The 246,751-nt window shown below is 43.1% G+C and overlaps 2 protein-coding genes and 1 long non-coding RNA gene across 4 annotated transcripts; all 3 read left to right on the top strand.

Annotated features, from left to right (window-relative positions):
* Positions 1-12,019: 12,019 nt before the first annotated feature.
* LOC116978383 (hepatitis A virus cellular receptor 1 homolog) lies at positions 12,020-128,808 on the top strand. Its single transcript, XM_033029500.1, has 6 exons — positions 12,020-12,155; positions 12,919-13,266; positions 113,598-113,681; positions 126,225-126,286; positions 127,768-127,876; positions 128,774-128,808. Exons 1-6 carry the CDS (start codon positions 12,056-12,058, stop codon positions 128,806-128,808), a joined length of 738 nt encoding a protein of 245 aa, XP_032885391.1. The 5' UTR covers positions 12,020-12,055.
* A 67,663-nt stretch (positions 128,809-196,471) lies between these two features.
* On the top strand, positions 196,472-199,715 carry LOC116978497. Its single transcript, XR_004413463.1, has 3 exons — positions 196,472-196,639; positions 196,747-196,900; positions 198,864-199,715. It is a non-coding gene; the product is annotated as an uncharacterized LOC116978497 (long non-coding RNA).
* Positions 199,716-217,842: 18,127 nt separating this feature from the next.
* Positions 217,843-233,428, top strand: LOC116978496 (hepatitis A virus cellular receptor 1 homolog). Of its 2 annotated transcripts, XM_033029667.1 has the most exons (7): positions 217,843-218,001; positions 218,765-219,112; positions 220,718-220,801; positions 228,442-228,503; positions 231,140-231,233; positions 232,882-232,906; positions 233,000-233,428. In XM_033029667.1, the coding sequence occupies exons 1-7, from the start codon at positions 217,902-217,904 to the stop codon at positions 233,064-233,066; spliced, it is 780 nt and encodes a 259-aa protein (XP_032885558.1). In that variant the 5' UTR covers positions 217,843-217,901; the 3' UTR covers positions 233,067-233,428. The 2 variants fall into 2 exon arrangements, with proteins under 2 accessions (XP_032885558.1, XP_032885559.1); XM_033029668.1 differs by lacking the exon at positions 231,140-231,233 and having other exon boundaries at positions 233,000-233,083.
* Positions 233,429-246,751: the final 13,323 nt, after the last annotated feature.

Here is a 246,751-nt window from a genome sequence, read left to right as displayed (position 1 = left end):
GTATTTCGTTTGTCAATTTCCTAAATCTCCGGCAGCCTATTAATCCGTTTTTCTTTCTGAACAACTATGATGACCATTTTGTGAGCAGTCTCACAAAGAGCAGTGAAATGAATAATTTTAAATGCAAAAATGATAAATATAACAAGGACAGCAGGAAAACTCTGCTCTAAGGGACACCAAAGCCTCACTTCCACACTTCTGAAGTAGAAGAGGGTCTGAGTTCAATATTTCATTCAACACCGAGATGAGGTGGTACCCTGTTGGAGATGGCATTTTCAAGACGAGGGAAGAACAGAAAATACATAAGGAGAAACTTCACAGATTTACTTTTACATTTCTGAATTAGTGGCAATGCAATATATTTCCCTGTTTACTCAGTTTAACACAGCAGGGTGTGCAGATTTGTGGCAGATTTTAGGTATTAGTATAGTCATCTGCAGTAATTTATACATAGTAATAATCTCCCTCCATCTATGAACCTTTTCCCTATTTTACCTTCCTGGTGGTGGGGTTAGTAGCGTCAATACTGAATTTCATTTGTTTTAAAGCAAAATGTCGGATATCAGCACATAGACTGGGCAGCTGTGGCTAAAAGGTTGTGCAATTACTGAGGGGTGTGGTGGTGACATCCCATTCAGTCTCCCCTTCATGCCTCATTACACAGCAAGGATTACCTTGTGGGAAGTTGTTCATGGGAATTTCCTTACTCTGCATCATTGTTACTTATTCAGCTCAAACCCTGGTCCCATAACTATGTATCTGATATCATACCCACCTCTGTTAGCTTTTAAATTCATTCCAGGCTTCAGGGCAGAAGAGTGATGCCCAGAACAGCAGAATACTGCTTCATAATTGGGCATCCAGTCAGGGGTACATTGCAACAAAAGGACCCACTCAAGACTGAGATGAGAAGAAATGATTTCAACTAAAAGGTGGTGAATCCTTGGTATTCATTTTCCAAGAATTGGGTTGAAATGGCTGAAATGGTTGAATTCAATGTTAAATCTTGCAGCTGTGATGTGCCCAGTTGGAAGAAGTGATGAAGTGTTCTGATCTTTTGTTGGGCCTCGCTGAGACAGTGAAAGAGGCCAATGACAGAGTGGAAAAGGGGATTTAAGTAAGTAAGTAAGTAATTTTTATTTATATAGCACATTTAAATCAACCAAAGTGCTGTACATAAAATAAATTGGGTTTCCATACATCCACACAAAATAAAGAAGAAAAGGCGCAACACACTATAGAATTTAACATGAACGTCCCCCCACAGCAGGATCAACATTTTCCACCATGAGGGAAGGCAATAAAAAGTTCAGCGACAGGCAAATGAAAACTGATGGACATCTCCGTGGACTGATTCTGCAAAGTGGTTATCGATTCCTGAGTTTACTTTTCCTACTGTACAGGTGATCACTTTATGAGCCTTGATTGGAAGGGACTGAATTAGAAGAGGCACTGGTGCATCTCTGCTTCTGCTGGGCGGAATGTTGTATTTGCTGCATATTGAGAAGGTAAGAAGTAAATGGGCAGGTGGTGTATCTCCTCTAGCTGAAGATGCTGTCACAGTAAATCTTATTCAATCCTTCCCGGTCTCCACACCATCACAGACATCCCCTTTGCCCTCCCCGTCCCACCCCATACTCAGGAACATTGAACACACTTGATTTCTGACTTTTTAACTTAATCGAGTCCCGATGAGTGGTCATCTCCCCATAGAAACTGAATGAACTGCTGAATATTTTTAGTTTCTATTTTATTTCAGATTTCTAGCTACAGTGCTATAGATTTTTTAAGAAAAGCTTTGAAATTATTCACACTCAATTAAATCTATAATTTGGGTGGCCGTGTATCCTGGTTGAGCTGTGTTAAAATGACTGGCTTGAGACCTGATAGTAGCAGGAAATTATTCAACACATGCTGGACAGAACCTGTTGGTTCAACACTGGCCCTGGCGAGAAGTGGGAGACACAGAGAAAATACTCCCACCACTTCTCTCTGTGAGTCGAATATCCTGTTTTCTGCGGTAAGTAATATTTCTTCATTGAGTAATATATTGTCGATCTTCTGTATACAGTTACAGTCAATATACACTGCAGAAGCTTGCAGGTTAATTCATTTTAACATCTATACATTTATGACGTTGACTTTGAAGCATTGACCTGTTTGTGTGAGAAGCATTTCCCAACTTTATTTCAGTGAAGGTAAATTAGCTTATAGTTTTTCCAGTTTAATTTGGGAACAATGTCACTCACATCCAATGATGTTGAATCACTAACAGATTCGCTAAACGCTGCACTCAAAATGCATTGGGCATTGGACCAAAACTTTAAGGAACAGGAGCTAGATCATCACTGCAGCAAAATGGCACCATGTTGAAATTTTCAAGCACATATTCTAAATCCAGTGGATAAAGTTGCAACAAAGAAATGTTTGGTGATAAATGAGTGGCTCCTTTCTATGCACTGTTGTGGGTTATCATGAGGGAGAAGTAGCATGGAAGAGGGAATTGACAGTTTTATTTTTGCTCGTTAATTTGAGAAATGAAACTGGAAGGAAATGTCAGGCTTGAGAAATTGAATGAGTCAGATTTAAACCAACACCAAACCTTCTCCATGCCACACATTAGACAGACTGCATGTCCATTTATTCCCTTGACAGTAATAACTATTCTTTTAGTTACATTTCTGATTTCAGCATTGAATTATTATGTTGTGAACAAAGAACTGTCTTTAAGTCTGCTCTGACAATCTTCAAGAACTTGGCTGATCTTTTCCCACAGCTCCATTTTCCCACCCTGCCCATATATCTTTGATTCACTTTGTCTTCAAAACTGCCAATCTCTGCTTTGAATGAACTCGACAACTAGGATTCTCTGCAGCCCTCTGAATAGTGAATTTGAAAGAGTCAGCACCCTGTGAGTGAAGAAATTTCACTTCCAAACAGACCTTGAATGGCCAACTGCAATATAGACAGAAAATGCTGTAAAGATACAGCTCACGTAAGTTCAGTAGAAAGATTAACAGAGTCAACTTTTCAAATCAAAGACCCTCCATCAGAAATTATCTCATTTTTTTGCAACTAATTCTGGACTCTTCCCCAGAGAAACAATTTTTCAGCACCTACACGTCACAAAGATCACAAGGTTAATTCCCGGGATGGCGGGACTGTCATATGCTGAGAGAATGGAGCGGCTGGGCTTGTATACTCTGAAATTTAGAAGGATGAGAGGAGATCTTATTGAAACATATAAGATTATTAAGGGTTTGGACACGCTAGAGACAGGAAACATGTTCCCGATGTTGGGGGAGTCAAGAACCAGGGGCCACAGTTTAAGAATAAGGGGTAAGCCATTTAGAATGGAGATGACGAAACACCTTTTCACACAGAGAGTTGTGGGTCTATGGAATTCTCTGCCTCAGAGGGTGGTGGAGGCCGGTTATCTGGATACTTTCAAGAGAGAGCTAGATAGGGCTCTTGAAGATAACGGAGTCAGGGGATATGGGGAGAAGGCAGGAACTGATCGTGGATGATCAGCCATGATCACATTTATTGACGGTGCCGGCTTTAAGGGCCAAATGGCCTACTCCTGCACCTATTGTCTATTGAGACCTACATGAATTTTGCATGTTTCATTCTTCTAATCTCGAGAGAATACAGTCTTGGTCTACTCAATATCTCCTCATACATCATAGTTCCAGGAACCAATGTTGTGAATATTCATTGCATTGTCGCTTTCGCGGGTCATGTTGGAAATTTTGAAAATTATATGGAAGATGAGTAGTTTGTAATGTATTTAACCCAAGACTATGGGTGCTTTCTGTACGGAGTTTGTACGTTCTCCCCGTGACCGGGGGATTTTCTCCGAGATCTTCGGTATCCTCCCACACTCCAAAGACGTACAGGTATGTAGGTTAATTGGCTTGGTGTATGTGTAAAATTGTCCCAAGATTGTGGGTTAGTGTTAATTTGCGGGGATTGCTTGTCGGTGTGGACTTGGTGGGCTGAAGGGTCTGTTTCCGAGCTGCATCTCTAAACTAAACTAAACAAAACGTAAGGATGTTAGTGAGGCAATAAATAAATTTATCATCGTGTTTATGTTCCACACCACAGCTAGTTTAGGTAAAATAAACATTGGGGTTGTTAGACAAATGAGAGAGTGTTGTAAATAGCAGGGAACATAAGGTTAAAGATAACTGTGGAAAGACAAAGATGAAAGGTTACAGAGACACATTGATCAATTATGAATTATTTCAAAAATATAGCTTCCACAAGTAACCATTGTGTCATGAGAATATAAAAATGCTGTGGGTTCTAGGAATCACTGAAACATTTTGAATTCTCTCAGATTGTTTCGCAGTGTGCATTATTAAGCTTTCAATAAACCAAATTATTTGAGAAACTACCACTCTTCTAGGAGATATTTTATTTGTGTCTCCTATCTGAGCAGGGCCCCAAGCAAAGCCAGATCCAGGGTACATGTATAAAGCAAATATTTCCTCCTACAGCAGGTATGTAATTCTATAAAATATAGAAAACCAAACACACACATAATGGCCTTGTGTAGTCTTGTGAAGACTTTGCCTCCATCACAGTGAGGATGTGCTTGGTGAACTCACTGTGGTGGATGTTTAATTTGTGTTTATTGTATGTTTTGTTATTATTGATTCTGTGTATGACTGCAGGCAACATAATTTCGTTCAGACCGAAAGGTCTGAATGACAATAAAGGATCTATCTATCTTACCAAGGTTCCCTATAACTGAAGTTCCCACTGCCCTCCCGCCTGCGGCCAACACCAACTTGAAGCCGCGGTCTCCGGTGGGGAGGCACCGATTCAGGACTTATCTGGACTTACCTTGTCTGAACATCTGGACGCCCACAGCGGCGACTGCAGAGGGTTGAGGTCCTGACCACAGGGGGAAATGGAGGAGGACTGGCCAATTTTTGTGCCTTCCACGACAGTAATGAATGCTGTGGTGGATGTTTGTGTAAATTTTTATTGTGTATTGTGTGTTCTTTTTTTATTGTACCGCTGCTGGCAAATTCATTTCACTGCACTGTATGTGCAAGTGACAAATAAAACTTGACTTGACTTGACTTGACCCCCCCTTCCACCGTCTGGGGAAAGGTGCGTCCCTAACACCAGTCCAGCTAACACCCTTTCATTAGTTAACAAATTACTTCCTTCTGTCTGTGGGAAACCTGTTGATAGTTTGTTCCTATTTCCCTCTGTCCTTTAGTCAAAATTTACCAATTATAACAGCCTGGATTAGACAAGGTCTCTATTTTGTTAAGAAACTATTTCTGAGGAGTTTGGTTATTCTGAAATCAAACTGAGCTCACTGAAACATGGACACTCTGTCAGGTGGTTGACAGGGTAGAAACTATATTAATATTTTTCCTGGTGAGCTAGAGGTGATAAGTTCTAAATAAATGGTTGGCCATTCAGGATCGACTTGAGAAGGAACTTCTTCCCCCAAGTGCAGTGAATCTTTGGAAATTTGTTCCCAGGATTAGATTCGACGTGATGTTCAAACTGTTTGGAGGTGGAAGTTTTTGTGGACTTGCTAGTTGTAAGGGTCTGCATGGAAGTGTACAAAAACTGATGCTACAAGGTATTAAAGTAAATGTAGGGATCCACAGAGATGAATTATGTCTGCTATGTTTTGAGAGTGGTATTAAATGGCAAGAGAATTATCCCAGATATGAGTAAGTTAACATATGTTGAGCGTTTGACAGCACTGGGCCTCTACCCGCTGGAGTTTAGACCTCATTGGATCTTACTGAATATTGAAAGGCCTGGATAGAGTTGATGTGGAGAGGATGTTTCCACTAGTGAGAGAGTCTAGGACCAAAGGTCATAGCCTCAGAATAAAAAAAGGTTCCTTTCGGAAAAAGATGCAGAGGAATTTATTTAGTCAGAGGGTGGTGAATCTGTGGAATTCATTGCCACAGAAGGCTGTGGGGGGTCAATGGATATTTTTACATCAGAGATAGGTAGATTCTTGATTAGTGCAGATGTCAAGGGTTATGGGGAGAAGCTGGAGAATGGGGTTAAGAGGAAAAAATAGATCAGCCATGATTAAATGGTAGAGTAGACTTGATGGGCCGAATGGCCTAATTCTGCTATCACTTATGAAATGTTTGTTCATGTAAACACAAGGTTTTCTTTTTGACCCCAGCAATGTGACAATGACACCGACGTAATAAGCCATTGTGTGACTAACAAGTTGATTCTGGTGGGCCATGGGTGGCTTCAACAGATATTTTAAATGTAAATATCAGGGGAAATATTAATTAACTACTTCATAGTAATGAACTGGAACTTTCCACCAACAAAGCAGTCCTGTTGTTCATCTTCATTTTAATGAGTAAGAATGCACTCGTCCACATATTTCCTTACTCAGTCAGTGACAACCACTGGGTATTTGTGCGGGTCCATTGCTGAGTCCAGTTTACCAACTACAAATAGTTGTGAAGACACTCCACTGCCTCCCCTGACTAATTCTATAAAATCCTCTCAGACAGAGCAATCCCCATCAGTCACTGCCTATGCGCGGGAAGCAGGAACTCAGGCAGATAGTCTGATTTTCCAAAGTACGGGCAAGAGTTGGTGCGATAGGTATTTCTGCTATTCCTATGTCACCTTCCAGATCACCACCCAGTGCAGTGTGCAAATGAAAACCCAGCATCACTCTGCTGCTAATTTAGAAGTTTTATTTTTGTTGACGTGATGTGGAGAAAGTGTTGCCAACTGTGAATGAATCCTGCTGATCTTTCCCCAAACTCCTCCTCATCACCCTTTGCTTCCCTGTATTGTGATCCCCGTGATCAGCCCCACATCACATTTCCCAGCTTGACAAGTTGTTTCGCATCAAAGGAAACTGAATGGCTCTCAAAACTAAATCCACAGTTTTGTTCTGCAGTCTCTTTGGGCTCCTTCAAATTATCGTTGTGGATCATTTACTTCTCTCAATCCTCACACTTTCGATTACTTCCCCAATTTCTCACTCATCTCACACCACTTATTCCTCACACCTATCTGCCGTTCATCTCCCAATCATCTCCCAGTGACGAAAGCGAATGGTATGTTAGTATTCATAGCAAAAGGATTTGAGTATTGGAGCAGGGGGGTTCTAATGCAGTTGTACAGGGTCTTGGTGAGACCACACCTGGAGTATTGCGTACAGTTTTGGCCTCCTAATCTGAGGAAGGACATTCTTGCCATAGAGGGAGTAAAGAGAAGGTTCACCAGATGGATTCCTGGGATGTCAGGACTTTCATATGAAGAAAGACTGGATAGAATTGGCTTGCACTCGCTAGAATTTAGAAGATTGAGGGGGGATGGGGGTGAAGTGCACCATGTACCTGATACACCGACTTTCATATCCAAGCGGACCTGGCTCTGACCCCATCACAGGGATCAGTCATAGAACATAGAACATGTAACAGGTCAGCACAATGTCTGTGCCAAACATGATGCCAAGACCAACCCTTGTCTACTTGCACATAAATCATATCCCTCCATCCCCTGTATATCCATATGCCTATCCAAAAGTCTCTTAAATCCCACTAACATATCTGCTTCAACCATTACCTTCAGCAGCACATTCCAGGTGCTCACCATCTTTGTGTAAAAAACTTGCCCTGCAAATCTCCTTTAAAGTTTGCCCTTCTCACCTTAAAACTATGCCCTGCAATATTTGATTTTACCATCCTGGATAGAGATTCTGCCCATCCACCCTATCTACACCTCATAATTGTCGATACTTCTATCATCTCTGCCTGCAATCTCCAGTGTTGCACAGCAAACAATCCAAGTTTGTCCAACGTCTCCCAGCAGCTAATACCTCCTGATCAAGGCATCATTCTGGTAAACCTCCTCTGCACCTTTTCCAAAGCCTCCACGTCCCTCCTGTCACGGGGACAACCAGAAATTCACACAATACTCTAAATGCAGCCCAGCCAAAGTTCTGTAAAGCAACATCTTATACGCTTAACTCTTATACTCAATGCCCCAACCTATGAAAACAAGCATAGCATATGCCTTCTTTACCACTCTATCCACTTGTATTACTATTTCTAGTGTCATGGTTATAACAGCAGCCCGGGATAAACCAGTTTTGGGGCTCACATTATTCCAGTTTAGAGACTCCAGTGTTGTGCAGGGTGTGCAGAATGAAACCGTTAGTGCAGCCTGGAGTGATAATAGAAACTGATGGGGATGTGGCCTTACCATCGGAGCCAATCCCTTGCCTGGGATCGATGCTCCAACTGCAGATTTCACAATCAAGGAGCTCGCACCAGCTCCGACCCGTGGTCAGATGGCCCGTCGCGGGGGAGCTGAGATCCCCCAATGCAGGAGCTTGATTGCCCCGATGCGAAGGGCTCGGCCACTCGGTACGGGAGCCAAGATCGTCCTGTCAACGATAGGCTTGAGGCACCCAACTGCGGGAGAACAAAGAAGCGGAAGAGATTTAACATTTTTTCACCTTCCATCACATTGAGGAATGTTTATCACTGTGGTGGATGTTTATGTTAAAATGTATTTTGTGTGTTCTGTTGCTTTTTATTGGTATGATTGTATGGAAAATGAAATTCCTAATATGCTGCAAAACATACTTGGCTAATAAAGTATGATTATGAAAATGCTAGAAATATTATCTCAGTTTCCCAGAGACAGACACAAAATTCCCGGAAACTCTCGCTTTCTCCCCATTTCATCGCCTTCTCTTCACAAATAAAATATTGAAAAGTGGCACTAAATCCCAGGACTCAGGTGGAGCAGTGACCCAGCCAATTGGCACCGTTTCCACCCCTGCTGCTGCTACTGCATTTTGTCACCAGTGATCTGAGAATCTAAACTGACAGCAACGGTGAAGGAGGTTGTAATTTATGCGCAGGTACACAAAAATGCTGGAGAAACACAGCGGGTGCAGTAGCATCTATGGAGCGAAGGAAATAGGCAATGATTCGGGCCGAAACCCTTCTTCAGACTGATGGGGGGTGGCGGGGAGAAGAAAGGAAAAAGGAGGAGGAGGAGCCCGAGGGCTGAGGGATGGGAGGAGACAGCCCGAGGGCTGGGGAAGGGGAGGAGACAGCAAGGGCTAACAAAATTGGGAGAATTCAATGTTCATGCCCGCAGGATGCAGACTCCCCAAGCGGAATATGAGGTGCTGTTCCTCCAATTTCCGGTGTTGCTCGCTCTGGCCATGGAGGAGACCCAGGACAGAGAGGTCGGATGGGGAATGGGAAGGGGAGTTGAAGTGCTGAGCCACCGGGAGATCAGCTTGGTTATTGCGGACCGAGCGGAGGTGTTCGGCGAAGCGATCGCCCAGCCTCCCTCCGCTTGGTCTCACCGATGTAGATCAGCTGACATCTAGAGCAGCGGAGGCAATAGATGAGGTTGGAGGAGATGCAGGTGAACCTCTGTCCCACCTGGAACGACTGCTTGGGTCCTTGAATGGAGTCGAGGGGGGAGGTAAAGGGACAAGTGTTGCATCTCTTGCGGTTGTAATGGAAAGTGCCTGGGGAGGGGGTGGTACGGGAGGGAAGGGAAGAATTGACAAGGGAGTTACGGGGGGAGCGGTCTTTGCGGAAGGCTGACATTAGGTGTCCTTGAAACTCTTGAAAGGCGCCCATAAATAAAATTTATTATTATTATTATAGGGGGAGATGGGAAGATGTGGCGAGTGGTGGGGTCACGTTGGAGGTGGCGAAACTGACGGAGGATTACTTGTTGTATGTGACGGCTGGTGGGCTGAAAGGTGAGGACTAGGGGGACTCTGCCCTTGTTGCGAGTGGGGGGATGGGGAGAGAGAGCAGTGTTGCGGGGTATGGAAGAGACCCTGGTGCGAGCCTCATCTATGGTGGAGGAGGGGAACCCCCGTTCCCTGAAGAATGAGGACATTTCAGATGCCCTGGTGTGGAACGTCTCATCCTGGGAGCAGATGTGGCGTAGAAGGAGGAATTGGGAGTGGGGAATGGAGTCCTTACTGGAAGCAGGGTGGGCAGAAGTGTAGTCCAGGTAGCCATGGGAGTCAGTGGGTTTATAGTGGATGTCAGTCAGAAGTCTATCACTAATGAGGTCAAGGAATGGTAGGGAAGTGTCGGAAATGGTCTAGGTGTACTTGAGTGCCGGATGGAAGTTAGTGGTGAAGTGGATGAACTCAGTCAGTTGTGTGTGGGTGCAGGAGGTGGCACCAAAGCAGTCGTCGATGTAGCGGAGGTAGAGGTCGGGGATGGGGCCCTGGTACGTATTGAAAAAGGATTGTTCGACGTACCCGACAAAGAGGCAGGCGTAGCTAGGGCCCATGCGTGTGCCCATAGCAACGCCTTGTATTTGGAGGAAATGGGAGGAGTCAAACGTGAAGTTATTGAGGGTAAGGACCAGCTCCGCTAGGCGGAGGAGAGTGTCAGTGGCTGGGTATAGGTTGCTTCTCTGGTTGAGGAAGAACCGGAGGGCTTTGAGACCATCCTGGTGGGGGATGTAGAGGTGTAGAGTGACTGGACATCCATGGTGAAGATGAGGGGGTGAGGGCCTAGAGAATGGAATGCGCAGAGGTGACGGAGGGTGTCTGAGGTGTCTTGAACATAGGTAGGGAGGGATTTAACCAAGGGGGATAGGATGGAGTCAAGGTATGTGGAAATGTGTTCGGTGGGGCACAAACAGGCAGAGACAATGGTTCTACCAGGACAGTCAGGTTTGTGGATTTTGGGGAGACGGTAAAATTGGGCCGTGCGGGGCTGGGGAACGATGAGGTTGGAGGCTCGGTTGGGCAGGGCGTGGGAGTTGATGAAGTCGGTGATGGTGCTAGAGATAGAAACATAGAAACATAGAAAATAGGTGCAGGAGTAGGCCATTCGGCCCTTCGAGCCTGCACCGCCATTCAATTTGATCATGGCTGATCATCCAACTCAGTATCCCGTACCTGCCTTCTCTCCATACCCCCTGATCCCTTTAGCCACAAGTTCCACATCTAACTCCATCTTAAATATAGCCAATGAACTGGCCTCAACTACCTTCTGTGGCAGAGAGTTCCAGAGATTCACCACTCTCATGAGAAAAATGTTTTTCTCATCTCGGTCCTAAAGGATTTCCCCTTTATCGTTAAGCTGTGACCCCTTGTCCTGGACTTCCCCAACATCGGGAACAATCTTCCTGCATCTAGCCTGTCCAACCCCTCAAGAATTTTGTACGTTTCTATAAGATCCCCCTCAATCTCCTAAATTTTAGCGAGTACAAGCCGAGTCTATCCAGTCTTTCTTCATATGAAAGTCCTGACATCCCAGGAATCAGTCTGGTGAACCTTCTCTGCACTCCCTCTATGGCAATAGTGTCCTTCCTCAGATTTGGAGACCAAAACTGTACGCAATACTTCAAGTGTGGTCTCACCAAGACCCTGTACAACTGCAGTAGAACCTCCCTGTTCCTATACTTAAATCCTTTTGCTATGAATGCTAACATACCATTCGCTTTTTTCACTGCCTGCTGCACCTGCATGCTTACTTTCAATGACTCGTGTACCATGACACCCAGGTCTCGTTGATCTCCCCTTTTCCTAATCGGCCACCATTTAGATAATAGTCTGCTTTCCTGTTTTTGCCACCAAAGTGGATAACCTCACATTTATCCACATTATACTGCATCTGCCATGCATTTGCCCACTGGCAATGGTGGCCTGGTGCTTGTCAGTGGGGTCATGGTCCAGGGGTAAGTAGGAGGAGGTGGCCTCAACTTTGTAGAGATCGACGCGCCAGACTACCAGGGCACCTTCCTTGTCAGCTGGTTTGATAACCCAATTATCAAACCAGCCAACAATTGTAATTTATGGGCGTTGGATATTGATGTAACGCCAGAGCAGGAGCAAAGTGGCTGATATGATTTGCCTCAATTCACAATACTGTGAAACAAACTCGTGTCCACGTCAAGTAGGAAGCAACTCGTAGCCACAGAACAGGATGTGCCCCAGCGACAGCTCAGAGAGCGGCCGCGCCAGTGCCTTCGAGTCTGAAGAAGGGGCCCGTCCCGGAACGTCACCTATTCCTTCTCCCCAGAGATGCTGCCTGGCCCGCTGTGTTACTCCAGCACCACAGTGTTCAGCGCGATGGTTGTTACTGGCGGTGTGGCTCATTTGATCGTCGTATCTCTTATTTTAGGTACGTTTCCGGGTCAGGAATTGAAGTAGTTTGTCAAATCGTGTTATTCAAATCCCCTGGAATGCAGTAGGTGAGATGTGTCTGTGTGTGTGTAACTGAGGAGGTACAGCCGAGTCACCGAGTGATGCCGGGTCTGATCGTGAGGACGGGCTGGAGTTGAGAAGGTCGAGGGGTGAACTAACGGGATCATTGGGTTGAAGTTCAGGTGGGCGCTGATCTGACGGCATAGAGGATATTCTGCTCCGAATCTGTTCCACTGGTTTTGGCAGTTCAATGGGTTTGTTAACGGACCAAAGGCTGGAGCTGTGATCCGCATTGTTTGTTCCGGTCCTACCCGTATCCGGGGAGTTTGGAATCTAATGAAATAAAATGTGAACAAAATGTCAAGAGAGGAAAATATTTGCCTCCCAGGAGTCATTCAGGGAACACAATGTGTGTCGGTCCCTGTCCCATATGTCCCCGTGTCTGTCTCTGAAATTGCTTCACAAGCCGACAAGCTGAGTCAAAGCTGTTACAGAAATGCAGCGATTGGAGACGGCCGCTCGCCACCACTTACCCTGGGATAAAGGGGTGGGGGGTAAATACTGGATCTGCCTGCAATGCACACATCCCGATACATAGAAACCCTTTCACAATATTCCCAATTGCCGTCAGCGGTAACGGGCTCATTTTCTCAGCGCTGGGACCGGGTTGTCACAATGTGGCCACTCCCTTCCTCATCACTCAGCGCCGGCTCTAACTGTCTTTTCCCGGACTGTTTCAGGTCGAGTGGCCCTTGTCACCGGATCAGAAGTGCGAGGATACCCGGGACAGGCGATCACTCTGCCGTGCCGCTACTCTGTCCAAATGTATGGTAAATCTGCGCTGTGCTGGGGTCGGGGACAGTGCCCTAACTTTGACTGTGGATCTGAACTGATTAAAACAAACGGAGAAACAGTAACTTCAGCAGTATCCGAGAAATATCAGCTTGGTGGTAACATTGAGCAAGGGGACGTGTCGCTCACGATAAAGCAGCTCCGGAAAGAAGACGGCGGATGGTATTGCTGCCGTGTGCGGCTCCCTGGACTGTTTAATGATGTGAAAGTGAATTTGAATGTCCTGGTTTTGGATGGTAAGCAGCTCAATATTACACGTTTCTGTCTCATTCCTGGCGTCGCAACGATGTTGCTGTTGACAGAGTTTCCTCACAGCTGTAGTGACCCAGGTTCGATCCTAACCTCCAGTGCCACCTGCGTGGAGTTCGCAGGTTCTCCACCGGTTTCCCGTCGTGTTCCGGTTTTATCCCAGGTTCGAAGAATATGCGAGTGCGATAAGCTGCCTCTAGTGTAGAATAGCGGGGTGCAGATCGACAGGTTCCAGGGATATAAGTAGGGGGTGCATCGATGGGAATGTTTGAACAGGTGACATGGTCTTGTTGGGCTGAATTTCTTCTGCCCCTTTGGGAAATATGAAACACCATGTTATTGTTTCTAGATTCATTGTTAACTCTAATTAACAAAGGGTGAAGTCGCCGTTGTAAAAATGCCCCTAATGTGGATGAGAAAATGGCATAACGTAGCTTTGATATAAATTAGTGATAGCGTGGACTCTGGGGGACGAAGGGCCTGATTCCATGCTGTAACTTTCAATCAATCAATTAAAAAGTCAGCCGAATATCCAGCACTATGAATAAAGTTCAGGTGAAAATAGTAGGCCAGTAGAATGTAATATGGACAACGAGTCCATTGCCATGGATATAGTGAGGAAGAACATTTAGTATTTTACATCAGGTATATAATACAGAAACATTGGGTGTTTCCCATTCTGGCGTTTATAGCCATGTCTTTAAACTACAAGAAACAGGAGCAGTGTAGGAAGGAACTGTAGATGCTGGTTTACACCGAAGATGGACACAAAATGCTGGAGTAACTCAGCGGGACAGGCAGCATCTCTGGATAGAAGGAATGGGTGACGTTTCGGGTCGAGACCCTTCTTTAGCCCGAGAGTCAGGAGAGAGATCAGAGAAGGAAGTGTAAGAGAAATAGGAGCAGACTTGTTGGAGCCTGTCATCTCCCCATAACCTTTAACACCTTACTAATAAGTGATTCCGGTATTCCGAAAAAAGGCAAGGAATCATGGGATTTGTCAAAGGTCACAATCGATAAAAACTCTCAGCAGCCGCGCGTTGCATGGACACAGACCTGCGCCTCATCTGCTGCCAGGACCAAACCCGGGTCTCCGAAGCTGCAATCGCTGCTGAACTGCCACTGGACCATCCCTGTCCCCTCCCGAGTGCCCCCCCCCCCCCCCCCCCACCCCGTCCGGGGGCAGCCAGAGACGTCGGGAGTCAGGCGGGAGCAGCACCCCCAGGCCCACAGCTAGCGTGGAGAAGCAGTGCTAAATCCAGCTCAACTCTGCCTGTCTCGTCGGGTTAACCTACAGCCCTGCCTGGACTTACAGGACAGCAGCCCAGAGCCGTGGAGTTAGCGCTGCTTCTTTGCGCTGGCTGTAAGCCTGGGCCGTCATTCCTGTAAGTGCAGGCAGGGCTGGTAGGTTAACCCGGTGAGACAGGCAGAGTTGAGCTGGATTTAGCGCTGCTTCTCCACACTGGCTGTGGAAGGCTGGGGGCGCCGCTCCCATCTGCCTCCCGACATCTCTGGCCGCCCCCAGATGGAGGCACTCGGGAGGGGACGGGGATGGTCCAGTAGCTGTTTGGCAGCGATTGCTGCACTGGAGACCCGGGATCGATCCTGGCTGCAGATGAGGTGTAGGTCGGTGTACATGCTGCGGCACAGCTGCCGAGAATGGTTATCGCTTGTGACCTCTGACCTGGGCTTGTGCAGTCGGAATACCAAACTTGCTTATTAGAGTTAACAGTAAGTCTAGAAACAATAATATGTCATTGCATGTCAATCTCCGCTTTAAAAATACCCAAGGACTTGGCTAGTTTTGTTGCCATGTGGAGATCTTTGGACTGTTTCAAGATGTGAAAGTGAATTTGGACCGTAGGCAGCTCAATGTTACATATTTCTGTATCATTCCTTGCGTCACAACAATGTTGCTGTTCGTACAGTTTCCCCACAGCTGCAGTGATTCCGGTTCGATCCTGACCAGTGCCACCTGCGTGGAGTTCATTGCCTCGGTTTCCCATCATGTTTCCGTTTTCATAAGTCAAGACCACTATCCTCCGTGTCCTTCTACTTGATGAATACAGATGCAAAGTTAACATTTAGCGCCCCGCCTACATCATCTGACTCTTTGGACAGCTTCTAGTCCCGTCATCACACACAGTTCCACTTCCAGTGCTTCCCCGAGATCAACCAGCTGCACTGTCCTGGCAGACCCATTGCACCCACCACCTACAGGCTTCCAATCCAAAATAAAATGCTTACTCCAACCCTGTTTTGCCTTTGTTAACGAGTGCATATCAGTAACTACAATCCAATGGATTGTTATGCTTTTTAAATGTGGAAACATCAAAGGCCCAATGAATGTCCAGAAACACCACATCCATTGGTTCTATATTCTACTCAGTGGGTTAGCTGTGTGTGAGCTGAATGATGCAGTATGTGGCAAAGCAATGAGCGAGAAAGAATATGTCTTCACTAGCACTAGCACAATAAATTATTATTTCTTCTGTTCTAGAGATCACTACGCCGAATCCTTTAACCACAAATGAGTCTGTCCGTGCACAGGATGCAAACTCTGTCACAGTTTCTACATTTGAAGGTCAGACTAAAAGTCCAAACTATGACAAGTTGTCTTCTAATGTCTGTTGCAATGTATTTTTATTTCCATAAACTGCAGATGATTAAAGTAGACAAGGATGCCTTGAAATTGCTTTTAATACAAAATGTTTAATGTTTAAACCAACTTGAAATATAATGGATTTAAATTGGGTGAAGTATTGCAAAATGTAGTCGGGAAAAAATACTGTCAGGAGATTCCAAAGTACTGAACAACAAATGGAAGGCCAGCGTCTACAGACAAGAATGTAGTGACGATGAGATATAGATTGCGATGTAGATTATTAAATTGATTTTATTTAAGGAATAATTATTGGCCAAGAACTGAGGTTATTTCTTGTTCTTTGAAATAATACCTTGGGATGTTTCATATTCACCTCATACTGTACCTACCTCATACTGTACCTACATCAACGAGGAAGTAGTTGAGGTAGGTACAGTAACAATATATCAAAGACATTTGGACAGATACATAGATTTGGATTCAGAACTAGCTTATTCATTGAAAATGATCGTGGTGGAAGGTACTTTAGATATTTTGGCTGGAGGTATGTGACCAGTGGACTTCCATGTAGATCTCAGCTGGGACCACTGCAGTTTGTGATAAATATCAATGACCTAGATGTAAGTTTGCTGATGACAGCAAAATTGGAGGAGTTGCACTCAGTGAGGAATGCTGTGAGAAGATACAGTGGGATATAGATTAGTTACCGAAATGGCTGATGGAGTTAAACCTGAACATGTGTGAGGTGTTGCACTTTGGGAGGTTGAATGTCCGGAGAGACTACAGTTAATGGCAGGATCCTTAACAGCATTGATGTGCAGAGGGATATTGGAGTCCAAGTTCATAGCTCACTGAAGATAGCAGCACACATAGATAGGGTGGTGAAGAAGGTGTATGGTATGCTTCCCTTCATTGTTAGGGGCATTCAATATTAGAGTCAGGTGGTCATGATTTAGTTCTATAGGATCTTGGTTAGGCCACGTTTGGAGTATTGTGGCAGTTCTCATCAAGCATTATAGGAAATATGTCGAGGCTTTGGAGAGGGTGCAGAGGAGGTATACCAGAATGCTGTCTGGATTAGAGGATTTCAGATGCAGGGAATGGTTGGATAGAATTGGATAGTTTTCTCTGGAATGTCAGACTTAATAGAATTAAATAAAATTATGAAAAACATGGATAGGGTCAGAACATTTTTTCACAAGGTGGAAATGTCCAAGACTAGAAGACACAGCTATAAGATGAGAGGTATAAAGTTTAATGGAGATGTACAGGGCAAGTTGTTTTAAACAGAGAGTGGTTGGGACCTGCAATGCATTGCCAGGGCATGTGGTGGAGACAGATATGATAGGGGCATTTAAAAGGCTTTTAGATAGGCATATGGAAGTGCAGGGAATTGAGGGATATGAATCATGTACAGGATGAGATCAGTTTAACTGGGCGTCATGTTTGGCACAAACATTTTGGGCCATAGGGCCTGTTCCTGTGCTGTACCATTTTATAAAAATGGTTCAGATGAATGTGGGCCAAACACAGACAAGTGAGGCAAATGGTTTGCCTTTGTTTACTTTCTGTAACTCCACCATTTGTTACTCTATGTTGCTTGCAAATTTGTTAACCAGCCTATCTACATTTTCATCCAAATCCAAATCATTTATATATATCACAAATAACAGAGCTCACAGCACAGACACCTCTGGAACACTGCAGGTCACACACCTCCATTCAGAATAACACTCCTCCACCACTACATTCTGTCTTCCATGGATAAGCCAATTTTGAATCCAATCTACCGAGTCTCTGTGGATCCCATATACCTTAATCTTTTGGATCAGCCTACCATGAGGGACCTTGTGGAATGTTTCATTAGGGCCCCTGTAGATGTAGACAACATCCATTGCCCTATCCTCATCAATCATATTTGTCAGCTCCTCAAAAAGCTCGGTATCAAATTCATGAGAAGGCACCTCACAAAAAGAAACCCTTGCTGACTATCCTTAATAAGTCCATGCTTTCCTAGATGTGAGTAAATTCTAGACAAGGGAGAATCATAAAAGATTCTACAAGTATATTAAAAGTTAGAGGGTAGCAAATGGGTCAATGTGGTCATCTATTTGTGGAGTCATAGGTAATATGTGAGGTTTTAAATTATTACTTTACTTTAAATTAATGTGTTTATTGTAGAGAAGGATGTGGAAGCTAGTGAGATCAGGAGAGGGAGCAGTAAAATCATGGAGCATTTCAACATTACCAAGTAGGAGGGGTTAGAAGTCCTAAAAGGCATAAAGGTGGATTAAACCACAGGACCTGACCAGGTAGATCCTAGGATGTTTGGAGAAGTGTCCAATGAAAACTATCAGTCCCTGGTAGGATAGGTCCTGTAGGTCCAGCTCATAGTGTTGAGTTTGTAGTTGAGAGGAAGAAAATACCATTGCTGATTTTTTATAACACATTTATCATAAGTTTGGGTAATGGCTGGTAGAGTCATAGCGTGATACAGTGTGGAAACAGGTCCTTCGGCCCAACTCGCCCACAGCAGCCAACAATGTCTCAGCTACACGAGTCCCACTTGCCTGTGCTTGGTACATATACCTCCAAACCTGTCCAATCCATGTACCTGTCTAACTGCTTCTTAAAGGATGGGATAGTCCCAGCCTTAACTACCTCCTCTGGCAGCTTGTTCCATACACCCATCACCCTTTGTGTGAAAAAGTTACCCCTCGCATTCCTATTAAATCTTTTCCCCTTCATCTTGAACCTATGTCCTCTGGTCCTTGATTCCCCTACTCTGGGCAAAATTCTCTGCATTTTCTTGATCTATTCCTCTCATGATTTTGTATATCTCTATAAGATCTCCTCTCATTCAATTCAATTCAATTCAATTCAATTCAATTTATTGTCATTTGGACCCCTTGAGGTCCAAACGAAATGCCGTTTCTGCAGCCATACATTACAAACAAATAGACCCAAGACACAACATAATTTACATAAACATCCATCACATTGCTGTGATGGAAGGCCAAAAAACTTATCTCTCCACTGCACTCTCCCCCCCGATGTCAGAGTCAAAGTCAAAGTCAAAGCCCCCGGCGGGCGATGGCGAATTGTCCCGTGGCCATTAAGCCACGCCGGGTGATGCAAGGTCGCACACCGGGTCTTGGTGTTAGAGCCCCCGGCGTGCGCTCGCAAAGTCTCGCAGCCATTCCAAGCCGCGCGGGGCGGTGATGTAGGCCCCGCTCCAGGAGCTCTTCAACCCCGCAACTCGGGCGGGAGAAGTCGCTGCTGCGGAAGCCCCGAAAAGCGGACTCCCTCCAGGGACCCGCGGGCTCCCGGTGTTACCGTCCGCCAAACCCGCAGTTGCAGCCACCGAAGCTCCGGGGGTCGGGTCGCAGCAGCGTCCACCACAGCTCCACCCGCTCTGGACTCGGCCAGCTCCGCGACGGTGAGGTGAGTAGTCGGCACCAGAGCCCCAGGTCGTTCCTGTTGGAGGCCGCTCCTCGTTGCAGCCCCAACGACAACGGAGACCCGACAAAGAAAAGGTCGGGTCTCCCGTGCAGGGAGAGATTTAAAAGTTACCCCCTCCCCCCCACACCACCCTCACCCCCCCACACACATACCCCAACAAAATTAACAAAAACTACATAAAAACATAGACATAAAATAATAAAAACGCAGACGGACTGCAGAGGCCGCTGCTGACGAGAGCCGCGCCGCCTACCGGAAGACGCGGTCCATCTGGCGCTCCATGGAATAGAGACCCAGCCTACTGAACCTCTCTCTATAACTCACACCCTCTAGTCCTGGCAACATCCTCGTAAATCTTTTCAGAACACTTTCAAGCTTGACAATATCTTTCCTATAACATGGTGCCCAGAACTGCACACAATATTCTAAATGCGGTCTCGCCAACGTCTTATACAACTGCAACATGACCTCCCAACTTCTATACTCAATATTCTGACAGATGAACGCCAAAGTGCCAAAAGCCTTTTTGACTACCTTATCTACCTGCGACTCGACCTTTAAGGAACCATGCACCTGCACTCCTAGATCTCTCTGCACTATAACACTATCCAGAGGCTTACCATTTACTGTGTACATCCTGCCCTTGTTCGACGTCCCAAATGCATGGTCCCAAAAACCTCACACTTCTCTGTATTAAATTCCATCAACTATTCCTCCGCCCACCTGACCAATCGATCCAGATCTTGCAGCAATCGTTCACAAACATCTGCTATCTGCAAAAGTACTAACTTTTGTATCATCAGCAAACTTGCTAATCTTCCCCTGTACGTTATCATCCAAAACAGTAACGGGCCCAGCACCGGACCCTGAGGCACACCACCAGTCACAGGCATCCAGTCTGAGAAGCAACCTTCCACCATTACCCTCTGCTTCCTTCCATGGAGTCAAATTGCTATCCATTCAGCTATCTCTCCTTGCGATCTAACCTTCCAGAGCAGCCTACCATGCGGAACCTTGTCGAACGCCTTACTGAAGTCCATGTACACAACATCTATAGCTCTGCGCTCATCAACTGTTTTGGTCACGTCTTCAAAAAAATCAATCAGATTTGTGAGACACGACCTCCCACGTACAAAACCATGCTGTCTGTCCCAAATCAGCCCTTGCCCATCGAAATGCCTGCATACCCTATCCCTCAGACTACACCTCAGTAACTTGCAACTAATAAGATGACAACCTGTTCTGATGCACAAAGTTATTTACCTTTGTGGTCAGGGCTGGCTTGTGTGAAGATGATAATGTGCATCTCATATGAATTTCATGCAGGACCCCTATTGGGTTGATCTGGCACGAGTAAAAGTGCATCACTGCCCCAGAATACCTCATCCTGTGCTAGCCACAAAATAACCATTTGCATTTTCTACAGGGTTTTCATATCTTCATGAAGGATAGACACTTGTAGGTAACATTGTAAGAAATGTCATGGAAATTGTCAGTTATTTTGAACTTGTTTTGTGATGACTCTGTGAGATAGATTCTGAAAATAGCTTTTTCTAGCAGTTGATTACTAACACAGTCAATTGTAGTCTCTGCACAATTAAAGTTGAATTAAAAGTTGAGAATAGGGAATGCTGTATTTGCAAGAGGCTGGGTGAGAGGCGGTGTAGTCCATATAACTGTGAGAGTCATTGGGTTTGTAGTAGATATTAGTGGATAGTGGCCATGGGACGTAGACAGAGAGATCAAGGAAGGGGAGAGAGGTGTCGGAGATAGTCCATGAATTGGAGGACAGGGTGAAAGTGTGTGTTTGACTGCTGCACCACAGCAATGTTTATGTTTGCTAGCAGCTTAAATGCTGATTTATTTATAGCATTTCTTTGCTAGTGGACTGAACATGTAAAGGCAAAGAAGCAGCTGAAAGATGACCTAGCTACGCATGCTGGTCTAGAGTTTGAAATCAGCCAGTTCATTGTAATTTGGGACTTATTCCCAGATACCCACTTTGTCCCAAAGCAGAATTGCAGTAAAATTCTCTCCACTTACCAGGATGGTCACAGCAACAACAACTCTCTACAGATATTATGCCATTCAGGACTTCTTCTTCTTCTTGCGTATGGCGTGCACAGCCTAAAGTTGTACGACAACTTGTTCTATTTGATCTTATTTGATTGTGCACGCCGGGTTGATTGCATTCGTGAAACAAGGCGGACCATGTGAAGGTTGCAATCTTCCACCCCCCATTCAGGACAAGCCTCCTTCATCACCTTCCCTGTAAAATACGTTCCCTGATCAGAGTCATTTGAAGAGTACCGGTAATCCTAAATATTATTATTTGGCACTATGCCACGATTCTAGCTGTACTTTCTTGCCAGAGGAAAGTCTTTTGCCCAGGGGGTAAAGTGGTCAATCAGTACTAAACATTACCTTTTATTTTGAGACCAGGGTAAGGGTCTTGTGAAATCTATCTGCATATGTTTGTCAGCAGGCAAGACACACTCTCCCATTTGGCACGTCAACTATCTAGTGCTGTCCATAACTTCCCTGCTTCCAAGAGTCGAGCGTAAAACTATTGACACCCTCGGCGAGATGGATTCTGAGACTTCCACTGCCCTTGTAATACAGTTGAATATTTGACCAGATCAATGCAGCCCAGCCACCACTAGACTTTGCATAGTTGAATAGTATGCGACTGGCCTCATTCTGTCTCTGTGGTTTGTGTTATTACTGCCTTTAGTACCCTCTCCCGTTATCACAGTACAAATAGAAGAGATTAGAGTGCTGGAAGCGATGGATATTTGCCATCCAGTGAATTGACCCTCATTCTGTAGTTACCTCTGTCCCTCTCCGCGATTAGTTTACAACCCCCAATGCCTATTTCAACTTCACTATGGAAGCAACTCAGCTATAATTATGTTGTGGAATCTAAATACCATGATAAGTTAATTTAATGCCTCTCCTAACATCCTTAAGTTCCCTTCACTATGTTGGCCTCTTTTCCCATCATGCTTCCCCAGTATGTAAGCTCTTGGGTTAAACACATTACAATCTACTCATCTTTCTGATAATTTTCGGAATTTCCCACATCAGGCAGCAATAGTGACATAGAGCTTTTGTTACCGCCTTCCCTCTCACCAGCTTAGAGGCTGATACTTTGTCTAATGAAGAGGAGAGCATAAAGGTGGAATCTGGGTGATTGGCTTGGAGAGGGACAGGGGGAAGTACAGAAGGATGCCAATTCACTCAATGGCAAAGTATCTCAAGAATGTTATGACTCATGATTTAGCTGAGAGCATTCATGGGCCAACTCACGTAATGAAACTATTGGGTCGCATCTTCTTTGGCAGTCCCTCAGTTTCAGGTTAAGTGGATTCTGTGGTAACGGAATCCAATGTAGATGGGGCAAGAGGGTTGGTCCATGATGTGGGGTGCTCCTTCTCTTGTGTGCTTCTCACACATGGACTCAAGATTCTCAGTGCCAACCCAAATGCTTCTCCACATCGAGAAGTCATGGCCCAGAGTTTCCCAGGAATCAATGGAAATGTTGCAATATTTTCGTGGAGGTTTTGAAAATGTCTTTAGATTTTTTTCTCTGTCCACCTTGTAAGTTATTCCTATGATAGAGCTCCAAATATTATGACCTGCTTCGGAAATCTGGTGCCAGGTATGCAAAGATCATGGTCTACCAAACCGATCCAATTGAGTATAATTAGATGTTCATCGCTGGACATGTGGGAGTGGGAGAGTATGTTGACCCCGCATTCAGTGGCAGCCAGCATCGTCCACAGCACTGCTCACAGTTTTCTTTTGTCCATGATCATGACTCTGTCTAAAAGCGAAGTCCCAACCACTAAATGTCCGCAGGCTGTGTTGTACCCTTGTGTACGAGCTAAACCAGCACAACCGATGTTACACATTAATTTGTCGACTTCTTTCTTGGTTGAAACCTTATCAGCAATTAGACAATAAACAATAGGTGCAGGAGTAGGCCATTCGGCCTTTCGAGCCAGCACCGCCATTCACTGTGATCATGGCTGCATCCACAATCAGTACCCCGTTCCTGCCTCTTCCCCATATCCCTTGACTTCGCTATCTTTAAGAGCTCTATCTAACTCACTAATTAGTGATTTAGAGCAGGATACCTCTGCACTATGGTTACACAAGTTCACTAAGGTCACTTCAGAATGTTACTACAGAATGTTTACGTTGTTGTTCGTTAGCCATTGTCATCTTCTATGTCCCATCCCACATCTTTAATCCTTTCCTTCCAAGGAAACCAAATTGACTCTGTTACCACACGGAGTATAGTATGTAGTTCTGGTCACCAAGCTATAGGGAGGATGTTGCCTTGGCTTGAGGCCTTGAGTTGTGGGACTGATTGGTTAGGCTGGGAATTCTTTCCTTGGAGCATTGGAGGCTGAGGTGTGACCTTATTAAGGTCTACAAGATAACGGGGTGCATGGATAAGGCGGACGCTCACAGTCTATTTACCAGATACAGGATTCAAAAATTAGAAGATATAAGCTGGCGCTAAGAGGGTAGGATTTCAGAGGGACCTCAGGGACAACTTTTTCATTCAGGGGTTGGTCTGTATTTGGTTGACGAAGCTGTACAGGTGAATACAGATGCACCTTTAAAAAGTCAATTGGAGAGATATATGGATATGAAGATTTTGGAGACACACTAATGGGACAGCAGAAAATGCCAACTTGGGCGGCGCAGACAAAGTGAGCCGAAGGGTCTGTTTCTGTGCTGTCGAGCTCTATGACTATGATTGAATCCTGTGTTTCCAGTGTGTAAATTGGGGTGAACTCCATGCAGAGATTTGGAGGGGAGAAGGAGGAGCGTAGAGAAAGAGAGAAGGCAGTCTGCATATCCCCTTTCAACTCTATACGCATACATTGACCACTTCATAATGGGGTGTCTCATGTTCCTATAGCAAATTCCATTGCAATTTGGCTTTTACATAGTTAAGATTGTCTCATCTCAGCACAGGAGGCAGATGCGGAGCAGAAGGGGCAGTGGTTCCGTCGACTTAAACTTAATCTCTTTGAAGAATGTTGCATTAATTCTCCCACCAATGGCACTCTGCCAGTGACTGTAATCAGTGAAACAGGCTCTTTCTGTGCAGAAAGATGATGTTTAGGTTACGCTTCCACCCATTCTGCAGCAGAAATCACAGACATAATGTCTGTTTTGCCTTATGTGGAAAATTATTGTTAGAATGAATCTTGGAAAATGGTGATGTTTAGGATCCAAGACTTATACCTTGCCTTGTTTTTAGGCACCATAGCAGATTCCTTGCTAGTGATATCAACCGGAATTGTATTATTTTTCCTCAGGTACCCGAGAAATTCTGAGCTCTACGATAACTACGAATGGAATCAACAGTACTTCCGAACAAGTAAGCATATATCAAAGGTTCAAACTACATAAAATCTAAAGTATATCTAGAACATCTAACACTTTTATGCAGGTGTTTTAATGGATGCTGCAATAAATCAGTCTCTCAGCAACGACCCAGTTATACCGGCACCAAACGTCGTGAATAAACGGTTTCTTTATACAGGCATTATAGGCAGATATACATACACGTTGGTCCTCTAATACAAAAGTCTTTGTTGCTGCTGCGAGGCTGTTGCCTCGTGGGCTTGAGTTGAGCTCTTGCTGAGGTGGCAGGACGCTCACCCGAAGAGGGAAGAGAGCTGGTCAGCTTGTAGTGAGAGAGAGGGTTGACCCGGGGTTCGTTATACATACTAGGACACACCGCTATACCCCGTGACAACTCCTCCCTGCCATTGCGCAGTCACGTGACCCTACCCCTGACTGCTGAGGGATCGTGTAGCTCGTGGCCCAACCACCGGGTGCCGCTACATAGTATCAGTTTTTAATTTTTTTAATTATCCATTGGCTTACTGACAGTGGCAAAATTCCGCAGAAGGGAATGTAAAGCTGCATTTTGAAGTGTCTGAAAAAATTAATTATAAATCTGTATGGATATAAATACATCTTCTTATAATATGCATTTTAATTTTATTTAATAATCTAAATTGTGGCAATTTATTGAAAGCCTCCTAAAATTACAAGTATGTCTGGTTTGTTCTTGTCAATTTTTGTTATTCATTTTCCAATCTGTGGGAACTATCCAGAATCCATGGAATTTTGGAGATGGAAGAACAGTGCATTAATCTGCACCAAAACCCTAGGACACACTGCTCATAGATAAAATTTTGAAGCCTGGGAAATTGTCTCATGATTCAAGTAAAACCTGTCCCAGATGAACAATTTCTCCTTTCCCTGCAACTCTGTCGCCACTGTCCCATGAATTGAAACCCATTTCTTCCGCATCAATATTTGAGTCAAACATTTAATTCTCTGCTTTGAGCTTCCCTGTGCTAATTTGCAGTGTTTTGGGGAAAGTCCAAATCACTACCTGTGTGGGTTTAATTTTTCAATCATCCAATGTTTTGGTCATCCGGTTCCCTTAATTTGCTATCCTCATCCCTCCTCCTTCCTGGAATATGCCAGTCGTGAGCTTTGATGAACTGGCCTTAAAACAACTCCTACATGTCAGATAGGGACTAAAAAGCCACTGTCCCACTTTCACAACCTAATTGGCGACCTCTGCCGAGTTTGCCCTTGACTCATACTCGCAGCATGGTCGCCTCGAGGTCGTAGGAAGTCTTCGTAACTCTTCCTCATGCTCGTAAGTGGTCTCCACGTACTAGTGGCCTCAAGTAGGTCGCAGCGTCTTTTCCAGCCTGATAAAAAAAGTCCACGAGTAAAAAAGGTTGCCATGGAAAAAAATAGTAAGATTAAACGAGAACTTACCAGTTTGAAGTTTGATCTGTATTTTATGAGGAGTTACGATGAGGGTATTACGTGAAGAACCCGCTCAGTGCACAGGCGCGGCATACTTCCAAGCAGCGGTGTGGAATCACAGATAGACACAGTTATTTTGAAGTAAACATAGTAAAGATAAGGAGACATCAATTTATTAGTTTGATCCATATAATGAGGGTGGGAGCGGAGGGCACGTAATACCCTCATCGTAACTCCTCATAAAATACAGATCAAACTTCAAACTGGTAAGTTCTCGTTTAATCTTACTATTTTACTTCGGAGTCACGTGAGTGACTACGTGAAGATTTCAAAGCTCTGTGATTTCAAACCGTGTAACAGTTTCATTTCACTCACTGCCGAAGTTCTTGAGGGAGGAAGTGTTATCGTAATGAACCAATGAGTCTATTTGTAGAAAAACACAATGGTATTTTTTAAACAATAACAACAAAGAATTAAGTTGCTCCCCTGGGCTTAAATTAAATATTTGCAGTTCGTAAATCTTTACTGCAAATAAACCAGGTTTTGCCAACGGCTTATTATAAAATTTCTGAACGGTCTTTTCCCCCCCACCATCCTGCTGTAGCCAGGATGTGGTCTATAGGCATGTCCATTCTTTAGCCATCGACATGGATGCTGTCCTGGTGGAATAAAATTTGTACATGTTAGTGTTTATCCCAGCAGTTTCTAGCACCTGCTTGAGCCATCTCGCAATGGTTTGGCTCGTCACCCGACCATAAGGTTTTTGTGACTGACCCACAAGGCTTTTCATCTCCCTCGTATATTTTGGTTGTGTCTATGTAGGATAGTAGGTGAGTCATGGCACATAACCGTGGTTCTGGTGGGTAAGCCACGACTGGATTAGGTGTTCCTGGTCTGCTCTGTTTGATCAGTCGCTGGATAACGACAGATCTGGTCTGGAGCTGTGATCATGTTGTCCAGTCGCAATAGGTGTAGTGACTGGACCCTCTGAGCGGATACAAGTGCCATCAACATGAGCGTCTTTAGTGTAGCTTGCTCGAGGCCGGGGGATCTGGCTGGTGGCCATTCCCTGAGATATGTCAGGACCACACTGATATCCCAAATATGGGTATACCTGGGCTTAGGGCTTGATATTGTAAATGCCCTTCATCAGTTTTACCACCAGTGGATGGGATCTAATCGCCTGTTGTCCTGGCGCTGGTTGTTGATGGCACTGTAGCTGATCCCTACATCGTGGTGTAGATGGCCAGGAACTCCAGTATGTTGGTGGCTGTAGCTGTTGCGTATGTTGTCCCTGTTTCCTGGCAGTACTTCTCCCTTTTTTGATGCTGGTTAAGTACTGCCTCTGGTGGATGTTCGAAGGGATGCCGACATGGTGATGGTTTGTTTGGACAATCCCAGTTCCAGGTAAGGTCTGTTCAAACTTGCAACCCAGGCGTTTAATTTTCTCATGGCATGGGTGTTTAGCTTACCTGGTAGGTAAGTAGCTGATAGCCAAATATGTCTTTCGACACACCATTGCCAAAGCACGTTGACCAATTTGTCGCATGACAATGATTTTATGCCACCCATATGGTTAATATAAGCCATCACCGTAGTATTTATCAATTTGTAATCGAACATGCAAGTGCTGCATATTAGATATATATGCTTTTAAACCATAAAAGGCGCCCAACATCTCTAGATAGTTAATGCCCAGTGTAAGTAGTAATGATGACTCTAGGTTAGTCCATCTACCACCTGTGCTGGATATGGAGTTAGTCGCTCCCCAGCCTTGAGCACTGGCATCTGTTTTAGTAACTAAAGTAGGGTTAGTGATAAAGATAGGGCTGAAACTATGCCAAACGTTTTCTGCCCACCACTGTAGCTCTGATATTGCTTCAGTGGGTAAGTTCATGACACGATCATAGTGACCTGTATGTCGTTTTATTGCCTGTACCTTTGCTCTCTGTAAATTATTATTTTTTTTTTTTTTGATAGTGCAAAGGTCCGAATTGAGTAGCCGGAAATGCTGCTACCATTTTCCCAATTACTCTTGCTACTTGTCGAATATCCTTTGGAATTCAGTTGTTTGGCAGTAACATATGTCTCCATTGAAATGTATATACTTAACAAATTTGTTTAGTGATGTTAAGTCAATGATGATGCGACAGCCACCATCTTTTTTGGTTTTAGTGAATATATTCGATACAAATTCCAAAGGTTCATGTTTGGTCTTTTCGATGACACCCTTTGTGATAAGTCTCACCAGTTCAGCTTGTCCCTCACGTTTCTCTTTGACGGAGGGAGAAATACCCTTTGGGGCCATTGTTGAACTGGCGGCGTTTTTTTCTGACATGCATTGTATTTTATATCCACTATGCTTCAAACCGGTGCAATCTACCTCCTGTTAGTATTAAGCCTCCACCTCCCAAAAGGTGATAGGAACCAGACCCACCTACCTCCATGGTTACGGGTATTTCCTCTGATTCCCTTTGGTCGGCTTGCGAGGTGTCTGATGTGGCGCGTTTGTTGGGGGTTGACGTATTTTCCATGGGGTCCGCTCTGGGCCCTGGTCTAAAAAAGACTTACGGTGAAAGTATGCGGACCCCGAGCTTTCACCAGTGTTGAATGGTGGATGTTTACTGGTGGATGTGGCGGGGTGCTGCCACTTGGTGGTGTGTGTTTTCAGTTTGCTCGTTTTATACCCTGCCTTCCCGAAGAGCAGCCTGTCTGGCTTATCGGCTGGTGTTTTACACAGCCCGGCAAATCGAGGACTGATGGCAGGTTTGATGATTTCTTTCCGCAGATTATTAATTTCAACCTGCGTGTTACACAACAACGCGAGTGTATCCTGTTGATTGGTGGTCATCTCGGTGTTGTTTATAGAACGAGCAAACGAAGTGATGCCTGCTGTCAATAGTCGGAGTATCCGCTGCAGCTTTAGCTCGTGGTGCCGGATGGTTGCCCCAATGTGTCCCCAGATTTGGCTGTTCACCGCTGGTACTTTTTAGAGGTTCACAGTTCTCCGGCGCCGTATAGTATCTAAAGCTTCATTAATCACCTGCCCCTGCAGAGCTCTGTTGGAAAGGTGATTGATACTTGCCGCTAGTTTGGCCTCTAGCGGTTCCCCTGCATGGGGTTTTGACACGTAGCGGCCCACTGCACCAAGCAGCTGTTCCTGCTCCTGCACCCCCTGCATACTCCCGAAATCTTCAGCCATAACCCCTTGTTCTGGACCAGCCCAGTCCTGGTCCCCAAAGCTATCCTCTGGAAAGGAGGATGCAATGGACAGTGCAGGAGGCACTGTAGAGGGAGTGCCTGACCTCCCTCTGCAAGAGCTCCCCTCCCGGGATGCACCTTGCTGGAGCACCTGCTCCAAGAGCCGCTCCATGCGGCTCAGGCGGCTGTCCCTCCCCCTCCTGGGTGGAGAGACGTCCCCGTCCGACGAGTCGGATGCCACCGGCCGGTTGCTCTTCCGTTTGGCTTTGCCTCCAGCCCGCTGTTCAGACATTAGCGGAGCTGGACTCGGCTCGGTGTCGGGGATAGCGGAGCGCCCGGATAGCGCTCCTACCGCCTGTTGCTGCCCCCCCTTCTCCTCTTGCGGAGTTGGACGGGGGCAGATTTCGAAAGTCTTGTTTTTTCTTTTCGCGAGAGCGCTCTTTCTGCGCATCTCGCTGGAGCTGCTCCAATTGCTGTTGGATGCAGCTCAGGCGGCTGTCTCTCCTCCATTTTAGGTAGAGACATGTCCCCGTCCGACGAATCGGACGCCACCGGCCGGATGCCTGTTCGGAAGGCTAGATATCCAGCCCGCAGTTCAGGCACTAGCGGGACTGGGCTCGGCGCGGTGATGGGAATAGCGGAGCGCCCGGGTCCTACCGCCTTCTTCTGGAGCTTTTGCCTTGTAGTAGCGAGAGCGCCCCTCAAGCAGCGCGTCTCGCAGGCACCTGCTCCGTGAGCCGCTCCAGCGGCTCAGGCGGCTCTCTCTCCCCCCGTGCGGGTGGAGAGACGTCCCGTCCCAATCGGGAACACCTTCCGGATGCCTCTCGAGTGGCTATGCATCCAGCCCGCTGCTCAGGTACTAGCGGGCTGGCCTCGGCACGGTGTCGGGGAATTACGGAACACCGGGTAACGCTCCTACCGCCTGTTGCTGCCCCCCTCCCCTCCGACGGGAAACCGTTCCTCTTTGAACGGGGGACAGTTTTGTTCCAGAGCCTTTTTCTCTGCCTGTAAAAAACACAAGCAGAAAAAAGGCTCACCTGTAAAAGAAACCCCGACCTCAGGGTACTCACCTGACGGTCCGTTTCATCTGTAACGGGAGAGCCTAACTCCCGTTGCGGCCACTGTTGCACTGCTGGCGTAATGCCGCGCCTGCGCACTGAGCGGGTTCTTCACGTAGTCACTCACGTGACTCCGAAGTAAAATTGGTACTTTTTACTCTTATGTAGGTGATAGGTAGGTCGTAGTAGGTCGTGATGCTAGTCGTAGGTGGTCGAAGGTAGTCGAAGGTAATAGCTCCGGGGTGAAAATAAGGTCAGTAGGAAAAAAAGGTAATTTAAACAGCAGAACGTCACCTCTTTTACTCCAAGGCATGTACATTCATAGTTGGAGAGCTTTTTGGAGAGGAGACTTGTGTTTTCGAGATGGCACCAAAAAGGTAGCAGCGCAGGGGGAGGGCACAACCCTCAAAAAAACCTGCCATGCAGGTGTTGCACACCCAGGCGGAGGAGTGGCAGGAGGTGATGCCACAGGAGGTGATAGTGCAGGAGGAGGTAGCCCTGCATGAGAGACCCCTGGAGGAGGAGACCAGGGTGGTAGTATATGCCCCCACCACCACCCCATTCTTCACTGCCTCATTTGAAGGCAGCAAATCAGCCCTTTCTCCTGTGTCTGACACAGCATCAGAGGCAGATGCCCCATTGGTGGTGAGGGAGGGCTGGAGGAAGGTTATGCCCTACACCTTCACCAGGCAGCAGGAGGGGGACCTTGAGAAATGGTTCCAGCAGAATGCCATCCTGTACAAAAAGGAAAATGAGGGGTACAGGGACAGGGACAGGGACAAGAATGGCATGCTTGCCATCCACTGGGCCACATGTGTGCTTACAGTTCCATCTTTTGTCAAAGCCCAGCGCCACTCTCTTCCAGTCATCTGGTGTACTGGGAGAGTTCATCACGTCATCTCCATTCACCCATTGAGACCTCTTCTTGTGCTTCCTCTTCACCTTTGTTCTTCCCCTTCTGCCTTTCTTAAAAGGCTGCTGAAGCAAAAGGACTACTGCAAACAGCAGTAGTTGTATTTTTACTAACATCCTCCAAACTAGTTCCTTCCTTGCTTGCATTGTTCACAATGATTTGCCAGAGACCAACGTACATGGTCAAAGCCAGTATTCAACATAGTCGAAGGAGGTCGAAGGAGGTCTTCTTCATAGTCGAGGGAGGTCTTCAACATAGTCGTAGGAGGTCTTCAACATAGTCGAGGAAGGTCGTAGGAGGTCGTAGGTCACCGCGACCTTGATTAAAAAAAAAGTCGCTTAAGGTCGCCAGAGGTCGCGGTGGAGGTCTTCTAAGTGGGACAGGCCCTTTACCCACTAACGACTGCTTCCAATGTATCTTCCTGAACAATTGCCTAATAATGTTGTCATTTGCCTTGCTCCAATTTAGTACCTTCCTGCAAGATCCAGACTTATCCCCATTCAAAACATTGTTAAAACCTATACTGTTCTGATCACACATTATGAGTATTGCTACACATGCCCATAGGAGTAATTGCTTGTCAATTTCAGTGGTCGACTACAGTTAAAGTGTCAGCTGTGTTCTTTAGAGGTAACTAGACGACCCGTGGATCCATTGGGTCCCCGTTGTGATGCCAGTTTCGGAGATCCTCGAGGCGATCTGAAAATGGCGATCTCATCCTGTCAGCCACGCCTGCGCAGTTGGGGGAAGGTTGCCGGGCCCAGTATCCGTGCGTGCGCAGTTAGGGGACGGTTGGTGGGCCCGGCACCATTTTCAATTGTGACAAGTGGTATATTAAAGTTTATAAAGGGAATTACTTTGTTAAATCGAACAAAACTCCATTGTGACGCCAATGAAGTACACCCGGCAACCCTCCCCCAACTGCGCAGGCGCGGCTGACAGGCTCAGCAAGTATGTTGTCTAAATACTGCTGGGAGATTACATGAAAACAGATGTTTTTCCTCTATTCTGTTTAAATGCAAGGCAGCTTTTCTTCTGCTGGTCGAGGTCCAAAGTAACTTCTAAGTAGTTCTCTAGTTCCCTGTCAAAATTAGGTTCTAACCAATTAAGCACATAATGCAATTATTGTTCCCTAATTCATCACTCGTGTAATATTCAATTTGAGTAACAGAAACATGCGCGATAGCAGAACCACCTGTACTTTCAAAAGCAGGAGACATTTTTTCACCCTCCTAGAGATTCCTGATATTGTCAGGATTTTGAATCCCCCTTATAAATTCTTGTAATTTACACTAAAGAGAAAACAGATTATCATCATTAACGAATAATAAATTTAATCAAAGGAATCTACAGCTCTCAGTTGTGAAACAACTGAGAATGAGATTTGGATTATAGAAACATAGAAACATTGAAAATAGGTGCAGGAGTAGGACATTCGGCCCTTCGAGCCTGCACTGCCATTCAATATGATCATGGCTGATCATCCAACTCAGTATCCTGTACCTGCCTTCTCTCCATACCCCCTGATCCCTTTAGCCACAAGGGCCACATCTAACTCCTTCTTAAATATAGCCAATGAACTGGCCTCAACTGCATTCTGTGACAGAGAATTCCAGAGATTCACCACTTTTATAGAGAAATGGGCACTTCTTTATTTAGAGGAGGAATATCATTCTCTTTCTCTGACAAAATTCACACAGAGGGCCTTTCTCAGATCTGCTGGAGCTTGCTGATTTAAATGAGCAAGTACAAGACAGAGAAAACTAAAATTGGAGCTGATTTCATTCAAACAGAGCATCAAAAGTAGAAGGTGAATGTATAGGATGAGGAAGATACAAACTGAACTTTTCAGCAATTAATGGGTGATAATAAGAGGCCATTGGACTGAATATTAGATATTAGATTTAGCGCACCAAGGGTTTGAGAAACTGACAAGCATGTTACCTATTTAGATAAAGAGAAAACGTACCTAAATAAATAAATTGGGAAATTCTTTTTTTTTGCATTTACAGTGCCCTCCATAATGTTTGTGACAAAGACGCATTGTTTATTTATTTGCCTCTGTACTCCCCAATTTGTGATTTGTAATTTAAAAAAAATCCAATGTGGTTAAAGTGCACATTGTCAGATTTTATTAAATGGTATTTTAAGACATTTTGGTTTCACCTTGTAAAAATTATAGCTGTGTTTATACATAGTTCCCCCATTTCAGGGCACCATAATGTTTGGGACATATGTCTTCACAGGCATTTGTAATTGCTCACGTGTGTTTAATTGCCTCCTTAATCCAGGTATAAGAGCTCTCAGCACCTTGTCTTTCCTCCAGTCTTTCCATCACCTTTGGACACTTTTATTGCTGTTTATCAACATGAGGACCAAAGTTGTGCCAATGAGTCTGTATAAACACTGCTGTAATTTCTACATGGTGAAAACAAAATATTTAAAATGGCCTTTATTAAAATCTGACAATGTGCACTTTAACCGTATGTGATTTTTTATATTACAAATCTCAAATTGTGGAGTATGGAGCCAAACAAATAAATGATGGGTCTTTGTCCCAAACATTATGGAGGGCACTGTACATGAGGACATTTACTGTGTTTCTGATCATCTGAAATTTAATATAAAATGCCCAAAATACTCAGCAGGTTAGACAGCATTTGTGAAGGGAGAAACAGAGTTTGTTTCAGGTGGATGATCCATCATTTAATTGACCTGAAAGGTTAAGTATTTTCTTTTCCAAATATGTGGCCTGGCAGCTTTATCATTCCAAGCCGAATGCTGGCAACTGGATAATAAGAGTTAGCGATTGATTAGCCATTGAGCATCACACAGGGAGGGAAGAGTTGTGGCCACAGCTCAGTCAGTCATGGTCTTAGTGAGCACCAGAGATGACCTGAGGGACTTCCTGCTCTTATAGTTATGTTCTTCTGTTATCAGTTTGTTTGGTTCCAATTGCACTTTACTTAGCATAATCGGTAGTAAAGAAAGCAAACTCAATACTAGCATTTATTTTAAGAGGTCGTGTATACAAAAACAGGGATGTAATGCTGAGGCTCTATTGGCAAGGCCGCATTTGGAATATCGTGAGCAATGTTGGGTACCGTATCTGTGGAAGGATGTGCTGGCTCTGGAGAGAGTCCAGAGGAGGTTTACGAGAATGATCCAGGGAACAAGTAGGTTAATCTATGATGAGTGTTTGTCGGCACTGGCCTGTACTCGCTGGAGTTTAGAAGAATGAGGGGTGACCTCATTGAAACATAGAGAATAGTAATTGCTTCAATAGAATGGATGTGGAGAGGATGTTTCCACGAGTGGGAGAGTCTAGTACTAGAGGTCATAGCCACAGAATTAAAGGACGTTCTTTTGGGAAGGAGATGAGGAGACATTTATTTTGTCAAAGGCTGGTGAATCTGAGGAATTCTTTGCCACAGAAGGCTGGGGAGGCCGAGTTAGCGGATATTTTTAAGGCAGATAGAAACATTTTTGATTAGTACAGGTGTCAGAAGATATGGGGAGTAGGCAGGAGAATAGGGTTTGGAGGGAGACCTATGATTCAATCATGATTGATTGGCGGAGTAGACTTGATGGGTCGAATGGCCTTATGACCTTTTGACCTTATAATGGTCAATGGTTGTAGTATGTGCATTTTAGATTTAAAATAGTGAAGAAAATCTTGTTTTCTGATTTTGTGTATCTATTTCAGGTTCCCGATGACCTGGTAAACATCCTGGTTTCTTATCTTGCCTGGGCAGCCCGTGTCTTAGTTTTCATCTGCTTTCTTGCTATCACTCTGCTCCTTTGTCAATGGAAATGTAAGTATCACTGTCTGGGAACCTGTCTTTTACTCAAAACAATTTATTGCGATATTTGTACAAGTTATTGTTAACATGGAACATGTGACCCTGAGTGTGAGTTAATGCAGCGGAGGAGAATTAATGGCAGGTTAACCAGAAAATACATTTTAAGAATTAAAATTACACATGTGAAGAAATAAGAAAGATGTAACCAAATAGATGGGGATTTCAATGCATCCATACGGCCAGAGCTATATTGACCAAGTCCCCTGCCTTTGATGGTGGAGATGAGGAATGACAGCACATGAGTGGGAGAGTTAAAAGAATGGGAGACTAATGCTAGGAGGTAGAGCACTGCTAGAAGCTGAGGATTGAGGAGCACTTCAATAACAACTCCGACCCCCGACGCATGTGGCAAGGCATCCAGGCCATCACGGACTACAGACCAACCAACACCACCCCCACATCCAGCGACGCCTCCTTCCTTGAGGAGCTTAACCACTTTTATGGCCGCTTTGACGGGGACAATCTAGAGATGGCCATCAAGGCTGTGCTCCCTGCTGATCACCAACCCCTCACATTCACCCCCTATGACGTGTACGTGGCACTGAGCAGGACTAATGCATGTAAGGCTGCTGGCCCTGACGGCATCCCCGGGCGCGTCCTCAGGGCCTGTGCTGCGCAGCTGACAGACGTCTGGACTGACATCTTCAACCTGTCACTTGCCCAAGCAGTTGTCCCCACGTGCCTTAAAACCACCTCCATCATGCTGGTGCCAAAACACTCCACTGCGGCGAGCCTCAACGACTTCCGCCCAGTTGCACTTACTCCCATCATCACCAAGTGCTTCGAGAGGCTGGTCCTGGCACACCTCAAAGGCTGCCTACCCCCCCATCTCAATGGCACTTCACTCCTCCCTCTCCCACCTCGACAACAGAGACACCTACGTAAGAATGCTGTTCATCGATTATAGCTCAGCATTCAACACCATTATACCCTCAAAACTGATCACCAAACTCAGCGACCTGGGCATCGACCCCTCCCTCTGCAACTGGATACTGGACTTTCTAACCAACAGACCCCAGTGTGTTAGGTTAGACAAGCTTCAACCCTCACCCTGAACACTGGCGTTCCACAGGGCTGTGTGCTGAGCCCCCTCCTCTACTCCCTCTTCACCTACGACTGCACACCTGTACATGGTACTAACACCATCATCAAGTATGCAGATGATACAACGGTGATTGGCCTCATCAGCAACAACGATGAGTCGGCCTATAGGGAGGAGGTCCAGCTCCTAGCAGCATGGTGCGCTGACAACAACCTGGCCCTTAACTCCAAGAAGACCAAGGAGCTCATTGTAGACTTCAGAAGGTCTAGGGGCGGCACGCACACCCCCATCCATATTAACGGGACAGAGGTGGAATGTGTTTCCAGCTTCTGGTTTCTGGGGGTCAACATCTCCGATTACCTCTCTTGGACCCACAATACCTCAACACTGGTCAAGAAGGCTCACCAGCGTCTCTTCTTCCTGAGTAGACTGAAGAAGGTCCATCTGTCTCCTCAGATTCTGGTGAACTTCTACCGCTGCACCATCGAGAGCATCCTTACCAACTGTATCACTGTATGGTATGGCAATTGCTCTGTCTCCGACCGGAAAGCACTGCAGAGGGTGGTGAAAACTGCCCAACGCATCACCGGTTCCTCACTCCCATCCATTGAATATGTCCAAAGCAAGCGATGTCTGCGAAGGGCGTGCAGCATTGTCAAGGACTGCTCTCACCCCAGCCACAGTCTGTTTACCCTCCTACCATCCGGGAGGCGCTACAGGTCTCTCCGTTGCCGGACCAGCAGGTCCAGGAACAGCTTCTTCCCTGCGGCTGTTACATTACTTAACTCTGCACCTCGGTGATTGCCAGCCACCCCCCCCCCCCCACCCCCCCGGTCACTCCTTCCCCCAGAAAAATTGCACTACTACGACTGTATGTACGTACGTATATATATTTATTGCTCATTATTCTATGTCCACTCTTCTGGGGAGATGCTAACTGCATTTCGTTGTCTCTGTGCTGTACACTGCACAATGACAATAAAGTTTGAATCTGAATCTGAATCTGAATGATGCAGGGTTACAATGAGGAGAGGTCATGGATCAGGTGCAGAAATGATTTTAAAGACATGGAGAACAGATATCTAATAGAGGTTGGCAAGTTAACGAAGCAAGATAAATTGGGGAGAAGGAAATGATATTGGATTAAATGTGGGAAGAAACTACAGGTGCACAACCTTTTATCCAAAAGCCTTGGGACCAGACACTTTTCGTAATTCGGAATTTTTCGGCCTTCGGAATGGAAGATTTTTAGCGTAGATTTCAACGGCTGGCTCAGTGGTAGAGTGCTCGGCTCATATCCGCAAGGTCGCGAGTTTGCGCCTCGATCCCGGCAGTTACTCGGTCGCGAGTTTGAGTCTTCAATGTAGTTTTTTCTTGCAGAATAAATGTTTGTATGAAATGCAGTGTAGGAGAGGTGTACTGACTGTGTAGGCAGAACTTTGGAAATGATTGCCCACTAGTCTCAAAAGCCGCTGTGTCTCCCTGTCCCTGGGATAGCAGGGGGCGATCAAACAGCACAATAACCCCCTCCCCCTCCAACTCCAGAGGAATCTGCTCCCCGATGAGCCGCTACGGCGACGTGGCAGTTCGCCCACAGCCCGAGCTGCGCCACCCCAAGAACAAGACGTACCTTGCACACCATCAGTTTCTGCCCCTACGTGTTCCTCTGGAGTTGGAGCGGGGCTGGGCTGGAGTTGCTGATCTGGGATCTCCGTGCTTGCAGTGGGCCTGGGGGTCAGTGTCCCGATGAGGGGGCGCAGCTCGGGCTGTGGGCGAACTGCCACTTGTCGCCGTAGCGGCCCACCGGGGAGCGGCTTCTGGTGGTCCTGACGTCTCCGGCCAGTTTGCAGTTTTCCTCTGGAGTTGGAACGGGGCTGGGCTGCTGTTGGCTGTGGGTCTCTGGGATCTCCATGCTTGCAGTGGGCCTGGGGGTCGGTGTCCCGTTGGTCCTGACGTCTCCGGTGACTGGCACTGACCTGCTGGCATCGCCGACGTGAAGACAATGCAAAGCCCCCGCGCCGGTGCAATGGGCGGGGAGCTGGAGAGGGGAGGGAAGGGGTCACACACATGGCCGGGAAGCAGAGGGATGTAGGTGGGGTGAAACTGAAGGGAGCGACAATCTGCTGCTGCCTGCCCGCTGAGTTAAAAAGTTCCCACGCAAGACTCACGATACACTGTGTATCGTGAGTCTACCGTGGGAACTTTTTAACTCAGCGGGCAGGCAGCAGCAGATTGTCAATTATTAACCATCCCGCGCAATATACCCTCACCTTCTCTTTTATGAATGGGGATTTAGTTCCCCTTTCTTCGAGGACCGACCGGAGGTTCCGCTGTCACCTCTGCGGGCCGCCCTCGGTGAACGTCTTCAAGGACCTTTCTTCAAGGACCGAAAAAATGTCCGCTATTAGGAGCTTTTCATTTTTTGGAACTTCGGATAAAAGGTTGTGCACCTGTATTTCTAAGTTAAAGTTTATGTAATCTTAGCAATTGTAAGACCCCGCACAAATGTTTTCAAGGTGTTAAAGTAAATTGATGGATATTAAAATAAATATTTTCTAATGAATTGGGAGAATAGGGTTAAATGCTAAAACTGAAACTGGATCTTACAGAATAGAATATAGGATTACTTCCACATGGAAAGTCTGATAGCAGTTCAGAATTTTCAGGTATTAATATTGAATTTATGAAGATGTTTCTGTTACTGAAAAATCCAAATCAATATTGGGAACATTTTATGCTTCAGGTTAATATATAAATTTGGTGAAACACACTTGAAAGATCATTAATATTTTGAAACAATCGAAGATCATTAATATTTTTGTTTCTGATTCATAGGTAAACAACCAGAAAATGACCATCTTTCATCGTAGAAGTGTTTCATTCATTCTGTAATAGTTCTATGCTTTCTCATTATCACATCACGCACAGCAACCTATATAGTTCAAGCAGAACATCGAAGGTCCATTCACCAATGTTCTGCCATCTTTGTATTACTCAGGCTCAAACTTCACTTTTGTGAACAAGAATAGCATGGATTGCAAGAGAGACTCCATATATTGGCTGCTGTCCCACTCAAAAGGCATTGTGTTAGTGAGCTGAAGATTGGTCATATATGTTTACTGGAAATACTTATTTCTAAATGCTGAACCCATGTCAGCCTAAAGCTTTCAAATTATGGCTCATAACTAGAAATAAATTGTAAATAAGTTTGTTTGTGTAAACTTTTGTTTGTATGAACTTTTCTTCTGGGTTTCTGCTATGTGACAGTGTACCCAAAGTAGCAGGTGATTGCGTAACTAATATGATGGCTTCGATGTAACCGAGGTTGGCTTCAGCTGACATTTGCAAGTGCAAATATAAGAGAGTGTATAGAAGTACTCATTAACTACGCGTACTTTAAGTGTTCAGATAACTTTTCTCAATCAAAGCATCTTTGTTGTGCTAATGTTTGCAGAACAAACATGCTTATATTAGGCGAGAAGGACAATTGATAAAGAAAGTTGTGGCAATCAAAATGTCATGGATATTATTTTTATTTTATAGGTAAAGTGGGCTTAGGCACATGGAGCAACTTGTGAAGAGCATATACAGTGCATTCAGAATGTATTCAGACCACTTCACTTTTTCCAGATTTTGTTGCGTTACACCCTTATTTTAAAATTGATTAAATTCTTTTTTTTCATCATCAATCTACACACAATAACCCAGAATGAAGAAGCAAAAACGGGTGTTTAGAAATTTTTGCAAAGTAATTAAAAATAAAGAACTGAAATATCACATTTACATAAGTATTCAGACCCTTTACTCAGTACTTTGTTGAGGCACCTTTGATATACACCAGTTAATTAACCATGTATAAATGTATATCATGTATTACATGTACAAATCGTTCTTACTTTCGGGAACATGGTTAATTAACTGGTGGCAATATTTCCCTGTCCTTTAATATTTCTTTTTTCTTTTTAAAAAGACGAAAAGTAAAGAAAGTGAGATAGGATAGTGAGTGTGTGAAAGAAATCAAAAAAAGACCCTTAGACATGACAAATTCGAAAAAAAAGTTAAGAAGTAAGCCATAGAAAAGGAAAAAGAGAAAATGAAAACAAAAGATATGTTAAAAGTTATAAAAAGAGCTAAAAGGGATATACCAACTTCGTATTTTTCCTCCCCCTTCACCAGTCCTGAAACCATTTCTTTTCAGAATTATGTTGCACCTTATACTTGTACTAAGTCGATAAATGAAGACTAAATATTTTGGAAATGGTCTGGTTTGCCTGCTAGAAGGAATCTCATATCTTCCAGGTGTAGAATTTCGGGCATATTTGAAATCCACATATTTATTGTTGGTAATCGGGCGTTTTTCCAGAATTTAAGTATGAGTTTTTTTCCCATTATTAAACCGTAATTAAGTAGGTTCTTTTGGGACGCAGTTAGCTCAGGGCTGCCTTCCATTGTTCCAAAAATATTCAATTCTGCATTCGGTATCAGTTTTATTTTAAATAATTTTGTGAAAATTTCAAAATTTTCATTCCAAAATTTTTGGATTTTTATACAGAAAACAAAGGAATGCGCTATAGTTGCTTCTTGGCATAGACATTTATCACAGATAGGGGAGATATTGGGAAAACATTTACTTATTTTGGGTTTTTGAGTAATATAGTCTATGTAAGGTTTTAAAATGAATTAGAATATGTCTTACATTAATCGAACATTTATACACATATAGCAAATGTTTATCCCACCTCTCTTTCGAAATTTTTATTGCTAGTTCTTGTTCCCAGTCTCTTCTAATTCTATCGGATGATGGTATTTCTATATTTAGGATGATGTTATACAAGTATGATATTAAATTAGCTGATTCGGCCTTTGTATTCATTGCTTCGTCCAATAAGTCTGGACACAAGTTATGATATTCTTGTGTATATTTTTTCAAATAGTCACATATTTCAAAATATTTTAAATAATGATTATTTCTCAAGTTGTATTTTAGTTGTAGTTGTTGGAATGATAATAATTTTCCAGTTTCATACATGTCTCCAAACATTTTAATTCCTATTCTTTCCCAATGTATAAATGATTTATCTCTAATAGATGGTTTTAACAATGGGTTATTAACTATTGGAGAAAGAAGCGATAGATTTCTTAATTTTAAGGTTATTTTTATTTGTTTCCAAATTCTAATTGTACTGTGTATAATTGGATTTTTATTGTATTTTGTGTTATTCAAGTTCATTGGTGAGAGGAGGATCGCTCCTATATTAAAAGGGGAGCAATCCTCTCTCTCCATTACTATCCAATCCACCTGCTGGGCAGAATTGTCCAACAGGTGAATCACGTTTTGATATTTACTGCCCAATAATAGTACAAAAAATTAGGAAGTGCTAATCCACCAAATTCTTTAGGTTTACTCAAGTGTGTTCTTTGTATTCTGTGGGATTTATAGTCCCATATAAAATTTGTAATATCTGAGTCCAGTTTAAAAAAAAAATTTTTGGTAGGTATATTGGTATTGACTGGAATAGATATAGAATTTGTGGTAAAAAGATCATTTTTATAGCATTTATTCGACCTATTAAAGACTTCGGAAGAGTTTTCCAAAATTTAATTAGAGCGTTTAATTACTTAAGTAGGGGGATGCAATTTGCGTTAAACAGAGCTTTATATTTTCTAGTGATTTCAATTCCCAAATATTTAAATTTTTCTGCAGCAATTTTAAAAGGGAATTTTAAAAGGTGTGTTGAGTCTCTGGGTTTTATCGTCATAATTTCACTTTTATTCCAATTTATTCTGTATCCTGAAAAAGATCCAAAATCCTCTATTAGGTTTAGTATGTTTGGTATACTAATTTGGGATTGTGTGATGTATAGTAGTACATCATCTGCGTATAATTATATTTTATTATTTGAGTATTTTGTATTATAATCATGGATGTTCGGATGTGGTCTAATTTTTTCAGCTAAAGGTTTAATTACAAGAGCAAATAGCAGCGGTGATAATGAACATCCCTGTCTATTGCCCCTTGATAATTGAAATTTCATGGACAATATGTTGTTAATATTCTAGCAGTGGGCCTGTTATATAATAGTTTTATCCATGAAATGAAATTCTCTCCCATTTGAAATTTTTGCAATACTTTAACAAGGTAGTCCCATACCACTTGATCGAATGCTTTTTCTGCGTCAAATGAAATAATTGATAAATCTTGTTCCTCAGTTTTATATGAATGCATTATATTGAACAGACGTCTCAGATTATTACATGATTGTCTCTTGGGTATGAACCCCGTTTGATCCGCATTTATTAATTTACTGACATATTTACTTAGTCTTCTAGTTAATGTTTTCGCTAGTATTTTTTGATCTGTATTTAACAGTGCAATGGCTCTATATGAACCGGATTCTTCTATATCTTTATCTTTTTTAAGTATTAGTGTAATCGTTGATTCTGCTAATGTTTCTGGTAATATTTGTTCTTTAAAAGCATATGTGTACATTTTATGTAAACGTGGTGTAATTATCTCATAAAAACATTTATAAAATTCATTACTGAATCCGTCTGGTCCTGGTGTTTTTCCATTCTTTAATGAGTTTATTGTTTCTTCTATTTCCTTGATTGAAATTTGTGCTCCTAGTTCCTCTTGTTCCCTCAAGTCAAGTTTCTGGAGATTACATTTATCCAGGAACTCTATAACTTTCGTATTGTCTGCTAACGTTTTAGATGTATATAAATTCTGATAAAATTGAACAAATCTTTTATTAATATCATTAGGAAGTGTTAACAATTCCCCTTTATCTGATTTAGTCTTTAGAATCGTGTGTTCTTTATCCCGTTTTTTCAATTGGCGTGCCAAACGTTTGTGCGGTTTATCCCCGAATTCAAAATGTTCCTGTTTTGTAATTTGAAATAGTCATAACTTTTGCTGATAATATTTTATTTAATTTCAATTTCAATATTGATATTTTATTATGTTTATCTATAGTTTGGTCTTTAGCGTTATCTAGATCCAATTGTCTAATTTGTTCTGCCTTTGTTCATTCTTATTCTTTTTATTTTGAAAAGCTTGATATGAAATTATAGCTCCTCTAATAAATGCTTTGAAAGATTCCATAGTAAAGCGGGTGAAATATCTGGGGTGTCATTAGTCTCGAAAAAAAGTTTAATCTGTTGTTTTATATACCCCCTTGTGGGTCGTTTAAAATTTGAGGATTAAACCTCCAAAACGATTTTTTGTTAAACATTCCTTCCAGTTTTAAAAAGAAAGTTAGCGGGGGGGAGAGAGAAGAGGGGAAAGAGAGGAGGAGAGAGAGAAGAGGGGAGAGAGGAGGAGAGAAAAGGGGAGAGAGGGGTAGAGAGAGAAGAGGGGAGAAAGAAGGGGGAGACGGGAACGTGGGGTTCATTTTCCCACACAAGCGATAGGTGACTGGGCAGTCTGAACCCAAGCACCAAGTTGAAAGCGGCCGAAGGTGTGCATTCCTCGGGACAGCCCCCACTCTCCCACGGCCCCCCTCCGCGGGCTACGGGTCGGGTGGAGCGGAGGTTTGGGACATTGTTCATGCCTTCACAATGATGTGATGGACGCGGGGGTCTGGACCAATCACTGACGAGTCCCGCCCCCCAGCAACGTCATGTCCATTATTGGACTTTCTGTTGAGCGGTTGTCGGTCCTTTGGCCTGTAGGCGCCGCCGCCTTTCGAGTAGGTGGCATTTCGACTGAGCGGCCATTCGGTTAGTTTGCATTTAGGCATCCCATCCTTTCGGTTAGTTTGCATTTAGGCGTCCCATCCTTTTGGATAGTAGGCGTTTCGTCTTCGGACTCTTTCGGTTCATTGGCGTTTCGGCCTAGTTTCTATTCGGTTCTTTTGCTTCGGCTTCTTTGCTTCGGCTTCTTGTCTGTCAGCGCCGCGTCCGCACACGGAAATACCGATCCCACAAAGCTGCAGGGAACCCAGTGTCAGTGCTGAACTTTTCAAAAACAATTGTTTTGAAGTCCCTTTATCTGAACTGAGAAAGAGAAAGCAAGTTTGCCTTTGCCGCAGAGAAGGTTGGGGAGGGCAATGTGGTGGAACAAGGGGAATTGGAATGTCAGTAATGTGTTGAAGTAATGTAGCCATGGAATAGCAATTTTGGAAAGAACAGAACATCCCTAGTCCTCACATTTAACCCCACCAATTTGTGCACTCAACAGATCATCCTATGCAATTTTCACCAGTTCCAACAAAATTCCACCACCAATCACACATTCCCTCCCTTTGCCTTTCAGCATTTTGAACATTGTTTTTTCTCAACACCCTGGTCCACTCTCCCACTCTCCTGAATTCTATTTCCCATTATAGAAACAAGAAACTGCAGATGCTGTTGTACAAAAAAAGACACAGTGCTGGATTAACTCAGCAGTTCAAGCACCATCTCTGGTGAATATGGATAAGTGAAGTTTTGGGTCAGGACCGTTCTTCAGACTGATGGGACCCTTCTTCGTTCTGAAGAAGGATCCCAACCTGAATCATCACCTATCCATATTCATATTCTCCAGAGATGCTTCCTGCCCTGAGTTACTAAACTCTTTGTGTCTTCTTCTCTACTTCCCATTATTGGACATTTCCCCATGCAACCACAAGAAATAGCTGTTCTTTGTCGAATTGTTTTGTCTGGAGTGTCAGAGATTGAGGGGAGATTTGATAGAGGTATATAAAATTATGAGAGGCATTGATATGATAGACAGTCAGAACATATTCCTCAGGGGGTAAGACTTCTGATTACTTTGGCATTTCAAATCACCATCCTATTCTTACTCCAACCATCCCGTCTGTAGCCTCCAGCCCCAATATATACAGGAGGATCAACACCTCATATTTTGTTAAAGACTAGAGGGCACAGCTTTCAGGAGAGACGGTGAAAGATGCAAGGAGATTTGCAGGTCAAGCTCTTTACATACGGAGGAAGGTGCCTGGAACACGCATGGGTTTTTCGCCAAAATCTTTGTTTTCCTCCCACACTCCAAAGACGTACAAGTTTGTAGGTTAATTGGCTTGGTTTAAATGTAATCTGTCCCTACTGTGTGTGTAGGGTAGTGTGAATGTGCTGGGATCACTGGTCGATGCAGACTCGGTGTGCCGAAGGGTCTTTTTCCGTGCTGTATCTCTCAACCAAACTAAACTAAAAACCTTACCCCTTCCCACCATTCAGAGGAGACAGCAGTTCACTTGCACTTCTTCCAATCTAGTCTGTTGCTTTTGATGTTTACAATGTGGCCTCCACTACATTGTAGAGACCAAACACAGATCGGGTAATCAATTTGCAGAACACCTGATCCCAGTCAGCAGGGGTAACCTTGAGCTTCCGATTGTCTGCCATTTTAAAACGCCAGTCTGCTCACACTTTGACCTCTGTGTGTGTGTGTGTGTGTGTGTGTGTGTGTGTGTGTGGCCTTCTGCACTATTACGAGGCCTGGCATAACCTAAAGTCAGAACACTTCATGTTTTGTCTGAGCATAGAAACATAGAAAATAGGTGCAGGAGGAGGCCATTCGGCCCTTCGAGCCAGCACCGCCATTCATTATGATCATGGCTAATCGTCCCCTATCAATAACCCATGCCTGCCTTCTCCCCATATCCCTTGACTTCACTACCCCTAGAGCTCTATCTAACTCTCTCTTAAATCCATCCAGTGATTTTGTTTGTACTGTAGTAATAAATATTGAATTCATCCACTTCAGATAACTTGCTCTTTTTTTCTATTGTATCAGGACTGGCAATTTGTGGTTGCTATTGTTCCAACCCATAATATTTTATTCATTAATTTTATTTAATTTGTTTATTCCGGCCTACTCAGCATTAGCCAATTTCCCAGATGAAATGGGCTTCACATTTTCAACACTTGAAACAGGCAAATTAGCTTAACTGTCCATTTAATGGCTGCGCCAGTTCACGACAATACAGACATTCCCCTTTTCGGAAGAAGGCTTCCATCCTGCAAAGTCACTTTCATTCCTTTCACTGACGCTGCCTGAACAGTTGAATTCCTCCAACACTTTATGTTTTGCTTAAGATTCCAGCATCTTCGGATCTTGTTTCCCTTTGTTCTGCCCAATGTCTTCCCCTCCCCACCTTCTCTGCCATTGAGACTAATTTGCATTCTCTCTTTCTCAGTTCTAATCAAGTCAAATCAATTTGAGTTTATTCTCTTATGCACAAGTATCGTGTGGCACAGTTGCAATGACAATCTTGTTTGCAGCAGCGTCAGAGGCACAGGCTCAACGAACATATAGGATTTAAATTATATTTAAATTATCCAACACAGTGAAAACAGAAAGATTGCAAAAAACATGATATTTTGCAAAATATCACAAGAAACAAAAGTAAGTCCATGGTCGTGCAAGTGGTGTCCATCGTATTCGGTTTCCCAGTTAGGATTAGGTTTGTCCCAGATGGTTCGAAACCGACTAGAGATCCCCACACACGAGCTCTATCCAACACACATTAGGGACAATTTACAACGTTATCAAAGCCAATTCTTCTACAAACCTGCACGTCTTTGGAGTGTGGGTGGAAACCGGAGCACCAAGAGAAAACTCACTCAGGTCATGGGGAGAACATACAAACTCTGTACAGACAGCACTCACAGTCAGGGTTGTACCCAGGTCCCCAGCGCTGGAATTCAGCAATTCTACCGCTGCCCCACTGTGTCGCCCAGCACTGTCTGTACTACAGAGTGCCCATTTTCAAGTTAAATGGAGAAAATCCCCTCATTTGTGTGGAATTGATTTGTAGAGAATCACTAGACCAGAAGGGTTGAAAATGCATCTCAAGTGGAAAGAAACATTACATTTCCGTCATACGTATTTTGTTTGTCAATTTCCTAAATCTCTGGCAGCCTATTAATCCCTGTTTTTCTTTCTGGACAACTATGATGACCATTTTGTGAGCAGTTCCACAAAGAGCAGTGAAATGAATAACTATAAATGTAAAAATGATCAATATAACAAGGACAGCAGGAAAACTCTGCTCTAAGGGACACCAAAGCCTCACTTCCACACTTCTGAAGTAGAAAAGGGTCTGAGTTCAATGTTTCATTCAACACCGAGCTGAGGTGGTACCCTGTTGGAGATGGCATTTTCAAGACGAGGAAAGAACAGAAAATACATAAGAAGAAGCTTCACAGATTAATTCAGGTGTAAACCTCTACATTTCTGAATTAGTGGCAATGCAATATATTTCCCTGTTTACTCAGTTTAACACAGCAGGGTGTGCAGATTTGTGACAGATTTTAGGTGTTAGTATAGTCTTCTGCAGTAATTTATACATGGTCACAATCTCACTCCATCTATGAACCTTTTCCATATTTTACCTTCCTGGTGGTGGGGTTAGAAGCGTCAATACTGAATTTCATTTGTTTTAAAGCTAAATGGCGGATATCAGCACATAGACTGGGCAGCTGATGTGCCCTGTTGGAAGAAGAGATGAAGTGCCTGATCTTTTGTTGGGCCTCACTGAGGCAGTGAAAGAGGACAATGACAGTGGAAAAGGGGATTTAAAGCGACAGGGAAATGAAAACTGATGGACATCTCCGTCGACTGATTCTGTGAAGTGGTTATCGATTCCTGAGTTTAGTTTTCCTATGTAGAGGTGATCACTTTGTGAGTCTTGATTGGAAGGGACTGAATTAGAAGAGGCACTGGTGTATCTCTGCTTCTGCTGGACGGAATGTTGTATTTCCTGGATATTGAGAAGGTGAGAAGTAAATGGGCAAGTGGTGTATCTCCTCTAGCTGAAGATGCTGTTACAGTAAATCTTATTCAGTCCTTCCTGATACCACGGCATCACAGACATCCCCATTTGCCCTCCCCGTCCCACCCCATACTCAGTAACATTGAACACACTTGATTTCTGACTTTTTAACTTAATCGAGTCCCAATGAGTGGTCATCTCCCCATAGAAGCTGAATGAACTGCTGAATATTTCTAGTTTCTCTTTTATTTCAGATTTCTAGCTACAGTACTGTAGATTTTTAAGAAAAGCTTTGAAATTATTCACACTCCAATTAAATCTATAATTTGGGTGGCCGTGTAACCTGGTTGAGTTGTGTTAAAATGACTGGTTTGATACCTGAAAGTAGCCGGGAATTATTCAACACATGCTGGACAGAACCAGGCTGACCTATTGGTTCAACACTGGCATTGGCGAGAAGAGGGAGACACAGAGAAAATACTCCCACCACTTCTCTCTGTGAGTCTGATATCCTGTTTTTTGTTGTAAGTAATATTTCTTTATTGAGTAATATATTGTCGATCTTCTGTATACAGTTACAGTCAATATACACTGCAGAAGCTTGCAGGTTAATTCATTTTAACATCTATACATTTATGACATAGACTTTGAAGGATTGACCTCTGTTCGTGTGAGAAGCATTTCCCAACTTTATTTCAGTGAAGGTAAATTAGCTTATAGTTTTTCGAATTTAATTTTGGGAACAATGTCACTCACATCCTATGATTTTGAATCACTAACAGATTCGCTAAATGCTGCTTTGGGCATTGGGCCAAAACTTTAAGGAACAGGAGCTAGAGCATCACTGTAGCAAAATGGCACCATGTTGAAATTTACAAGCACTAATTTTCTAAATCCAGTGTCGAAAGGCAAGAGAATTATCCCAGATATGAGTAAGTTAACATATGTTGAGCGTTTGACGGCACTGGGCCTCTACTCGCTGGAGTTTAAACGTCATTGGAACTTACTGAATATTGAATATATTCCGTATTCAACAATGACATTGAAAACAAAACAGTAAGTGGATTATTAATTAACGATATAAGTGACCACTTGCCAGTTTTCATCCACAGGAACAACAAACCATACAAACTAACAGAATATAGACGAGTGAGATCGGAAGAAGCTATCAAGGCACTAAAAAAGGACTTACTGGCACAAAACTGGGACATAATATACCAAAAAAGAGACATTGATAGTGCTTATGAAACATTTATTACTATGTTTAAGTCACTATATGATAAAAACTGTCCAATCAAAGAATATAACAGAAAACCAATAGATACTAAATGTCCATGGATTACAAAGGGATTACAAAATGCTTGCAAAAAAAAATGTACTATACAGAGATTTCATAAGACAGAGAACTAAAGATTCAGAAAATAAATATAAAAATTACAAAAATAAGTTAATTAATATTATAAGAACAAGCAAGAAAGATTATTATAAGAAAATATTAGATGATAACAAAAACAACATAAAAAGAATATGGAGTATACTTAATAATATTATCAGAAATGGCCCGGGGAAAACAAACTACCCGAAGTATTTTATTGATAAGGACAATGAAAATTATAATATGGAGGATGTAGCTAATAGCTTTAGTAATTTTTTTGTAAATGTTGGACCAGACCTGGCCAAACAAATCCCTGATCCAGGGACATCTGGAGAAACTCCTGAGAATTTATTGGAGAGAAATCCCTGCTCTATGTTTCTTATGGCAGTAGATGAAAAAGAACTGTTGGACATTGTTAAAACATATAAAAACAAAATGTCTAATGATTTCAACGACATTGACATGTCGTTAGTTAAGACGGTCATTGAGGGGATTTTCAAACCTCTAACATTCATCTGTAATTTATCTTTCCAAACCGGTACTTTTCCAATCAAAATGAAAATAGCAAAAGTCATACCAATATACAAAACTGGGAACAAGCATAATTTCACAAACTACCGACCTGTTTCTTTACTCCCTCAATTCTCCAAAATACTAGAAAAAATGTTCAACAATAGACTAGACATATTTGTAGAAAAGCATAAACTAATCACTGAAAGTCAATATGGATTCAGATCAAACAGATCAACATCACTTGCAATAATAGAATCAATTGAAGATATCACAAACGCTATTGACAATAAACTATATGCAGCTGGGATATTTATTGATATAAAGAAAGCATTTGATACGATCAATCATGATATTTTATTAAAAAAATTAGAAAGGTATGGCATCAGAGGTCTAGTACTGGATTGGATAAAAAGCTATTTAAGTAACAGGCAACAGTTTGTGAAGCTGGGCAGCTACAGTTCTACATGTTTGGACATTGCTTGTGGTGTCCCCCAGGGGTCAGTGTTGGATCCAAACCTATTCATCATGTATATAAACGACATTTGTAATGTGTCCAATGCCTTGAGGCTGGTCTTGTTCGCAGACGACACAAATATTTTTTGTTCTGGGAGAATTTAAAACAGCTACTGGACAAAATAACAAAAGAAATGGGCAAACTGAAAACATGGTTTGACAGGAACAAAATATCATTAAACTTGAGCAAAACCAAAATAATGTTATTTGGTAATTGCAGAACAAATACACAAGCAAATATAAAGATAAATGGGGTTGAAATTGAACGAGTTCATGAAAATAAATTTCTTGGGGTTATAATGGATGATAGAATCAGCTGGAAATCACACATTAAACTTGTACAATCCAAACTGTCAAAAAGCATTTCTGTATTACACAAAGTTAAGCAGGTTCTGGATCACAAATCATTCCGCATTCTCTACTGTTCACTAATCTTACCCTATTTAAATTACTGTGCAGAAGTCTGGGGCAATAACTATAAAAGTTCGCTACATTCATTAACTATTCTGCAAAAAAGACCAATACGTATTATTCACAATGTCAGGTATCTGGGTCACACTAATCCATTATTCTTACAGTCAAAATTATTAAAATTAGCAGATTTGGTTGCATTTAAAACAGCACAGATAATGTTTAGGGCCAAAAATAAAAACTTACCTGGAAATATACAAAAATTATTCAATGAGCGAGTGGGGGGTTATAATTTAAGAAGAATATTTAATTTTAAGGTACAAAGAGTCTGCATGACCAGAAAAACTTTTTGTATTTCGGTCTGTGGAGTAGGATTGTGGAACAGTTTGAATGTGGAGTTAAAGCAATGTCCAAACATGAACCAGTTCAAAATGACATACAAAAAACTTTTTACACAAGGTACAGGGATGAAGGGGATGGTTGACAAACAGGGGTTAATGTTTATTTATTATTTTGTTTATTATTTATTTATGTTTTTTGGTTACTTCATACATATTACTTGTAAGTGTATATCAGTTGTATGTATATATATGTTTGTATACATCTCTAAAAATTGTTCATTATTATTAATTAATTAATTATTAAATATGGAAGAAGGGTTTAGGGAGAAGGGGTGAGATTAAATAAGTTATTCTTCTTCTCACTCCTTTTCGAGCTTGTAAAGAAAAAGTGTTGGACATTTAAATTTTGCTTTATGCTTTTCATTGCTTTGCAAATATTGCCTGGAATGTCCAATTGTTTGACTATTTCGATTTTGTTGTTGTTATTTATTCCTATTTATGTTTTTACTTGTTCGGAACAAATAAACAAATAAAGGCCTTGATAGAGTTGATGTGGAGAGAATGTTTCCACGTGAGAGTCTAGGACCAGAGGTCATAGCCTCAGAATAAAAGGATATTCCTTTAGGAAGGAGATGAAGATGAATTTATTTAGAGGGTGGTGAATCTGTGGAATTCATTGCCACAGAAGGCTGTGGGGCAAGTTAATTGGTATTTTTACAGCAGAGATAGGTAGTTTCTTGATCAGTGCAGATGTCAGGGGTTATGGGGAGAAGGCAGGAGAATGGGGTTAACATGAAAAGATAGATCAGCTATGATTAAATGGTAGAGTAGACGATGGACTGAATGGCCAAATTCTCTTCTATCACTTATGAAATATTTGTTCATGTAAACACAAGGTTTTCTTTTTGACCCCAGCAATGTGACAGTGACACCGATGTAAGAAGCCATTGTGGAACTAACAAGTTGATTCTAGTGGGGCCATAGGTGGCTTCAACAGTTATATTTTAAATGTAAATATCAGGGGAAATATTAATTAACTACTTCAAAGTGATGAATCTGAACTTTCCACCAATAAAGCACTCCTGTCGTTCATCTTCAAGAGTCAAGAGTGTTTAATTAGTAAGAATGCACTCCTCCGCATATTTCCTTACCCAGTCAGTAACAACCATTGGGTATTTGTGCAGGTTCATTGCTGAGTCCAGTCTACCAACTACAAATAGTTGTGAAGTCACTCCACTGCCTCCCCTAACCAGTTCTATAAAATCCTCTCAGCCAGAGCAATCCCCATCAGTCACTGCCTATGCGCAGGAAGCAGGAACACAGGCAGATAGTCTGATTTTCCAAAGTGCGGGGAAGAGTTGGTGCAATAGGTGTCTCTAATGGTAGAGCACCAGTGGTTGAGAATATTTGATCCTCTGGTGGGACAGGGAATATGCTGATGGGAATGTCTTCTTCAAGCTAGAGATTCAAGAAACTGCAGATGCTGGAACCTTGATCAAAAAACAAACTGCTGCAGGAACTCAGCGGGTCAGGCAGCATCAGTCAGAAGAATGGTCCTGACCTCCAGCAGCATGTGTTTTGTTCTTTAAGCAAGACGGATTGAAATCTCAGGCTACGATGGAGAACGCATTGGGACAAACTTTGTTGGACTTCAAACATTTCTACACGGAACAAAGAGGATGGCAGTGGTAAAATGAAAAGAGAAGATTGCATCAATGAAAATGCGATGGTGTTACTTTTAGGTTATAAGGAAATGACAGCGAGAGGGCGGCTTGCAAAGAGCAAAAGAGAGAACATCCTGTGGTTTTCTTGGTAAGATCTCTCTCTAAAATAATCTTGACCTAAAGGTTAAGTAATAGTTAATGTTGTAGGGTAGCTTGCAAATGAACTACACAGATAATCCTCCAACATTTTCGCCACCTCCAACGGGATCCCACCACTGGCCACATCTTCCCATCTGCTCCCCTTTCGGCTTTCCGCAGAGACCGCTTCCTCCGTAACTCCTTGGTCAATTTGTCCCTTCCCACCCAAACCACCCCCTCCCTTGGTACTTTCCCTTGCACTCGCAGGAAATGCTACACTTGTCGCTTTACCTCTCCCTGTGACTCCATCTAAAGACCCAAGCAGTCTTTCCAGATGAGGCAGAGGTTCACCTGCACCTCCTCCAACCTCATCTAATGCATCCGCTGCTCTAGGTGTCAGCTGCTCTACATCGATGAGACCAAGCGCAGGCTTGGCGATTGCTTCGCCCAACACCTCCGCACAGTTCGCATTAACCAACCTGATCTCCCGGTGGCTCAGCACTTCAACTCCCCCTCCCATTCCGAATCCGACCTTTCTGTCCTGGGCCTCCTCCATGGCCAGAGTGAGTCCCACCGCAAATTGGAGGAACAGCACCTCATATTTCGCTTGGGTAGTTTACACCCCAGCGGTATGAACATTGACCTCCAATTTCAGGTAGTCCTTGCTTTCTCCCTCTTTCCCCGCCCCTTCCCAGCTCTCCCACAGCCTACTGTCTCCGCCTCTTCCTTTCTTCTTCTCGTCCCCCAGCCCCACATCAGTCTGAAGAAGGGTCTCAACCCGAAACGTCACCTATTCCTTCGCTCCATAGATGCTGCTTCACCAGCTGAATTTCTCCAGCACTTATGTCTAAACATTGAATTGACCACCTGTACAGGGACAGAGATGTCAGGAGTTGCAATTAGTGTTAAAGCTGTGCCAGGTACAGAGTGCAGAGGTCTCATTAGAGCACGGCAATCCGTAGTATTTAAAATTCTTCTTGAAGTTTTAAGTATAATCTAGTGTCATATTATTTATTGAGTTGTACTTAACATAGAAACATAAAAAATAGGTGCAGGAGGAGGCCATTCGGCCCTTCGAGCCAGCACCACCATTCATTGTGATCATGGCTGATCATCCCCTATCAATAACCCATGCCTGCCTTCTCCCCATATCCCTTGACTCCACTAGCCCCAAGAGCTCTATCTAACTCTCTCTTAAATCCATCCAGAGACTTGGCCTCCACTGGCCTCTGTGGCAGGGAATTCCATAAATTCACGACTCTCTGGGTGAAAACGGTTTTTCTCACCTCAGTCTTAAATGACCTCCCCTTTATTCAAAGACAGTACATATTCTTTGTGGCATTTGGTTGGATTTTAACAACATTTCCAGAGTTCTGTGTTGTGCCGCTCCACATGCCTGAATGGGTTTTCCAACCCAGACGGATTCTGGCTGAACTCTGAGGATGGGTGTAGGGAAACTACTTCTCCATCAGGTCGTTGATGCCAACATGATACGACAGCTGGTGTAATGTTGCTTTCATGTTGACACTGTGACAGCTCTGTTGCAGAATTGTCAGTGTGATCTTGTTACTCTTTAATTGTTGCTTTGACTTTGCTACAGGGACCATGGTCTTGTCACATGGTCACTCTACCAGTGTTACATCACATGTGTAGGAAGGTACCGCAGATGCTGGTTTAAACCGAAGATAGACACAAAAAGCTGGAGTAACTTGTCTGAAGAAGGGTCTTGACTCGAAACGTCACCCATTCTTTCTCTCCAGAGATGTTCTCTGTCCTGCTGAGTTATTCCAGCTTTTTGTGTCTATCTACCACTATTACATTGCTGCTCTCACTGTGTGAGGAGTTAGCTGTTGCTATTCCTATGTCACCTTCCAGATCACCACCCAGTGCAGTGTGCAAATGAAAACCCACCATCACTCTGCTGCTGATTTATTTATTTATTTATTTATTTATTTATTTATTAGAAGTAGACATATTATAAAATGTAGTTACATATTATAGTAAAAAAAAACTTTTCATATACATCAGTCATACATTATTAAAATTTTCCATTATCAATTACTTCTGCTTCTAGTTTTTATTTTTTTTTTATAGAAAGCAAGAAAAAGAGAGGGTAGAAAGTTACAAATAAAAAAGAAAGCAAAAAAAAAAAAACACAACAGAAAAACAAGGGAGGTGGAATGGGTTACCTGTAATACATCAATGGAGATAGGTTCGTGACTTCCGGTGGCTGCTATGAAGCAGTGAAGGCAGCTGCACTGAGCTCTCCTCCAACAAATCGTGTTTAAAGTCGACTCCCATGCCAGGATCGAGTTAAAAAAATCTTATCAGGTTTGCTGAACGTCGAGGGTACTGACTCAATCAAACGGTACCAGTGGATTTGGGATTTTAAACGATCTTATCCTTAAAACTGGATGAGAAAGCGAAGAGGTCAGAAAGGACCCAAGAAAACTACAATCAGTTTCCAGCTCCAAAAAGCTCTGGATGAGCTTGAAACCACCCCGGAACTCACTTTTGAAAGTTTGGAAGAGGAGCTGGAACCTCAACAACCTACAAGCGATATGGCTGCGAGAAGTGATACAAAGGAGAAAGAAATGAAAAGCTGGGAAGAAACGGTAAGAGCTAATATTCTTAAAGATATCACTAAAGATCTTCAGAAGCAATTTGCCAAAATGAATTCTACAATGCAGAACAACTTCTCCACTATGGAGGGCAATCTTTCTAAGAAAATTGATAATAGCTGCGGCGAAGTAAAAGAGCTTTATGTAGCCCTGAACCAGCAGTTTAAAGATTTGGAGTCCAGGATGGCGAAGGAATTGGAAAGTATCCAGAAAGAGTATAACAATAAACATGACACCCTGCTGAAGCAATTAACAGACTCGGAAAAATTGATGGAAGAGATGGATGGTGAAATGGAACAGATGAGCCAAGAAATACAAGGTCTGAAAAAACAACACGATACTAATTGGGAGCTAACGAATAAACTAAATGAGAAATGTCAAGATTTAGAGGCCAGGTCAAGGAGGCAAAATCTGAGAATAGTAGGAGTTCAAGAGGGTGCTGAACACGGCCTTCAAATGCGTGATTTTATTACTAATCTACTTAAAGATGTTTTCAAACTTCCAGAAAAACCAAAGATAGATCTGGCTCATCGAGTGGGTCGCTTCCAAAAACATGATAATGCTAAACCAAGGCAAATCATTGTAAAGTTCCTGGATATTTCAACTCTGGAAACTCTATTAAAGAAAATAACCTATGGAGAAAATCTTACATTTGCTGATAATATCGTAAGATTCTACAGGGAATATCCTCGGGAAATTTTGGCAAAAAGACGTGAGTTTAAAAGGGCAAGCAGTATTTTATATGGACATTCTGAAGTTCGTTATGGCGTGATCTATCCAGCGAAAATGCTAATTACGTTTAAGGGCAAACAACGCTCATTTACGGACCTGGACTCTGCTTGCAAATATGCCCAGGAGATTTTAAACAAAATTCAAGGAGGAACAGGAACAGAATAATAGACATTTTATCTGTGGAACTTTGTTTTTTCTGTTTCAATTAAGACACTAGAACGCTTCAGACGGTTACCAGACAGGCTTATCTGGCAAGAATGTGTTGTTCAATAACAGAGGCCGAATTAAACTTCTGAACTGAAAGCACAGATGGAAGCTCAAGGTCGCAAGCTCGTCAACAAACCCCTCAGCACGGAGAACTATGAGACCGTCTCCTTTTGAAATGGCCATTATGAGGCATCTGTTCCACACTATATGATATATGACCTATTATTTATATATATAATTAACTAACTAACTAACCACTTACGCGCAATAAACTCAACTAACGTTAAAGGCGCAATGTACTATACTAACACGACTAACTATATAGCAGGAAGGATGGGGGAGGTTAGACATATATTTTAAATACTAAATACTAATTATGAATTACTTAACATACAGGTAAATGAAAAGTGTCATTATTGATGAGGTACTTTAACCCATAATTACTTTAATTTTAATCCAAATCTTCTACCTTCCCTTTTATTTTATTCTATTTTAAGCTGTTCAGCTGTTGACCTGATATGATAATTTTGGTAACAATTAGAGGGAACCGACTAACGTTGGGTCAAATTCTAATAGGGGGACAAGGCCCAGTGCATAATTTCATCGACGGAGGTCAATTTAAAAATAAATCTAGCTACCTTAGGTGGCTTTTTTGTAATTTATCGCTTTTTTGATAAATTACATTCACTTTTTTTGTTTATTCACAATTATTTGTTGTGTGACTTAATAATTTTTATGTACACTTTATTTTATGTTTTTCTTTTTCCCTTATTTATATTTAAAAGTGTCAGGAGATGTAGAACTACTGTAGAAATTATGAAGGACAACTCTGGATTCGGGATTCCCAGGTACTTGGCTGCATCACATGAATCATACAGTCTGGTAATAATAGCCAATGCAAGATAATAGTCGAATAAATATCGGAGGTCTCACCTTCTGTAGTTGGAACATCAGAGGTGCGAATGAGCCAATTAAGAGGGGTAAAATTCTGGCACAATTAAAATCATTAAATATGGATATTGCTTTCCTACAAGAGACACATCTGAAACAACAAACTCAGATCAGATTAAGGGCAAATTGGATAGGTCAAACCTATTACTCCTCATTCACCTCTAAAGCAAGAGGCACGGCTATTATAATTCGGAAGGGTATACCTTTTAAATTAAAGAAATCTATATCTGATAAAGAGGGAAGATATGTTATAGTCACGGGAGAAATTTACAATACACCATTAACTATGATAAATATTTACGCGCCTAATTTTGATAACCCACAATTTTTTAGGAAAATAATAGATTTAATCGCAGAGCATAATTATCAAAATATAATAATGGGGGGAGATTTCAACTGTGTTATAGATCCATACTTAGATAAATCAATAAAGCTAGGGAAGCGTCTTGTTAAAACTAAGACCTGTGAATTTTTAAATACTTATATAAAAAATAATAACATAGCTGATATTTGGAGAATAGCAAATCCAAGCGGTAGGGAATACTCATTTTATTCATCAGTTCACAAAACTTATTCGCGAATTGATTATTTTTTATTGGACACAAAATTAATCCCGTATACGAATAAACCATCATATCATAATAGTATTATTTCTGATCATTCACCATTGACTTTTATACTTAAAATTGAGGGAATGCCGAGTATAAAACCTTTTTGGAGATTCAATGTACATATATTAAATAACCCGCAGGGTTATGAGTATATAAAAGAACAAATAAAACTTTTTTTCGAAATAAATGACACGCCAGGTATTTCTGCACCGCTATTATGGGAAACCTTTAAGGCATATATTCGCGGCGTCATAATTTCTTACCAAAGTTTTCAAAATAAGGAAAATAAAAGAGAACTTCAGCGGATAGAACAGAAAATAAAACTACTAGAACTGGACAATGCAACTGACCCAACCATAAATAAACATAATAAGATAACTTTATTGAAATATAAAGTCAATAGAATACTATCGGCTAGAGTAATAAAATTATTCCAAATTACAAAACAAGCACACTTCGAATTTGGGGATAAGCCACATAAACTACTTGCGAGGCAACTGAAGCAACGAGAAAAGGAAAAAACTATTACTAAAATTAAATCGGATAAGGGTGAGTTTTTAACACTGCCTAAGGATATTAACAAGAGGTTTGCCCAATTTTATCACAATTTATATACATCTAAAATAAATACAGATGTAAGTAAAATTACAAATTTTTTAGATAATTGCAAGCTCCCAAAATTGGATAGTTTAGAACAAGAGCAATTAGGAGCACGGATTACTAGTGAAGAAATAAAACAAATAATAAACTCACTGAAAAATGGGAAGACCCCAGGACCAGACGGTTTTAGTAATGAATTTTATAAAAGATTTCAGGAGTCAATTATACCAAGATTATTCAATTTATACACGCAGGCTTATACCGAAAATAAACTACCAGAAACCCTAGCAGAAGCAACAATAACACTTATACCAAAAAAAGATAAAGATTTAGATGAACCGGGTTCTTATAGAGCTATTTCACTACTAAATACGGATCAGAAAATTTTAGCAAAGATTCTAGCTAGAAGGCTAAATATTTATATTAACAATTTAATAAATACGGATCAAACGGGATTTATACCCAAAAGACAATCATTTAATAATTTGAGAAGGCTTTTCAATATAATGTACTCTCATAATGAGGACAATGAAGATATTTCAGTTATCACGCTGGATGCAGAGAAGGCATTTGATCAAGTAGAATGGCAGTATTTATACAAGGTACTCCAAAAATTCAATATGGGAGAGAATTTTATTAGATGGGTTAAACTACTTTACGATAGACCTACGGCAAGAATATTAACTAACAATACGCTATCTCCAAAATTTTACTTATCAAGGGGTAATAGGCAAGGGTGTGCCTTATCACCATTGCTATTTGCCCTTATGATAGAACCGTTGGCCGAAAGGATTAGAAATCACCCGAATATTCACGGATATAACACTAAGGATTCAAAGAATAAAATTTCACTATATGCTGATGATATTCTTTTATATATTACTAATACACAAACGAGTATACCCACCTTATTAACACTAATTGAGGAATTCGGCTCTTTTTCAGGATATAGAATAAATTGGGATAAAAGCGAAATTATGTCTTTAAAACCACAGGATTCGAGACACTTACTAAAATTCCCCTTCAAAATTGCAACAGAAAAATTCAAGTATCTGGGTATTCAAATTACAAGAAGACACAAATCATTATTTAGTGCCAATTTTATACCACTATTAAATAAACTGAATGATATGATTAAATTTTGGAAAACACTTCCGCTCTCATTGATAGGTAGAATCAACGCTATAAAAATGACTTTCTTACCACAATTAATATATTTGTTTCAAGCGATCCCAATATATATTCCAAAATATTTTTTCAAAAAACTAGATTCCACTGTTACTAATTTTATATGGGATTACAGAACACATAGAATTCAACGAAAGCATTTGTGCAAATCTAAAGAAGTTGGGGGTTTATCATTACCTAACTTTATGTATTACTACTGGGCAGTGCATATTAAGAACATAATGTACTGGCTGGATAGTTCCACTCAGCAGTTGGAGTGGATAAGAATGGAGAAAGAGGAGTGCTATCCGTACGATATAGGAACGATCCTGCTCTCACCGATAAAATTGAATAGTATAATATACAAGAAGAACCCAATTATTCACAATATAATAAGAATTTGGAAACAAATAAAAGTATCATTGAAATTAAATAATTTATCAGTACTAACCCCACTATTGAACAACCCCGCATTCAAACCTTCTCTCATCGACAACACATATCAACAATGGGATAGACTGGGGATTAGGAAAGTAGGGGATATGTATGAATTGGGCAAACTGTTATCATTTCAACAATTAAAATTAATATTTAAATTGAAGGATAATCAATATTTTAAATATATACAGGTATGTGACTTTATGAAGAAATATATACATAGATTTCAAACTATATTTTTAGACCCTTTAGAAGAAGCAATGAATATTAAGGCTGATTCACAAAAATTAATGTCATACTTTTATAATAATATATTAGATAGAGAATCACCCTCAACAGAAGCACTAAGAGAAGATTGGGAACATGAGCTAATGATAAAGATCTCGAAGGATAGATGGGAAAAGTATTTGATGAATACACATAACTGTTCTATTAATACAAGACATAATTTAATTCAATTCAAATTATTACATAGACTATATTATTCAAAAACGTGGTTGAATACATTTTATCCAAACGTCTCTCCCAGATGCGATAAATGTTTGTTTCAAAACGCTAATATAACACATTCATTTGTAGGATGTACAAAGTTGAATACATTTTGGAGTGATATATTTGATATATTTACAAAGCTCTTCAAGTCAAGAATAGAACCCAAAATAGATTGGATTATATTTGGAATAATAGGAGAAGATACCAATTTAAATAAGGACCAAAATGTTTTTTTTAATTATGGGTTAATAATTGGAAAGAAATTGATACTTAAATTTTGGAAAAATACAACCATACCAACTGTTAAAATGTGGATTAGGAATATGATGGACATTCATCGCCTTTTCTTCAAATAGAACATTGAAAAGTGGCACTAAATCCCAGGACTCAGGTGGAGCAGCGACCCAGCCAGTCCGGCACTTGGCAACATTTCCACTCTTCCTGCTGCTACTGAACAGGACAGACACGAGATCTGCTCGGTGCATTTTGTCACCAGTGATCTGAAGATCTAAACTGACAGCAACGGTGAAGGAGGTTGTAATTTATGCGCGTTGGACATTGATGTAACGCCAGAGCAGGAGCCAAGTGGCTGATATGATTTGCCTCAATTCACAATACTGTGAAACAAACTCGTGTCCACGTCAAGTAGGAAGCAACTCGTAGCCACAGGACAGGATGTGCCCCAGCGATAGCTCAGAGAGCGGCCGTGACAGTGCCTTCGAGTCTGAAGAAGGACCACGACCCGGAACGTCACCTATTCCTTCTCTCCAGAGATGCTGCCTGGTCCGCTGTGTTACTCCAGCACCACAGTGTTCAGCGCGATGTTTGTTACTTTTGGGGTGTCTCATTTGATCGTAGTATCTCTTATTTTAGGTACGTTTCCGGGTCAGGAATTGAAGTAGTTTGTCAAATCGTGTTATTCAAACCCCCTGGAATGCAGTAGGTGAGATGTGTCTGTGTGTGTGTAACTGAGGAGGTACAGCCGAGTCACCGAGTGATGCCGGGTCTGATCGTGAGGACGGGCTGGAGTTGAGAAGGTCGAGGGGTGAACTAACGGGATCATTGGGTTGAAGTTCAGGTGGGCGCTGATCTGACGGCATAGAGGATGTTCGACTACGAATCTGTTCCACTGGCTTTGGCAGTTCAATGAGTTTGTTAACGGACTAATAGACCAAAGGCTGGAGCTGTGATCCGAATTGTTTGTTCCAGTCCTACCCGTATCCGGGGAGTTTGGAATCTAATGAAATAAAATGTGAACAAAATGTCAAGAGAGGAAAATATTTGCCTCCCAGGAGTCATTCAGGGAACACAATGTGTGTCGGTCCCTGTCCCATATGTCCCCGTGTCTGTCTCTGAAATTGCTTCACAAGCCGACAAGCTGAGTCAAAGCTGCTACAGAAATGCAGCGATTGGAGACGGCCGCTCGCCACCACTTACCCTGGGATAAAGGGGTGGGGGGTAAATACTGGATCTGCCTGCAATATACACATCCCGATAAATAGAAACCCTTTCACAATATTCCCAATTGCCGCCAGCGGTAACGGGCTCATTTTCTCAGCGCTGGGACCGGGTTGTCACAATGTGGCCACTCCCTTCCTCATCACTCAGCGCCGGCTATAACTGTCTTTTCCCGGACTGTTTCAGGTCGAGTGGCCCTTGCGACCGGATCAGAAGTGCGAGGATACCCGGGACAGGCGATCACTCTGCTGTGCCGCTACTCTGTCCACATGAATGGTAAAACTGAGATGTGCTGGGGTCGGGGACAGTGCCCTAACTTTGGCTGTGGATCTGAACTGATTAAAACAAACGGAGAAACAGTAACTTCAGCAGGATCCGAGAAATATCAGCTTGGTGGTAACATTGAGCAAGGGGACGTGTCGCTCACGATAAAGCAGCTCCGGAAAGAAGACGGCGGATGGTATTGCTGCCGTGTGCAGTTCCGTGGACGGTTTAATGATGGGAAAGTGAATTTGAATGTCCTGGTTTTGGATGGTAAGCAGCTCAATATTACACGTTTCTGTCTCATTCCTGGCGTCGCAACGATGTTGCTGTTGACAGAGTTTCCTCACAGCTGTAGTGACCCAGGTTCGATCCTAACCTCCAGTGCCACCTGCGTGGAGTTCGCAGGTTCTCCACCGGTTTCCCGTCGTGTTCCGGTTTTATCCCAGGTTCGAAGAATATGCGAGTGGGATAAGCTGCCTCTAGTGTAGAATAGCGGGGTGCAGATCGACAGGTTCCAGGTATATAAGTAGGGGGTGCATCGATGGGAATGTTTGAACAGGTGACATGGTCTTGTTGGGCTGAATTTCTTCTGCCCCTTTGGGAAATATGAAACACCATGTTATTGTTTCTAGATTCATTGTTAACTCTAATTAACATTGTTAAGCAAAGGGTGAAGTCGCCGTTGTAAAAATGCCCCTAATGTGGATGAGAAAATGGCATAACGTAGATTTGATATAAATTAGTGATAGCGTGGACTCTGTGGGACGAAGGGCCTGATTCCATGCTGTAACTTTCAATCAATCAATTAAAAAGTCAGCCGAATATCCAGCACTATGAATAAAGTTCAGGTGAAAATAGCAGGCCAGTAGAATGTAATATGGACAACGAGTCCATTGCCATGGATATAGTGAGGAAGAACATTTAGTATTTTACATCAGGTATATAATACAGAAACATTGGGTGTTTCCCATTCTGGCGTTTATAACCATGTCTTTAAACTACAAGAAACAGGAGCAGTGTAGGAAGGAACTGTAGATGCTGGTTTACACCCAAGATAGACACAAAATGCTGGAGTAACTCAGCGGGACAGGCAGCATATCTGGATAGAAGGAATGGGTGACGTTTCGGGTCGAGACCCTTCTTTAGCCCGAGAGTCAGGAGAGAGGTCAGAGAAGGAAGTGTAAGAGAAATAGGAGCAGACTTGTTGGAGCCTGTCATCTCCCCATAACCTTTAACACCATACTAATAAGTGATTCCGGTATTCCGAAAAAAGGCAAGGAATCATGGGATTTGTCAAAGGTCACAATCGATAAAAAACTCTCAGCAGCCGCGCGTTGCATGGACACAGACCTGCGCCTCATCTGCTGCCAGGACCAAACCCGGGTCTCCGAAGCTGCAATCGCTGCTGAACTGCCACTGGACCATCCCTGTCCCCTCCCGAGTGCCCCCCCCCCCCCCCCCCCCCCCACCCCACCCCGTCCGGGGGCAGCCAGAGACGTCGGGAGTCAGGCGGGAGCAGCACCCCCAGGCCCACAGCTAGCGTGGAGAAGCAGTGCTAAATCCAGCTCAACTCTGCCTGTCTCGTCGGGTTAACCTACAGCCCTGCCTGGACTTACAGGACAGCAGCCCAGAGCCGTGGAGTTAGCGCTGCTTCTTTGCGCTGGCTGTAAGCCTGGGCCGTCATTCCTGTAAGTGCAGGCAGGGCTGGTAGGTTAACCCGGTGAGACAGGCAGAGTTGAGCTGGATTTAGCGCTGCTTCTCCACACTGGCTGTGGAAGGCTGGGGGCGCCGCTCCCATCTGCCTCCCGACATCTCTGGCCGCCCCCAGATGGAGGCACTCGGGAGGGGACGGGGATGGTCCAGTAGCTGTTTGGCAGCGATTGCTGCACTGGAGACCCGGGATCGATCCTGGCTGCAGATGAGGTGTAGGTCGGTGTACATGCTGCGGCACAGCTGCCGAGAATGGTTATCGCTTGTGACCTCTGACCTGGGCTTGTGCAGTCGGAATACCAAACTTGCTTATTAGAGTTAACAGTAAGTCTAGAAACAATAATATGTCATTGCATGTCAATCTCCGCTTTAAAAATACCCAAGGACTTGGCTAGTTTTGTTGCCATGTGGAGATCTTTGGACTGTTTCAAGATGTGAAAGTGAATTTGGACCGTAGGCAGCTCAATGTTACATATTTCTGTATCATTCCTTGCGTCACAACAATGTTGCTGTTCGTACAGTTTCCCCACAGCTGCAGTGATTCCGGTTCGATCCTGACCAGTGCCACCTGCGTGGAGTTCATTGCCTCGGTTTCCCATCATGTTTCCGTTTTCATAAGTCAAGACCACTATCCTCCGTGTCCTTCTACTTGATGAATACAGATGCAAAGTTAACATTTAGCGCCCCGCCTACATCATCTGACTCTTTGGACAGCTTCTAGTCCCGTCATCACACACAGTTCCACTTCCAGTGCTTCCCCGAGATCAACCAGCTGCACTGTCCTGGCAGACCCATTGCACCCACCACCTACAGGCTTCCAATCCAAAATAAAATGCTTACTCCAACCCTGTTTTGCCTTTGTTAACGAGTGCATATCAGTAACTACAATCCAATGGATTGTTATGCTTTTTAAATGTGGAAACATCAAAGGCCCAATGAATGTCCAGAAACACCACATCCATTGGTTCTATATTCTACTCAGTGGGTTAGCTGTGTGTGAGCTGAATGATGCAGTATGTGGCAAAGCAATGAGCGAGAAAGAATATGTCTTCACTAGCACTAGCACAATAAATTATTATTTCTTCTGTTCTAGAGATCACTACGCCGAATCCTTTAACCACAAATGAGTCTGTCCGTGCACAGGATGCAAACTCTGTCACAGTTTCTACATTTGAAGGTCAGACTAAAAGTCCAAACTATGACAAGTTGTCTTCTAATGTCTGTTGCAATGTATTTTTATTTCCATAAACTGCAGATGATTAAAGTAGACAAGGATGCCTTGAAATTGCTTTTAATACAAAATGTTTAATGTTTAAACCAACTTGAAATATAATGGATTTAAATTGGGTGAAGTATTGCAAAATGTAGTCGGGAAAAAATACTGTCAGGAGATTCCAAAGTACTGAACAACAAATGGAAGGCCAGCGTCTACAGACAAGAATGTAGTGACGATGAGATATAGATTGCGATGTAGATTATTAAATTGATTTTATTTAAGGAATAATTATTGGCCAAGAACTGAGGTTATTTCTTGTTCTTTGAAATAATACCTTGGGATGTTTCATATTCACCTCATACTGTACCTACCTCATACTGTACCTACATCAACGAGGAAGTAGTTGAGGTAGGTACAGTAACAATATATCAAAGACATTTGGACAGATACATAGATTTGGATTCAGAACTAGCTTATTCATTGAAAATGATCGTGGTGGAAGGTACTTTAGATATTTTGGCTGGAGGTATGTGACCAGTGGACTTCCATGTAGATCTCAGCTGGGACCACTGCAGTTTGTGATAAATATCAATGACCTAGATGTAAGTTTGCTGATGACAGCAAAATTGGAGGAGTTGCACTCAGTGAGGAATGCTGTGAGAAGATACAGTGGGATATAGATTAGTTACCGAAATGGCTGATGGAGTTAAACCTGAACATGTGTGAGGTGTTGCACTTTGGGAGGTTGAATGTCCGGAGAGACTACAGTTAATGGCAGGATCCTTAACAGCATTGATGTGCAGAGGGATATTGGAGTCCAAGTTCATAGCTCACTGAAGATAGCAGCACACATAGATAGGGTGGTGAAGAAGGTGTATGGTATGCTTCCCTTCATTGTTAGGGGCATTCAATATTAGAGTCAGGTGGTCATGATTTAGTTCTATAGGATCTTGGTTAGGCCACGTTTGGAGTATTGTGGCAGTTCTCATCAAGCATTATAGGAAATATGTCGAGGCTTTGGAGAGGGTGCAGAGGAGGTATACCAGAATGCTGTCTGGATTAGAGGATTTCAGATGCAGGGAATGGTTGGATAGAATTGGATAGTTTTCTCTGGAATGTCAGACTTAATAGAATTAAATAAAATTATGAAAAACATGGATAGGGTCAGAACATTTTTTCACAAGGTGGAAATGTCCAAGACTAGAAGACACAGCTATAAGATGAGAGGTATAAAGTTTAATGGAGATGTACAGGGCAAGTTGTTTTAAACAGAGAGTGGTTGGGACCTGCAATGCATTGCCAGGGCATGTGGTGGAGACAGATATGATAGGGGCATTTAAAAGGCTTTTAGATAGGCATATGGAAGTGCAGGGAATTGAGGGATATGAATCATGTACAGGATGAGATCAGTTTAAATGGGCGTCATGTTTGGCACAAACATTTTGGGCCATAGGGCCTGTTCCTGTGCTGTACCATTTTATAAAAATGGTTCAGATGAATGTGGGCCAAACACAGACAAGTGAGGCAAATGGTTTGCCTTTGTTTACTTTCTGTAACTCCACCATTTGTTACTCTATGTTGCTTGCAAATTTGTTAACCAGCCTATCTACATTTTCATCCAAATCCAAATCATTTATATATATCACAAATAACAGAGCTCACAGCACAGACACCTCTGGAACACTGCAGGTCACACACCTCCATTCAGAATAACACTCCTCCACCACTACATTCTGTCTTCCATGGATAAGCCAATTTTGAATCCAATCTACCGAGTCTCTGTGGATCCCATATACCTTAATCTTTTGGATCAGCCTACCATGAGGGACCTTGTGGAATGTTTCATTAGGGCCCCTGTAGATGTAGACAACATCCATTGCCCTATCCTCATCAATCATATTTGTCAGCTCCTCAAAAAGCTCGGTATCAAATTCATGAGAAGGCACCTCACAAAAAGAAACCCTTGCTGACTATCCTTAATAAGTCCATGCTTTCCTAGATGTGAGTAAATTCTAGACAAGGGAGAATCATAAAAGATTCTACAAGTATATTAAAAGTTAGAGGGTAGCAAATGGGTCAATGTGGTCATCTATTTGTGGAGTCATAGGTAATATGTGAGGTTTTAAATTATTACTTTACTTTAAATTAATGTGTTTATTGTAGAGAAGGATGTGGAAGCTAGTGAGATCAGGAGAGGGAGCAGTAAAATCATGGAGCATTTCAACATTACCAAGTAGGAGGGGTTAGAAGTCCTAAAAGGCATAAAGGTGGATTAAACCACAGGACCTGACCAGGTAGATCCTAGGATGTTTGGAGAAGTGTCCAATGAAAACTATCAGTCCCTGGTAGGATAGGTCCTGTAGGTCCAGCTCATAGTGTTGAGTTTGTAGTTGAGAGGAAGAAAATACCATTGCTGATTTTTTATAACACATTTATCATAAGTTTGGGTAATGGCTGGTAGAGTCATAGCGTGATACAGTGTGGAAACAGGTCCTTCGGCCCAACTCGCCCACAGCAGCCAACAATGTCTCAGCTACACGAGTCCCACTTGCCTGTGCTTGGTACATATACCTCCAAACCTGTCCAATCCATGTACCTGTCTAACTGCTTCTTAAAGGATGGGATAGTCCCAGCCTTAACTACCTCCTCTGGCAGCTTGTTCCATACACCCATCACCCTTTGTGTGAAAAAGTTACCCCTCGCATTCCTATTAAATCTTTTCCCCTTCATCTTGAACCTATGTCCTCTGGTCCTTGATTCCCCTACTCTGGGCAAAATTCTCTGCATTTTCTTGATCTATTCCTCTCATGATTTTGTATATCTCTATAAGATCTCCTCTCATTCAATTCAATTCAATTCAATTCAATTCAATTTATTGTCATTTGGACCCCTTGAGGTCCAAACGAAATGCCGTTTCTGCAGCCATACATTACAAACAAATAGACCCAAGACACAACATAATTTACATAAACATCCATCACATTGCTGTGATGGAAGGCCAAAAAACTTATCTCTCCACTGCACTCTCCCCCCCGATGTCAGAGTCAAAGTCAAAGTCAAAGCCCCCGGCGGGCGATGGTGAATTGTCCCGTGGCCATTAAGCCACGCCGGGTGATGCAAGGTCGCACACCGGGTCTTGGTGTTAGAGCCCCCGGCGTGCGCTCGCAAAGTCTCGCAGCCATTCCAAGCCGCGCGGGGCGGTGATGTAGGCCCCGCTCCAGGAGCTCTTCAACCCCGCAACTCGGGCGGGAGAAGTCGCCGCTGCGGAAGCCCCGAAAAGCGGACTCCCTCCAGGGACCCGCGGGCTCCCGGTGTTACCGTCCGCCAAACCCGCAGTTGCAGCCACCGAAGCTCCGGGGGTCGGGTCGCAGCAGCGTCCACCACAGCTCCACCCGCTCTGGACTCGGCCAGCTCCGCGACGGTGAGGTGAGTAGTCGGCACCAGAGCCCCAGGTCGTTCCTGTTGGAGGCCGCTCCTCGTTGCAGCCCCAACGACAACGGAGACCCGACAAAGAAAAGGTCGGGTCTCCCGTGCAGGGAGAGATTTAAAAGTTACCCCCCTCCCCCCCACACCACCCTCACCCCCCCACACACATACCCCAACAAAATTAACAAAAACTACATAAAAACATAGACATAAAATAATAAAAACGCAGACGGACTGCAGAGGCCGCTGCTGACGAGAGCCGCGCCGCCTACCGGAAGACGCGGTCCATCTGGCGCTCCATGGAATAGAGACCCAGCCTACTGAACCTCTCTCTATAACTCACACCCTCTAGTCCTGGCAACATCCTCGTAAATCTTTTCAGAACACTTTCAAGCTTGACAATATCTTTCCTATAACATGGTGCCCAGAACTGCACACAATATTCTAAATGCGGTCTCGCCAACGTCTTATACAACTGCAACATGACCTCCCAACTTCTATACTCAATATTCTGACAGATGAACGCCAAAGTGCCAAAAGCCTTTTTGACTACCTTATCTACCTGCGACTCGACCTTTAAGGAACCATGCACCTGCACTCCTAGATCTCTCTGCACTATAACACTATCCAGAGGCTTACCATTTACTGTGTACATCCTGCCCTTGTTCGACGTCCCAAATGCATGGTCCCAAAAACCTCACACTTCTCTGTATTAAATTCCATCAACTATTCCTCCGCCCACCTGACCAATCGATCCAGATCTTGCAGCAATCGTTCACAAACATCTGCTATCTGCAAAAGTACTAACTTTTGTATCATCAGCAAACTTGCTAATCTTCCCCTGTACGTTATCATCCAAAACAGTAACGGGCCCAGCACCGGACCCTGAGGCACACCACCAGTCACAGGCATCCAGTCTGAGAAGCAACCTTCCACCATTACCCTCTGCTTCCTTCCATGGAGTCAAATTGCTATCCATTCAGCTATCTCTCCTTGCGATCTAACCTTCCAGAGCAGCCTACCATGCGGAACCTTGTCGAACGCCTTACTGAAGTCCATGTACACAACATCTATAGCTCTGCGCTCATCAACTGTTTTGGTCACGTCTTCAAAAAAATCAATCAGATTTGTGAGACACGACCTCCCACGTACAAAACCATGCTGTCTGTCCCAAATCAGCCCTTGCCCATCGAAATGCCTGCATATCCTATCCCTCAGACTACACCTCAGTAACTTGCAACTAATAAGATGACAACCTGTTCTGATGCACAAAGTTATTTACCTTTGTGGTCAGGGCTGGCTTGTGTGAAGATGATAATGTGCATCTCGTATGAATTTCATGCAGGACCCCTATTGGGTTGATCTGGCACGAGTAAAAGTGCATCACTGCCCCAGAATACCTCATCCTGTGCTAGCCACAAAATAACCATTTGCATTTTCTACAGGGTTTTCATATCTTCATGAAGGATAGGCACTTGTAGGTAACATTGTAAGAAATGTCATGGAAATTGTCAGTTATTTTGAACTTGTTTTGTGATGACTCTGTGAGATGGATTCTGAAAATAGCTTTTTCTAGCAGTTGATTACTAACACAGTCAATTGTAGTCTCTGCACAATTAAAGTTGAATTAAAAGTTGAGAATAGGGAATGCTGTATTTGCAAGAGGCTGGGTGAGAGGCGGTGTAGTCCATATAACTGTGAGAGTCATTGGGTTTGTAGTAGATATTAGTGGATAGTGGCCATGGGACGTAGACAGAGAGATCAAGGAAGGGGAGAGAGGTGTCGGAGATAGTCCATGAATTGGAGGACAGGGTGAAAGTGTGTGTTTGACTGCTGCACCACAGCAATGTTTATGTTTGCTAGCAGCTTAAATGCTGATTTATTTATAGCATTTCTTTGCTAGTGGACTGAACATGTAAAGGCAAAGAAGCAGCTGAAAGATGACCTAGCTACGCATGCTGGTCTAGAGTTTGAAATCAGCCAGTTCATTGTAATTTGGGACTTATTCCCAGATACCCACTTTGTCCCAAAGCAGAATTGCAGTAAAATTCTCTCCACTTACCAGGATGGTCACAGCAACAACAACTCTCTACAGATATTATGCCATTCAGGACTTCTTCTTCTTCTTGCGTATGGCGTGCACAGCCTAAAGTTGTACGACAACTTGTTCTATTTGATCTTATTTGATTGTGCACGCCGGGTTGATTGCATTCGTGAAACAAGGCGGACCATGTGAAGGTTGCAATCTTCCACCCCCCATTCAGGACAAGCCTCCTTCATCACCTTCCCTGTAAAATACGTTCCCTGATCAGAGTCATTTGAAGAGTACCGGTAATCCTAAATATTATTATTTGGCACTATGCCACGATTCTAGCTGTACTTTCTTGCCAGAGGAAAGTCTTTTGCCCAGGGGGTAAAGTGGTCAATCAGTACTAAACATTACCTTTTATTTTGAGACCAGGGTAAGGGTCTTGTGAAATCTATCTGCATATGTTTGTCAGCAGGCAAGACACACTCTCCCATTTGGCACGTCAACTATCTAGTGCTGTCCATAACTTCCCTGCTTCCAAGAGTCGAGCGTAAAACTATTGACACCCTCGGCGAGATGGATTCTGAGACTTCCACTGCCCTTGTAATACAGTTGAATATTTGACCAGATCAATGCAGCCCAGCCACCACTAGACTTTGCATAGTTGAATAGTATGCGACTGGCCTCATTCTGTCTCTGTGGTTTGTGTTATTACTGCCTTTAGTACCCTCTCCCGTTATCACAGTACAAATAGAAGAGATTAGAGTGCTGGAAGCGATGGATATTTGCCATCCAGTGAATTGACCCTCATTCTGTAGTTACCTCTGTCCCTCTCCGCGATTAGTTTACAACCCCCAATGCCTATTTCAACTTCACTATGGAAGCAACTCAGCTATAATTATGTTGTGGAATCTAAATACCATGATAAGTTAATTTAATGCCTCTCCTAACATCCTTAAGTTCCCTTCACTATGTTGGCCTCTTTTCCCATCATGCTTCCCCAGTATGTAAGCTCTTGGGTTAAACACATTACAATCTACTCATCTTTCTGATAATTTTCGGAATTTCCCACATCAGGCAGCAATAGTGACATAGAGCTTTTGTTACCGCCTTCCCTCTCACCAGCTTAGAGGCTGATACTTTGTCTAATGAAGAGGAGAGCATAAAGGTGGAATCTGGGTGATTGGCTTGGAGAGGGACAGGGGGAAGTACAGAAGGATGCCAATTCACTCAATGGCAAAGTATCTCAAGAATGTTATGACTCATGATTTAGCTGAGAGCATTCATGGGCCAACTCACGTAATGAAACTATTGGGTCGCATCTTCTTTGGCAGTCCCTCAGTTTCAGGTTAAGTGGATTCTGTGGTAACGGAATCCAATGTAGATGGGGCAAGAGGGTTGGTCCATGATGTGGGGTGCTCCTTCTCTTGTGTGCTTCTCACACATGGACTCAAGATTCTCAGTGCCAACCCAAATGCTTCTCCACATCGAGAAGTCATGGCCCAGAGTTTCCCAGGAATCAATGGAAATGTTGCAATATTTTCGTGGAGGTTTTGAAAATGTCTTTAGATTTTTTTCTCTGTCCACCTTGTAAGTTATTCCTATGATAGAGCTCCAAATATTATGACCTGCTTCGGAAATCTGGTGCCAGGTATGCAAAGATCATGGTCTACCAAACCGATCCAATTGAGTATAATTAGATGTTCATCGCTGGACATGTGGGAGTGGGAGAGTATGTTGACCCCGCATTCAGTGGCAGCCAGCATCGTCCACAGCACTGCTCACAGTTTTCTTTTGTCCATGATCATGACTCTGTCTAAAAGCGAAGTCCCAACCACTAAATGTCCGCAGGCTGTGTTGTACCCTTGTGTACGAGCTAAACCAGCACAACCGATGTTACACATTAATTTGTCGACTTCTTTCTTGGTTGAAACCTTATCAGCAATTAGACAATAAACAATAGGTGCAGGAGTAGGCCATTCGGCCTTTCGAGCCAGCACCGCCATTCACTGTGATCATGGCTGCATCCACAATCAGTACCCCGTTCCTGCCTCTTCCCCATATCCCTTGACTTCGCTATCTTTAAGAGCTCTATCTAACTCACTAATTAGTGATTTAGAGCAGGATACCTCTGCACTATGGTTACACAAGTTCACTAAGGTCACTTCAGAATGTTACTACAGAATGTTTACGTTGTTGTTCGTTAGCCATTGTCATCTTCTATGTCCCATCCCACATCTTTAATCCTTTCCTTCCAAGGAAACCAAATTGACTCTGTTACCACACGGAGTATAGTATGTAGTTCTGGTCACCAAGCTATAGGGAGGATGTTGCCTTGGCTTGAGGCCTTGAGTTGTGGGACTGATTGGTTAGGCTGGGAATTCTTTCCTTGGAGCATTGGAGGCTGAGGTGTGACCTTATTAAGGTCTACAAGATAACGGGGTGCATGGATAAGGCGGACGCTCACAGTCTATTTACCAGATACAGGATTCAAAAATTAGAAGATATAAGCTGGCGTTAAGAGGGTAGGATTTCAGAGGGACCTCAGGGACAACTTTTTCATTCAGGGGTTGGTCTGTATTTGGTTGACGAAGCTGTACAGGTGAATACAGATGCACCTTTAAAAAGTCAATTGGAGAGATATATGGATATGAAGATTTTGGAGACACACTAATGGGACAGCAGAAAATGCCAACTTGGGCGGCGCAGACAAAGTGAGCCGAAGGGTCTGTTTCTGTGCTGTCGAGCTCTATGACTATGATTGAATCCTGTGTTTCCAGTGTGTAAATTGGGGTGAACTCCATGCAGAGATTTGGAGGGGAGAAGGAGGAGCGTAGAGAAAGAGAGAAGGCAGTCTGCATATCCCCTTTCAACTCTATACGCATACATTGACCACTTCATAATGGGGTGTCTCATGTTCCTATAGCAAATTCCATTGCAATTTGGCTTTTACATAGTTAAGATTGTCTCATCTCAGCACAGGAGGCAGATGCGGAGCAGAAGGGGCAGTGGTTCCGTCGACTTAAACTTAATCTCTTTGAAGAATGTTGCATTAATTCTCCCACCAATGGCACTCTGCCAGTGACTGTAATCAGTGAAACAGGCTCTTTCTGTGCAGAAAGATGATGTCTAGGTTATGCTTCCACCCATTCTGCAGCAGAAATCACAGACATAATGTCTGTTTTGCCTTATGTGGAAAATTATTGTTAGAATGAATCTTGGAAAATGGTGATGTTTAGGATCCAAGACCTATACCTTGCCTTGTTTTTAGGCACCATAGCAGATTCCTTGCTAGTGATATCAACCGGAATTGTATTATTTTTCCTCAGGTACCCGAGAAATTCTGAGCTCTACGATAACTACGAATGGAATCAACAGTACTTCCGAACAAGTAAGCATATATCAAAGGTTCAAACTACATAAAATCTAAAGTATATCTAGAACATCTAACACTTTTATGCAGGTGTTTTAATGGATGCTGCAATAAATCAGTCTCTCAGCAACGACCCAGTTATACCGGCACCAAACGTCGTGAATAAACGGTTTCTTTATACAGGCATTATAGGCAGATATACATACACGTTGGTCCTCTAATACAAAAGTCTTTGTTGCTGCTGCGAGGCTGTTGCCTCGTGGGCTTGAGTTGAGCTCTTGCTGAGGTGGCAGGACACTCACCCGAAGAGGGAAGAGAGCTGGTCAGCTTGTAGTGAGAGAAAGGGTTGACCCGGGGTTCGTTATACATACTAGGACACACCGCTATACCCCGTGACAACTCCTCCCTGCCATTGCGCAGTCACGTGACCCTACCCCTGACTGCTGAGGGATCGTGTAGCTCGTGGCCCAACCACCGGGTGCCGCTACACAGTATCAGTTTTTAATTTTTTTAATTATCCATTGGCTTACTGACTTAGTGGCAAAATTCCGCAGAAGGGAATGTAAAGCTGCATTTTGAAATGTCTGAAAAAATTAATTATAAATCTGTATGGATATAAATACATCTTCTTATAATATGCATTTTAATTTTATTTAATAATCTAAATTGTGGCAATTTATTGAAAGCCTCCTAAAATTACAAGTATGTCTGGTTTGTTCTTGTCAATTTTTGTTATTCATTTTCCAATCTGTGGGAACTATCCAGAATCCATGGAATTTTGGAGATGGAAGAACAGTGCATTAATCTGCACCAAAACCCTAGGACACACTGCTCATAGATACAATTTGAAGCCTGGGAAATTGTCTCATGATTCAAGTAAAACCTGTCCCAGATGAACAATTTCTCCTTTCCCTGCAACTCTGTCGCCACTGTCCCATGAATTGAAACCCATTTCTTCCGCACCAATATTTAAGTCAAACATTTAATTCTCTGCTTTGAGCTTCCCTGTGCTAATTTGCAGTGTTTTGGGGAAAGTCCAAATCACTACCTGTGTGGGTTTAATTTTTCAATCATCCAATGTTTTGGTCATCCGGTTCCCTTAATTTGCTATCCTCATCCCTCCTCCTTCCTGGAATATGCCAGTCGTGAGCTTTGATGAACTGGCCTTAAAACAACTCCTACATGTCAGATAGGGACTAAAAAGCCACTGTCCCACTTTCACAACCTAATTGGCGACCTCTGCCGAGTTTGCCCTTGACTCATACTCGCAGCATGGTCGCCTCGAGGTCGTAGGAGGTCTTCGTAACTCTTCCTCATGCTCGTAAGTGGTCTCCACGTACTAGTGGCCTCAAGTAGGTCGCAGCGTCTTTTCCAGCCTGATAAAAAAAGTCCACGAGTAAAAAAGGTTGCCATGGAAAAAAATTGGTACTTTTTACTCTTATGTAGGTGATAGGTAGGTCGTAGTAGGTCATGATGCTAGTCGTAGGTGGTCGAAGGTAGTCGAAGGTAATAGCTCCGGGGTGAAAATAAGGTCAGTAGGAAAAAAAGGTAATTTAAACAGCAGAACGTCACCTCTTTTACTCCAAGGCCTGTACATTCATAGTTGGAGAGCTTTTTGGAGAGGAGACTTGTGTTTTCGAGATGGCACCAAAAAGGTAGCAGCGCAGGGGGAGGGCACAACCCTCAAAAAAACCTGCCATGCATGTGTTGCACACCCAGGCGGAGGAGTGGCAGGAGGTGATGCCACAGGAGGTGATAGTGCAGGAGGAGGTAGCCCTGCATGAGAGACCCCTGGAGGAGGAGACCAGGGTGGTAGTATATGTCCCCACCACCACCCCATCCTTCACTGCCTCATTTGAAGGCAGCAAATCAGCCCTTTCTCCTGTGTCTGACACAGCATCAGAGGCAGATGCCCCATTGGTGGTGAGGGAGGGCTGGAGGAAGGTTATGCCCTACACCTTCACTAGGCAGCAGGAGGGGGACCTTGAGAAATGGTTCCAGCAGAATGCCATCCTGTACAAAAAGGAAAATGAGGGGTACAGGGACATGGACAAGAATGGCATGCTTGCCATCCACTGGGCCACATGTGTGCTTACAGTTCCATCTTTTGTCAAAGCCCAGCGCCACTCTCTTCCAGTCATCTGGTGTACTGGGAGAGTTCATCACGTCATCTCCATTCACCCATTAAGACCTCTTCTTGTGCTTCCTCTTCACCTTTGTTCTTCCCCTTCTGCCTTTCTTAAAAGGCTGCTGAAGCAAAAGGACTACTGCAAACAGCAGTAGTTGTATTTTTACTAACATCCTCCAAACTAGTTCCTTCCTTGCTTGCATTGTTCACTATGATTTGCCAGAGACCAACGTACATGGTCAAAGCCAGTATTCAACATAGTCGAAGGAGGTCGAAGGAGGTCTTCTTCATAGTCGAGGGAGGTCTTCAACATAGTCGTAGGAGGTCTTCAACATAGTCGAGGAAGGTCGTAGGAGGTCGTAGGTCACCGCGACCTTGATTTAAAAAAAAGTCGCTTAAGGTCGCCAGAGGTCGCGGTGGAGGTCTTCTAAGTGGGACAGGCCCTTTACCCACTAACGACTGCTTCCAATGTATCTTCCTGAACAATTGCCTAATAATGTTGTCATTTGCCTTGCTCCAATTTAGTACCTTCCTGCAAGATCCAGACTTATCCCCATTCAAAACATTGTTAAAACCTATACTGTTCTGATCACACATTATGAGTATTGCTACACATGCCCATAGGAGTAATTGCTTGTCAATTTCAGTGGTCGACTACAGTTAAAGTGTCAGCTGTGTTCTTTAGAGGTAACTAGACGACCCGTGGATCCGTTGGGTCCCCGTTGTGATGCCAGTTTCGGAGATCCTCGAGGCGACCTGAAAATGGCGATCTCATCCTGTCAGCCACGCCTGCGCAGTTGGGGGAAGGTTGCCGGGCCCAGTATCCGTGCGTGCGCAGTTAGGGGACGGTTGGTGGGCCCGGCACCATTTTCAATTGTGACAAGTGGTATATTAAAGTTTATAAAGGGAATTACATTGTTAAATCGAACAAAACCCCATTGTGACGCCAATGAAGTACACCCGGCAACCCTCCCCCAACTGCGCAGGCGCGGCTGACGGGCTCAGCAAGTATGTTGTCTAAATACTGCTGGGAGATTACATGAAAACAGATGTTTTTCCTCTATTCTGTTTAAATGCAAGGCAGCTTTTCTTCTGCTGGTCGAGGTCCAAAGTAACTTCTAAGTAGTTCTCTAGTTCCCTGTCAAAATTAGGTTCTAACCAATTAAGCACATAATGCAATTATTGTTCCCTAATTCATCACTCGTGTAATATTCAATTTGAGTAACAGAAACATGCATGATAGCAGAACCACCTGTACTTTCAAAAGCAGGAGACATTTTTTCACCCTCCTAGAGATTCCTGATATTGTCAGGATTTTGAATCCCCCTTAAAATTCTTGTAATTTACACTAAAGAGAAAACAGATTATCATCATTAACGAATAATAAATTTAATCAAAGGAATCTACAGCTCTCAGTTGTGAAACAACTGAGAATGAGATTTGGATTATAGAAACATAGAAACATTGAAAATAGGTGCAGGAGTAGGACATTCGGCCCTTCGAGCCTGCACCGCCATTCAATATGATCATGGCTGATCATCCAACTCAGTATCCTGTACCTGCCTTCTCTCCATACCCCCTGATCCCTTTAGCCATATGGGCCACATCTAACTCCTTCTTAAATATAGCCAATGAACTGGCCTCAACTGCATTCTGTGACAGAGAATTCCAGAGATTCACCACTTTTATAGAAAAATGGGCACTTCTTTATTTAGAGGAGGAATATCATTCTCTTTCTCTGACAACATTCACACAGAGGGCCTTTCTCAGATCTGCTGGATCTTGCTGATTTAAATGAGCAAGTACAAGACAGAGAAAGCTAAAATTGGAGCTGATTTCATTCAAACAGAGCATCAAAAGTAGAAGGTGAATGTATAGGATGAGGAAGATACAAACTGAACTTTTCAGCAATTAATGGGTGATAATAAGAGGCCATTGGACTGAATATTAGATATTAGATTTAGCGCACCAAGGGTTAGAGAAACTGACAAGCATGTTACCTATTTAGATAAAGAGAAAACGTACCTAAATAAATAAATTGGGAAATTCTTTTTTTTTGCATTTACAGTGCCCTCCATAATGTTTGTGACAAAGACGCATTGTTTATTTATTTGCCTCTGTACTCCCCAATTTGTGATTTGTAATTTAAAAAAATCCAATGTGGTTAAAGTGCACATTGTCAGATTTTATTAAATGGTATTTTAAGACATTTTGGTTTCACCTTGTAGAAATTATAGCTGTGTTTATACATAGTTCCCCCATTTCAGGGCACCATAATGTTTGGGACATATGTCTTCACAGGCATTTGTAATTGCTCACGTGTGTTTAATTGCCTCCTTAATCCAGGTATAAGAGCTCTCAGCACCTTGTCTTTCCTCCAGTCTTTCCATCACCTTTGGACACCTTTATTGCTGTTTATCAACATGAGGACCAAAGTTGTGCCAATGAGTCTGTATAAACACTGCTGTAATTTCTACATGGTGAAAACAAAATATTTAAAATGGCCTTTATTAAAATCTGACAATGTGCACTTTAACCGTATGTGATTTTTTATATTACAAATCTCAAATTGTGGAGTATGGAGCCAAATAAATAAATGATGGGTCTTTGTCCCAAACATTATGGAGGGCACTGTACATGAGGACATTTACTGTGTTTCTGATCATCTGAAATTTAATATAAAATGCCCAAAATACTCAGCAGGTTAGACAGCATTTGTGAAGGGAGAAACAGAGTTTGTTTCAGGTGGATGATCCATCATTTAATTGACCTGAAAGGTTAAGTATTTTCTTTTCCAAATATGTGGCCTGGCAGCTTTATCATTCCAAGCCGAATGCTGGCAACTGGATAATAAGAGTTAGCGATTGATTAGCCATTGAGCATCACACAGGGAGGGAAGAGTTGTGGCCACAGCTCAGTCAGTCATGGTCTTAGTGAGCACCAGAGGTGACCTGAGGGACTTCCTGCTCTTATAGTTATGTTCTTCTGTTAGCACTTTGTTTGGTTCCAATTGCACTTTACTTAGCATAATCGGTAGTAAAGAAAGCAAACTCAATACTAGCATTTATTTCAAGAGGTCGTGTATACAAAAACAGGGATGTAATGCTGAGGCTCTATTGGCAAGGCCGCATTTGGAATATCGTGAGCAATGTTGGGCACCGTATCTGTGGAAGGATGTGCTGGCTCTGGAGAGAGTCTAGAGGAGGTTTACGAGAATGATCCAGGGAACAAGTAGGTTAATCTATGATGAGTGTTTGTCGGCACTGGCCTGTACTCGCTGGAGTTTAGAAGAATGAGGGGTGACCTCATTGAAACATAGAGAATAGTAATTGCTTCAATAGAATGGATGTGGAGAGGATGTTTCCACGAGTGGGAGAGTCTAGTACTAGAGGTCATAGCCACAGAATTAAAGGACGTTCTTTTGGGAAGGAGATGAGGAGACATTTATTTTGTCAAAGGCTGGTGAATCTGTGGAATTCTTTGCCACAGAAGGCTGGGGAGGCCGAGTTAGCGGATATTTTTAAGGCAGAGATAGAAACATTTTTGATTAGTACAGGTGTCAGAAGATATGGGGAGTAGGCAGGAGAATAGGGTTTGGAGGGAGACCTATGATTCAATCATGATTGATTGGCGGAGTAGACTTGATGGGTCGAATGGCCTTATGACCTTTTGACCTTATAATGGTCAATGGTTGCAGTATGTGCATTTTAGATTTAAAATAGTGAAGAAAATCTTGTTTTCTGATTTTGTGTATCTATTTCAGGTTCCCGATGACCTGGTAAACATCCAGATTTCTTATCTTGCCTTGGCAGCCCCTGTCTTAGTCTCCATCTGCTTTCTTGCAATCACTCTGCACCTTTGTCCAAGGAAATGTAAGTATCACTGTCTGGGAACCTGTCTTTTACTCAAAACAATTTGTTGCGATATTTGTACAAGTTATTGTTAACATGGAACATGTGACCCTGAGTGTGAGTTAATGCAGCGGAGGAGAATTAATGGCAGGTTAACCAGAAAATACATTTTAAGAATTAAAATTACACATGTGAAGAAATAAGAAAGATGTAACCAAATAGATGGGGATTTCAATGCATCCATACGGCCAGAGCTATATTGGCCAAGTCCCCTGCCTTTGATGGTGGAGATGAGGAATTACAGCACATGAGTGGGAGAGTTAAAAGAATAGGAGACTAATGCTAGGAGGTAGAGCACTGCTAGAAGCTGAGGATTGAGGAGCACTTCAATAACAACTCCGACCCCCGACGCATGTGGCAAGGCATCCAGGCCATCACGGATTATAGACCAACCAACACCACCCCCACATCCAGCGATGCCTCCTTCCTTGAGGAGCTTAACCACTTTTATGGCCGCTTTGACGGGGACAATCTAGAGATGGCTATCAAGGCTGTGCTCCCTGCTGATCACCAGCCCCTCACATTCACTCCCTATAACGTGTACGTGGCACTGAGCAGGATTAATGCATGTAAGGCTGCTGGCCCTGACGGCATCCCCGGGCGCGTCCTCAGGGCCTGTGCTGCGCAGCTGACAGACGTCTGGACTGACATCTTCAACCTGTCACTTGCCCAAGCAGTTGTCCCCACGTGCCTTAAAACCACCTCCATCATGCTGGTGCCAAAACACTCCACTGCGGCGAGCCTCAACGACTTCCGCCCAGTTGCACTTACTCCCATCATCACCAAGTGCTTCGAGAGGCTGGTCCTGGCACACCTCAAAGGCTGCCTACCCCCCATCTCAATGGCACTTCACTCCGCCCTCTCCCACCTCGACAACAGAGACACCTACGTAAGAATGCTGTTCATCGATTATAGCTCAGCATTCAACACCATTATACCCTCAAAACTGATCACCAAACTCAGCGACCTGGGCATCGACCCCTCCCTCTGCAACTGGATACTGGACTTTCTAACCAACAGACCCCAGTGTGTTAGGTTAGACAAGCTTCAACCCTCACCCTGAACACTGGCGTTCCACAGGGCTGTGTGCTGAGCCCCCTCCTCTACTCCCTCTTCACCTACGACTGCACACCTGTACATGGTACTAACACCATCATCAAGTATGCAGATGATACAACGGTGATTGGCCTCATCAGCAACAACGATGAGTCGGCCTATAGGGAGGAGGTCCAGCTCCTAGCAGCATGGTGCGCTGACAACAACCTGGCCCTTAACTCCAAGAAGACCAAGGAGCTCATTGTAGACTTCAGAAGGTCTAGGGGCGGCACGCACACCCCCATCCATATTAACGGGACAGAGGTGGAATGTGTTTCCAGCTTCTGGTTTCTGGGGGTCAACATCTCCGATTACCTCTCTTGGACCCACAATACCTCAACACTGGTCAAGAAGGCTCACCAGCGTCTCTTCTTCCTGAGTAGACTGAAGAAGGTCCATCTGTCTCCTCAGATTCTGGTGAACTTCTACCGCTGCACCATCGAGAGCATCCTTACCAACTGTATCACTGTATGGTATGGCAATTTCTCTGTCTCCGACCGGAAAGCACTGCAGAGGGTGGTGAAAACTGCCCAACGCATCACCGGTTCCTCACTCCCATCCATTGAATATGTCCAAAGCAAGCGATGTCTGCGAAGGGCGTGCAGCATTGTCAAGGACTGCTCTCACCCCAGCCACAGTCTGTTTACCCTCCTACCATCCGGGAGGCGCTACAGGTCTCTCCGTTGCCGGACCAGCAGGTCCAGGAACAGCTTCTTCCCTGCGGCTGTTACATTACTTAACTCTGCACCTCGGTGATTGCCAGCCACCCCCCCCCCCCCCCCCCCCGGTCACTCCTTCCCCCAGAAAAATTGCACTACTACGACTGTATGTACGTACGTATATATATTTATTGCTCATTATTCTATGTCCACTCTTCTGGGGAGATGCCAACTGCATTTCGTTGTCTCTGTGCTGTACACTGCACAATGACAATAAAGTTTGAATCTGAATCTGAATCTGAATGATGCAGGGTTACAATGAGGAGAGGTCATGGATCAGGTGCAGAAATGATTTTAAAGACATGGAGAACAGATATCTAATAGAGGTTGGCAAGTTAACGAAGCAAGATAAATTGGGGAGAAGGAAATTATATTGGATTAAATGTGGGAAGAAACTACAGGTGCACAACCTTTTATCCAAAAGCCTTGGGACCAGACACTTTTCGTAATTCGGAATTTTTCGGCCTTCGGAATGGAAGATTTTTAGCGTAGATTTCAACGGCTGGCTCAGTGGTAGAGTGCTCGGCTCATATCCGCAAGGTCGCGAGTTTGCGCCTCGATCCCGGCAGTTACTCGGTCGCGAGTTTGAGTCTTCAATGTAGTTTTTTCTTGCAGAATAAATGTTTGTATGAAATGCAGTGTAGGAGAGGTGTACTGACTGTGTAGGCAGAACTTTGGAAATGATTGCCCACTAGTCTCAAAAGCCGCTGTGTCTCCCTGTCCCTGGGATAGCAGGGGGCGATCAAACAGCACAATAACCCCCTCCCCCTCCAACTCCAGAGGAATCCGCTCCCTGATGAGCCGCTACGGCGACGTGGCAGTTCGCCCACAGCCCGAGCTGCGCCACCCCAAGAACAAGACGTACCTTGCACACCATCAGTTTCTGCCCCTACGTGTTCCTCTGGAGTTGGAGCGGGGCTGGGCTGGAGTTGCTGATCTGGGATCTCCGTGCTTGCAGTGGGCCTGGGGGTCGGTGTCCCGATGAGGGGGCGCAGCTCGGGCTGTGGGCGAACTGCCACTTGTCGCCGTAGCGGCCCACCGGGGAGCGGCTTCTGGTGGTCCTGACGTCTCCGGCCAGTTTGCAGTTTTCCTCTGGAGTTGGAACGGGGCTGGGCTGCTGTTGGCTGTGGGTCTCTGGGATCTCCATGCTTGCAGTGGGCCTGGGGGTCGGTGTCCCGTTGGTCCTGACGTCTCCGGTGACTGGCACTGGCCTGCTGGCATCGCCGACGTGAAGACAATGCAAAGCCCCCGCGCCGGTGCAATGGGCGGGGAGCTGGAGAGGGGAGGGAAGGGGTCACACACATGGACGGGAAGCAGAGGGATGTAGGTGGGGTGAAACTGAAGGGAGCGACAATCTGCTGCTGCCTGCCCGCTGAGTTAAAAAGTTCCCACGCAAGACTCACGATACACTGTGTATCGTGAGTCTACCGTGGGAACTTTTTAACTCAGCGGGCAGGTAGCAGCAGATTGTCAATTATTAACCATCCCGCGCAATATACCCTCACCTTCTCTTTTATGAATGGGGATTTAGTTCCCCTTTCTTCGAGGACCGACTGGAGGTTCCGCTGTCACCTCTGCGGGCTGCCCTCGGTGAACGTCTTCAAGGACCTTTCTTCAAGGACCGAAAAAATGTCCGCTATTCGGAGCTTTTCGTTTTTTGGAACTTCGGATAAAAGGTTGTGCACCTGTATTTCTAAGTTAAAGTTTATGTAATCTTAGCAATTGTAAGACCCCGCACAAATGTTTTCAAGGTGTTAAAGTAAATTGATGGATATTAAAATAAATATTTTCTAATGAATTGGGAGAATAGGGTTAAATGCTAAAACTGAAACTGGATCTTACAGAATAGAATATAGGATTACTTCCACATGGAAAGTCTGATAGCAGTTCAGAATTTTCAGGTATTAATATTGAATTTATGAAGATGTTTCTGTTACTGAAAAATCCAAATCAATATTGGGAACATTTTATGCTTCAGGTTAATATATAAATTTGGTGAAACACACTTGAAAGATCATTAATATTTTGAAACAATCGAAGATCATTAATATTTTTGTTTCTGATTCATAGGTAAACAACCAGAAAATGACCATCTTTCATCGTAGAAGTGTTTCATTCATTCTGTAATAGTTCTATGCTTTCTCATTATCACATCACGCACAGCAACCTATATAGTTCAAGCAGAACATCGAAGGTCCATTCACCAATGTTCTGCCATCTTTGTATTACTCAGGCTCAAACTTCACTTTTGTGAACAAGAATAGCATGGATTGCAAGAGAGACTCCATATATTGGCTGCTGTCCCACTCAAAAGGCATTGTGTTAGTGAGCTGAAGATTGGTCATATATGTTTACTGGAAATACTTATTTCTAAATGCTGAACCCATGTCAGCCTAAAGCTTTCAAATTATGGCTCATAACTAGAAATAAATTGTAAATAAGTTTGTTTGTGTAAACTTTTGTTTGTATGAACTTTTCTTCTGGGTTTCTGCTATGTGACAGTGTACCCAAAGTAGCAGGTGATTGCGTAACTAATATGATGGCTTCGATGTAACCGAGGTTGGCTTCAGCTGACATTTGCAAGTGCAAATATAAGAGAGTGTATAGAAGTACTCATTAACTACGCGTACTTTAAGTGTTCAGATAACTTTTCTCAATCAAAGCATCTTTGTTGTGCTAATGTTTGCAGAACAAACATGCTTATATTAGGCGAGAAGGACAATTGATAAAGAAAGTTGTGGCAATCAAAATGTCATGGATATTATTTTTATTTTATAGGTGAAGTGGGCTTAGGCACATGGAGCAACTTGTGAAGAGCATATACAGTGCATTCAGAATGTATTCAGACCACTTCACTTTTTCCAGATTTTGTTGCGTTACACCCTTATTTTAAAATTGATTAAATTCTTTTTTTTCATCATCAATCTACACACAATAACCCAGAATGAAGAAGCAAAAACAGGTGTTTAGAAATTTTTGCAAAGTAATTAAAAATAAAGAACTGAAATATCACATTTACATAAGTATTCAGACCCTTTACTCAGTACTTTGTTGAGGCACCTTTGATATACTCCAGTTAATTAACCATGTATAAATGTATATCATGTATTACATGTACAAATCGTTCTTACTTTCGGGAACATGGTTAATTAACTGGTGGCAATATTTCCCTGTCCTTTAATATTTCTTTTTTCTTTTTAAAAAGACGAAAAGTAAAGAAAGTGAGATAGGATAGTGAGTGTGTGAAAGATCAAAAAAAGACCCTTAGACATGACAAATTCGAAAAAAAAGTTAAGAAGTAAGCCATAGAAAAGGAAAAAGAGAAAATGAAAACAAAAGATATGTTAAAAGTTATAAAAAGAGCTAAAAGGGATATACCAACTTCGTATTTTTCCTCCCCCTTCACCAGTCCTGAAACCATTTCTTTTCAGAATTATGTTGCACCTTATACTTGTACTAAGTCGATAAATGAAGACTAAATATTTTGGAAATGGTCTGGTTTGCCTGCTAGAAGGAATCTCATATCTTCCAGGTGTAGAATTTCGGGCATATTTGAAATCCACATATTTATTGTTGGTAATCGGGCGTTTTTCCAGAATTTAAGTATGAGTTTTTTTCCCATTATTAAACCGTAATTAAGTAGGTTCTTTTGGGACGCAGTTAGCTCAGGGCTGCCTTCCATTGTTCCAAAAATATTCAATTCTGCATTCGGTATCAGTTTTATTTTAAATAATTTTGTGAAAATTTCAAAATTTTCATTCCAAAATTTTTGGATTTTTATACAGAAAACAAAGGAATGCGCTATAGTTGCTTCTTGGCATAGACATTTATCACAGATAGGGGAGACATTGGGAAAACATTTACTTATTTTGGGTTTTTGAGTAATATAGTCTATGTAAGGTTTTAAAATGAATTAGAATATGTCTTACATTAATCGAACATTTATACACATATAGCAAATGTTTATCCCACCTCTCTTTCGAAATTTTTATTGCTAGTTCTTGTTCCCAGTCTCTTCTAATTCTATCGGATGATGGTATTTCTATATTTAGGATGATGTTATACAAGTATGATATTAAATTAGCTGATTCGGCCTTTGTATTCATTGCTTCGTCCAATAAGTCTGGACACAAGTTATGATATTCTTGTGTATATTTTTTCAAATAGTCACATATTTCAAAATATTTTAAATAATGATTATTTCTCAAGTTGTATTTTAGTTGTAGTTGTTGGAATGATAATAATTTTCCAGTTTCATACATGTCTCCAAACATTTTAATTCCTATTCTTTCCCAATGTATAAATGATTTATCTCTAATAGATGGTTTTAACAATGGGTTATTAACTATTGGAGAAAGAAGCGATAGATTTCTTAATTTTAAGGTAAGTTTTATTTGTTTCCAAATTCTAATTGTATTGTGTATAATTGGATTTTTATTGTATTTTGTGTTATTCAAGTTCATTGGTGAGAGGAGGATCGCTCCTATATTAAAAGGGGAGCAATCCTCTCTCTCCATTACTATCCAATCCACCTGCTGGGCAGAATTGTCCAACAGGTGAATCACGTTTTGATATTTACTGCCCAATAATAGTACAAAAAATTAGGAAGTGCTAATCCACCAAATTCTTTAGGTTTACTCAAGTGTGTTCTTTGTATTCTGTGGGATTTATAGTCCCATATAAAATTTGTAATATCTGAGGTATATTGGTATTGACTGGAATAGATATAGAATTTGTGGTAAAAAGATCATTTTTATAGCATTTATTCGACCTATTAAAGACTTCGGAAGAGTTTTCCAAAATTTAATTAGAGCGTTTAATTACTTAAGTAGGGGGATGCAATTTGCGTTAAACAGAGCTTTATATTTTCTAGTGATTTCAATTCCCAAATATTTAAATTTTTCTGCAGCAATTTTAAAAGGGAATTTTAAAAGGTGTGTTGAGTCTCTGGGTTTTATCGTCATAATTTCACTTTTATTCCAATTTATTCTGTATCCTGAAAAAGATCCAAAATCCTCTATTAGGTTTAGTATGTTTGGTATACTAATTTGGGATTGTGTGATGTATAGTAGTACATCATCTGCGTATAATTATATTTTATTATTTGAGTATTTTGTATTATAATCATGGATGTTCGGATGTGGTCTAATTTTTTCAGCTAAAGGTTTAATTACAAGAGCAAATAGCAGCGGTGATAATGAACATCCCTGTCTATTGCCCCTTGATAATTGAAATTTCATGGACAATATGTTGTTAATATTCTAGCAGTGGGCCTGTTATATAATAGTTTTATCCATGAAATGAAATTCTCTCCCATTTGAAATTTTTGCAATACTTTAACAAGGTAGTCCCATACCACTTGATCGAATGCTTTTTCTGCGTCCAATGAAATAATTGATAAATCTTGTTCCTCAGTTTTATATGAATGCATTATATTGAACAGACGTCTCAGATTATTACATGATTGTCTCTTGGGTATGAACCCCGTTTGATCCGCATTTATTAATTTACTGACATATTTACTTAGTCTTCTAGTTAATGTTTTTGCTAGTATTTTTTGATCTGTATTTAACAGTGCAATGGCTCTATATGAACCGGATTCTTCTATATCTTTATCTTTTTTAAGTATTAGTGTAATCGTTGATTCTGCTAATGTTTCTGGTAATATTTGTTCTTTAAAAGCATATGTGTACATTTTATGTAAACGTGGTGTAATTATCTCATAAAAACATTTATAAAATTCATTACTGAATCCGTCTGGTCCTGGTGTTTTTCCATTCTTTAATGAGTTTATTGTTTCTTCTATTTCCTTGATTGAAATTTGTGCTCCTAGTTCCTCTTGTTCCCTCAAGTCAAGTTTCGGGAGATTACATTTATCCAGGAACTCTATAACTTTCGTATTGTCTGCTAACGTTTTAGATGTATATAAATTCTGATAAAATTGAACAAATCTTTTATTAATATCATTAGGAAGTGTTAACAATTCCCCTTTATCTGATTTAATCTTTAGAATCGTGTGTTCTTTATCCCGTTTTTTCAATTGGCGTGCCAAACGTTTGTGCGGTTTATCCCCGAATTCAAAATGTTCCTGTTTTGTAATTTGAAATAGTCATAACTTTTGCTGATAATATTTTATTTAATTTCAATTTCAATATTGATATTTTATTATGTTTATCTATAGTTTGGTCTTTAGCGTTATCTAGATCCAATTGTCTAATTTGTTCTGCCTTTGTTCATTCTTATTCTTTTTATTTTGAAAAGCTTGATATGAAATTATAGCTCCTCTAATAAATGCTTTGAAAGATTCCATAGTAAAGCGGGTGAAATATCTGGGGTGTCATTAGTCTCGAAAAAAAGTTTCATCTGTTGTTTTATATACCCCCTTGTGGGTCGTTTAAAATTTGAGGATTAAACCTCCAAAACGATTTTTTGTTAAACATTCCTTCCAGTTTTAAAAAGAAAGTTAGCGGGGGGGAGAGAGAAGAGGGGAAAGAGAGGAGGAGAGAGAGAAGAGGGGAGAGAGGAGGAGAGAAAAGGGGAGAGAGGGGTAGAGAGAGAAGAGGGGAGAAAGAAGGGGGAGACGGGAACGTGGGGTTCATTTTCCCACACAAGCGATAGGTGACTGGGCAGTCTGAACCCAAGCACCAAGTTGAAAGCGGCCGAAGGTGTGCATTCCTCGGGACAGCCCCCACTCTCCCACGGCCCCCCTCCGCGGGCTACGGGTCGGGTGGAGCGGAGGTTTGGGACAATGTTCATGCCTTCACAATGATGTGATGGACGCGGGGGTCTGGACCAATCACTGACGAGTCCCGCCCCCCAGCAACGTCATGTCCATTATTGGACTTTCTGTTGAGCGGTTGTCGGTCCTTTGGCCTGTAGGCGCCGCCGCCTTTCGAGTAGGTGGCATTTCGACTGAGCGGCCATTCGGTTAGTTTGCATTTAGGCATCCCATCCTTTCGGTTAGTTTGCATTTAGGCGTCCCATCCTTTTGGATAGTAGGCGTTTCGTCTTCGGACTCTTTCGGTTCATTGGCGTTTCGGCCTAGTTTCTATTCGGTTCTTTTGCTTCGGCTTCTTTGCTTCGGCTTCTTGTCTGTCAGCGCCGCGTCCGCACACGGAAATACCGATCCCACAAAGCTGCAGGGAACCCAGTGTCAGTGCTGAACTTTTCAAAAACAATTGTTTTGAAGTCCCTTTATCAGAACTGAGAAAGAGAAAGCAAGTTTGCCTTTGCCGCAGAGAAGGTTGGGGAGGGCAATGTGGTGGAACAAGGGGAATTGGAATGTCAGTAATGTGTTGAAGTAATGTAGCCATGTAATAGCAATTTTGGAAAGAACAGAACATCCCTAGTCCTCACATTTGACCCCACCAATTTGTGCACTCAACAGATCATCCTATGCAATTTTCACCAGTTCCAACAAAATTCCACCACCAATCACACATTCCCTCCCTTTGCCTTTCAGCATTTTGAACATTGTTTTTTCTCAACACCCTGGTCCACTCTCCCACTCTCCTGAATTCTATTTCCCATTATAGAAACAAGAAACTGCAGATGCTGTTGTACAAAAAAAGACACAGTGCTGGATTAACTCAGCAGTTCAAGCACCATCTCTGGTGAATATGGATAAGTGAAGTTTTGGGTCAGGACCGTTCTTCAGACTGATGGGACCCTTCTTCGTTCTGAAGAAGGATCCCAACCTGAATCATCACCTATCCATATTCATATTCTCCAGAGATGCTTCCTGCCCTGAGTTACTAAACTCTTTGTGTCTTCTTCTCTACTTCCCATTATTGGACATTTCCCCATGCAACCACAAGAAATAGCTGTTCTTTGTCGAATTGTTTTGTCTGGAGTGTCAGAGATTGAGGGGAGATTTGATAGAGGTATATAAAATTATGAGAGGCATTGATATGATAGACAGTCAGAACATATTCCTCAGGGGGTAAGACTTCTGATTACTTTGGCATTTCAAATCACCATCCTATTCTTACTCCAACCATCCCGTCTGTAGCCTCCAGCCCCAATATATACAGGAGGATCAACACCTCATATTTTGTTAAAGACTAGAGGGCACAGCTTTCAGGAGAGACGGTGAAAGATGCAAGGAGATTTGCAGGTCAAGCTCTTTACATACGGAGGAAGGTGCCTGGAACACGCATGGGTTTTTCGCCAAAATCTTTGTTTTCCTCCCACACTCCAAAGACGTACAAGTTTGTAGGTTAATTGGCTTGGTTTAAATGTAATCTGTCCCTACTGTGTGTGTAGGGTAGTGTGAATGTGCTGGGATCACTGGTCGATGCAGACTCGGTGTGCCGAAGGGTCTTTTTCCGTGCTGTATCTCTCAACCAAACTAAACTAAAAACCTTACCCCTTCCCACCATTCAGAGGAGACAGCAGTTCACTTGTACTTCTTCCAATCTAGTCTGTTGCTTTTGATGTTTACAATGTGGCCTCCACTACATTGTAGAGACCAAACACAGATCGGGTAATCAATTTGCAGAACACCTGATCCCAATCAGCAGGGGTAACCTTGAGCTTCCGATTGTCTGCCATTTTAAAACGCCAGTCTGCTCACACTTTGACCTCTGTGTGTGTGTGTGTGGCCTTCTGCACTATTACGAGGCCTGGCATAACCTAAAGTCAGAACACTTCATGTTTTGTCTGAGCATAGAAACATAGAAAATAGGTGCAGGAGGAGGTCATTCGGCCCTTCGAGCCAGCACCGCCATTCATTATGATCATGGCTAATCGTCCCCTATCAATAACCCATGCCTGCCTTCTCCCCATATCCCTTGACTCCACTACCCCTAGAGCTCTATCTAACTCTCTCTTAAATCCATCCAGTGATTTTGTTTGTACTGTAGTAATAAATATTGAATTCATCCACTTCAGATAACTTGCTCTTTTTTTCTATTGTATCAGGACTGGCAATTTGTGGTTGCTATTGTTCCAACCCATAATATTTTATTCATTAATTTTATTTAATTTGTTTATTCCGGCCTACTCAGCATTAGCCAATTTCCCAGATGAAATGGGCTTCACATTTTCAACACTTGAAACAGGCAAATTAGCTTAACTGTCCATTTAATGGCTGCGCCAGTTCACGACAATACAGACATTCCCCTTTTCGGAAGAAGGCTTCCATCCTGCAAAGTCACTTTCATTCCTTTCACTGACGCTGCCTGAACAGTTGAATTCCTCCAACACTTTATGTTTTGCTTAAGATTCCAGCATCTTCGGATCTTGTTTCCCTTTGTTCTGCCCAATGTCTTCCCCTCCCCACCTTCTCTGCCATTGAGACTAATTTGCATTCTCTCTTTCTCAGTTCTAATCAAGTCAAATCAATTTGAGTTTATTCTCTTATGCACAAGTATCGTGTGGCATAGTTGCAATGACAATCTCGTTTGCAGCAGCGACAGAGGCACAGGCTCAACGAACATATAGGATTTAAATTATATTTAAATTATCCAACACGGTGAAAACAGAAAGATTGCAAAAAACATGATATTTTGCAAAATACCACAAGAAACAAAAGTAAGTCCATGGTCGTGCAAGTGGTGCCCATCGTATTCGGTTTCCCAGTTAGGATTAGGTTTGTCCCAGATGGTTCGAAACCGACTAGAGATCCCCACACACGAGCTCTATCCAACACACATTAGGGACAATTTACAACGTTATCAAAGCCAATTCTTCTACAAACCTGCACGTCTTTGGAGTGTGGGTGGAAACCGGAGCACCAAGAGAAAACTCACTCAGGTCATGGGGAGAACATACAAACTCTGTACAGACAGCACTCACAGTCAGGATTGTACCCAGGTCCCCAGCGCTGGAATTCAGCAATTCTACCACTGCCCCACTGTGTCGCCCAGCACTGTCTGTACTACAGAGTGCCCATTTTCAAGTTAAATGGAGAAAATCCCCTCATTTATGTGGAATTGATTTGAGAATCACTAGACCAGAAGGGTTGAAAATGCATCTCAAGTGGAAAGAAACATTACATTTCCATCATACGTATTTCGTTTGTCAATTTCCTAAATCTCTGACAGCCTATTAATCCCTGTTTTTCTTTCTGAACAACTATGATGACCATTTTGTGAGCAGTTCCACAAAGAGCAGTGAAATGAATAACTATAAATGCAAAAATGATCAATATAACAAGGACAGCAGGAAAACTCTGCTCTAAGGGACACCAAAGCCTCACTTCCACACTTCTGAAGTAGAAGAGGGTCTGAGTTCAATGTTTCATTCAACACCGAGCTGAGGTGGTACCCTGTTGGAGATGGCATTTTCAAGACGAGGGAAGAACAGAAAATACATAAGAAGAAGCTTCACAGATTAATTCAGGTGTAAACCTCTACATTTCTGAATTAGTGGCAATGCAATATATTTCCCTGTTTACTCAGTTTAACACAGCAGGGTGTGCAGATTTGTGACAGATTTTAGGTGTTAGTATAGTCTTCTGCAGTAATTTATACATGGTCACAATCTCACTCCATCTATGAACCTTTTCCATATTTTACCTTCCTGGTGGTGGGGTTAGAAGCGTCAATACTGAATTTCATTTGTTTTAAAGCTAAATGGCGGATATCAGCACATAGACTGGGCAGCTGATGTGCCCTGTTGGAAGAAGAGATGAAGTGCCTGATCTTTTGTTGGGCCTCACTGAGGCAGTGAAAGAGGACAATGACAGAGTGGAAAAGGGGATTCAAAGCGACAGGGAAATGAAAACTGATGGGCATCTCCGTCGACTGATTCTGTAAAGTGGTTATCGATTCCTGAGTTTAGTTTTCCTATGTAGAGGTGATCACTTTGTGAGTCTTGATTGGAAGGGACTGAATTAGAAGAGGCACTGGTGTATCTCTGCTTCTGTTGGACGGAATGTTGTATTTCCTGGATATTGAGAAGGTGAGAAGTAAATGGGCAAGTGGTGTATCTCCTCTAGCTGAAGATGCTGTTACAGTAAATCTTATTCAGTCCTTCCTGATACCACGGCATCACAGACATCCCCATTTGCCCTCCCCGTCCCACCCCATACTCAGTAACGTTGAACACACTTGATTTCTGACTTTTTAACTTAATCGAGTCCCAATGAGTGGTCATCTCCCCATAGAAGCTGAATGAACTGCTGAATATTTCTAGTTTCTCTTTTATTTCAGATTTCTAGCTACAGTACTGTAGATTTTTAAGAAAAGCTTTGAAATTATTCACACTCCATTTAAATCTATAATTTGGGTGGCCGTGTAACCTGGTTGAGCTGTGTTAAAATGACTGGTTTGATACCTGAAAGTAGCCGGGAATTATTCAACACATGCTGGACAGTACCAGGCTGACCTATTGGTTCAACACTGGCATTGGCGAGAAGAGGGAGACACAGAGAAAATACTCCCACCACTTCTCTCTGTGAGTCTGATATCCTGTTTTTTGTTGTAAGTAATATTTCTTTATTGAGTAATATATTGTCGATCTTCTGTATATAGTTACAGTCAATATACACTGCAGAAGCTTGCAGGTTAATTCATTTTAACATCTATACATTTATGACATAGACTTTGAAGCATTGACCTCTGTTTGTGTGAGAAGCATTTCCCAACTTTATTTCAGTGAAGGTAAATTAGCTTATAGTTTTTCGAATTTAATTTTGGGAACAATGTCACTCACATCCTATGATTTTGAATCACTAACAGATTCGCTAAATGCTGCGTTGGGCATTGGGCCAAAACTTTAAGGAACAGGAGCTAGATCATCACTGTAGCAAAATGGCACCATGTTGAAATTTACAAGCACTAATTTTCTAAATCCAGTGTCTAAAGTTGCAACAAAGAAACGTTTGGTGATAAATGAGTGGCTCCTTTCTATGCACAGTTGTGAGTTACCATGAGGAGGAAGTAGCATGGAAGAGGGAATTGACAGTTTTATTTTTGCTCGTTAATTTGAGAAAATTTTTCAGCACCCACACTTCACAAGGAAGGAAATGACAGGCTTGAGAAATTTAGTGAGTCAGATTTAAACCAACAACAAACCTTCTCCATGCCACACATTAGATAGACTGCATGTCCATTTATTCCCTTAACTGTAATACCTATTATTTTAGTTACAATTCTGATTTCAGCATTGAATTATAATGTTGTGAACAAAGAACTGTCTTTAAGTCTGCTCTGACAATCTTCAAGAACTTGGCTGATCTTTTCCCTCAGCTCCATTTTCCCACCCTGCCCATATATCTTTGATTCACTTTGTCTTCAAAACTCTGCCAATCTCTGCTTTGAATGAACTTGACAACTAGGATTCTCTGCAGCTCTCTGAATAGTGAATTTGAAAGAGTCAGCATCCTGTGAGTGAAGAAATTTCACTTCCAAACAGACCTTGAATGGCCAACTGAAATACAGGTTTAGACAGAAAAAACATTTTTTCAGCACCCACACTTCACAAGGTTCACAAGGTTAATTCCCGGGATGGCGGGACTATCATATGCTGAGAGAATGGAGCGGCCGGGCTTGTATACTCTGAAATTTAGAAGGATGAGAGGGTATCTTCTAGCAACATATAAGATTATTAAGGGTTTGGACACGCTAGAGGCCGGAAACATGTTCCCGATGTTGGGGGAGTCCAGAACCAGGGGCCACAGTTGAAGAATAAAGGGTAAGCCATTTAGAATGGAGATGAAGAAACACTTTTTCACACAGAGAGTTGTGAGTCTGTGGAATTCTCTGCCTCAGAGGGTGGTGTAGGCCGGTTCTCTGGATACTTTCAAGAGAGAGCTAGATAGGGCTCTTGAAGATAGGAGATATGGGGAGAAGGCAGGAACGGGGTACTGATTGTGGATGATCAGCCATGATCACATTGAATGGTGGTGCTGGCTTCTCGGGCCGAATGGCCTACTCCTGCACCTATTGTCTATTGAGACCTACATGAATTTTGCATGTTTCCTTCTTCTAATCTCGAGAGAATATAGTCTCGGTCAACGCAGTATCTCCTCATACATCATAGTTGCCATTCCAGGAACCAAGGTTGTGAATATTACATTGTCGCTTTCGCTGGTCATGTTGGAAATTTTGAAAATTATATTGAAGATGAGTAGTTTGTAATGTATTTAACCCAAGACTACGGGTGCTTTCTGTACGGAGTTTGTACGTTCTCCCCGTGACCGTGAGATTTTCTCTGAGATCTTCGGTTTCCTCCCACGCTCCAAAGACGTACAGGTATGTAGGTTAATTGGCTTGGTGTATGTGTAAAATTGTCTCAAGATTGTGTAGGATAGTGTTAATTTGCAGGGATTGCTTGTCGGTGTGGACTTGGTGCGCCGGAGGGTCTGTTTCCGAGCTGTATTTCTAAATTAAACTAAACTAAACTTTAGGATGTTAGTGAGGCAATAAATAGATTTATCATGGTGTTTATGTTCCACACCACAGCTAGTTTAGGTAAAATAAACATTGGGGTTGTTAGACAAATGAGAGAGTGGTTTTGTAAATAGCAGGGAACATAAGGTTAAAGATAACTCTGTGGAAAGACAAAGTTGAAAGGTTACAGAGACATTGATCAATTATGAATTGTTTCAAATATATAGCTTCCACAAGTAACCATTGTGTCATGAGAATATAAAAATGCTGTGGGTGCTGTGTATTACTTAAACACCGCATTCTCTCAGATTGTTTCGCAGTGTGCACTATTAAACTTTCAATAAACCAAATTATTTGAGAAACTACCACTCTTCTAGGAGATATTTTATTTGTGTCTCCTTCTATCTGAGCAGGGCCCCAAGCAAAGCAAGACCCAGGTTACATGTATAAAGCTAAAATTTCCTCCTATGTATGTAATTTTATAAAATATAGAAAACCAAACACATACATAATGGCCTTGTGTTGTCTTACCAAGGTTCTCTATAACTGAAGTTCCCACTGCCCTCCCGCATTCTGTGGAAATGTGCTTCCACATGCCCACCCCCCTTCCACCGTCTGGGGAAAGGTGCGTCCCTGACACCAGTCCAGGTAACACCCTGTCATTAGTTAACAAAGTACTTCCTTCTGTCTGTGCAAAACCTGTTGAGAGTTTGTTCCTAGTTCCCTCTGTCCCTTGATCAAAATGTATCAATTATAACAGCCTGGATTAGACAAGGTCTCTATTTTGTTAAGAAACTGTTTCTGAGGAGTTTGGACATTCTGAAATCAAACTGAGCTCATGGACACTCTGTCAGGAGGTTGACAGGGTAGAAACTATATTCATATTTTTCCTGGTGGGTGGCATTGCTATGAAATAGAGCTGATATTTCTATATTAATGGTTGGAGATTCAGGATCAACTTCAGAAAGAACTTCTTCACCCAAGTGGAGTACAACTTTGGACGTTTGTTCCCAGGATGTCTGGGTATTAGATTCGATGTGATGTGCAAACTGTTTGGAGGTGGTAGTTTTTGTGTACTTACTAGTTGTAAGGTTCTGCATGGAAGTGTACAAAAGCTGATGCTACAAGGTATTAAAGTAAATGTGGAGATGAATTATGTCTGCTATGTTTGGAGAGTGGTATTAAATGGCAAGAGAATTATCCCAGATATGAGTAAGTTAACATATGTTGAGCGTTTGATGGCACTGGGCCTCTACTCGCTGGAGTTTAAACGTCATTGTAACTTACTGAATATTGAAAGGCCTTGATAGGGTTGATGTGGAAAGAATGTTTCCACGTGAGAGAGTCTAGGACCAGAGGTCATAGCCTCAGAATAAAAGGATATTCCTTTAGGAAGGAGATGAAGATGAATTTATTTAGAGGGTGGTGAATCTGTGGAATTCATTGCCACAAGTTAATGGGTGTTTTTACAGCAGAGATAGGTAGTTTCTTGATCAGTGCAGATGTCAGGGGTTATGGGGAGAAGGCAGGAGAATGGGGTTAAGATGAAAAGATAGATCAGCTATGATTAAATGGTAGAGTAGACTTGATGGACTGAATGGCCAAATTCTCTTCTATCACTTATGAAATATTTGTTCATGTAAACACAAGGTTTTCTTTTTGACCCCAGCAATGTGACAGTGACACCGATGTAAGAAGCCATTGTGTAACTAACAAGTTGATTCTAGTGGGGCCATGTGTGGCTTTAACAGATATATTAAATGTAAATATCAGGGGAAACCTAACGCTGCCAGCATTCGGCTAGTTTGTTTACACTAGTCTTCCTAGCGGACTGTCTGGGGCTGATAAGCGCTCATTACAGCCAAGGCTGTGTTATACCAATCTGCTCCTACAGCGTTTTTGTTTAACAATACTTAATTGATGTTCTTTTGCCCTGCGCTTTAATCCAAGAGCCCAGTTTGCAACTTGCTAACTTTTCTAACGCTAACTCTTTCTTTAAACCTTGTCGATTTAAAGATATACTATGTAATACCAAAGGAAGCTATTCTTGCTCCACTTATACGTTGGCTTGCTTATTCAGTATCACCAGTTTGTTAATTTGCTTTGTCTTATTATTACTATCATCATTATTATCATTACCATTAGTGTTAGCAATGACATTGGCAGTGCAACTATTATGACAATTATTTCAACTTTGTATTTATTTATTTAGGTTTATTTTACTTTATTTCTACTTTCTATTTTTCAAATTATTATTATCATTGTTATTATTATTAACTGAGAGATATGTACAATGAGGCGTTTTTACATCGTCGCCTACCGCCCACCTTGTCGTGGGCTACTATCTCCCTAATTCTTAAAAAGGAGAAAGATCCCCTGCTTTGTAGTAGCTATAGACCAATTTCACTCCTGAATGTGGACCTCAAAATCCTCTCTAAAGCCCTTGCGCCGGTCCGTCTTCAACGAGTGATGCCTTCTATTATCTCGTTAGACCAAACAGGGTTCATACCAGGCCGACAGTCTTCCCAGAATACTAGGCGTCTCCTTAATGTCATCCATTCACCGAGTAGTGAGACTTTGTATTGTTTTTTGTTTTTTTTGATGACCACACAGCCAGGCTGGTGGAATTTGTTATCAGTACAGCTCGGTACAGGTTCCAACATTTCATCAAACATTAAACATATAACATAGATATACATACAGACAGACACATTACATAATACATAGACCCCGGAGATAGTGGTCTCCCTCGACGCCGAAAAAGCTTTCGACAGGGTCGAGTGGAGGTACCTATATGAGGCGATGGACAGGTTTGGCCTCGGTAACAGTTTATTCTTTGGGTCAGTCTATTATACTCGTCCCGGTGGCCTCAGTACAAACAAACGGCACACTGTCGCCCCACTTCCCCCTTCAGAGAGGTACCAGACAGGGTTGCCCGTTATCACCACTTGTTTGCTGTCGCGATAGAACCCTTGGCGGTCTGGTTACGCTCAGAGAAGGGCTTTAAAGGTATTACACGGTTCGACACAACTCATAAAGTCTCATTGTATGCGGATGACCTGCTCCTGTACATCTCGAACCCAGTCAGCTCTCTCCCTGTGATTACGAATATTTTAGAACGGTTTGGTGCGTATTCTGGTTATAAACTTAACTACCAAAAGAGTGAGCTATTACCGATTAACTCATTGGCTAAGCAGCTCCCTCGCTCTTTAACCTCATTCAAATGGGCAGAGGACGGGTTTCGCTACCTCGGCGTCTTTATCACAACACCCTTATCTGATATGTTGCGCACAAACTTTCTGCCTCTGGTTGAGAAAGCTGAAAGAGATTTTGACCGCTGGTCAGTTTTACCGCTATCCCTCATGGGCCGGATAAATCTGGTCAAGATGGTCGTCCTACCCAAATTCCTGTATCTTTTCCAGCACGTCCCTATACTTATCACTAAATCTTTTTTTGATAAATTATTGTATTGTATTGTATTGTATTGTATTGTATTGTATATCTTTATTGTTATTTTCCTGAGTACTCACATACCCAGAGGAAACAAAAAAACGTTACTCAAACCAGTGTCCATTCAGTGTGCAGTAAAAAATTAATAGAAATAAAAATACATATATCATGAACAAGTTTAACACTACTCTCAACTAAACATCAACAGGCGTTCCGATCGGCAGCGGCACGACAGTGGCTCTGTCCAGGTTGGTGGTTTGTGCGCGATACTTTGGCAGGGGGCAAAGTCCGTTTAACAGTCTTATAGCCTGCGGGAAGAAGCTGAGGAGCATCCTGCTGGTTTTGCAGCTAATGCTCCTGTACCTCTTCCCAGATGGCAGGATGGAGAATATGTGATGCGATGGGTGGTAGGGGTCTTTGATGATGGAGATGGCTGTTGATACATCTCTTCCTGTATATGTCCAGCAAGAAAGGGAGTGGAGCACCAATAATCCTGCTGGCGGTCTTCACAATCCTGTCAAGTTGGTGCCGTTCGTACGCCTTGCAGCTCCCGAACCAGGAAGTGATGCCGTTGGTTAATGTGCTCTCGATTGTCCCCCTATAAAAAGTTCGTAGATGTGTAGTGGGGAGACCTGCTTTACGTAGCCTTCGGAGAGGGTGTAGTCGCTGCTGGGCTCTCTTGACCAGTGCTGTGGTGTTGGTTGTGGACATCAGGTCATCTGACAGGTGGAGTCCTAGGAACTTCACGCTGCTGACCCTTTCCACATCAGCTCCATCGATGTGCAGAGGTGCATGGTGTTGTTTTTCCGCCCTCCTGAAGTCAACCACCATCTCCTTAGTTTTTCCCACGTTGAGAATGAGGTTGTGGGATTTGCACCATCCTGTGAGCAGCTCCACCTCCATCCTGTACGCCGACTCATCATTGTCACTGACGAGACCCACCACTGTTGTGTCATCAGCGAACTTGTTGATGAAGTTGTTATTGAGTCTAGCAGTACAGTCGTGTGTAAGCAGACTAAACAGCAGGGGGCTTAGGACACAGCCTTGGGGCGAGCCAGTGCTCACGGCTATGGTTTTTGATGTCCTACTGCCCACCCTGACTGTCTGCTGCCGTTGTGATAGAAAGTTCAGGACCCAGTTACATGTGCCAGCATCAACCCCCAATAGCTCCAACTTCTCCACCAGCTGCTGCGGAATGATTGTGTTAAACGCAGAGCTGAAGTCTATGAAGAGGATCCTGGCATAAGTATTTTTCCGATCAAGGTGTGACAGTACGAGGTTCAGTGTTGTTGAGACTGTCAAGGCCTTTTTAACTCCGGCTGCGGACAGCCTAAGCGACTGGTCACTGGGAGATGGCAGTAGTGCACGTGTCTGGGTGCTGTTTTTAACCTCAAACCATGCGTAGAACTCGTTCAGTTCATCTGGTAGAGAGGGGTCGTTTTGGCATATCCGCAGCGGGGGGGGGGGGGGGGGGGGCTTGTAGTCAGTGATGGTGTGAAATCCCTGCCACAAGCGACGTGTGTCTTTGTCATTTTCGAAGTGGCTATTAAGTTTTTGCCCATACAGCCTCTTCGCTTCCCTGATCCCCCGGGATAGGTTACTCCTTGCCAGTTTGTATGCTGCGTTGTCCCCAGATTTGAATGCAGCATTCCGGATTCTCAGTAGGGAACACACTTCCCCAGTTAGCCAAGGACAATATCTAAATTTTTATGGGGTAGCAAACCGGCTAGAATCCGAAAGGCGATACTGCAGTCTCCTAAGAGTGACGGCGGTTTGGCACTTCCTGACTTTAGGCTATACCATTGGGCAGCTAACTTGCAAAAACTCCTGTATTGGATGAATGATGATTGCGACCACCTACCGACCTGGGTACACATGGAAAAGGCGAGTTCACATCTCCCGTTGCGGTCTGTCCTATGCTCCCAACTCCCCCTTCCTATAACATCTGTGGGTGCAGGCCCAATTGCGTCCCTCTCGCTCAAGATATGGAGTCAACTCAGGAAAAACTTCGGTTTACAAGGCCCTTCCATCTTGACCCCACTGCTTAAAAACCACATCTTTAAACCTTCAAGTACAGACCACGCATTCAAAACCTGGCATAGCAACGGTATCAGTAGTATCAAAAACCTATACAAGGATGGCATCTTTTCGTCTTTTGCGGAGCTCTCGTCCAACTATAGCCTCCCAAACTCCCACCTTTTTCATTTTTTCCAGATTAGGGATTTTGTGAAGAAGACATTCCCCCATTTCCCAAATCGCCCCCCTGAAACCCTGACCGATATCATCTTAGCTCTAGATCCCAACCGGAAGAAATGCATCTCTGTTTTGTATAACTTGTTAGGGTCGGTTATATTGAAACCTCATACCTCATTAAAAGCTGCGTGGGAGGGTGAGCTGAATACGAAACTAACAGACCAGCAATGGGACTCTGCCTTGGATTTGATCCATTCTTCCTCCATATGTGCCCGTCATGGCCTAATCCAATGCAAAGTCCTTCACAAAGTCCACTACACAAATGCAAGATTATCTAGAATTTACCCCGCTGTTAGGGACACCTGCAAAAGATGTAATCAATCTCCTGCCAACCATAGCCATATGTTTTGGTCTTGCCCTAAGCTAGCAGCCTTTTGGAGGAGTGCTTTCGACTTGATAAGCAGAGCCTACGGCCAGACTATTCCTCCAAACCCACTGTCAGCCATTTTCGGTACCCCTCCCAACACCAATCTCTCTGTTGCGGTGAAACGGGTCCTAGCTTTTACAACCTTGTTAGCCCGGAGACTGATCTTGCTTAACTGGAGGCTCACCTGTCCCCCGACACACGCCCGCTGGATTAAGGAGGTGCTTTACAATTTAAAGCTTGAAAAACTTAGGTTCTCTCTCAAAGGCTCTACCAAGACATTCCTAGATACATGGAACCCTTTCTTGGAACTTGTTAACTCTCTTAACTTGTCCCCGGACTTGGAAGAGGACTGAGTGCTCTCCACCATTGTTCTGCTCAACTGCAGCTGCTCTCCCCTTAACCTCCCCCCACCCTTCCCACACTTATTTATTTAATTACTTACTTATTTACTGTAATTAGTGACCCTTTTTTAAAATCTCATTATTTATTTATTTATTTATTTAATAAAAAATTTTTTAAAAAAGAAAGAAAAAAAAAAAGATCTTAGTACTTTTTGTTTCATTTATCTTACCATATCTGTGTGGATGTGTATGTATGTGAGTGTTGTTTGTCCCCGTTTGGTTCCGACCTGATTCGGGTGGGTTGAAGGTGGGTATGGTTAAGGGCTTTGAGGGTCGCTTACATACTGTTGCACAATTACGCCTTGACTGTCACTGTCTGTTATCATTGTATGTATGCAAATTGCTGTGAAATTCAAATAAAAAGATTTAAATCAAAAAAAAAATATATATATATATCAGGGGAAATATTAATTAACTACTTCAAAGTGATGAACCTGAACTTTCCACCAATAAAGCACTCCTGTCGTTCATCTTCAAGAGTCAAGAGTGTTTAATTGGTAAGAATGCACTCCTCCGCATATTTCCTTACCCAGTCAGTAACAACCATTGGGTATTTGTGCAGGTTCATTGCTGAGTCCAGTCTACCAACTACAAATAGTTGTGAAGTCACTCCACTGCCTCCCCTAACCAGTTCTGTAAAATCCTCTCAGCCAGAGCAATCCCCATCAGTCACTGCCTATGCGCAGGAAGCAGGAACACAGGCAGATAGTCTGATTTTCCAAAGTGCGGGCAAGAGGTGGTGCAATAGGTGTCTCTAATGGTAGAGCACCAGTGGTTGAGAATATTTGATCCTCTGGTGGGACAGGGAATATGCTGATGGGAATGTCTTCTTCAAGCTAGAGATTCAAGAAACTGCAGATGCTGGAACCTTGAGCAAAAAACAAACTGCTGCAGGAACTCAGCGGGTCAGGCAGCATCAGTCAGAAGAATGGTCCTGACCTCCAGCAGTATGTGCTTTGTTCTTTAAGCAAGACGGATTGAAATCTCAGGCTATGATGGAGAACGCATTGGGACAAACTTTGTTGGACTTCAAACATTTCTACACGGAACAAAGAGGATGGCAGTGGTAAAATGAAAAGAGAAGATTGCATCAATGAAAATGCGATGGTGTTACTTTTAAGTTATAAGGAAATGACAGCGAGAGGGCGGCTTGCAAAGAGCAAAAGAGAGAACATCCTGTAGTTTTCTTGGTAAGATCTCTCTCTAAAATAATCTTGACCTAAAGGTTAAGTAATAGTTAATGTTGTAGGGTAGCTTGCAAATGAACTACACAGATAATCCTCCAACATTTTCGCCACCTCCAACGGGATCCCACCACTGGCCACATCTTCCCATCTGCTCCCCTTTCGGCTTTCCGCAGAGACCGCTTCCTCCGTAACTCCTTGGTCAATTTGTCCCTTCCCACCCAAACCACCCCCTCCCTTGGTACTTTCCCTTGCAATCGCAGGAAATGCTACACTTGTCGCTTTACCTCTCCCCGTGACTCCATCTAAAGACCCAAGCAGTCTTTCCAGATGAGGCAGAGGTTCACCTGCACCTCCTCCAACCTCATCTAATGCATCCGCTGCTCTAGGTGTCAACTGCTCTACATCGGTGAGACCAAGCGCAGGCTTGGCGATTGCTTCGCCCAACACCTCCGCACAGTTCGCATTAACCAACCTGATCTCCCGGTGGCTCAGCACTTCAACTCCCCCTCCCATTCCAAATCCGACCTTTCTGTCCTGGGCCTCCTCCATGGCCAGAGTGAGTCCCACCGCAAATTGGAGGAACAGCACCTCATATTTCGCTTGGGTAGTTTACACCCCAGCGGTATGAACATTGACCTCCAATTTCAGGTAGTCCTTGCTTTCTCCCTCTTTCCCCTCCCCTTCCCAGCTCTCCCACAGCCTACTGTCTCCGCCTCTTCCTTTCTTCTTCTCGCCCCCCCCCCCCCCCAGCCCCACATCAGTCTGAAGAAGGGTCTCAACCCGAAACGTCACCTATTCCTTCGCTCCATAGATGCTGCTTCACCAGCTGAATTTCTCCAGCACTTATGTCTAAACATTGAATTGACCACCTGTACAGGGACAGAGATGTCAGGAGTTGCAATTAGTGTTAAAGCTGTGCCAGGTACAGAGTGCAGAGGTCTCATTAGAGCACGGCAATCCGTAGTATTTAAAATTCTTCTTGAAGTTTTAAGTATAATCTAGTGTCATATTATTTATTGTGTTGTACTTAACATAGAAACATAGAAAATAGGTGCAGGAGGAGGCCATTCGGCCCTTCGAGCCAGCACCACCATTCATTGTGATCATGGCTGATCATCCCCTATCAATAACCCATGCCTGTCTTCTCCCCATATCCCTTGACTCCACTAGCCCCAAGAGCTCTATCTAACTCTCTCTTAAATCCATCCAGTGACTTGGCCTCCACTGGCCTCTGTGGCAGGGAATTCCATAAATTCACGACTCTCTGGGTGAAAACGGTTTTTCTCACCTCAGTCTTAAATGACCTCCCCTTTATTCTAAGACAGTACATATTCTTTGTGGCATTTGGTTGGATTTTAACAACATTTCCAGAGTTCTGTGTTGTGCCGCTCCACATGCCTGAATGGGTTTTCCAACCCAGACGGATTCTGGCTGAACTCTGAGGATGGGTGTAGGGAAACTACTTCTCCATCAGGTCGTTGATGCCAACATGATACGACAGCTGGTGTAATGTTGCTTTCATGTTGACACTGTGACAGCTCTGTTGCAGAATTGTCAGTGTGATCTTGTTACTCTTTAATTGTTGCTTTGACTTTGCTACAGGGACCATGGTCTTGTCACATGGTCACTCTACCAGTGTTACATCACATGTGTAGGAAGGTACCGCAGATGCTGGTTTAAACCGAAGACAGACACAAAAAGCTGGAGTAACTTGTCTGAAGAAGGGTCTTGACTCGAAACGTCACCCATTCCTTCTCTCCAGGGATGTTCTCTGTCCTGCTGAGTTATTCCAGCTTTTTGTGTCTATCTACCACTATTACATTGCTGCTCTCACTGTGTGAGGAGTTAGCTGTTGCTATTCCTATGTCACCTTCCAGATCACCACCCAGTGCAGTGTGCAAATGAAAACCCAGCATCACTCTGCTGCTGATTTAGAAGTTTTATTTTTGTTGACATGATGTGGAGAAAGTGTTGCCAACTGTGAATGAATCCTGTTGATCTTTCCCGAAACTCCTCCTCATCTCCCTTTGCTTCTCTGTATTGAGATCCCCGTGATCATCCCCACATCACATTTCCCAGCTTGACAAGTTGTTTCGCATCAAAGGAAACTGAATGGCTCTCAAAACCAAATCCATTGCTTTGTTCTGCAGTCTCTTTGGACTCCTTCAACTTATTGTTGTGGATCATTTACTTCTCCCAATCCTCACACTTTCGATTACTTCCCCAATTTCTCATTCACCTCACACCACTTATTCCTCACACCTATCTGCCGTTCATCTCCCAATCTCTTGACACTTATACTCAATGCCCCAACCTATGAAAACAAGCATATCATATGCCTTCTTTACCACTCTACCCACATGTATTACCATTTCTAGTTATGGTTATAACAGCAGCCCGGGGTAAACCAGTTTTGGAGCTCGCATTATTCCAGTTTAGAGACTCCAGTGTTGTGCAGGGTGTGCAGAATGAAACCGTTAGTGCAGCCTGGAGTGATAATAGAAACTGACGGGGATGTGGACTTACCATTGGAGCCAATCCCTTGCCTCGATCGACGCTCCAACTGCGGTTTTCACTATCGAGGAGCTCGCAGTCTCGGGTAGAGAACGATGTCAGGAGCTCCAAACGACGCAGAAGGTTTCGACCAGCCCCAACCCGGGGTCAGATCGCCCAGCGCGGGGGAGCTGAGATTCCCCCCTGATGCAGGAGCTTGTTCGCCCCGACGCGGAGGGCCAGCTATGGGAGCCAAGATTGTCCCCGAAGGCTCGAGGCCCCCAACCGTGGGAGAACAAAGAAGGGAAAGAGATTTAACTTTTTTCCTCCTTCCATCACAGTGAGGAATGTGGAGGAGTCACAGTGGTGGATGTTTATGTTAAAATGTATTTTGTGTGTTCTGTTGCTTTTTATTGGTATGACTGTATGGCAAATGAAATTCCTCATATGTTGCAAAACATACTTGGCTAATAAAGTATGATTATGAAAATGCTAGAAATATTATCTCAGTCTCCCGGAGACAGACATAAAATGCCCGGAAATTCTCGCTTTCTCCCCATTTCATCGCCTTCTCTTCACAAATAAAACATTGAAAAGTGGCACTAAATCCCAGGACTCAGGTGGAGCAGCGACCCAGCTAGTCCGGCACTTGGCAACATTTCCACTCTTCCTGCTGCTACTGCACAGGACAGACACGAGATCTGCTCGGTGCATTTTGGCACCAGTGATCTGAGGATCTAACCAGTGGTTCCCAACGTGGGACGTACGCCCCACAGGGGGGCAATTTGATTTTTAAGGGGGGCAATTGAGCGCGACTGAGGAGGTCTGGGTCCAAATTTTCGATTTTTATTTTTTGGGATTTTCCATCAGGTAAACATATGTAGTTTATGTTTCAGATGTTATTTTGAGTAAATATTTTTTTTTGGGTAAAAAAGGGGAGGGGGGCATCAGGATTTTAGAGGTGATTAGGTGGGGCATGGCCAAAAAAAGGTTGGGAACCACTGAATTCTAAACTGACAGCAACGGTCAAGGAGGTTGTAATTTATGCGCGTTGGACATTGATGTAACGCCAGAGCAGGAACCGAGTGGCTGATATGATTTGCCTCAATTCACCTCAATTGGTTAACAATACTGTGAAGCAAACTCGTGTCCACGTCAAGTAGGAAGCAACAGTTCGTCGCAACCGAATGTGCCCCAGCGAGAGCGGCCGTGACAGGACCCCGACCATCACCTATTCCTTCTCTCCAGAGATGCTGCCTGACCCGCTGAGTTACTCCAGCACTACAATGTCTGTGGCTCATTTGATCGTAGTATCTCTTATTTTAGGTACGTTTCCGGGTCAGGAATTGAATTATTTTTTGTAAAATCGTGTTATTCAACCCCCATGAAATGCAGTAGGTGAGATGTGTCTGTGTGTGTGTAACTGAGGAGGTACAGCCGAGTCACCGAGTGATGCCGGGTCTGATCGTGAGGACGGGCTGGAGTTGAGAAGGTCGAGGGGTGAACTAACTGGATCATTGGGTTGAAGTTCAGGTGGGCGCTGATCTGACGGCATAGAGGATATTCTGCTCCGTATCTGTTCCACTGGTTTTGGCAGTTGAATGGGTTTGTTAACGGACAAATAGACTAAAGCCTGGAGCTGTGATCCGCATTGTTTGTTCCGGTCCTACCCGTATCCGGGGAGTTTGGAATCTAATGAAATAAAATGTGAACAAAATGTCAAGAGAAGAAAATATTTGCCTCCCAGGAGTCATTCAGGGAACACAATGTGTGTCGGTCCCTGTCCCATATGTCCCCGTGTCTGTCTCTGAAATTGCTTCACAAACCGTCCGGTTGTGTCAAAGCTGTTACAGAAATGCAGCGTTCGGAGACGGCCGCTCGCCACCACTTACCCTGGGATAAAGGGGTGGGGGGTAAATACTGGATCTGCCTGCAATACACACATCCCGATAAAGAGAAACCCTTTCACAATATTCCCAATTGCCGCCAGCGGTAACGGGCTCATTTTCTCAGCGCTGGGACGGGTTGTCATAGAAACATAGAAAACAGGTGCAGGAAGAGGCCATTCGGCCCTTTGAGCCAGCACCGCCATTCACTGTGATCATGGCTGATCGTCCCCCATCAATAACCCGTGCCTGCCTTCTCCCCATATCCCTTGACTCCACTAGCCCATAGAGCTCTATCTAAAACTCTCTCTTAAATCCATCCAGTGACTTGGCCTCCACTGCCCTCTGTGACAGAGAATTCCATAAATTCACAACTCTCTGGATGAAAACGTTTTTTCTCACCTCAGTCTTAAATGACCTCCCCTTTATTCTAAGACTGTGGCCCCTGGTTCTGGACTCGCCCAACATTGGGAACATTTTTCCTGCATCCAGTTTGTCCAGTCTTTTTATAATTTTATATGTTTCTATAAGATATCCCCTCATCCTTCTAAACTCCAGTGAATACAAGCCTAGTCTTTTCAATCTTTCCTCATATGACAGTCCCGCCATCCCAGGAATCAATCTCGTGAACCTACGCTGCACTGCCTCAACCACAAGGATGTTCTTCCTCAAATTAGGAGACCAAAACTGTACACAATACTCCAGATGTGGTCTCACCAGAGCCCTATACAACTGCAGAAGAACCTCTTTACTCCTATACTGAAATCCTCTTGTTATGAAGGCCAACATTCCATTAGCTTTTTTCACTGCCTGCTGTACCTGTAAGCCAACTTTCAGTGACCGGTGTACAAGGACGCCCAGGTCTCGCGGCACCTCCCCCTTACCTAACCTAACCTAACCCCATTGAGATAATAATCTGCCCCCTTGCTTTTGCCGCCAAAGTGGATAACCTCACATTTATCTCTATTATACTGCATCTGCCACGCATCTGCCCACTCACTCAACCTGTCCAGGTCACCCTGCAACCTCCTAACATCCTCTTCACAGCTCACACTGCCACCCAGCTTTGTGTCATCCGCAAACTTGCTAGTGTTGCTCCTAATTCCCTCTTCCAAATCATTAATATATATGGTAAACAGTTGCGTCTCCAACACCGAGCCTTGTGGCACTCCACCTGCCACTCTGAAAAGTACCCGTTCATTCCTACTCTTTGCTTCCGGTCTGCCAACCAATTTTTTATCCATGTCAACACCCTACCCCCAATACCATGTGCTCTAATTTTAGTCATCAGTCTCCTGTGCGGGACCTTATCAAAGGCTTTCGGAAAGTCTAGATACACTACATCCACTGGCACCCCTTCATCCAATTTACTTGTCACATCCTCAAAAAATTCCAGAAGATTAGTCAAGCATGATTTCCCTATTATAAATCCATGTTGCCTTGGACTAATCCTTTTACTGCTATCCAAATCCCCCATTATTACCTCTTTAACAATTGACTCCAGCATCTTTCCCACCGCCGAAGTTAGGCTAACTGGTATGTAATTCCCCGTTTTCTCTTTCACAATGTGCCCACTCCTTATCTCATCACTCAGCGCCTTGAGTATTAGAAAGGCGCTATATAAATCCCATCCATTATTATTATTATTATAACTGTCTTTTCCCGGACTGTTTCAGGTCGAGTGGCCCTTGCCACCGGACCACAAGTGCGAGGATACCTGGGACAGGCGATCACTCTGCCGTGCCACTACTCTGTCCGAACGTATGGTAAAACTGCGATGTGCTGGGGTCGGGCACACTGCCCTACCTTTGGCTGTGGAGCTGAACTGATTAACACAAACGGAGTAACAGTAACTTCCGTAGGATCCGAAAAATATCAGCTTGGTGGTAACATTGAGCAAGGAGATGTGTCGCTCACGATAAAGCAGCTCCGGAAAGAAGACGGCGGATGGTATTGCTGCCGTGTGCAGTTCGCTGGACCGTTTAATGATGGGAAAGTTAATATGAATTTCCTGGTTTTGGATGGTAAGCACCTCAATGTTACACGTTTCTGTCTCTTTTGTGGAATTCCCTGCCACAGAGGGCAGTGGAGACCAAATCATTGGATGGATTTCAGAGAGAGTTAGATAGAGCTCTAGGGGCTAGTGGAATCAAGGTATATGGGGCGAAGGCAGGCACGGGTTATTAATTGGGGACGATCAGCCATGATAGCAATGAATGGCGGTTGTGGCTCGAAGGGCCGAATGGCCTCCTCCTGCACCTACTTTCTATGTTTCCAGGTTCAATCCTAACCTCCAGTGCCACCTGCGTGGAGTTTGCAGGTTCTCCACCAGTTTCCCCTCGTATTTTGGTTTTCTCCCAGGTTCGAAGAATATGCGAGTGGGTTAAGCTGCCTCTAGTGTAGAATAGCGGGGCGCAGATCGACAGGTTCCAGGGATATAAGTAGGGGGTGCATCACTGGGAACGCTTGAACAGGTGGCATGGTCTTGATGGGTTGAATGACCCTCTTCTGCCCCTTAGGGAAATATGGAACACCATGTTATTGTTTCTAGATTCATTGTTAACTCTAATTAACATTGTTAAGCAAAGGCGTGCGGGTGAAGTCGCCGTTGTAAAAATGCCCCAAATGAGCAGGGCGTGGAAGGAAACATGAGATAACGTAGATTTGATGTGAATTAGTGATAGATGGTCGGCGTGGGATCTGGGGGACGAAGGGCCTGATTCCATGCTGTAACTTCCAAACAATCAATTAAAAAGTCAGTTGAATATCCATTACTATGAATAAAGTGCAGGTGAAAATAGCAGGCCAGTAGAATGTAATATGGACAACGAGTCCATTGCCATGGATATAGTGAGGAAGAACATTTAGTATTTTACATCAGCTATATAATACAGAAACATTGGGTGTTTCCCACACTGGCGTTTATAGCCATGTCTTTAAAGTACAAGCAACAGGAGCCGTGTATGAAGGAACTGTAGATGCTGGTTTACAACGAAGATAGACACAAAATGCTGGAGTAACTCAGCGGGACAGGCAGCATATCTGGATAGAAGGAATGGATGACGTTTCATAGAAACATAGAAACATAGAAATTAGGTGCAGGAGTAGGCCATTCGGCCCTTCGAGCCTGCACCGCCATTCAATATGATCATGGCTGATCATCCAACTCAGTATCCCGTACCTGCCTTCTCTCCATACCCTCTGATCCCCTTAACCACAAGGGCCACATCTAACTCCCTCTTACATATAGCCAATGAACTGGCCTCGACTACCCTCTGTGGCAGGGAGTTCCAGAGATTCACCACTCTCTGTGTGAAAAAAGTTCTTCTCAAGTCTCGGGTCGAGACACTTCTTTAGACCGAGAGCCAGGAGAGAGATCAGAGAAGAGAAATAGGAGCAGACTTGGTGGAGCCTGTCATCTCCCCATAACCTTTAACACCATACTACTAAGTTCGGTATTCTGAAAAACGCAGGGAATCATGGGATTTGTCAAATGTCACAAGCGATAAAAACTCTCAGCAGCCGTGCCACTGCATGGACACAGACCTGCGCCTCATCTGCTGCCATGACCGAACCCGGGTGTCTGACACCGGAGTCAGACGGGAGCAGTGCCCCCAGGCCCACAGCTAATGCGGAGAAGCAGCGCTAATTCCAGCTCAACTCTGTCTATCTCGCTGGGTTAACCTACAGCCCTGCCTGGACTTATGGGACACCAGCCCGGAGCCGTGGAGTTAGCACTGCTGCTCTGCGCTGGCTGTAAGCCTGGGCCATCATTCCCCTAAGTCCAGGCAGGGCTGGTAGGTTTAGCCGGCGAGACATGCAGAGTTGAGCTGGATTTAGCGCTGCTTCTCCACGCTGGCTGTGGAGAGCTGGGGCACCGCTCCCGTCTGCCTCCCGACGTCTCTGGCCGCCCCCAGACTGGGGCACTCGGGAGGGGACGGGGATGGTCCAGTGGCGGTTCGGCAGCGATTGCGGTGTCAGAGACCCGGGATCGATCCTGGTTGCAGATGAGGCGCAGGTCTGTGTCCATGCTGTGGCACGGCTGCCAAGAATGGTTTTTGCTTGTGACCTTTGACCTGGGCATGTGCAGTCGGAATAACGAACTCGCTTATTAGAGTTAACAATGAATCTAGAAACAATAGTATGTTATTGCATGTTAATCTCCACTTTAAAAATACCCAAAGACTTGGCTAGTTTTGTTGCCATGTGGAGATCTTTGGACTGTCTCAAGACGTGAAAGTGAATTTGGACCGTAGGCAGCTCAATGTTACATATTTCTGTATCAATCTTGGCATCGCAACAATGTTGCTGTTCGCAGTTTCCTCACAGCTGCAGTGATTCCGGTTCGATCCTGACCAGTGCCACCTGCGTAGAGTTCATTGCCTCAGTTTCCACTCGTGTTTCCGTTTTCATAAGTCATAGACCACTATCCTCCGTGTCCTTCTACTTGATGAATACAGATGCAAAGTTAGCATTTAGTGCCTTGCCGACATCCTCTGACTCATTGGACAACTTCTAGTCCCATCATCAGACACAGTTCCACTTCCAGTGCTTCCCCAAGATCAACCAGCTGCACTGTCCTGGCAGACCCATTGAACCCACCAGTTACAGGCTTCCAATCCAAAATAGAATGCTTACTCCTACCCTGTTTTGCCTATAATAACGAGTGCATATCAGTAACTACAATCCAATGGATTATTATCTATCTATCTATCTATCTATCTATCTATCTATCTATCTATCTATCTATCTATCTATCGATCTTGTTATCTTCCGGTTTGGCGGTCTTTCTCTTTGCGCAAAACCGGTTTGCGATACCACTACGATTTTTTGCCAGTTCTCACCGTTCTCCTATTAGTGCGCCGATCGTTCCGGTCTGTTGAATGTCGTAGTTAGCGAGGTTTAAAATCTTAAAAACCACGCGTGCGCAGATCGATCCCTTCCGCTGCCAATTAGCGCCGCGCAGATTAGTCTCTTCCCCTGTCACTCCCCGGGATGGTCCGCCCCTTCCTGCGCCATCGTGTCTTTACTGGAGCCGAGGATGGCCGGTGGAGGTTTCCAACCGGACATTCAAAGGGACATGAAGCAGCCCTGTCCCAAGAAGCCACGCCCCAAACAGAAGCCCCGCCCTATCCCCACAACTTCCCCTGCCCCCATAACCCCCATGTCCCCACAACCCCCCCTGCCCCCGCAACCTCCCCGTCCCCATAACCCCCTCCCCAGCCCCCCCTGCCCCCGCAACCTCCCTGCCCCCACAACCTCCACCACCCCCACAACCCTCCCCACCGCCACAAGCCCCCTCCCGTCCCCATAACCCCCTCCCCAGCCCCCACAACCGCCCCTTCAACTCCCCTGTCCCCACAACCCGCCCCCACAACCCGATCCCCCCCGCCTCCACAAACTCCCAGTCCCCACACACCCCTCACCCTGCTCACACACCCCTCCACCCACGACCCATCCGCTCGCACATCCCCCCCGCCCACACACACACACACACACACCCTCCCCCACCCCCCCTCCCACATCTCTCCTCCCCCTCCCGCCCACATACACCCTCCCCCCACCCCACACTCCCCTCCCCCACACTCTACTCCCCACACTCCCCCACACTCCCCTCCCCTACATTCCCCTCCCCCCTCCCCCACACCTCCTCCCCCCACACCACCCTCTCCCCACCCTCATAAACCTCCCCGGACACACACCCCTCCTTCCCTCCCCCCCCCCCCCCCCCCCCCCCCCAACCACACACCCCGCTTCCCTCCCCTCCTCCCCTCCCACACATGAAGAGGAGGGGAGGGAATGCTCGGGGGATGAAGGAAATGAGCAGCGCCTGCGCCTGCTATGGGTGAGGTGTGGAATATTGTGTTGGGGGAACGGGTGAGTGGTGGAATATTGTGTTGGGGAATGGGTTGCATTGGAGGACCAGGCCTCCCGTGTGACTGGGATCCAATGGGTCCCACTTAGTCTAGTGCATTTTAAATGTGGAAACATCAAAGGTCCTATGAATGTCCAGAAACACCACATCCACTGGTTCTATATTCTACTCAGTGGGTTAGCTGTGTGTGAGCTGAATGATGCAGTATGTGGAAAAGCAATGAGCGAGAAAGAATATGTCTTCACTAGCACGAGCACAATAATTATTTTTTCTTCTATTCTAGAGATCACCACACCGAATCCTTCAACCACAAATGAGTCTGTCCATGCACAGGATGCAAACTCTGTCACAGCTTCTACATTTGTAGGTCAGACTAAAAGTTCAAACTATGATGTCTTCTAATGTCTGTTGCAATGTATTTTTATTTCCATGTTTCCATGATTTGACTGCATGTGATTAAAGTTGACAAGGATACCTTGAAATTGCTATTAATACAAAACGTTTAATGTTTAAAACAACTTGAAATATCATGGATTTAAATTGGGTATTGCAAGTATTGCAAAATGTAGTCGGGAAATATTTGTGATTGAAGTGAAATGGGACATACATTTTATCAAGTACAGGGTACCTTTAACACTGTCAGGAGATTCCAAGGTATTGAACAACAAATGGAAGGCCAGCTTCTACAGCAGTGCCTCCACACCTCATGCCTCCACACCTCAACATTTTTTTTTCCTTGAATAGAATCCCAAAATTCCGGGAATTTGATGTTATTTCCTGAAATTTTCAAAAATGCTTCCTGCATGCTATTTGTTGTTTTTTTTTTTCACGTGCACACATTAACAACAAGGCAAATCATATCTATGTAACTACACTGTATTTGCCTGCTTCTGTTACTCACTTGTACAAGGCAGCTTTCATTGCCTCCAACAGCTTTCGTTGTCTTTGTTTTTCCACCAGCCCTCCTGTGTCTTAGTCTCTGCTCTCTCCCTCCCTCCCTCCCTTCTTCCCTCTCCCTCTCGCCCTCCCTTTCTTTCTCCCTCCCTTCCTCCCTCTCTCTCTTCCTCCCCCTCTCTCTCCCCCTTTCTTTTTTCTCTCCCTCTCTTATTCCCCCCTTCCTCTCTCTCTCCCTCCCTCTCTCCCCCTCTCTCTCTCTCTCTTCCTCCTTCCTCTCTCCCACCCTCCTTCTCCCTCTCTCTCTCTCCCTCTCTCCCACTCTCCCTCCCCTCCCTCCTTTCCCTCTCTCCACCCCTCCCTCTCTCCCTCTCTCCACTCCTCCCTCTCTCCCTCTGTCTGTCCCACTCTCCCTCTCAGCCCCTTGAGCCCACCCACCATTCTGTAAAATTAAGGCCAATCCCAATGTAACTGCAATCCCACTGTCCACTGGTAACTTTTCACCACTCGGCTTATCCAGAATTTTACCGTTGCCTGAAAAATAATCAAATGCTCAACTTCCACTGAGAAAGAGAATTCCAAAGATTCATTGTTATACGAGTATTTTCCAGAACAGTCTGTGACCCCTAGCGCTGTGGCCATAGCGCTATGTTTAAAGCTCAAAGCGCTGCAGGCGGTAGCGCTATATTTAGAACCCACAGTGCTGCAGCCGATAGCTCTTTGTTTAAATTCCCACGCATTAAACTGACAGCGCTCTGTTTAAACCTTTGAGCGCCAAACTGGCAGTGTTGTGTGTATTACCTTTACACCCCTTTGTGGGCCGGATGCGGAAATTTCCCGAAATTATTCAATTTCCCTAAAAGATATTTCCCCGAAGACAACCAGAATTCCTGAATTTCGGATAATTTCCTTCAAAGTGGAAACACTGTTCAACAGACAAGAATGTGGTGATGATGAGATATAGATTGCGATGTAGAATTTTTAATTAAGGACTAATTATTGGCCAAGAACTGAGGTTATTTCTTGTTCTTTGAAATAATACCTTGGGATGTTTCATATTCACCTCAATTGCACGAGCTGCCACAGGAAGTAGCTGAGGTAGGTACAGGAACAATATATCAAAGACACCAAAGCTGGGTGGCAGTGTGAGCTGTGAAGAGGATGTTAGGAGGTTGCAGGGTGACCTGGACAGGTTGAGTGAGTGGGCAGATGCACGGCAGATGCTGTATAATATAGATAAATGTGAGGTTATCCACTTTGGCGGCAAAAACAAGGGCGCAGATTATTATCTCAATGGGGTTAGGTTAGGTAAGGGGGAGGTACAGCGAGACCTGGATGTCCTTGTACACCGGTCACTGAAAGTTGGCGTGCAGGTATAGCAGGCAGTAAAGAAAGCTAATGGAATGTTGGCCTTCATAACAAGAGGATTTCAGTATAGGAGTAAAGAGGTTCTTCTGCAGTTGTATAGGGCTCTGGTGAGACCACATCTGGAGTATTGTGTACAGTTTTGGTCTCCTAATTTGAGGAAGAACATCCTTGTGATTGAGGCTGTGCAGCGTAGGTTCACGAGATTGATTCCTGGGATGGCGGGACTGTCATACGAGTAAAGATTGAAAAGACTAGGCTTGAATTCACTGGAGTTTAGAAGGATGAGGGGGATTTTATAGAAACATATAAAATTATAAAAGGACTGGACAAGCTAGATGCAAGAAAAATGTTCCCAATGTTGGGCGAGTCCAGAACCAGGGGCCACAGTCTTAGAATAAAGGGGAGGTCATTTAAGACTGAGGTGAGAAAAAACTTTTTCACCCAGAGAGTTGTGAATTTATGGAATTCCCTGCCACAGAGGGCAGTGGAGGCCAAATCACTAGGTGGATTTAAGAGAGAGTTAGATAGAGCTCTAGGGGCTAGTGGAGTCAAGGGATATGGGGAGAAGGCAGGCACCGGTTATTGATAGGAGATGATCAGCCATGATCACAATGAATGGCGGTGCAGGCTTGAAGGGCCGATTGGCCTCCTCCTGCACCTATTTTCTATGTTTCCATGCTTTTGAGAGGGTGCAGAGGAGGTTTACCAGAATGCTGCCTGGATGAGAGGGTTTCAGATGCAGGGAATGATTGGATAGACTTGGATTGGTTTCTCTGGAATGTCAGAGGTTGAGGGGAGACTTGATAGAATTATATAAAATTATGTAAAACATAGATTGGGTAGTCAGTCAGAACATTTTTTCCCAGGGTGGAAATGTCCAAGAATAGAAGGCATAGCTATAAGATGAGAGGTGCAAAGTTTAATGGAGATGTACAGGGCAAGTTGTTTTTTAAACAGAGAGTGGTTGGGACCTGGATCGCATTGCCAGGGCATGCAGTGGAGGCTGATATGATAATGGCATTTAAGAGGCTTTTAGATAGGCATATGAAAGTGCAGGGAACTGCGGGCTATGGATTATGTACAGGCAGATGAGATCAGTTTAACTGGGCATCATGTTTGGCACAAACATTGTGGGCCAAAGGGCCTGTTCCTGTGCTGTATCATTTTATAAAAATGGTTCGGAAGAATGTGGGCCAAACACAGACAAGTGGGGCAAGTATAGGTTTGCCTTTGTTTACTTTCTGTAACTCCACCATTTGTTATGTTGTTTGCAAATTTGTTAACCAGTCTACCTACATTTTCATCCAAATCCAAATCATTTATATATTTTATATATATCACAAGTAACAGAGCTCACAGCACCCCTCTGGAACACTGCAGGTCACACGCCTCCATTCAGATTAACACTCCTCCACCACTACATTCTGTCTTCTATGGATAAGCCAATTTTGAATCCAATCTACCGAGTCTCTGTGGATCCCATATACCTTAATCTTTTGGATCAGCCTACCATGAGGGACCTTGTGGAATGTTTCATTAGGGCCCCTGTAGATGTAGACAACATCCATTGCCTCATCAATCATATTTGTCAGCTCCTCAAAAAGCATGGTATAAAATTTGTGAGAAGGGACCTCACACAAAGAAACCCTTGCTGACTATCCTTAAGTTCATGTTTTCATATATCTGAGTAAATTCTAGATAAAGGAGAATCATAAAATATTCTACAAGTATATTAAAAGTTAGAGAGTAGCTAATGGGTCAATGTGGTCATCTATTTGTGGATTAGTTCAGTTTTATCAGTTCAGTTCAGTTTTATTTGTCATATGTAGGTTAACACAGGGTCAACGATGATATTGCAAGGATAATATTAAGGTAAAAAAGATAAGACAAAAGTGACATTGGTAGATAAAAGACAATGATAAATAAAATAATTAACATATATGATGCGTTTATGAGTTCAGAAGCCTGATGGCAAGATGATAAAAACTGTTCTTAAGTCTAGTGGTACGTGCAGCCATGTTATGGGTAATATGTGAGGTTTTGAAATAATACTTTACTTTAAATTAATGTGTTTACTTTGGAGAAGGATGTGGAAGCTAGTGGGATCAGGAGAGGGAGCAGAAAAAGCATGGAGTATTTCAAGACATAGAGTGACACAGTGTGGAAACAGGTCCTTCGGCACAACTCGCCCACACCGGCCAACAATGTCCCAGCTACACTAGTCCCACTTGCCTGCGCTTGGTCCATATCCCTCCAAACCTGTCCAATCCGTGTACCTGTCTAACTGTTTCTTAAATGATGGGATAGTCCCAGCCTCAACTACCTCCTCTGGCAGCTTCTTCCATACAGCCACCACCCTTTGTGTGAAAAAGTTACCCCTTGGATTCCTACTAAATCTTTTCCCCTTCACCTTGAACCTATGTCCTCTCGTCCTTGATTCCCCACCTCTGGGCTAAAGACTCTGTATATCTACTCAATCTATTCCTCTCATGATTTTGTATACCTCTATAAGATCTCCCCTCATCCTCCTGCACTCCATGGAATAGAGATCCAGCCTACTGAACCTCTCCCTATAACTCACACCCTCTAGTCCTGGCAACATCCTCGTAAATCTTTTCTAAACCTTTTCAAGCTTGACAATATCTTTCCAATAACATAGTGGCCAGAACTGTACACAATATTTTCCACCATTGTACCAGTTCCAAAAAAAACAAACCCATCCACCCTGAATGACTTCAGGCCAGTGGCACTCACGCCAGTTGCCATGAAGTGTCTAGAAAAACTGGTTCTCACACATATCAATCACATGGTCCCGGGCACGATCGACCCCCTCCAGTTTGCCTACCGCCCCAACCGCTCAGTGGACGACGCAGTGGCCATTGCTCTACACCACATCCTGCAACACCTGGACAGCAGAGGAACATACGTCAGAACGCTGTTCCTGGATTACAGCTCGGCTTTTAACACCATTCGCCCGGGCAGGCTGACTGAGAAGCTGACAGACCTCGGCGTCCCGACTCCCACCTGCAACTGGATCTTGGATTTCCTGACTGAAAGACCACAGGTGGTGAGGATGGGGAGGAGGGTGTCTGCAGAGCTCACCGTCAGCACAGGATCACCACAAGGCTGCTGTCTCAGTCCCAAACTTTTCACCCTGTACACACACGACTGTGTCTCCACCCAGGAAAATACCATCATTATTAAGTATGTGGATGATACCACCATCCTGGGCCTCATCAAGGGGGGGGGACGAGTCGGGCTACAGGAGTCTGGTGAACGACATTCTTGCCTGTGGTGAGGTGAACGACCTAAGCCTCAACACAGACAAGACAAGAGAAATAATAATGGACTTCAGAAAAAATACACCCCCACTGCAGCCCCTTATCATCAAGGGGGCTGTGGTGGAGAGGGCTGACAGTTACAGATACCTGGGATTACAAGTAACATCAGATCTGAACTGGACTTTGAACACTGCAGCCACAGTGAAAAAAGCCCAGCAGAGACTGTACTTCATCAGGCTGCTCAGAAAAGCTGGTCTGCACTGTCGCCCTCTCACCCAGGTCTACAAAGGACTGATAGAGAGCATCCTCACCACAGGCATCACGGTGTGGTATGGAAACACCACACAGACAGAGAGGAAGGCTCTGCAAAGAGTCATAAAGACTGCAGAGAGGATTATCAGAACGGAACTCCCCTCCATGGACACAATCTACACACAGCGCTGTCAAAAAAGAGCAGAGAGAATCATCAGAGACACACTACATCCAGCTCACTCCCTGCTCAAACACAAAAACTGCACATACAACCTCAGGCACAGACGAGCGGACAGTATCGCCACAAACAGAACACGCTTTTTTAAGAGCTTCTTCCCTGCAACAGTGAGACTCTTGGCCAAAACAAAATGAACTGATGTCCTGATATAGGGTTTGTGCAAGTTACAATGCTCTCACTTTCCCCTTTATATAGGGTTTTAGGCACTTTCTTTTTTTATTTCTAGAGTAGTATATGTTTTTATAGATTATGTGTCTTCTGTGTGTCTTTTTAATTTTTAATTTGACTTGACTTGACTCTCTGAACAACCGCACAAGAGTTCCTATGTGTGTAAGCACAAATGGCAAATAGTTTTTGACCTTTGATATTCTAAATGTGGTCTCACCAATGTCTTATACAACTGCAACATGACCTCCCAACTTCTATACTCAATACTCTGACTGATGAAGGCCAAAGTGCCAAAAGCCTTTTTGGCTACCTTATCTACCTGTGACTCGACCTTTAAGGAACCAATCACCTATACTCCAAGATCTCTATGCTCTACAACACTACCCAGAGGCTTACCATTTACTGTGTAGGCCCTGCCTTTGTACGACGTCGCAAAATGCAACACCTCACACTTCTCTGTATTAAATTCCATCAACCATTCCTACACCCACCTGGCCAATCGATCCAGATCCTGCTGCAATTGTTCACAACCATCTTCACTATCTGCAAAACAACTAACTTTTGTATCATCAGCAAACTTGTTAATCTTGCCCTGTATGTTCTCATCCAAATCATTGATTTAGATGACAAACAGTAACGGGCCCAGCACCGAACCCTGAGGAACACCACTAGTTGCAGGCATCCAGTCTGCGATGCAACCTTCCACCATTACCCTCTGCTTCCTCCCATGGAGCCAATTTGCTATCCATTCAGCTATCTCTCCTTGGATCCCATGCGATCTAACCTTCCAGAGCAGCCTACCATGCGGAACCTTGTCGAACGCCTTACAGAAGTCCATGTACACAACATCTACAGCTCTGCCTTCATCAACCTTTTTGGTCACGTCTTCAATAAAATCAATCAGATTTGTGAGACACGACCTCACAAGTATAAAACCATGCCGACTTTCCCTAATCAGACCTTGCCCATCCAAATGCCTGTATATCCTATCCCTCAGAATACATTTCAGTAACTTGCAACATAAGATTACAACCTGCTCTTACTTTTGCACACTGAAAGTGTGTGTTTGACTGCTGCACCACAGCAATGTTTATGTTTGCTAGCAGCTTAAACGCTGATCTATTTAAAGCATTTCCTTGCTAGTGGACTGAACATGTAAAGGTGAAGAAACAGCTGAAAGATGGCCTGTTGGTCTATAGTTTGAAATAGCCAGTTCATTGTAATTTGGGACTCATTTCCAGATACCCAAGGCTTTTCCACTTTGTCCCAAAGTAGAATTGCAGTAGAATTCTCTCCACTTACCAGGATGGTTATAGCACTGACAACTCTCTACAGATATGATGCCATTCAGCACAAGCCTCCTTCCTGTAAAATACATACCCTGATCAGAGTCATGTGAAGAGTAATCCAAAATATTATTATTTGGCACCAATACACAATTCTAGCTGTACTTTCTTGGCATGGGAAAGTCTTCTGCTAGTGGGTAAAGTGGTCAATCAGTACTAAACATTACCTTTTATTTTGAGACTAGGGTAAGGATCTTGTGAAATCTATCTGCATATGTTTGTCAGCAGGCAAGACACACTCTCCCATTTGGCACATCAACTATCTAGTGCTGTCCATAACTTCCCTGCTTCAAAGAGTTGCAGTGTACTTCCCTGCTTCAAAGAGACGTCCGTAAAACTATTGACACCCTCGGCCAGATGGATTCTGAGACTTCCACTGCCCTTGTCATACAGTTGAATACTTGATCACATCAATGCAGCCCAGCCACCACTCGACTTTGCATAGTTGAATAGTATGCGACTGGCCTCATTCTGTCCCCGTGGTTCGTGTTATTACTGCCTTTAGTACCCTCTCCCGTTATCACAGTACAAATAGAAGAGATTAGTCAGAGTGCTGGAGCGAGGTCAGGGTTTGATGGAGTTTTGCCATCCGGTGAATTGACCCTCCTTCTATAGTTGCCTCTGTCCCTCTCCACGATTAGTTTACAACCCCCAATGTCTATTTCAACTTTACTGAACGTTTTTCCTTCCAATATTTAATATGTAAAAGAATATGTGTGTGTTTATGATTGTGTTTATAGTTTGTTTGTTTGTCTTTTTGCACAAAGTCCGCGAGCATTGCCACTTTTCATTTCACTGCACATCTCGTATGTGTATGTGACGAATAAACTTGACTTGACTAAGGAAGCAACTCAGCTATAATTATGTTGAGGAATCTAAATACAACGATAGGTCAATTCAATGCCTCTCCTAACATCCTTAAGTTCCCTTCACTATATTGGTCTCTTTTCCCATCACGCTTCCCCAGTATGTAAGCTCTTGGGTTAAACATATTACAATCTACTCATCTTTTTGATGATTTTCGGAATTTCCTACATCAGGCAGCAATAGTGACTTATCACATTTGTTACCGCATTCACTCTCACCAGCTTAGAGGCTGATACTTTGCCTGATGGAGAACATAAAGGTGGAATCTGGGTGATTGGTTTGAAGAGGGACAGGGGGAAGTACAGAAGGATGCCAATTCAATCAATGGCAAAGTATCTCAAGAATGTTATGACTCATGATTTAGCTGAGAGCATTCATGGGGCCAACTCACACAGTAAAACTATTGAGTTGCATCTTCTTTGGCAGTCCCTCAGTTTCAGGTTAAGTGGATTCTGTGGTAATGGAATCCAATGTAGATGGGGCAAGAGGGTTGGTCCATGATGTGGGGTGCTCCTTCTCTTGAGTGCTTCTCACACATGGACTCAAGATTCTCAGTGCCAACCCAAATGCTTCTCCACATCAAGAGGTCATGGCCCAGAGTTTCCCAGGAATCAGTGGAAATTTTGCAATATTTTCATGGAGGTTTTGAAAATGACTTTGGATTTATTTCTCAGTCCACCTTGTAAGTTATTCCTATGATAGAGCTCCGAATATTATGTCTGCTTCGGAAATCTGATGCTGGGTATGCAAAGATCATGGTCTTTCAAACCGATCCATTTGAGTATAATTAGATGTTCATTGCTGGACATGTGGGAGTGGGAGAGGACGTTGACCGTGGCAGTGGCAGTGGCAGCCAACATCGTCCACAGCACTACTTACAGTTTTCTTTTGTCCATGATCATGACTCCGTCGATAAGCGAAGTCCCAACCACTAAATGTCCGCAGGCTGTGTTGTACCCTTGTGTACGAGCTAAACCAGCACAACCGATGTTACACATTAATTTGTCGACTTCTTTCTTGGTTGAAACCTTATCAGCAATTAGACAATAAACAATAGGTGCAGGAGTAGGCCATTCGGCCTTTCGAGCCACTGTGATCATGGCTGATCATCCACAATCAGTACCCCCGTTCCTGCCTCCTCCCCGTATCCCTTGACTTCGCTATCTTTAAGAGCTCTATCTAACTCACTAATTAGCGATTTAGAGCAGGATACCTCTGCACTATGTTTACATGAGTTCACTAAGGTCACTTCAGAATGTTACTACAGAATGTTTACGTTGTTGTTCGTTAGCCATTGTCATCTTCTATGTCCCATCCCACATCTTTAATCCTTTCCTTCCAAGGAATCGCTACCCAATGTAATACAAGATACAAGATACATTTACTTGTCACATGTGCCAGTTGGCACAGTGAAATGTAATCACCATAAAGACATACAATAAAATAAAGAACACAACACACGATAGAGTTCAACATAAAACATCCCCGCACAGCAGAATCAAAAGTTTCCCACTGTGAGGGAAGGCACCAAAGTCAGTCATTTTTCTCTGATGTTCACCCGTGGTCGGGGTCTCCGGAGGCCTCCGCAGTCGCCGCTACGGGCAGCCCGCCGCTCAGGCCCGCTCGCCGGGGTGTTGGCACTCCGACGTCGGAACGGGAGGCCAACCTCAGCGGCTTGGCCCTCCATATCGGCCACTTCTCACCAGAGTCCGCAGCTTCCGACGTCCCCAGGCCGCGCCGGGCGGAGATTCAATGCTGGCGGCCCTCAGTAAAGGGCCCCAGGACTCCGCGATGTCGGTCAGCGCCGCCCACGCTGGGAGCTCCGCGAACCACAGCCCCGTGATGTTGGAGCAGCGGCCCAACGCTCCGGAGCTTCAAACAGGATCCAGGTAGGTATTGCTCGCTCTATGGTGAATCCAGCACCGCGCCACCGCTGCCGAAGCTCTGGTCCAGCCCCCGGTTTCCGGCAGGAAAGGCCACTCCGATCCAGTGGTAGACCGCGAGGTGGGGGGCGAGGACGCTACTCGGAGAAATAGTCGCATCCTCGCCAGGAAGCGACTGGGAAGCGGTTTCCCCCTTACCCCTCCCCCACATAGAAAAACTAAAGATTCCCCAAACAAATCTATTTAGACAAACTAAAATTAAAAAAAGATAGGAAAAAACGGACAGGCTGTAGGCCGAGGTACCTTCAATGCAGCACCCCTAGTGGAATAGACGTTAGTCTATTACAACCTGAACCTCTCCTAACAGGGCACGCTTGCTTTCATTGGGAAAAATATTGAGCACAAAAGATGGGACCTCATGATGCAGCTGTAGAATTTGTTGGTGAGACCACACGGAGTATAGTATGTAGTTCTGGTCACCAAGCTATAGGGAGGATGTTGCCTTGGCTTGAGGCCTTGAGTTGTGGGACTGATTGGTTAGGCTGGGAATTCTTTCCTTGGAGCATTGGAGGCTGAGGTGTGACCTTATTAAGGTCTACAAGATAACGGGGTGCATGGATAAGGCGGACGCTCATAGTATATTTACCAGATACAGAATTAGAAAATTAGAAGATATAAGCTGACGTTAAGAAGGTAGGATTTATGAGGGACCTCAGGGACAACATTTTCATTCAGGGGTTGGTCTGTATTTGGTTGAGGAAGCTGTACAGGTGGATACAAATACACCTTTAAAAAGTCAATTGGAGAGATATATGGATATGAAGGTTTTGGAGACACGAAAATGGGACAGCAGAAAATGCCAACTTGGGCGGAGCGGACAAAGTTTCTGTGCTGTAGAGCTCTATGACTATGATTAAATCCTGTGCTTCCAGTGTGCAAATTAGGGTGAACTCCATGCAGAGATTTGGAGGGGAAAACGAGGAGCGTAGAGAAAGAGAGAAGGCAGTCTGTATATCTCCTTTCAACTCTGTACGCATACATTGACTACTTCATAATGTGGTTTCTCATGTTCCTATAGCAAATTCCATTGCAATTTGGTCTGGTTTTACATAGTTAAGATTGTCTCATCTCAGCACAGGAGGCAGATGCGGAGCAGAAGGGGCAGTGGTTCAATCAACTTAAACTTAATCTCTTTGAAGAATGTTGCATTAATTCTCCCGCCAATGGCACTCTGCCAGTGACTGTAATCAGTGAACCAGGCTCTTTCTGTGCAGAAAGATGATGTCATGGTTACGCTTCCACCCATTCTGCAGCAGCAGAGTGGAGATTACTGGAGCAGGAGCCAGAATTGTGGACTGTGCTTTAATGGTGTGGATTCAAACCGCAGCATGATGGCAGGGAAACTTGCATTTGAGCAATTCAATAAAAATAGATTTTACTTTTAAAAGCTCATCTCACAAAGAGTAATCATGTAATTACCATATTAATCATAAAAGCCCATCTGGTTCACATGGAAATCTACTATCCATACCGGATCTAAGTGTATCTCTAAAGGTGGACATTATCTGCCTCCTAAGGTCAGGGAGAATTACGAATGGACATTAAATGGGGATAATTAGATTTTAAAATATTTTCTCCTCGTGCTCCTCAGAATGGTGAGGTTGTCACTGATTACATGCCGTGACGCTAGTTAATGACTCCATAACATTGTATACACGCTGCTCACGTTTACAGTTGTATACTCGTCATCAGCCATTGTATTCCTGGAGTAGGGAAGGTGGCAAGAGTAACAGTTGGACCAGTCATATTATTACAGTTCACCTAGTAGCTACACTTTGGTTTGTCATGATGGCTTAAATGTAGAAGGCACCGCTGTGATTGTGATACCAAGACATGGGGTTTTGTTGGTCTGCCACATTATTTGTTTATTTTTTTAATTATTAAAAAAATAAAAATATTAGAAGCAAATGTACAAGAGTAGAACCAACGGCATATAAAATTATACAGTTATTGTACAGCTGCAATTTTAACTTTTTAGCTTTGAATTAGAAGAAAGGAAAGGAGAAAAAGCAAGAAAGAGAAAATGTGAGATGTGCAAAGATAGGACCCCTAGACTACCAAAGTAGTGTAGCCAAAGAGTGAATAAAAGAAAGAAAGAAGAGAGAAATAGAAAAAAATAAAAGGACGAAAGAGAAAGAGAAAGAAAAGTGGTGATATACCTGCCTCTCACCCCTCCCCACCCACCTCCCCCAACCCATAATTAGATTTAAATCCAAAGTTGTGTTGCGCCATACTATCCTGGTAAGAAATCAATGAATGGTGTCCATGTCTTGGAAAAATGATCTGTTTTTTCTGCCAAGACAAGTCTAATATTTTCAAGATGTGGTGTCTCGGACATGTTTATAATCCACCTTAAGAGTAGGGACTGATGTATGTTTCCAAAATCACAGAAATAATGTCTGTTTTGCCTTATGTGGAAAATTAATGTTAGAATGAATCTTGGAAAATAGTGATGTTTTGGATCCAAGACCTTCTATACCTTGCCTTGTTTTTCGGCACCATAGCGGATTCCTTGCTAGCGATATCAGCCGGAATTGTATTCTTTTTCCTCAGGTACCCGAGAAATTCTGAGCTCTACAATAACTACGAATGGAATCAACAGTACTTCCGAACAAGTAAGCATATATAAAAGGTTCAAACTACATAAAATCTAAGGTACACAAAAATGCTGGAGAAACACAGCGGGTGCAGCAGCATTTATGGAGCGAAGGAAATAGGCAACGTTTCGGGCAGAAACCCTTCTTCAGACTGAAGAAGGGTTTCGGCCCGAAACGTTGCCTATTTCCTTCGCTCCATAGATGCTGCTGCACCCGCTGAGTTTCTCCAGCATTTTTGTGTACCTTCGATTTTCCAGCATCTGCAGTTCCTTCTTAAATACATAAAATCTAAAGTATATCTAGAACATCTAACACTTTTATGCAGGTGTTTTAATGGATGCTGCAATAAATCAGTCTCTCAGCAACGACCCAGTTATACCGGCACCAAATGTCGTGAATAAACGGTTTCTTTATACAGGCATTATAGGCAGATATACATACATGTTGGTCCTCTAACACAAAAGTAATTGGTGCTGCTGCAAGGCTGTTGCCTCGAGGGCTTGAGTTGAACTCTTGCTGAGGTGGCAGGACACTCACCCGAAGAGGGAAGAGAGCTGGTCAGCTCGTAGTGAGAGAGAGGGTTGACCCGGGGTTCGTTATAAATACTAGGACACACCGCTATACCACGTGACAACTCCTTCCTGCCATTGCCCAGTCACGTGACCCTACCCCCGACTGCTGAGGATTCGTGTAGCTCGTGGCCCAACCACCGGGTGCCGCCACACAGTATCAGTTTTCAATTTTTCTAATTATCCATTGGCTTACTGACTTAGTGGCAAAATTCCGCAGAAGGGAATGTAAAGCTACATTTTGAAATGTCTGAAAAAATTAATTATAAATCTGTATGGATATAAATACATTTTCATGTAATATGCATTTTATTTTTATTTAATAATCTAAATTGTGGCAATTTATTGAAAGCCTAAAATTACAAGTATGTTTGATCACCTGGTTTGTTCTTGTCAATTTCTGTTATTAAACTATCCAGAATCCATGGAATTTTGGAGATGGAAAAACACTCCTAGAGTTTAGAAGAATGAGGGGTGACATTGAAACATAAAGAATAGTAAATTCTTCAATAGAGTGGATGTGGAGAGGATGTTTCCACGAGTGGGAGAGTCTAGGACTAGAGGTCATAGCCACAGAATTAAAGAACGTTCTTTTGGGAAGGAGATGAGGAGACATTTATTTTGTCATGGTGAATCTGTGGAATTCTTTGCCACAGAAGGCTGGGGAGGCCGAGTTAGCGGATATTTTTAAGGCAGAGATAGAAACATTTTTGATTAGTACAGGTGTTAGAAGTTATGGGGAGTAGGCAGGAGAATAGGGTTCGGAGGGAGACCTATGATTTAATCATGATTGATTGGCGGAGTAGACTTGATGGGCTAAATGGCCTTATGACCTTTTGACCTTATAATGGTCAATGGTTGCAGTTCGTGCATTTTAGATTTAAAATAGTGAAGAAAATCTTGTTCTCTGATTTTGTTTATCTATTTCAGGTTCCCGATGACCTGGTAAACATCCTGGTTTCTTATCTTGCCTGGGCAGCCCGTGTCTTAGTTTTCATCTGCTTTCTTGCAATCACTCTGTTCCTTTGTCAATGGAAATGTAAGTGTCACTGTCTGGGAACCTGCCTTTAACTCAAAACAATTTGTTGCAATATTGTGCAAGTTCCTGTTAACATGGAACATACAGTATGACCCTGCGTTTGAGTTGATGCAGGGGAGAAGAATGAATGGTAGGTTAACCAGAAAATACATTTTAAGAATTAAAATGTACTTTAATACACATGTGAAGAAATAGGAAAGATGTAACCAAATAGATGGGGATTTCAAGGCATCCATACGGCCAGAGCTATATTGGCCAAGTCCCCTGTCTTTGATGGTGGAGATGAGGAATGACAGCACATGAGTGGGAGAGTTAAAAGAATAGGAGACTAATGCTAGGAGGCAGAGCTCGAGAATGATGCAGGGTTACAATGGGGAGAGGTCATGGATCAGGTGCAGAAATGATTTTAAAGACATGGAGAACAGATATCTAATAGAGGTTGGCAAGTTAACGAAGCAAGATAAATTGGGGAGAAGGACGTGATATTGGATTAAATGTGGGAAGAAACTATTTCTAAGTGAAAGTTTATGTAATCTTAGCAATTGTAAGACCCCGCACGAATGTTTTCAAGGTGTTAAAGTAAATTGATGGATATTGAAATTGATATTTTCTAATGAATTGGGAGAATAGGGTTATATGGCATTGCTAAAACTGAAACTGGATCTTTCAGAATAGAATATAGGAATTACTTCCACACGGAAAGTCTGATAGCAGTTCAGAATTTTCAAGTATTAATATTGAATTTATGAAGATGTTTCTGTTACTCAAAAATCCAAATCAATATTGGGAACATTTTATGCTTCAGGTTAATATATAAATTTGGTGAAACACACTTGAAAGATCATTAATATTTTGAAACAATCGAAGATCATTAATATTTTTGTTTCTGTTTCATAGGTAAACAACCAGAAAATGACCATCTTTCATCGTAGAAGTGTTTCATTCATTCTGTAATAGTTCTATGCTTTCTCATTATCACATCACGCACAGCAACCTATATAGTTCAAGCAGAACATCGAAGGTCCATTCACCAATGTTCTGCCATCTTTGTATTACTCAGGCTCAAACTTCACTTTTGTGAACAAGAACAGCATGGATTGCAAGAGAGACTCCATATACTGGCTGCTGCCCCACTCAAAAGGCATTGCGTTAGTGAACTGAAGATTGGTCATATATTTATTTTATTATTTTTATTTAATTCTTTATTTCGAACAGAATAAAATAATAAAAAGCAAGTGTGAAACAGCATACAAAAAACAAAACAAGAGTATTTATAAAGTGTCATAAACAATATCTATAAATAAATGAAATTGTATGTGTCCGAAAAGGAGCAGGAAGAAGCCAAAGCTTATCAATTCCCACTCCTTATTCAACTGCTTATAATTGTAAATAAGTTTGTTTGTGTAAACTTTTGTTTGTATGAACTTTTCTTCTGCGGTTCTGCTCTGTGACAGTGTACCCAAAGTAGCAGGTCATTGCGTAACTAATATGCTTCGATGTAATTGAGGCTGGCTTCAGCAGACATTTGCAAGGGTAAATATAAGAGAGTGTATAGAAGTACTCATTAACTACGCGTACTTTTAGTGTACTGATAACTTTTCCCAATCAAAGCATCTTTGTTGTGCTAATGTTTGCAGAACAAACATGCCTATATTAGGCGAGAAGGACAATTGATAAAGAAATTGGCAATCAAAATGTCATGGTTATTATTTTTAATTTATAGGTAAAGTGGGCTTAGGCACATGGAGCAACTTGTGAAGAGCATATACAGTGCATTCAGAATGTATTCCGACCACTTCACTTTTTCCAGATTTTGTTGCGTTACACCCTTATTTTAAAATGGATTAAATACTTTTTTTTCATCATCAATCTACACACAATACCCCAGAATGAAGAAGCAAAAACAGGTGTTTAGAAAACTTTGCAAAGTAATTAAAAATAAATAACTGAAATATCACATTTACATAAGTATTCAGACCCTTTACTCAGTACTTTGTTGAGGCACCTTTGATATACACCAGTTAATTAACCTTGTATAAATGTATATCATGTATTACATGTATAAATGGTTCTTACTTTCGGAAGCATGGTTAATTAACTGGTGACATTATTTCCCTGTCCTAACGGCCTTTGTTTTAGCTGGTGATTACATCTAATCCATCCCTCCCTTGCAAAGATGTGGGATTTCAATTTGAGCGCACTTGTTTGAATAGATGCAAGCGGCATGTCCAGCATCTCTCCTGGGCGCGCAATACACGAAGCCGATGAAATGACACAACTGTCACACCAAAGATAGATACAAAATGCTGGAGTAACTCAGCTGAAGAGGCAGCATCTCTGGAGAGAAGGAATGGGTGGCGTTTCGGGTCGAGATCCTTCAGATGCACTCTGAAGAATGGTCTCGGCACGAAACGTCACCCATTCCTTCTCTCCAGAGACGCTGCTTGTTTTGTGCTTGGGAGCTTGGGTATGTTCCGCAAACACCGAGATGGTAATAAATAAACCGTCTGTCCCCGCGGCCGGGGTGAATCACCCTGGAGTGGGTGGCAAAGTCCGGGGGTCGGGGGGGGGGGGGGGGAATTCACCCTGGTGTGGAGATTTGGGTCAGATGGCGGTGCATCGTGGTCAGTGACTGTGGGACGCTCCGCAGGTGGAGACGGAGGAGAGAGAGAAGGGGGAGAGAAGGGGGGAGAGAGAAGGGAGAGAGAGCTGGGGGAGGGGGGAGAGAAGGGGGAGAGAGAGAGAGGAGGGAGAGAGAAGGGAAAGAGAGAGGGGGAGAGAGAGAAGAGGGGAGAGAGAATGGGGAGATGGGAGCTTGGGGTTTATTTTCCCACATAAGCCATAGGTGACTGGGCAGTCTGAACCCAAGCACCAAATTGAAAGCGGCCGAAGGTGTGCATTCATCGGGACAGCCCCCACTCTCCCACGGCCACCCTCCGCGGGCTGCGGGTCGGGTGGAGCGGAGGTTTGGGACAATGTTCATGCCTTCACAATGATGTGATGGACGCGGGGGCTTGGACCAATCGCTGACAAGTCCCGCCCCCCGGCAACGTCATGTCCGTTATTGGACTTTTCTGTTGAGCGGTTGTCGGTCCTTTGGCCTGTAGGCGCCGCCGCCTTTCGGGTAGGTGGCATTTCGACTGAGCGGCCATTCGGTAAGTTTGCTTTTAGGTGACGCAGCATTTCGGTTGGCTTTTAGGCGTCCCGCCCTTTTGGTTAATTTGCATTTAGGCGTCCCATCCTTTCGGTTAGTAGGCGTTTCGTCTTCGGACTCTTTCGGTTCATTGGCGTTTCGGCCTCGTTTCTATTCGGTTCTTTGGCTTCGGCTTCTTTGCTTCGGCGCCGCGTCCGCACACGGAAATACCGATCCCACAAAGCTGCAGGGAACCCAGTGTCAGTGCTGAACTTTTCAAAAACAACTGTTTTGAAGTCCCTTTATCCGAACTGAGAAAGAGAAAGCAAGTTTGCGTTTGCCGCAGTGAAGGTTGGGGAGGGCAAAGGGTGGAGTGGAACAAGGGGAATTGGAATGTCAGTAATGTGTTGAAGTATTGTAGCCATGGAATAGCAATTTTGGAAACAACAGAACATCCCTAGTCCTCACATTTGACCCCACCAATTGGACCCCATCATCTCACTATACGATCATTAGATCATAAATGATAGGAGTACAATTAGGCCATTCGTCCCATCAAGTCTACTCTGCCATTCAATTATATAAGAAAATAAAACTCATATTGATGATGAAGCATTGATGGGACTGCAATTTGGTGAATGAAGCCAGTACTACCGCCACTACAATCTTGTGTACCTGAAGAGCCTTTCGTGAAATTAGTCCAATAAAAATCAAAATATTGAAAATAAGAAAAAAATAATTGAAATATATGTAAGAGATCAGTTAAATTGAATCACATAGTTTTAGTGATATAGTACACTGTTAATTCACAGGAACAAAAATAACTCAGCAGTTCTTGATAAATGTTTGAACATAAATGAGTTTCATAGTTGCTAAGGATTATTCAAGATTCAAGATTCAAGAGAGTTTATTGTCATGTGTCCCTGATAGTACAATGAAATTCTTGCTTTGCTTCAGCACAACAGAACATAGTAGGCATGACTACAGAACAGATCAGTGTGTCCATATACCATTATATTTTTACATCCAAGGTTACTAGTACAGTAAGTAAAGTCTGGAAGAGTATTGTCTGCTCATCACTGACAAGTGCTGCGGCAGGCTTCAATGAAAGCACAGAGGCTGCAACTCAGCCCACACCAACAGGTACTCAGTCATGAAGTGAACCAGGAAGAGAGCCAAGCTTCATGTATTTCTGGAATGTTGATAACTAACATCAGGCATGCGAGAATAAATCACAGCCAGTGATTTCCTGGATACCAATAGACGTGCAAGAATGGAACGGAGCAAAGACAGCTTAACTAAATAGTACAAAAGAGGTGCTATAGAAGAATGGTCTGGTACCTTGTCTAAAATGGAAAACGTGCCACTCTGTCTTTCATTCGACATTGTGTAATGTGGCATCATGACTGTGCTGCCAGATTCAGGGACAATAAGATCATAAAATTCGCGGATGACACAACAGTGGTGGGACTCATCAGCGGAGATGACGAATCAATGTACAGGGAGGAAGTAAAACAACTAGTGGACTGGTGCGGCAAAAATAATCTAGAATTAAATGTCGACAAAACGAAGGAGATGGTTGTCGACTTCAGGAGGGCGCAGCCAAAGCATACACCCCTCAACATCAGTGGCACCACAGTGGAGAGAGTGGAGAGCATAAAGTTCCTCGGTGTGCAAATTACAGACGGCCTCACCTGGTCCAGGAACACCACTGGGACTGTCAAACGGGCCCATCAGCGACTGCACTTCCTGAGGAAACTAAAACAGGCCTCACTCCCCACCAACATCCTCAGGACGTTCTACAGGGTACGGTGGAGTCTGTACTCACGTACTGCATAAATACGTGGTACTCCACCTGCAACTGCTCGGACAGGAAGGCTCTGCAGAGGGTAGTGAGGGGAGCAGAGAGGATCATTGGCGTCTCCCTACCCTCGGTACAAGAACTGTTCCAGAGCCGCTGTCTGAAAAAAGCTCAGAGAATTGCTAAGGACAAACTGCACCCCCTCCACATACACCTGGATCTCCTGCCATCAGGCAAGAGATATCGAAGCATCAAAGCCCGGACTACAAGACTGCTAAACAGCTTCCTACCACAGGCTGTGAGGCTGCTAAACAGTCACTCTGTACTTACAGTCACTTGATAACTGGCACTGGCCACTCAAATCAGCTGCCCCGGACATTTTTATGATTGGTTTATTGTATTTTAACGTTGTGTTTTACCTGCTTTTAACTATTTATACTGTTCCATCAGGGACTGGATTGTTTTTAGTGTTATTATGTGTGAAATGTTTTACATTTCATGTGCGATGCTCCGCTATTCCCTGGGCGACGTCTTTTCATTTTGCACTGTACAACTGTTGCTTGCAAGATGACAATAAAGGTTGATTGATTGATTGATTGATTGATTGATTGATTGTAAGCTGAGGTTTAAATATGATGGAAACTTATTGAGGTTTGAGAAGTGGGCTCAGATTTGGAAGATGATAGTACATTCAAGCATCTTGCAGAGAAGCGAAGACTGAAGATGGTGCAGTAGTTGCAAGAACAAAGGGACAAAAATGCATTGTTGGGACTATTTGCAATAGAGGGTCAAAAATACATTTTTGGGAAGGGAATGCTGATTTTAAAGGAAAAGAGTTAGATGGTATTTGGCAAAAAAGCATATATGCCCATTGTCTTAAATTGTGTTCGGAAAACTACAGAGGAAAGAGCTCAAACTTTATTTTTAAAGTACTTTTACATTTCTCTTACCTTGCCATTATCTTTTTGCAACACAATATTTTCAGGTTTCAGATCTCTGTGGATAATTCTGTGGTTATGTAAATATTGGATGTCAGAACCTGGTTAAAATTAAATGCAAAATGGTGGGTGAAAGCAGATTTGTTTTAAATAGAGAATGTGTGTTTTTGTCTTTATATTGACCAGATCACCGAATATTCATGAGATTATGAGGCCATTTGACTCATCGGTTCCAAAAGAAAACAACCCCAGGCTGTGATCCTTCCTCAGAGCTTCTAATTTTACAGTTCATTTCATATGAGATCTGAACCATCTCGGTAAAATTATGTCCTTCTTATGATGCACTGACCAGAATGATTCATAATAGGCAAGCTGTAGCTGAACAAGCATTGTGTACAATTCCAGCGTAATCTTGCTTCCTGCATATTCTTTGCATCTGCTAATAAACAAAAGCATGCCATATGTCGTTCAGCCTTCTAATCCATCCATCCTTGCTTGAAGGACCTATGGATATTCACCCCAAGTTCCCTCTTCTCCTTCACAATTCCCATTATCCTCCTATTTGCAGTGCATTCCCTTGCCTTGTTGCACATCCCCAAGGGCAATGTGTCGCATGTCTCTGGGTTAAATTTCATTTTCCACTTTCCTGCCCACCTGACTAGACCATCAACGTCTTCTGTAATAAATGTAATCAAATTATAAATAGGCATTTAAAAAAATACCTATCAACATCATGTAATAAGCTTAAAGCTTGGCTTTCTTTAAGTCTACAGCAGTTTTCAGGCTTGCCCAGTAACTTGAAACACAAAGTGCAATGTTAGCAAAGAACCAATTAGGTAAAATACACAAATAAATATTCAAAAATTCTCCGACAGAAAAATGGCAATTGTATTATAAACTTAGAAACATAGAAACATAGAAAATAGGTGCAGGAGGAGGCCATTCGGTCCTTCGAGCCAGCACCGCCAATCATTGTGATCATGGCTGATTGTCCCCAATCAATAACCCGTGCCTGCCTTCTCCCCATATCCCTTGATTCCACTTGGTCTCCACTGCCCTCTGTGGCAGGGAATTCCACAAATTCACAACTCTCTGGGTGAAAATGTTTTTTCTCACCTCAGTCTTAAATGGCTTCCCCTTTATTCTAAGACTGTGTGGCCCCTGGTTCTGGACTCGCCCAACATTGGGGGATAAGACAGACATAAGACAGAATAACCCAGCGATAAGACAGAATTTCGTCCTCATAGGCTCCAAAGCCACACTCAGCAAAATCAATAACCCCACTCTCACCATCGACGGCACCACTGTCTCCCCATCTCCCAAGGCCCGCAACCTTGGCGTGATCTTTGATTCCACCCTCTCCCTTGAGCCTCACATCTGCCATGTCATTAAAACCTCCTTCTTTCATCTCCGCAACATCACCAAACTCAGACCCTCGCTCACACCTCCCGCTGCTGAAAGACTCATCCATGCCTTCATCTCCTCCCGACTGGACTATTGCAACTCACTTCTCCTTGGCATCAGCTCCACCTACATCAACCGACTCCAACTGGTCCAGAACGCAGTCGCCCGACTCATCACCCACACCAAATCCTGGCATCACATCACTCCAGTCCTCAAACAACTTCACTGGCTTCCCATCTCCCACCGGATCACCTACAAAATCCTGATCCTCACCTACAAAGCCCTCCATCATCTGGCCCCCCCAATATCTCACTGACCTCCTCTCCCCCTACCAACCCTCACGGTCCCTCAGATCCACATCAGCCGGTCTCCTCTCCATCCACAAGTCCAACCTCCGCAGTTTTGGGGACAGAGCCTACTCCAGGGCAGCTCCCAGGCTCTGGAACTCCCTCCCCCAACTGATCCGCAATTCCGTGTCCCTCACCATCTTCCAGTCCCGCCTCAAGACCCATCTCTTCACCTCTGCCTATCCTTAGCCCCACGTCCCCCTCCCTTTTCATCTGTGCATTAATTGCCTCATATTATGTTTTGAATTGTATTCTGTCTTTACTTTGTGTACTAGTCATGTCTCTACTATTTATTTCATTCCCCTTACATGTTTTTCCTCTACCTGCTAAATGTTTGTAAGGTGTCCTTGAGACTCTTGAAAGGCGCCCATAAATAAAATTTATTATTATTATTATTATTATTGGGAACATTTTTCCTGCATCTGGCTTGTCCAGTCCTCTTATAATTTTATATGCTTCTAGTAAAAGATGTTAAGTTCAAATAAATATATTATGAGTTCAAACAAATGACTTAATAGAACATGGAAAATGGATGCACAAAAACACAGCAGTAAATAACATTCACAATTAACATTAAATCTTTTATATGGCTCACTGAAAAATGGGAAGACCCCAGGACCAGACGGTTTTAGTAATGAATTTTATAAAAGATTTCAGGAGTCAATTGTACCAAGATTATTCAATTTATACACGCAGGCTTATACTGAAAATAAACTACCAGAAACCCTAGCAGAAGCAACAATAACACTTATACCAAAAAAAGATAAAGATTTAGATGAACCGGGTTCTTATAGAGCTATTTCACTTCTAAATACGGATCAGAAAATTTTAGCAAAGATTCTAGCTAGAAGGCTAAATAATTATATTAACAATTTAATAAATACGGATCAAACGGGATTTATACCCAAAAGACAATCATTTAATAATTTGAGAAGGCTTTTCAATATAATGTACTCTCATAATGAGGACAATGAAGATATTTCAGTTGTCACGCTGGATGCAGAGAAGGCATTTGATCAAGTAGAATGGCAGTATTTATACAAGGTGCTCCAAAAATTCAATATGGGAGAGAATTTTATTAGATATGTTAAACTACTTTACGATAGACCTACGGCAAGAATACTAACTAACAATACGCTATCTTCAAATTTTTACTTATCAAGGGGTAATAGGCAAGGGTGTGCCTTATCACCATTGCTATTTGCCCTTATGATAGAACCGTTGGCCGAAAGGATTAGAAATCACCCGAATATTCACGGATATAACACTAAGGACTCAAAGAATAAAATTTCACTATATGCTGATGATATCCTTTTATATATTACTAATACACAAACGAGTATACCCACCTTATTAACACTAATTGAGGAATTCGGCTCTTTTTCAGGATATAGAATAAATTGGAATAAAAGCGAAATTATGTCTTTAAAACCACAGGATTCGAGACACTTACTAAAATTCCCCTTCAAAATTGCAACAGAAAAATTCAAGTATCTGGGTATTCAAATTACGAGAAGACACAAATCATTATTTAGTGCCAATTTTATACCACTATTAAATAAACTGAATGATATGATTAAATTTTGGAAAACGCTTCCGCTCTCATTGATAGGTAGAATTAATGCTATAAAAATTACTTTCTTACCACAATTAATATATTTGTTTCAAGCGATCCCAATATATATTCCAAAATATTTTTTCAAAAAACTTGTTTCCACTATCACTAATTTTACATGGGATTACAGAACACATAGAATTCAACGAAAGCATTTGTGCAAATCTAAAGAAGTTGGGGGTTTATCATTACCTAACTTTATGTATTACTACTGGGCAGTGCATATTAAGAACATAATGTACTGGCTGGATAGTTCCACTCAGCAGTTGGAGTGGATAAGAATGGAGAAAGAGGAGTGCTATCCGCACGATATAGGAACGATCCTGCTCTCACCGATAAAATTGAATAGTATAATATATAAGAAGAACCCAATTATTCACAATATAGTAAGAATTTGGAAACAAATAAAAGTATCCTTGAAATTAAATAATTTATCAGTACTAACCCCACTATTGAACAACCCCGCATTCAAACCTTCTCTCATCGACAACACATATCAACAATGGGATAGACTGGGGATTAGGAAAGTAGGGGATATGTATGAATTGGGCAAACTGTTATCATTTCAACAATTAAAATTAAAATTTAAATTGAAGGATAATCAATATTTTAAATATATACAGGTATGTGACTTTATGAAGAAATATACACATAGATTTCAAACTATATTTTTAGACCCTTTAGAAGAAGCAATGAATATTAAGGCTGATTCACAAAAATTAATATCATACTTTTATAATAATATATTATATAGAGAATCACCCTCAACAGAAGCACTAAGGGAAGATTGGGAACATGAGCTAATGATAAAGATCTCGAAGGATAGATGGGAAAAGTATTTGATGAACACACATAACTGTTCTATTAATGCAAGACATAATTTAATTCAATTCAAATTATTACATAGACTATATTATTCAAAAACGAGGTTAAATAAATTTTATCCAAACGTCTCTCCCAGATGCGATAAATGTTTGTTTCAAAACGCTAATATAACACATTCATTTGTAGGATGTACAAAGGTGAATAAATTTTGGAGTGATATATTTGATATATTTACAAAGCTCTTCAAGTCAAGAATAGAACCCAAAATGGAATGGATTATATTTGGAATAATAGGAGAAGATACCAATTTAAATAAAGACCAAAATGTTTTTTTTAATTATGGGTTAATAATTGGAAAGAAATTGATACTTAAATTTTGGAAAAATACAACCATACCAACTGTTAAAATGTGGATTAGGAATATGATGGACATAGCACGCCTTGAAGAAATGAGACTCCGACTAATAGATAAATATGACCAATTCTTAAGGAGTTGGTCTCCTTTCATCGACTTTTTGGAATCATGTGATGCAGCGGTACCATAAGGATTGCTGATTTCAGTTCATGACGTGGATAGATCTACATCTCCGAATACAGATTTGAAAAATTCTCTTTTAAGGGGCCTTCTCTTCTATTTCTACTTTCCACTTTTTATTTTTTATTTTTATTTTTTTATTTTTTTTGATATACACACTTCATGTTTTTCTACTCTCTACCATCTATTTTTCCACTTTTTCCCCTTTCTATTGTTTTCTTTTTCTTGTCTTGCTTACTTCCTTCTCATAACATAAAACTAGAGGTTGTACATAGAATGGATTACGGTATGACATAGTTGCCACCTAAAATTAGGTTCCACTGTACTGTTTTGTACTGTATTAACTTCTAATAAAATAAACAAATAAAATAATAATAAAAATCTTTTATATGGTTCTCAAAATAAATTGAATATTCAAGTTACAAAACAGGCATAGATCTGAAGTTATAATGCCCATTTAACTGACTGTAGTTATGTTTTAAATGTATGCAGCACCAATTGTAATTATAATTTGATCCAACCACTTAGCGTGGAGTTTTCGACTAACTAAAGTTGAATGAAGCCCGAGTTTCAAAACCTGACAAGAAAATAATAGCTCAGATATCTTTCCACTAGAAAGGATAAAATTACTTATTAATCACCTTCAGACATTAAGATGAATATATGCAAACTACAGAACTTTCCAGAAAGAAGAGAACACAAGACTGTTAATACTCTCATTCTTAAATTTAAATTCTTAAACAATACAAAAAAAAAGAGAAATGTCAGTTTTCAAATCCAACATAACAGAGATTAAAAGGGAAGATGGTAAATAAGCAGTGGGAGACATTTAAGGAGGTATTTTGAATTCATATTCCATATTCTAGGAAAAAGATCAAGCAATGCATGGCCGAGAAAGTTAAAGATAGCATCAAGTTGATAAAAATGGCTCACAACCTGCTATGATGAATCATTGGCCAGACGATCGAGAAAGATTTCCAAACCAGCAAAGTATTAAAAAAAAACAAGTAAATTGGCAAAATATACAAACTGGGACAATAGAGCTTGTACAAAAAGGATGGAGAGAAGAAACTCAAGTAAATGTCAGGGGACGACCTGTAGATTTGCTCCGACATTGTACACATTGGAAGCACTTCAAACTGGGTTTCACCAAGTTGATTTCTGTGATAAATGGGTTTGCTTGAAGGAAAGATTGAAGTTTAGATGAATGAGAGATGATATGAATGAATCACACGATTGAAGTGGCTTGACAAAGAAAATGTTTACCCTCACAGAAGAGCCTCAAATAAGATGAGCATGACGAGGAATGTTTTTCTTTCAGTGGACTTTGAAATTCTTTATCCCAAAGTACTGTGGAAGTTATAACATGGAATATTGTGAAGACATAGATGGATAGATTTTTGTTTGGGAGGAGAGCAAAGGGATATAGAAAAAAGGCAGGATGGTGATGTTCAGTCCAAAATCAAGTTAGCCTTGATGCCATCTAATGCTGAAACAAGATTGAGACACTGCAGCCTACTCTTGCTTCTATTTCTTGATCTTAATCACAAAAAGAAGGGTATGCCACTTGTCTCTAAATACATGCAGATGTTTAGTACATAATGAAATTCTGTTAAACATTAGTAACTAAATTAAATTCGCATTAACCTCAAAATTGCACTCAGTAAAAGGAATGAGTATGAACTTGAAAATTACCTTACGCAAGTTACCTCCTGTACAGAATTCCATCGCAAGTAGAGGGACATCATTAAAGGCAATACCCTGCATTTCTTCGGGAACTTCACGAGCTTTAACAACATTTGCATTATTTAACCTTTTTTGGGACAAGACAACAGAAATGATCTTCAGATAACCCTTACACAAGTCAAATGCATCTAAATGGTAGGAGATAGAAAAACTGAGAAAACACAATTAACGTTATTAAATGTAATTCTACTATAGTCCTTGTATGCAAACTGAAACAAAAAATAATCCCAACTGCAAAGCAATTCTTATCTCTCGAAATTAAATTGCCTGAATTTTACACTTGAGATTTAACAATACAAAGAAAATTGCCTATTATTGACAAAGAAGAGAGGAACAATTTGTTAGCAGGTTCAGTAGAAATAAGCAAAAATACATGAATTTTAATTTAGTATAGTTTAGAGATATAGCACGGAAACAGGCACATCGGCACACCGAGTCCTCGCTGACCAGTGATCCCCGTACACGAGCACTATCCTACACACTAAGGACAATTTACAATTGTTACCGAAACCAAATTAGCCTACAAACCGGTACTCTTTGGAGTGTGAAGCATCCGGGGAAAACCCAGAGGGTGACAGGGAGAACGTACAAACTCCATACACATAGCACCCGTAGTCAGGATTGAACCCGGGTCAATCGGGTTTATCATTGGAAACCCTCACTTCTTGATCTTGAGAAATATAGTGCCCTCCATAATGTTTGGGACAAAGACCCATCATTTATTTATTTGCCTCTGTATTCCACAATTTGAGATTTGTAATCGAAAAAAAATCACATGTGGTTAAAGTGCACATAGTCAGATTTTAATAAAGGCCATTTGTATACATTTTGGTTTCACCATGTAGAATTTACAGCAGTGTTTATACATAGTCTCCCCATTTCAGGGCACCACAATGTTTGGGACACAACAAAGTCATGTAAATGAAAGTAGTCATGTTTAGTATTTTGTTGCATATCCTTTACATGCAATGACTGCTTGAAGTCTGTGATTCATGGACATCACCAGTTGCATGATGTCTTCTCTGCTGATGCTCTGCCACGCCTGTATTGCAGCCATCTTTCGCAAGAATGATCCCAAACATACTGCTGAAGCAACAAGGGCATTTTTCAAAGCTAAGAAAATGTCAATTCTTGAGTGGCCAAGTCAATTACCTGATCTGAAGCCAATTGAGCATGCCTTTTATATGCTGAAGAGAAAACTGAAGGGGACTATTACAAATCTCAAATTGTGGAGTACAGAGGCAAATAAATAGATGGTGGTTCTTTAAAAAAAAAAATATATATATATATATTTTAATTTATTAGAAGTACAGTAAATTACAGTACCCCTGTAGTACAAGCCAGATATATCTTATTATATTTATTGTACCCCTTCATTTTTTAAGCTTTAAGGAAAGATAGAAATAAAGAAAGTAGAGAAAGTGAGAGAAAGTTGTGTTAGTGTAAAAGAGTGATCAATAAAAAAAACCCCATTAGTTAGGGAAAAGAGTTAAGAAATAGACCCTAGAAAAGAAAGAAAGGAAAAAAAAACAAAAAACAAAAGCTCTATTATGAAAAGCGCACAAAAGGGATATACCAACTTCGTATTTTTCCTCCCCCCTTACCAGATCCTGACACCATTTCTTTTTTGAAGTACTGATGCACCTTATTCTTGTAGTAAGTCGATAAATGCAGACCAACGTCTTTTGGAAGTGGTCTGATTTGCCTGCAAGGAGGAGTCTCATATCTACCAGGTGTAATGTTTCAAACATGTTTGAAATCCACATATTTATTGTTGGTATAGGAGCGTTCTTCCAGAATTTAAGTATAAGCTTTTTTCCCCATTATTAGCCCATAATTAAATAGATTCTTTTGAAACACATTTAGTTCAGGGTTACCTTCCATTGTTCCAAAGATAATCCATTCAGGTTTTGGTATCAGTTTTATTTTAAATAATTTTGTGAAGATTTCAGAAATTTCAGACCAGAATTTTTGAATTTTTATACAAAAATCAAATGAGTGCGCTATAGTAGCTTCTTGAGATCGGCATTTATCACAAATAGGTGAGACGTTAGGAAAAAGTTTACTTATTTTGGTTTTTGAATAGTATAATCTGTGTAAGATTTTGAATTGAATTAGAGTGTGTCTTACGTTAATCGAGCATTTATGCACATATTGTAAATGTTTATCCCACCTCTCTTTTGAAATTTTTATAGCTAGTTCTTGTTCCCAGTCTCATCTAATACCGTCGGTTGATGGTATTTCTATATTTAAAATGATGTTATACAAGTATGATATTAAGTTTGCTGATTCGGCCTTTGTCTTCATTGTTTCATCCAGTAAATCTGGTGGCATATTATAATAATCTTGTGTATATTTTTTCAGATAGTCAGATATTTGAAAATATTTAAAGTAGTGGTTATATCTCAAATTATATTTTAATTGTAATTGTTGGAATGATAATAATTTTCCATTTTCATACAAGTCTCCGAGCGTTTTAATTCCTATTCTGTCCCATTGTGTAAATGATTTATCTATAATAGAGGGTTTAAACGACGGGTTATTAACTATTGGAGATAACAGAGATAGATTTCTTAATTTTAGGTCATGTTTTATTTGTTTCCAGGTTCTAATTGTACTGTGTATAATTGGATTTTTATTATAATTTGTGTTATTCAAGTTTATTGGTGAGAGGAGGATCGCTCAGATGGTGGTTCTTTGTCCCAAACATTATGGAAGGGCACTGTAGCTGGGCGCACACTGTACAATAGACACAAGGAACTACAGATGCTGGTTTACAAAAAATATAAGGCACTGGAGTAACTCAGCAGGACAGGCGACATTGCTGAAAGACATGGACAGGTGACGTTTCAGGTCGGGACCCTTCAAAAAGCTACAACAACATCCTTGCTTTAAAGGATAGATGTGATTAAAATATATCTACACCCCTAAGCTAAAAAGGATACAATTTCTCCCAGAAATGTGGAAAATTCCCCCTCCTAAGCTAATTAACACTCCATTCAACTCTCAATAACATTAATTGCTTTCAAATGTAATCAATAACCAAAAACTGAATTTCACAACCACGAGGAGAGTGACTTCCCTTGACATCACTCCATCAATTGTATTATCAAGGAGCTCTGGTAAAATTGGAAGTCATGGAAATCAAGCAAAAACCTGGTGGAGAATGGCTGCAGAAGAGCAATCACTTCCCATCGAGAAAAAACTCTCAGGGCTTACGTGTCAACCGTCTTTCTGTCAGTTCCATACATTGGGAACTTTATTTTTCTCTCTCAGAAATAATTTCAATTTAAAATTATCAGACTGAAGAAAGGTTTCGGCCCGAAACGTTGCCTATTTCCTTCGTTCCATAGATGCTGCTGCACCCACTGAGTTTCTCCAGCATTTTTGTGTACCGATAGCTTGCTGGTAGCTGCCCAATCAGCTTAAGTACATAGATATATTGAAAGAATCATCGCTTCGCAAGTTTGATCACAACATTACTGATCTAAATTACAAAGGTTTCTGTCACACAGATACTGGGAAGAAGGGGAAGAAAAGCAACACAAACTGGAATGTAAAAACAGGAGATTTCAAATTTTGTCATGACGAACATCTATCGAAGGAATAAAATCTACAACAATAAAGGCCTAGGAGAAATTAGTCCCCTGAAATTGCATATTAACAGTTGGTCAAAGAAACTGAAAGAAGGAGGTTTTTGTATCTGTCTCATGCTTGTTTTATTAAAATATACCAGAAAGGTTAGACTAACTGTATATAGAATGTACCTTATGTTCGTACATATAGACATGTCCAAAGCCCCCTGCTCCAAAGTGTTCCTTTAGATCCCAAGGCCCACTTGTCTGAACCTGCCTAAAGGGGGGCTTCTCCATTCTCGGTCAGAAGCTTCAACACTGAAATTACAAAAATACTAACTTATCATTGAAGCCATATAAGAAATTTAAATCACAAATAAAACAAACAAAATTAATTGAAACACTGCACAATACAGTTTCTACTTCAACCGTTCTTTCTCAACTGCATTTCTAACAGTAAATGGCAAAGATTAAGGCTACAAGTGAGAATAGCAGTGGAACTTTAACTCAAGTCAGGGGAAAATAAAATGATGATCCACAGAATTGTGGTCTTCAAACTGCCCACATGTATTGTTGATTTTCCCCTATGCAGTGAATATTCATTTCCCATGAAAAGTAAGAGTAAGATCTTGAGTTCACTTATGGAAAAATGTTTGGCTAAAGGGCAAGACCCTTTTTCCGACTGAGAGTCAGGGGAGAGGGAAACTAGAGATATGGAAGGGAAGGTTCATTATTGGCTGAAGGGAAGGTATCAACGAAGCATGCGAACAGTAAAATTAATCAGGAGGACAGTGCTGGGATTGAAGCCGGAACACTGACGGATAAGCCTGAAGGAGGACATGCAAACTCCACACACACAGATCAAAACAGATGATGATCAAGCAAATGTAGAATCGTTCATTGTTTGCTGTGGGGAAGGTGACAACTATACATACAATCAGTAAATACAATACAAATTTTACAATACAATACAAATTTATTGTCATTTGAGCCCCAGTGAGACTCAAACGAAATTTTGTTTCCACAGCCATGCAAACAAAAACAATGTCCTACAGACATACACACAATTAAGTTCACACAAACATCCATCGCAGTGAACCCACTGTGTTGGAAGGCAAAGTCTTTTCTCTCCCCTGCTCTCAATTTCTCTCCCGATGTCCAAGCTCCAGGCGGGTGATGCTAAGTCCCACGGCCATTTTAGGCCACGCGGGGCGATTTACGGCCCCGCTCCCGGTCTGAGAGTACAAGGTCGGAGCCCCAGCGTGCGACGGTGAGTCCCACGGCCATGAAGCCGCGCCAGGTGATGTACGGTCCCGGTCCGGGTCGTTCCAACCCCGCGACACGGGCTGGAGAAGTCGCGTTGCGGGAGCTCCGGGAAGCGGTCTCTCTCCCCGGACCCGCGAGCTCCCGATGTCCCAGTCCACCGGACCTGCGGCTGCGTTGCTGGAGCCTCCGAGCCCCAGGAGTCGAGTCGCAGCAGCGTCCACCACCGCTCCACCCGCTCTGGACTCGGCCAGCTCCGCGACGGTGAGGTGAGTAGTCGGCACCACAGCCCCCGGTCTTCCTGTTGGAGGCCGCTCCTCGTTGCAGCCCCAACGACAACGGAGACCCGACAAAGAAAAGGTCGGGTCTCCCGTGCAGGGAGAGATTTAAAAGTTACCCCTTCCCTCCCACACCACCCACACCCCCCCACACACATACCCCAACAAAAATAACAAAAACTACATAAAAACATAAGACATAAAATAATAAAAACGCAGACGGACTGCAGAGGCCGCTGCTGACGAAAGTCGCGCCGCCCACCGGAAAACTATACATACAATCAGTAAAGACGTTGAAGATCGAGATCTTGACTCGAAACGGCACCCAATCCTTCTCTCCAGAGATGCTGCCTGTCCCGCTGAGTTACTCAAGCTTTTTGTGTCTATCTTTGGTTTAAACCAGCATCTGCATTTCCTTCTGAAACAATCAGTTAAAGTAACCAGGGGGACAGTTAAACTAGTTAGAGAATTAGGATGGGAGAGGGACAGAATGGGAAAGCCAGAGTTACTGAGGGATCGGCCTGAAGGAGGACATGCATCCTCCACACAGACAGCATTCCCAGGCTGGGATTGAACCCGCAACCCTGCGGCCTGAAGGTAGGTATGTTACAAAACTTACCTTCAGTGGCGCTGCAGTTCTGCCACTGGCCGTGTGTGTGATTTTGGCGCCTTTGAGGGGAAGGGGGGGGGGGTTAAAATGCAGTTTTCTCCTATCTGTCCTGGATTATATTTTCTCGGATTTCAAGCTTTTGCTGAAGAATTTTTCCGACGGCCGTTCTGTGAATTTTTTTTTTAATCGCCCGACAAGTTCAGCGCTGGAGTAATTTAAAAATCAGTTTCTAAAGCCGTCAACGCCGACAACGGGGACGGATTTCACGTACGGGACAGGTAAAGGAAAGCCGTTTATTTTATGTATAAAAGTGCTCCTTAAGATGCCTTTAATTCACATTTTACATTGCGAAACGGTGATTTTTTCCCCATACAAACCGGTAGTATTTTTCCTGCCGATATGGGGTTTAAATTCACCGCAACCGCAACGTTCCAAATGACCGTGTTCCAGAAAATCCCACTCGCAAGATGATTTAAATGGCCATTAATTTACAGGTATTAAACATTAAATTCCTTCTATTTGGCCTATAAATCCATGACAATGAGATTTAAAAATCATGTTATATTGTGAATTCTTGTGTGTATGTTATTTGGACACTTTGGCTATTTAAAAATGTTAATATTTTCTTAAGAAATGGATAGATGTTTAGATCTAGTAATTGAATTATGTAATTAGCTCCAATTGGGTAACTAACTAATTATATGCTTTAATTTCAGGTCATCCAAGTAAGATTGTTTCATATTTGTTTCAGAATGCTTCAATCCATAATAACTGAAAATATCAGAAAGTTATGGGCTTTTGACTGTCCTTGATCACAGCTTTTGTGTTAAGTCAATGGAAAAGCAATAGGGAACAAGATGCTAATTTCCGAGTATGAAAATGGCCATAAATTTTTTCATACTGAAGAAAAGAAAGTGAGTTAGGTGTCAAATTAAACTTCTTTTTATGCCTTATCTGATGGGATAAATTGCAGACTTGATTTTTTAAATCTCAAAATGTTCTAACATTGCTACTGAAGGAGGACATGCAAACTTCACACAGACAGCGCCCCCAGGCTGGGATTGAACCCGGGACTCTGGCGGATCGGCCTGGAGCCGCGGGTGGTGTCCGCGGCAGGAAGGTGAGCGCCAGGTGGGGCCTTGGGGCAGAGGGGTGGGGGAGAGCCGCGCTCGCCGGACCTACCTACCTCCAGTGGGGGGGGGGGGGGGGGGGGGGGGGGGCTACCGCCGCTGCCGTCACCGTCACCGCATCCCGTCCACAACCGTCTCCCGCGCCTGCGTCATCGCCCGTCCCAGGCATGCTGGGAGTTGGAGTCCATACCACTGCGCCTGCGCGTTCACCCTTCAGTGAAACAACGCGTTTCGACGTGTGCATTGTCCTCACTTTGTATCTTTTGTTTTTAATCGCAAGCCAGCATCTGCAGTTCCTATTGTGTAGGAAGGAACTGCAGATGCTGGTTTAAACCGAAGACATACACACAACAAGCTGGAGTTAGATAGAGCTCTAGGGGCTTTGGTGAGTCAAGGGATATGGGGAGAAGGCAGGCACGGGTTATTGATTGGGACGATCAGCCATGATCACAATGAATCGAAGGGCCGAATGGTCTCCTCCTCCACCCATTTTCTATGTTTCTATGTAACTCAGCAGGTCAGGCAGCATCTCTGGAGAGAAGGAATGGGTACTGTTTCTGGTCGAGACCCCGAGTCTGAAAGCAAAGATACTAGATCTTTTGTCTGAAGAATGGTCTCGGTCTCGACCCGAAACATCATCCATTCCGTCTCTCCAGAGATGCTGTCTGGCATGCTGAGTTACTCCAGCGTTTTGTGTCTACCATCTGTAGTTCCTATTGATGTTTCTTCGTCATTTCGTTCATGTTTTGACCAGAGGAAGAAACTGCAGATGTTGGTTTACGATTAAAAAAAAGACACAAAGTTCAGACAATGCACACATGCGTACATTGAAACTCATTGTTTCAATTAGTTGGTTCAACCAGCACCTGCAGTTCATATTGATGTTTATTTATCATTTTGTTCATGTTTTGACCAAAAGAAGGAACTGCAGATGCTGGTGTACACCCGACCACGTCTCGACCCGAAACGTCATCCATTACTTCCATCCAGAGATCCTGCCAGTCCCGCTGAGTTACTCCAGCATTGTGTATCTTGTAGCGGGAACTCACAATGAGTTTCAGTGTTTGTTTGTGTGCATTTGTATTTTTTTTTAAATCGTAAACCAACATCTGCGATTCCTACTGATTTTTCTTCATTATTTCGTTCATGTTTTAAGCAAAGGAAGGAACTGCAGATGTTGGAACTGCACAAAATGCTGGAGCAACTCAACGGGACACGCAGCATCTCTGGAGAGAAGGAATGGGTGACGTTTCGGGTCGAGACCCGTTGCTGTCTGTTCCGATGAGTTACCCAGCTTTTTGTGTCTATCTTCAGTGTAAACCAGTATCTATTGGTGTTTCTTCGTCCTTTCGTTCATGTTTTGACCAAAGGAAGGAACTGCAGATGCTGATTTACTCAATCATGCAGGGGTTTACTTTTTTTTAAATAGAACAATTGCAAAATCTGAAGCAGAAGGGTGAGCATGCACAAAAACACTGTTCAGCAGCCCATTATGAGAAATACAAATCGGCTTTTCTTACTATTATTGCCCTTCAGGATTAGAAAAAAACCAAGACTTTCAAATAAGATTTTCATCATATGTACCTATCCGTATTTGTACAGGTGGCAATAGGCTTGACGACGTATAATTTGCCTAATATTGTTTCATTCGACGATAAAAACAAAGCTTGGAAATAAGAAAAGGACGACAGGCAAAAAGGATACCTGCGAGACTGAAATACTGAGAGGATAATTTAAAGACTGCAGATGCTGTCCCTCGCCCTCATTTCGGTAAGTCCGACCATACCGCGGTGCTGCTTCTTCCTGCCTACAGGCAGCAATTAAAGAGCGCACCCCCAGAAGTGAGGACAGCACAGCTGGTGGGGGGGGGGGGGGGGGGGGGGGGGGGGCAGAAGAACAACTCCAGGACTGTTTGGAGTCTGTAGACTGGGCAATGTTCAAGGACTCGGCAACGGACTTGAACGAATATGCCACAGTCGTTACAGACTTCATAAAGAAATGTGTGGAGGACTGCATCCCTACAAAAACCTTCCGAGTGTTTCCCAATCAGAAACCTTGGATGAACTTTGAGATCCGCACTCTCCTGAAGTCCAGACACAGGGCATTCACCTCCAATGATACAGTGGCCTACATGAAGACCAGATACGACCTTGGATTAGGCCATCAAAAAGGCCAAAAGGGACTTCTGCTCCAAACTGGAGGACGAGACAGATGTTCGGCAGCTGCGGCAGGGTCTGAATGCAATCACCTCCTACAAGGCAAAACCAGGAGGTAGCTCGATTGCCGGTGTAACATCACTCCCTGACGAGTTCAATGCGTTTTACGCACGCTTTGACAGGGAGAATACTGATGTGCCTTCCCGATCCCCCATTCGCTGTGATGGCATTTCAGTCTCAGTCACAGAGGCCGATGTCAGGAAATCCTTCAGAGGGGTGAACCCCCGAAAAGCACCTGGACCTGATGGTATACCCGGTCGTGTTCTAAAAACCTGTGCGGACCAACTGGCGGGAGTTTTTACGGACATTTTCAACCTCTCACTTCTGAGGTCTGAGGTCCCCACCTGCTTTAAAAGGGCATCAATTATACCGGTGCCCAAGAAGAGTAAGGTGACGTGCCTCAATGACTATCGACCAGTGGCACTAACGCCGGTGGTGATGAAGTGATTTGAGAGGTTGATCATGGAGCAAATCAACTCCTACCTCGACAAAAACCTGGACCCACTGCAGTTCGCGTACCGCCACAACAGATCAACGGTGGATGCGATCTCGCTGGCCCTCCACTCCGCACTGGACCACTTGGACAACAAAAACTCATATGTCAGGCTGTTATTCATTGATTACAGCTCGGCATTTAACACAATCATCCCCTCCAAACTGGTTACCAAACTCGCAGAACTGGGTCTCTGCGCATCCCTCTGCAACTGGATCCTCGACTTCCTCATCCACAGACCACAGTCTGTTCGTATTGGTGGAAATGTGTCAGCCTCGATAACAATCAGCACGGGAGCACCTCAAGGCTGCGTGCTCAGCCCCCTGCTGTACTCACTCTATACCCATGACTGCGTAGCGAACCACAGTGCGAACTCCATCATCAAGTTCGCTGACAACACCACTATTGTGGGGCGTATCACTGATGGGGATGAGTCAGAGTACAGAAGAGAGATCGAGCAACTGTCCATATGGTGCCAGCGCAATAACCTGGCCCTCAACACCAGCAAAACCAAGGAACTGATTGTGGACTTTGGAAGGAGTAGGAGGGGGACCCACAGCCCCATTTATATCAACGGGTCGATGGTTGAAAGGGTCAAGAACTTCAAATTCCTGGGCGTGCACATCTCTGAAGATCTTTCCTGGTCCGAGAACACTACCGCAATTATCAAAAAGCTCATCAGCGCCTCTACTTCCTGAGAAGATAACGGAGAGTCGGATTGTCAAGGAAGACTCTCTCTAACTTCTACAGGTGCACAGTCGAGAGCATGCTGACCGGTTGCATCGTGGCTTGGTTCGGCAATTTGAGCGCCCTGGAGAGGAAAAGATTACAAAAAGTAGTAAACACTGCCCAGTCCATCATCGGCTCTGACCTTCCTTCCATCGAGGGGATCTATCGCAGTCACTGCCTCAAAAAGGCTGGCAGTATCATCAAAGACCCACACCATCCTGGCCACACACTCATCTCCCTGCTACCTTCAGGTAGAAGGTACAGGAGCCTGAAGACTGCAACAACCAGGTTCAGGAATAGCTACTTCCCCTCAGCCATCAGGCTATTAAACCTGGCTCGGACAAAACTCTGATTATTAACAACCACTTTCTGTTATTTGCACTTTACCAGTTTATTTATTCATGTGTGTATATATTTATATCATGGTATATGGACACATTTATCTGTTTTGTAGTAAATGCCTACTATTTTCTGTGTGCTTAAGCAAAGCAAGAATTTCATTGTCCTATACAGGGACACATGACAATAAACTCACTTGAACTTGAACTTGCTGGAAACTGGAGCAACGCAAAAGTTGTTCCAGGAACATCAGCGGGCAGCATCTGTGGAGGCAAAAGGATAGTCGATGTTTTGGGCTAAGATTCTGCATCAGGAGATCGTTCAGTTATATTGCTCATAGAATCCATTACAATGTTGGCTTCTGTCAGCTGAACTAGCACAAACCAACTCTGCACAAAGTGCTGGTGGAACAATACGTCAGCAGCATTTGTGGAGGGAATGGACTGGCGATATTTTGAGTTAGGACCTTTCACACCATGTCAATCTCTCAGTCTGATGTATTTTCGAACACATAAAGACTAACTGTAGTTATAATGTTATGTCTTGCTTACCTTTCAATATCTAGGCGAGTGGAAACAATGTTGTATAGTAGCAATACTCCACAAATGTTTCATCTTTAAGTATCAATAGAGTATCTCTCATATCTGTGTAGGAAAGAACTGCAGATGCTGGTTTAAATCGAAGTTAGACACAAAATGCTGGAGTGACTCGGCGGGACAGGTAGCAGCTCTGGAGAGAAGGAATGGGTGACGTTTCTGGTCGAGATCCTTCTTCAGACTGACCAGAAACGTCACCCATCTCTTCTCTCCAGAGATGCTGCCTGTCCCACTGAGTTCACATGCTGTTGCATAGGATCCGTCCCTCAGTAGCCTGTGGTAGTACGATTCTGGGTTGCAGTCCTTTCCCTCAGAGTGCGGTGCCGTGACAACAACAACCAAACCCCTCGCTGGACCTTCTTGGTAAACAGTTACAGAGTCAGACATAGATAGGAAAGTCTCCTTAACGACCAAGAAGCCTTTTCTCAGTGAGTTTCACTTGTCCCAGACCCTTCAAAGCTTTTCTATCTATCCGCCTGTCCAAATGTATTTTAAATGTTGTTGTTAAAAGAAGGGAAGACAACTGTCTCATCCGCACCTCAGCCAACTCAAGTGTAAGCTGCGATTGGCGAGGGGGCAGAAGCTGTGCATTAAAGCTGTGCATCTGATCGGGCGGGCTTTTTTCAAGGGCAAGAAAACTAGAGGGGACTGGTTGAGGTAAAAGAGGAAAGAATTAAATGGATCTGGGGGACAATATGTTTTCCTCATCGGAGGCGGTGGGTACATGGAATGAAATGCTAGAGGAAGTGATAGAGGTGGGTACAATTACAACTTTCAAAAGGTTTTTGGGTGTGTTCTCAGATTGGAAAGGTTTAGATGGATGTGGGCAAAATACAGTTTAACACAAGAGACTAGGTTGGATCGGCACCTTGGTCAACAAGCGTGAATTAGGCTGAGGGAGGGGGGGGGGGCGTCTGTGCTGTGCAAATCTGTAAGATATGTGTATTAAATAAAAATAAAAAGATGTTATGCATAAAACACATAATACAGGAAATATGTTACATGAATACATAACATTGTGTCATCAAATCAATATGTTCAATTTACAAAGCCCATTAGCACTGAGATATGTTGACAACATATAAGGCTCCTGACAACGAACATTAAAGGCGCACATTTTATTTTCTGAATAACAATGACAAGATTTAATGTAGAAATTATATTTTTTTACTCAACGTTTTTTAAAAATTCAAATATTTATCAATCGAAGTATTTGATTACTCGACGTGTCTTTTTTACTTGAGGTAGCTTTATAGTCGTGTGAGGTTTTTTTACTTGTGGGAGTTTTTACTCGAGGTGTGTTTTTTAGTCGAGGCGGGCTTTTTATTCGTTTTTTTTAAAGGTTCAAAGGTTGAAAGGTTATTTAATGGTCACATACACCTAGGTGTAGTGAAATGCTTCTTGCCAGTGCAGCACATAAAGAAAGAATACAGACATAACATTAATAAGAGATTTAAACATAAAGAACATCCCCCCACAATGGTTCCCATTATGAGGGAAGGCACAATGTCCAGTCCCCAACCCCAGTTCACCCATAGTCGGGCCTGTTGAGGCCTCCATAGTTGCCTCCACGGAGACCCGATGTTCCAGGCCGTTCTCGCCGGGTGATGGTGCTCCGGCGCCGGGAGAATCCTCACAGCGGCTTGGGACACCTGGAACGGCCGCTTCCGTACTGGAGGCCGCGGTATATTACTCGAGGTATATTTTGTAACGGTGAGTTTTTTTTACTCGAGGTGTGATTTTTACTTGGGGCGGGCTTTTTACTCGTTTTTATATAATCCAGGTATATTTTGTAATTCGGTGGGATTTTTACTCGAGGTGTGTTTTTTAACTCAAGCCAGAGTCGAGGTTAGTTTTTTACTCGTGGGATATTTTATTCGAGGTGCTTTTTTTTAACTCGAGATGGGGGGTTTTTTACTTGAGGCGGGCTTTTAAACACGTTTCTTCTGATCGAGGTTTTTCTGCTTTTTTACTCGAAGTGTGATTTTTAGTTGAGGTGTGTTTTCTTCTTCTACTTCTTCTTCTTTGGAGTTTTACGGCAGCCGGCATCCACAATGTTGCATTGCTGCCACCTTCTGGCTTCACTCCACAGTCCTCATGTCTTTACATTATATCCTTTTTATAAGGCCAGAGGCCCTCAAGAAATTAAACAACACCTTTACTCCTTCCCCTCCACACTCTAGAATGTTCTTTTCTGATATATCTGTCATTCCAATTTTCTTCATTTCACTGATCAAAACTCTTCTTTCTGTTTCATATCTTCTACAAGCAACTAGGGCATGCTGAACTGTTTCCGGCTGATGGCATTCCTCACACATCCCAGTAGGGTGTTTTCCCAACATTTTTAATGTGCTGTTCAGGTGAGTGTGTCCTATCCTCAATCTTGCTAATACTACCTGTTCTCTCCTGTTCCCCCCTCTTCTTGCTGTAATGCCCACTCTGTTTTGTAGCGATGAGAGGTGTCTCCCCTTTGTCTCCTGTTCCCAGTATTGTTGCCATTCCTGATTTATTTTCTTCCACACAATGTGTCTTCCTTCAGATTTGGATAATTGTAGGTTTACCTCTATGTTCTCTTTTTTAACGGCCTCTTTTGCTAATTTGATCATTTTTTCATTTCCTAGCACACCAATGTGTGCTGGGACCCACAACAAAGTTACGTCACTGCCCTTCCTTGTTACTTGGCTTAATAGTAGTAGAATTTCATACACTAGGTCAGGCCGCCTATGGGATGCACCAGACCCAATACTCTGGATTGCAGACAATGAGTCGCTACATATTAATACTTTGCATGGTTGCACCTGTTCTATCCACCGAACTGCCATGAAAATAGCGTACAGTTCCACTGTATATACTGCCAAATAGTTATTTGTTCTTTTGCAAATCTCAACATTCATCCCTTGCACTACCACAGCTGCCCCTGTTGTTTCAGCTACTGGGTCCTTTGATCCATCTGTGAAAATTAAGAGGTGTTCCCTGTATCTATTATATATATGGTTAAGGTGTTCTGTTTTTAGGTCCGAATTTTCTTCCCTCCTTTTTGCCTCCCATATCTCCAGATCAACTTTTGGGATGTTTAGTAACCATATTGGGACAGATGGCCACAATACTGCAGGGCAGAACTCTTTGTCCTCTACTTCCATGTCCCTTGCCACACCTCCTCCAACCCAGCCGAAGCTTCCAGACTGAGCCACCCCTCTCTCCCAGCACTCCTGTACTACCTGTTGTGTTGGGTGGTTCTCTCCATGACCCTTAAGGCTTAGCCAGTAATTAGCCATTAGTTGTCTGCGGCGCAGTCTCAACGGCATCTCCCCAGTTTCCACCTGTAGTGCACATACAGGTGACGTCCGCACACCTCCTATACAGATTCTTAGAGCTTCCGCTTGGACTTTGTCCAACTCGGACAACACTGACTTAGATGCTGATCCATAAGCTATACTGCCATACTCTAGTCTGGATCTGATCAGTGATACATAGATATGTTTATGAGATAATATATCTGCTCCCCACTCTAAACCTGCTAAGCATCTCATTACATTGATGGCTTTTTTGCATTTTCCAATAATTTTTGTAATGTGGACCCTCCATGTTAATCTGGATTCAAAATGGACTCCCAGGAAACGGAAATCTTTTACTCTTTCCAAATTGTTGCCGTATAGTTTTAACTGGACATCCTCTTTAATTTTCTTCCTTGTGAAAACCATTGTCTTTGTCTTCTCTATAGAGAATTTAAAACCCCATTTCACTCCCCACTCTTCCACCTGGGCTATCCCTTGCTGCATTTTTTCCACGATAAAATCTATATTCTTCCCCTTTCTCCATAGGCTGCCATCATCTGCAAAGAGCGATCGCCCCATCTCTGGTTGAATGTTTGCAAATATATCATTGATCATGATTGAGAATAGGATCGGGCTTATCGCACTTCCCTGGGGAGTTCCATTCTCGACTACACATTTACTAGAGATGTCTGACCCTATTTTAACTTGGATACTTCTACCGTTAAGAAAATCCATTATCCAGTTAAAAATATTTCCTCCTACTCCCATTAAATGCAGCTTTATTAGAAGACCTTCTCTCCACAACATATCATAAGCCTTCTCTACATCAAAAAATACGGTAACTACAGATTCTTTTTTAACTTGTGCTTTCCTTATATCATCTTCCAAGCACAGAACTGGATCATTAGTACCTGTCCCTTTTCTAAAGCCACTCTGATAATTAGCCACTATACCGTTTTCTTCCATTAGATGCCTTAATCTTTCATCTACCATTCTTTCCATCAGTTTACACATGTGTGCTGTTAAAGCTATAGGTCTATAATTTACTGGATTACTTGCATCTTTCCCTGGTTTCCTAATAGGCACAATGATTGCTTCCTTCCACCTCTCCGATATTCGCCCTTCTTCCCACACCTTGTTATATAGTGCAAGTATCTTTTGGAGTCCCTCCTCACTTAGATGCTTTATCATTATGTAACAAATATCATCCTTCCCTAGGGCTGAGTTCTTACACTTGACCAGAGCTCTCTTTAGCTCCCCCAAATTAAATGGAATATTGTACTTGTCCTCTGTGATACCTTTCCTTTGTAAGGCCTCAACATTTTCCTCACTTGTTCTTTCCCTACCTCTTCTTCCTTCATCTGACAAGTTGTGGGAGCTGTGAACCCTACTAAAAGTGTTAACCATTAGTTCTGCTTTGTCTTTATTTGAGACTACAGTTTGATCTCCATTTGTTAAGATAGGATAGCTCCACTCCCTTTTATCACCTTCCATTTTTTTAATCATCCCCCATATCTCCCCTACCTGTGTTCAAAAAGGAACTGCTGTGTTGTGTTTCCAATTGAATCACAATACTTCCTCCAATATGCTCTTTTTGTTTGTCTTATAGTCCTCCTTACAATTGCCTGAGCCTGTTTGTAATTAATCATGTGTTGGTAGTTATGCGTTCTTTTTAATAATCTGAATGCTCTGTTTCTATTCACCACCGCCTCTTTACATTTATTGTCCCACCATGGCACAGCTTTCCTTTTTGATTTTCCTTTACTTTTAGGTATGGAAACTAATGCTGCTCTTTTGATACCTTCTGACAATTTATTCTCAAAGTTTTCTATATCTGTCTCTTCTTGTATCGATTTTACATATCTATCACTTTCCTCCTTAAATTTCTCCCAATTAGCCTTTCCAAACACCCATCGTCCACTTCTGTTTTCTTTACTCATATTTAAAGTAATATTTATTTTGCATAGCACAGGATGATGATCACTTCCTTTGGTACCCTTTTCATATACTTCCCTGTTACATTTAGCAGCAATCCTATTAGAAACAAGTGTAAGGTCCAACACAGACTCCTTCCCTGTCCTAACATCTACCCTGGTCTTCTTTCCATCATTTAGACATACTAGATTACCATCATTTAATAATTCCTCAATTACCTGTCCATTATTATCTGACTTTCCACTGCCCCATAATGTATTATGTGCGTTAAAGTCCCCACACCAAATAACATTAGATTTGCTCTGGCCTTCTACTTCCTGTAACTTATTGACCTCTAATCGCTTACATGGATTATAGTAATTTATTACCACTATTTTCCTCCTCTCAGACCACACTTCTATTACCACATATTCCTGTTCCTGCCCAATTCCTAATACCTTGTATGGTATCCCTTTTTTAATGAAAGTGGCACAACCCCCTCCTCCCCCATTTCCCCAATCACATCTCACTGCAACATAATCATATAGAACAAAATCTAAACTTGGTTACAACCAGGTTTCCTGGATACATACGACATCTGGTTTTTCCTTCCTACTGTCTATGAATTGCTTAAGTCTTGCCCATTGGCTAACAAGCTTCTTGCATTCCATTGTAGAATTAACATTAATATTATTAACCCACACATGTTGACTCTTGGCTTGCCTGGATACTGAGACCATCATGTATTTCCTCCCACTTCAATCCTGCCATGCCCAAGTGGTGGACTGCAGCCTTTACAATGATTTGGATCCTTTCTGTTTTGGATTTTACTTCTGCTGTCGCATTTATTATTCCTGCTATAAATATAACCAGGTTTTTCTTTTCTTTCCATATACTCTTTTCTTTTTCTTTTATTGTTTCCATTATGCCCATATCTTGCTCCCTCCTGATCCTTCTTTCATTCATCTGTTTTGTAGGGTCAGCCCTTTTTGCTGCCTCTGCATTAGGAGACCTTTTCCTTCACTCTTATGTTTTGTACTTCAGCTTCACGTTTCATCACCTCACAGCCCCAGTAAGCCACACTATGCTCTCCTCCACAATTACAGCACTTTGGTTTGACCCCCTCTCCACACTGACCATATTCATGGCCCCCACTACACCTTGCGCATTTCCTCGCCCCCTTGCACATTTTAGCTATATGCCCAAATTTCTGACATTTGAAGCACCTCATTGGTTTGGGTATGTACTCTCTTACACTATATCGCATTAATCCAAAATGGACCACTTTTGGAAGGGATTCTGTCTTGAATTCAAGCAGGACTGACTCAGTTTCCTCTTTCTTTGCTCCTTTGGTCATTCTTTTGGCATTCATAATTAATTCACATCTCTTTCTGAGTTCCTGAACCAGTTCACTCATATTGACTTTGAGAGGGATTCCATAGATAACCCTGTTACACCCTGCCCTCCTCCGTTCTCCCACTCTCACTACTTTGATTATTTTGATTTTGTCAATCTTGTTCATTTTCATTGCCTTTTCAACTTGAGCCTCACTGTTGCACCCTATTAGCATGTTTCCATCTTCCAGCACTCTTGCATACTTTACTTCCCCAACCTGGGCTCTGATTATTTTTGTCAGCTTCATTGGCTCTATCTTCTTTACTCCTCCTTCTCCTTCAAACCTCACCACTACATTTAACGAAATTTCCTTTTCTGGTTCCTTGTCTTCACTCTCCGATCCACCAATATTGCTTTTCCTTCTTTTACGGCTGCTCTTCCTGGGGCTACCCCGTGTTCCCACGGTTTCCCACTCCTTCTCAACATTTCCTTCATTATCCTCTCCTCCACTGGCCTCCATACCACTCTCGTCTGTCATTTTGTAACAGCAGGGAATATTCTGCTCCGCCTGCGAGTTGCGTGCGTCTGCAGCTCCTCAGGGCATGTGCACCCCCGAAAAGCGGTCCCGAACCACATCGAGATGTGTTTTTAATCGAGGCGGGCTTTTTTACTCTTTTTCTTCCCGAGGTGTGTTTTTTGTTTGAACTTTTTTTAAATTTTTTAGTCGAGGTGGGCTTTTTACTCGTGGTTTCCTTTTGCTCGAGGTATTTTAACTCGGTATGCTTTTAACGTGTGTTTTGTACTCGAGATGTATTTTTTTAGTCAAGGCGGGCATTTTATTGATGGTTTCTTTTAACTTGAGATAGGGGTTGAACCCGAGCTGTGCTTTTTGCTCGTTTTTTTTTCACTCGTTAGTTGTTTTACTCAAGGTGTTTTTGTAACTGGGCGGTGGTTGTTTAGTCGGGGTGGGTGTTTAGGCGGGCTGGTTGTTTACTGGAGCAGATTGTTTACATGAGGGGTTATCCACTCGAGCTGTAGTTGCGACGCGCGCCGGCTTCGGACACTTTCTCCGCCTCGGTTTCCCGCTCAAAAAACCGTCTTGCTAATTGGACGAAGTCCGAAGTCCGATCAGCGCTGGGGGCGGGTGCAGCGAGTCGGACGGGTCCGGCTCCCGCCTCCAGTCACGGAGCCGCTCGAATGAAGAAACATCGTGGTCGCCAGCTCCCATTGCCAGCCCATGTACTTCGTTAGTTACTCTTGTTTTTTCGTGGTAGGTTTTATTTTTAACTCGATGTGCTTTTTATTCCAGTTAAATTTTTTACTTTAGGCGGGCTTTTTACGAGATATGTTTTTTTTTAACACGGTAGGAATTTTATTCGAGGTGTGATTTTTAGTCGAGGCGGCTTTTTTACGTGATTTTTTTTCCTGCCTCAAATGTGTTTTTTTTTTGTCGAAGCCAGCTTTGTACTGGAGATGGGCGTTTGCTTCGTCGAGGCGGGCTTTTTACTCGTGATTTTTTTAACCCACGGTTTAAAAAAAACATTTTGCTATGTGTTTTGTAACTCGATGTACTTTTTACTCGAGGCTTGTTTCTCAGTAAGGTGGGAATTTGACTCGTTCTTTGTGACTCGGAGCGTGTGTTTTTTTAACTCGAGGTGTGTTTTTTTTACTCGAGGTGGGTTTTTTAATCTTTGTTTATTTTATCTCCTAGTATATTTTATCTCCTAATTATTTTACTCGGTATGCTGTTTACCTCAAGGTGGGTTTTTTAGTCGTGATCGTTTTTTTTAGTCGAGGCGAGCTTTTTACTCGTGATTTCTATTTACTCGACATGCGTTTTTAACTCGTGTGTTTTTACTTGACCTGTACTTTCTCTTCGAGTTGGCTGTTTTACTCGAGGAGTTTTTGTAACTTGAGTCGGTTGGTTGTTTAGGCGGGGCAGGTTGCTTACTGGGAGCAGATTGTTTACTGGAGCAGATTGTTTACTGGAGCAGGTTGTTTACATGAGGGGTTGTCCACTGGTGCTGGACTTGTGGCGGGCGCGGGTTTCGCCGACAGCGGAAACTTTCTCCGCTTCGATTTGTCGCTCAAAAATCCCCTCGTGTTCATTGGACGAAGCCCGAGGACCGATCAGCGTTGGTTACTCCTGTTTTTACTCGAGGTATATATTGTTTTTTAACTCTATGTTCTTTTTACTCGAGTTCAGTCTTACTTTAGGCTGGCTTTTTACTCGTTTTTTAAAATCCAAGACATGTTTTTTAACTCGGGTGTGATTTTTAGTCGAGGCCGGCTTATAATTTTTGGTCGCACTCAACATTTTATTGGAGATGGATGTTTATTTCGTCGAGGCGGGCTTTTTATCCGTGTTTTTTTTAAACTATCGGTATTTTGTTTTCTGTTTTTAGTCGAGGCGGACTTTTTTTTACTGGTGAGGACGTGAATCTGCGCTCCGTCAAAGCCGCGAGTCACCGTTTTACCCGAAGACTTTGGCGCGTCTACAAGCTTACCCCGCCTGGTCCAACCATTGCCCTTGAAAGTGCCGCTGAATGTAAGGTGCAGGAATACACCTTTGATCCCGCAGGCAGGAGATAGTAATCATCTGAGACCGACTACCAGGTCTGATAACACTTGGAGAATCGTGTTGTGTTGACGGGTGTTACGATGAATTCCTACACGATTAGGCGATGGATCAAATGTCTGATCAGTAGCTAAAAACTGTTTCTTTGCAATGGCTATGATGGTAATTTTGACAGGAGGACAAGGAGCGTCACATAAAGCCAGCGAATATCCGATAATGAAGCCTCTCCTTGCCAGAGATGGGAACCCCCACCAGCGACTCAATACTGGCTAAAATAAAGTGAAAGGACTGTCAAATGGAAAGAAAAGACCCACCCAGGAAAAAGCAAGAACAGTAAAACTGACGCAGCTTATCTCAGGGAAAAGTCGAGACATCGCAGACCAGAATAGCTGGATTTGGAGACAACATCAATGGGGAACCAGGTTGGACATCCTTCTTATTCATTGGTCTACTCGTTGGTGACTCTTGTTTTTACTCGATTTATGTTTTTAACTCTATGTGCATTTTACACGAGATTTTTTTAAAACTTGGGGCTGGCTTTTAACGGGGTTTTTTACTCGTATTGTGGTTTTTAGTCGGAGCCAGCTTTTTACTCGAGATGGGTTTTTTGGTCAAGGCGAGCTTTTTACTCTTAACAAACTCGAGTTTGTTTTATTTAATTTTTACTCGGTGTAATTTTTACTCGGGGTGTTTTGTAACGATGTGTTTTTTGAAGTCTTTTATAACGAGGTGATTATTTACTCGAGGCAGGCTTTTTACTCGTAGTTTATATTACTCGGGGTGCTTTCTTTATAATTCGAGGTGGGGTTTTGAGTCGAGGCGAGCTTTTTACTCGACATGCGTTTTTAACTCGATGTGTTTTTACTCGAGCGGAGCTTTTTACTTTTTTTTACGCGTTGGATGTTTTACTCGAGGTCTTTGTAACTTTGGTCAGGGTGGTTGTTTTGTTTAGTCGGGGTGGTTTACTGGAGCAGTTTATTTACATGACGGGGGCTTTTAAAATGTGATTTTTAGTCTAAGCCAACTTTTTATTGCTCGAGTTGGTTGTTTTTATTCGAGGTGTTTTTGTAACTGTTTAGTCGCTATGGTTTAGCCTGGGGGGGGGGGGGGGGGTTGTTTACATGAGGGGTCGGGTTTCCGTTCGTGCTGTTCATGTAGCGCAGCGGAAACTTTCTCCACTTCGGTTTCCCGCTCAAATCCTTTCTGATTATTGAACGAAACCGGAGGACCGATCAGAGGTGTGGGGAGGGGGTGCTCACTCATGTTACACATTGGTTACCCTGGTTTTTAATCGCAGTATGCTTTTTTTTTTTTTAAACTCGATGTGCTTTTTACTCCAGCAAAAATGTTTTTTAACTTTAACTCTTAACTTTTTAACTCTGGCTTTTTACTCGTTTTATTTACTTGAGGTATATGTTTTTTTTTTTATCCCGGTGGGATTTTTTTCCTCAGATTGTATTTTTAAGTTAGGGCGGGCTTTTTACTTGTGAATTTTTCCAGCTTTTTATTGGAGATGGATGTTTGCTTAGTTGAGGTGGGCTTTTTACTCCTGCTCTTGTGTTTTTTAATTCGGTGTGTGATTTTTTTTCTTCTTTTTTTTTTCTCAAGGTGTTTTTTAGTCTGGGTGGACTTTTTACTGGTGAGGATGTGAATTTGTGCACAGTCCATGCTGTGAGCCACCGTTTTACCCGAAGGCATTGGCGCGTCTATATACTTAACCCACCTGGTCCAACCATAGCTCTTGAAAGAGCCAGCGAAGGTAAGGTGCAGGAATAAGCCTATGTTGGCAGTGGACAGTCCTCACCTGAGGCTGACAAACAGGGTGAGTATGATAACACTTAGAGAATCGTGTTTGTGTTGATGGGTGTGTTACAAGGGAACAGTTTAAAGGATCTGACTACTAGAATAGAAAAAGGCTCACTCACAAATCAGATTTATTGGCAAGAGAGAATAAAAACAATACTTGTCTTGGTATGCGTGGGTCTGTTTTACAGCAGCACACCTCTCTGCCTCCCTCTGTGGCCCTGATCGCGACTCAGCCCGTTGGTGAACACTTCATACATGAACTAACTTATGGCTTCCTGGCGCCTTCCTTTATACAGGTAAGAAATCAGCTGTTGAAATAACCGCCAGTAAGTCCTGGCCAATAGAGCTTCTCCCACATTCAAACTATAACCAATGGCAGGGGACTGCATCCCAGCAAGCCCCGCCCCTCCCTCCTTTGGGAACAAAGTGCTATCAGCTGCATAATGGCATGTAAAGCAATACACACAGCGCTAAAGACTTGGCGCGCAAATCAACACACGCAGAGCTACAGACTTGGCATACAAATCAATACATGCAGAGCTACAGACTTGGTGCGCAAATCAATTCACATAGCTACAGACTTGGCATACAAATCAATACACGCAGAACTACAGACTTGGCACGCAGATCAATGCACATAGCGCAAAAGACTTGGTGCGCAAATCAATGCACATAGTGCAAAAGACTTAGTGCGCAGATCAATGCACATAGAGCTACAGACTTGGTGCGCAAATCAATACACGCAGAGCTACAAACTTGGCGTACAAATCAATACATGCAGAGCTACAGACTTGGTGCGCAAATCAATTCACATAGCGCAAAAGACTTGGCGCGCAGATCAATGCACAGAGCTACAGACTTGGTGCGCAAATCAATGCACAGAGCTACAGACTTGGTGCGCAAATCAATGCACAGAGCTACAGACTTGGTGCACAAATCCATACACACCGCTAAAGATGGCACTCAAATCAATTCACACAGCGATGCAGACTTGGTGCGTAAAGGTAATACACGGCACTGTCAGTTTGGTGTGCAAAGGTTTAAACAATGCTGTCGGCTTAATGCGCAGAAATTTAAACAAAGAGCTATCAGCTGCAGAACTTTGGTTCTAAATATAGCGTTACTGGCCACAGCACATTGGACTTTAAACACAGCGCTATGGGTCAGTGACTGTTCAGGCAAAATTCTTGTATAATGGTGTTATGGTGAATTCCTGAGCTAATAGGCGATGGATCAAATGTCTTCAGTAGCTAAAAGCTGCTTCTTTGCAATGGCTGATGGTAATTTTTTTACTTGTGTGAATTTTAGTCAAAGCCAGCTATTTATTGAAGATTGTTGTTTGCTTAGTCGAGGCAAGCATTTTATTTGTGCTTTTTTAAACTTTTTTTACTCTGTCTCAAGGTGTTTTTTAGGCGAGGCGGACTTTTTACTGTTGAGGACACAAATCTGCGCACCATTCAGTCTGCGAGTCACCATCATACCCAAAGACATCGGCGCGTCTACAAGTTTATCCCACCTGGTCCAACCGTAGGTCTTGAAAGAACCACCGAAGGTAAGGTGCAGGAATAAGCCTTTGGCAGGAGATAGTGATCACCTGAGGCCCACTACCAGGGTGAGTATGATAACACTTAAAGAATCATGATTGTGTTGATGAGTGTAATGATGAATTCCTGTGCTAATAAGCGATGAATCAAATGTCTGATCAGTTGCCAAAAACTGCCTTTTTGCAATGGCCCTGATGATTATTTTGACAGGAGGATGAGTGTCATATAAAACCAGAGAATATCTGTTAATGAAGTCTCTCCTTGCAGGGATGGGAACCCCCACCAGCGACTCAATACTGGCTAAAAGAAAGTGAAAGAGATACAAAATGGAAAGAAAAGTCCATCCAGGAAAAACGAAGAGCAAGAGCAGCAAAACTGATTATCTCCGGGAAAAGCCAAGAGATCACAGACCTGTAGCTGGAGATGGAGACAACATCAATGGGGAAACCTGGTTGGTCGCTCTTGATATTCTTTGGTTCACTTGTTTCTACTCATTGGTTACTTTTGTTTTTACTTGTTTTTTTTAATTTATAGATTTTTAACGGGATGGGTTTTTTAATTAAAGCGAGCTTTGTACTTATGGTTTATATTACTCTGTGCGTTTGTAATTGTTTAGTCGGGGTGGGTGGCTGGTTGCTTACTGGAGCAGGTTGTTTACGTGAGGGGTTGTCCACTCGTGCTGTACTTGTTGCGGGCTTCGCCGACAGCAGAAACGTTCTCGGATTCGGTTTCCCGCTCAAAAATCCGTTCATACTAATTGGACGCAGCCCGAGGTCCGATCAGCGTAGGGTCCAGGTGCTGCTAGATTGATGGGCCGGGCTCCCGCCTCCAGTCATGGAGCTACATGTCCACAGGGAGCTCCGCAGTTCCAAGATCGCTCTGACAGGAGTGCAGCGCCAGGTCGCATCGTTCCCCACCTGGTGCTGTGACATCCAGTGCTTCCAGCAATCCAACGAATTGCTCCTTCCACTCCCACAAACGGGTGATCACTCTGGACAGAAGGATGGGCCAGAGCTTGGTTGTACTAGCACTTCCTGTAGGCCAATTCAATGGTGGTTTGGGCAGTATTTGTGATGGATCGGTCAGTGCATTAGTGAAGGCAACAATTAGCTCCTTTGTCTTACAAAGGCAGAGAGTGAGATAATTGTTCTGACACAACTCAATTGTATTGTAGGTAATACCATGGATTTGAATGGAAAACCCGTACTGCCTGGAATCCCACGAGGTGCTCCTGAGGGAGGTCATCCAAGATCTATTTGAAGAATGAGCTCAGATGTCATAGACTCACTGAAGGCCAGTGATCTTAACTTGGCCGGGTTGTGGACGTGATCCTGCATGTGATCGTGCACGTGATCCGTCCACGGAGAGAATTTGTCCCCTGTCCGAGAAGATGAAGTACATCTACAACCTTCCTTCGTCCAGTACAACTAAAGGTCTGGTAAGAGCTGCTGAATATTTTACTCCCTTAGTCTGCTGTTTGCATTTATTGTGTCTGGATGTTCTATTGCTCTATTTGTAATGCTTAATTAAGAAACATGCAAGTGTAGTTCAGATGAAGATTTGATGTTCAGACTTGGTATCATGTGTCATAATTTATTAGTAACGGAATTGTGACAACGTAAAGTGCAGTAACAGAAATATTCAAGTTTATATTCTACTGAACACTACATCCCTCCAACTTATGGATCCAGGTGTGATTAGCATGTTTAATTTTTATTATCTCAACAAAACATTTGATACTGTCATGAAGGCTAGTGGTGATGATAAAATGACTTAAATATTTCTGGAAATCATTTAACATTAGAGACTTCATAATGCTTGCTCGCAATGCATGGGACACAGTTGGTGTGTGAATGGTGTTTGATTAAAACAGTGTCTGCATCTGGTGCCTGACCTGAGAGGTTTTAGGGTTGGTAATGGTCAGTAAAACCAGAGGAAAAGGTTGAGTTAGGCTTAAAGTAGGTTGTGAAGAGTTGAGTTGGAAGACCTGCAGGAGTTATTAGACTCATTAAAGAGAACTGTCGCCCTAAGATTTGCTTGACCTTAAAAGCGCGGGAACATGAAGCAGAGAAGATAGAGGAGGTTGAAGTTCTTTGAAATCTAACAGCCAAGTGGTTGACGTGCATTCTGTTTAATTGAGAGTGCTTCGGCTATTTTGATGAAGACGATTCAAATAATGAACATATGCAAAAGTGAGTAGAAATGTGCTTTCGGTTCTGAAATGTGTTGCTGGTGCAATGTGGTTCAAGAAATTGATGGTTGATGGGAAGATGTTGTCTTGAACCTGGGGAGAACAATTGTCGGACTGGTGAGTGTCTTTAAAGAGGCACCAGCGAGAGTTGCAATGTGCATTTTATTTTGTCTGGATGCCTTATTTCTCCATTTGCTTACTTACAAACCCCACAAGTGTAATTCAGACCAGTATTTGATCTTCAGGCTGTGTAGAAAGAGTCATAATTATTCTATCTAGCTGCAATGCAAAGTGAGAAATATGCCTTTCTTTTGTTTACTTGTTTCTACTCATTGGTTACTTTTGTTTTTACTTGAGGTGTGTTTTTTTTAACTTGTAAGTTTTTAACTTGGGATGGGTTTTTTAATTGAAGCGAACTTTTTACTTATGGTTTGTTTTACTCTGTGTTTTTGTAACCGTTTAGTCGGGGGGGGGGGGTGGGGGGGCTAGTTGTTTACTGGAGCAGGTTGTTTACATGAGGGGTTGCCCACTCGTGCTGTACTTCTCATCACTCCCCACCTAGTGCTGTGACATCCAATGCTTCCAGTGACATCCAGTGCTCCCAGCAATCCAACAAATTGCCCCTTCCTCTTCCACAAACGGGTGATCACTCTGGATAGAAGGATGGGCCTGAGCTTGTTTGTACTAGCACTTCCTGTAGGTCAATTCAATGGTGGGTTGGACAGTATTTGTGATGGATCGGTCAGTGCGTTAGTGAAGGCAACAATTAGCTCTTTTGTCTTACAAAGGCAGAGTGTGAGATAATTGTTCTGATACCACTCAGGAAACAAAGAGTAGGGATTAACGGGTCCCTTTCAGAATGGCAGGCAGTGACTAATGGGGTACCGCAAGGCTCGGTGCAGGGACCGCAACTATTTACAATATACATCAATGATTTGGATGAAGGGATTCAAAGTAACATTAGCAAATTTGCAGATGACACAAAGCTGGGTGGCAGTGAGAACTGTGAGGAGGATGCTATGAGAATGCAGGGTGACGGACAGGTTGGGGGAGAGGGCAGATGCATGGCAGATTAAGTTTAATGTGGATAAATGTGAGGTTATCCACTTTGGTAGCAAAAACAGGAAGGCAGATTACTATCTAAGTGGCGTCAAATTAGGAAAAGGGGAAGTACATCAGTCTATGAAAGTAAGCAGGCAGGTACAGCAGGCAGTGAAGAAAGCGAATGGCATGTTGGCCTCTATAACAAGAGGATTTGAATATAGGAGCAAAGAGGTCCTTCTGCAGTTGTACAAAGCCCTAGTGAGACCACACCTGGTGTATTGTGTGCAGTTTTGGTCCCCTAATTTGAGGAAGGATATTCTTGCTATTCAGGGAGTGCAGCGTAGGTTTACAATTCCCGGGATGGCGGGACTGTCATATGCTGAGAGAATGGAGCAGCTGGGCTTGTACACTCTGGAGTTCAGATGGATGAGAAGGGATCTCATTGAAACATATAAGATTGTTAAGGGCTTGGACACGCTAGAGACGGGAAACATTCACTGTGATCATGGCTGATTGTCCCCTATCAATAACCCGTGCCTGCCTTCACCCCATATCCCTTGACTCCACTAGCCCCGAGAGCTCTATCTAACTCTCTCTTAAATCCATCCAGTGATTTGGCCTCCACTGCCCTCTCTGGCAGGGAATTCCATAAATTCACAACTGGGTGAAAACGTTTTTTCTCATCTCAGTCTTAAATGACCTCCCCTTTATTCTAAGACTGCAGCCCCTGGTTCTGGACTCGCCCAACATTGGGAACATTTTACCTGCATCTAGCTTGTCCAGTCCTTTTATAATTTTATATGTTTCTATATAAGATACCCCCTCATCCTTCTAAACTCCAGTGAATACAAGCCTAGTCTTTTCAATCTTTCCTCATATGACAGTCCTGCCATCTCAGGGATCAATCTCGTGAACCTACGCTGCACTGCCTCAATCACAAGGATGTCCTTCCTCAAATTAGGAGACCAAAACTGTACACAATACTCCAGATGTGGTCTCATCAGAGCCCTATACAACTGCAGAAGAAACTCTTTACTCCAATACTGAAATCCTCTTGTTATGAAGGCCAACATTCCATTAGCTTTCTTTACTGCCTGCTGTACCTGCACGCCAACTTTCAGTGACCGGTGTTCAAGGACGCCCAGGTCTCACTGTACCTCCCCCTTACCTAACTTAACCCCATTGAGATAATAATCTGCTCCCTTGTTTTTGCCGCCAGGTTTAAGGGGTTTAAGGGTTTGGACAGGCTAGATGCAGGAAGATTGTTCCCAATGTTGGGGAAGTCCAGAACAAGGGGTCACAGTTTAAGGATAAGGGGGAAATCTTTTAGGACCGAGAGGAGAAAAACATTTTTCACACAGAGTGGTGAATCTCTGGAATTCTCTGCACAGAATGTAGTTGAGGCCAGTTCATTGGCTATATTTAAGAGGGAGTTAGATGTGGCCCATGTAGCTAAAGGGATCAGGGGGTATGGAGAGAAGGCAGGTACAGGATACTGAGTTGGAAGATCAGCCATGATCATATTGAATAGCGGTGCAGGCTCGAAGGGCCGAATGGCCTACTCCTGCACCTATTTTCTATGTTTCTATAACCTCACATTTATCTATATTATACTGCATCTGCCACGCATCTGCCCACTCACTCAACCTGTCCAGGTCACCCTGCTACCTCCTAACATTATCTTCACAGTTCACACTGCCACCCAGCTTTGTGTCATCCGCAAACTTGCTAGTGTTGCTCCTAATTCCCTCTTCCAAATCATTAATATATATGGTAAACAGTTGCGGCCCCAACACCGAGCCTTGTGGCACTCCACTTGCCACTGCCTGCCATTCTGAAAAGGACCCGTTCACTCCTGCTCTTTGCTTCCGGTCTGCCAACCAATTTTCTATCCATGTCAACACCCTACCCCCAATACCATGTGCTCTAATTTTAGTCACCAGTCTCCCGTGCGGGACCTTATCAAAGGCTTTCTGAAAGTCTAGACACACTACATCCACTGGCACCCCTTCATCCATTTTACTTGTCACATCCTCAAAAAATTCCAGAAGATTAGTCAAGCATGATTTCCTTTTCATAAATCCATGTTGACTTAGACCAATCCTTTTACTGCTATCCAAATGCCCCATTATTACCTCTTTAATAATTGACTCCAGCATCTTTCCCACCACCGAAGTCAGGTTAGCTGGTCTGTAATTCCCTGTTTTCTCTCTTGCTCCTTTCTTGAAAAGTGGGATAACATTAGCTATCCTTCAATCCACAGGAACTGATCCTGAATATGTTGAACATTGGAAAATGATCACCAATGCGTCCACTATAATCTAGAGCCACCTCCCTGAGGACCCTGGGATGCAGACCATCAGGTCCCCCTTAGATCCTCTGTCCTCCAGTACATCTGGGAGATTGTTTGTGTCATCCTTAGTGAAGGAAGTGGGGGTTCAGTATTGATGTGGATAGAGAACTGGCTGGCAGACAGGAAGCAAAGAGTAGGAGTAAACGGGTCCTTTTCAGAATGGCAGGCAGTGACTAGTGGGGTACCGCAAGGCTCAGTGCTGGGACCCCAGCTATTTACAATATATGTTAATGATCTGGATGAGGGAATTGAATGCAACATCTCCAAGTTTGCAGATGACACGAAGCTGGGGGGCAGTGTTAGCTGTGAGGAGGATGCTAGGAGGCTGCAAGGTGACTTGGATAGGTTGGGTGAGTGGGCAAATGCATGGCAGATGCAGTATAATGTGGATAAATGTGAGGTTATCCACTTTGGTGGCAAAAACAGGAAAGTAGACTATTATCTGAATGGTGGCCGATTAGGAAAAGGGGAGATGCAACGAGACCTGGGTGTCATGGTACACCAGTCATTGAAAGTAGGAATGCAGGTGCAGCAGGCAGTGAAGAAAGCAAATGGTATGTTAGCATTCATAGCAAAAGGATTTGAGTATAAGAGCAGGGAGGTTCTACTGCAGTTGTACAGGGGCTTGGTGAGACCACACCTGGAGTATTGCGTACAGTTTTGGTCTCCTAATCTGAGGAAAGACATTCTTGCCATAGAGGGAGTACAGAGAAAGTTCACCAGACTGATTCCTGGGATGGCAGGACTTTCATATGAAGAAAGACTGGATAGACTTGGCTTGTACACGCTAGAATTCAGAAGATTGAGGGGGGATCGTATAGAAACTTACAAAATTCTTAAGGGGTTGGACAGGCTAGATGCAGGAAGATTATTCCCGATGTTGGGGAAGTCCAGCACTAGGGGTCACAGTTTAAGGATAAGAGGGAAGTCTTTTAGGACCGAGATGAGAAAATCAATTTTTACACAGAGTGGTGAATCTGTGGAATTCTCTGCCACAGAAGGAAGTTGAGGCCAGTTCATTGGCTATATTTAAGAGTGTTAGATGTGGCCCTTGTGGGTATGGAGAGAAGGCAGGGATGGGATACTAAGTTGGATGATCAGCCATGATCATATCGAATAGCGGTGCAGGCTCGAAGGGCCGAATGGCCTACTCCTGCACCTATTTTCTATGTTTCTAAGACATATCCAAAGTACCTATTCAACTCTTCTGCCATTTCCTTGTTGCCCATAATAATTTCACCCATGTCTGCCTTCAAGGGACCCACATTTGACTTTGCTACTCTTTTTCCCTTAACATATCTAAATAAGTTTTTACTGTCCTTTATATTCCTGGCCAGTTTCCCCTCATACTTCATCTTTCCAGCCCGAATTGCCCGTTTTGTTTCTTTCTGTTGTCCTATGAAAGTTTCCCAATCCTCTGGCTTCTGGCTACTCTTTGCTGTGTTATACATCTTTTATTTTAGTTTTATTCCATCCATAACTTCTCTTGTCAGCAACGGTTGCCTCCTACCCTTAGAATCTTTCTTCCTTTTTGGGATGAAATGATCCTGCGTGTCCAGGATTATGCCCAGAAATTCCTGCCATTACTGTTCAACCATCATTCCTGCTAGGATCCCTTTCCAGTCTACTTTGGCCAGCTCCCCTCTCATGCATTCATAGTCCCCTTTGTTCATCTGCATCACTGCCACTTCCGATTTAACGTTCTCCTTCTCAAATTGCGAATTAAAACTAATCATATTATGATCACTACCTCCAAGTTCCTTGGTTACTTTACCTCGAGTTCTCTTATCATATCTGGTTCATTGGACAACAGTAAATCCAGAATTGCCTATTCTCTGGTCAGCTCCATTCCAAGCTGCTCTAAGAATCCATCTCGGAGGCATTCTACAAACTCTCTTGGGGTCCTGAACCAACCTGATTTTCCCAGTCTACTTGCATATTGAAATCCCCCATCACCACAGTGGCATTACCTTTGTTACATGCCAGTTTTAACTCCTGCTGCAACTTACACCCTACTATTTGGGGGCCTGTAAATAACACCAATTAGTGTCTTCTTGCCTTTACAATTCATCAATTCAATCCACAGTGACTCTACCTCGTCAGTCCCTATGTCTTCCCTCGCAAGGGACTGAATTACATCCAACACCAGCAGAGCTACCCCCCCCTCCTCTGCCACCTGCCTGTCCTTTCTATAAGATGTAAGACCCTGAATATTAAGTTCCCAGGCCCGATCCTCCTGCAGCCATGTCTCAGTAATCCCCACAATGTCATATTTACCAACCTCTAATTGAGCTCATCTACTTTACTTCTAATACTTCGCGCATTCATATACAATACTTTTAATTCCTTACGCATCTCACCTTTCGCATCGATATCTATTACACTTGGCCATACTCTCCTATCCCTTTGTGAGCTTCCTTTCTCGTTAATTCTGGGGTCATTAACCATCCTTTTACTCTCTTTCCCTTTAACTCCATCCTCGACTATCCCATTTGACACCCCACCCCCCTTATTCAGTTTAAAACCACCCGTTTAGCAGTGGCAAACCTGCCTGCCAGAATGCTGGTCCCCTACCTGTTAAGATGCAATCCGTCCCTTCCCCCTTCCTCCAAAACCGATCCCAGTGATCTAAGAATCAAAATCCCTGCCCCCTGCACCAGTTCCTCAGCCACACATTCAAGTCCCGTATCACCCTGTTCCTGCTCTCGCCAGCACGAGGAACTGGAAGCAAACTGGAGATAACAACCCTGGAGGTCCTGCTTTTCAGCATTTTTCCGAGCTGTCTAAAGTCACGCTGCAGAATATTCATCCCCTTCTTTCTGACATTGTTTGTGCCGACATGCACTACCACTTCCAGCTGTTCATCTTCACCCTTGAGGATTTTCTGCACTCTGTGACATCCTGGATCCTGGCAACAGGAAGGCAGCACATCATCCTCGAATCCCGTCTGTTGCCACAGAAACCCCTATCCGTACCTCTCACAATGGAGTCTCCAACTACAATGGCGTTGCCTGACGTTGGCCTCTTTGGTTTTGGCTCAACAGCCCTTTTTGCTTCGCAAGCCAGTCCGCCGCTCAGTGTGATGACGTCTTCTGTCCCGACAGCTTCTAAGTGGGTGAACCTGTTCACAAGAGGTACAACACCCGGGGACCTTTGCATTCCATGTTTCCCTCCCTTTCTCACCGTCACCCACCTTCTCTCTTCCAGTACCTTAGGTGTAACAATGTTACTGTAGGTCTTGGTCCCGATGTTGGTGGAGTCCAGAACCAGGGGCTACAGTTTAAGAATAAGGAATAAGCCATTTAGAACGGAGATGAGGAAACACTTTTTCTCACAGAGAGTGGTGAGTCCGTGGAATTCTCTGCTTCAGTGGACGCAGGTTCTCTGGATACTTTCAAGAGAGCTAGATAGGGCTCTTAAAAATAACAGAGTCGGGATATGGGGAGAAGGCAGGAACCGGGGTACTGATTGGGGATGATCAGCCATGATCACATTGAATGGCGGTGCTGGCTCGAAGGGCCGAATGGCCTACTCCTGCACCTATTGTCTATTGTCAATTGTATTGTAGGTCATACCGTGGATCTGAATGGAAATCCCGCAGCACTGCCTGGAACCCCACGAGGTGCTCCTTAGGGAGATAATCCGAGATCTATCTGAAGGATGAAATCAGAAGTCATCGACTCACTGAAGGCCAGTGAGCTTAACTTGGCCTGGTTGTGGACGTGATCCTGCACGCGATCCTGCACGTGATCAGTCCACGGAGAGAATTTGTCCCCTGTCTGAGAAGATGAAGTACATCTACAACCTTCCTTCGTCCAGTACAACTAAAGGTCTGGTAAGAGCTGCTGAATATTTTACTCCCTTAGTCTGCTGTTTGCATTTATTGTGTCTGGATGTTCTATTTCTTTATTTGTAATGCTTAATTAAGAAACGTGCAAGTGTAGTTCAGATGAAGAATTGATGTTCAGACTTGGTATCATGTGTCATAATTTATTAGTAATGGCATAGTGACAACTTAAAGTGCAGTAACAGAAATATTCAAGTTTATCTTCTACTGAGCACCACATCCCTCCTCCAACGTATGGATGCTGGTGTGATTAGCATGTTTAATTTTATTATCTCAACAAAAATCATTACATACTCTATAATACACTCATATTGCCATATCTGAGTTATTGGGTGGAGATATGGGGTAACACCTACAAAACCGACCTACAGCCATTATGCACATTACAAAAAAGAGCAATAAGAATTATCAATAACGTTGGATATCTTGAACATACCAATTTATTATTCTTAAAGTCACATACACTGAAGTTCACCGATCTGGTTAAATTTAAGACTGCACAAATCGTGTACAAAGCAAGAAATTATTTACTTCCAGGAAATATACAAAAACTGTTCATGGAAAGACAGGGTGGGTATAATTTGAGAGGGGAACATAATTTAAAAAAAACTCAATGTCAGAACAACTTAAAAGTATGTGCATAGCAATCTGTAGGGTGAATTTGTGGAATCGTCTGGAACAGGAGATAAAACTTAGCACAAACATGATTCAGTTTAAAAAGATGCACTAAAACACTTTTTTAAAAGGATATTGGGATGAGGATAGGTGATTGTGAGTGGGATATTTGTTATACTGATTGTATTGGGAAGGGTGATTATAGGGTGATGGGTTGTATATATGACTAAGAGATACTGTATTGTATATGAGGGTTTTTTCTTTTTCTTTTTTTCTCTCTTTTTTTGTATGGCTTTGTAAATATTTGGTTAGTCTATAAAATGTAAATAATTTGGTGTACATATAGCTGCTGGTGTACATATGGTGTACATATAGCTGCTAAATTTGTATAAGATAATTATAAGCAGTTGAATAAGGGGTGGGAATTAATAAGCTTTGGCTTCTTCCTGCTCCTTTTCGGACACATACAAATTCATTTATTTATAGATGTTGTTTATGACACTTTATAAATATCCTTGTTTTGTTTTTTGTATGCTATTTCACACTTGCTTTTTATACTTTTATTCTGTTATAAATAATTTAAAAAATAAAAATAAAAATATTTGATGCTGTCATGAAGGCTAGTGGTGATGGTAAAATGACTTAAAGATTTCTGGAAATCATTTAACATTAGAGACTTCATAATGCTTGCTCACGTTGCATGGGACACAGTTGGTGTGTGAATGGTGTTTGATAAAAACTGTGCCTGCATCTAGTGCCTGACCTGAGAGGTTTTAGGGTTAGTAATAGTCTATGTAAAACCAGAGGAAAAGGTTGTTTGGCTTAGAAATTAGGTTGTGAAGAGGTGTTGGAAGATATGCAGGAGTTATTAGACTCATTAAAGAGAACTGTCGCCCTAAGATTTGCTTGACTTTAAAAGTGCGGGAACATGAAGCAGAGAATATAGAGGAGGTTGGTTCTTTGAAATCTAACAGCCAAGTGGCTGACAGATGCATTCCGTTCAATTGAGAGTGCTTCGGCTATTTTGGTGAAGACGATCCAAATAATGAACATAATGCAAAAGTGAGTAGAAATGTGCTTTCGGTTCTGAAATGTGTTGCTGGTGCAATGTGGTTCAGGAAACTGTTGGTTGATGGGAAGATGTTGTTCTTGAACCTGGGGAGAATGATTGTCGGACTGGTGAGTGTCTTTAAAGAGGCACCAGCAAGAGCTGCAATTAGCATTTTATTTTGTCTGGATGCCTCATTTCTCCATTTGCTTACTTACGAACCCCGCAAGTGCAATTCAGACCAGTATTTGATCTTCAGGCTGGGTAGAAAGAGTCATAATTTATCGAGCTGCATTGCAAAGCGAGGTATAGGCCTTTCTTTGATTGAATTGTTAAAGGGAGCGAGGTTGGCCATCGAGGGGTGAGAAAGGCTGACAATGCCATCCAATAGAGGACTTGGCGGCTGAGGACAGGCACACGGTGGGTGCCGGAGAGTAGATAAAGAAGAGGAGCATGTGGCAATGGTAAGTACAACAAATGCTGAAAGTGACACCTGAAAACCAAGGGATCTCTGGTAATGAAGCCGATCCTTGTCAGAGGACAAACACCCCATCCAAGTCAACACTAGACAAGAGGAGGAGGAAATGACCGAGCAGGAAACATACATGGGAGGAACAGCAGTAACAAAACCTACTACGGATTGTCCCTGGGAAAACCAAGACATCACAACTGACCACAGAAGTAGCTGGAGCTAACGACGATTGAGAACCAGTCTCCTCTTTGCAGTATCATTGGATTCACCATCAGGGCAAAGCCAGGGGAAAGATGTCAAATAGCCTGACCAGCTCTGGAAGGACTCTGCTAGCAAGGCAGAATCTCCAGGAATGATGCATCTTTGCCTGAAGATGGAGCCATCACCAATTCAACACTGAATAACATAAAGCACCAAGACAAGAAGGAAAAGAACCAGCCAGGACCAAACAGGAGTTCATGAGCATCATATCTGACACTGCTTGTTGGTGGGGAAACACAAGCGAGGATGTTAAAGGGAGCAAGGTGTGCCGTGCCGTCCAAGAGAGGATCGGCAGCTGAAGACGGGCCCGTGGTGGGTTCCGGAGGTTGGACGAAGACGGGCCCTCGGTGGGTGCCGGACGTCGGGGAGAAGACGAAGAGGAACAAGTGCCAATGGTAGTTACGTCAAATGCAGAAAGCAACACCTGAAAGCCAAGGGATCTCTGGTAATGAAGCCTATCCTTGTCACAGAACCCATACTCAAGTCACCGTTGGATAAAATGAGGAAGGAACATATAGGGGAGGAACAGGAGCTTCAGAATCCGACTACAGATTGTCACTGGGAAAACCAAGGCATCACAATTCACCAGAAGTAGCTGGAGCTAACGACGATTGAGAACCAAGCAGGTATCTTTGCAGTGTCATTGGATTCACCATCAGAAGATGGAGCCATCACCAATTCAACACTGAATAAAGGAAAGCACCAGTGATGACGAGAAGGAAAACACCCAGCCAGGACCAAACAGGAGTTCATGAGCATCATAACTGACACTGCTTGTTGGCGGGAAACACAAGCGAGGATGTTGAAGAGAGCAAGGTGTGCCATCCAAGGGAAGATTCAGCAGTTGAAGACGGGCCTGCGTTGGGTGCCGGAGAGAAGATGAAGTGGAACAAAAGGCAAAGAGTTACGACAAATGACCTACTTTCGTCACCTAAGCAAGACGGTTAAAGAGAGAGTTGGGCCCTCAAGGAGCGAGGAAGATGGACGGAGCTGGGCCCTCTTTGGACGAAGATGGGCCCTCGGTGGGTGCTGGAGGTCGGAGAGAAGATGAAGAGGAGCAAGTGCCAATGGTAGTTACGACAAATGCAGAACGCGACACCTGAAAGCTAAGGGATCTCTGGTAATTAAGTTTACCTTTGTCACAGTACAGAGCCCACATTGGATAAAATGAGGAAGGAACATACATGGGAAGAACAAGAGCATCAGAACCCTACTACGGATTGTCACTGGGAAAACCAAGGCATTGCAATTCACCAGAAGTACCTGGAGATAACGATGATTGAGAACCGGTCTCCTCTTTGCAGCGTCATTGGATTCATCATCAGGGCAAAGCCAGAAGAAATATGTCAAATCGTCTGACCAGCTCTGGGAGGACTCTGCTAGCAAGGCAGATTCTCCAGAAATGGTGCATCTTTTTTCCTTAAGATGGAGCCATCACCAATTCAACACTGAAGAAGTGAAAGCACCAGTGATGACAAGGAGGAAAAGATCAAGCCAGGACCAAACAGGAGATCATGAGCATCATAACTGACACTGCTCGTATGTGGGAAACACAAGCGAGGATGTTAAAGAGAGCAAGGTCTGCCGTCCAAGAGAAGATTCTGCAGCTGAAGACGGGCCCGTGGTGGGTTCCGGAGGATTGACGTAGATGGGCCCTCGGTGGGTGCCCGAGGTCAGAGAAAAGACGAAGAGGAGCAAGTGCCAATGGTAGTTACGACAAATGCAGAATGCGACACCTGAAAGTCAATGGATCTCTGGTAATGAAGCCTATCCTTGTCACAGGGCAGAACCCACACCCAAATCAACACTGGACAAAATGAGAAAGGAACCTACAGGAGCATCAGAACCCTACTATGGATTGCCTCTGAAAAAACCAAGTCATCACAACTGACCAGAAGTAGCTGGAGCTAACGACGATTGAGAACGGTCTCTTTGCAGTGTCATTGGATTCACCATCAGAGCAAAGCCAGAAGAAAGATGTCAAATAGCCTGACCAGCTATGGAAGGACACTGCTAGCAAGGCAGAATCTCCAGGAATGATGCATCTTTGCCTGAAGATGGAGCCATCACCAATTCAATACTGAACAAAAGAAAGCACCAGTGATGATGAGAAGGAAAACACCCAGCCAGGACCAAACAGGAGTTCATGAGCATCATAACTGACAATGCTTGTTGATTGGAAACACAAGCGAGGATGTTGAAGAGAGCAAGGTGGAGCCGTCCAACAGAGGATTCGGCAGCTGAAGACGAGCCCGCGGTGGGTGCCGGACATTGGATGAAGACTGGCCCCATGGTGGGTGCCGGACATTGGATGAAGACTGGCCCCATGGTGGGTGCCGGACATTGGATGAAGACTGGCCCCATGGTGGGTGCCAGAGGAGTGACGGGCCCCGCGGTGGGTGCCGGAGGTTGGACAAAGATGGCCCTCGGTGGGTGCTGGAGAGAAGAGAAGAAGAGGAGCAAGAGGCAAAGTGTTATGACAAGTAACCTACTTTCGTCACCCAAGCAAGACGGTTAAGGAGCGAGGAAGACAGATGGTGCAGTCCAAGTGAGGACTTGGCAGCTGAAGATGGGCCCACGATGGGTTCCGGAGGTTGGATGAAGATGGGCCCTTGGTGGGTGCCGGAGGTCAGGGAGAAGATGAAGAGGAGCAAGTGCCAATTGTAGTTAAGACAAATGCAAAACACGACACCTTAAAGCCATTGGATCGCCGGTAAGGAAGCCTATCCTTGTCATAGGACAGAACCACCACCCAAGTCAACACTGGAGGAAGGAACATGCAACAGAGGAACAGGAGCATCAGAACCCTACCACGGATTGTCACTGGGAAAACCAAGGCATCAGAACTGACCAAAGGTCTGATGGGCCCCGTGGTGGGTGCCGGAGGGAAGAAGAAGAGCAAGTGGCGAAGATTATTATGACAAATGACCCCACCTTCGTCACCCAAGCTAGACGGTTAAAGAGAGGGAGCTGGGCCCTCGAGGAGGGAGGAAGATGGACGGAGCTGTCCTAGAGAGGACTCGGCAGCTTCGGGAGGTTGGACGAAGACGGGCCCTCGGGTGTTGGAGAGAAGACAAAGAGGAGCTACCGTCAATTGGGAACCAAGCTGGACTCCTCTTTGCAGTGTCATTGGATTCACCATCAGGTCACAGCCAGAAGAAAGATGGTCAGAGCCTGACCAGCTCTGGTAGGACTCTGCTAACAAGGCAGAATCTCCAGGAATGAGGCATCTTTTTCCCTGAAGATGGAGCCATTACCAATTCAACACTGAAGAAGTGAAAGCACCAGTGATGACAAGGAGGAAAATATCCAGCAGGACCAAACTGGAGATCATGAGCATCATAACTGCCGCTGGTTGTTGGTGGGAAACACAATGTTTTTGGTATTTTGCCACAATACAAAGTGAGGAATAGGCTGAGCCTGCTTGATCGTTCATCAATAGATAATCATCGATGACGACCATGATAACTTGCAGGCTTGTTCTTGTGTGATGTGAACATAACATGTTGTATTGGTTAATCCATATTATGATTGTGGATGGATACAATATCTCTCCAATGGCAATAATCTGTTTCTTTACCATAGCTCTAATGATAAATCTGGCAGAAGGTTTTTAGAAGTTTATAATAGTTTGTCTGAGGAACCAGTGATGTGGAACCTAACGGATCCCCTGAAGAAAGTTTTTCTAAACTGCCCCTGCTTTCAACCCAATAACCTCTCCTCGATGCAGCACTTGCAAGAAAACAGACACTTGAGTGTTTACTACAACATTACAGGATGTCCAAATTACCAGGTGATGGAAGTGAAACCCCACCTCACACCCCTTGCAACGCCAACTCAAGCCACCTCGGGTTGCCAGAAGGAATGTGCAGAAAGCCACACCTGAAAGCCCAGGAGTCTGGGAATGAAACCTCTACTTGCCAGAGGATACCAAGTCAACACGGATCAAAAGCAGGAGGAAAAGGCCCAGCCATGAACATACAGGAGGGCAGGAGCAATAGAACCCTGACACTTCTCTTCTACAAGGCGTCCACGCTGAGAGTCACTGTCTTGTCTGAGGAGATCCAGTGCATCTGTTACCCTCTCTCGCCCAGTTCAACATAAGGTATGTACAAAGCTACCGAAAAGAGCTTAATATTTTATTCCTGACAAACAGGGTATTTTAAGAGCCTCTGAAAAGAGATGTAATATTTCACTCCCATAGTCTGTCATGTGGATGTCCTGTTTCTCTATTTGTAGTGCTTAGTTTAGAATCATGCACGTCGTTCAGACCAGTATTTGAATTGTGGATCATGCCATAATTTATTAGTAATGGTATTGTGGCAATGTATGGTGCTGGAATAGGCATTTGAACCTTCATCAATAGGTGGCAAAAAACGGTAATGATAAAAGGATGATGACCGTAAGACCACAATCTTGGAGTTTGGTTCTTGTTTGATACGAACATAACTTGGCTGTTGTCGTGACTGATCATGATCCAGGTAGGGGATGGATACAGATTGGCAGTGTCTTTCCAATTGCTGTAATCTGCTTCTTTGTAGTGTCATTGGATTCATCATCAGGGCAAAGCCAGAAGAAAGATGTCAACTCGACTGACCGGATCTGGGAGGACTCTGCTAGCAAGGCAGATTCTCCAGAAATGGTGCATCTATTTCCCTGAAAATGAAGCCATCACCAATTCAACACTGAAGAAGTGAAAGCACCAGTGATGACGAGGAGGAAAAGATCCAGCCAGGACCAAACAGGAGATCATGAGCATCATAACTGACACTGCTTGTTGGTTGGAAACACAAGCGAGGATGATGAAGAGAGCAAGGTGGAGCCGTCCAACAGAGGATTCGGCAGCTGAAGATGGGCCCGCGGTGGGTGCTGGAGGAGTGATGGGCCCGCGGTGGGTGCTGGAGGTTGGACGAAGATGGGCCCTCCGTGGGTGTAGGAGAGAAGAAGAAGAAGGGCAAGAGGCAAAGAGTTATGACAAATAACCCACTTTCGTCATTCAAGCAAGACGGTTAAGGAGTGAGGAAGACAGATGGTGCAGTCCAAGTGAGGACTTGGCAGCTGAAGACGGGCCATCGGTGGGTGCCGGAGGTCGGGGAGAAGACGAAGAGAAGCAAGTGCCAATGGTAGTTACGCCAAATGCAGAATGCAACACCTGAAAGCCAAGGTATCTCTGGTAATGAAGCCTATCACAGAACCCACACTCAAGTCAACACTGGATAAAACGAGGAAGGATCATATAGGGGAGGAACAGGAGCTTCAGAACACTACTACGGATTGTCACTGGGAAAACCAAGGCATCACAATTCACCAGAAGTAGCTGGAGCTAACGACAATTGAGAACCGGTTTTCTCTTTGCAGCGTCATTGGATTCATCATCAGGGCAAAGCTAGAAGAATGATGTCAAATCGACTGACCAGCTCTGGGAGGACTCTGCTAGCAAGGCAGATTCTCCAGAAATGGTGCATCTATTTCCCTAAAGATGGAGCCATCAGCAATTCAACACAGAAGAAGTGAAAGCGCCAGTGATGACGAGAAGGAAAAGATCCAGCCAGGATCAAACAGGAGTTCATGAGCATCATAACTGACACTGCTTGTTGGTTGGAAACACAAGTGAGGATGTTAAAGAGAGCAAGGTGTGCCATCCAAGAGAGGATTCGGCAGCTGATGACGAGCCCGCGGTGGGTGCCAGAGGTTGGTCGAAGACGGGCCCTCGGTGCCGGAGGTTGGAGAGAAGACGAAGAGGAGCTAGTGCCAATGGTAGTTATGACAAATGCAGAACGTGACACCTGAAAATCAAGAGATCTCTGGTGATGAAGCCAAACCTTGTCACAGGACAGAACCCACACCCAAATCAACACTGACCAAAATGAGGAAGGAACCTGCAGGAGAGGAAGAGGAGCATCAGAACCCTACTATGGATTGTCTCTGGGGAAAACCAAGGCATCACAACTGACCAGAAGTAGCTGGAGTTAACGACAATTGAGAATCGGTCTCTTTGCAGTCATTGGATTCACCATCAGGGCAAAGCCATAAGAAAGATGTCAAATAGCTTGTCCAGCTATGGAAGAACTCTGCTAGCAAGGCAGAATCTCCAGGAATGATGCATCTTTGCCTGAAGATGGAGCCATCACCAATTCAACACTGAACAAAAGAAAGCACCAGTGATGATGAGGAGGAAAAAATCCAGCCAGGACCAAACAGGAGTTCATGAGCATCATAACCAACACTGCTTGTTGGTGGGAAACACAAGCGAGGATGTTGAAGAGAGCAAGGTGTGCCGTCCAAGAGAGGATTCGGCAGCTGAAGACGTGCCTGCAGTGGGTGCTGAAGAGAAGATTAAGAGGAACAAGAGGCAATTACCTACTTTTGGTACCCAAGCAAGACGGTTAAAGAGAGAGTTGGGCCCTCAAGGAGCGAGGAAGATGGACGGAGCCGTCCAAGTGAGGTCTCGGCAGCTGAAGATGGGCCCTCGATGGGTTCCAGAGGTTGGACAGACGGGCCCTCAGTTTGTGCCGGATGTCGGAGAAAAGACGAAGAGGCGCAAGTGCCAATGGTAGTTACGACAAATGCAAAACGCGACACCTTAAAGCCATTGGATCGCTGGTAAGGAAGCCTATCCTTGTCAGCGGACAGAACCAACACCCAAGTCAACACTGGAGGAAGGAACAAGCAATGGAGGAACAGGAGCATCAGAACCCTACCAAGGATTGTCACTGGGAAAACCAAGGCATCACAACTGACCAAAGGTCTGATGGGCTCCGTGGTGGGTGACGGAGGGAAGAAGAAGAGCAAGTGGCGAAGATAATTATGACAAATGACCCCACCTTCGTCACCCAAGCTAGACGGTTAAAGAGAGGGAGCTGGGCCCTCGAGGAGCGAGGATGATGGACGGAGCTGTCCGAGAGAGGACTCGGCAGCTTCGGGAGGTTGGACGAAGACGGGCCCTCGGTGGGTGTTGGAGAGAAGACAAAGAGGAGCTACCGTCAATTGGGAACCAAGCTGGACTCCTCTTTGCAGTGTCATTGGATTCACCATCAGGTCAAAGCCAGAAGAAAGATGGTCAGAGCCTGATCAGCTCTGGGAGGACTCGGCTAGCAAGGCAGAATCTCCAGGAATGAGGCATCTTTTTCCCTGAAGATGGAGCCATTACCAATTCAACACTGAAGAAGTGAAAGCACCAGTGATGACAAGGAGGAAAAGATCCAGCCAGGACCAAACGGGAGATCATGAGCATCATAACTGACACTGCTCGTATGTGGGAAACACAAGCGAGGATGTTAAAGAGAGCAAGGTCTGCCGTCCAAGAGAAGATTCGGCAGCTGAAGACGGGCCCGTGGTGGGTTCCGGAGGATTGACGTAGATGGGCCCTCGGGTGCCCGAGGTCAGAGAAAAGACTAAGAGGAGCAAGTGCCAATGGTAGTTACGACAAATGCAGAACGCGACACCTGAAAGTCAATGGATCTCTGGTAATGAAGCCTATCCTTGTCACAGGGCAGAACCCACACCCAAATCAACACTGGACAAAATGAGAAAGGAACCTACATGAGCATCAGTACCCCACTATGGATTGCCTCTGAAAAAACCAAGTCAACACAACTGACCAGAAGTAGCTGGAGCTAACGACGATTGAGAATGGTCTCTTTGCAGTGTCATTGGATTCACCATCAGAGCAAAGCCAGAAGAAAGATATCAAATAGCCTGACCAGCTATGGAAGGACACTGCTAGCAAGGCAGTATCTCCAGGAATGATGCATCTTTGCCTGAAGATGGAGCCATCACCAATTCAATACTGAACAAAAGAAAGCACCAGTGATGACGAGAAGGAAAACACCCAGCCAGGACCAAACAGGAGTTCATGAGCATCATAACTGACAATGCTTGTTGGTTGGAAACACAAGCGAGGATGTTGAAAAGAGCAAGGTGGAGCCGTCCAACAGAGGATTCGGCAGCTGAAGACGAGCCCGCGGTGGGTGCCGGACATTGGATGAAGACTGGCCGCATGGTGGGTGCCAGAGGAGTGACGGGCCCGCGGTGGGTGCCGGAGGTTGGACAAAGATGGGCCCTCGTGGGTGCTGGAGAGAAGAGAAGCAGAGGAGCAAGAGGCAAAGTGTTATGACAAGTAACCTACTTTCGTCACCCAAGCAAGACGGTTAAGGAGCGAGGAAGACAGATGGTGCCGTCCAAGTGAGGACTTGACAGCTGAAGACGGGCCCACGATGGGTTCCGGAGGTTGGATGAAGATGGGCCCTTGGTGGGTGCCGGAGGTCAGGGAGAAGATGAAGAGGAGCAAGTGCCAATGGTAGTTAAGACAAATGCAAAACACGACACCTTAAAGCCATTGGATCGCCGGTAAGGAAGCCTATCCTTGTCATAGGACAGAATCACCACCCAAGTCAACACTGGAGGAAGGAACATGCAACAGAGGAACAGGAGCATCCGAACCGTAACACGGATTGTCACTGGGAAAACCAAGGCATCAGAACTGACCAAAGGTCTGATGGGCCCCGTGGTGGGTGCCGGAGGGAGGAAGAAGAAGAGCAAGTGGCGAAGATAATTATGACAAATGACCCCACCTTCGTCACCCAAGCTAGACGGTTAAAGAGAGGGAGCTGGGCCCTCGAGGAGCGAGGAAGATGGACGGAGCTGTCCAAGAGAGGACTCGGCAGCTTCGGGAGGTTGGACGAAGACGGGCCCTCGGTGGGTGTTGGAGAGAAGACAAAGAGGAGCTACCGTCAATTGGGAACCAAGCTGGACTCCTCTTTGCAGTGTCATTGGATTCACCATCAGGTCAAAGCCAGAAGAAAGATGGTCAGAGCCTGACCAGCTCTGGGAGGACTCTGCTAACAAGGCAGAATCTCCAGGAATGAGGCATCTTTTTCCCTGAAGATGGAGCCATTACCAATTCAACACTGAAGAAGTGAAAGCACCAGTGATGACAAGGAGGAAAAGATCCAGCAGGACCAAACTGGAGATCATGAGCATCATAACTGCCGCTGGTTGTTGGTGGGAAACACAATGTTTTTGGTATTTTGCCACAATACAAAGTGAGGAATAGGCTGAGCCTGCTTGATCGTTCATCAATAGATAATCATCGATGATGACCATGATAACTTGCAGGCTTGTTCTTGTGTGATGTGAACATAACATGTTGTATTTGTTAATCCATATTATGATTGTGGATGGATACAATATCTCTCCAATAGCAATAATCTGTTTCTTTACCATAGCTCTAATGATAAATCTGGCAGAAGGTTTTTAGAAGTTTATAATAGTTTGTCTGAGGAACCAGTGATGTGGAACCTAACGGATCCCCTGAAGAAAGTTTTTCTAAACTGCCCCTGCTTTCAACCCAATAACCTCTCCTCGATGCAGCACTTGCAAGAAAACAGACACTTGAGTGTTAACTACAACATTACAGGATGTCCAAATTACCAGGTGATGGAAGTGAAGCCCCACCTCACACCCCTTGCAACGCCAACTCAAGCCACCTCGGGTTGCCAGAAGGAATGTGCAGAAAGCCACACCTGAAAGCCCAGGAGTCTGGGAATGAAGCCTCTACTTGCCAGAGGACACCAAGTCAACACGGATCAAAAGTAGGAGGAAAAGGCCCAGCTATGAACATACAGGAGGGCAGGAGCAATAGAACCCTGACACTTCTCTTCTATAAGGCGTCCATGCTGAGAGTCACTGTCTTGTCTGAGGAGATCCAATGCATCTGTTACCTTCTCTCGCCCAGTCCAACATAAGGTATGTACAAAGCTACCGAAAAGAGCTTAATATTTTATTCCTGACAAACAGGGTATTTTAAGAGCCTCTGAAAAGAGATGTAATATTTCACTCCCATAGTCTGTCATGTGGATGTCCTGTTTCTCTATTTGTAGTGCTTAGTTTAGAATCATGCACGTCGTTCAGACCAGTATTTGAATTGTGGATCATGCCATAATTTATTAGTAATGGTATTGTGACAATGTATGGTGCTGGAATAGGCATTTGAACCTTCATCAATAGGTGGCAAAAAACGGTAATGATAAAAGGATAATGACCGTAAGACCACAATCTTGGAGTTTGGTTCTTGTTTGATACGAACATAACTTGGCTGTTGTCGTGACTGATCATGATCCAGGTAGGGGATGGATACAGATTGGCAGTGTCTTTCCAATTGCTGTAATCTGCTTCTTTGTAGTGTCATTGGATTCATCATCAGGGCAAAGCCAGAAGAAAGATGTCAACTCGACTGACCGGCTCTGGGAGGACTCTGCTAGCAAGGCAGATTCTCCAGAAATGGTGCATCTATTTCCCTGAAAATGAAGCCATCACCAATTCAACACTGAAGAAGTGAAAGCACCAGTGATGACGAGGAGGAAAAGATCCAGCCAGGACCAAACAGGAGATCATGAGCATCATAACTGACAATGCTTGTTGGTTGGAAACACAAGCGAGGATGATGAAGAGAGCAAGGTGGAGCCGTCCAACAGAGGATTCGGCAGCTGAAGATGGGCCCGCGGTGGGTGCTGGAGGAGTGATGGGCCCGCGGTGGGTGCTGGAGGTTGGACGAAGATGGGCCCTCCGTGGGTGTAGGAGAGAAGAAGAAGAAGGGCAAGAGGCAAAGAGTTATGACAAATAACCCACTTTCGTCACTCAAGCAAGACGGTTAAGGAGTGAGGAAGACAGATGGTGCAGTCCAAGTGAGGACTTGGCAGCTGAAGACGGGCCATCGGTGGGTGCCGGAGGTCGGGGAGAAGATGAAGAGGAGCAAGTGCCAATGGTAGTTACGCCAAATGCAGAACGCAACACCTGAAAGCCAAGGAATCTCTGGTAATGAAGCCTATCACAGAACCCACACTCAAGTCAACACTGGATAAAACGAGGAAGGATCATTTAGGGGAGGAACAGGAGCTTCAGAACACTACTACGGATTGTCACTGGGAAAACCAAGGCATCACAATTCACCAGAAGTAGCTGGAGCTAACGACAATTGAGAACCGGTTTTCTCTTTGCAGCGTCATTGGATTCATCATCAGGGCAAAGCTAGAAGAATGATGTCAAATCGACTGACCAGCTCTGGGAGGACTCTGCTAGCAAGGCAGATTCTCCAGAAATGGTGCATCTATTTCCCTAAAGATGGAGCCATCAGCAATTCAACACAGAAGAAGTGAAAGCGCCAGTGATGACGAGAAGGAAAAGATCCAGCCAGGATCAAACAGGAGTTCATGAGCATCATAACTGACACTGCTTGTTGGTTGGAAACACAAGTGAGGATGTTAAAGAGAGCAAGGTGTGCCATCCAAGAGAGGATTCGGCAGCTGAAGACGGGCCCGCGGTGGGTGCCAGAGGTTGGTCGAAGACGGGCCCTCGGTGCCGGAGGTCGGAGAGAAGACGAAGAGGAGCTAGTGCCAATGGTAGTTATGACAAATGCAGAACGTGACACCTGAAAATCAAGAGATCTCTGGTGATGAAGCCAATCCTTGTCACAGGACAGAACCCACACCCAAATCAACACTGACCAAAATGAGGAAGGAACCTGCAGGAGAGGAAGAGGAGCATCAGAACCCTACTATGGATTGTCTCTGGGGAAAACCAAGGCATCACAACTGACCAGAAGTAGCTGGAGTTAACGACAATTGAGAACCGGTCTCTTTGCAGTCATTGGATTCACCATCAGGGCAAAGCCATAAGAAAGATGTCAAATAGCTTGTCCAGCTATGGAAGAACTCTGCTAGCAAGGCAGAATCTCCAGGAATGATGCATCTTTGCCTGAAGATGGAGCCATCACCAATTCAACACTGAACAAAAAGAAAGCACCCGTGATGATGAGGAGGAAAAAATCCAGCCAGGACTAAACAGGAGTTCATGAGCATCATAACCGACACTGCTTGTTGGTGGGAAACACAAGCGAGGATGTTGAAGAGAGCAAGGTGTGCCGTCCAAGTGAGGATTCGGCAGCTGAAGACGTGCCTGCGGTGGGTGCCAAAGAGAAGATTAAGAGGAACAAGAGGCAATTACCTACTTTTGGTACCCAAGCAAGACGGTTAAAGAGAGAGTTGGGCCCTCAAGGAGCGAGGAAGATGGACGGAGCCGTCCAAGTGAGGTCTCGGCAGCTGAAGATGGGCCCTCGATGGGTTCCAGAGGTTGGACAGACGGGCCCTCAGTTTGTGCCGGATGTCGGAGAAAAGACGAATAGGCGCAAGTGCCAATGGTAGTTACGACAAATGCAAAACGCGACACCTTAAAGCCATTGGATCGCCGGTAAGGAAGCCTATCCTTGTCATAGGACAGAACCAACACCCAAGTCAACACTGGAGGAAGGAACATGCAATGGAGGAACAGGAGCATCAGAACCCTACCAAGGATTGTCACTGGGAAAACCAAGGCATCACAACTGACCAAAGGTCTGATGGGCCCCGTGGTGGGTGACGGAGGGAAGAAGAAGAGCAAGTGGCGAAGATTATTATGACAAATGACCCCACCTTCGTCACCCAAGCTAGACGGTTAAAGAGAGGGAGCTGGGCCCTCGAGGAGCGAGGAAGATGGACGGAGCTGTCCGAGAGAGGACTCGGCAGCTTCGGGAGGTTGGACGAAGACGGGCCCTCGGTGGGTGTTGGAGAGAAGACAAAGAGGAGCTACCGTCAATTGGGAACCAAGCTGGACTCCTCTTTGCAGTGTCATTGGATTCACCATCAGGTCAAAGCCAGAAGAAAGATGGTCAGAGCCTGATCAGCTCTGGGAGGACTCGGCTAGCAAGGCAGAATCTCCAGGAATGAGGCATCTTTTTCCCTGAAGATGGAGCCATTACCAATTCAACACTGAAGAAGTGAAAGCACCAGTGATGACAAGGAGGAAAAGATCCAGCCAGGACCAAACGGGAGATCATGAGCATCATAACTGACACTGCTCGTATGTGGGAAACCCCATCGAGGATGTTAAAGAGAGCAAGGTCTGCCGTCCAAGAGAAGATTCGGCAGCTGAAGACGGGCCCGTGGTGGGTTCCGGAGGATTGACGTAGATGGGCCCTCGGGTGCCCGAGGTCAGAGAAAAGACGAAGAGGAGCAAGTGCCAATGGTAGTTACGACAAATGCAGAACGCGACACCTGAAAGTCAATGGATCTCTGGTAATGAAGCCTATCCTTGTCACAGGGCAGAAACCACACCCAAATCAACACTGGACAAAATGAGAAAGGAACCTACAGGAGCATCAGAACCCCACTATGGATTGCCTCTGAAAAAACCAAGTCATCACAACTGACCAGAAGTAGCTGGAGTTAACGACAATTGAGAACCGGTCTCTTTGCAGTCATTGGATTCACCTTCAGGGCAAAGCCATAAGAAAGATGTCAAATAGCTTGTCCAGCTATGGAAGAACTCTGCTAGCAAGGCAGAATCTCCAGGAATGATGCATCTTTGCCTGAAGATGGAGCCATCACCAATTCAACACTGAACAAAAGAAAGCACCAGTGATGATGAGGAGGAAAAAATCCAGCCAGGACCAAACAGGAGTTCATGAGCATCATAACCGACACTGCTTGTTGGTGGGAAACACAAGCGAGGATGTTGAAGAGAGCAAGGTGTGCCGTCCAAGAGAGGATTCGGCAGCTGAAGACGTGCCTGCGGTGGGTGCCAAAGAGAAGATTAAGAAGAACAAGAGGCAATTACCTACTTTTGGTACCCAAGCAAGACGGTTAAAGAGAGAGTTGGGCCCTCAAGGAGCGAGGAAGATGGACGGAGCCGTCCAAGTGAGGTCTCGGCAGCTGAAGATGGGCCCTCGGTGGGTTCCAGAGGTTGGACAAAGACTGGCCCTCAGTTTGTGCCGGAGGTTGGAGAAAAGACGAAGAGGAGCAAGTGCCAATGGTAGTTACGACAAATGCAGAACGCGACACCTAAAAGCCAATGGATCGCCGGTAATGAAGCCTATCCTTGTCAGCGGACAGAACCAACACCCAAGTCAACACTGGAGGAAGGAACATGCAATGGAGGAACAGGAGCATCAGAACCCTACCACGGATTGTCACTGGGAAAACCAAGGCATCACAACTGACCAAAGGTCTGATGGGCCCTGTGGTGGGTGCCAGAGGGAAGAAGAAGAGCAAGTGGCGAAGATAATTATGACAAATGACCCCACCTTCGTCACCCAAGCTTGACGGTTAAAGAGAGGGAGCTGGGCCCTCGAGGAGCGAGGAAGATGGACGGACCTGTCCAAGAGAGGACTCGGCAGCTTCGGGAGGTTGGACGAAGACGGGCCCTCGGTGGGTGTTGGAGAGAAGACAAAGAGGAGCTACCGTCAATTGGGAACCAAGCTGGACTCCTCTTTGCAGTGTCATTGGATTCACCATCAGGTCAAAGCCAGAAGAAAGATGGTCAGAGCCTGACCAGCTCTGGGAGGACTCGGCTAGCAAGGCAGAATCTCCAGGAATGAGGCATATTTTTCCCTGAAGATGGAGCCATTACCAATTCAACACTGAAGAAGTGAAAGCACCAGTGATGACAAGGAGGAAAAGATCTAGCCAGGACCAAACGGGAGATCATGAGCATCATAACTGCCGCTGGTTGTTGGTGGGAAACACAAGTGAGGATGTTAAAGAGTGTGTGTCGTCCAAGAGGATATGGCAACTGAAGACAAGCCCGCGGTGGGCGCCGGAGGTTGGATGAAGACGGACCCTCGGTGGCTGCCAGAGAGAAGACGAAGAGGAGCAAGTGCCAATGGTAGTTACGACAAATGCAGAATGCGATACGTGAAAGCCAAGGGATCTCTGGTAATGAAGCCTATCTTTGTGACAGGACAGAACCAACACCCAAGTCAACACTGGACAAAATGAGGAAGGAACATGCAGGGGAGGATCAGGAGCATCAGAGCCCTACCACAGATTGTCTCTGGGTAAACCACGGCATCACAACTGACCCGAAGTAGCTGGAGCTAACGATTATTGAGAACTAAGCTGGTCTCTTTGCAGTGTCATTGGATTCGCCAGATGGGCAAAGCCAGAAGAAAGATGTCAAATAGCCTGACCAGCTCTGGAACGACTCTGCTAGCAAGGCAGAATCTCCAGGAATGTTGCATGTTTTTGACTGAAGATGGAGTCTTCACCAATTCAACACTGATCAAAAGAAAACACATGGTAAGCAATAACAAATAAAGAAAAATAATTTAGTTAGTATCTTGGCATATATTGGAGTTAATATCCATTACAGCAATCTGATGGATATCTTGTCTCAAACATTATGTTGTTACTAGTTATAGGAAAGTAGACCATGATAATACAAAGAAACAATCTTTGTGGGGCAGTCTGTTGTGGTTTAGAAAGAATGTTTTGCTGGTGCAATGTGGTTCAAGAACTTAATGGGAAGATGCTGTTCTTGAACCTTGAAAGACCAGTTCTTGGGCTGCTGAGATTCTTTTGAGGCACCAAAAAGTGCTGCAATTTGCATTTATTTAGTCTGGACGTCTTATTACTTTATTTGCTTACATATGTAGCCTTCAAGTGGAGTTCAGACCAGCATTTCACCTTCAGGCTGGTTAGAACGTTTATGGTATTTTGCCACAATACAAAGTGAGGAATAGGCTGAGCCTGCTTGATCATTCATCAATAGATAATCGTAGATTGTGACCATGATAACTTGCAGGCTTGTTCTTGTGTGATGTGAACATAACATGTTGTATTGGTTAATCCATATTATGATTGTGGATGGATGCAACATCTCTCCAATAGCTATAATCTGTTTCTTTACCATAGCTCTAATGATAAATCTGGCAGAAGGTTTTTAGAAGTTTATAATAGTTTGTCTGAGGAACCAGTGATGTGGAACCTAACGGATCCCCTGAAGAAAGTTTTTCTAAACAGCCCCTGTTTTCAACCCAATAACCTCTCCTCGATGCAGCACTTGCAAGAAAACAGTCACTCGAGTGTTATTATTACAGGATGTCCAAATTTCCAGGTGATGGAAGTGAAGCCCCACTTCACACTCCTTGCAACGCCAACTCAAGCCACCTCAGGTTGCCAGAAGGAATGTGCAGAAAGCCACACCTGAAAGCCCAGGAGTCTGGGAATGAAGCCTCTACTTGCCAGAGGATACCAAGTCACCACGGATCAAAAGTAGGAGGAAAAGGCCCAGCCATGAACATACAGGAGGGCAGGAGCAATAGAACCCTAACACTTCTCTTCTACAAGGCGTCCATGCTGAGAGTCAATGTCCTGTCTGAGAAGATCCAATGCATCTGTTACCCTCTCTCGCCCAGTTCAACATAAGGTATGTACAAAGCTACCGAAGCTTAATATTTTATTCCTGACAAACAGGGTATTTTAAGAGCCTCTGAAAAGAGATGTAATATTTCACTCCCATAGTCTGTCATGTGGATGTCCTGTTAATCTATTTGTAGTGTTTAGTTGAGAATCATGCACGTCGTTCAGACCAGTATTTGAATTGTGGATTATGCCATAATTTATTAGTAATGGTATTGTGACAATGTATGGTGCTGGAATGGGCATTTGAACCTTCGTCAATAGGTGGCAAAAAATGGTAATGATAAAAGGATGATGACCTTAAGACTACAATAATCTTGGAGTTTGGTTCTTGTTTGATACGAACATAACTTGGCTGTTGTCGTGACTGATCATGATCCAGGTAGGGGATGGATACAGATTGGCAGTGTCTTTCCAATTGCTGTAATCTGCTTCTTTGTAGTGTCATTGGATTCATCATCAGGGCAAAGCCAAAAGAAAGATGTCAACTCGACTGACCGGCTCTGGGAGGACTCTGCAAGCAAGGCAGAATCTCCAGGAATGGTGCATCTATTTCCCTAAAGATGGAGCCATCACCAATTCAACACTGAAGAAAAGAAAGCACCAGTGATGACGAGAAGGAAAGGATCCAGCCAGGACCAAACAGGAGTTCATGTGCATCATAACTGACACTGCTTGTTGGTGGGAAACACAAGCGAGGATGTTGAAGAGAGCAAGGTGTGCCGTCCAAGAGAAGATTCAGCAGCTGAAGACGGGCCTGCGGTGGGTTCCGGAGAGAAGATGAAGAGGAACAAGAGGCAAAGAGTTACGACAAATGACCTACTTTCATAACCCAAACAAGTCGATAAAGAGAGAGTTGGACCCTCAAGGAGCGAGGAAGATGGACGGAGCCATCCAAGTGATGTCTCGGCAGCTGAAGATGGGCCCTCGGTGGGTTCCAGAGGTTGGACGAAGATGGGCCCTCGGTGGGTGCTGTAGGTCGGAGAGAAGATGAAGAGGAGCAAGTGCCAATGGTAGTTACGACAAATACGGAATGCGACACCTGAAAGCCAAGGGTTCTCTGGTAATTAAGTTTACCTTTGTCACCGGACAGAACCCACACTGGATAAAATGAGGAAGGAACATACATGGGAGGAACAGGAGCATCAGAACCCTACTACGGATTGTCACTGGGAAAACCAAGGCATCGCAATTCACCAGAAGTAGCTGAAGCTAATGACGATTGAGAACCGGTTTCCTCTTTGCAGTGTCATTGGATTCTCCATCAGGGCAAAGCCAGAAGAAAGATGTCAAATCGACTGACCAGCTCTGGGAGGACTCTGCTAGCAAGGCAGATTCTCCAGAAATTGTGCATCTTTTTCCCTTAAGATGGAGCCATCACCAATTCAACATAGAAGAAGTGAAAGCACCAGTGATGACGTGAAGGAAAAGATCCAGCCAGGACCAAACAGGAGTTCATGAGCATCATAACTGACACTGCTTGTTGGTTGGAAACATAAGCGAGGATGTTAAAGAAAGCAAGGTGGAGCCGTCCAAGAGAGGATTTGGCAGCTGAAGACGAGCCCGTGGTGGGTGCCGGACGTTGGACGAAGACTGGCCAGCGGTGGGTGACGGAGGAGTGACGTGCCCGCGGTGGGTGCCAGAGATGGGACGAAGATGGGTCCTCAATGGGTGCTGGAGAGAAGAAGAAGAGGAGCAAGAGGCAAAGTGTTATGAAAAATAACCTACTTTCGTGACCCAAGCAAGACGGTTGAGGAGCGAGGAAGACAGATGGTGCCGTCCAAGTGAGGACTTGGCAGCTGAAGACGGGCCTGCGATGGGTTCCGGAGGTTGGATGAAGACGGGCCCTCGGTGGGTGCCGGAGGTCAGGGAGAAGATGAAGAGGAGCAAGTGCCAATGGTAGTTACGTCAAATGTAGAAAGTAACACCTGAAAGCCAAGGGATCTCTGGTGATGAAGCCTATCCTTGTCACAGAACCCACACCCAAATCAATACTGGACAAAATGAGGAAGGAACATGCAGGAGAGGAACTGGAGCATCAGAACCCTATCATGCATTGTCTCTGGGGAAAACCAAGGCATCACAACTGACCAGAAGTAGCTGGAGTTAACGACGATTGAGAACCAAGCTGGTCTCTTTGCAGTGTCATTAGATTCACCATCAAGGCAAAGCCAGAAGAAAGATGTCAAATAGCCTGACCAGCTATGGAAGAACTCTGCTAGCAAGGCAGAATCTCCAGGAATGATGCACCTTTGCCTGAAGATGGAGCCATCACCAATTCAACACTGAACAAATGAAAGCACCAGTGATGACGGGAAGTAAAACACCCAGCCAGGACCAAACAGGAGTTCATGAGCATCATAACCGACAATGACTAGGCTAGTAAATCTGGCAGAGCAATAAGTTTGTAATAGTTTGAAAAACTAGAGTGATTGGGACCCATTTAGAAAGTCCTCTAAATTGCCACTGACTTGAAGCCTCTAACGTTTACCAGTTCCAGCACTTGCAAGATAACACATCCTTATGTTAATTTCAATTTATCACATGGAACTGCCTTGAAGCAAGATGTCAAATAGACGGACATGCTGTGCTGGGAGGACACTGCTAGCAAGACAGGAAATCTTTGGTAATCAAGCTTCTACTTGCCAGAGGCTGGAGCCCCCACCAAGTCAACACTGGTCAAGGGAAAGGAAAAGGGATGACAAGGAGGACGGCAGGGCCCAGCCACGAACGTGGAGGGGAGCAAAAGCAGCATCACCCTGACACCGCTTGTCGTCGGGAAAGCCAAGGCATCAGAACAGGCCATAAAGTTGCTGGAGATAATGTCAGTGGAGAACCAGCCCGATCTCTGCTGGTCAAGGGGAGAACACCATTGGATGCACCACAAGGGAATGGCCAGAGAGAGGCAAGATGTCAGGTGTCCTGATGGACTCCAGCAGGACTCTGCAAGCAAGACAGAGAAATGCTTAGGTTCACAGAAAGAAAAGAAGCATGATGAAGAACAGCAATCATTTATTGATAAACAACGTGTGTAGGCCACTCATTTGTATGAACTAAATGACCCTGCGTGGGAGAACCGCTGTGAACTTAGGGGGACCACAAATGGAATGTGTAAAATGTAATACATGTAACTTTGTCGGCACCATTTATGTGGTGACTCTTTGCATACCTTGGGTCTGAAGAATATCACTGACTTGTCACATGTGACAAAGTATCATTCATTCAAGTATCTGGAAATATTGGCAATAGAGAGCTAGGGTGGTCTCCCCTGTGCAATAGCATTGGATGCTTTACTCTGCTAGTAAGACAGAGAATTGCTTGGTATCTGATTTTTCTATTTGTAGTGCTTAGTTACAAAGCACGGAGTGTTATATAGACGTGGAGTTGTTCCTCAGACTGGGGAAGACATTAGTAATGCTTTTGTGACAATGTAAGGTGCAGCAGCAATATGCCTTTGAGACTGCTTGAATAAGCATCTAAAGGTGGTAGAAGTTGGTGATGATCATAACTCTTGAAGGTAGACATAAAAAGGTGGAGTAACTCAGCGGGTCAGACAGCATCTCGGAAGAAAAGGGTCCAATGTTTCGGGTCCAACCCTTCTTCAGACTGGAGAGTCGGGAAAGGGAAACAAGAGATATAGATGGTGATGTAGAAAATCTCATTCTCACCTAACAAACTGCTTCTTTTATAATCATAACTTTTTTGCATGCCTTTCATTAATTTGTTCTGTATCTCTACATCACTGTCTATATCTCATTTCACATTCCGCTGACTCAAGTCTGAAGAACAGTCTCGACCCTAAACGCCATCTATTCCTTTTCTCCTGAGATGCAGTCTGACACAAAGTTGCTCCAGCTTTTTGTGCCTATCTTCTATTTAAACCAGCATCTGTAGTTCCTACATGTAAGGCTTGTTCTTGTGTGATGCTGTTGTAGCGATGGATCCATACACTGTTTTGGGATGGATGCAATGCCTCCTCAGTAGCTATAACCTGCATCTTTTAAATGGCTCGGGTGTTAACTCTATCAGGAGCATGAGATGTTTGTAATGGTTTGACTGAAGAACTGGAGTGATGGAGAACCTGATGGATTCCTTGAAGAAAGTTCTACAAACCTACCCATGGTTTGAAGCCAATAATGTCTCCTAGCTGTAGCATATGCAGTATAACTGATCCGTGTATGTTAACTTAAACATAATAGTATGTCCGTGGTTTGTCACCTTGTCGTGGTGGAGAAGCCTGTGTGATCCTGAGAACTATGCCGTATGGAGCTATGCTCCTGGTAGGGCCACTACGGGTGCTCTCTATGGAATTTGTTTGTTCTCCCCTTGACCTGCGTCGGTTTTCTCTGAGATCTTCGGTTAACTCCCACACTCAAGGTGTACAGGTTTGTAGGTTAATTGGGAATGGTAAAAATTATAAATTGCTCCTACTGTGCGTGCTAGTGATAGTGTTAATGTGTGGGGATCGCTGTACGGTATAGACGCGGTGAGCCAAAGGGCCTGTTTTTGCACTGTATCTCTAAACTAAACTAATTCACTGACTTTCTTGTGCCCTTGCTCCTGTCTCTGGCTCCGATTACACCAACGGATACGGAGGACATCCACTCTCAGTAACCTTCCCCCTCAACCCCCCTCCTATGCTGTCTTGGGCAAGCAGAGGTCACCAGTTGTCTATGTAAGTGTTAACATTTACATTCAAAAAGAGATTTTCAATTTAAAAATATGTGTATTTTAGATGCCTTTACTGTTGATTTTGTTTTTAAACTTTTTTCTTTATTAAAGATTGATGGGCCCATGCTCTCAGATCTTGGCTATTATGGACCTTATGTGGACCAATGAGCCTAACCTGGCCAATCTGCACATTGACAGTTGCCTTCTTGCCGGAAGAGATCCAGAGCATCTGCAATGTTCCCTCGCCATTCCAACAAAGCCTCTGGTAAGAGCTACCAAAAAGAGTAATTTGTTTCTCACTGACAAGTCTTTTTAAAAATCACCAGAAAAAACATACTCCCCAAGTCTGCCATTTACATGTATTTTGTCTTGATATCCTATTTCTCTATTTGTAGTGCTTTGTATCAAAAGATGCAAAGTTTGTGCTGGGAATTGAGCCTCAGGCTGGGTAGAAACTTAACACACAACTTAACACAACATGGTTTATGTGAAACAATTGTACACAAGCTGACATTTTCTTGAAGATCTCAATTATATAAATGCAAATTGCAGGCATCAAAGGTCTTTATTTTTCAGCTGGCCCCAGTCATTAAGTGTCAAGAAACTGTACACGATAATTTAGAGCCACGGGAATCTGCAGATGCTGGAATCTTGATCAAAAATCAAAATGTGTGTTTCGGCCCGAAACGTTGCCTATCTCCTTCGCTCCATAGATGCTGCTGCACACGCTGAGTTTCTCCAGCACTTTTGTGTACCTTCGCTTTTCCAGCATCTGCAATTCCTCCTTAAACAAATGGTGTTGCTCAATGGGTCATGCAAACAAACCTCTATGGAAGAAATGGTCAGCCAACATTGTGGGATGCGACCCTTCTTCAGTCTGTTAGTCTAGCACTAGCAGGGGATATTAGAGGTAAATTTGAACAAAAAAAGGCAAATGCTGGAAATAAAAAAACAAAATGCTGGAAATTTCAGCCAATCAGGAAACATTGAAGAGAGAAACATCATAATGAATGTTGATTAAAGAACAATCCCTAATATTTTGAGATGTCTTCCATGAAATCTGTTGCTTCAGTAGATTCGTGCTCAGTGAACGCATGACTTTAGGAACCAAACTGAATTTTTTAACTGGCTGCATCTGATATTTTATTTGAGCAAGACCAGGCCATCTTTTTGTCACTAGATGGTTGCCAGTCTGTCTTTCCATAGCAATGATCTATTATGTTTATAATTGTGCACCAGCTAACAATAATTTGTAAAGAGTCATGCAGCACAGAAATAGGCCCCTTGGCAACTTAACCCTGTCAACCAAGATGACCCATCTAAACTAGTCTCATTACTTGCATTTGGTTCATATCCCTCAAAACCTTTTCTATCCATGAACCTGTCGAAGTATCTTTGAAATGTTGTTATTTATACCATCCACTCTCTAAGTGGAAAAACTTGTCCCTCAGTTTCCTATTGCTTTTTCCCCTCTCACCTACAACCTATAGTTTAAAAGATATGTGGACATGTACATGCATTTGAAATGTTTAGAGGGATATGGGCTAAATGCAAGCAAATTGGACTAGTTTAGATGGGGCATCTTGGTCAGCACAGACTAGTTGGACTGAAGGCCATGTTTCTATGCTGTATGACTGACTCTATGAAGTGTAGTTCTTGATGATCTTACCCTGGTAAAAAGACTCCATACATTAATTATTGAACCAACGTTGCGAATCTTTGAAATAGAAACAAAATGCTTTACTGCAAATGAGATCTATTATTCACACAAGGCCCATTCTTAGTCACGTGTGTGACCAAAAATATGAAAAATTGTGGGAATACATCTCTTCTAATTCTGAAAGCATTACAGGTATCTTGTTTCATACTGTGTGTATATATGATCCATATATTTTTCAGAGTTTACCAAGTGAAATGTTTATGTTATGCTGACAATGTTGTTTAGGGTCAGAGGTCAAACATGACTGGTCACGTGTGTGATCTCACACGGAAGCATTTTTTTTTCATAACTCAGTTTTATCTTACAAACTGAATTTTAAACAGCTAGAATGTTCATATCTTTAGCAGACATGCATTATAATTATGTAGGTAGGAAAACAGCAATGAATACGATTAATCGTACAAGATTTTTTTAATGTATCACTTTATGTGATGCCATCTGGTCACGTGTGTGGCATTTTTGTTTAACTTTTCAAAGAATGGCCCATAAACTCTGCTATCTTTTACAGCTGGGTTCGATCCAGTGTATGAGGCACTGCCCTACCCATTCGAGATGGATGCCGTGTTGAAAATAACCTCAAGTATTCAGAAAGGAATGGATGGATCCTGCTTCGTATTGCTCCCTCCAGCAAGATGGCGGTGGTACGCCTCATCCTCCAGATCACCACTACAACAGTCGGCAGTACCGTCGGGCAGATCATTATGATGATGGTAGCCGGAATCACCAGGACAATGGTCCAGACATCCAATTTGTACATTGACATAATTGAAACTGCCTTATTGGGATAAAGCACAGAATGGATTTAGGTGAAGGACATATTTGAGCCACTGAATTCCATCATCACCAAAAAAGCATACAAACGTTTCTACTTCCTCAGAAGACAAAGGATATTTGACATTAATCTAAAGACTCTTACCAACGAACTGTTTTGAAAACGTACTGCTGGGTGGCATGACAGCTTGGTTTGGGAACTGCTTTGCCCAAGACCATGAGAAATTGTGGATCACTACAGCACACAGACCAGACTTCCCACCATTGACTACATCTACACTTCACTCCCTTGGGAAAGCAGCCAACCTAATCAAGGACCTTTTCCACCCTTGTCATTTCCACTTTTCCCTGCTCCCACCACAAAGAGGATACAAAAGCTTGAAATCGTGTACTTTCAGACTCGGGAGCAGCTGCTTCCCCTGTTATTTGACTTCTGAACGGTCTTTCCAGAAGCTAGGATACATTCGCTAATTTTCAGCCAACATCATTGTGAACATTGGACTTTTTCTCAGAAATGATTATTCTACAATGTTGAGAAACTGTATGCTGCACTATGCATGTTTCTTCTCTCTCTACCTATTGTGCTTGTGTATGGTTGCTTGTATTTATGTACAGTATTACCTGATTTAATTGCGTAGCATGCAAACAAAAGCTTTTCACTGTATCTCAGTGGACACAACAATAAAGCAATTTAAACTTGTTTTGTGTGCCACAGTATATGACTTCACATTGCCATATTATATTCCTTCTGTTATATTCTGGCCCACACCCTCAGCTTGTTTCTATCCCTTTACATCCTTCTCACTGTTCAAACATTTCCCAAGTTTTATATCATCAGTAAAATTGGAAATGTGATATTTGGTTGCCTCATCTTCTTCTTGCGTACGGCATGCACAGTCTAAAGTTGTAGGACAACTTGTTCTATTTGATCTTACTTGATTGTGCACGCCAGGTTGATTGCATTCGTCGAACCAGGACGGACCACGTGAAGGTTGCGATCTTCCACCCCGCTGCCTCATCCAACCAGTTGAAGAAGACTGAATAATCAGGGTTCCTGTGTTATCCCACCTATTTAATCCCAATCCTTGGTTTCTGCCTGTCAGCCAATTCTCAATAGCCAGCAGTATACTACACTAATATCATACCTTCTGAAGTTCTAAATGTACCACTACCATTGTCCATTTAACCAACCATATCCTCAAATATCTTCAAAAAAATTAACACCATGCACTTTTCTGGATTAAATTCCATTAACTATTGCTCAGACCATTTGCCCAACTGATTTAGATCCTGCTTTAATTTTTCAATCTTCACTGTCTATGATACCACACAGTGTCATTTGCAAACCCCCAGTCCCAAAAGGCCACTCCATTACAACTTGCCTTAATTTATTGCCTGCTTAATTAGTCCATTTTGATCACTTTAGCAAGTCAATGGCTGCCTTGAAGTCCCTTGGTAAAATAGCCATCATTTGTACTGTTTCATTCTATAACTTGGAATCCAATTCAATTTGTGATTCACTTTCTAGTTCATCAGGCACCATCTCCACCTCCCAAAATATTTGAGGAGATTGGGCCATTGTTTTGTGATAAATGGGGAATATTTAGAAATGCCATCAACATCTTTGAAACTGCACATTATTAGTCTGAGGTTGTGACTGTCATAAGGTCATAACGAATAGGAATAGAATTAGGCCATTCTGCCCGCATGTCTTTGGGATGTGGAAGGAAACTGGAGGAAGCCTACACGGTCACAAGGTGAATGTGCAAACTCCACACAGACAACACACAATGTCAGGATCGAACCTGGATCGTGTGTGCTGGTGAGATAGCAGCTCTACCAGCTGAGCCACTGTGCCTCCCAATGATCTTAGCAAAACAGTAACCTGACTCAACTCAACTCCAGCCTCAACTCCAAGTAAACCTCCTATCATTTCATTGGATTAGTTGAACACTTAATTACCCTCCCATCTGCTATGCAAGAGCCACATCAACGATCCAAGTCATCAATTGCCATTGAAGTTTCTGCCTTTATGATAAACTGGCGATTATGAATAGTGTCCCCATTGTTCCTGCTCCTTCTATGCTACCCTGTTTATTATGATCAAGGGATTAGTTCTAATGGGAGAGGATGGAAATGCAATAGTACTGCTTCCATGGCAACTTGGGTATTTCTGATGTGAACACTTCACCTTGTTCAGTTAGCACGATTATAATCGCATTGATTTTCTTGATTGAGTAAATGGAATGAGAATGGATGTGGGAGGAGAGGTAAGTCTAAATATAAGAATATAAACAGAAGTAGCATTAAACTTCTCAAGCTTTGTGCAAGACCATGTCTATGTCTTGGGTTCACCTTTCATCCAACGCCTGCCATTTTTACCCCCAAAAATAAACTACATGCAGAAGAAAAAATATATTCAAAACCAAAGACTGCAAAAACTCATTCTCAGTGCCTATACATTGGATGGTGTCATAGAAACATAGAAATTAGGCTATTCAGCCCTTCGAGCCAGCACCGCCATTCAATATGATCATGGCTGATCATCCTAAATCAGTTCCCCATTCCTGCTTTCTCCCCATATCCCTTGATTCCGTACTTTGATTCCCTTGATTCATACTTTTGTAGTGTTCACACCTATCTTTAAACAAAATACCCTTGTAGCCTCCGTGAGGTGATATCCCTGCCCTTGTTTGTGGAGGGTTTCCACTAGACTCTGCCCCTCAATGTTCAGCAGCGGAAGGACCCGAGACTGTTTCTGGCGTGTCTACCATCATTCTTTTCCCCAAAATAAGCATTATTCAGAATAATAAAAAAATATATACTAAAAATGAACAGTGCAAAAACTCTTCTGATATTCTCAGTTTATTAGTGTTCTATGGTAGTGTTCACAAAGTATCCTGATTCCAAGCACCTTTGCCACCCATGTGGCTCCTTCCCTTGTTTGAGGAGTGTCCCCACCAGACGCTGCCTGTCATCTTATTTAAAGAAGATAAACACAAAATGCTGGAGTAACTCAGCGGACATGCAGCATCTCAAGAGAAGGAATGGGTGATGTTTTGGATCGAGATCCTTCTTCAGAGCTGCCATCTTATTTAACTTGTCCCACTTCTTCCTTAAAGTTTGACTGTTGCTGCTGCAGCCCCTTCCCCTGGGGTGTGTGCATAAGTAATAAGAGCAGAATTTGGCCATTCGGCCCATCATGGGGGGGGGGAAGAAGAACAATGGACATTGGAGAGGAAGGGAGAACAAAGGACAATGGGGACCTGGCATGGGAGGAACAAAATGAGCCAGCGTACTTTGTAACTTTGCCAGCGTCATAAGTGGCTGCCATTTGTATAAATTGGGAAAATAAGCAAAGAATTTCACTGTCTTGTGACATGACAATAAAGTGTTCCATTCCGTTCAAAGTCTACTCCGCCATTCAATTATGGCTGATCTATCTTTCCCATTTAACCCAATTCTCCTCCCTTCTTCCCATAACCCCTGTCATCCTGACTCGAGCACCAGTTATGCCACAGGGGGTGGAAACCAAGACCCCTCGATGATACCTTGTGCCCGCCATGCCCTTTTACACAGTTTCCAAATGTTTATGATGAACACAGCCATGAATAAGCAGCTGTAAAACATTTAAAAATAAATGGACAGCACAAAAGCCCAATTGGTAGGGTTGCTGCTTTACAGTGCCAGAGACTGAGGTTTGATCCAGGCTATGGGTGCTGTCTACGGAGTTTTACGTTCTCACTGTGATCACATGAGTTTTCTCTGGGTGCTCCAGTTTCCTCCCACATCTCAAACACATGCAGATTTGTAGGTTCATTGGGTTCGGTAAATATTCCCTAGTGTGTAGGATAGAACTAGTGTACGGGTAGTACGGACTAGTGTGCCGTACACATATTGGAGTTGACATTGCAATTTTATATTATCTGACAAAATGGGTAATCCAATAGGTAAGTTGGCTCGCTCCACTTTCTGAAGCAGGAAGGTTGTGAAAAGGACTAGTGACTTGTTGCTGTGTCTGTCAGGTGTGGCTCAGCAGGGAGTGCTCTTGTTTGTGGGTTATAAGACTACAGGTTCACATCCCACTCCAGAGACTTTCCTAATAAACAAATTATAGAAAATTATAGTATATAGACAACTGCTTCAATGGGGCGAAGGGGGTTAGGGGCCAGAGAGTTTGGATATTAACACAAGGTCCTGTCTGACCTTATGAGGAGGCATAGCGGATTCCATGGCATGAATTATCCCCCATTACTGTGGCCAATATTTATCTTTCAATCTGTACCATCGAATCTGATAGCTATTATCATATTGCTATGAGCTTCCTGTGCACAAGGTAGGTGTTTCCTAACTTAAAACAGGGAGATGCAACAAAAATTCCACCACCAATCACACATTCCCTCCCTTTGCCTTTCAGTATTTTGAACATCGTTCCCTTCTCAACACTCTGGTCCACTCTCCCACTCTCCTGAATTCTATTTCCCATTATAGAAACAAGAAACTGCAGATGCTGGTGTACAAAAAAAGACACAAAGTGCTGGATTAACTCAGCAGTTAAAGCACCATCTCTGCAAGAAGAAGGATCCCAACCTGAATCATCACCTATCCATATTCATATTCTCCAGAGATGCTTCCTGACCTGAGTTACTGAACTCTTTGTGTCTTCTTCTCTACTTCCCATTGTGGGGCACTTTCCTATCCTACCACAAGAAATAGCTGATCTTTGGAGTGTCAGAGATTGAGATTGAGGGGAGATTTGATAGAGGTATCATACAATTATGAGAGGCATAGATATGATAGACAGTCAGAACATATTCCTCAGGGGGGTAAGACTTCTGATTACTTTGATATCCTATTCTTACTCCAACCGTTCTGTCTGTAGCCTCCTGCATTACTACAATGAGCCCCAATATATACAGGAGGATCAACACCTCATCTTTTGTTAAAGACTAGAGGGCACAGCTTTAAGGAGAGAGGGAGAAAGATGCAAGGAGATTTGCAGGTCAAGCTCTTTACATGCAGAGGAAGGTGCCTGGAACATGCATAGGTTTTTCCCCAAAATCTTTGTTTTCCTCCCACATTACAAAGACGTACAGATTTTGTAGGTTAATTGGCTTGGTTTAAATGTAAATCTGTCCCTATTGTGTGTGTAGGGTAGTGTGAATGTGCTGGGATCACTGGTCGATGCAGACTCGGTGTGCCGAAGGACCTTTTTCCGTGCTGTATCTCTCAACCAAACTAAACTAAAAACTTTATCCCTTCCCACCATTCAGAGGAGACAGCAGTTCACTTGCACTTTTTCCAATCTAATCTGTTGCTTTTGATGTTTACAATGTGGCCTCCACTACATTGTAGAGACCAAACACAAATCGGGTAATCAATTTGCAGAACACCTAAACTCAGTTAGCTGGGGTAACCTTGAGCTTCCGATTGTCTGCCATTTTAAAACGCCAGTCTGCTCACACTTTGACCTCTGTGTGTGTGTGTGTGTGTGTGGGGCCTTCTGCACTATTACGAGGCCCGGCATAACCTCAAGTAACACTTCATGTTTTGTCTGAGCTTGCTTTGTTTGTAGTAATAAATATTGAATTCATCAACTTCAGATAACGTGCTCTATTGTATCAGGACTGGCAATTTGTGGTTGCTATTGTTCCAACCCATAATATTTTATTCATTATTTTTATTTAATTTGTTTATTCCGGCCTACTCAACATTAGCCAATTGCCCAGATGAATCAGGCTTCACAATTTCAATACTTGAAACAGGCAAATGAGCTTTTAACTGTCCATTTAATGGCTGCGCCAGTTCACGACAATACAGACATTCCCCTTCTCTGAAGAAGGCTTCCATCCTGCAAAGTCACTTTCATTCCTTTCACTGATGCTGCCTGAACAGTTGAATTCCTCCAACACTTTATGTTTTGCTTAAGATTTCAGCATCTTCGGTTCTTGTTTCCCTATGTTCTGCCCAATGTTTTCCCCTCCACCTTCTCTGCAATTGAGACTAATTTGCATTCTCATTTTCTCAGTTCTAATCAAGTCAAGTCAATTTGAGTTTATTCTCTTATGCACAAGTACAGTGTGGCACAGTTGCAATGACAATCTCGTTTGCAGCAGCGTCAGAGGCACAGGCTCAACTAACACGTAGGATTTAAATTATACTTAAATTATCCAACACGGCGAAAACAGAAAGACTGTGCAAAAAACATGATATTTGTGCAAGAAATAAAAGTAAGTCCATGGTCGTGCAAGTGGTGTCCATCGTATTCGGTTTCCGAGTTAGGATTAGGGTTGTCCCAGAAACTGACCAGAGATCCCCACACACGAACTCTATCCTACACACACTATGAATAATTTACAACGACACCGAAGCCAATTTACAAACCTGCACGTCTTTGGAGCGTGGGTGGAAACCAGAGCACCAGGAGAAAACTCACGCAGGTCATGGGGAGAAAGTACAAACCCCGTACAGACAGCACTCACAGTCAGGATTGTACCCAGGTCTCCAGCGCTGGAATGCAGCAAATCTGCCACTGTGCCGCACAGCACAGTCTACAACAGAGTGCCCATTTTCAAGTTAAATGGAGAAAATCCATTTATGTGGAATTGATTTGTAGAGAATCACTAGACCAGAAGGGTTGAAAATGCATCTCAAGTGGAAAGAAACATTACATTTCCATCATACGTATTTCGTTTGTCAATTTCCTAAATCTCTGGCAGCCTATTAATCCCTGTTTTTCTTTCTGAACAACTATGATGACCATTTTGTGAGCAGTTCCACAAAGAGCAGTGAAATGAATAATTTTAAATGCAAAAATGATAAATATAACAAGGACAGCAGGAAAACTCTGCTCTAAGGGACACCAAAGCCTCACTTCCACACTTCTGAAGTAGAAGAGGGTCTGAGTTCAATGTTTCATTCAACACCGAGCTGAGGTGGTACCCTGTTGGATATGGCATTTTCAAGACGAGGGAAGAACAGAAAATACATAAGGAGAAACTTCACAGATTTACTTTTACATTTCTGAATTTGTGGCAAAGCAATATATTTCCCTGTTTACTCAGTTTAACACAGCAGGGTGTGCAGATTTGTGGCAGATTTTAGGTATTAGTATAGTCATCTGCAGTAATTTATACATAGTCATAATCTCCCTCCATCTATGAACCTTTTCCCTATTTTACCTTCCTGGTGGTGGGGTTAGAAGCGTCAATACTGAATTTCATTTATTTTAAAGCAAAATGTCGGATATCAGCACATAGACTGGGCAGCTGTGGCTAAAAGGTTGTGCAATTACTGAGGGGTGTGGTGGTGACATCCCATTCCGTCTCCCCTTCATGCCTCATTACACAGCAAGGATTACCTTGTGGGAAGTTGTTCATGGGAATTTCCTTACTCTGCATCATTGTTACTTATTCAGCTCAAACCCTGGTCCCATAACTATGTATCTGATATCATACCCACCTCTGTTAGCTTTTAAATTCATTCCAGGCTTCAGGGCAGAAGAGTGATGCCCAGAACAGCAGAATACTGCTTCATAATTGGGCATCCAGTCAGGGGTACATTGCAACAAAAGGACCCACTCAAGACTGAGATGAGAAGAAATGATTTCAACTAAAAGGTGGTGAATCCTTGGTATTCATTTTCCAAGAATTGGGTTGAAATGGCTGAAATGGTTGAATTCAATGTTAAATCTTGCAGCTGTGATGTGCCCAGTTGGAAGAAGTGATGAAGTGTTCTGATCTTTTGTTGGGCCTCGCTGAGACAGTGAAAGAGGCCAATGACAGAGTGGAAAAGGGGATTTAAGTAAGTAAGTAAGTAATTTTTATTTATATAGCACATTTAAATCAACACGCGTTGAAACCAAAGTGCTGTACATAAAATAAATTGGGTTTCCATACATCCACACAAAATAAAGAAGAAAAGGCGCAACACACTATAGAATTTAACATGAACGACCCCCCACAGCAGGATCAACATTTTCCACCGTGAGGGAAGGCAATAAAAAGTTCAGCGACAGGCAAATGAAAACTGATGGACATCTCCGTGGACTGATTCTGCAAAGTCGTTATCGATTCCTGAGTTTACTTTTCCTACTGTACAGGTGATCACTTTATGAGCCTTGATTGGAAGGGACTGAATTAGAAGAGGCACTGGTGCATCTCTGCTTCTGCTGGACGGAATGTTGTATTTGCTGCATATTGAGAAGGTAAGAAGTAAATGGGCAGGTGGTGTATCTCCTCTAGCTGAAGATGCTGTCACAGTAAATCTTATTCAGTCCTTCCCGGTCTCCACACCATCACAGACATCCCCTTTGCCCTCCCCGTCTCACCCCATACTCAGGAACATTGAACACACTTGATTTCTGACTTTTTAACTTAATCGAGTCCCGATGAGTGGTCATCTCCCCATAGAAACTGAATGAACTGCTGAATATTTTTAGTTTCTATTTTATTTCAGATTTCTAGCTACAGTGCTATAGATTTTTTAAGAAAAGCTTTGAAATTATTCACACTCAATTAAATCTATAATTTGGGTGGCCGTGTAACCTGGTTGAGCTGTGTTAAAATGACTGGTTTGAGACCTGATAGTAGCAGGAAATTATTCAACACATGCTGGACAGAACCTGTTGGTTCAACACTGGCCCTGGCGAGAAGTGGGAGACACAGAGAAAATACTCCCACCACTTCTCTCTGTGAGTCGAATATCCTGTTTTCTGCGGTAAGTAATATTTCTTCATTGAGTAATATATTGTCGATCTTCTGTATACAGTTACAGTCAATATACACTGCAGAAGCTTGCAGGTTAATTCATTTTAACATCTATAAATTTATGACGTTGACTTTGAAGCATTGACCTGTTTGTGTGAGAAGCATTTCCCAACTTTATTTCAGTGAAGGTAAATTAGCTTATAGTTTTTCTAATTTAATTTGGGAACAATGTCACTCACATCCTATGATGTTGAATCACTAACAGATTCGCTAAACGCTGCACTCAAAATGCATTGGGCATTGGACCAAAACTTTAAGGAACAGGAGCTAGATCATCACTGCAGCAAAATGGCACCATGTTGAAATTTTCAAGCACATATTCTAAATCCAGTGGATAAAGTTGCAACAAAGAAACGTTTGGTGATAAATGAGTGGCTCCTTTCTATGCACTGTTGTGGGTTATCATGAGGGAGAAGTAGCATGGAAGAGGGAATTGACAGTTTTATTTTTGCTCGTTAATTTGAGAAATGAAACTGGAAGGAAATGTCAGGCTTGAGAAATTGAATGAGTCAGATTTAAACCAACACCAAACCTTCTCCATGCCACACATTAGACAGACTGCATGTCCATTTATTCCCTTGACAGTAATAACTATTCTTTTAATTACATTTCTGATTTCAGCATTGAATTATTATGTTGTGAACAAAGAACTGTCTTTAAGTCTGCTCTGACAATCTTCAAGAACTTGGCTGATCTTTTCCCTCAGCTCCATTTTCCCACCCTGCCCATATATCTTTGATTCACTTTGTCTTCAAAACTGCCAATCTCTGCTTTGAATGAACTCGACAACTAGGATTCTCTGCAGCCCTCTGAATAGTGAATTTGAAAGAGTCAGCACCCTGTGAGTGAAGAAATTTCACTTCCAAACAGACCTTGAATGGCCAACTGCAATATAGACAGAAAATGCTGTAAAGATACAGCTCAGGTAAGTTCAGTAGAAAGATTAACAGAGTTAACTTTTCAAATCAAAGACCCTCCATCAGAAATTATCTCATTTTTTTGCAACTAATTCTGGACTCTTCCCCAGAGAAACATTTTTTCAGCACCCACACGTCACAAAGATCACAAGGTTAATTCCCGGGATGGCGGGACTGTCATATGCTGAGAGAATGGAGCGGCTGGGCTTGTATACTCTGAAATTTAGAAGCATGAGAGGGAATCTTATTGAAACATATAAGATTATTAAGGGTTTGGACACGCTAGAGACAGGAAACATGTTCCCGATGTTGGGGGAGTCAAGAACCAGGGGCCACAGTTTAAGAATAAGGGGTAAGCCATTTAGAATGGAGATGAGGAAACACCTTTTCACACAGAGAGTTGTGGGTCTATGGAATTCTCTGCCTCAGAGGGTGGTGGAGGCCGGTTCTCTGGATACTTTCAAGAGAGAGCTAGATAGGGCTCTTGAAGATAACGGAGTCAGGGGATATGGGGAGAAGGCAGGATGATCGTGGATGATCAGCCATGATCACATTTATTGACGGTGCCGGCTTTAAGGGCCAAATGGCCTACTCCTGTACCTATTGTCTATTGAGACCTACATGAATTTTGCATGTTTCATTCTTCTAATCTCGAGAGAATACAGTCTTGGTCTACTCAATATCTCCTCATACATCATAGTTCCAGGAACCAATGTTGTGAATATTCATTGCATTGTCGCTTTCGCGGGTCATGTTGGAAATTTTGAAAATTATATGGAAGATGAGTAGTTTGTAATGTATTTAACCCAAGACTACGGGTGCTTTCTGTACGGAGTTTGTACGTTCTCCCCGTGACCGGGGGATTTTCTCCGAGATCTTCGGTATCCTCCCACACTCCAAAGACGTACAGGTATGTAGGTTAATTGGCTTGGTGTATGTGTAAAATTGTCCCAAGATTGTGGGTTAGTGTTAATTTGCGGGGATTGCTTGTCGGTGTGGACTTGGTGGGCTGAAGGGTCTGTTTCCGAGCTGCATCTCTAAACTAAACTAAACAAAACGTAAGGATGTTAGTGAGGCAATAAATAAATTTATCATCGTGTTTATGTTCCACACCACAGCTAGTTTAGGTAAAATAAACATTGGGGTTGTTAGACAAATGAGAGAGTGTTTTGTAAATAGCAGGGAACATAAGGTTAAAGATAACTGGAAAGACAAAGATGAAAGGTTACAGAGACACATTGATCAATTATGAATTATTTCAAAAATATAGCTTCCACAAGTAACCATTGTGTCATGAGAATATAAAAATGCTGTGGGTTCTAGGAATCACAGAAACATTTTGAATTCTCTCAGATTGTTTCGCAGTGTGCATTATTAAGCTTTCAATAAACCAAATTATTTGAGAAACTACCACTCTTCTAGGAGATATTTTATTTGTGTCTCCTATCTGAGCAGGGCCCCAAGCAAAGCCAGATCCAGGGTACATGTATAAAGCAAATATTTCCTCCTACAGCAGGTATGTAATTCTATAAAATATAGAAAACCAAACACACACATAATGGCCTTGTGTAGTCTTGTGAAGACTTTGCCTCCATCACAGTGAGGATGTGCTTGGTGAACTAACTGTGGTGGATGTTTAATTTGTGTTTATTGTATGTTTTGTTATTGTTGATTCTGTGTATGACTGCAGGCAACATAATTTCGTTCAGATCGAAAGGTCTGAATGACAATAAAGGATCTATCTATCTTACCAAGGTTCTCTATAACTGAAGTTCCCACTGCCCTTCCGCCTGCGGCCAACACCAACTTGAAGCCGCGGTCTCCGGTGGGGAGGCACCGATTCAGGACTTATCTGGACTTACCTTGTCTGAACATCTGGACGCCCACAGCGGCGACTGCAGAGGGTTGAGGTCCTGACCACAGGGGAAAATGGAGGAGGACTGGCCAATTTTTGTGCCTTCCACGACAGTAATGAATGCTGTGGTGGATGTTTGTGTAAATTTTTATTGTGTATTGTGTGTTCTTTTTTTATTGTACCGCTGCTGGCAAATTCATTTCACTGCACTGTATGTGCAAGTGACAAATAAAACTTGACTTGACTTGACTTGACCCCCCCTTCCACCGTCTGGGGAAAGGTGCGTCCCTAACACCAGTCCAGCTAACACCCTGTCATTAGTTAACAAATTACTTCCTTCTGTCTGTGGGAAACCTGTTGATAGTTTGTTCCTATTTCCCTCTGTCCTTTAGTCAAAATTTACCAATTATAACAGCCTGGATTAGACAAGGTCTCTATTTTGTTAAGAAACTGTTTCTGAGGAGTTTGGACATTCTGAAATCAAACTGAGCTCACTGAAACATGGACACTCTGTCAGGTGGTTGACAGGGTAGAAACTATATTAATATTTTTCCTGGTGAGCTAGAGGTGATAAGTTCTAAATAAATGGTTGGCCATTCAGGATCGACTTGAGAAGGAACTTCTTCCCCCAAGTACAGTGAATCTTTGGAAATTTGTTCCCAGGATTAGATTCGACGTGATGTTCAAACTGTTTGGAGGTGGAAGTTTTTGTGGACTTGCTAGTTGTAAGGGTCTGCATGGAAGTGTACAAAAACGGATGCTACAAGGTATTAAAGTAAATGTAGGGATCCACAGAGATGAATTATGTCTGCTATGTTTGTAGAGTGATATTAAATGGCAAGAGAATTATCCTAGATATGAGTAAGTTAACATATGTTGAGCGTTTGACAGCACTGGGCCTCTACCCGCTGGAGTTTAGACCTCATTGGATCTTACTGAATATTGAAAGGCCTGGATAGAGTTGATGTGGAGAGGATGTTTCCACTAGTGAGAGAGTCTAGGACCAAAGGTCATAGCCTCAGAATAAAAAAAGGTTCCTTTCGGAAAAAGATGCAGAGGAATTTATTTAGTCAGAGGGTGGTGAATCTGTGGAATTCATTGCCACAGAAGGCTGTGGGGGGTCAATGGATATTTTTACATCAGAGATAGGTAGATTCTTGATTAGTGCAGATGTCAAGGGTTATGGGGAGAAGCTGGAGAATGGGGTTAAGAGGAAAAAATAGATCAGCCATGATTAAATGGTAGAGTAGACTTGATGGGCCGAATGGCCTAATTCTGCTATCACTTATGAAATGTTTGTTCATGTAAACACAAGGTTTTCTTTTTGACCCCAGCAATGTGACAATGACACCGACGTAATAAGCCATTGTGTGACTAACAAGTTGATTCTGGTGGGCCATGGGTGGATTCAACAGATATTTTAAATGTAAATATCAGGGGAAATATTAATTAACTACTTCATAGTAATGAACTGGAACTTTCCACCAACAAAGCAGTCCTGTTGTTCATCTTCATTTTAATGAGTAAGAATGCACTCGTCCACATATTTCCTTACTCAGTCAGTGACAACCACTGGGTATTTCTGCGGGTCCATTGCTGAGTCCAGTTTACCAACTACAAATAGTTGTGAAGACACTCCACTGCCTCCCCTGACTAATTCTATAAAATCCTCTCAGACAGAGCAATCCCCATCAGTCACTGCCTATACGCGGGAAGCAGGAACTCAGGCAGATAGTCTGATTTTCCAAAGTACGGGCAAGAGTTGGTGCGATAGGTATTTCTGCTATTCCTATGTCACCTTCCAGATCACCACCCAGTGCAGTGTACAAATGAAAACCCAGCATCACTCTGCTGCTAATTTAGAAGTTTTATTTTTGTTGACGTGATGTGGAGAAAGTGTTGCCAACTGTGAATGAATCCTGCTGAACTTTCCCGAAACTCCTCCTCATCACCCTTTGCTTCCCTGTATTGTGATCCCCGTGATCAGCCCCACATCACATTTCCCAGCTTGACAAGTTGTTTCGCATCAAAGGAAACTGAATGGCTCTCAAAACTAAATCCACAGTTTTGTTCTGCAGTCTCTTTGGGCTCCTTCAAATTATCGTTGTGGATCATTTACTTCTCTCAATCCTCACACTTTCGATTACTTCCCCAATTTCTCACTCATCTCACACCACTTATTCCTCACACCTATCTGCCGTTCATCTCCCAATCATCTCCCAGTGACGAAAGCGAATGGTATATTAGTATTCATAGCAAAAGGATTTGAGTATTGGAGCAGGGGGGTTCTACTGCAGTTGTACAGGGTCTTGGTGAGACCACACCTGGAGTATTGCGTACAGTTTTGGCCTCCTAATCTGAGGAAGGACATTCTTGCCATAGAGGGAGTAAAGAGAAGGTTCACCAGACGGATTCCTGGGATGTCAGGACTTTCATATGAAGAAAGACTGGATAGAATTGGCTTGCACTCGCTAGAATTTAGAAGATTGAGGGGGGATGGGGGTGAAGTGCACCATGTACCTGATACACCGACTTTCATATCCAAGCGGACCTGGCTCTGACCCCAACACAGGGATCAGTCATAGAACATAGAACATGTAACAGGTCAGCACAATGTCTGTGCCAAACAAGATGCCAAGACCAACCCTTGTCTACTTGCACATAAATCATATCCCTCCATCCCCTGTATATCCATATGCCTATCCAAAAGTCTCTTAAATCCCACTAACATATCTGCTTCAACCATTACCTTCAGCAGCACATTCCAGGTACTCACCATCTTTGTGTAAAAAACGTGCCCTGCAAATCTCCTTTAAAGTTTGCCCTTCTCACCTTAAAATAATGCCCTGCAATATTTGATTTTACCATCCTGGATAGAGATTCTGACCATCCACCCTATCTACACCTCATCATTGTCGATACTTCTATCATCTCTGCCTGCAATCTCCAGTGTTGCACAGCAAACAATCCAAGTTTGTCCAACCTCTCCCAGCCACCTAATACCTCCTGATCAAGGCATCATTCTGGTAAACCTCCTCTGCACCTTTTCCAAAGCCTCCACGTCCCTCCTGTCATGGGGACAACCAGAAATTCACACAATACTCTAAATGCAGCCCTGCCAAAGTTCTGTAAAGCAACATCTTATACGCTTAACTCTTATACTCAATGCCCCAACCTATGAAAACAAGCGTAGCATATGTCTTCTTTACCACTCTATCCACTTGTATTACTATTTCTAGTGTCATGGTTATAACAGCAGCCCGGGATAAACCAGTTTTGGGGCTCCCATTATTCCAGTTTAGAGACTCCAGTGTTGTGCAGGGTGTGCAGAATGAAACCGTTAGTGCAGCCTGGAGTGATAATAGAAACAAACGGGCATGTGGCCTTACCATCGGAGCCAATCCCTTGCCTGGGATCGATGCTCCAACTGCAGATTTCACAATCAAGGAGCTCGCACCAGCTCCGACCCGTGGTCAGATGGCCCGTCGCGGGGGAGCTGAGATCCCCCAATGCAGGAACTTGATTGCCCCGATGCGAAGGGCTCGGCCACTTGGTACGGGAGCCAAGATCGTCCTGTCAACGATAGGCTTGAGGCCCCCAACTGCGGGAGAACAAAGAAGCGGAAGAGATTTAACATTTTTTCACCTTCCATCACATTGAGGAATGTTTATCACTGTGGTGGATGTTTATGTTAAAATGTATTTTGTGTGTTCTGTTGCTTTTTATTGGTATGACTGTATGGAAAATGAAATTCCTAATATGCTGCAAAACATACTTGGCTAATAAAGTATGATTCTGAAAATGCTAGAAATATTATCTCAGTCTCCCGGAGACAGACACAAAATCCCCGGAAACTCTCGCTTTCTCCCCATTTCATCGCCTTCTCTTCACAAATAAAATATTGAAAAGTGGCACTAAATCCCAGGACTCAGGTGGAGCAGTGACCCAGCCAATTGGCACCGTTTCCACCCCTGCTGCTGCTACTGCACAGGACAGACACGAGATCTGCTCGGTGCATTTTGTCACCAGTGATCTGAGAATCTAAACTGACAGCAACGGTGAAGGAGGTTGTAATTTATGCGCAGGTACACAAAAATGCTGGAGAAACTCAGCGGGTGCAGTAGCATCTATGGAGCGAAGGAAATAGGCAATGTTTCGGGCCGAAACCCTTCTTCAGACTGATGGGGGGTGGCGGGGAGAAGAAAGGAAAAAGGAGGAGGAGGAGCCCGAGGGCTGAGGGATGGGAGGAGACAGCCCGAGGGCTGGGGAAGGGGAGGAGACAGCAAGGGCTAACAAAATTGGGAGAATTCAATGTTCATGCCCGCAGGATGTAGACTCCCCAAGCGGAATATGAGGTGCTGTTCCTCCAATTTCCGGTGTTGCTCGCTCTGGCCATGGAGGAGACCCAGGACAGAGAGGTCGGATGGGGAATGGGAAGGGGAGTTGAAGTGCTGAGCCACCGGGAGATCAGCTTGGTTATTGCGGACCGAGCGGAGGTGTTCGGCGAAGCGATCGCCCAGCCTCCCTCCGCTTGGTCTCACCGATGTAGATCAGCTGACATCTAGAGCAGCGGAGGCAATAGATGAGGTTGGAGGAGATGCAGGTGAACCTCTGTCCCACCTGGAACGACTGTTTGGGCCCTTGAATGGAGTCGAGGGGGGACGTAAAGGGACAAGTGTTGCATCTCTTGCGGTTGCAATGGAAAGTGCCTGGGGAGGGGGTGGTACGGGAGGGAAGGGAAGAATTGACAAGGGAGTTACGGAGGGAGCGGTCTTTGCGGAAGGCTGACATTAGGTGTCCTTGAAACTCTTGAAAGGCGCCCATAAATAAAATTTATTATTATTATTATAGGGGGAGATGGGAAGATGTGGCGAGTGGTGGGGTCACGTTGGAGGTGGCGAAACTGACGGAGGATTACTTGTATGTGACGGCTGGTGGGCTGAAAGGTGAGGACTAGGGGGACTCTGCCCTTGTTGCGAGTGGGGGGATGGGGAGAGAGAGCAGTGTTGTGGGGTATGGAAGAGACCCTGGTGCGAGCCTCATCTATGGAGGAGGAGGGGAACCCCCGTTCCCTGAAGAATGAGGACATTTCAGATGCCCTGGTGTGGAACGTCTCATCCTGGGAGCAGATGTGGCGTAGAAGGAGGAATTGGGAGTGGGGAATGGAGTCCTTACTGGAAGCAGGGTGGGCAGAAGTGTAGTCCAGGTAGCCATGGGAGTCAGTGGGTTTATAGTGGATGTCAGTCAGAAGTCTATCACTAATGAGGTCAAGGAATGGTAGGGAAGTGTCGGAAATGGTCTAGGTGTACTTGAGTGCCGGATGGAAGTTAGTGGTGAAGTGGATGAACTCAGTCAGTTGTGTGTGGGTGCAGGAGGTGGCACCAAAGCAGTCGTCGATGTAGCGGAGGTAGAGGTCGGGGATGGGGCCCTGGTACGTATTGAAAAAGGATTGTTCGACGTACCCGACATAGAGGCAGGCGTAGCTAGGGCCCATGCGTGTGCTCATAGCAAAGCCTTGTATTTGGAGGAAATGGGAGGAGTCAAACGTGAAGTTATTGAGGGTAAGGACCAGCTCCGCTAGGCGGAGAAGAGTATCAGTGGCCGGGTATAGGTTGCTTCTCTGGTTGAGGAAGAACCGGAGGGCTTTGAGACCATCCTGGTGGGGGATGTAGAGGTGTAGAGTGACTGGACGTCCATGGTGAAGATGAGGGGGTGAGGGCCTAGAGAATGGAATGCGCAGAGGTGACGGAGGGTGTCTGAGGTGTCTTGAACATGGGTAGGGAGGGATTTAACCAAGGGGGATAGGATGGAGTCAAGGTATGTGGAAATGTGTTCGGTGGGGCACGAACAGGCAGAGACAATGGGTCTACCGGGACAGTCAGGTTTGTGGATTTTGGGGAGACGGTAAAATTGGGCCATGCGGGGCTGGGGAACGATGAGGTTGGAGGCTCGGTTGGGCAGGGCGTGGGAGTTGATGAAGTCGGTGATGGTGCTAGAGATAGAAACATAGAAACATAGAAAATAGGTGCAGGAGTAGGCCATTCGGCCCTTCGAGCCTGCACCGCCATTCAATTTGATCATGGCTGATCATCCAACTCAGTATCCCGTACCTGCCTTCTCTCCATACCCCCTGATCCCTTTAGCCACAAGTTCCACATCTAACTCCCTCTTAAATATAGCCAATGAACTGGCCTCAACTACCTTCTGTGGCAGAGAGTTCCAGAGATTCACCACTCTCATGAGAAAAATGTTTTTCTCATCTCGGTCCTAAAGGATTTCCCCTTTATCGTTAAGCTGTGACCCCTTGTCCTGGACTTCCCCAACACCGGGAACAATCTTCCTGCATCTAGCCTGTCCAACCCCTGAAGAATTTTGTAAGTTTCTATAAGATCCCCCCTCAATCTCCTAAATTCTAGCGAGTACAAGCCGAGTCTATCCAGTCTTTCTTCATATGAAAGTCCTGACATCCCAGGAATCAGTCTGGTGAACCTTCTCTGCACTCCCTCTATGGCAAGAATGTCCTTCCTCAGATTTGGAGACCAAAACTGTACGCAATACTCCAAGTGTGGTCTCACCAAGACCCTGTACAACTGCAGTAGAACCTCCCTGTTCCTATACTTAAATCCTTTTGCTATGAATGCTAACATACCATTCGCTTTTTTCACTGCCTGCTGCACCTGCATGCTTACTTTCAATGACTCGTGTACCATGACACCCAGGTCTCGTTGATCTCCCCTTTTCCTAATCGGCCACCATTTAGATAATAGTCTGCTTTCCTGTTTTTGCCACCAAAGTGGATAACCTCACATTTATCCACATTATACTGCATCTGTCATGCATTTGCCCACTGGCAATGGTGGCCTGGTGCTTGTCAGTGGGGTCATGGACCAGGGGCAAGTAGGAGGAGGTGGCCTCAACTTTGTAGAGATCGACGCGCCAGACTACCAGGGCACCTTCCTTGTCAGTTGGTTTGATAACCCAATTATCAGACCAGCCAACAATTGTAATTTATGGGCGTTGGATATTGATGTAACGCCAGAGCAGGAGCCAAGTGGCTGATATGATTTGCCTCAATTCACAATACTGTGAAACAAACTCGTGTCCACGTCAAGTAGGAAGCAACAGCCACAGAACAGGATGTGCCCCAGCGATAGCTCAGAGAGCGGCCGTGACAGTGCCTTCGAGTCTGAAGAAGGGGCCCGTCCCGGAACGTCACCTATTCCTTCTCCCCAGAGATGCTGCCTGGCCCGCTGTGTTACTCCAGCACCACAGTGTTCAGCGCGATGGTTGTTACTGGCGGTGTGGCTCATTTGATCGTCGTATCTCTTATTTTAGGTACGTTTCCGGGTCAGGAATTGAAGTAGTTTGTCAAATCGTGTTATTCAAACTCCCTGGAATGCAGTAGGTGAGATGTGTCTGTGTGTGTGTAACTGAGGGGGTACAGCCGAGTCACCGAGTGATGCCGGGTCTGATCGTGAGGACGGGCTGGAGTTGAGAAGGTCGAGGGGTGAACTAACGGGATCATTGGGTTGAAGTTCAGGTGGGCGCTGATCTGACGGCATAGAGGATATTCTGCTCCGAATCTGTTCTACTGGTTTTGGCAGTTCAATGGGTTTGTTAACGGACCAAAGGCTGGAGCTGTGATCCGAATTGTTTGTTCCGGTTCTACCCGTATCCGGCGAGTTTGGAATCTAATGAAATAAAATGTGAACAAAATGTCAAGAGAGGAAAATATTTGCCTCCCAGGAGTCATTCAGGGAACACAATGTGTATCGGTCCCTGTCCCATATGTCCCCGTGTCTGTCTCTGAAATTGCTTCACAAGCCGACAAGCTGAGTCAAAGCTGCTACAGAAATGCAGCGATTGGAGACGGCCCCTCGCCACCACTTACCCTGGGATAAAGGGGTGGGGGGTAAATACTGGATCTGCCTGCAATGCACACATCCCGATACATAGAAACCCTTTCACAATATTCCCAATTGCCGTCAGCGGTAACGGGCTCATTTTCTCAGCGCTGGGACCGGGTTGTCACAATGTGGCCACTCCCTTCCTCATCACTCAGCGCCGGCTATAACTGTCTTTTCCCGGACTGTTTCAGGTCGAGTGGCCCTTGCCACCGGATCACAAGTGCGAGGATACCCGGGACAGGCGATCACTCTGCCGTGCCACTACTCTGTCCAAATGAATGGTAAAACTAAGATGTGCTGGGGTCGGGGACAGTGCCGTCCCTTTGGCTGTGGATCTGAACTGATTAAAACAAACGGAGAAACAGTAACTTCAGCAGGATCCGAGAAATATCAGCTTGGTGGTAACATTGAACAAGGGGACGTGTCGCTCACGATAAAGCAGCTCCGGAAAGAAGACGGCGGATGGTATTGCTGCCGTGTGCAGTTCACTGGACCGTTTAATGATGGGAAAGTGAATTTGAATGTCCTGGTTTTGGATGGTAAGCAGCTCAATGTAGGGTGATTTCACGAAAGGTCACTGGATCATAGATCCTCAGCCACGTGACCGCAAAATCCAACTGGGGTACAAGCGTCACTTCCGGTACATGTTATTGATGCTGGAAACGCGAACTTTCACACCCGTTAAAAACCGCGAAAACGGCCCGTTTTTGAGCTGTAAATAACTGTGCCAGTCGGGGTGACCGTGAGGCACAGTTATCTTACTTTACAGTCCAGAAGATAGATAAAAACGAAGGTAAATACAAGAGGGAGCTGAAGGGGCAACAACAGCGGAAGTGGTTAGCGGACGTTAGCTGAATGACCCTCTTCTGCCCCTTAGGGAAACATGGAACACCATGTTATTGTTTCCAGATTCATTGTTAACTCTAATTAACATTGTTAAGCAAAGGCGTGCAGGTAAAGTCGCCGCTGGAAAACTGCCCCTAATGAGCAGGGCATGGAAGAGAACATGCCATAACGTAGATTTGATATGAATTAGTGATAGATGGTCGGCGTGGGATCTGGGGGACGAAGGGCCTGATTCCATGCTGTAACTTTCAATCAATCAATCAATTAAAAAGTCCGTTGAATATCCAGCACTATGAGTAAAGTGCAGGTGAAAATAGCAGGCCGGTAGAATGTAATATGGACAACGAGTCCATTGACAGAGATATTGTGAGGAGGAACGATTAATGTTTAACATCAGGTATATAATACAGAAACATTGGGTGTTTCCCATTCTGGCGTTTATAGCCATGTCTTTAAACTACAAGAAACAGGAACAGTGTAGGAAGGAACTGTAGATGCTGGTTTACACCGATGATAGACACAAAATGCTGGAGTAACTCAGCGGGACAGGCAGCATCTCTGGATGACGTTTCGGTTCGAGACCCTTCTTTAGACCGAGGGACAGGGGAGAGGTCAGAGAAGGAAGTGTAAGAGAAATAGGAGCAGACTTGGTGGAGTCTGTCATCTCCCGGTAACATTAAACACCTTACTAATTAGAGTTAACAATGAATCTAGAAACAATAATATGTTATTGCATGTCAATCTCCACTTTAAAAATACCCAAAGACTTGGCTAGTTTTGTTGCCATGTGGAGATCTTTGGACTGTTTCAAGACGTGAAAGTGAATTTGGACCGTAGGCAGCTCAATGTCCTTCTACTTGATGAATACAGATGCAAAGTTAGCATTTAGTGCCTCGCCTACATCCTCTGACTCTTTGGACAACTACTAGTCCCGTCATCACACACAGTTCCACTTCCAGTGCTTCCCCAAGATCAACCAGCTGCACTGTCCTGGCAGACCCATTGCACCCACCACCTTCAGGCTTCCAATCCAAAATAAAATGCTTACTCCAACCCTGTTTTGCCTTTGTTAACAAGTGCACATCAGTAACTACAATCCAATGGATTATTATGCTTTTTAAATGTGGAAACATCAAAGGCCCTATGAATGTCCAGAAACACCACATCCACTGGTTCTATATTCTACAGTGGTTAGCTGTGTGTGAGCTGAATGATGCAGTATGTGGCAAAGCAGTGAGCGAGAAAGAATATGTCTTCACTAGCACGAGCACAATAAATTATTATTTCTTCTGTTCTAGAGATCACCACACTGAATCCTTCAACCACAAATGAGTCTGTCCATGCACAGGATGCAAACTCTGTCACAGCGTCTACATTTGAAGGTCAGACTAAAAGTTCAAACTATGACAAGTTGTCTTCTAATGTCTGTTGCAATTTTTTTTTATTTCCATAGACTGCATGATTTGACTGCAGATGATTAAAGTGGACAAGGATACCTTGAAATTGCTTTTAATACAAAACGTTTAATGTTTAGATTAGAACATTAAATATTAGGGATTTAAATTGGGTGAAGTATTGCCAAATGTATTCGGGAATTATTTGTGATTAAAGTGAAATGGGACATACATTTTATTAAGTACCTTTAACATTGTCAGGAGATTCCAAAGTACTGAACAACAAATGTAAGGCCAGTTTCTACAGACAAGAATGTGGTGATTATGAGATATAGATTCCGATGTAGATTTTTAAATTGATTTTAATTAATGACTAATTATTGGCCAAGAACTGAGGTTATTTCTTGTTCTTTGAAATAATACCGTGGGATGTTTCATATTCACCTCACAGAAATTGAACAAGCTGCCGCAGGAAGTAGTTGAGGTAGGTACAGTAACAATTTATAAACGACATTAGGACAGATACATAAATTTGGATTCAGAAGTAGCTTATTCATAGAAAACGGTTGTGGTGGAAGGTAGATATTTTGGCAGGAGGTCTGTTACCAGTGGACTTCCATAAAGATCTCAGCTGGGACCTCTGCAGTTTGTGATATATATCAATGACCTAGATGTAAGTTTACCAATGACAGCAACATTGGAGGAGCTGCAATCAGTGAGGAATGCTGTGAGAAGATACAGTGGGATATAGATTTGTTGCCGAAATGGCTGATGGAGTTAAACCTGAACATGTGTGAGGTGTTGCACTTTGGGAGGTTGAATGTCCGGAGAGACTACAGTTAATGGCATTGATGTGCAGAGGGATATTGGAGTCCAAGTTCATAGCTCACTGAAGATAGCAGCACACATAGATAGGGTGGTGATGAAGGTGTATGGTATGCTTTCCTTCATTGTTAGGGGCATTCAATATGTAGGTGGTCATGATTTAGCTGTATAGGATCTTGGTTAGGCCACACATGGAATATTGTGGCAGTTCTGATCATGCATTACAGGAAAGATGTCGAGGCTTTGGAGAGGGTGCAGAGGAGGTTTACCAGAATGTTGCCTGGATTAGAGGGTTTCAGATGCTGGGAATGGTTGAATAGACAATAGACAATGGACAATAGACAATAGGTGCAGTAGGCCATTCGGCCCTTCGAGCCAGCACTGCCATTCAATGTGATCATGGCTGATCATCCCCAATCAATACCGCGTTCCTGCCTTCTCCCCATATCCCCTGAGTCCGCTATCTTTAAGAGCCCTATCTAGCTCACTCTTGAATGTATCCAAAGAATCAGCCTCCACCGCCCTCTGAGTCAGCTAATTCCACAGACTCACAACTGTGAGAAAAAGTGTTTTCTCATCTCCGTTCTAAATGCCTTACCCCTTATTCTTAAACTGTGGCCCCTGGTTCTGGACTCCCCCAACATCGGGAACATATTTTCTGCCTCTAACGTGTCCAAACCCTTAAAATGTTTATATGTTTCAATAAGATCCCCCTTTGTCCTTCTAAATTCCAGAGTATACAAGCCCAGTCGCTCCATTCTCTCAGTATAACTGTTTCTTAAATGATGGGATAGTCCCAGCCTCAACTACCTCCTCTGGCAGCTTGTTACATACACACACCACCCTTTGTGTGAAAAAGCTACCCCTCGGATTCCTTTTAAATCTGTTCCCCTTCACCTTGATCCTGTGTCCTCTGGTCCTCGATTCCCCTACTCTGGGCACAAGACTGTGCATCTACCCGATCTAGTCCTCTCATGATTTTGTATACCTCTATAAGACCTCCCCTCATCTTCCTGTGCTCCATCGAATAGAGACCCAGCCTCTCCCTATATCTCACACCCTCTAGTCCTGGCAACATCCTCATAAATCTTTTCTGAGCCCTTTCATTCTCTGTATTAAATTCTCTGTATTAAATTCCATCAACCATTCCTCCACCTACCTGGCCAATTGATCCAGATCCTGCTGCATTCGTTTACAACCATCTTCACTATCTGCAAAACCACTAACTTTTGTATCATCAGCAAACTTGCTAATCTTGCCCTGTATGTTCTCATCCAAATCATTGATGTAGATGACAAACAGTAACGGGCCCAGCATACTGCTAGTCGGAGAAGCAACCTTCCACCATTACTCTCTGCTTCCTTCCAAGGAGCCAATTTGCTATACATTCAGCAATCGCTCCTTGGGTCCTATGCGATCTAACCTTCCAGAGCAGCCTACCATTGTTGAAGGAACATTGTCCAGGAACATTGTTGAACGCCTTACTGAAGTTCATGTACACAACATCTACAGCTCTGCCCTCATCAACCTTTTTGGTCACGTCTTCAAATTTTTTATCAGATTTGTGAGACACGACCTCCCACGTACAAAACCACGCTGTCTGTCCCAAATCAGCCCTTGTCCATTGAAATGCCTGTATATCCTATCCCTCAGAATACACTTCAGTAACTTGCAACTCATAATATTACAACCTGTCCTGATGCACAAAGTTATTGACCTTTGTGGTCAGGGCTGGCTTGTGTGAAGATGATAATTTGCATGTCGTATGAATTTCATGCAGTATCTGTATTGGGTTGATCTGGCACGAGTAAAAGTGCATCACTGCCCCAGAACACCTCTTCCTGTGCTAGCCACAAAAGAACCATTTCCATTTTTTTACAGGGTTTTCATATCTTCATGAAGGATAGGCACTTGTGGGTAACATTGTAAGAAATTTCATGGAAATTGTCAGTTATGTGAACGTGTTTTGTGATGACTGTGTGAGATAGATTCTGAAAATAGCTTTTTCTAGCAGTTGATTACTAACACAGTCAATTGTAGTCTCTGCACAATTAAAGTTGAATTAAAAGCTTAGAATAGGGAATGCTGTCTTTGCAAGAGGCTGGGTGAGAGGAGGTGTAGTCCATATAACTGTGAGAGTCATTGGGTTTGTAGTAGATGTTAATGGATAGTCTGGCCATGGGACGGAGTCAGAGAGTTCAAGGAAGGGGAGAGAGGTGTCAGAGATAGTCTGTGAATTTGAGGACAGGGTGGAAGTTAATGGTAAAGCTAATAAATCGTTGGGTTATGCATGAGTGCAGGAAGCAGCCCCGATGCAGTCATGGGTGTAGTGGAGAACGAGTTGGGGAAAGGTGCCAGTGAACATTTGGAACAAGGATTGGCAATAAATGCTGGCCTTGCCAGTCACACCCACATCAGAATGTGTAAACAAAATGACACCTGTTCATTCTTCAATGGTTGGGATAGTTTCACCTGGAGCACATCATCCCTGCTGTGGGAGTTTTAACTTTTGCTAACTGAAAGTGTGTGTTTGACTGCTGCACCACAGCAATGTTTGCTAGCAGCTTAAATGCTGATCTACTTACAGCATTTCCTTGCGAGTGGACTGAACATGTAAAGGCGAAGAAGCAGCTGAAAGATGACCTAGATATGCCTGCTGTTCTAGAGTTTGAAATCAGTCAGTTCATTGTAATTTGGAATTTATTCCCAGATACCCAAGGCTTTTCCACTTTGTCCCAAAGCAGAATTGCAGTAGAATTCTCTCCACTTACCAGGATGGTTACAGCACTGACAACTCTCTACAGATATTATGGCATCAGTACAAGCCTCCTTCATCACCTTCCCTGTAAAATATGTTCCCTGATCAGAGTCATGTGAAGAGTAATCCTAAATATTATTATTTGGCACCATGCCACGATTCTAGCTGTACTTTCTTGGCATGGGAAAGTATTTTGCCCAGTGGGTAAAGTGGTCAATCAGTACTCAACATTACCTTTTATTTTGAGACCAGGGTAAGGGTCATGTGAAATCTATCTGCATATGTTTGTCAGCAGGCAAGACACACTCTCCCATTTGGCAGGTCAACTATCTAGTGCTGTCCATAACTTGCCTGCTTCAAAGAGTCGAGCGTAAAAATATTGTCACCCTCAGCGAGATGGAATCTGAGAATTCCACTGCCCTTGTCATACAGTTGAATACTTGACCACTTCAATGTAGCCCAGCCACCACTAGACTTTGCATAGTTGAATAGTATGCGACTGGCCTCATTCTGTCTCTGTGGTTTGTGTTATTACTGCCTTTAGTACCCTCTCCCGTTATCACAGTACAAATAGAAGAGATTAGTCAGAGTGCTGGAGCGAGGTCAGGGTTTGATGGAGTTTTGCCATCCGGTGAATTGACCCTCCTTCTATAGTTGCCTCTGTCCCTCTCCACGATTAGTTTACAACCCCCAATGTCTATTTCAACTTCACTAAGGAAGCAATTCAGCTATAATTATGTTGTGGAATCTAAACACAACGATAGGTCAATTCAATGCCTCTCCTAACATCCTTAAGTTCCCTTCACTATGTTGGCCTCTTTTCCCATCATGCTTCCCCAGTATGTAAGCTCTTGGGTTGAACATATTACAATCTACTCATCTTTCTGATAATTTTCGGAATTTCCTACATCAGGCAGCAATAGTGGCATAGAGCTTTTGTTACCGCATTCCCTCTCACCAGCTTAGAGGCTGATACTTTGTCTAATGAAGAGGAGAGCATAAAGGAGGAATCTGGGTGATTGGCTTGGAGAGGGACAGGGGGAAGTACAGAAGGATGCCAATTCACTGAATGGCAAAGTATCTCAAGAAATTCATGATTTAGCTGAGAGCATTCATGGGCCAACTCACGTAATGAAACTATTGGGTCGCATCTTCTTTGGCAGTTTCAGGTTAAGTGGATTCTGTGGTAACGGAATCCAATGTAGATGGGGGCAAGAGGGTTGGTCCATGATGTGGGGTGCTCCTTCTCTTGAGTGCTTCTCACACATGGACTCAAGATTCTCAGTGCCAACCCAAATGCTTCTCCACATCAAGAGGTCATGGCCCAGAGTTTCCCAGGAATCAGTGGAAATGTTGCAATATTTTCGTGGAGGTTTTGAAAATGTCTTTAGATTTTTTTCTCTGTCCACCTTGTAAGTTATTTCTATGATAGAGCTCCAAATATTATGTCTGCTTCGGAAATCTGATGCCGGGGATGCAAAGATCATCGTCTACCAAACCGATTCATTTGAGTATAATTACATGTTCATTGCTGGAGATGTGGGAGTGGGAGAGGACGTTGACCCCACAGTCAGTGGCAGCCAGCATCGTCCGCAGCACTGCTCACAGTTTTCTTTTGTCCATGGTCATGACTCCGTCTAAAAGAGGAGTCCCAACCACTATGTGCCCACAGGCTGTGTTATACCCTTGCGTATTTTGTGCTAAACCAGCACAACCGATGTTACACTTTAATTTGTCGACTTCTTGGTTGAAACCTTATCAGCAATTAGTGATTTAGTGAGGTTGAGATGTGACCTATTGAGGTCTACAAGATAACGGGGTGTATGGATAAGGGGAACGTTCACAGCCTATTTACCAGATAGATGATTAAAAAATTAGTGGACATAAGCAGAAGTTAAGAGTGTTTATGAGGGACCTTAACAGGGACAACTTTTTCACTCAGGGCTTGGTCTGTATTTGGTAGAGGAAGCTGTATAGGTGGATACAACTACACCTTTAAAAAGTCAATTGGAGATATATATGCATAAGAAGGTTTTGGAGACATGCAAATGGGCCAGCAGAATATGCCAACTTTAGCTGCGCGGACAAAGTGAGCCGAAGGGTCTGTTTCTGTGCTGTAGAGGTCTATGACGATGATTAAATCCTCTGCTTCCAGTGTGTAAATTGAGGTGAACACCATGCAGAGATTTGGAGCGGAGAAAGGGGAGCGTAGAGAAAGAGAGAAGGCAGTCTGCATATCTCGTGTTCCTACAGCAAATTCCATTGCGATTAGATCTGGTTCTATATAGCTAGGATTGTCTCATCTCAGCACAGGAAGCAGATGCGGAGCAGAAGGGGCAGTGGTTCCATCAACTTAAACTAAATCTCTTTGAAGAATGTTGCATTAATTCTCCCACCAATGGCACTCTGCCAGTGACTGTAATCAGTGAACCAGGCTCTTTCTGTGCAGAAAGATGATGTCTAGGTTACACTTCCACCCATTCTGCAGCAGCAGAGTGGAGATTACTGGAGCAGGAGCCAGAATTGTGGACTGTGCTTTAAAGATGTGGATTCAAACCCCACCATGATGGCAGGGAAACTTGCATTTGAGCAATTCAATGAAAATAGATTTTACTTTTAAAGGCTCATCTCACAAAGAGTAATCATGAAATTGCCATATTAATCATAAAAACCCATCTGGTTCACATGGAAATCTACTATCCTTACCGGATCTAAGTGTATCTCTAAAGGTGGACATTATCTGCCTCCTAAGGTCAGGGAGAATTACGAATTGGACATTAAATGTGGATAATTAGAATTTTAAATATTTTCTCCTCGTGTTCCTCACAATGGTGAGGTTATCACTGATTACATGCCGTGACGCTAGTGAATGACTCCATAACATTGTATACACGCTGCTCACGTTTACAGTTGTATACTCGTCATCAGCCATTGTATTCCTGGAGTAGGGAAGGTGGCAAGAGTAACAGTTGGACCAGTCATATTATTACAGTTCACAAGTAGTTACACTTTGGTATGTCATGATGGATTAAATGTAGAAGGCACAGCAGGGATTGTGATACCAAGGCATGGGGTTTTGTTGTTCTGGATATTGCTGGAATTAAATTATTTGTAGTTGTGTTTGTACTGGAGAGTTGGCATGCAGGATTTTTGGTCAATGTTCATGCAGTCAAGATACTCATAATCTTGATGAAGCATGCAATTCCAGCAGAGCTGCATACTGTATCTTCCTTTTGGATTCTGGCAAAAGGAATGAAATATTTATTTCATGCAACAGTGATTGCCAAACTTATTTCCAACTCCAGCCGGATGAAGTTTTCATCACTTTACATCCACTGGTAGACTTGTTCCTGTTGAATGTGTAGTTATGTCTGGATTAGTTGGCAGATTTCAGTGAGAAAACCGTATGGAAATGAGTTTGTTCCTGCACAGATATGGATTCTAATCCCCTTCTCTCTCTCCTCTACCAGTAGCTCTCTCTCTCCTCTACGTCCTGCTCTGAGTGACTAAGACCCATCTTCCCGGTCACGGGGAATTCCACGGGGAAAACGACTACCAGTGTTCCCACATCTGGCACAACTGGTTTGTGCATAAATCATGAAGTAAATAAAATGTCCCCCGTAGCTGTTGCACCTCTTTGAGTAAACAGAATACCAGAACCAATTCTCTGAAGGGGTAAATGTCAATTCATAACACAACAGCAGAAGATGTAAACCCAGAAGCTAACCCATAAGTGGTTACAAAGTGCTGGCACAACATTTGGCTATCTGAGAAAAATTATGCCCCTGTGGTTCCCTGCACCACCTAGTGGTTAGAACATTTATTGACATGTAGGTTGGAGATTCTAGTCAGATTGGCAAGATTTGCTTTAGGGAATCACAGATATAATGTTTGTTTGGCCTTATGTTGAAAATTATTGTTAGAATGAATCTTGGAAAATAGTGATGTTTTGGATCCAAGACCTTCTATACCTTGCCTTGTTTTTAGGCACCATAGCGGATTCCTTACTAGTGATATCAGCCGGAATTGTATTCTTTTTCCTCAGGTACTCGAGAAATTCTGAGCTCTACGATAACTACGAATGGAATCAACAGTACTTCCGAACAAGTAAGCATATATCAAAGGTTCAAACTACATAAAATCTAAAGTATATCTAGAACATCGAACACTTTTATGCAGGTGTTTTAATGGGTGCTGCAATAAATCAGTCTCTCAGCAACGACCCAGTTTCAGTTTTCAATTTTTCTAATTATCCATTGGCTTTCTGAATTAGTGGCAAAATTCCGCAGAAGGGAATGTAAAGCCTCATTTTGAAATGTCTGAAAAAATGTATTATATGTCTGTATGGATATAAATACATTTTCTCATAAAGTGCATTTTATTTTTATTTAAGAAATCTAAATTGTGGCAATTTATTGAAAGCCTCCTAAAATTACAAATATGTTTGATCAACTAGTTTGTTCTTGTCAATTTCTGTTATTAATTTTTCAATCTGTGGGAACTATCCAGAATCCATGGAATTTGGAGATGGAAAAACAGTGCATCTATCTGCATCAAAATCCTAGGACACACTGCTCATAGTTAAAATTTTGAAGCCTGGGACATTGTCTCAGCATGACTCAAGTAAAACCTGTCCCAGATGAACAATTTCTCCTTTCCCTGCAACTCTGCCGCCACTGTCCCATGAATTGTATTTCTTCCGCACCAATATTTGAGTCAAACATTTAATTTTCTGCTTTTAGCTTCCCTGTGCTAATTTGCAGTGTTTTGGGGAAAATCCAGATTACTACCTGTGTGGGTTTAATTTTTCAATCATCCAATTTTTTGGTCATCCAAGGTTCCCTTAATTTGCTATCCTCATCCCTCCTCCTTCCTGGAGTATGCCAGTCCTGGACCTTTGATGAACTGGCCTTAAAACGACTCCTACATGTCAGATAGGGACTTAAGGGGCTGTTCCACTGCGGCGACCTAATCCGCGAGTTCAGAAGAGTGTCTTCGACCTTCAAGCTCGAGGGCACTCGCCTGGCAAACCTCGAGCTGGATCGACCGTCAGGGATGAAACCGCGAGCTGGATCGACCAACCGCACACACACACACATCGCAAAGGCGGGGGCCAGGGAAAGCGGGGGAGCGCTGTCTGAAATTCACATCTGCGATGAAGAGGAAGGTAGAAGACGACTGCACGGTAACGGTAAGTTCTTTAGAGAGTGCGGAGGGGGATGGGGGTAGAGAAGGGGGGGGGGGGTGGTAGAGAAGGGGAGGGAGAAGGAGTGGAGACACTTTTAAGAAGTATAATAAGGTTTAGCGGGCATTTAATCTACCGGTCGGTTTTCCTTGGTCCTGAAAACTCCAATGAGCCAATTAAAATGCCCGGTCAGCGAAGGAGATTGCCTACGACTGCCCTCGACTGCCTATAACTAAATAGCGACCCCACTCCACTGCACTACGAGTTTAAAAGAACCATGCCGACCAATTTTTACTTGCGGAAAAATTTTCAACATGCTGAAATTTTCCCGCGACCTAGCTGAGTATGCGGGAACTTCCCTCGAGCATGAAGGAGAGTTCCAGTGACCTCATAAAGTCAACCATGCTGCGAGTTTGAGTCGAGTGCAAACTCTTCTAAACTCGCAGATTAGGTCGCTTCAGTGGGACAGCCCCTTTACCCAGTAACAACTGCTTCCAATCTATCTTCCTGAACTCTTGCCTAATAATGTTGTAATTTGCCTCACTCCAATTTAGTACCTTCCTGCAAGATCCAGACTTATCCCCATTCAAAACATTGTTAAAACCTAAAAGTGTTCCGATCACACATTATGAGGATTGTTACACAAGTGCCCATAGGAGTGATTGCTTGTCAATTTCAGTGGTGGCTGCAGTTAAAGTGTCAGCTGTGTTCTTTAGAGGTAATGTTGTCTAAGTACTGCTGGGAGATTACACGAAAAACAGAAGTTTTTCCCCTATACTGTTTAAATGAGTAACAGAAACATGCATGATAGCAGAACCATCTGTACATTCAAAAGCAGGAGACATTTTTTCACCCTCCAAGGGATTCCTGGTATTGTCAGGATTTGGAATCCCCCTTAAAATTCTTGTAATTTACACAGGAGAAAACAGATTATCATCATTAACGAATAATAAATTTAATCAAATGAATCTACAGCTCTGTTGTGAAACAACTGAGAATGAGATTTCATTTGGATTATGATCAATCATATAGAGAAATGGGTTCTTCTTTATTCAGATCAAATTTCATTCCAACAGAGCATTAAAAGTAGACGGTTGAAGGTATAGGATGAAGGAGATACAAACTGAACTTTTCAACAATTAATGGGTGATAATAAGAGGCCATTGGACTGAATATTAAATATTAGTTTTAGCACACCAAGGGTTTGAGAAACTGACAAGCATGTTCATCTAAAGCACCTATTTAGTTAAAGAGAAAACATACATAAATAAATAAATAGGGAAATTCTTTTTTTTTGCAGTTAAATGAGGACATTTACTGTGTTTCTGATCATCTGAAATCTAATGTAAAATACCCAAAATACTCAGCAGGTTAGACAGCATTTGTGAAGGGAGAAAGAGTTTATGTTTCAGGTGGATGATCTGTCATTTAATTAACCTGAAAGGTTAACTATTTTCTTTTCCAAATATGCGGCGAGGCCCGTTGTATATTTACAATGTTTTCTGCTTTAGTTTCAAGTTGGCATTTTCTGAAATGAAATCTGTCTTTTCATTTTTAGCACGGAGACACAAATCTTAAACTTTTTCTTAGCATTGGTTTTCTGGTTTTGCTCTCTTTGACTGGAATAGCAATGTTCATCTTCTTGAAAAACTGTAAGTGATAAGTTTACTAATTTGGATGTGTGGGTGGGCAGGGACCTCCAGTGTTATGGTGAATCATTTTCATTTGCGGCACTCAGAATTTTAAATTATTTTTAATTTTTAATAAAAATTACTTTACATTTTAAATTTAAAAGAAGCTAAAATTATCATGCTGTAAGCTTATAATCAAAATTATGATAAGCATTGATGGGTTGATAATAAGAAAAATTACTCAGTGGCAGACGTGTTTAAGTCCATGGGCCATAGGCTAGAGGTGAGGAACAAGAAGTTTAGAGGGGATTGGAAGATCAATATTTTCACCTGGATGGTAGTTGTAATCTGGAAAGCGCTGCCTTAAAAGGTTATGGAGGCAGGTTTAAAAGCATTTAAAGAAACATCGGGATGATCCCTTGAAGGCGCAGTTGGCTATAGGCCAAGTGGTGGTAATTTAAGTTGGTGTAGATGAAATAATGACTAGTATAGGCATGGTGGACCAAAGGTCCAGTTTCTGTGCTGTATGACTCCCTAAGGAATCTGTGCAGCACAGTGCTGAATGTGGCATCAATTCTCGCTGTTTTATGACAATGTTGGTCTAATCCTCAATATTCATGGGATTCTAATAATAATAATAATAATAAATTTTATTTAATGGGCGCCTTTCAGACATCTCAAGGACACCTTACATAGTAATCGGAATAACATATAATCGGAATATAACAAGTAATAAAGACATCACAGAGACACAAATTAAAAACAGAATTCAATCCAAAAACAGAAAATCAAAAACACAGTGTGAAGAGAGAGCAGCGGCAGCCAAAGCGCGCCAGCGTCCACTCTCCCTTCATGGCAGCCATCTTGGACTGGGATATGTATTGGTAGGTTATGTGGCTGGTTTCATTTCTCATTTCCAAGCTATACCTCTGTGCACCCATACCCTCCCAATAATTCACAAATGCTCCCATGCCTGTTAACAAGGTACGGCAACCTAAAGATTAACAAATGAAATCTTCTCATAGATGATTTAAGAATGTGGTGATCTAAAGGAGTATTCAAGATATGATCAACGTTTATGACTGTGGGAACGGTAAGGAAAATAAGAGGAGGCAGTAAAGTTACAAAGATACAAACTGCTGGAGTAACTCAATACGTCAGTCTGAAAAGGGGTCCCAACCCCCCAAACATCACCTATCCATGATACCCAGAGATGCTGCCTGACCCGTTGAGTTATCCCACCACTTGTGCCTCTTTTCCATAAATCAGTAGTGAGCAAACTATGGATAGAGAGTAATGAAACAACACTCACTTGGTTAGGTAATCAGCAAGAGGACTTTACCAAACTTATCAGAAAAATAGTGAAATGACAAAACAATGTCATAGTTCAATTTTTAATATTTTGGTTAAGAAATTGTATTTAAAAAGTATCTTAGTGGAAGGCTGACTTTAATTTTAATTGATATTTCCATTAAATCTGTCTACTATGTTCAGTCACCAACACCTGGCAAACTTTTTGTTTAATATTGATAATTCAAGAAGTGAAAGAATGTGTGACTTAAAATAGTTCCCAAAAGATACTGTAGGTGTTCATCAAAACAAATGGCATATGGTATATTTGTTACTGTTTTGACGTTACCATCTCAATATATCTTTTTGTCTTTTTTAGCAAAGAATTCCACAAAAAGGAACACGTAAGAATTTATATTTGTAATCACTTTTTAGGACGTGGTAATATTTAAAAATTCTTATACAATATATATTAATTTCTTGTTTTATACCCACAGTTTAAACAATGTTATTGAACTGCAACAGCATCAAGCAATTGAAGAAAATATATATCAAGTTTCTTAAAGAACTATTTTGTGCACTAAGTAATAATATTGATTAATTAGTTAATAGTTTTAGAATGTTGTAATGCCTAAACTATTGAGTAAACAAGAATAGGAAAATAAATTAAGTGAAATTATTTGTAAATCGATCAAAATATATTGTTGTATTAAATGTGTGGAGCCTTGATAATGTTTGACTTTACATGGTAAAAGCCTTTAAAACAGAAAACTTCACTGGCCATTGTGAGCCATCGATTATTATGCAACCTTATAATTCAAGTTAGATGGCTTCGAAATTCTCGTGCAGCCAAACAAATGTGAACTTAAGAAGTGCATAAGGTCCAAGGCAAGAATTTGGACAGAGGGAGGAATGGGGTGCTGGCAGCTGTGGGCTCAATCGAGCCTGAGCTATGCTAGTAGTGGATGGATCAGAACCATGTGGTTTGGGGGAACATTGAGGGAACACAAGGGGGGAAGATGTAAAAATGTATTTTGTTTGTTGTTCAGGAAACACATCATGGAAAATATGGTGGTGAGTGATTGTCTGAGATGGTGGATGTTTAGCATAGTTTGGGGAGGGTCACAGTGAGGATTGAGGTCGCAGATTGAGGTCTGTACCAGGGTAACTGTTGGGTTAAGGGGCAGGAGAATCAGTGCCTGGGCCTTGGGGTCCCTTGGTTGTTATATACATTAACGATTGGGAAAGGAATGTAGGTAGAATGTTGTGGAAGTTTACGGATAATAACCAAAATGGTTCTACGATGGACAGTGAAGGTTGTCTAAAGTTGTAACAGGATCTAGATCAACTGGGATAGGGGGTAAAGGAATGGTTGATGGAATTTAACTCACACAAGTTCAAAGTGATGCATTTTGGGAGGTTAAACCAGGGTGGTAAATTACAGGACCACAGGGAGTGTGTTGAACAGAGATCTTCAGGTCAAATACATTGGGCAGCAAAGTGGCACAGCGGTAAAGTTGCTGCCTTACTGCGCCAGAGATCTGGGTTTGATCCTGACTATGGGTGCTGTCTGTAGGGATTTTGTACATTTTTCATATTACCACATGGCTTTTCTCCATGTACTCTGATTTCCTCCATCATTCCAAAGACATGCACATGTAGGTTAATTAGCTTCTGTATTTTCCCTAGCGTGTAGGATAGGAACCAATGTATGGGTGATCATTGGTCAGTGTGCACAGTGGGCTGAAGGGCCTATTTCAACGCTGTATCTCTAAAACTAAAACGTTGCCTGAAAATAACAGTAAGTAAACAAAGTGGTGAAGAAGGCATATGACCTGCTTGCCTTCTCACAGAGCTCCGAGTACAGGAGCTGAGACATCATATTCCAGCTGCACCATACATGTTGGGATCACACCTGGAAAATTAAGTGTAGCTCTAGTCACCATGCTATTGGAAGGATGACTATGCGAGAGCGGATGCAGAAAAGATTCACAGGGAAGTTGTTGCGATTGGAGAGCATGTATTAGGAGAACAGATTGGAGAGGCTAGGAATGTTATCCTTGGAGTGAAGGAGGTCCAAAATTAGCTTACAAACGTTTACAAAATCTCAAGGTGCATAGATGAGATCACTGACTTTCTTTCAGTCTAAAACTAGAGGATATAGATTTAAATGAGAGGGGAAAGATTTAAAGGGGACCTGAGGGACATGTTTTTCACAGAAGATGGCAGTTATATATAATGAGCTGCCAGACAGAGTACTATAGGCAAATACAATCATAATATTTGAAAGGCATTTTGAGAGGTTCATGGATAGGAAAGTTGAGGGTCACATGCAGGCAATGAGCTTGAGAAGGTAGCATGGCTGGCACAGAATAGTTGGGCTATTTCTATTGTATGTTCTAATATGGTTGTGCTATGCCCTTTTTTTATACTTTTAAAATTGATAATAAATTTATTTTATGGATTATTTGTCTACCTATGTTTTTATTGAGTCATTTTCCAAGCTTGTAGTTTTCACTTTTATTGCTTGTTAATTGATTGTCTATGTACTTACAAAATGTTGGTCTCGTCGTTCTTCCCTAAATTCCAGGGCAGGTTAATTTATCATTGCATGGCACATCGATCACTTTTTTTTTATATGGGCCTTCTCTTAAAAATGAATTAGTACCTTAAGTCAAAGCATTGGGCTCTATTGAATGGTTTACAGTATACACATTTTTTTGTGCATCGATCCTGCAATGGAAAATTCTCAGTAAGACCTAACACTCTTGACATGATCTTATGCACTTAACAAAACAGGGTTTATAGCAGTGATGGGTGAAACAGGATCCTGTCCATGAAGTAACATATTATCACAATGTACTTTTCTGCAGTTCAATTTTGAGACTCCAGATCCGTTTCAATTGTACTCTTGCATATTGATATACTTGGTGTGAAGACAGGATTTGTCTTATCACAGAATGTATAGTACTCACTCCTACTCATGCTATCATGGACAACTACATCTGTAACAGGTAAAATGGGGAGGGTGAAGCCAAGTAGATTTACTAACCAATGTGGCAATTCTGCAATTTGAGAACCTGGTCCACTTCGGCGGGGTTGGTGCAATTTCCTAGACCTACAGGGTTTGAATATGCGAGCCAGATCACCCCAGCACATTAATGGTGTAAGATCATTTCCAGAACCACGGTTCCAATCTGGTTTACTTGCAACCCTACCATTGGCAACACACAGGTAGACAAAGGTTCTGGAGAAACTCAGCGGGTGCAGCAGCATCTATGGAGCGAAGGAAATGGGCAACGTTTCGGGCCGAAACCCTTCTTCAGACTGATGTAGGGTGGGGAGAAGAAAGGAAAAAGGAAGAGGAGGAGCCTGAGGGCTGAGGGAGAGCTGAGAAGGGGAGGAGACAGCAAGGGCTACCGGAAATTGGAGAATTCAATGTTTATGCTGCTAGGGTGCAGACTGCCCAAGCGGAATATGAGGTGCTGCTCCTCCAATTTCTGGTGGTGCTCACTCTGGCCATGGAGGAGGCCCAGGGCAGAGAGGTCGGATTCGGAATGGAAGGGGAAGTTGAAGTGCCAAGCCACCGGGAGATCAGGTTGGTTAATGCGGACCGAGCGGAGGTGTTCGGCGAAACGATCGCCAAGTCTACGCTTGGTCTCACCGATGCAGATCAGCTGACATCTAGAGCAACGGATGCAATAGATGAGGTTGGAGGAGATGCAGGTGAATCTCTGTCGCACCTGGAATGACCGCTTGGGTCCTTGAATGGAGTCGAGGGGGGAGGTAGCATCATTTGCGGTTGAAAGGGAAAGTGCCCGGGGAGGGGGTGGTGTGGGAGGGAAGGGAAGAATTGGCAACACACAAACTGGAGGAACAACCATTTATATTGTTTGGGTAGCTTACAACCCAACGGTATAAACATTGAATTCTCCAATTTTAGATAAGTGCTGTAAGTACTTTAGATAAGTCCTCCCCCTCTCCCTTCTTCTCCTATATAAACCCTCCCCTTTAGATAAGTATTATAAAGTACTTTAGATGTCCCACCCCCCTCCCTTCTTCCCTTACATAAACCCTCCCCTTTCTTTCTCCCCTTCCCTCAGCACCACTTGGACTTCAAGATGCTTTCAAGAGAGAGCTACATAGGGCTCTTAAAAAATAGCAGAGTCAGGGGATATGGGGAGAAGGCAGGAACGGGGTACTGATTGGGCATGATCAGCCATGATCACATTGAATGGCGGTGCTGGCTCGAAGGCCAAATGGCCTACTCCTGCACCTATTGTCTATTGACTCACAACTATTTCTTCTCACCTCCTCCCTTTCCACCTACATTCTTTCCTCTAACGTCACAATTTGCCACTCTTCGATCCTTTTACTCACACCTTGTCTTTTCATCTCTGACCTTTGTCCAGCCATCTGCACATCAAAAAACCCTCCTCACCTATATCAACCTATTACCTGCCAGGCCATGACCGGCCCCTCCTTTCTTCCAGCTATGCCCCCCCCCACCATCAATCTGAAGGATCATGACCCGAAATATTGTCCATCCATGTTCTCCAGAGACGCTGCCTGACCTGTTGAGTTGGTCCAACACTTTGTGAAGTTTAACTTCCCGAAACCTCAGACCTTTCTACATTAAACTGCATTAGCCATTCCTCGACACATATTCCCAGTTGATCAATAGCTTACTTTAACTTTTCTTCTTCTTGCGTATGGCATGCACAGCCTAACGTTGTAAGACAACTTGTTCTATTTGATCTTATTTGATTGTGCACGCCAGGTTGATTGCATTCATCGAATCAGTACGAACCACATGAAGGTTGCAATCTCCCACCCCACTTTAACTTTTAATAACCATATTTACTATCTATGATATCACCCACTTTAGTATCAACTACAAATTTACTAATCATGCCTAGTACATACTCATCCAAGTCATTAACATAACCCCCAAGCAGCAAAGGCCCCAGCACTGATTCCTGATGCACACCACAGGCCTCCAGTCCAAAAAAAACACCGTTCCACTTTCATCCTCTGCTTCCTTCCATGGAGCCAATTCTGTATCCAGTTAGCTGGATTTCCCCGACTCCTTCAAATACTGGATTTAAAATTATATTATTTGTTTACCCTGTCAAGACTACCATCCTCTAGGCTGTGGGCCGAGGAGCTTTATTCCAGTGTTTCGTGACCTAAGTCACTAAACTACATGAAATTTTCACATATTGTGTAAAAAAAATTATATAAATCACCCCTGAAACTCGTCAAGAACAAGACTTGCATATTTGTATTAAATTAGAAAAACAAACGGAAAAATTTCGGGTATTTTTAGTTCAATCAAAGCACGTTTAACATTGAGTTGTCTGCCAGTTGGCCAATCACGCGCTTTGTTTCAGGCTAGCACACAACATAGCTGAGAGGGCTTCATTGATGCCTGTTCTACTGGAGATTCCGATGAAGGCTCTGTCGTGGAAACTTGCAGCAGGGTAATTGAATTTAGTGAGAAAAGCATTAAGAAGTCTAAAAAATGTGCAGCTAAGTGGATAGGTGGAAGAAGGTCTTGAAAGCAAAGTCCCTGCTGAGCACAAAGTTGTGAAACTTTGTGAATCAACTCAAACTGAAAGGTAAGATCTAAAGTCTGAATTTATGAAAATTAATCTGTATGGACTTTAATTAATTTAATTGCACCCTTTATAATGTGAAAAAATGAGATTTGGAGGCTGTACATTCATTCATCCATTCATTCACTCACTCACTCTCCTTCACTCACTCATTCATTCATTCATGAAGTTGAGGGCTAAACTATATGTATCAATAACAAGGTAAATTAAACATTTTCACTAATGCCAGCTTGTTGTAGAGTAATAAGTCTTAATCATCTAATCTCGGAGCTGCCTGCGATAACTTACCGGGAAAAGGTGCTCCGATCGCGGGGCCTATGTATTTAACATAGTGAAGCCGCGGTCTCAATTAAAAAGCGGCCGATTCGCGAATGCGGAGCCGCGGATCTTCTCCACGGGCGGGGGGGGGGGGGGGGGTATACATAGTGCCGCCGTAGCGGCCGTTTCCAGGAAAACGGAGGAATATATCTATCTCGAATATAGATAGGTATAATAATATATTATATGCCTGACCGCTGAGTTACTCCAGAACTTTGTGTCTAATGTCCACAAATGAATCTTCTTTACTCTGCGTGCTCTCCAATGCAGTCATATATTTCTTATAGTGCAGTGACCAGAACTGCACACAATGTTCCAAGTGTTATTCATATCATGTTTATTAAATAATATATATTATTATACCTATATTACTATCTGGAATATATATAGGTGTAATAATATAGTTTAAATGGACTGCAACACGGAAATAGGTTGCCCATCGTGTAATATAGGCATTGGCCACTAGATGGCTCTTACTTTCCCGATCTCATTTTCTAATTAGTTTAATTAATTAATGTGCAACTTTCGGCAATGATGAGTTATGACATCCTTCTCAATTATATTTCATCTAAATCTGTGGAGATTTTCATGTAGTTTGGTGACTTGGGTCACGAAAACTGATTTCTAGACACATTTTTGATGCTCGGCCCACAGCCTACTCTGAGTAAAAGACCTTCCTCCCTTATAATCCTCAATTTTGAACACCTAAATTTAGCCTTTCCTCAGCCTCTTCTGTCCCATATAAAACAATTCTAGTTTATCCAATCTGTTAGATACAATTATCCAGTTTAGGCAACATTCTTACAAATCTTATCTGCAACCAGTAGAATTACACCTTTGCCATGCTAACCGGAACTATCTGTAGAATGTTACCTGTGGATTATGAGTGTAATATTTAGTTCCATCATAACCTCCCTGCTCTAATATTCTATACAACAGCTAATCAAGGATAACATTGCAGCTTCTTTACCAGTTCAGTTACTATGAAGGTCTTTCTGTTCCTCTATATCATTCCATTTATTGCTTCTTCCACTACCTTGTTTCACACCTCCCACCGCCCTCTCCCCTACAAAGGCATTACCTCGTTTAATTTACCACTCTCTGGGCAAGATTTCCTAAAATTGAAGGGATTTGCAGGCTATATACGAGTTTAGTTTCAAATGTAATAAGATGCTGAACAAAATGAAATTAAGTCCAAGATTTAAATCAAAGATTAGTTTTATTTTAACAGCAGAAAATGTACAATGTGGCCTGCAAACAAGAACAGATCAGATCAGATCATGCAACAGACTGTAGCTGAATGGTTGATGGGAATGCTAACAGTATAAGTTTTGGCCTTTGGATGTTTTTGTGAAGGAAAAGATAAACCATCTTTTAAGAGCAAGACACCTCATAATAATACAAAAAATACGCAGAACATACACACTCGTGCAGAAGGCAGCAAATTATAGAACATGTTTACTCAAACTTTAGCGAGGCAAAAAAAAATGTACATCTGCATCTAAATAAATGTTAAACAATAATCTACAACTCAATCTTATTAATCTCTGTACAAACGTTGCGTTATAGTTATACCAGGTCATTTAAACAGCACCTTTACCCAGCACAGATTAGCCTAGAATTACTGAACTGCAATGAAATTAGGTATTTAAAAGATTTCAAATGTAAGTTTTTTAATATAGTAGAATACTTATATATTAAATCTTCCTTTTCCTCGTAGCATTGTGGCCAATTTATTCGTGCTTTGGATTGATAACCTCATGCAGCTGGTGACTGATTATCTCAATAATTGCATTAATTAATCAATTAGGTTAAGCTGATGTTTTAGTTGGAATACTCAGAACTTGCGACAAGAGAGATGTGTGTCATTTTCCTGGGCTGAAGTCTTTCCAAAATGAGTTCCTGAGACTCAGTAAACTGTCAAGGGTGGCACATTATTTTATTCTGGGGAAAACTCAAGACTTGTGTTTAATTATCCAAATTTTCCCTGAGTTAAGATAGACTTCAGGGAACATCTGCAAATAAAAACACCACCACACACTGTTCCTGGACAATGAGGGGTTGCAGTTTCCTTGGAATTATTGAAATTGGCAACTTATGCATACTGAATTTGATACATTATTGGTTTCATTCAGGTTTCAGTTGTTATTCCACACCAAGACAATAGCTTCTTATCTGCATGCTCTTATGATAACTATGAAGTTAAAAAAAAAATCCATTAGTTCCTATTATCAGACTGATTTCAAAGGCTAAGTTGACATGCCACCCACGCGGGAATTGTGAACTGATTTCTTTCGGGAAAGTTACTCCGTACATTTTCAAAAATGTAATCCTGAATTCAGAAGTCCATTTTTAATTTTGAAAGCCTTTATTTAGCTAATCAGATCCAGCTTTTAGAAGATGACATTTTTGGTCAAACAGACAAAATCCTGGAAGGCAAAGCGTATGAAGCTCCTATCCTACTCTAGTTGAGTTTTGGATTTTGAATAATACCACAATCGGCAAGACCCAATACTTAGAGTTAACTCTGCATACAGAAAATTATTCAAGTATCTATTAAATGCAAAATATCAGCATGATGTTTAGTTTTATCCAGAAACTGCGAGTAAGCAACAAGACTTTCGATAAACTTTCTGTTAATATTAATATAATCTCTGTTATGTGACTAATTGCGTGCACCATGTACTTTAACCTATTTTGGCAGGGGTTGGAGAAAGACGAATATCTTAAAAGTTACTGGAAGTTATTTTCCCTCTTGCTGTCTTTTAATCATTACCCAAAGTTTAACAGCACCAAAAATCCAAATTCAATGTCAGCAATTCAATTGGTTAACAGGTTTTACAATAGATACCATTTTATTCCAATTCAGCCATGTATTTGTACACTTCCTCAGCTAAAAAAAGTTTTAAAAGCTAGGTAGCTTGCAAAGTTTAGCACATGAATCATAATCCTCACACTCTAACCAGGTGGCAACATGGGTCTATAGTGAGATTATTTTAACCATGCAAGAACGAGACTAGTTGATTTACAGCTTGATACCACTTAAATGACAGTTTTCCCAAGTGTCTCTGAATAAATGGTTAACAAGGCTGAAATGTATTCATATCTCTGAATCTAGTTTAAAAAAAGAAGAGAATTTGAGGACACAATTAGTGATTGCTTGTAGGAAGGACAGGAGCAAGTACCTTTCGACTTTTAAACCAATGGCAGTTAAATCATAGGTTTAAATATGCGAGTTAGATGTAACAGTAGATAACACCTCACAGAAATGTCATGAATCAGGAAATATTTGCATTGTTTACAGGCTCTTTCAAATTCAGATTAAGCAATGAATTTATTCATATTTTAATGTCTACAAATGACTGGATTAAGTTATTTATTTCATTCATAATCCTGAACTAATAATAATTACTTCTCATAATTTAGCACAGATTGAATTTAAATCCATACAGATAATTTAAAAAGCAAACCAAAACCCAATAAACATGCAAACTGTTCATTTAAAATATGCTGGATAACCTGGAATCTAAACCATATACATTAAACACATTGCTTAGATTCACATTTTAAACTGCTCATTCTGACATCAAGATACACTTCTCTGATATTGTGTCAGAGCTTGCTCCAATAAACACAATTATTTATCTTTGTCTCCAGCCTGACCTCACCTTCACTTCAGGTACTTCTAAAAAAAATAAATAGGAAAGTGACATCATGGGAAACTGTGTTAATTTTGTGACATCTATCCCTTTCAAATCCATTCTATAAAACTTTAAACTGTATGGTATACTCAAATCACATTAGTAATATGATTTTCCTAATCCTCCAGATGATGGAAGTTTTCGATACAAAACAGCAGCAACTTTACATGAATCCTCAGCAAACAAGTCAACTTTTGAGAACAGGGAACGTTTTGGGAAAGTGTCACACTGTTTCAGGTATATTGGACAGCAGGCGTGTAAATCAGTTATGAATCTTACACTCAACAAGTTTTTAGATGGGATGTAAAACTAGACCATTCTCAGTACAAATCTTGCTCTCAATGCATACGCTTTTCATTTTAACGGTCAGCACATTTCATCAAAGGGGAAAGTATTCATACAAAATGCTTTTAGAATAAGGTCCTTTCAAAACAGCTTAACAACTTGGTCCTTTTTCTTTTAAAAGATTGCACCAATAGTATACAGGGGGAAAAACATCCTAACTTGATATCACTTGTCGAGTTCTGCAAATGACAGCAGATCAAATCAAAATAATGAAATATTTAGCAGGTCAGCTACATATTCAAATGACAGGCCTAGGTTAGTTACATTTGAAAGCTAGCAGACATAATTGGATCTTGTACATTCATGTTCAGGGATATAATACATGCACAAGATCATTTGCACTAAAACTCAAATTGGCACGCTTAAAGCACTGCTTTGATGCATTTATTGGACTGAAAACTGATGCATCACAAGAATGGATTATTGTTCACAGGCAAAATCTAGGTATGATTTTCATGCGTTATGAAATAATTAAGGTTATACAGGTTTAGTCTCTCCACCAATATGTTTTCTCAAATTGTTTTACAGGAATTGTTACTACTTGTCAATTACCCTTTAGCAGGCAAACTATGTACTGATGATTGGATCACATCCTAGTCTAAAATTCAGGTCACTGCTAATCAGGCCTCGTAAGTTAACCATCAGCAGATTTAACTTCAGAGTGGAAACCTTCCACTAAATTTTACCTAAGAGTCCAAATGTTACTAACATCCTATTTTTAAATACTCATGAACCTCCTGCGGTGATGCACATGCAGGGGTGTTAAGCAAATCTTGAATCAGGGTGTGCAGACCCAAGCTATTGCTCAGCTTGAAGTTACACACTAGTCTTTTGTTTAAAAAAATGTTTTAATGAAGGTAGACACAGGAATTTATAATAGCGATGGTTTACAAAAATGTTCCAAAGTGTATGAAATGAAATTATAGTATGACAAGTTTACAAGAACATTTTCCATAGTAATAGTCAGAGGCTAGAGATGTTTGCAGACGTCAGGGTGTGACACAATAAAGTTAAGCATTGCCTAAAAGGTAACATTTTAAAATAGAAAATTGTAATAAATCAGCTTGCAAAGAAACTCATATGCTTTGCAATTGGAATTATGCTAATTAGAGAGAAAGAAAAAATTTAAACAGCAGTAATGAAAACAAGTATAGTGTGGAGTTCATTTGTCTCTTTGCGACACACTTTATGGCAGACCTGAATCTTTAATTTCCCACTTATTACAGTGGTACTAGTTCATTTGTCTACCAAATCATGTAATTAATAATAATAATTATTTTTTAATATTTCTACCCACCAATATATATGAAAAAAAATGTATGCAGGTAATTAAGGAAAGACTTTGTGATTTGAACAGGATAGACCAAAGATTTCAAAACAACAAGAAAATTGTTTAAGTGCCTGAAGAAACATTCAACTTTATAGAAATTAATCACAGGGGGTCCTATTTAATGAGGCACAACAATAAGATAGCTTATATTACTACCTGGTTCATCTCCTCAAAGGTAAATCTCAATTTTAAAAATCTGTTGTGCCAAGAGGAAGATAACGTACTTAATACAAACATTAGCAATTAAATAATTGCACTTTGCGACAAGAGACCAGTTGTTTTGGACCGTACACAAAATTGCTGGGGAAACTCAGCGGGTGCAGCAGCATCTATGGAGCGAAGGAAATAGGCGACGTTTCGGGCCAAAACCCTTCTTCAGACCGAGTGTTTTAGGCTGGGCTCAAGAACTTCAGTACCAAGCTTCCTTCCAAGGATAAATTCCTTTCCATTGCAAAACTCACCCAATTCCATTTTGGAAAAGTATCTCGGCTGCTGTGGCTCAACACAGCTACTGCTAAAATTCCCAATCCTGATTTTATTACTTACTTACAGAGACAACAATGTAAGCACACTGCTGGACAGGTTCCTATTTTTCAATTTTCATAATTTTTTTTGCGTCCACACCTTTGCAGCGTATATTTTAGCTCAGAATAAATGCAAGTAGGTGGAATGGGGGAAGCGGTGGAAGGAGTTGGGAGTAAAAGGAGAGGATCACTGGTTAAGCCACTGGATCCTGTGAAATACAGTGCATTTTACTATGATTTATTGCCAATGGGATTGCTGGAAAGTTCATTCTACACTTCATGTTCTATCTGTGGGTTAGTACAGATTGTAATTCAATCTTCATTCACGAAGGAGTTGACGTGATTGCACTCTCTTTCTTCCACATATGCCAAATGTTTATCTTAAGGAATACAGCTGTGATAGATTTTAAGGTAACTTGTATGCATTAAACAAAGCCCATTACATTAGATGATGAATTTTCATAGTATCTACACCTATTCAGAACTAAATTTGAAGTTTGATTTTAAACAGTACCAAGCAACCTTTGTAATGAATATGCTGTGCATTGTCAAACATCTGTTCATTAAAAACAGGTGGAGAAAAGGAGCCAGAGAGCTATCATGCAAATACAGCATATGTTATTTAATCCCTGCTATATCATGCTTTCAATGTGCCAATGCACATTTTGCTAGTACTATGCTACAGGAGTGTAATCCATCAGAGAGGAAAAACTATACTCTGAGGAGGAAATGTTTATAGTCAGGCTGCCAGCAGGCAGAATGCCATGAACTGGAATGCACCGCAAATTTGTTTTAGAAGCAAATGCAGTAGTGGCTTTCAGCAGGGAATTAGATGTATGTGATGGGAGGAAAATGGAGTATGAAAAAGAAAGCAGAACTGGCACAAATGGATCAAAATGGCTTCCTTCTATGTTGTAATACATTTCAAAACATGTATAATTTTAGTTCTGGTTGCACACAATATACAAAATTCCAGTTCAAATTCACTTTCAATATTGGGGTTCATTGCATACTTCCAAATAGATTTTAAAGTCTCCTGGTTTTGATATTCATGCTAAATGGGTATTAATCGGCTTTTAATTTCTGGTTTGGTTTAGATACAGCACGGAAACAGTCCCTTTGGCCCACCGGATCTGTGCCGACTAGCGATCCCCGCATATTAACACTATCCTACACACACTAAGGGCAATTTTTATATTTATCAAGCCAATTTACCTACATACCTGTACGTTTTTGGAGTGTGAACTGAAGATTTCAGAGAAAACCCACGCAGGTAACGGGAAGAACGTACAAACTCTGTACAGACAGCACCCGCAGTCGGGATCGAACCCGGGTCTCCTGCGTTGCAAGGCAGCAACTCTACCGCTGCGCCACCCTGGCGACCATCTACTTCAATTGGGGGAAATGCTTCCCATGTGTTTAAATAACAGAAAGATGAGGAGAACAAGTTTTTAACTTAAGGGTTTAAAATGTTGAGCAAATTAAATCCTGACTAGTTAAAGGAACAATGACAGGAAAAACCGTTGGGACATTAATAGCTCATTTTCTGTCTCTCTGAATTTAATGCCAACACCAAACTAAACAAAAATCAATAAGAAGCCTCATTATTAGCTAGTCATGCATCCTAAAATTGCTATTCAGATATGAATTTAAAATGTGGCCCTTTAAAAACAAAAAAAGCATTGTAGCAAGCTAATCTGGCCAAGGACAAATTACTTATGATTGGAATGATGAAAAAAGCATTAAAATATCAATCATTGAAATTCTTATCATTCTACTATCCAGACATTGAAATAATTAAGATAATACAAGTTTAAATTATACCACAATTGTAGTAGAATTAGAGAAATACACAACAAAGTGACTGGAGGACAGATTTCTATAAAAACCGTAATGTGCTTTGCAGAATGAAAACTGCCATTCTGAGCTGATCGGGCCAATGTCAATGTAGTTGACTCTTAACTGTTCTCTGAAGCAGCAAACAATTGCGGCAGGACAACAAGTAAGTGTTAAACATGGTGTACTTGCAGCAGACAAAAACGAATTAAAAATTCAATCATTCAAGTACTTAAGGTAACATTATTTTCAAGTTGCAGACAACATGCTGCCTCTATTGGTCCAGGTTAATTTCACTGCTTATTTTTCAGTTGTATTATTTTTAATCTTCGTTCACACTTTATTGTGCAAGCCTTCAAACAGTTGGTCCTAATCCTATTAACAATTAGTTGGATTCCCTGTGCAATTGGAGTTCGTAGAGGCTACAGTTTAGAGAACTGCAGAGGGCGGCACAGTGGCACAGCGATAGAGTTGCTGCCTTACAGCGAAAATGCAGCACCGGAAACCCGGGTTCGATCCCGACTACGGGTGCTGTCTATACGGAGTTTGTACGTTCTCCCTGTGACCTCCTTGGGTT

Source organism: Amblyraja radiata, chromosome 11, assembly GCF_010909765.2.
Source record: "Amblyraja radiata isolate CabotCenter1 chromosome 11, sAmbRad1.1.pri, whole genome shotgun sequence".
In the NCBI taxonomy this organism is placed as follows: Eukaryota; Metazoa; Chordata; class Chondrichthyes; order Rajiformes; family Rajidae; genus Amblyraja; species Amblyraja radiata.
Note: the sequence above shows the minus strand (reverse complement) of the source record. Positions and strands in the feature narration are given on the sequence as shown.

What these genes read in the sequence shown, in the direction of transcription:
- LOC116978383 (XM_033029500.1), top strand. Translation starts at nt 12,056, where the DNA reads ATGCTGCCTGGCCCGCTGTGTTACTCCAGCACCACAGTGTTCAGCGCG. An exon ending in GAATGTCCTGGTTTTGGATG is followed by an intron (nt 13,267 to 113,597) that starts GTAAGCAGCTCA and finishes CTTCTATTCTAG; the next exon opens with AGATCACCACACCGAATCCT. An exon ending in TCAACAGTACTTCCGAACAA is followed by an intron (nt 126,287 to 127,767) that starts GTAAGCATATAT and finishes TATCTATTTCAG; the next exon opens with GTTCCCGATGACCTGGTAAA.
- LOC116978496 (XM_033029667.1), top strand. Translation starts at nt 217,902, where the DNA reads ATGCTGCCTGGCCCGCTGTGTTACTCCAGCACCACAGTGTTCAGCGCG. An exon ending in GAATGTCCTGGTTTTGGATG is followed by an intron (nt 219,113 to 220,717) that starts GTAAGCAGCTCA and finishes CTTCTGTTCTAG; the next exon opens with AGATCACCACACTGAATCCT. An exon ending in TCAACAGTACTTCCGAACAA is followed by an intron (nt 228,504 to 231,139) that starts GTAAGCATATAT and finishes TTTCATTTTTAG; the next exon opens with CACGGAGACACAAATCTTAA.